The 288,358-nt window shown below is 30.8% G+C and overlaps 3 protein-coding genes and 1 long non-coding RNA gene across 7 annotated transcripts; 3 read left to right on the plus strand and 1 right to left on the minus strand.

The window, feature by feature from the left end:
• Positions 1–30,472: 30,472 nt before the first annotated feature.
• LOC127288412 (uncharacterized) lies at positions 30,473–217,267 on the plus strand. The gene is made up of 6 exons (XM_051315829.1): positions 30,473–30,602; positions 43,372–43,428; positions 100,567–100,605; positions 155,443–155,504; positions 205,215–205,296; positions 217,054–217,267. The coding sequence occupies exons 1-5, from the start codon at positions 30,473–30,475 to the stop codon at positions 205,230–205,232; spliced, it is 306 nt and encodes a 101-aa protein (XP_051171786.1). The 3' UTR covers positions 205,233–205,296; positions 217,054–217,267.
• LOC127288468 (protein hairy-like) lies at positions 150,461–153,040 on the minus strand. The gene is made up of 3 exons (XM_051315945.1): positions 152,565–153,040; positions 152,154–152,249; positions 150,461–152,020 (listed from the first exon to the last, which is right to left on the minus strand). The coding sequence occupies exons 1-3, from the start codon at positions 152,733–152,735 to the stop codon at positions 151,169–151,171; spliced, it is 1,119 nt and encodes a 372-aa protein (XP_051171902.1). The 5' UTR covers positions 152,736–153,040; the 3' UTR covers positions 150,461–151,168.
• Positions 217,268–241,919: 24,652 nt separating the features above from the next.
• Positions 241,920–245,394, plus strand: LOC127288473 (uncharacterized). 4 transcript variants are annotated; one of them, XR_007844046.1, is made up of 5 exons: positions 241,920–242,010; positions 242,470–242,519; positions 242,673–242,825; positions 244,815–244,917; positions 245,224–245,394. It is a non-coding gene; the product is annotated as an uncharacterized LOC127288473 (long non-coding RNA). The 4 variants fall into 4 exon arrangements; XR_007844048.1 differs by lacking the exons at positions 242,470–242,519; positions 244,815–244,917; positions 245,224–245,394 and adding exons at positions 242,317–242,366; positions 244,968–245,151; XR_007844045.1 differs by lacking the exons at positions 244,815–244,917; positions 245,224–245,394 and adding an exon at positions 244,968–245,150.
• Positions 245,395–274,636: 29,242 nt separating this feature from the next.
• Positions 274,637–281,926, plus strand: LOC127288467 (protein lev-9-like). Its single transcript, XM_051315944.1, has 5 exons — positions 274,637–275,790; positions 277,662–277,792; positions 278,026–278,266; positions 279,613–280,201; positions 280,289–281,926. Exons 1-5 carry the CDS (start codon positions 274,992–274,994, stop codon positions 281,751–281,753), a joined length of 3,225 nt encoding a protein of 1,074 aa, XP_051171901.1. The 5' UTR covers positions 274,637–274,991; the 3' UTR covers positions 281,754–281,926.
• The last annotated feature ends 6,432 nt before the right edge of the window (positions 281,927–288,358 follow it).

Here is a 288,358-nt window from a genome sequence, read left to right on the forward strand (position 1 = left end):
GATCATCATTCTATATAAGTAAAGAATCTCAGCTGGAATCTGGGAATAATCCAAGTTGTTTCTTCACATCATATATGAACGAATCAAGATTCAAGAGATTGGTATTCAGAGGTCAAGGTGACTTAAAGTACCTTCGATTGCTGAAGGTGATATTGCTTTCGAAGTGCAGACCGATATTTTTTAACAACTGATATGTGTTGGTTCAAGGTGGATCACTCGACATTTAACGATTCTCTGCTGATGCATTTTTGAACGTCGACTTATGTCGATTCGCGTGTCAGAATCGTTTACGTGCGTGCGCACTTATACAACAAAGTTTAAAACTATTTTCTATATAAAAGTCAAAGTAAATTTCCAATTGAAATTCTTGAAAATATTTAGTCAAGATTATTTTTTTTGTTCAATTTTTACAAGTTGAAGGAGATTTTTTGGCTTTAATGATGAAGTTTATTTGCATCATGAAGATAATATCAATCTTGTCAAAAAAAAAGGAGCAAAAGAAAAGAAAGGATTTACCGAGACTTGAGACCTTGAACTGTCGAAGAGTCGTGATTTTCGATCTGAATGTTACAGGTGATCCGGTTTTAATCCCATCAACAAAAGGTTACAATTACGATCACAATGGCGGACACCCTCGGGCTCGTTTTGCGACCTAAGTACAGGCTGCGATTTCTTCTTCGTTCGCAGATCGTTGCATTCTCCTCGATCCCATCGTTCATGATTACCAACTACTCAAGTTGTGCCCCAGGAATTGAGTTCACGTGTTCGCGTTCTTATATATATATATAGTATATACTTGCGATGGTAAAAAGACTTGCACGAAAAGTGAAGAAAATCACTTTTGATCGTAGGAAAATTTTCTGACGCTCTAATGAATATGGAACAACTATGGCTTTTGAGTCTTTTTCTTCTTTTAATGAAAGTCGTATTTTTAAAAATTGGAATCTTTTTGAGTCTTGTTGCAGTGTCATCGTCAAAATTATAGTGATTCTGATTTTGAACGATTTTCCATATTCTCTTATCTTGATTGAACGTCACTATTGTCGTTGGATAAAATTTAAATCTATTTCAAACAATGTTTTATCGAAGCGCGTTAGTTTTACTGTTAGCTTTGGTGGAACTTATTTCTAAGAACGCCCTTTGCAACCTTTTCTTTCATACTTCTGGTTTCTTTTCTTTGTTTTCATTTCCGTGGGAGACTCACAGTCTAGGAAAAAGGAGTTTCGATGTTCTAAAGTCACGCTCAGGAGTAAAATTTTACTTATTACTTTCAAAATGATTATTGGGTTCTGTAATTATAAAATTAACTTATGAGTATAATACTTGTAGAAAGTTTATTTTTTCTCGAAAAAAAGAATTTCAACTATAAATTCTCTCCGTCTAATTGTTAATTACTTTAATTATCAATGTTCATCACTATTGACGCTTTTAACTGTGACATTTTATGACTGTCGTAAATTTACCTGAAAATTAAATAATTATTTATACCCACACATCCGGTTTGAAAACTGCATCTACAAAAAAGGGATATTAATTTTTTTTTCTTTGGAATATAATCCTAAAATTATAATTATTTTATTAGCATGTGAAAGTATATATTTGAATGTAAAATTAAGTTGAAAATATGATGGTATCTATTTCCCCATGCCTTTACTAGGAGAAAAAGATTGATGGCAATGTCGTTTTCTAGTCGTATATAGATGGTTAGAAGTCTCGGAGAGTCATCTTGTGGCTGCTGTTGCAGCAGCATCTGCATGCCCGGTTTCGAGCTTCTGCGCGAACGATCGTCGATAAGCTCCTTTAATTTATCGCCCTTTTCCTCGGGTCGTTGCACCAGCAATAACGAGTGCTCGAGTTTGCTCGTTAAAGTCAACATTCGATTTGTGCTACCGACCTTAACAATTGCACTTACACGCCTCTGGACTCTGGTGCCAAAACGACCACGAGTTCATTAACGAGAGCCCTGGTCTCGATCAAAAGAAATCAAAAAACTGTCTCCAATTCACACCATCATTTTATGTTCATTCAATTTATCTCTCTCTTCAAGATTAAAATCTTTACAATCTTCTTTCTCCAGGAATTTAGAGATTAATTATTAAATACTAAATTTTACTCCTTTATAATTGATCCCTGTTTTTTTAATATTTTTTTTTGAAATGGTATCTCTAACCTTTATATGGATTTATCACGATTGTACACGCAATTTATATTTGGATGTTGCGCGAGGGAAATTGATTCTTCTTTTTCTGTTTGGTATATAATACAGCAAAGAGGAATGGAATAAAGTACATTAATGAGTGATTTATAAGATGGAGATATTAATACGAAACTGGCCTCGAGAAAGATGTAGTCGGCAAAAGGTGTCTAGGATCTTAGTGACCTCCCGCAAGCGAGATAATATTAATCTCTCTCTCTCTCTCTCTCTCTCTTTTTCTCTCTCCCGAGTCTCGCCACATGTCGTATACTATGTTTTGTGCTTGGACGCAAGAAGAGGATAGGAGGAGAAACTCAGAAGCGGAAAAGAGTTCTCGCTTTAAGGTCGTGAGGGTCACGTGTGCGGCTTGAAGTATCGCGTGGCTCCATGGGATCGTGCGAAACTCCACCAAGTTTTATTTTTTCGTTTTATGCACGCATATACACACACATATATATATATTCATTCTGTAATTTACCGAGAAAAGTTCTTGCTCTATCGGCTACAATCATCTGATCCTTGAAAATAAATTAATCAATCGCGCTATACAACGTATACAAGTCAAAGCATTCACCAAATTACCCAACTCAATGTTTCATCGTAAAATTGTATATGAAATCGTCATTATTCATTAAATCAAGTAATGATTTTTCCCAAAGTGATTGAATCAATTTTCCATTGTGCCAAGAATGTATTTAATTTTTTCTTTTTGAAATAATATTTACGCCCTGGAGAAATATTGATAATTGGATTTTTTGTGAGTAAAATCACGTTGAGGCGACGCAGGATCGATAAAAGGTGATCGAGAGCAATTTACTGCACCTTTAGGATGAGAATAGAGTGGACAGTGGCATCAGTCTTTTCCTTGGAGATATCTTATCTCTCTGTCTCTCTCTCACTCTCTCTCTCTGTGGCTTTGGGGGCTCGATGCGTATGTTACTTGGCCGCGGGCATGATACCACAATATGATAATATCAGGCATAGTATATATCTGATGAACGTGCAAAGACAAAAGCGTTTTTCTCTCCCACGTAACGAGAGAGTCAATCTAGTTGTTGGAACGATTTATCGCTACCGCCAAGAGCCTAGTTTTACTGATTCGGAAATATTCTCACGCCTCAGGGTTTATATTTAAAAAAAAAAAAACAACTTTAAACTTCCATTTATATACAATGTTTATGTTAAAAGTTTATAGAGCAAAACAAAGATAAACTTTATTTGAAATTATTTTCAGAATTTTTAATTTCAAAAAGGAATTCTAGTTTTCAAAATTTTTATCGTTTTCATCTACAGTTCATTTTTCAATAATGTTATTTGAATGAAACATTTAACTCTATGAATAGATACATAAATGATATTTAAATTATATTGTCTGGAAAAATAAAGATTTATCTTGCCTGATATTATCATTTCCTACAAGAACAATTCCTTTTTTTTCAAAACAAAATTCTACATAATCAAATAACAATTGCATTTTGGAATAAATAATCTAAACCACCATGTCAAAATGATAAACGCATATATACTATTGTCGCCTAGCGGGTGGCAGATTTATGGACTTCCTACTGAATCACCGAGAGAGAAATAAATAATTTTCAACTTTTACCTATTCCTGAACTAATTTGATCTAAAAGTTTTGCTTAAACATTGTTTCAATTCGTTATTGGTATCTTGTATCAGTATATATTCAAATTCAAAGAACGTAGGAAGCATTAGGTCCTTCGACGAATTGGACCCACAATGACGAAAAAAAGAAAGAGAAATCTTCGACGCTCGCATTTTGAGTGTTAAATCAATAAAGGGAAGACCCGCGAGAAACTAATTAGCGAGCGTAGACGTTACACGCCTCAAGGTACCTCCCACCATCATTGCGTTACGAATTGCACCTATCTTCAATGCGTGGGGGGCGCGCACACCATGCGAAACCTCTATATATGAAGACGATAAAACACACTGAGCGAATATGCAGCTGCCTTAAGAAATATGTATTAAGAAGAGGAAGGAAGAGTAAAAAGAGAGAGAGAGAGGGAGAGAGAAACTCCTTAATATATACAAACGAAGTCACAAGTTGCGTGTGTGTATATAGCGGATGGTAGAGGAATGAAGCAAGCAACAATATAGGAGGTCGTGTGTTGCTGATAGTGTTCGTGGACGTGAGAAGGTTTGAGTTCCCACAAACGTCGAAGTAAACCCTACAGGATGAGTGACCTTGACGCTCAAAAAAGCTCCAGAACTCCCTGGAGAACGGTCAAACATGATGCTCTACCAAGATTTGTACCTGGAATTGGTATCGTTGATTCGTTTCTCAACCCCGTTAAAAAGGTTTGACAAAAGGATAAATATAACCCCGCGACTAATGATGGAGAATTCATGGCATGAGCGCAGTTTTAAACGATCAAAACATTCTCATTAGAGCAAACATACATTGACCATATTAATCCGACCCCGCACGAGCACTGGTGGTCCCTCAGCAGATCTGATTTTTAATCCTCTCATGTTTTTTGATTTAAAATTTTTTGCCGAAAAAATTTTAGAATTATGACAAAATTTTGGCCTACTTCATAATCTGCTTTTCCGTAGCATTTTGAATCCGAATCTTATAGTTGCAATAAAATTGTCAAATTTTTCTATTAGAGATTTAAAGATTCTGATGGAATTCTAAAATTGCAATGATTCTCCTGTAGAAATTAAACGATGAAACAGGGATTAGGCAACTAGGTGCTTTTCGGATCCTAGTTTTACGAAATAGAGTTTCCGTATAGCCCTAATCGGATTTGGAATACTTCTTCTATAACACTTTCAGAAAATAGATTTTCTGATTCTAAATTGTCATTTAATATCCTCTTAATCGTTAGGTATGCAAAAATTATCATTGGTCTGCTATATGCTGCAAAAAGAAAATATATTCTTCTTTATTAAGAGCATAAAATGAGATGATGTTAAAAAGTAAATAATTTTTAAAGAGAAGCCCCTGGGCGAAAGAGAAGTTTTTTTTTTTTTTTTTTTTTGAAAGGACCTTCTGCGGAATAAAGGTATAGTAAAAAAAAATATCGATATCTTACCAAAGTCAGAGTCCTTACATGGTTTAACTTTGGCACAAGGAGAGGATATTCTTTCGCTAGACGCTATCAGCGATGCGATCGGTTTGGCACTGTATGGCGATAGCATCATTAACCCTCTGTGCACCGAACACTGCATGAGATCTTGTTACGCGATATCTATAACCCAGGAGGCTCAAGATGTTCAGAACTTGTGCTGGCGCACAATACTCGCTAATTAAACGAGTGGAGAACGCCACCGCTAGATACCAGGGCGCGATTACTTTGTTTTCGAAGGACCCACGTTCTGGTCAAATTAATTGGAGTTTGGTGGACAAAATGAAAAGAAAAAAGATAAATAAATAAACATTGCCGAGAGTTACTGATTGGGATTTTTGGGCATGATTCACCGATTTTTGACCATTTTTTTTTTGGTCTCCTTAATGAAGTTCTTATGGCAAATTCTTATCCGTAGAAATCAGTGTTTTTGTTTTGTATATGTGCAAAACAGGATTTACTGTAAATCTTTTCATATATTATATGTAAGCATTCGAAATTTCACATGCCTTTTGCTGTAATTAACTTCCAGTTTTGATAATGATGGAAACGAAGATATAGAAGAGAAAGGGTATATATAGGAGAAAGGAGAAAAAAAAATGAATGTGAAAAGTTGAAGTGTAGTGTCACGCTGGTATTTCACATCTACCTTCGTGACGTGCGGAATTTTCAAGTCGTCAAGTTATATAGCTTCGACAGACATCCCGTTTGATCGACGGACAGTGTCTGGTTTTTGTATCTGATGATGAAGTTTCTGGTGTGACTATATCCTTAAAAGTAAAAAGGTTTTTAAACCAGAAATTTTTAGGATATATTCAAAAATCGTCAAGTACACAGGATAATAAAAAAACAGGAAAATAATAAGTGCGGTACTAAACTACTATTTAAACTGCAAATTAGTTCCATTTTTGATGTATATGAATATCAGGAGGAGAGGAAATATAAAAGAAAGAGAAAGGAAACGTGAGAAGGCGACTAGAATTATTATTATTATTATTATTATGATTATTGTGCCACCTCGACATATCTGGATATGGGTTTTCGAGGAAGAGTAGTAAAGTCTGCAAAATCACCACCACAGACCGCAGATTTATGTGAGGTAACGGCTTGAACGCCTTCAGTTGTGGCCTTATATACATTTGCCAAGGCAAGGAAGCATAAGAAAAAACATTAGCGTATATGGACCCGTGCCGGTACTTATAGATATAGTTTCTGGCGGCATCATAAATTTCTCTCCAAAAGTTTTAGTACCACTCGCCTCGACATACACGTCACCAATATTGACGCTTAATTCCTCATTGCCAAGTAGGATAGTAATTGCAAATTATTAGCTTCCGTTTAAAAAAAAAGGAATTTTATATCCGCATTTTTCGGTTATATATTTTTATAAAAAAGGGTGGCAAGAATAAAAATGAAATTGACCAGTCATAATGTCGATTGTAGGTTCACGTGCAGATTTTGGAGGGTCTCCGCCATAAGAAATATGTCGTGTATATCTTAAAAAGGCATTATGCCATATACGATGTTATAGCTACTGCTGAATTTCATTATCATACGTTGCTCGCATATGCATATCTGTGGCTTACATGCGTATCTGAAAGAGTGAGTGCATATACATAAAACAATAATATGTATATAGCTATATATATATATACAAAAGTTCTCAGTTTGATAAAAAAAAAAAAAAAAAAAAAAAACCTTCTGTGTTTATATTTTTCATGACCGTCTTTTGTATATAGCAGACGCGTTCAACATAAAGCACGTTTTTCACATTTGTTTCAGTTTATACGCGCAGGCATTCATTTATATTTTATTATCACCAAGTAACGTTCGACGATAATAATGAACATTTCTAATTTCAAACGCAAATTCAACTGATACTTTTTTTCTAAAATAATTTTAATATTTATTTTAATTTCAAACGACAATGTAGTTTTGTATTTAATAAATTAGTTTAAAATTTTTTTTTTTGGAAAAATATAATAAAAATAAATGACATTTTTATATCGAAGAAGGGAAACTTGGTGAATATGCAGAGAGAGAGAGAGAGAGTATAAACAGAATCGTGACAACGGCGGCAGCTGATATGGCCTAATGCGTTCGACGATATGCGAAAATCGCGGAATGGTAGCGTCGTTTTGTTACAAGTGCGAAAGACCTTTACAGAAATACGATACCATTCTGTTCTCCATTTTGTTGGAAAAAAAAGGTTATATACACGAATGCGAATCGGTGATTATCGTCGTTTCTCCATACACGACCAGGAGCACGAGGTCCTTGTAAATTTGAACTCCCGGGCAGTAAAAAAATAGACATGAGACCATGTTTGCCGCAAGAGCATCCTGTAATGTAAAAACGATTTTTATCACGGTTTATTATAAAATTTCTTTTATTTATACCTATACAGATAAAAATATTGTAATATCTTTGCCATATATGCGCGAAAGTGGTGTATATATTTATTAATTTAGTTTTTTACTTTCTGTAACCAATGAAATAAAGCGGTCAATTTAGAGAAAAATTTTCAAAGGGGCAAAATTTTCTCCATAAAAGAAATATCTTATACCTTTAAAGTGTGAAATTATTATTTCTTGTTTCGTTCTTTTCATTTTACGGATCGAGCATACTTTAATAACCGTTTCTTCTCATCATATTTTTAACCAAATTAAACAAAAACGTTGAACTTTTTAAAAATATTCGAAAGAGAGAGAGAGTCCAGGGCATTTTTTTTTTGTTAGAATGTGTTAATTTTTCTTTAGATCAGATTCTCGTTCCTTGTCACTGCTTATATAGTTCTGTGTGTAATATATATATAAGTAAAGTCGAACTGAATAAATAATTAGATATTCGAGGAACGACTTCTCCATATATACATACTATATATATATATATATATTTAAATAGGGCAAGAAACCTCGTACCTGTTTCGTTTCAGAAATAATTTGCATTTCTTATTTTGCTTGTGGGTCTAATTCACGGAGTAAACTCATTCTCTCGTCGTGTCTCAATATAATACTGTCCATGCATGCGTAAACGAAGAAAACTTTGTGTATATATGGCAGAGAATAAAAAAGTACAATGTGTAGGTGCTAGAAAGGGTATATAAGAAGAATGACGGCATATATATGTGTATATATATATATATATATATATATATATATATATATGAAAGGGTAAAAAAGAGGGGCGACACAGAAGAGAACTATTCCGCACAGCATTCGTGCATGATGGCATGTGCATGTGCTGCAACATGTCGAAGCAGTTGAACGCGTGACCAGACTGAACAAATTTGCCTTTGGAAAACTTTTCGGTATAACCTTAACGATCTTTTGCCTTGTCAGTGAAAATTAGTTACGCAGTGGATTAGAATCTAAAAAGATTGTATTCGTTCGTTATTTTCTTTTGATTAATTTCTTGTCTAGTTTAGGATAATAATTTTTTAATATGGATTAGTCACTTTTGACTGTATATATAATTCAACTGCGCCGATTCGTTCATTAAATGATTTTTTAAACCGTTTGACTAATTTTAGTCGGAATTGACTAATTGTTAGTAGAAAACAAGAATTTATTTAGCAAAGCTATTATTTCAATTAGTACCTAAACTTTAATAAATTAATTGGTAGTACACTCGATATGGTTACCATAGCTACCGTTTCCATAGCAACCGTTTCCATGACAACCGTCTACATAGCAACTGGTACTATAGCAACTGGTACCATAGTAACTGGTACCAAAGTAACTAGTACCAAAGTTACTGGTACCATAGTAATTAAATGGTACCAAAGCAACTGGTACCAACATAACTAGTACCAAAGTTACTGGTACAATAGTAACTAAATGGTACCAAACAACTGGTACCATACCAACTGGTACAATAGTAACTGGTACCGACATAACTAGTACCAAAGTTACTGGTACCATAGTAACTAAATGGTACCAAAGTAATTGGTACCAAAGTAACTGGTACCATAGTAACTGATACCAACATAACTAGGTCCAAAGTTACTAATACAATAGTAACTAAATGGTACCAAAGCAATTGGTACCATTCCAACTGGTACTAACATAACTAGTACCAAAGTTACTGGTACCATAGTAACTACTGATACCAACATAACTAGAACCAAAGTTACTAATACAATAGTAACTAAATGGTACCAAAGCAACTGGTACCATACCAACTGGTACCATAGTAACTGGTACCAACATAACTAGTACCAAAGTTACTGGTATCATAGTAACTAAATGGTACCATAGTAACTGGTACCAACATAACTAGTACCAACATAACTAGTACCAAAGTTACTGGTACCATAGTAACTACTGATACCAACATAACTAGAACCAAAGTTACTAATACAATAGTAACTAAATGGTACCAAAGCAACTGGTACCATACCAACTGGTACCATAGTAACTGGTACCAACATAACTAGTACCAAAGTTACTGGTACCATAGTAACTACTGATACCAACATAACTAGAACCAAAGTTACTAATACAATAGTAACTAAATGGTACCAAAGCAACTGGTACCATACCAACTGGTACCATAGTAACTGGTACCAACATAACTAGTACCAAAGTTACTGGTATCATAGTAACTAAATGGTACCATAGTAACTGGTACCAACATAACTAGTACCAACATAACTAGTACCAAAGTTACTGGTACCATAGTAACTACTGATACCAACATAACTAGAACCAAAGTTACTAATACAATAGTAACTAAATGGTACCAAAGCAACTGGTACCATACAAACTGGTACCATAGTAACTGGTACCAACATAACTAGTACCAAAGTTACTGGTATCATAGTAACTAAATGGTACCATAGTAACTGGTACCAACATAACTAGTACCAAAGTTACTGGTACCATAGTAACTAAATGGTACCATACCAACTGGTACTAACATAACTAGTACCAAAGTTACTGGTACCATAGTAACTAAATGGTACCAAAGTAATTGGTACCAAAGCAACTGGTACCATACAAACTGGTACCATAGTAACTGGTACCAACATAACTAGTACCAAAGTTACTTATACAATAGTAACTAAATGGTACCAAAGCAACTCGTACCATAGTAACTGGTACTAACATAACTAGTACCAAAGTTACTAATACAATATTAACTAAATGGTACCAAAGCAACTGGTACCATAGTAACTGGTACCAACATAACTAGTACCAAAGTTACTGGTACAATAGTAATTAAATGGTACTAAATCAACTGGTACCATACCAACTGGTACCATAGTAACTGGTACCAACATAACTAGTACCAAAGTTACTGGTACAATAGTAATTAAATGGTACTAAATCAACTGGTACCATACCAACTGGTACCATAGAAACTGGTACCATAGCAACCTTTTCAATTAAATATGCGATTAGCTTCAATTACAGAAATTATTGGTTTAAATACATTTCAACTATACTTATGTTAAGTATATCAAATACAGTTTATTTAATTCAAATAAATGTGGTTCAAGTAATTATTTATTGAGAATATATTATTATTTAAATAATATTCTCAATAAAAAATTGTTGATCTGTGTGAAGAATTTGGAAATTTTTTTTTTCAACTAAATGACGATTTAAAAAAAGAAGGCAAAATTAAAAGTTTAAAAAGCGTAATTAAGGAAGCTAAATTCAGACACACGTCCAATTTGCTTTTGAAGTTTTTTTTGATTCACGACATCGACAAGTGATTTAGAAGAATATCGATATCGCGATAGGCTGTCGATAAGAGCGGGCATGTTACGCGTGTTTACGATCGAGTATCGATGAGAAGCCATGGAACAAAACGAGAATTTTCTTATCGATTGAAAGAGTTGGTAACAGCGGGTTTATTAGCACTACGATAACATTGAAGGCGTGTCCTTTTAAAGACACCTCACCCATACGAAAGATGGATCGTTTCATTTCGATGAAAATTGTTCCAAAGATCATTTAATATATCTTAACAGGTCTTAATATCAAATTAAAATCGTTTATTATATAGTTTAATCGGCTCAATTTAATTAGCTTCTTCAGTTACTTGATCTACCTGATTCATGCGTGCGCTCATAAAAACCGTTCTATATATGTATATATATACTACGATGATACAAACTTCAATGTCATTAACAAGATTTACTTATTTTATTTCAATTATCAATTTAGTTAAAAGACTTTATTAAACTGTGGACAAACAGGTAATGTGGGTATATTCCGAGGGGATTTATGTATATGGGAAAAAAGGAGGGGGGGGGATATCAGAAACAAGATAATAATGATTAAAATAAATATACAAAATATTTATTATCAATTCGATAAATTTTTCTTTTGTAAAATTTACTTTTAAGTTATAATTTTATAAAAAAAGGAGACTTTTAACTTTGTATTTTGATTATATGCATATTTTTATATATTGTTGAATGACCGGAATGATAAGAAAATGAGATGAAAGTTATACATGCGCTGATGTTTATAGTTTATTATTAGCGTGTCTCGTGTTTCACGACGATTCACATTCGACCTCTTGCATCAGACATCACTAGGGGGTAAAGTAATTAAATTGATAGGAGATTATTATTTCTTGTGATGAAGTGTTCACGACTTATCGATGTTTTCTTGATTACTTTGCTCCTCTCTTGAAATGGCACGTGACACCCCTCGGACTTTGGATTGATCGTTAATATTGTTGACGAGTTAACTCTCTGTTAATTTCCATTCCAATTTTTTTTTTTTTTTTTTTTTTTTTTTACATTAATTGCGGGAAAACCAGTTTGACTTCGCTGTAGTTGAGGAAAGTTTTCCACATGTCGCTATTACTTTTCTGTAAATAGAATTCTTTTCAAATATATAATCAATATAATTATTTTTATTTACAAAGAAAGTAGAAAAATAGGAATTATTTTTTTTGCATAATTTTACGATGTTAATAATATAGAATAAAAATATAGTGAACTTTATTAAAAATTGATTGAAAAAATATTGTTTTTAAATATATATGTAAAATGAAGGACATATTAGATGATAAAGGAAGTCAATAACCGTAAGTTATCGATTTCTTTGCGCTAGAACAACGTTTATACTGCGGCTATCGTCTTTAGAAACATTTTATCATTTTTTTCCTTTGACATTTTTTTTCCACTCTATTTTTTTTATCAACAGGAAACGTTTCGAGTTATATATGCGTTTGGGACTGATAACTGTTACGATTTTTTAATTTTGATGGCAAAAAAAAAATCATTTTTCGAATTTGTCAACGGATGTTTTTTTTTTGAAAGAAAATTCAGTCACGAGGCGAGATCGTGACTTTGAGGATATTGTTTCCTGTTTCATAAATCGGTGCTCGATCATTAATGTGCGCGCGCACAATTTAGAGTTGAAATTCTATAACTTTTCTCATCTTGGCAAACACACGTGACTGTGTAATTCTCCAGTTTATTGCGATTCTCAAATATGTCTGCGTCGGCTATATTCAGGGTCGCAAAAAAATACACTCTTTCTCTTTCAGAAAACAATGTGCAGTTTGATGTTTTTTTTCCCTCTCTCTTTTATCATGGGACATTGTATATATATATATATATATGTGTGTCTCTCGAAGACGTCTCACGATTGTATCGAAAATACATTAAATGTCAAGTAAGAAGGATTGACCAGAATTGTACAACAATTGAATCAGGCATGTCAGACGAAAACTCCACATCGTTCTTCAATCACCGATGAAATTCTATTGCTGTTTAAGGCAAATTACTTGATTGGCTTTAGTGCTACTTAATTTATTGTCATAATTTTGCGGTCCATTAATTTTCTTATTGGCGGCATTGAGAGAAAAAAAAGAAAATATGGAATTAAATTAGAAATAGTAAACAAAAAGTAATGTAAGGGATGAGAAGATTTTTTTGAATGAGTATAATGAAATGAATATAAAAGAGAGGTGTTTTATAAAATAAAATGACTCCTTTTTTTTTGCGTTAGATTTGTGTAACTATCCGGCGGAAGTATCGTAACGATACGTCTCCCATTCGCTACACGTCTAGTATTTCATGAGAACTGTGACGGCGTGGAAAAGGGTGAACATGTCACGGGCAGCCACCGTATATGTACTCCCATTACAAACCCAAGCTCGTGGGACGTTGACCGGGGCATTATTATTCATATTTCTCATTCGTTCGCCTCCTATGGAGTCAACTTTTAACGACACCATATACAATTTATATACATATATAGACCCTTGACTTACAATCCTGAAAATCTCGCGTGTAATACAAGAAGTTTGCGTTCTTCCTGTTTTTTTATCATTCTCATTTTTTTTACATCAGAGAATAACAATAAGGAAAAATACTAAATTCTGAAAATTATTTCTTATCTCAGTTTATTTTATTTTTTCAATATATCGCAATATGATTGAAGCTGTGAAGATTCATCACCGGAAGTTATACATATATAAAAAAAATGTGGCGATACGTTGAATTAAGCTTTTATTTTGATTTGTGAGAAGTAATTTGATTCAAGTTTGCGGTAAAGTAAAAAAAAAGAAACGGAGAACATGACACACGACAATTCCCACTCCAATATTCCACTGACCAAGGTTGTTTATAATCCATCGTTCACATTTTAAGAAAAACATTTTTTTCTAAACCACGAATTTTATTTATAAAAAAATGGGTTTTTTTTTGGAGAGAGAAAAATTGCTATAATTTGTCGACTTTATGAAATGACTCGAAGGAGTCACGTGTGAAAGATTAGAAGAGGAAAAAGAAGTGGCGAGTGAACAAATATAAGAGGGGTTGATGGTAATAAGGGCAGTCTGAGAGTGAGAGCGCTTTGTTATCGTTGCTCGCAAGAGTGTAATCTAGAAATCAGATTAAATATCGGATATCCTGCACGAGGGTCCGATCGTCGTCCCCGAGCAATGCGGTTTGTTCATAAATGCAGGAAGCCACCAGACCCCAGACCCTTTAACAATCCTCCACAATGCACTCCTATATATATATAGACGTTCATTTACAACGATTTATTGTTTATTCGCCCATATTTATCCTCTTTTTTTCTTCTATATATTCCCCACGAGATTCTTCTAAAAGTCACCGTATCGAAAATGGACAAAATTATATTTATTGTATTTTGGATCATTGGCGACAGAAAAAAAAAATAGTCACGGTCAAAAGATTTTCGTCTATGTAATTTAATTCAAGAAACGAGAAATATAGGAGAATATCGAATGTTTTTATTTCCGTTGAACGGAAGGATATTTGCTGATTTATTTATAAGAATTTTCTCTATAGAAAAGAATCTCCCAAAAATAAAATTTCTAATATTTTAAAGGAATAATATGGAAATATTTAAATTTGAAATAATTTTTTAATTAATATTTTTTTGAATTTTTCTAAAAATTACTACTTATAGAAAACTTGTTTACAAAAATTTGGAATTAACGTACTTTTAATAATATTATAAAAAATGCCATAGAGAAATAATTACATCTTGATATTTTCATCCCTTTATATATAGACACCTGTGTTTCTTTTCCGGCCTGTTTAACCCTTAGAACGATAAATGTATATATATAAAAAGTAAAGCAACGTTTGTGTCGGTAATTATCGTATTTAACATATAAAGGGGGATGCTACCTTCCTTTTTTTGTAACTTTTGTAACGAATTTGATGAGTCCAAGGTTCCCGGATGTAAATTAAAACGAGTTCAAGGATTTAAATTTAAAACGTGCATACAAAATACAGAATCACAAACACAGATGGTAAATAATATGCACCTGATAATATATATGCTGCACGTGTTGAATTCACGAAAAGACTTTTATATATGTGAATATATTTTAAAACCCTATCCCTCCTTCTTTTTTTCAGATTTTAAATTGTCTTAAAAGTTCGTTTTATTATTTTCTTATTTACACAACGATTTTTTAAATACATTGTTTATCCGATTATCATTTATATGTGAATTATTATTTATTTAAGAAATTCACTAACAAAAATTCAATGAATTTATTTTGTTGCAGAAACAGATCTTACTCTCTTCAGTTGCGGCAGTTGGTAGAAAAAAAAAAAGTTGACCCCAACGGAGAAAATTACCAATTCGCATCTCTGTTAAAAAAAGGGTAAGTGTTTTAATTTTTAATTTAAACAATTAATAATTTTTTTACAAATTCGAATTTTTTTTGAAACTAAGACAATTGAAAAAATTTATTGATCCTCTTTTTTAAACACGGATCCAACTTCTTGGGTCTAATGTGCGCACGCGTGGTATATATATATCAAAAGAAGATTGGTAAATTTACTCAATTATGTCAAGCATCTGCGCGCACACACACACGCGTATATTGGACCAATTAGCCCCATGCATTTCACCGCTCCAATTTACACGTCCCATTAGAATATTTCGAATGTAATAAAATGTCAAGTCAACATTAAATTATCAACCGTAATCGCGGGCGCCTCAATTACCTTGCTTCTTGGGCCAGTAAAAATGAATTTCGTGCATAAATTGGACCGCCGACGAGATTGAGCTTCCTCTCGTTTGATATTTCAAGTGTGATATGTGAAAGGGCTCACAAATTTTCGGAATAATGCCCCCCCCCCCACACCGTGTTTTATCGAACGTGCTTCCTGCTAAAATTTTATATTACAATTTTGTTGGGGAATAAATTTTTATTAATTACCCGTTGGTTATAAATTGGCCCCCTTAATTTATTTAGAAAAAAACTAATAGCCATTTCGTCAATTTTTTATTATATCACTGTCCGACACAATTTTTGACTCACAAAAAAATTTAACATTTTCGGAAACTAGGACCCAAAAAAAAATACCCGTATCTGACCGTTTTGCTATGATCAAGTCGTTTGTGGTTTTTAGGGGTGAAAACAATCCCTAAATGAAAAGTGACAAGATATCTTTTAAAAATTATTATTATAAAACTTGGTATCTGGGGGTTTTCGGGGTCACTGATTATTAATCTGATGTCAGATTTTCAAAATTCAAAATGGCGGATCCAATATGTCGATCAAATTTTTAAAAAGTTATTAACTTTTTACTTTATATTCGCCATTTTGAATTTTGACAATTTAACATCAAATTCGCCATCAGCGACCCAAAAAACCCCTAGATATCAAGGTTTAAGAAAAATTTAATAACATTTTAAAATTTTGATCGCCATATTGAATCCGCCATTTTGAATTTTGAAAATCTGACATCAGATTAATAATCAGCGACCCCGAAAACCCCCAGACACCAAGTTTTATAAAATATTAATAATTTTTAAAAGATATCTTGTCACTTTTTATTTAGGGGCTTTTTTCACCCCTAAAAACCACAAACGACTTGATCTAGAAAAACGGCCAGACACGGGTATTTTTTTTGGGTCCTAATTTCCAAAAATGTTGGATTTTTTTGTGGGTAAAAAAAAAAGTTGAATTTTGTCGGACTGTGTATTTCATATATTTTGTTTTATAGAACAAAATTTGTAAAAAAAAAACTATTTGACTATTTATAGAATTGGAAAATTTAATAGAAATAGATTTGTGTTTGTTCATCTTGAATTTTGCCGCACGCGTCCTCATTAACAATTTTCAAAGTTGATGACTTTTACCAGAAGCGCGCTTTCTCGTTTTTCTTTTACATTTCTTTTTCCCCTGAACGTCGAACGATCAATCAAATTTTGTGGTTTCCTTAAATTCGGTGATGCTTCTTCCTTTTGCCTCTCCTTCTCCATTTGTCAAACGAACTGTTTATAACGGTAAACCCCCTAAAATGCTCTTGTGCCCTGTGTGTGGTTTACCATACTTTGGTAATTTTTCAGGATCAACTCTCCATTTCCGCTTTTGGTTTTAGTTGAGCAATTTCTTTTAAATATATGAATATTTTTAGAAGGGTGTAATTAGTTTAACAACTCGACACCCATATATTTTACATCATTTGTCATTTTGAGATTTTCTGTATATAGTCAACGAAATTTTTAAGTTTTTTTCAAAGAATTTTATCTCGAAATTAAAAATAGAAAAATATTGTAAATTTGTCAAAATTTCTCAAACGGATCACCTAAAATTAACCAAAAAAATTTTCAATGTTCTTTTTACTACTTCTGTAGTAATTAATTTTCTGATAATTGAACAAAAAAAAAAAATTTTCTCCGAAAATATTGTGTTTTTGCGATTTTTTCCTTTAATTATTTTGGTGAAATAAACATAAGGAAGGAAATTAGGAACCAGGTACTCTCGAAGGTAGTTTTCAGTGCGGAAGTTGAGAGCAATAACGTATAGAAATTTTATAAGACCCTTTTGGACGAAAGATAATTTGCTGTCATTGAGAAGCATAATGGGGCCCACCCGGTACGTTTCGAGATGTGGTTTTGAACACTCATCATCAAAATCTCATGAGCTTGCTGAAATTAAGAAATTTTTCTTATGACCGTACAAAATTAGGAGACATCGTGTTCATCCGTTTGCAAAAATTAAATCACAACAGCTGCAAAAAGATTTCCCATTCTCTTTTTGAAAATAATTTTAAGGAAAAAAATTTCTTTTTTGAAATATATATTTCTTTAAAAAAAAAAAAAAAAAAAAAAAAATTAATAATACCTTGGAAATTATATTTTAAAAGAGATGAATATGTAAATTTTCAGTTTTACGATTAGGTTATCTCTCGGCAATAGTATATAGTGAAGTAAAAAAAAAAAAGGCGAGGTAAAAAATTGTTATCTAAGTCCGATGTGTGCACAAGCATAAGTTTTAAAGGCGTCATAGAGAGTTTCAGCATTTTTCTTTTTCTATACACTTAATTTTCTTTAGACAAAAAACTTGTAGCACGCGTATAGATATACTTGTCCAGACCTCGTGCAATCGACAATATGGATTGCAAACAATTACGTTTTTACATCTTATATTGCTTTCTTGGAAATTCCTCTTTTAAACGCTATTGAGAAAAAAAAAAAAACTAAAGTTTTCTCCCATTTCAAGAAAAATCTTTAATTCCCTATAAATTCTGACAACATTGTTTCGATTCTTTCATCTTCATTCAAAAAGAAGAAAATTCTTCTTCCAAAAGAGAAAAGTCTATTTTTTTTGCTAAAATTGCTATAAATATCAATAATTACTTTATTGGCGCAAAAAAAAATAAGGGTCATTTTGAAATTGTAAAAGGTCATTGGCACAGGGTGAGAAGAATACTGAACTTAGATCAGCAATCAGATCGGTATGCTGGTATCTCACGTTTCGATTTCATGGAGATAGGGAAGAATCCAGGGAGAATATAAAGTTTACGGCTCTCCAGTTACAAGGAATCTTGCCGATTGCGGAGATCGGCGCTTCCTTTCAAGAACGTTATATAGCTTAAACAATGAGCCTCTCGTGAGTGGCTGTATGTACTTCCAAAATGGCTCCTGAAATCTCAAGCATTCGAAAGGGGATTCTCCACTTTCTGCTATCGACAAACGACGTTCGGCACTTTGTGTCCAAAATGTATATTTCTCTCCTCTTCTCCACTTGGACTTAAAAGAAATCACACACAACCATGTTTTGCATGCAAAAGTCACATTGCACGTCCAAAATATATCTACAGTCATTCTTTCGATTCGAATCGGTTGTTGTATAAATTTTTCTCAAAATTACTTTAACTTAATGCAAAAAAACACTTTTCTCTCTCTTTGTACCATTTTGTTTTTATTTAAAAATTTTTTAAAGAATTGAAATAAAATATACTAATTTTTCAAATAATAATCTTAGGAAAAAAATTGTTGAAAAAAAAAATGCTAAAAAAATAATTTAAATCGAGATAACTAAAGAAAATCAACATAATATGACCAAATATGTAAATAACGAAAAACACACACACGAAGGTTTGTTAAATATTCCAAAGATTCATATATATATATATAAAATTCGTGAAAAATTAGGCAATCGTGCTTAAAGTGACGATGTTTATTCATCGAGAGAATGAGTGTTGGTTGTACGTGCCACCGCATAAGTTTATTCATAAAAGATACTGTTTTCTCAGAGATAATATTTCCTACGTCTTTCTGCCATTTCCAGGTATTAAACTATAGGGAATATTTTCTCGACTAGAATTTTTATTTTCATATATATATTTGCATTTTTCTCAAATTTGTACAAATATCATCGTCTTTTGAGTTAATATCAAATTTTTTTTCTATTTTTCAAAAAAGAAAAGCAGACAAAATAATTTACGTATATATGTTTTATGGATGATTTTTTAATGACGAATCCACAAATTGTAAGAGCGCGTGTACTGTTGGTGAATTTTTTTTTCCCCCTCCATAAAGAATATTCCGAAAATCTTGTAAGTGATTTCGCCCTTAAAAACCCATACAACTTTTTCGTGGAATAATTTTCCATTTCAAGTTGAGTTCACATTGAATTTTTGTTTGTTTTGTTTTGTTTTGTTGTTTTTTTTTTTTGTATTGGTTCGATGCACGTTTTTGACTTTCAGCCTCGACACCGAAGCATAAATTTTACCCAACTTTGAGTACCTAATAAGGTGCGGTACCACTCGCTTAGTCTGGTTAACAGGTGCGAGAGTCTCTGGTTTGTTTGATCAGTCCTTTGGTTCTTTTTCCTTATAGTATTTGTTTTACGTGACGTTGCGGAGTATAGATTTTGTCGTGCGCGTCCAGTTTATCCACTTCACTCCCACTTGAAACTGGTATATATAAACCCCCGAAAAGTGACTTTACCAAAACTGGAAAGACGATGAAAAAAAAAAAAATGTCCAATCTCCTTCCGGACGATTTCAATTTATTTAGATGTGTGCAGGTGCAATCTTTTATTTCTGGTGATTGCAATTAAAATTCGAATCAGGAATACTATTCTTTTTTGTATTTTATTTTTGATTTGGAATAAATTTTTAGATCATTTTTAAAAAAAAATTCTACGGAGGAAAAATCTACAAAACGGAAAAAAAATTATTGGAGCAACTATATTAATTCCAATTCCAGATAAAATTTTAAAATCTGGGCTGTAAACAAAGAAAATAGGGTTTCCAACAGGCAGGTTTGGGCGAAGCACAAAAAAATTTGTTTTCTTCACAAAAAATTTGTTTTCTTCACAAGTCCGATTTGTGTATTTTCCAAAATCAAGTGTTTTGTGGAGACTACAACTTTAATTTTATTTCACGGAAAAAATGGGATTGTTGTGCAAACAATTTTTTGTTTGAATTATAATGATAATTTTCCTTCCCAATTATATATTAGAATGTGAAAATTTTGATCCACGGAAGGTATTTTAAATATCACAAGTTTTATGTCATTTTTTAATTTATTGCTAAGCAACGTTTCGATGACATGGTTTTGTCATCCTCTTCAGGCAAGTATAAAATTAAAATTACATTTTTCGAAAATTCGCTTGCCATGATAAGACACAAAATTTCATATTCAGTTGACTAATTACAAAAAATGTAATTTTAATTTTATACTTGCCTGAAGAGGATGACAAAACCATGTCATCGAAACATTGCTTAGCAATAAATTAAAAAATGACATAAAACTTGTGTTATTTAAAATACCTTCCGTGGATCAAAATTTTCACATTCTAATTTTTTGTTTGGATTGTTGTTAGTAGATTTGTTGATATTACAATTCGAAATGTTAATATTACAATTTGGATTGTTGTCCATACAAATGTATGTTGTTTTAACAATACAAATTTTTTGTTGTCAGTTTTGTTCAGTTTGCAATTCCGTACAGTTGCAGATGCGAACTCTCTGTTGATTGCTGATGGAACATGTGCTACTTTTGCTTTTATTATTTTTTTTTTAAATGACAGAGTGCTGTTAAATAATGAATCTGGTTAAAGTGAGAAATCTATTGAAGAGAATTTGATTCAGAAGCTGCATGTTCCACAGATTTTAACGCAAATGAATCTGGTGATATGACCTACGGAAATCTGCTATCAATTATTTTAGAAGGCGAAGAAATTGAACAAATTGTATTAGACGGATCAAAGCTTTGTTAATGCAACAAATTGTATTTCTGATTTAACAATTTAGTTTTGTTATTTCAACCGTTCTATATAACAATTTTCTTTATTCATCAAACAATTCTGTTTGTTTACCGAAAAATCCGAATAGTTTTAATAACAATACCAATTTTTTTTTTAAAAACGAATAGAACTGCTGATTCTATATTGACAATCCGGAATTGTTGTGTGGACTTAATTTTTAGTAACCACAACAATTCTTTTTCCTCCATCTTGGATTGGATTTTTTCTAATTATCATTTAAATTAAGGAACTGCATTATTTTCTGTGTGCGGGTAAAATTCTCTACACGCTGAGATAAAATTTTTTTTCTGTATAAAGAAAAAATTCCCGTGGATGCGGTTATATACTGAGTGGGATGAAATCAGTATCATTTGGCGGTATCTAAAACGCGGAGGACATGATTCTTCTTTGTCCCTCTATAATGTAAGAGATGCACCTGCTTCTTCAGTAACCATGCACATAGGTACATTGAATTTGCACTGGACTCGATCCCTTATAACGAAGGTTTGCGATCGGCAAAACCCCATGAGAGACCAGCAGATTACGAGATGACGCGTCGAAGCTTCTTTTCAATGAGAGGTACTGTTCAAGATTATAGATTACATCCGGTCAATAGCGGCATCTGTTGGAAGATATATATATATATATATATACAAGAATCAAGCCTTGCCACACCAACTCGGGAATTTCTTTTAAGTTTCATACATCTCAGAGACAAATAAGGTAAATAAGAAGACTCGAAGAAATCATCGTATACATAAGATAGGACATTCTTCAGTTCAAAAATGGTGTGCCAACTCTTCAACACTTTAAATGGCAATCGAAGATCCAGTTGTCGTGGTTTCACTTAAAATATAAGAAACTGGTGTGAAATCTTTAACATTAATTCTCGAAATTCTCTAAAATTAAGAGGAAAAATCGAGTTTTGTAATACTCGTTTTAACGGTTTTTTTTTTAAATACAAAAAATGAAGGGAAAAAAAGGTTTAACTTTCTGTAAATATAAATTATTTAATAGAGAAAGCAAATATTCGAGTATATATATAATATTTGACGTACAAGATAAAATGACATTCCATTCTTTTGTTTTCTCATCGCGTGCGGCATCAAACGAAATTTCTGCGCAGGAAACTAATTAGTGAACACTTGTGGAAACTGAAATATCATTTTTTTTTTTTTATTTTTGTTAGATGTGCTTACTGTGGAGGCCAAATGGAGTGTCTTATCTATAGGGTTGAAAAAAAAATCACTTTAGCTCTCGCTTTAACTTCATATCTAACCCACCTAAGAAAACATTTCTTTTTTTTTTTCACAACCTTAGAACGTTGCAGGTAGATATACATATATGATCCTCTCTCGTGTCTGGGAAAGTCAAATATTCAAACAAGTCTCAGCATCAAATGTTTACTCCCAGCATACATTTTGTACGGATATTTTATCCTCGCCATGACAAACAACCTGTCGTGATAGTGATGATACAACGATTATTGTGTCGACAAGAGGACTGAAATATTATTATCGTTTTACTCCAAGAATTCATGTCGTGTATCAGTTGCTATAACGTGAAGATAAATTCAAGTTTTTAACTAATTTTAGTTTTCTTAATGCCATTTTCTAAAATAAAAATCATTTATTTGAAAAGGAGTTCGAGTTTAATGAAAATGTTTCTTATTTGACAAAAGAACAAATGGAAACAAGGAATTCGAAATGACGCGGTTGTGAAGATATATATAAAAAAAAAAGAAAGATATAGAAGGAAGATCTCTGAGAGCGTGGGTGCACACGCGAGCTACCAGAAAGAAGGAAGAAAAGGGGCAAAAGGAAGTCGAGGAGCAATGGGAAACGAGAGAAGAGCCCTGAAGAAGAATCCCAACCATTCATTCCTGCATTCTCACAATTACGTAACTCGCCCACTTATTTTCCTCGTTCGAAATTCACCCTTAATGAAAGATAATAACGTTTAATTGTTTGCTCCAGGCATACGGAAATATTTGTCCTTCAGGCTCTCTTATAGTTTTAGAATTCCCTTTCACCAATCGTATTATTTATTCTAAAATTCATTATCATCCTATATATATATATATATAATGACAAAATTATAACTTGGAATTTTATATATATATATATACATTTTGCTCTTGCAAGGAAACATCAGTTGATAAAAATATTTTCTTTTTCTCTACAAATTCTCTAAAGATAAATTCACATATTATACAGATAATTCCACATATTAGAAGGATAAAATTATATATTTTATCTGTTAGAAGAACATTAAGATTATTTATTATAAAAGAGAATCCGATTTTTTTTTCTTGTAAAAAAAAAAAAGAAACTTGGAGGATTCATATGTCAGTTATCAGGATAGTTTGTGTAATGTGACATTTGAATTTTGTTCCATGAACGAGATACTTTGTGCAATAACGAAATATAACGTTTGCAATAATTTTACTCTTAAGTAGTCGAGCGGCGCCTCTCAGATGCCAACAAGTCTCTAAATGCTTTCAACTTTTTTAAATATTCTTCGCACATCAGAAAAAAAAACCATTGAATCACATATATATTTCTCTTTAACTTCCCTTCTTTGTGAATAATTTTTTTCAAAATTACGCATAAATTCTCTATCTCTATTTTTTAATATTTATCTCATTGCGTTCTTCACGCACTTTTTGTATATATAATTTAAAAGATCAAATTTGTATGAGTTTAATTAAGAAATTTATTTCTCCCTGATGTTTCACAGTGATAATATAATTTCAATTTGTTGACAATTTTTAATGAGAAACTTTGTATAATTTTGCATGAAAAAAAGGGGATTTTATATATTTGAAAAGATGATATCGCAATGAATTTTATGGTCACTGTCGACGTTTTAAACTCGTGTGACTTATTACTCACGAGGCTAGAATCATTATTTTTTTGAAATTAAAAAAAAAAATCGCACTGAGAGAAAAGATTAGTTGGGGTTACCATTTTTGAGGTGACCATTTTTAGTTAGTCAACTATAATGCTGATAATTTATTAGTTGGGATTACTATTTTTATAAGTTGGCATAACTATTTTATTAGTTGGTTTAACTAATTAGTTTGTTGTAATAACTATTTAATTAGTTACCTTACTACTCTCTAAATCTGAATTAGTAAAAATATTTACTAATTTAAATTAGTGACTTACTTTTTGCTTTAGAATTAGTTAAATTTTACTAATTGTTAGTAAAAGTTACTAATAATTAGTAAAAGTTACTAATAATTAGTAAAAGTTACTAATAATTAGTAAAATTTTACTAATTGAGAAGCAAAAAGTGAGTCACTAATTCAAATTAGTAAACATTTTTACTAATTCATATTTAGAGAGTAAAATTCGATTGAATGAGAATTCTAGCTATTAAATAAAAATTCTCATAAATTCGAAATTCTGCCAAACAAAAAGTTACTAGCTAAAATTATTAATTAATTAAATTATTTATAAATAATTATTTTATTAATAATTATTTATATATAATTATTTTTTGACGAATTAATTTTATTAATAATTATTTATAAATAATTATTTTTTGACGAATTTTCATTTTTCGAATTAGCATTTGGAAGAATTTTTATTTTATACGAATTTTTTCATAAAAAAATTTTTAGCTATTAACTTTTTGTTTGGCAGAATTTCGAATTTATGAGAATTTTTATTTAATAGCTAGAATTCTCATTCAATCGAATTTTACTCTCTAAATATGAATTAGTAAAAATGTTTACTAATTTGAATTAGTGACTCACTTTTTGCTTTAGAATTAGTTAAATTTTACGAATTGTTAGTAAAAGTTACTAATAATTAGTAAAATTTTACTAATTCAGAAGCAAAAAGTGAGTCACTAATTCAAATTAGTAAACTTTTTTACTAATTCAGATTTAGAGAGTAACGAAATGGTTAGGCTGACTAACTAAATGGTAACAGTAACTAATATAAATTATCAACAATACTCTTACTAACTAAATGGTAATCGTAACCAATTGCAATAATGTGGGACAATTTTTTTTACATCAATACACTGAAAAAAAATTTATTTGATTTAAATACTCGATTACTTTATATCAAATAAATATTTATTTGTATCAAATAATTATAGTATTTGAGATGGTATTTGTATCAAATACAGAAATTATTGATTCAAATACAATTTATTTAATCAAATAAAAATCATTTAGTTCATGTAAATATATTTATTTGATAGTAATCTAATTGAGTATTTGAATCAAATAAATTTTTTTTTCAGTGTATAATTCCTATACTGGTTTTTTCTGTGAAATTTGGTTTGCAATTTTTTATAAGAAGTTATTCAAAAGAAAAATTAGTTTTATTGAAACTTTAACTATATATATATATATATATATATATATATCGTAAATTGAAAGAATATATCAGCCCAATGAAAATGCGAATTAATTGAAAAATGAACATAAGGAACTTTGCAAAAGTAAAGTTCACGTGAAGAATTTTTAAGTAGCAAAACGTGAATGTTGAATCAATTCAGCGCCATCCTTACGGTTTTCTGCAGTCTACATGAATGGCTGTCGCGTGCGTAGCTTTCAACGGAATGAAAAGAAGCGACTGGAGTGGAAAAAGAGGTCTTTCCAAGGCTTCGTTTGTTTGAGTCTTGCGCGAGGATGACTCCTTAATTATAATTCTCGTCTCGTTGCAGGATTTCAAGAGAGGGTTGGGAGGGGGGGGGGGGTGAAGAGAGTCTTCAGCGAATGTATACCTTGGCCCCTTTTTTTTTGTCATTTTGATCGGGATCTGACTCTGTAAGTTCTGTCGTCATAATGGCGACAAATATTAATTAGTTATATATAAAGTTCAACTCTTGTGGATTCATACATGATCTTTCTCTTCTTTTCTTCTATCTCTCTCTCTCTTACTCTCAAGTATTTATACTGATTCCGCGATAAATTGTCTCGTGGATAATTAAATCGCAGGGCTGTTAAACTTGACACGTGGCTAGAAAAGACTGGTTTTGTTGACCAAAGAAAGATATGTCAGTGACTTTAAAAAGACAACGAAATCAAGTTATATATATATATATATATACACATGATGGGCTAGTGTGGTATAAGGACTTAATTTTCTCCCCATGAGCACTTTACGAAACGAACATTTATCTTCGTATTTCTTTCCTTCAATTAAGATAAGATAATAAAAAATCGCATCTTGAATAAATTGTTGCGCCTCATTATTATTTAGAAAAAAGGAATTGATTATTTTTTATTTGAAAATGTTTAGGTTCTTTAATTATAGCATTTTTAATGTAAAAACGATTTTTTTTCCTATATAAACTGAAAAAATTTATTTTATTCAAATAATCAAATAAATATTTAGTTGAACCTTATAAGTTTTATTTGAACTAATAATTACTGTATTTGAAAAAAATACCGTCACAAATAATAATTATTTGATAATATTAACCGATTATTAAAATCAAATAAATTTTTTTTCAGTGTATTTAAAGAGAGTAGAAAAATACTTTATGCATACTTTATTTGCGGTTATTTAAAGTTCTGTGGTGATTTAATCGAAAATTATATAAAAATTTAAATCCCGGATACTGCATTATTTTTAGAATAACGAACCACCTGTGTATATACATATATAATCTTTCATGATCGCAACAATGAGGAACATCGCAATGATGTCTAACCCCTAAAACTCATCAGGTTGGGATTTCCTGTAGGAAACATTAAAAAGTTAAAAGGGGCGGCCCCGGTAGAGCGTGACTGCATTTGGTGTGCCACTATATATGTTGGTTTTACTGATATATATATATATATATATACGTTTCACAAACGCTATATATTTGCTAAATGGTACGAAAAAGTTCTATTTTTTCTTTCCCTCGCTTTTTTTTCTGCACAAAGGCACGCTCGATTAAACGCGATATATTTGATTTAACGAGATTTATCAAGAAAAACCTTTTTTTTTAAATAGGTGTACACATGAACGGGTTCTGACAAAATTTCCCTGTATATTTATTAGAGAGAAGAAAAAAGTACGTGTTTTCAAAAAATTTTATTTTAAATGAAAAAAAAAATGCTAATTGATATATTAATATAATTGAAAGAATATGTATATTATTAAAAAATTAAATAATTAATAAAAATAAATTATTTTAGAAAATTTAAAATAGTAAAGAAAAAAATCAGGAAGAAATCATATAAAGAAACGATTATTTATAGTTGTTGAAACGTAAATTATTGTTTAAATAGTTGTATAGAATAGAGAAAACGAGGAAATAGAATCGGGTATTTCCAGCGAATCTCCGTCATGGAACGATGCTTGTCAGGACATGACAGACATCCGCTTTTGATTTCTATATCGACGAACAGGTGGCCTCGACCTCCCCACTCGTCGACACTGACTATTTCCGGTCACTAAGTTCCCTCAAAGATTTGCATTTGCATGGACTTGCACTTGTCACAAAATTACATGACGTAAGGTGCTTTAAGTGTATAAAAAAAAGGCGACTATTTTTTTTTAACAACGGACTTTTTTTTATTAAAATATAATTTTTTTCTCTCTTCAATTTAAGAATTTTTTTTTTTTATTCGGGTTCCGTGGACCAGACCCGAAAGACTGGTTTCGCTTTTGTGTCCGTCTGTCCGTCCGTCGTACACTCGTATGGTGACAGTTACTATATAGCAACCGTCCCATGGCAACCGATTCCATGACAAACTTTTCCATAGCAACAGATATCATAGAAACAGTTATCAAAGCAACCGTTCCATGGCAACTGTTTCCATAGCAACCGTTCCATGGCAACCGTTTCCATAGCAACAGTTATCATAGCAACCGTTTCCATAGCAAAAGTTATCATAGCAACCGTTTCCATAGCAACAGTTATCATAGCAACCGTTTCCATAGCAACAGTTACCATAATAACCGTTTCCATAGCAAAAGTTATCATAACAACACTTATCAAAGCAACAGTTACCATAACAACTGTTTCCATAGCCACAGTTATCATAGCAACTGTTTCCATAGCAACCGTTCCATGGCAACCGTTTCCAAAGCAACAGTTATCGAAGCGACAGTTACCATAGCAACTGTTTCCATAGCAACAGTTATCAAAGCAACAGTTAGTATAGCAAACTTTTTCATAGCAACAGTTACCATAGTAACCGTTCCATGGCAACAGTTATTAAAGCAACAGTTACCATAACAAATGTTTCCATAGCCACAGTTATCATAGCAACTGTTTCCATAGCAACAGTTATCATAGCAACTGTTTCCATAGCAACAGTTATCAAAGCAACTGTTTCCATAGCAACCGTTCCATGGCAACCGTTTCCAAAGCAACAGTTATCGAAGCGACAGTTACCATAGCAACTGTTTCCATAGCAACAGTTATCAAAGCAACAGTTAGTATAGCAAACTTTTTCATAGCAACAGTTACCATAGTAACCGTTCCATGGCAACAGTTATTAAAGCAACAGTTACCATAACAACCGTTTCCATAGCAAAAGTTATCATAGCAACAGTTATCAAAGCAACAGTTACCATAACAACTGTTTCTATAGCAACAGTTATCACAGCAACTGTTTCCATAGAAACCGTTCCATAGCAAAAGTTATCGAAGCAACAGTCACCATAGCAACTGTTTCCATAGCAACAGTTATCAAAGCAACAGTTAGTATAGCAAACGCTTTCATAGCAACAGTTATCATAGCAACAGTTACCATAGCAACCGTTCCATGGCAACCGTTTCCATGGTAACAGTTATCATAGCAACCGTTTCCATAACAACAGTTATCATAGCAACTGCTCCATGGCAACCGTTTCCATGACCTTTTTTCCTTAGCAACGGAAATAATATTTGGTACGAAACCCTACGATGTGGGCGCCATGCTGCTCTCATATTTATTAATTGTAAATACAAATTAAGATTTTCCATCTTAAAATGAAAATATTGCTTCTAATTAATCTCTGATTTACCTTATGAACATTAATATATTAAACTACCGCTTGAATGAACAATTTTAGATAAAACTGATTGTGAAATAAAAAGTATCATATATATATTTAATAACCTAATAATTCAACTGTCAAAATTCTTATTTATATTTTATATAGCGTATAACTTAATTATATCAGGACAATTTAAAAAAAATTACATTTATATATATATAGATAGGAAACTGATATCCAAGGTCATTATCGAAATGCAAAATAATCTCGATCTGCAAAAAAAAAGATATACATACACCGCAAAGAGAACTTCATTGTATAGAAATTGAAAAATGTTTCCAATCAAGAATTTCGCGCGTGGCTGTCAACTCTCGTTTGATGGATCGATTCAAAGTTCGAAGTACATATTGTCGATTGGTTGGAAATTGTGTGTGTGTGTGAGAGAGAGAGAGAGAAAGAAGGAGAGCAGGTCCTCTATGCGAATATTAATGACTCAGTATAACGTTGGAAAGTAATTATATCCGATGGTAGAAGACGCTAATATGTGAATTAAAAGCTGGTCGTCGTAAGGTTGAGGGTGAATAACGATTCGCCAATTAAGCTCTTGGACCGATCCAGAATTGAGCAATTAAAGAACAAATTCTTTCCCCTTGCATGAATATAATCAACGCGCGATTCGATTCAAGATCCCATAAATCATCTGCGTAAACGCCGCGTCGAGGGGACAAAAGTCTATATACTGTACAAAATTAAGAGCGATGCTTTACATTCAAAAAATAAACGAATCTTGATTGTAAAATTACTTTTTATAATTTTTAATACAAAGTCTTTTTTGGGAAATTCAATTTTTATTTCTTATTAAATTCTTATTATATTAAATTTTTTATTAATCTGTATTGTGAAGAGGAATTTAATTTTAGAAGAAAAACTCCCTTTTTTTTGTCAGAATTAAGAAATTAAAAGTAATGTTGAAATTAAGCATGGAAAAAATATTTATACCTAAAACATGTAAAATTTTTGCAACTACAGTAAAACATTTGGCTGTTCCAAGTAATTCTTTCTTTTCCTGAGGGAAATGTTTTCATTGATTAGAGGAAAATTGTCCAATAGTCAATTTCTGGGGGTATTTCTTTATACGTATTTTCTTCTATTGTTATATTTTCTCATTCATCGTTTTTTCGATTAGTTGAACTAGCCAGTAGAGCATAGTTCCGGAAGAGGCAAAGTTCGCTATGTATATAATATACGCCGTCACAGTGGCGCACGCACCCACGATCTTTCGAACTCGTAATACAAAGAGGACGACTCGAGAAATAGCTTTGCCGCACGACGAACAATTAACCCCACTTGAGGGTGCTCAACGTATGTTAAAAGCGCGGTCAAACTCGTGAGCCCAGAGCAATATGGGGTCAAAATCTTTAAGAACCTGTAAAAAATAAGACAAAAAAAAACCAAAAAAAATTCCCCCTTGAGAAAATTAAGTCAAGTATTCGCAATTATTTTAACTCGTGATGTCATTCGCGAGAAATTTCTACATGTCGAGAATTACTTTCTTCAATATTTTTCTAATTATTTTATTATAATTTGTTTTCTGATGTTATTTTACAAAGAAAAAAAAAATTTTTCAAAAAGAAGTAAAAGTTAAGAAAATATTGTGGAAAGTTTTCTTGCAAAATTAATATCAGGAGAGTAAAAATTGTGGAAGTCTATTTACTTTACTTGAGATAATTTTTTCTTTTTATGTGTGCGTGTGTTGTTTTTTTTCAATCTTTCTTTCTTTCTTTCTTTCAAATTTATCATCCGCATGTTCCCCCTTCTTTTGAAAAGTTATTTGTTGAACTCGATCGAGTGACGGTATAAAAAGACATGCACGAGACTTATCAATGCGGCTGATAATTTCAGACGCACACGTGCTCCTTTTGACGCAGGCCTCGTGCAAACGATCGCAAAATTATCAAAACCCCACACGTAGTGTTGTACTCGATTTATCTTACGATGCGTAAACACTTGCTTTTAAGTGTACATACCCATTAAACAATAACCTACAGTTGGCCTGGAAACCAGAAAAGCCAGGCTATCATCCCCGGTTTTAAATATACAATATATATATATAGAGAGAACATCAGTTCCCCGCATGTTCGTCGTGCTGCCGTTTCTCAACACTCTCGCGATTATATTCAACTTCTCGAGATCAAATCATTTCGCGATCGTTACATTATGTCTGATCTACACCAACGATCAAGCATTATGTTTGAAATCTTTGAAAATTCCCAAGAATCCAGGAAATGATAATAAATTTTGCTACCTTTCAGTGTGCGATATGATCAGAAAATAGGTCAGGATTTATATTATATGAACATTACGTAAAACATTCACGTGATATATATTCGCAATGAAAATTTATTTCAGGCTGCGATGTAAAGTCGGATATAAAAATTCGAGGGGAAATAAAATTATTATATTAAAAATAATTTTCAATTTAAACATTTTTGAAGTTTGGTATAATTCTTTGACAGCATGGAAAAAATACTCGAATTCTATGCAAAAAGGAAATTTTGTATATAAAAAGAGTAAAAAATTATATATGGAAATTAAAAATAACTATGCTTACATAGTAGAAACTCTAACTTTGAAAATTTACTTGACGTTGATATTAAAATTTGCGTTACACTTGGAGAAATTTAAAATACATGATGTGATTTTGTGCTTTTTAAATTTAACAATTTTAATTATACATACTTTCGTATAAAATGCGGTTTACAAACAATAAAATAAATTGGATAAATTTTTCCAGGGACCAGATCGGGGCCGGATCAGGCTGCCCTATTAGGGAATAAAACCCCGCGCCTGATGTGGCCCGGATTAGGAAATCCACATTTTCTGGTTGCCCTGATTTGGCCCTGACCAAATGTGGCGTTTCATTCCCAACTAGGGCCCTGATAGGGCAATTTCTACACGGGTCCTTGATGAGAAAAATCTTATCTTTTTTTGATGAAAAAATACACGGAAAAAAATTTCTTATGTTATGTTTAGAATCTCATGGACAAACTGCAGTTGTAGTCTCTACAAAACAGATGATTTCGGGAAATACACAAATCAAACTTGTGAGCAGAACAAAATTTTTTGTGTACGCGAAAATTTTTTGTGAAAAAAAACCGATTATTGTTTTGTAATTTGCCTTGTTGGAAACACTATTTTCTTTGTTTACAGCAGTTTTTTTTTACAATTTGTGACGCGTCGCGAAGAAAGCGACCTTAGAAGCAAACGAATTATATAGGTTATGTTTATGACAGTTTTACCATAATTAAAAGTTTCTTTTCGTTGCTGTATGATTAAAATCTGCCCGTGTAGAAATTGCCACTTTTCATCCCGATTACCGACCTGGCCCTGATCCGTTTTCCTGTTCTGGCCCCGGGTTAGTAAATTACTATGGGCCTGACCAGGGCCAGGCCTGGTTGCCATTTGTAAAATTTGTAAAAAACTAGTGAAAATGCATTTATAGCATTTTATGACATTTTTTACTCTCTAAATCTGAATTAGTAAAAATGTTTACTAATTTGAATTAGTGACTTACTTTTTGCTTATGAACACAGAAAATTAAAAGGCATTAAAATAAGCTGCAACGCTTCTTATTTTAATCCAATTTTGCTTATTTTAATACCAAAATGGATTAAAATAAGCAAAATTGGATTAAAATAAGAAGCGTTGCAGCTTATTTTAATGCCTTTTAAATTTCTGTGAATTAGTAAAATTTTACTAATTATTAGTAACTTTTACTAACGATTAGTAAAATCTAACTAATTCTAAAGCAAAGGTGAGTCTCTCTTAAATTTTACTAACACTGTAAAAAGAAAGTACTAAAACAGTACCGGTTTTTTGGTATCAAAATAGAACCAAATGACAATTTCGTACCTGAAGTCGGTATTAAATTAATACCTTTCTTTCTTACAGTGAATTGTTAGTAATAGTTACTAATAATTAGTAAAATTTTACTAATTCATAAGCAAAAAGTGAGTCACTAATTTAAATTACTAAACATTTTTACTAATTCAGATTTAGAGAGTAAACGAAACAATTATTCAAATAATTTTTTTCAACTTTTATTTCATTTTCATTTTATAAGGTGTTTTTTTTAAATGCAGGTTCATAAAATAAAATAATATTGATTAATTTTATTGTTTTCTTTATCAATTAGAGATAAATAATTATAATTTATTGAAAATTACAATTACTATAAGATCGGGCAAATTACCATGGCCCTGGTCGGGTCCCGACCAGGATTCCAGATCAGGAAAATTGGCATGGGTTCCCTGTTTCATTTCGATCGGGCCCAGATCAGTTTGCCAGATCTGGCCCCGGTCGTGCCTGGTCTGGGCCTGACCAGGGCCCGGTCAAATTTTCTTCACGAGTGATGATGCTTAAAAATCATTGGTTTGCATTAAGATTTAATTTTCTTTGTGTATTTACACTTGAAAATTTTTTCCTTCTAAGGTCCCTTTTTTCACGACGCATCACATTTGTCTATATTCTAAAATTGAAGTTGTGGTTACGACAATAAATTTTTTTCCGTGTATTGTATAATTTAAAAGAGAGTGCGTAACTAATCAGGTTTATTATTAATAAAAAGAAATTCTAAATTTCAATAAGTTTATTGTTTCCTGAAGATAGTATATGGCCAATGCCGGTACTGTATATATATATATATATATGATGTATATACACCTGCCGTTCTGCAATGCACATGTTATCCTTGACATTATTCGGCAACCGTATATATACATTATTAGAATGCGCAACCATTAATAATTTACCGCTCGTCTTGGGGTATGAACATTACTGACTATTTCTACCCAACGGAACACTACCCATCCTTACCCATCAAGAGTATATATATATAAAAATCATGTACATTGGAACTAAAAGAAAGCCAATTTTTTACACTTTAAAAATAAAAAAATATTCCAACTTTCTTTAAAGGAATTTGACGATTTTTAAATTTGCAGCGTGAGATGAGTTTGACAATGTTACTTTTGTCCGGAGCTTTCCCGAGGCGAAATTTGAATCCTCTTTAGCTTCCCTTAGAACCTAAATAGGCCCTCTTTACGATCTTGTAGACTCCCGTAGGCCCTCCTTTGAATCCAAACGTGGAAGAAAGGTAAATTTGCGACTGGTTCAGGAAGCTAAAGAGGGTCTAGTTCGATTAAAAAAGTACAAAAAAATGCAAAAAAAAAAAAACTCTTAATTATTTTGATTAAAGCAAAATGAATTTTTTCTTCACACAATATTTCTTTAATTACCCTTTAAAAACTGGAATTAACATATTTTGAAGCGTTTTCAAAAAATTAATAGAATTAGAGCAATTTCAAAATTTTCAATATTTTAATCAATTTTTAGACCCTACTTTAAATCCAAACGTGGAAGAAAGGGAAATTTGCGACTAGTTGAGGAAGCTAAAGAGGGTCTGTTTAACTCTACTTTACTCCTTGTAAATTAGGGCTTAAATTTCGCCTCGGGAGTAGTGCCACAATAAATTTTTTTTCCGTGTAAGAGTTAAATTTGCAAAAAAAAAAAATTCTTTCAATTATCTGAATATTATTTTTACATCCTCGAATCTGTGCGTTATGGTGAATGATTGAAAGGTGGGAGATGAGATTAAAGCGATCATAGATTCATGGATTCATGAACGGTTCCGGCTAGTGGTGCGCAGTTCCCCTTTTTAGTTCAGTACTTTGTAGACCCCTCATTTTCTCTCCCTTTCTTTCTTTCTTCTTCTTTTTTTTTTTATCGTTTTTCACTTTATCCCTCTCTATCGGCTCATATCCGTGATCGTGTGCGTATACATGTACTCGGTGTACAAAGCGTGCCACGTTCCGACGGACGCGCTTCCTCCGGGTGTCCGCTCCACTGGGCCAAACCAACCGGCCAACCCCAACAAACTCAAACCAGTTGGTCCGACGATCATTGAGATTACACTGACCGACTCGCTTCGTCACTCACTGACGCTCCTCTTTTGATACTCCCCCATTTCTTTTTTTTTTTTCGTTGTTTTTTATTTTAATTGTCACGCCATGTCTGCCTCATTTTGCCTTTTATATCGATCGTCGCGTCTCCAACGCATTTTCATTAGATATTCGTCGATGGGGAGGGGACTATTGAAATAAATCTCTTGATTTAATTCCTTTTCTGGATGTTCTGATAAGAGAAAAAAAGTGGGGAATTCAATTGTTTTTTTTAACAATAAAAACCATAATTGGTTTTTCAAAAAATGTATGTAAAAAAATTCGATGGATATGAAAAAAAAATGACAAATATGTAATTTGGCTTTAGTTTTATACTTAATTTCGTTTTTTAGGGTTTTTTGTTCACAGAAAAAAAAACTGAACTCAGAATGAGCCGTGTAGGCGGCTCATTTTGATGTGCAACAAAAATGGACCAGGTTGGTGGCGCCACTGTCTATGTCGTTTAGCATTGGCTCATTTTGATTTGCAACAAAAATGAGACTAGGTTTTTGTCTGTGTGGCTCAGAGCCGAAATCTTTATAGTTTCGCTTTAGCGTCCGTCCGTCGTACACTCGTGTGGTTTCCATGGTAACAGTTACCATAGCAACCGATTTCATAACAACCGTTTCCATGACAACCGTTACCATGCCCGTTTTTCCTTAGCATCGATTGCTAAGGGCTTTTTTTCTATTAATAATTAGTTAATTTTGACTAAGAATTAGCTAAAACGGTTAATAATTCAAATTTAGAAAGTGCCTAATTCTAGAATTATTCTCTAAATCTGAATTAGTAAAAATTTTAACTAGAATTAGTGAATCGCTTTTTGTTTTTGAATTAGTAAAATTTAACTATAATTAATAGTAAAAAAAAATTTTACGAATTAGAAAAATTTAACTATACCCAGGTAGAAAAATTAACATTACTAACGTTACTAATATTACTAACGTTACTAATGTTACTAACGTTAGTACCTATAACAAAATTAAGACACTGTTTCTAAATTGTAGTTTTGCAGAAACTTGTCGAAAATCGACCACCAGGAAGTATTTAATGTTCTTACCCGCACTTTTTATAATTTTCATTTCTATTATCATTTCCACTTTTTTATTTTCATTACCGTTTCCACTTTCACTTTTTCTAATTCTCATTCCCATTTTCACTTTCACTTCCTCTTTTTCTAATTTTCATTCCCATTTTCACTTTTTTATTTTCATTACCACTTCCACTTCCACTTTTTCTAATTTTCATTCCCACTTCTATTCCCATTTTTTCCACTTCTAATTTTCATTAGCTGTTGCCATTTCGACTAAATTCTTTCTAATTTCCATTTACACAACCATTTCCACTTTTTTTAATTACAATTAGAAAAAGTTAAAGTGTCAATGAATATAAAAAAGTGGAAGTGAAAATGGGAATGAAAATTGGAACAAGTGGAAGTGGAAGTGAAAGTGGGAATAAGAATTAGAAAAAGTGGTAGTGGCAATGAATATAAAAAACTGGAAGTGGAAATAGGAATGGGAATGAAAATTAGAAAAAGTGGAAGTGAAGTGGGAATAAGAATTGGAAAGAGTAGAAATGAGAATGGAAGTGCGAATGAGAATTAGAAAAAGTATAAGTGGAAATGGGAATGAAAATTATAAAAAGTTTAAGTGGAAGTGAAAGTGGTAATGGGAAAGTAGTGACAAAGTTTCTGTGAAAATATATTTTAGAAACTCTTAATTTTTTGATAAGTACTAACTTTTGTAACATTAGTAATGTTAGTAACATTAGTAACGTCAGTAACGTTAATTTTTTCACCTGGGTAATTAATAGTAAAAAAAAATTTACGAATTAGAAAAATTTAATTAATTCTAAAGCACACGGAGAAAAATAGTTAGCTATATTAGTTAAAATTTAGTTACCTTAGCTAACCACAATTGTATTATATGGATAGCAATTATTGTTAGCTAATACAGCTAATAATTATCTTCCAAAGCTAACATGTTTTGCTGTGGCAGCTAAATATTAGTTACTAAAGCTAAAAATTCGCTATCCATATAATAGCAAACTCATTTTTCTCCGTGCAAAAAGTGAGTCACTAATTCAAATTAGTTAAAAATTTTACTAATTCAAATTTAGAGAGTACATATAATAATACTAATGTGATTTATAAGAATTAGTTATATTTTTTGTTGCTTCTTAGTATGTAAATGTCTCGTATTCAAAATAAAATTTGGTTTAATAATCAAATATTGACGTTAATTTAAGATTTGGAGAAAATTAATGCGCCTCTCCATTATCTACACTAGATATATATATGCTTCTTAGTTACCGTATCTACAATATTTTTCGTGAAATTCTAACTGAGATAAGCGTATCTACAGTAACTTTAATCATGCCAACAAAAATAGAAAATAAAGGAGAACATCTTTCACAGTTTTAGTCGATTTTGATAAATAAATAAATGATTCAATATTTGTTTGATCGAACAAATTTAAATTTTCGGTGTAAATTACCGTATCTACATTATTGATAATTAAAATTGACTAAAATTATTAATTTCCATATATTTTTTTACTAAAAAATTCTTTTTTTTTCTTTTTAGTAAAAGTATGAAATTTCAAAGAACTATATATAACAAATGACTTTGTCTATTGACTGTACAGCCTTCGATGGTTGGGAAATTGCGAGAGTTCGTCTTGGGTCGAATGGTATAACCCCGTCGGTCGGATAGCCTCGATGCCCCCTGCACACAGCCCGATAACGTTAGGCCGTTAGAGAGCATGTTTTTCGAACACTCAGAAGAAATATAAGAAGCGCCATGGGTCAAAGATTAAAGATAGTGGCACACGCAGACACTTTTACGACAATCTTTATGGAAGGTTAAGAAGGGGGGGTGGGGGAAAAATTGAAGAACATCCGGGGGAGAAAGAAAAAAGGAGGAGGATTAAATAAAAGAAGATGGAATAAAAAAAAAAAAAAAATTGTATCAGAAGGATGAGGTCGGTAAATTTCATCAGCAAAAGGGAATTGAGTTTATCACGTCCTTCCTTTACTGACCCTTGGAGCGTCTATATAGTCACGTAATCACGTGTGCAAGATAAAAAAAGATTAACTCCGATGAATTACGGAAAGATGTGTGGAAACTCCTGCTGATATCTTGTATATTTATCATTTCTGATACTTCTTTGATAATATATGTCACTTGAGTTTAATTCAGTGGCAATGGAGCCGGTGCGGGCTCATATGAGGGTCAATGATCTCTTTTAATTATATATATATATATAATATAAGACAAATTTTTTATATCTTTCAGGATACGAGTAAAGGCGTTTTAAAATACTACGCAGAAAAAAAAATTTTTTTCCCAAAGGTTATTTTTATTTAAATTAAATCAAAATAGTTTGAAATTATTTTTTTAACTGCAAACTTTTTCGTTGTCATAGCAAAAAAATTTAGTTGTGGCTACTAATTTTGATAGATCCGATAGCAAACATTTAGTTAGCATCTGTAAGCAATTCCTTTTTTGTCCGTCTGGAAAACTAAAAATTATTTGCTTCAATTAAATATTTATTTCACAGAAAATTAAAAGGCATTAAAATAAGCTGCAACGCTTATTATTTTAATCTAATTTTGCTTATTTTTATCCATTTTGTTATAAAAATAAGCAAAATTGGATTAAAATAATAAGCGTTGCAGCTTATTTTAATACCTTATAATTTTCTGTGTTAATATAAGTTTTTATTTTGTGTACATTTTTTCAATTCAAATTTTATCCCCCGAAAAATTTATTGTAAATTTAAATTATTGTTACCTTTTGTGTGGCATTAAAAAAGAAGACACATTTCACGAGTCAGAATTAATTAAAATATTTTTCGTAATTTGAGCTGAGAAAAAATGTATTAATTGTTAATTTCTCGAGGGGGGTATAAAAAAATGAATGTCGAGTGTAGTTTCGTATCGTGTAAAATACGTATTTTAATGGGCAGTAAAGTTGGTTGAAATTTGTTTAAGAGACGGTGGTTGTCCTTCCATTCTTGTATATATATATATATATTTTCAAGAGAATCTGAAAAAAGCAATGCGGTATTTCTTGTTATTGGGAAGCTTTACAATTAGCTAATTATACCGGAGATGGTTCCTGGCAACAGTAAATGTCGAGATCTCTAACATCTTCGATAAAAAGTGCTTTCAGACGATAAGGGACTTGTACTATTTTTGTGAGAATATATATATATATATATATATATATATATATATACATATATACAGATAAGAAAAGAAGTAATTAGGCGTTTATGTGGTGGTACGTAGTATCCGAGTACACTTTCCACTTCGTTTCAACAGCTGGCCTTCTCCTGGCAATTAAACCAGGCTTTTATCTCGTCTGCGTAAAATTTTGCAGGTACCTGGAAATTTAAAAGTTTTCTTCTCCCTGAATCATTAAGTATTAGCATGCGGTTAAAATTCTCTTAAAATGCAGTATAATCCAATGAAATGATAATCCCATATGTGCAATCTTTCTTTATTAGAATTATTTACATGTTATTAATTGCCACACACTGATAATAGTAAATAATTTTGTTTCAAATTATTATACATACTTTAAACATTTTAATATCAAATAGATTTGGGAGCAAAAAAAAAAAATTTAAAGAAATTTTTTAAATTAAATATTTTTTCAAATAAAAAGAATGTTTTGTAAAAATTTTGAAATTAACATGAGATAAATATTTTTAGGAAACTATTACAGTTTTAGAGTACGGTACTATTATCATTTATTAAATTCCTACACGCATATTTTTGATAGAGTTAAGAGCAAAGTGTGGATTTATAAAACTATTTGAAAAGTAGAAGTGATGAAATTTTTAAAAATCTCATCTATACTTGAAGAAGCTGAAACCGGCATGCATATTCGAGATAACCTTCTGTCGTCTATGAAATTTTATATTGCCGTCAATGAAAGGCAATATGAGTCCTTTTGCTAATTTATTACCTAAAACGATAACAGTTCGTATATTAATGAGCTCAGTATTTTTTTTTTTAATATCGAAAATGGATTCTTAAAGCCGAAAACTTGATAAAAAGCCCCCTTATCTTTTCTATAAATATAATTATATACAGTTTATTAATATTCAACAGTCGAACAAAAAAAGAAAAACAACTTTCTAACACTAGAAAAAATTGTTTACGTTAAATTAAAATATTGGAAACAAAAAAAAAAATATACAAATAAAATCGAGAAAAAAAATATTTGTGAAAAAAAATGAAGAATTTAGAAATGTGAGATTTCACTTTTCTCTCATCTCTTTTTAATACAAGAAATTCGTAATCATTTCTGGAGGGATATGAACCTGTTTTGTGTACAATGCACCCAACTGACTTCTTTGTTGAAAAAGTGGAAAGAGAATATATGAAGGTGAAGATGAGAAAAGGAGAGAGAGAGAGAGAATAGCTTCTATACTTTGATTTTAAGCTAAAGTCAAGGTGCATCCGAGCGCCTCGCACCGGAAGTTAATGAGCGCGTTGAATGCTTTTGAGGGCGTTTGGAGGGCACATCCGAAGCGTCACTTACCAACCATCAACCGGAACACGATTTACCGACAGTATTTACCCAGTGTTCATCGACATGAATATAACAATGCCAGCGACAGTGAATATAACAATTATAATAACAATAACAATCAAAAATAATAATTACAATAAAAATAATAATAATAAAATTATAAGCTGCCATAAAAGGGCGCAGCTTATTGTAGTTTTTTTTTTTTAAATCTCAAAATGGTATTAAAGAAAAAAATGCATGAAAATATTTCAAGGTCGTTGGAAAAATAATAATCCATCCCAGGTGAAAAAATTAACGTTACTAACGTTACTAATGTTACTAACGTTAGTACCTATAAAAAAATTAAGAGTTTCTAAAATATATTTTCACAGAAACTTTGCCACTACTTTCCCATTACCACTTTCACTTCCACTAAAACTTTTTATAATTTTCATTACCATTTCTACTTCTACTTTTTCTAATTCTCATTCGCACTTCCATTCTCACTTCTACTCTTTCTAATTCTCATTCCCACTTCACTGCCACTTTTTCTAATTTTCATTTCCACTTTCACTTTTTTATATTCATTGCCACTTTCACTTTTTCTAATTTTTATTCCTATTCTTATTTCCACTTCCAGTTTTTTATATTCATTGCAACTATCACTTTTTCTAATTTTCCTTCCCACTTCCACTTGTTCCAATTTTCATTCCAATTTCATCTTCCACTTTTTTATTTTCATTACAACTTTTTTATATTTTCACTCCCACTTTCATTCCTAATTTTTAAATTTCCATTACCACTTTCACTTTTTTTAATTTCCATCCATTGTAATTAAAAAAAGTGGAAATGGTTGTGTAAATGGAAACTAGAAAGAGTTTTAGTCGAAATGGCAACAGCTAATGAAAATTAGAAGTGGGAATGAAAATTAGAAAAAGGGAAGTGGGAATAAAAATTAGAAAAAGTGGAAGTGGAAGTGGTAATGAAAATAAAAAAGTGAAAACGGGAATGAAAATTAGAAAAAGTGAAAGTGTAAATGAGAATTAGAAAGAGTGGAAGTGGGAATGGAAGTGCGAATGAGAATTAGAAAAAGTGGAAGTGGAAGTGAAAATGGGCATGAAAATTATAAAAAGTGGAAGTGAAAATGGGAATGAGAATTAGAAAAAGTGAAAGTGGAAACGGTAATGAAAATAAAAAAGTGGAAGTGATAATAGGAATGAAAATTATAAAAAGTGCGGGTAAGAACATTAAATACTTCCTGGTGGTCGATTTTCGACAAGTTTCTGCAAAAATACAAATTAGAACCAGTTTCTTAATTTTTTTTATAGGTATTAACGTTAGTAACATTAGTAACGTTAGTAATATTAGTAACGTTAGTAATGTTAATTTTTCCACCTGGGATTTTTTTAATAGGAAATTTTTTAAAAAAATTAAATTTTGAAATTGGTAAAAAATTAAATCTTAGAAAAATTCTAAAGAAAGTTTAGAAATGATTTGGTATTAAGGATTTTAATTCAGAGGATCAAATGCGCGATTGGTGTTTTAATTTTTTTTTTTTTAAATAAAAGACATTGTATTGTTAAAATACGCCACCGTCTAGACCTACTACTGTTATAATCTCGACATTGGAATTTTTATAGTATGGAGTGCAAGAGTCTGATAAGATTGTCAATAAGGAAGCTATATTGATTTTAGATAAGTGAGCGAAGGTGCTCCTTGAAATATTGGGATTGCGTAATCCAATCAACAAAATCTTTCTTTAAATATTTCTTTCTTTTTTTTCGATTGAAAGTTCAAATCGATTTTTTTACAATTTATTTTCTTAACTATTAACTATTTTATTGTATTTTATTTTTTTTTATATCTTAGGTATATAATTTTTTATATACTCTCTAAATCTGAATTAGTAAAAATGTTTACTAATTTGAATTAGTGACTCACTTATTGCTTCAGAATTAGTAAAATTTTACTAATTGTTAGTAAAAGTTACGAATAATTAGTAAAATTTTAGTAATTGTTAGTAAAAGTTACGAATAATTAGTAAAATTTTACTAATTGTTAGTAAAAGTTACGAATAATTAGTAAAATTTTACTAATTCAGAAGCAAAAAGTGAGTCACTAATTCAAATTAGTAAACATTTTTACTAATTCAGATATAGAGAGTATCTTTGATTTTTATATTTTTCAACAGTTATTTTAACATTAATTATTAAAAGCGTGTGAAAAAAGTTTCAAAGAAATCGAATTTAAAAAGAAAAATATATTGAGTCGTATATATATTAAGAAGTTCCAATCAAATTATTATGAACGTGATCCATTATTGGCTTAACACCTCAATAAATATGAGGTTGGTTATTCGGTTTTAATATCAACGAATTGAAAGATGAAATGCTCCTCTGTTGGTCACGTACGCTTGATCAATTTGTATCAGAAATTATACTATATCCTTATGGTAAATTTCGATATAATGATTTGTAAATTTCTTCCTATATGATAAATATATGAGTCTCTTAGTCTTTTTTTTTAATTTCTCAAAATATTTCTAAAAGATTTAATTTTTTTTTTAAAAACACTATAATTTTTCTAAATATATATTTTATTGTTTCAGATAAATTCGCGAAAGCAGCTCCAGGATGTAGATCGGGTGCAGGACAACAACTTCAAGGTAGGAAATATTACAATATTCAAATTTTTTATTAAAAATATTAACGCAATTTTTTTTAAAAGTTTCTTTTTGTGTTTTAAATACAAAAATTTATATATTTTATCGGAAAAATTAATTAAATTTTTAAAATTATTATTGAAGTTACATCAAAACGAAATGCAATAATTTGCCTTGAACAAAAGTATTATGTAAATTCGATGGGAATGTTTGATAGACAAGACTCGAAAAATTATTATCAAACATATTTGATTCGATGAAAGATAAAATTTTTGTAGAAAAAAAAAATTCATTCGCAGAGAATTATTGTTTTAATTCGAGAAATAGAAATTGCGTGTAGAAAATATCTATGTATATGAAAGTGTTGGGCGTTCTTTTATAAGGAAGTAATTAGCAGTGGATATTAGAAATCGTTTAAGCAGAAAAGATGATTTTTTAACAGATTTTTTTTTCTTCCTTGAAAGGCGTGATTCTTGAATTTAATAGCTGGGTTGCGAGTGACGCTAAAGGCTTCACGCGGTCAAAACGATAAGTCATTAAATGAGAATTTCGCGTATGAGTTATGTATATTCGCAAAAATATTCCTCAGAGAGCGTCAATTAGGCTGCATATTATTCCGCTGAAAAAAAATTAATCCTCATTTAGATTTTGCAGATTATAGCAAAAAATGATGCTCATTATATTCCAGTTTCTAATTTTTTTAGTTTTCTTAAAAATTTAGTTCCGTTTTCATAAAGTATGGAAAAAAAAGAATTGTAAACTCCAAGAAAAAATAATAACTTTTTTTCTATTTTCGTTGTAATTACTCTAGAAAAAAAAAAAACAATATGTGCGTCTAATTATATATATAGAATACATATCCTATAACAAGCAATAGTTAAACATGTCACGTGTGATCAGAGGAATTTCCGAATTAATTATTAGCGTTGCAGATGTGTCTGGGCGATTATGTGCGAAGCGTTCGTTATACTTTTTGATATTATGATAGAGCCGAGGAGTCATTAAAATCACGTCTTGAATGCTGATTCGTTTTTTGCTTGCGCGTGGAGAATTTGGCTCGGTGATTAAGGCCACAAGTTGGTAGTTATGATGCAATTTCGACCGATCGCTTTGCCCATCTAGTATATATATATATATAGTAGACGAGAGAAATTGGGGTAGCTTCCCAATATATACAGTAGCGCCAAAATTTTTGCCACACTTGCTTCTTATTATGTATCTATATAGCCATACATTATCTCTCCGGATTAAAAAAAAAAAATCGACTCCTATTTTTCAATAATACAAATTTTATACACACATGATGTGTGTTTATTTCTTTTGATCCAAGTTTTGATTACCTGCAATTCAATAAAATTGAGTAGCAATTGTTGTAAATAGATGGTAAATCATGGAAATTTTTGCATCTTGTTACCAAGAAGTATTAATTTTATTTCAAAAAAAAATTTTTTCTCAACTTTTATTGAGAAAAATACTTTTGTCGACATTTTTTTTTTGTAAATGTCCCCCTTTTTGTAATTTCTAAAACGAGCTAAATTTAATATGATTGTAGAATTCTTAATAGTTTGGGGTTAAGCGGTCAGTTGGAACGTGACCACAAGCTCCGGTTCCCACCGAGACTAACGTATTAATTACAAAATGCTTAATGTTAAATTTTCTGGAAAAACCACATTGCGGAAATATTTCTTTGCATCTGCTGCAGAAATTCTGCGGATTATCGGAGCGCTTTCTTAACCGCAAAACTATTGTTAGCAGAAAATGATGGAATTATCTCCCATTTATCTTTACTAGTATATAGTTGATTTTTGCAATTTCCTTTGTGCATGAATAAGCATTGTATATTTCTATTTAACTTATATTCACCAACAAAAATACTTAATGATTAATTTTAATTTTCTTTTCTATTACTTTTTAAAACAATAGAATGATTGATATATATAGTTCTAAAAAAGATTATGAAACAATATAGAAATAAAAAGAGGCAGTAAATCAATTTTGATTACAATCGAATTGATGATGGTTTTGTTTCGCATTGTTCTCGTTTCGATGATTTTTTATGGACCTTGTAAGATCAATTTTTCGGCCCAGCCCATGGAAAACTCCATGGCATAATTGAAATTTTATAGTTTGAGAGCGTGGAGACAGAAAAATGATGCACTTGAGATTCGTGATGACGTTGCAAGATTTATATGAAAGAGAAAAGAGATTTTAATTTTTATTTTCAAAATAGTTTGGGACGGGGGGAAAAAAAATGCTTGAAAAGAAATTCTAAAGATTAAAAAAAAATTGTTTGTAAAAGCATATTTATTTTTATCAATAGAATTCAATTTGATTTCCTTAACTCTTTGTCATGTTGAATTTTTTCGTGTATTAATTTATTTTTTCGTTTTTAATTTTTTTACACTCTTTTCAAATACTAGTGAAACGATATTTTATTTTTAATTTACAAAATACTTTTTCATTTTTTATACACAAAATGAGCGTGACTAATTTTTTCTCAATGGGTTAATGGAATAATTCCTCTGGACTAAACAGACTGTTTCTTTCTTTGGTTTTTTTTTGTCTTGTTTCCGAGCGGAAAGAGGAAACGACAATCTAAAACCTTGACAGGGTGCCGAGATAGAAGCAATCTGCAAACACGAATTGGCCATTTGGTTGAATGAGGCGCCACGAACGTATATGCAATTCGTTTTGGACCCGTGATTTTTCCTTTGGTGTGAATGCTTCTCACATATGTATTCAAAAATTATCGACATCCGCTCCTTATTTTTTGAAGGTCCATATATAAAAAGTCTATACTTTTGTTTTTACTTTTGGATATTTCAAATGAAAGTTTTTAGATGAAAGTCTTTAGCGAATAGAAGAAAAGTTTTAAGTTATTAAAAAATTATAGAGTAGTAAAAATTTGAAGCATGGAACTGGAATTAATGAATAACGATTTGCAAAAAGCAATTAAGTATAGATATCTCGCGCAGACTTTTGCCAATAAAGGCGCGAGGTATCATCTACCGTGAAAGATGCATTTAATTGCAAGCCAAGATTTTACGATATGGTCATTAGTTTGTGATTCTGGTATTAGTATATACATATCTCTTTTTTTTTCTCTCACTTTGGAATTCGCTTCGGACAACATGGAATTCCGTTATTTCTTCGATTTCATTCATTCGATTCGCTCTAAAATTCAAGCTACGGCTTGCCAAAAGTATTCCAAAAGGCGCACTCGTTGAATATGCCTTCGAATCTCTCTTCACAGAGAAATGAAAATTAGAAATTTTTGTATAGTTATTTGGTTTCAATTTATGGGCATTAGGCGGAAAATTTGCATGCGGAGAAATATGTAAAAAAAGGTGCGTTTGAAAAGCAAGGGGAGGCTTTAACTTTTGAGAATGGCAATTATACTGGTATTTACTGCCATGGTTTTGCGTCAGAAAGCCATTGTGTTTCTCGAGCTAAATTTGCATCCCCTATATATATATATAAAGAAGCGCTCGCGCTTTGGCGACCGATGATTGTTTTAATGGCATACTATTGCCATAAACTTCATTGTTTAGGCACGCCTTTTTAGTAGTCTGGGCGACAAAAATAGTCCAAATAAAAAGAATTTAAGGACCTCAATTCTTTCGTTCCCTCTTTTAAATTGTTTCCTTTGGTTTCTATTTTTTTTTTTTGTTTTGAAGTTGCTTCTCTTCTAAAAGAAGAAATTCGAAATATTTTTTCCAAAAGCGAATGCAAATTGGGTGTTTAAATTTATTACATATTGAAGTTAATTCTTCACTAAGAATTTTTGAAAATTAATTATTTTCCATATAATTATGTTCACGTCATTATTGAACGAGGTTTTAGCATAATCGAAGTGATTTAGCATCGTGAAAACACTCTGGGGTGCCTGCACCACCCGTTGACGTGTGCACGGTCCTAATATTATATATATATATATGCCTGGAGCTGTTTTGAAATTTTGAAAACGATTTATATGTACGATCATCCTATATGTGAGGACATATTATCACTGACGTGAATCACCTGCTCGATGATCCGAATATAGAAAAAAAAAAAAACAAGTTTCTATGAGAAACTGACCTTGACAAGTTTGATATCTTGTTCTCATTATTCTAATTCTCTAGTAAGAACAATTTTCTCTCAATTTTAATTGAAGTCTCATTTATACTTTTTACCATTACTGAATGATTTTATTCCTCGAGTGAAATAAGGGTTGGGCGCTCAGCATCCAGAGTGCGTATTTATCTGGACCCAAATCCTCATTATTGCACTCAACCTCTTAAAATGCACGGTGTCAGTCTCTCAAAGCGAGTGATGCATTGTCCTCGGAATTAGTTCTTAGGCTTGCGCCTCGTGAACTGCATAAACAACCCCACACATTTCTCTCTCTCTCTCTCTCTCTTTCTCTCTCTCTCTCACAGCTGTCCCTCCAGACGAGTTTGTCAGTCCATCACTTTAATCGATTTCGTCCGGACAAGAGAAAAAGAATGCACGAGCCTAGATAGGCCTGATTAATGGGTCAAATTATCAAAACGAATGAGACTGATGAATATCATTGAGAGGAATGAGAGAGTCTGTATACAGTTAGAACCCGCAGAATCACCATACAATCCTATCGCAGATAATTGGAAGTCAAGTGCAATCCCTTAATTTTTTTTTCCCTATAAAAAATTTTATTTTTTTCAAAATCAATAAAATTAGAAATAATACTATACATATTATGGAAAAGGGTAAAGAATAAATAAAATCAAAATTTGAAACTGCTGTAAAATTGATTGGATCGCAAAAATGGAATGATGCGCTGATATATTACTGAAATCTAGTTTAAAGGAAGAGCCGTTGCACAGAAAATTAAAAGGCATTAAAATAAGCTGCAACGCTTATTATTTTAATCCAATTTTGCTTATTTTAATCCATTTTGATATTAAAATAAGCAAAATTGAATTAAAATAATAATAAGCGTTGCAGCTTATTTTAATGCCTTTTAATTTTCTGTGTGGAGAAGAAAAAGGAAGACAAAAGAAAATTTCTTTCTAAGACAATGCGCAGGTGTAAAGAAGATAAATAACTTTTTGGATTCTATGTGTAAAATTTCACTTAAAAGCGGAACCCAAAAAAATTCTTAATTTACCTTTCAATATTCTAAATCACAGGATACTTAAAAAAATTCAATTTACAAAAATGAAATGAAAAAAAAAATATTTTGATTTCTACAAGTTCCAATCAATCGAACATTCTCTAATTAATAAAGTCTTTTAATAATTATGAATTTTGGGTCTGGAGATAAAATTTCTTTTTATTACTAAAAAAAAGGCACTCCTCCGCCCTTTTAAGTAAAACGTTTGACGGAGCCAAGAATATATTAACAAATTTACATATATTCCATTTGAGATTGAAAATAAATGAGAATATTTATATATTTCCAAATCATTCTGTAAACCATACGTTTATTGGGAGAAATTCGGCAGACGAGGAAAGATGAAAAAAAAGAGGCGCTTACGAGTTCTTTCCATTTTCGGAATACGATATCATCACTTAACAGATAAATGTGCAACATGGTGGATCAATCGGAACCCTTTTGCAATGACAACTTTATTACGTTTAAGGAAGAAACAAATGTGTTGAGGTACGATAAGAAGTTCTTTTTTTTTTTTTTTTTTTTTTTTGATGTCTCGAAGAGAAGTGCTACCGACTAAAATGCTCGTTATCTTCTTTTACTTTCTATTTCCCGAACAATTTTTTGTTTTTCATTTTATTTTATAAAAAGATATCAGAATGAGTTAAAATATATTTCAACTCGTATTTTGATATCAAAGCAAGAGAGGAATAAGACCAACTTACTATATATACGAAAAATGAGCTCATTTCAAATATTATAGGAGTTTGCGATAAGAAATGATCATAAAGCAAATGTTCCTTCTCTCTCTATATATATGTGTATAATAAGAATGCAACCTTTTTGGGTTAATCAGTTTCGCAAAAAACTATATATGGTCCTTTTTCACATTAAAAGTTGCAAACGATCATCATCCCCCTCATCGAGTCTAAATGGGAATATACGAAGATGTTAATGGGGTCTTTAATTGGGTTCTTAATTTTCGGGAGATGAATTCATAGGCTAAAAATGCAAAAGCCTAATAAAGCCACGAGAGAGGGTGGAGCGTTGTGAATTAAACGAAAGCCTTTTGGGACCCTGAAATATACTCTCTCTTTCTTTCTATCCTTTTCTATATTGCCAAACTAAAGCCCAGAATGTTTCGAATCCAATCTTGCAAGAAAAAGGGAACAATTCAAAGAAAAATTATTTTGTTCCCTCCACTTTCAAAAGACTTGGAAACCATTCTTATATTGCCATTTTAATTGATACACGAATTTAATTATAGGTCTTTTTATTCGTAGAACTATCAAATATTCCTCTTCTTTTGCCTCAAGAAAAAGTTCAAAATGAAAAATTTAGAATCGGAAGATTTTTTTTTGCATAGTAATAAAAAAAAGTACATTTACAACTTCATTAACAAACCGTAAACTTCTCAATATAGAAGTTTCGAGTTTCCGAACGGTTAATAAATTTTGTGAAAGAGAAAAAGAGAGAAAAAAAAATAATAACCCAAGTCGAATGAGGCCGATTTAGCTAAATCATTATAGAGGGGAAAAAAAAATATTCTTTATTTTTGACACGAACCCCGAACTCGATTCGTAAAAATGCGAAGGCGTTTAAAACACGTAGTTCATGTTCGTCCGGCTTGTTTGGGCTACGAGAGAGATTAATGAATTCCTTGGATGGTGTATATTCGAACCTAAGCCCCCAAAAAACTGTTCGTGAAATATTTCTAAACATACATATAAGCGCGTTGCCGCCTCTCGTGCATATAATAATACTAATAAAGTGGACGCGCGTAAGGCCCCAATGGCAAAGCAGGTGGACGGAGAGAGAGAGGTCCCTTTAAGATCGCACGGGCAACGCATGTATATACTCCCCTTACAATTGCCAAAAAGGAGCTTGAGGCCTAAAAAGGCTCACGTGTAAGAAACCCTTCAATGTTCATATATATATATATATAGAGAGCGACAAAAAATAACACACTTTTAAGATCATAGGCCTTCTTTTATGAAAACCACCTCCTTTTTTCATGGCTCATCACCCAACTTTGAAATCATCGTCTCTGTAATGGACCAAAGCTTACAGATAATTTGCCTTCGTAAAAAGAATAACTTTGTAAACTAATAACGAAAGTTTACCTCTCTTTACCTCCTCATCAAAAGTGATAAATACGATAAAGAAATTCGTGCAAAAATAGCGAAAATTTTTGAATTGAAAAGTTGTCAACGCTTACGACTTGTAATTTGAAAACAAGGATTCGAACCCTTGTGGAAACTATAAAAGATTTTCAAATGGTAATGGTTGCTATAATAAAAATTGTCATGAAATCGGTTGCTATGGACCTATGGAAACGACCTGGAGAAACGACTTCATGGAAACAGTTGCTATGGCAACGGTTGTCATGGAATCGGTTGCTATAGTAACAGTTGCTATAGTAACTGTTGCTACAGAAACTGTTGCTACAGTAACTGTTGCGCTATAGTAACTGTTGCTACAGTAATTGTTGCTATAGTAACTATTGCTATAGTCACTGTTACGTTGCAGTAACTCTTGCTATAGTAACTGTTGCTATAGTAACTGTTGCTATATTAACTGTTGCTAAAGTAACTGTTGCTAAAGTAACTGTTGTGCTGTAGTAACTGTTGCTCTAGTAACCGTTGCTATAGTAACTGTTGCGCTATAGTAACTGTTGCTACAGTAATTGTTGCTGTAGTAACTGTTACGTTGCAGTAACTCTTGCTATAGTAACTGTTGCTATAGTAACTGTTGCTGTATTAACTGTTGCTAAAGTAACTGTTGCTATTTTAATTGTTGCTAAAGTAACTGTTGTGCTGTAGTAACTGTTGCTCTAGTAACCGTTGCTATAGTAACTGTTGCTATAGTAACTGTTGCTATATTAACTGTTGCTTAAGTAACTGTTGCGCTATAGTAACTGTTACGTTGCAGTAACTCTTGCTATAGTAACTGTTGCTATAGTAACTGTTGCTATAGTAACTGTTGCTACAGAAACCGTTGCTATAGTAACTGTTGCTATATTAACTGTTGCTAAAGTAACTGTTGTGCTGTAGTAACTGTTGCTCTAGTAACCGTTGCTATAGTAACTGTTGCGCTATAGTAACTGTTGCTACAGTAATTGTTGCTGTAGTAACTGTTACGTTGCAGTAACTCTTGCTATAGTAACTGTTGCTATAGTAACTGTTGCTGTATTAACTGTTGCTAAAGTAGCTGTTGCTATTTTAATTGTTGCTAAAGTAACTGTTGTGCTGTAGTAACTGTTGCTCTAGTAACCGTTGCTATAGTAACTGTTGCTATAGTAACTGTTGCTATATTAACTGTTGCTTAAGTAACTGTTGCGCTATAGTAACTGTTACGTTGCAGTAACTGTTGCTATAGTAACTGTTGCTATAGTAACTGTTGCTATAGTAACTGTTGCTACAGAAACCGTTGCTATAGTAACTGTTGCTATATTAACTGTTGCTAAAGTAACTGTTGTGCTGTAGTAACTGTTGCTCTAGTAACCGTTGCTATAGTAACTGTTGCGCTATAGTAACTGTTGCTACAGTAATTGTTGCTGTAGTAACTGTTACGTTGCAGTAACTCTTGCTATAGTAACTGTTGCTATAGTAACTGTTGCTGTATTAACTGTTGCTAAAGTAGCTGTTGCTATTTTAATTGTTGCTAAAGTAACTGTTGTGCTGTAGTAACTGTTGCTCTAGTAACCGTTGCTATAGTAACTGTTGCTATATTAACTGTTGCTAAAGTAACTGTTGCGCTATAGTAACTGTTACGTTGCAGTAACTCTTGCTATAGTAACTGTTGCTATATTAACTGTTGCTATAGTAACCGTTGCTAAAGTTACTGTTGTGCTATAGTAACTGTTGTGCTACAGGAACTCTTGCTATAGTAACTGTGGCGCTGCAGTAACTCTTGCTATAGTAACTCTAGCTATAGTAAAAAATATTGCTATTGAAACGGATGCTATGATAACTGTTGCAATGGCAACCGTAGGACGGACAGACCGACGTTACAGCGAAACTATAAGGATAAAAACAAAACCCTAAAAAAAGATATTTTTTTTAACAAAAAAAAAAAAATGTTTGGAAAAATATATTGTCAAAAATAGAGAAATGAATTATATTTGTACATTCTTTCTGTTTGGAAGCATATATATATACATACGTTGTATATAATGAAAGGGCAAGTGTATATATATATATATATAAACGATGTGTGTTATGTGCGTGAATATATTTATATATGGAATTGACGAGAATAGTTTTAAACGTACAATCATATATACCTGACAATTTGAAATAAAGGGGTATTGCATATCGAGGCCTATAAATTGTAGATAATGATATCCTTTTTGAAAGGTGTAAGGAAAGTTGTTATACGATTGAATATATTTCCTGCCGCATATACAATATAATAATGCAAGAGACGTCCAATTTCTTCGGTGAGCAAACCACAAAATCGCTATACACACTATATATATATATATATATATGAAATCGCCAAGGGTAATCGAAGAATATGGGGGATGATTCATTTTTTCTTCACCCACGCTTCTAGACGTATAATAAAATTTATATATATATATATATATATATATATATATATATGGAAAACGATTCTATATCAAGGAATTTTTACTCGATGACAGCTTTTATATATAAAAATTGTTTTAATTAAGAAATTATTTTCTTCTTTCTCAAAAAATATATTCCTAAATTGTTTCCCTAAAATTTGATAGGAGTACTGTCAATTTTTTGATGTTTTTTTTTTTATATATGAAAATTATGATAGGATAAAAATTCAGAAATTATTAATTTTTGGAGCTTTCGTAAATATCTATAATGTAGAGTATAAATAAGAGTATCGCTAATAAACCTCATGTATTTTGTGTGGGCGTGGCGGGATTTGCAAAAGCCTGAAGGGTTCCCCAATTTGATCGATATCTCTTCAAACTTGAATTGGTTACAATGCCATTCTCAAATATAAGATTCAATGTACATTTGTTTGTGTTTTTCGTCAATATAATTTGTGAATGCGAAAATAATGGTTTTTATCAAATGCATTCTTTTGCCCTTGTTTTCTTTCTTTTTTTTTTCGTTTCTTATATATATATATATATACACGCAGCCTTGAAGAGCATTCAAAACAAATTACCGCACACTTACAATTTATATTTGCCACACCTTGAAAACAAAGTACAGTAATTTCTTTAAGTGCAAAAAAGTACTTTTAAACATAAATAATAGGGAGAAATTGGTATATTTTTGAGTTAAATTATAATCAGTAATATATTTTAGATCATCATTCATTTTTGTATTTTGTTTTTTTTTTTTGAGATTTAAAAAAAATTTTACAATCAATAAATGTTTAGTTGTTTCTTGGAAAGTACATATCATTTAAATAATTGAATAATTTGTATGTTGGTATTATGAAATGTGCGTTAACATTTCTGCTTTTTCGAAACTAATCATTCATAATCCGTTTCATGTATGCGATAAAGATATATATATATACATATAGCTTGATATCCAAAGAGAAAGAACCCATATTATGCACTTAGCAGCTCTCGATTCCGCTTGACGTTGATTATTAACGGTTATTACATTTCTGCCATTTGCTGATTAAAAAAAAAAATCCTTTGGCTTTTAACGTTGACGACGCGACACATCGGTAAAGTTCGCTTTCAGCTATTGAGGCGCTCTTTACAAAAAAAAAAAAAAAAGAGAGGAGCTAATGAGGAAGTTTTAAATTTCAATAAGATAAGTGATATTCCATTTCTGCGAATTATTTCTCGAGAGAAAGTATAAGTATCCTTTTTATATAAATGTAGAGAAAAAATATATTTACAATAATCCGATTTGAATTAAAATTTGAAAAAAATTGTCTTTTTGAAAAGTATTTTTTTTTTGCAAATAAAAATTTAAAGTTTCGAGAAGAAGAGAGTGGAAAAAAGATGGATAAAATATATAGAGTAGTGAAACTAAGTGTAAAAAGGAAGTAAACGAAGTAGTTCAATTGCTTCGTGTGAAGACAATGAAAAAGAAAAGCAAAAGAAGATAAAGAAAAAAAAAGTTGCGGACACGGGTGCACTAGGCGTGACAGAGAGAAAGAAAATAATAAAGAAAAAAAAAGTGAATGGAGAAGGGGGCAAACATATACGTGAGGGTTGTGATTTATGGAAACTAGGTTTGGGTGGAGCAAGAATATACCTCCCTCAATGACCATCAAAAGAGGTGGTGTGCTATGAAAAAGAAGAAATTATGGAGCTTGCCAACTGAGTTCAAAAAAGAAAAGAAAAAGAAAATAAAAAGCTAAGAAACTTTATCCGAATAAAACGGAAAGTTGTTGAGAACAGAAACCTGGAACAATGAAGTGTCTTTTTAAAGTTTGCAGTAAATGTGATTCTTCTTCCTTTCTAAATTTAAAAAAAAAACATTTTTTTTCCTTTATAGCAAAAATTAAAATTGCGGTTTTTGATCCTGTTTGTAAATCTAGAGGAAAAATTCCATTTTTGCATACACTCAATTAAAATTTGTTGCAGTTATTTTTTATACAGATTTTGAGGTAAAAATTCTACTTTTTTCCTTTTTTTTGAATCAGTAGTTTGAGGCATTTTTAGTCAGACAATTTTTTTTCCCAATTGTAAATGTTGTTTCAGTAGTCATGGACATAAAAATGTATAATTTTATTATTAGTAGAAAAGGAAAATTTTTGTCAGACATTTTTTCAAATTCTTCTGAATATTTTTTTCAGTAGTAGTGGACAGCTTGAGTTTGACGGTTTTTTTTAATAATTTTGTTTTCGTAATCGTATTAATAGACAATTGTAGTCAGACATTAAATTTTTCTAATTGTACTAAGTACTCACATCTTTTTCTAAGGTGCGTCTCATAAATTTTTCTATTAGTGATAAAAGTCAGTTTTAATCAGACATTCTAAATTTCTTGTATAAACAGAATCAGTAGTAAAATTCAGTTTAAATCGAATTTAATTTTCCATATACAATATAAAATAATTTTGTCTATATCGATGTTTATTCCATGAATGAAATGCAAGACAGTCATTGGATATTGAGACGCTTCTAGTAAGTGTAGAAGTATCCGATACCACATGAGTATATATGTATAGTTTGCAGAGTTGAAGTCTTGAGAACACTTTACAGGTAGATATACATAAACCCTCGTCGAGTAGTCGTAACATGGAATTTCGCTCATTCCCAGCGAAATCCGAGACATGCATCCGTATGTGCATATATATACACGACCATTTGCATGAGTGCATATATATGCACTTCTCCATGGAAACTTATGCGTTATATTCCACGTGAAACATATATTTATATATACACATATTCAAAGTAATCGGAGATTCAAAACAGGTTTTTTGGAACCTAATAAACTTTCGCAAAATCTGGTTCACACTCATGACACATTAATAACCACTTGCGATTTTATAGGCATCAATTTTGTGACCCCCTTTTTTTTCCCTTATCATCCAGGGACTCTCACTTTATATATCAAGTTTTTCACTCATTGACTTTTGATTGCCATAATTATTTTCCATATTTTATTGATTATTGACTCTATTAACTTTGTTTTATATATTACATGATATATATTCCCTTTTTATTATAATTAATTTTTCAATTAATTGTTAAGATTTTGAAAAATCATTATCGTTTTTGAGGCAATAAAAAAAAGAAAAAAGAAAAAGATTTTACGAGTCATTGCCGTGCATATAACTTCGGTACCATTATCTTTTACACTCACTCGATTATACGTTGAAACAATCATTTAATAATGATCGAGCAAAATTTTCAAGGAACTCGTTTAGTCCATTAGTGAGATAAGCACTTGTAAACCGCACAGGAAACAAGGGGTGATTTTTCAAAAAGGGTTGAATTACTCGCTCTCTCTCTTTCTCTCGATGAACCTACTAATTTTAAATTTCCGAAAGAATAAAGAAACCATTGTACTCTTATTGTTGGATGCTAATTAAAAAAATGTTCTTCGGATTATTTTTACCTGTATGGTTATTTTTCATTTCTTTAATGTTATTTTTAAAAATATTTTATCTTAATGATAATTATTAATTAATAATAGTCGCACATTTGATGGGATTTTTTTTTCTTTAATGCAAAAAAAAAAAAAATAAGAAAAATATGCCGAATATAACTATGCGTGATAAAAAAAAATTTTTTCTTTAAAAATAAATAATTCCTCTATACTCAATTATTCACTTTTATAATATGGCAAAACATTTAAATTGCTAGACTTTCACACACTTTGACTCGCAGGTAATTTTAAATCTCCGACTCAATAATTTCGTGATTTACAATCCAGGTGTTGTAAATTCACATTTTCTATATACATTAAATTCTCGACGGCTTTCTAACAGAGCTTTTTATAATATATACAAAACCTAGAAAAAAATCCCTATTTCCAAAAAAAGAATTCGTGACTAGGAATTAATTTTAAGTTAATTAAATTTTTTTTTCAATTTACATATAAAAATAAGTTTGGTCATTTCTAAAATTGTCCCTTTAATTTTTATTTTTGGCTGGAAAAATTCAAAAAGCCAAAAAATATATTGTTATCCTCTGCTATCATCGCTGATGGTGCTTTTGTGAAATTATACACGAGAACGTACATTACAATTTATAGCACGGATATATTCCAAATTTACCGCATCTTGTGCATATTTGCGTTCAATAACCCCGCAGGTGAGTTTACTTTACGCGCTCGAGTACTTCCTCATATATATGCTTATACGATCGGTTTTCAACGGTCAAAGGTTAATGAAACTTTGCGAAAAATATGCAAATAAGTGTCGAGAATTCCTGTATATATATATATATATATATATATATATATATATATACAAGAGAAGCCAAATTAAACAGACCGTGCCATTTATTTGGTCCTTTCTACTTTCGAAGAAATATATATTCCTGCCATCAAACGTGTCCTCAGACCTATATAATGTTCCTCTCTCCGCATATTTGAGAAATTCCTTTTTTTTCTCATTCAAAAATTGGGGGGTTTTTTTTCTAAATATAATAATAGACAGAAAAAAATCCAAATTTTTTATTATATTACACAAGTAGAAAAAAATTTTGAAAATAAAATTTTTTTATTTGAATTCAACTTCTTTTTATTTAATGATATATATGCGATAGTGACTAAAAAAACAGGTACGTAATTCAGTAGTAAGGTGGTTCTTTCGTTCCTCTGCAAGTGCCACATGTGGCAGGTTATCGTTTCCTCTACAGGAAGTGGGTTGTAAAGCGACGCTAATGGGGAGAGACCCAAAGCCTAACTCCAATGACGAAGGAATATAATTTTCTGAATGAATTTGTCAGGAAGCGCCTGATGTCAACGATACAAATCTTGAGGGAAAAAAAAAAATTACACACACAACTCTTTTATAAACAAAGGAGAAAATTTTTTTTTTTTTTTTTTATTAAACAAGGCAAAGATTGATTGTTCTTTATATTATCTTTAAAACCTGTGGGTGTTACCTTCAAATTTAAACATTCATTCGGTGACTTAAGTTTCATTTTTTTTTCTCCTCGTGATTTATATTAATAGTTTTAGAAAACTTTATAAAAAAAAATTCCATTTTCAATCATCTTAGACATCTAGATTTGGAGATTGTTTTTCTTTCATGATTTTCGAAAATTCGAACACGTTTTTAGGACCTCTGGTAAAATGGGTTTTTTTCTTATAAGTGTCTCTTTTTAGCCGTCCTTTGTTGAAATTTTTTATTTAAATTTTTATTAAAATCATTTTTTTAATTCACTATTACCATTATATTACAACCTGCACTGAGAAAAAAAATTTAGTGTTTGCAACAAAATTGTTTGATTAGGCAATTTTGGTTCTTGTAGCCAAATTTTGGTTGGCTGAAACAAAGTTGTAGAGTTATTTCAACCAAACATTTGCTTAGACCAACAAAATTATTTGGTTGAACTTTTTTAAATTCCAACCAAAATTTGGTTATGACAACAAAATAATTTGGTTCAACAAAATACTTTGGTCTAAAAAACCAAATGATGGTTTGTTGTCCTATAACCAAAATTTGGTTGCGACAACCAAATAATTTGATTCGCTCTCAGCTCATAGCGGAGATGAGATTTTTCAAAGTCCACAAATATTTCAATTGGATAAATATAAATTCAATGTTAAATTGATAATAAATAAATAATGAAATAAATAAAAGAGATAAGGTAGAATAAAATTTTTAATTTTACAAAAAAAAATACTGTTTGTTTGATCAACTAAACATTTTTGTTGACCTAACAAAAAAAATTTGGTTGAGCTAACCAAACATTTTTGTTATGCCAACAAAAAACACTCAACCAAATTTTTTGGTTGACTCAAACAAATAGTTTGGTTGCTTATAAATACCAACAAAATTTTTTTCTTGGCCCAACCAAATTTTGGTTGCTCTGACTAAACATTTTTCTCAGTGTGGGCCGAAATTCGCCAACCTGGCCCTGACCTGGTTGAAACAGGGAACCGGGGCCAAAGCAGGCCCTGGTCGGGCCCTACCAGGGCCCTTTCAAAATTTCTGCGCGGGAAATTATTATTAATACAAATAATATTAATAATAATAATTTAAATATTAAATAATAATAACTATTATTAATAATAAAATAATAATTAAATATTAAATAATAATTATTATTACCAATATCATTATTATTGGAAATTGTCAAAATCAGGATACTGGAAGCATTTTTCAAAAAATCATTTACACAGTAGCTGGACAAATTGTCGGAGATTGGATCGTTAAAATAATGCGAAAAACGCTTAATCGATGGTGGGATTTTTGAAAAAATTAAAAAAAAAAAATTGGTGACGGCATTCTGAAGAAGTCACGAGTGATTTACGTGACTAATAAAGTACTTGAAAATTTACATAATGCCCGACCGATGGTTAAACTCACTTTGGCTTTCCCGCAGTTAAGTTTACAATAATGTAACGTGATTTACAACCACTTGAGACATCTAATGGTCCGTTGCATCTTTCTTGGTTTTGAATATATACATATATATATATGTGTGTATATGCACTTTCACATATATACAAGTGGTAAATACACTGATCGACCTTCTTGTGGCTTTTACCGCAACGCATGTTAATTACTTTACATTGTTTTAATTTCCTTGTGGTACACTTTATTATCGGCTTCCGCGTGATTTATGAGCCGCCTCCTTACTTTGAAGACCGTATGTGAGCTCGAAAGAATAGCGAGTCTTTTATATATATATATTTTGCTGTATCTTCTTTCCCCAGTGAATGGAGGGACTTGAGAGAAAAGAGCTTGACCTCTTTGTTCTTTGCGACCTTTATAAAAGCATCTGTGAGAGGAAGATGATAAGATTATCTCCGCGTAGTGTGAAATTTGTTAAAGCGCCTGATTCTTGATAAATATCTGAATTTTGCAAACTGAAAAAAAATTTATTTGATTTAAATACTCAAATGTTTTTAAAATAAAAATCCTATTTACAGTGAAAGTATTTGAAAATTTAGATACAAAAAAAAAAAAAAATTTTACCACAAATGAAATATTCTAAATGACAGTGAAAAATTTGAACTTTATATCACCTTCCCTTTTTTTACTACTCTCCATAATTACAAAGTGTTGAATATTTGTCATAAAATAAAAATGAAAGTGTATCTTAATTCTTTTTTTTTTTTGACGAATCGTTCTCAAATTAAAAATTCCGAATGACAAATTAAATGGAAATTATTCATCTCTAAAAGCATTTACTCGACATTAATTAATTTTAGGAATATGAATAGGTTGATTACTTTTTGATTTGTTACTGGCGCTCACTAAAGACTTTTTAGTTATGGTCTCTCTTTAGAAATATATTAGGTTAGAAAAGCCATTAGTTTGAAATTCTGCTTTCAAAAATTAAAGTAAAATTGTTTTTATTATAAGGAAGCAAAACTGTGAAAAAAATTTTCGAACATTTTTTTTTTGCTATTTTGGTCCATTGTAGGTCGGATGCTGTTGGTTCTATCAAAAAGTGCACTTTTTGTGGAGCACTAATTTGAGGTTAATTTTACTCCAATGACAGAGAGTTTATCATGAAAATTCAAAATTTTGAAAATTTTTCTCCATTTTGGTCCATAGTAGCTCGGATGCTGTTGATTCTATCAAAAAGTGACACATACATTTTTTGTATAGCACTAATTTGGAGATAATTTTACTGCAATGCCAAAAAGTTTACCATGAAAATTCCAAATTTCGAAAAATTTTCTCCAATTTGGTCCATTGAAACTCGGATGCTGTTGGTCCTATCAATTTTTTTGTATAGCACTATCTTGGGAAAAATTCTTCACCTATTGCCAGAAAGTTCATGTTGAAAATTCAAAATTTCGAAAAATTTTCTCCTCTTTGGTCCATTGTAGCCCGGATGCTGTTGGTCCTACAAAAAAAAAATCCCTTACTAATAGGACAAGTTTCAGGATTAAATATAATATTATAATAAATTTTTCTCCCCCTCTATCTATATTCCACCAATTAGTCGTCTATACGAGGTTATATTTTCCCTTTATTAACAAGTTCGACATTAATTATACCACATTTTTTTTTTCTTAAAAAAAGATTGTGAAAAAAATATATTTTTTTCTTTCCTCTAATTTCTAGTTTTTTAAATTTTGTTAGAATGGGATTTTTTCTGATGTCATATATATGATATAATGTATGGTGACCGAAAAAAAAAATCAGAAACAAAATACGACAAAGTTTCTTATCGAGTTTTAGATTGTGAGAGGAAATCTGTGGGAGCGAACGTTAAAAGCAAAAAAAAAGAAAAAAAAAATTTGATGTGAACCTAAAAGATTTGGAGAGTTCTGGTTTTAAGAAATGTTGAAGTTTAATGGCATGTTCTTCGTGCGCGCGGTTTGGAGCCAAAAAGTCCATTCCCACGGCGCGCGCGGTTCAGTCCCGACCGCCATTTCAGGGCCCCCAATTAATTACCCCGCACCTAATTGCCGCAATAATTATCGTCGCAAAATTCGAGCATTAAAATATATAATATTATAATGAAATATTTTTTTATTTATTTTATTCTTTTTTTAATGTCCATAAGTAAATTCAGAATATAAATAATAAAAAAAATCGGTTTTCTTTTTACAGTTAAAAGTAAAAAATATATAATAATATTATAATAATATAATAATAATAATAAAAGTAAAATATTCTTAAATAGGTGCCAATATTCTTAAAATTAAAATATAATTTTTTCAGTTATATTAAAAAATTATTTTGAAAAGTATTTTTTTTTTTTTTTTGCAATTTTTTAAATCGTTATTTATTTTGTGCAGTTAATTTTTGCTCATGATAAAGTTGATTAAAACTTGAGGTCAAGAACAATTGGTTCATAACTTCAAATTCTGTCGATCCATAAATGGATGTGGAGCAATATTTAAAGGGTATAGACAACCTATTATCGGCGCTAAGGCTTATAACCTTTTGAATTATAACCTATGCTTAAGAGTGAAAACGAAAGCCCTGCGCTCTCCTCTCGTATATTTATATATATATATATACGCAGGTACCTCTAATCGGTCTCAGTAAATTCAAATCGTTGTACGAGAGTAAAAATCGTAAAAAATCGCTACCACCTGGGCTGTTGTATATAAAGAAGAAGGCACCTCTCTCTCTCTCTCCCCCTCTCTCTTTGTGTTAAAAATACTATGTTAAAAAAAACTCCAAAGTCAGCAGTAATATGCCATTTTGAGCGAGCATAATTTTCTCCTCCATATAGGGGTTTTTTTCGTTCGATGGGCGAACCACCATAAATAAATGTTGTTTTTACGGCTGCCAAATTGGGCATTTAAAGTACATTCGGGTTTTACTAACCGATGTCTACGACCAACAAACTGGCTGCTGCCTCGATTTTTAAGCAACAACTTGGGACATTCAAGTTGGGCGAGCATCACATCCAAAATAATTCAATTTCATTATATGGAACAAAAAAAAATTAGACTTTTAATTAAAGTTAAAAATTAATAAATTTTTCGATATATCAGAACAAAATTTTTTTATAAGAACATATATAGAATATATATAATCTTTGAAGAAATATATATACGAAATTGCCATTTGGAGAACGTCTTTCTCTCTCTCTTTTTCTCTCAGTGCTGGAGGTACCAATTTTTTTTTTTCTCCTTTCCTCCTGAAAGATAATTCCCGCACCGTAACGCATCAGGCACGTCAAAATACTACGTTTCCTATACCCCGCAACCATAACACGATTCCAAAAACTCTTGCTTCGTGGAAATAGAGTGGAGCGAACCCTTAAAATTTAATAGGTGGCATTCAAAAATTTATCGCCTTAAAAAAAATCCCTTCGAAAAACTTTTAGTGGCTTATAATACGAAAATTAATATCATTTAAATTACATGTTTTTGGCCATTTTATAATATTCATTAGGAAATGTATATGGTTAATTTTTTTTTTTTTAAGTTATAAAAAGAAAATGTAAAACTAATTTTTTTTTTTAAATTCCTGTGTAGAAATTGCCCTTTTAGGGCCCTAGTAGGGAATGAAACGCTGATCAGGGCGACCAGGAAATGTGGATTTTCTAATCAGGGCCACATTAGGCGCGCCTATTCCCTAATATATAGGGCAGCCTAATTCGGCCCCGATCTGGGCCCTGGAAAAATTTAAACCCGTGATGAAGTTATAGTTGAACCCACTTGGAAAGATTCCCCGGAAAGTGGCCCCTGGAGATTCTATCAGAATTCCGCCGGAACTTCCAACGCAATTCCGTCGGAATTCCATCGGAGTTCCAAAGAATTTCCGATGGGATTCCGACAAAATTAGGACTCTAAAAATTTTGAAAAAAAAAATCGGAATTCCGTCGGAACATCGTCGGAATCCCATCGGAAATTCTTTAAAACTCCGATGGAATTCCGACGGAATTAGGACTCTAAAAATTTTGAAAAAAAAATAATCGGAAATCCGTCGGAATCCCATCGGAAATTGTTTGGAACTCCGATGGAATTCCGACGGAATTACGTTGAAAGTTCCGGCGGAATTCTGATAGAACCTCCAGGGGGCACTTTCCGAGGAATCTTTCCAAGTGGAGAAGACTCAATATGATGAAAAAAAAAAATAGTTTTTATAAATTATCCCTTAACTTATTCGAACATAAAATCGACACCAAACTGAAGGACATTGATAATTTTATAGGCTGTCGACTTCGACCAGACAGATATTTACTTGCGTTGGGGGGGAAAAAAAATAAAAAAAAAAATTAATGGTTCGATGAGGACGCATCACGTTTTAAAGTAATAAATGACCACTTGTTATTCGAAGCTGATTATAAAAATCCCGCGGAGATCGCGCGAGAAATTTTAATGGACGAGAAGCAATAAAACATTGGGCATAGGTTTTCGTTCGTTCCAACCGCGACATGTCTCGTTAAAGTGTGAAATCAAATATTTTCACGTTAATCATGAAAAAAAAAAAAAATCGAAATGGAGAAATATGATACGTGTGCATTGATTATTTATCATTTTTTTTTTATTTTTTATTTTTTGCTGTCAGGAAGATGACATGGAAAAAAATGATGCTTTTTTTTCTACCTCTCAAAACAAGGTCAAGATGTTGGCATGACTTTCGCTATTGGAAGATTGGGAATCTAATTGGATTATAATTCACTGAATCAATAGTTTGTTTAAGCCACGAAGAAGGCTTATAAAGTTAGAGAGAAAAAAAACTTGTGAAAACAGACAATGAATTTCGAAGTTATTTTTTAACTTTGTTTTTTTAAATATGATTTTTGTTTGTCATTTCGAATTTATGGACCGCAATTATCACGAAAAAAAGAATCTTCAAAAAAAAAAGTAATTCTTACTGAAACTTTCCAATCAAAAATTTACTAATGGCGCAGTACTGGCGCAGTACTGGCAAGTGTTGGCGCAGTACTGGCAGCCAGTATTGGCGCCAGAGTTGGCGTAACTTTGGGATGATAACATTTTACCAGTATTGGCTGCCAGAGTTGGCACCAGTATTGGTAACCACTACTGGTTCAGTACTGGCTGAGTACTGGTAGTTTTATAATTTATTGTATACGAAAAGAAAGCTTTAACTGTAACAGAGATATAAGTTTCACTGCAATAGTGAAATCTCTGCTCCAGGTAATACTTTTTTTTTTAAGGAAAAAGTGTGTGAAATTTTTAGTAACCCAACACAAATTAAATATTAATTAAATTATTATTATTAATTATTAATTAATTATTATTATTATTATAAATTATTATTTATTAAATTAAATTATTAATTACATATCGACACATAAACATCATACCACATAATTTGAATTATGTTTGGTTTCACGGAAGCATTCCCTTTTTGGAAAAATTATTTTTCTAATACAATTTTTTATTATTTTTTTGTTTAAAATTATTAAATGAGAGTGGAAATACATATTGTATTTAAATCTGATGAGTCCCGACGTTGACGGGCGAAAGCTCATTTAATTAAGAATTTTAAAAATAAAATGTGGATTTTTACCAAAAACAACTAACATCTTGACTAAATTATGTAAATCCAAAAAAAATTATCATCTATACTAACTAATTAATATTTTATAAAACCAAAGTTTTTATAATATATAAAAACAGTTCAGTAAAAATAAAAATGTTTATTTAATAATTATAAATGTATATAATTATACAATTAGCTATTTAATTATTTTATTATTCACTTTAATTATTTGCATCAAAATAAATTTTTGAAAAACTTTTTTAAGAAAATAAAAGTTGTTTTTTAATATTTAATAAGTGTTGTCAAAAAATTTTTTTAAAAATTTGTTTTTAAAAATTATTAATTTTTTTATAAAAAATTTTATTTATTTTTAGTTTGATCGTTTAAATTTTTTTTTGGTTTATTGCATATCTGAAAACAATAAAAAAAAAACTTGCAAAATGTTTTGGAATTAGTCTCAGGAAACTTTTTGTTTAAATAATTTTACCCACAAAAAATCAAAATAAAATACCTTTTAATTTTTTGAAAAATAAAATTCCAAGTGATAAAAATTTTTATAAACAAAATATTTAAACAAAAAGATTCATCGGGTTCACTCTAGAACTTTTTGTAAACTAGTATTAATCAAAAAGAAAATCTATTTGAGCCAATATTGGCTCAATATCGGCTCAGTACTGGGAGGGTGGTACTGCACCAGTACTGATACAATAAAAATAACAGTACTGGTTCAGTACAGACTGCCCAGCCTCGGTAGCCAATACTGAACCAGTACTGCGCCAGTAGTTAACTCTGATATAATACTGAAATTTTTGGTTCGGTTTAGTAAAAATAATATTGTAATATTTTACTAAAAGTGAGTTTCTAATTTGAATTACTAAACAAATTCTCATTAATTTTTGTTTCCATTGGAAAAATGACTAAAAAAAAAAAAAAAATTCCTACGTTTTGCAAAACAAAAGGGGGAAAAAAAAAATAAATTTATAATGACATGGTAAAATGGATGCGGGATGAGGGAGGATTAAGAGAGCATTAAGCGAGAATTCCTATGTTGCAAGTAGCCTGTGGGAACGTTGAATAAAAAGTTGAGCAGAAACAAGGTATTCGTGGCTTCACCTGGGGCATTAGAAGGGCTACACTTCTTTCAAAGAGAGGCACACGCCCCGCCACGCTTCGTTCCCCACTCTTTTACTCGCACTATAGTTACAACTTACAACCTGTCGACCAATTTCTGAATCCGCTAAATCTATATATATTCTGTTATTTTTTTCAAATCTTATTTCTTTTGTGAAAACAAAATAGAATTATTTTTTTTTATTGTTTTGCAATAAGAATAAAGAAAACTTTTTTTTTTTTTTTGCGATTAAAATCAAAATGTGAGTAGAATTCTTATTTCTATAAGGCTGTGTCAGCCCTTGAGGCGACGATTACGATTCTTCTCATGCTTGTTTCTTGATTTTAATGTCCCTCTTGTCGGAGCTTTTACGATTCTTCATTTTCATCAGGCTTTTATGCTTCGTGGTTTATATATATATATATATATTTTTTTTTTTTTCTGGTTTCTTACGTTGGTTCGTTAGTGACAATTTCTACCTGCGGTTTCTTCTTAAAGAACTGTATATATATAACACATCTGTTTTTGCCATTTTCGTTAAACTAATTTCTTTGATTCCTAACGAACTTGATGAACTTTAATGCGTGCAATTATTTACTGTCTTGATATAACGGGAAAAAAAAATATAGAATACAAATTGTCCAATTTACATGGGACGTATAATAAGTTTCCCTTTATGTTTATAAAAACAGAAAAATAATTTATCTCCTTTAAATATTTTTTTACTTAAATTTGGAATTAGTGAAAAATAATTTTACAATCTATAAAAATTGATATTTTATGGTTTTTAAACCAATGAATTAGAAATTGTGAGGTGATTTTTATTTATTTACTATATAAAAGATCACATCAGCCGCAGTAAATGAATCATAAAAGCTTAAAAGGCGCGAAAGACTGAACCTAACCAATATATACAATAAGGTTCTATTAATTTATTGCTGTTAATAATGGGTCCCTGCACAAATATAAAATTAAATTAGCCTCGCTCTCCTATAATTTATCTTATACGGGAATTATGAAATATTCCAGTCAATAACGAATATTCAATTAAAAAACGAATTATAGTCAATTAATGGAATAATTAAAATCAATGTATGAAATTACAGTTTTTGCAACACTTATTAGGCACTAGTCCACTGAGAAAAATATGCTATTGTATCAATAGCATTTCTGCCAAAGATATAAAAATTATTGATTCAAAAGCATATGCTATAGAATTTATAAAATATTTTACAAATTTTGTAGCATATATGCTTTTGAATCAATAATTTTTATATCTTTGGCAACAATGCTATTGATTTAATAGCATATTTTTCTCAGTGTACTGAAAAATTACTATTGAGCCAGAATTGTTGCCATTTTATTGCTATATTTTTCTGTACCTTTGATTTCTGATGAAAAAAAAATTGTTTAAATTAAAAAAATTAAAAATATTTAAAAATTAAAAAATATTTAAAAACCCAATTTTATAATAATTTTTTGAAGAAATATTTTGAAGAATGATTTAAGATAATTTGATTCAAATGCGCGTGTAATTGCTGATTATAAATGAGAGGGTCTTAACTTATAGAGGAATAGGCGATTTGTATAACAAATGCTATAAATCACAACACAATAGTTTGATGTGTTTGTATGAACCCACATGATTGACAAACATCAATGTCATGAAAAGATTTATCGATTTTCTAGTCAAATAGCCAAACCACCTTTGCTTTAATAAATTCTTTTCACGTAAGAGAAAAAAAAAATAGATTCGTCTGAAAAGTTACACTGAGAATAAAAATTTATTTCAATCAAATAGATTACTTTTTGACAATATTATCAAATAAATATTTCTGAAATAATTTTTATTTTATTAAATTTATTAATTTTTAATTAGTACTCTTTAGAAATAAATTTTGACTGATTTCTCGTTACTGATTTCTCGGTATAAAATTTATGATATATTCGTGAAATATTTTTGCATTTTGGAAAAAAGGTACTTTGTGCGGTATGCGCGCTCTCTCTCTCTACAACACGTGAAACGTGATGATGAACTTATATGTGTCTATTCGTTTGCGAATTGGTAGCGTGTATATATGTATATGAACATTATGAGAATGTTTGAGAAGGACCTGCGGCTAGAAGGTGCGTGACGAGTCGACCTGATCGTTATGACTTTGCAAGGCACAAACCGTGTGCCGCCACGAGGCGTATTCGTGCGAACAAAACTCGTGGGATCTCGTGGCTTATTCAAAGAGTATACATGTACTGCCAAGAAGGAGAAAACGAAATAAAATTTTCAAATTCAACTTTCAATATACCGAAAAATAATTTGTAAAATAAAATTTATTTACAAAATATCCCAATCAAAAATGTACTAATGGCTCAGTACTGGCGCAGTACTGACAAATACTGGCGCAATACTGGCACCCAGTATTGGCGCCAGAGTTGGCGTAACTTTGGGATGATAACATTTTACCAGTATTGGCTACCAGAGTAGCAGTATTGGTAACCACTACTGGTTCAGTACTGGCCGAGTACTGGCAGTTTTGTAATTTATTGTATACGAAAAGAAACCTTTAACTGTAACATAAATAAGTTTCGACTCCAGGTAATACTTTTTTTGGTATACTTAGGAAAAAGTGTTTGAAATTTTTAGTAACCCAACACAAATTAAATATTAATTAAATTAGTCAACTAATTAATATTTTATTATATAAAATCGAAAATACCAAGAATTTTTATTCTTTATTATAATATATATAAATTATTATTTTAAAAAATCAAAAAATAAATATAAAAATATGTTTATTGTAAAACCAAAGTTTTTATAATATATAAAAACAGTTCAGTAAAAATAAAAATGTTTATAAAATAATTATAATGTATATAATTATGCAATTAACTATTCAATTATTTTATTATTCACTTTAATTTATTAATTATTATATCAAATATAAATAAATTAACATTCAATTCAATTTACATAAAACAAAATTAGTTTACAAATTAACTCATCACAAATATAATAATTTAATAAATAATGAATACTGAATTCCTAAAATTAGGTAATTATTAAAAAAATTATCTAAATTATTTTTAAATTGACATTAAATTTTTGTTTATAATTCACTTTTGGAAAAAAAACTGAAGAATAACATCCAGAAACAAATTACAATAATTTTATTGATCATTGAAATATATAAGTTTGTAGGGTTAACTATTTTTTATAATTTCTATATTAAGAAAGGTTAATTATATATTTTATGTTATTGATAATATAACATTTGTGCAATTTTACTTGCGATTGTATTTAATTTTTTAAATTAAATGTATATTATAAATTTTATTTTCAAAAAATATTAATTTTTTATAAACAAATTTATTTATTTTTAGTTTGATTGTTTAAAATTTTTTTTGGTTTATTGCTTATGTGAAAACAAAAAGAAAATCTTGCAAAATGATTTAGACTCGGTCTCAGGAAACTTTTTTGTTTAAATAATTTTACCCACAGAAAAGCAAAATAAAGTAAATTTTAATTTTGAAAAATAAAATCAAGTTGAAAAAATTTTGATGAACAAAATATTTAAACAAAAAGATTCATCGGGTTCACTCTAGAACTTTTTGTAAACTATAGTATTAATCAAAAAGAAAATCTATTTGAGCCAATACTGGCTCAATATCGGCTCAGTACTGGGAGGGTGGTACTGCACCAGTACGGATACAATAAAAAATACCAGTACTGGTTCAGTACAGACTGCCCAGTCTCGGCAGCCAATACTGAACCAGTACTGCGCCAGTAGTCAACTCTGGTATAATACTGAAATTTTTTGGTTGGGTAGTAATTTATTTTGTGAAAAATAGATTTCAAAATTGATACAAATTTTTATTTTATTGTCCCTAATGATGTCATTTTTCGAAAGAGAGGAAAAAAAAGAAAGACCTTTTGTCTGAAAATTCCACTTATTTACCTATAATAGATTTTTATATAGTTTTTGGGTGAAAAATTCAAAAGAAAGAATTTTTCTCTCAACGGGAGATTTGATGCGCTAAAAATAAAGTGTCTGAGAAAACCTGTCATTTTGGATGAGAGGTGCTGCTCATCTCCTCCCACGCTTTATGGGGTCCAATAACAATTGTCCTTTTTTGCCCGAAAAAAAAAAAAATTGCTGAGCACCATCCTCGAGGAGTTAACCGCAACTTGATACTGGGCCACGTGCCTCATGCTGCGCGACATATTTCACAACTTTTAACCAAATATATATTCTTTTCAAATTTCCCTCAAGAGAAATATAGGAGAAAACCTTTTTTGATTTTTCAAAACTTCGAATTTCAAAGTCGAATAAATAATTTCATGATTAATTAATAATCACAACTAACAATTAATACGAAATAATATGTTATAATATATTATAATAATTACTAATAATTATAATAATTATTAGTAATTATTAATAATTATTATATAATAATTATCATAATAGTATATATTCGTAACATTAAATAATAATCATCAGAATTGTATGACAAATATTTTGGAAAAGTATAGAAAATATTCGAATAAGATTCAAAATTTTCGAAGAAAACAATTATAAAGAGATTATTGCAAAAAACAATTGAAGAATTCGTATTGGAAAATATTTATTGTCACAAGTGGTCATTTTTGGTATATAAGATGGATAATTATATTTTCTGAAGGAAGAAATTTTTTTTTTATCGCTAAATGTCGACGCCCTTGACCATGATCCTTGGGTTCTATAAAAAAAAAGGAATGAATCTGAAAGCTAGTCTCTCTCTCTCCTTCAACTAATCGCAATTATCCAAGGACGAAAGGAAGGCGGCAGGTGATCCTGTGAAACGTATTAGCACAGATATATCCTGATTTCTTTTCTCGGCTTGCCTTGGCAAAAAGTGTAGACTTAGATGCCTAGAATCCACCTCTCATATTCGAAAAAAAAGGACCTCTCTGCTATTTTCGACAGGTGAAACCAAAAACTATCGCAAAACTCACTAATAGAAAAAGAAAGAGCAAAATTTAACGATCTTTTGACGCCCGCAGTGAGCTTAAGACACCTCGGACAATAATGAGAACTCATTACCACCATTAGTGGGGAAAAATTATAGTTCTTAGAAAGTCACGGAGTTAAAAGAGAATTCCAATTTTTCACGGCAAAAAAAAAAAAAGAAAAAAGAAAAAGAAAAAGTGTTTGAGAAACAATTTTATTTTGATTTATCTATAACATATGTTACTTCGTTAAACTTTTTGGTGGTTTTTTGAAAAGTGAATAGTAAAAAATAAATATTTTCTGAATCCTTTTTAAGAAATGGAGAATCCTTTCAAAATTCAATCACGTGGCGTGACTGAATTACAATTCCAGTGATTCGAGTTTTTTTTTGGCGAAAAAAAATAGACATCCTAGACACGAGATTCGTTTCTACGATTTCAGGGAGAGAGAGAGTTGATACATTTGGATTAGCGCGCAGCTGCTCTCGCAAAAGTTTGGATTTTTAGTTGCGTGCCATTCGTCTGGGACGATATTCTGTAGAATTGAAAATTGCCGAGTCGCCAGACGTGGAATTAGATAATTATAGTAGTCAAAGGCTTTTTAATAATATCGAAAGAGAGGGATCAAAGGGCGCAAAAAAAAAATGAAAGAATAAATTCTTAAAAGTCGCGTAGAAAAATTTACCGAATTAAATTAAATGAGAAATGATGAATTTACAAGAAATAAATTGCTATTATTAATTCTCGAATTAATTTATGTTAATTAGAAATAATTTATCGACGTGATTATATATAAAAAAAAGGTATCTAAAAAAAAATTCAGAAAAAAAGTAGTAGAAAAAGAGAAATTATTAGATCTTGTCGATTTATTAAAAAGTTTTGTAGCACCCTGCGGCTTTGAGAATTATTATTTTTTTTTGCACACACATGTATAATACGTTTCGCAAGTTGTGTCACCTTTTTTTTTTCTTTCTCGAATAGATTTCCAAGCAATTTTTTCGCAATCCTTGCATTTCGATGTTTTTGCAACCGTTTACGATCCTCATTTATACGCAAGAATTCTCGGCATTTACTGCTTAAGTCATAATCGACTCCTTATTTTAAGAGCGGGAATTACTTCAAGGGATTTTCTTCTTCGTGAAGATAATCTTTTTTCAGTACTATAAAATCCCATGGGACTTGAGATGTATGATTTCATTTTAATACGCTTATAAAAATTTTTATATATTATTTTTTTGTGTGACTAATTTTCCATTTTTTTAAATCGATTTTGAGAATTATTTACATTTTTATAAAGTTCTCTAGAGTGTCGCAATTTTGTTTTTCTATTAAAAAAAAAAATATGTTTGATACTTAAGATGGAATGCCTGCTGAGAAAAGAAGACCTGGACCGGCTCCCGCGGAGTAGGGATGCTTGAAAACAATATATACTCGACATGCGGAAATAGTTTTCTGGGCACACCAGGAGAACGCACGGCACGTGCCCTCCCCACCCGACGACACCCACGTGTGTCGTTTTATATATTCCCCAATCGTTTTTCGGTATATTTTTAAAAATATCACCCGCAGTGAAAAATTCGACACGCGCCAAATGCTCATCCTCTCAATTATTTAATAAACAATTTTTTTTTTTTGGAAAATATAGTTTTAAAAAATTCTTCTATTTCAAAATCTATTCCAATAGATTCCCAAGCCAAAAATTTCAGTATTATACCAGAGTTGACTACTGGCGCAGTACTGGTTCAGTATTGGCTGTCGAGGCTGGTCAGTCTGTATTGAACCAGTACTGGTATTTTCATTGTATCCGTACTGGTACGGATACTGTAACCAGTACTGAGCCGATATTGAGCCAGTATTGGCTCAAATAGATTTTCTTTTTGATTAATACTAGTTTACAAAAAGTTCTAGAGTGAATCCGATGAATCTTTTTGTTTAAATATTTTGTTTATAAAAATTTTTATCACTTTGATTTTATTTTTGAAAATTAAAAGGTATTTTATTTTGATTTTTTGTATGGGTAAAATTATTTAAACCAAAAGTTTCCTGAGACTAATTCCAAAACATTTTGCAAGTTTTTTTTTATTGTTTTCAGATATAAAATAAACCAAAAAAATTTTTAAACGATCAAACTAAAAATAAATAAAATTTTTTATAAAAAAATTAATAATTTTTAAAATAAAAGTTTAAAAAAATTTTCTTGACAACACTTATTAAAAATTAAAAAACAACTTTTATTTTATTAAAAAAATTTTTCAAAAATTTATTTACTGAGCCGATATTGAGCCAATATTGGCTCAAATAGATTTTATTTTTGATTAATACTAGTTTACAAAAAGTTTTAGAGTCAAACCGATGAATCTTTTTGTTTAAATATTTTGTTCATCAAAATTTTTTCAACTTTATTTTATTTTTCAAAATTAAAATTTTCTTTAGTTTGCTTTTCTGTGGGTAAAATTATTTAAACAAAAAGTTTCCTGAGACCAAGTCTAAATCATTTTGCAAGATTTTCTTTTTGTTTTCAGATAAGCAATAAACCAAAAAAAAATTTTAAACGATCAAACTAACAATAAATAAATTTGTTTATAAAAAATTAATATTTTTTAAAAATAACATTTATAATATACATTTAATTTAAAAAATTAAATACAATCGCAAGTAAAATTGCACAAATGTTATACCTATTATCAATAATATAAAATATATAATTAACCATTTTTAATAGAAATTATAAAAAATAGTTAAACTTACAAACTTATGTATTTCAACTTAATTTATTTATATTTGATATAATAATTAATAAATTAAAGTGAATAATAAAATAATTAAATAGTTAATTGCATAATTATATACATTATAATTATTTTATAAACATTTTTATTTTTACTGAACTGTTTTTACTTTTTGTATATTATAAAAACTTTGGTTTTACAATAAACATATTTTTATATTTATTTTTTGATTTTTTAAAATAATAATTTGCAATATATATTATAAGAAGGAATGAAAATTCTCTGTGTTTTCGATTTTATATAATAAAATATTAATTAGTTGACTAATTTAATTAATATTTAATTTGTGTTGGGTTACTAAAAATTTCAAACACTTTTTCCCAAGTATACCGAAAAAAAATATTACCTGGAGTCGAAACTTATCTCTGCACGGAGAAAAAGGAATGGTTTGGCCAACCATAGGTATTGATAAATACGTCCCAACAATATTATATGGTTACCACAACCATATTTTTAGTTGATACAACCATAGTATGGTTGGCGCAACCAAAGGTCAGGTTGACACATCAAATTTGCAATTTTTCGTCATTTTGATGTGACAACCTAACCTTTGGTTAGGCTAACCATACTATGGTTGTATCAACTAAAGATATGGTTGTGGTAACCATATAATATTGATGGGACGTATTTATCAATACCTTTGGTTGGCCCAACCATTCCTTTTCTTTCCTTGTGTTACAGTTAAAGTTTTCTTTTCGTATACAATAAATTACAAAACTGCCAGTACTCGGCCAGTACTGAACCAGCAGTGGTTACCAATACTGGTACTCTGGTAGCCAATACTGGTAAAATGTTATCATCCCAAAGTTACGCCAACTCTGGACGCCAATACTGGGTGCCAGTACAGCGCCAGTATTTTCCAGTACTGCGCCAGTACTGCGCCATTAGTAAATTTTCGATTGGGATTAGAATTTTCGATAAATTTTATTGGAAAAATATAGAAATTTTGAATTTTTTTCTTCTTGAATTTTAAATGAAGAATCGGTAAACTTTAACGAGAAATGAAAGACGTTTAATTTTGCGATCGCGAGGGAAGTGATCGTTAATTTTGCACGATTCGTTATGCGACGCGATTCCGCAGGCATCGAAGCGATAAGCGGAATTCAAATAAAGATTTTTCGGCGCGGTTGTAACGAAGATGATTACCGTTCGTGATAAATTGCTTTTTGAAAGAATTTCAGGTTTGGTAATATCTTTCTTTTCTTTCTATATATAAAAGAACATTTTTGATCGTGCCTCGATCATTTATTTCTTGACTTTCTTTACATATATATCTCTCTCTCTCTATATATAATGAAGACATTTACTTTTGGTGTTGCCTTGTAATATTTTTTAAACACAAAAAAAAAATCAAGAATAATGACCGATTGCGAATGAATAGAATATTTTATATTTTTCATATAATTTCATTTTGATTAATATATATCCCATTTTGATAAATATTGTCATTAAAAATTAGCTTCTTTTTGTATACCAAAATGACACTTGAAAAGAAATTATCATATCAGAAAAAAATCAAATTTGAAATTTTAATTCATAATAAATTTTTTTTTTTTTTTTAATAACGCGAACGGAAGTTTGGAATTATAAAAGATATATAACAAAACTTGTTTTTTCTTGGGGACAAAAATTTTCGTTTCATAAACAACAATTAATTGGCAATGAATTTCATCGTAACAACTTCCAAAATTGGAATGAGAGAGGGGTGGGAGGGATTCTGAGGATTGCATTCCTTTGGACCAAAGGTATACTGCAGACTTCCGGTAGCTGAAATAAAAACAATTTGTATCCACTATATGCGGACAGCAGGTGCCACTCCAATTCCAGGAAAAGATTTTTAATGATCATTTTTGACAAGTTTTCTTCGTAGAAGGATAGAAGGGTGGGGGGGGGGGATATATATGCTAATTTCGATTCAAGAAAATTATTCACAAGGTATAAAAAAAATCATCATTCTTAATGTCTTAATGTGACATAATCTTTGGTATTTAATCTTCGATTTTTTTTTATTTTTTCAAAACAAGATGTCTTGATGGAACACCGGTTCCTTGGACACTTTTCATGTGGGTGTTTGATTGTATCGAAATTATGGGCTATTTATGAGCATCATGTTTGCCCATCACGAAAATTGACTCATCTTTTCTTTCAATTTAACGAAAATTATTTTAATAATTTGAATCTGATTTCGCTTGGAATTTTCGAATTTTATTGTATTGCAATTTTTTTTGGAAATAAAAAACTTGAATACAATGAAACTCTTTTGTTTCTAAATTCTTTCTGAGAATATAAACGCGAAACGTTTTACCTTTTGAATTTTGATTTTGACAGTTCTTGTCACGTTTTCTCGCATATGATTCATAGCCATCCAGCTATCATCGGACCACCCAGAGATCCTTGACTGCTCTGGAATATATGTCGAGAAATCTCAGATCTGAATGGACAGTGGGTTGCGCCCACGCTTTCGACTTCAACTCTCTGATTCCATGATGCACTATATATATATGTATATATATATATATGTATATATAAGAAAGTTTTGCCTGGTGAGGAACCAAGAAAGGCCACCTGGAAGCAATCAATAGAAAGATATTGGGATAACCTCGTGGCGTTGTCGGTCGAATTAGGGGCCTTGCGAGTCTTTAATTGAACCTCTGAATAATGATCACAGATTTGGCGATAGATCCTCTCTCTCTCTCTCTCCTCCGGCACATTCACTCCGGATGTCAATGTCGATCGTCCGATTAACCAGAATAGGACCACCAAGAACTCGCGATAATAGGATTAATGATCCATTTCAGTTCGATTCATTGATTTATGAGTTGCTCTTAATTTTTTTTTCAAAACGTTCAAAAATTTATTAATTTCAATTTATTATTTTGGAATAATTATTATACAAGGAAAAAAATATGCCTATAGGTGATTTAGCTATAGGCTTCTAGTCACGAGAGGAACCCACTAAAAATCAGATGTTATTATGGCAAGGAATTTGTTGGGATAAATCCTAGTTAACTCTGATTTTTAGTGGCTTCCTCTCGTGACTAAGAACCTAGCTAAATTGACTAGGGATTTTTTTTCAGTTTTACTATAATATTTGGAGACCTATTTTGACCTATTAAATAATTATTTAACTATTTAAAATTAATTTCTATTAGAGAGATTGAAAAAAATATGAACCAAAAAAAAAATGGTGAAATTTTCGACTCGGCTTTTTGGAAAGAAATATCACAATAATTGAGAATTCGAAAGGAATTACAGTGATCCCTTGGGGAGGTAAAGCGTTTTAGAAAAAAGTTTTGAAAAATACAGAAGCGCTAGCAAATGTTAATGACCGGATACTAATTTCGTGGATGCCCCGGGGGAATTAATTGAGAGAATGCGTCTCTCCGACGAACTCGAGGACCAATTTGTCCGAATTTTTTTGCCCCGCGCTTACACACACATACACTACTTGTTTCAGTGTTTGTGTGTGTGTGCGCGTGTTTCTCGTTGAGAGTACAATTTTCATTTGGTAGAAACTGTTACATCGCATGCACAAACGTGTTGAACACCCTCAAGGCAAAATCTTCACTATATACGACACATATATAGTAAAGAAAAAGAATCTAAAACATGTAAAGTGCACAAACCTTATGAATATTTACAAGCACCTGTAATTGAAATCTTGCCCATCGCAATAAAAATAAAATAATAATCCTTACAAACTATTATCATGTTTTTAAAAGGACACAGAAAATTAGATTAAAAGAGAAAAAAATAATACGCTTGTAAAATAAAATTTTTGAAAGAAAAAAGAAATTATCAATTTCTTAAATTTTTTTTGTTGGACCTTGAGAAATTCACACTATTGAAAAGGTGCGAGAGTAATTTTATTCATGAAAAATAATTTGAAACTTGAAAAACAAGTCGACCCTTATTGTGCGGCAGGAGTTTCTCACAAACGAAATCTGATGAGAGAGAGATAGAAGGGTGTATATATATATATATAGCAAAAAAGAGTAGTCTTCATTATCTGGTGAAGTTTTTCTCAGCTTTTGTGACACCGACGACAACAGAGAGGATTTTTTTTTTAATTCTTGCTCTCTCACGTATATTTTAAAAGAATATATATATATGTGCCGATATTTGTGCCAAGAATAAAAATCCAAAGCCTTATTAGGAAACTTTTTACATCTGCTTTTAACGAGGTTTATTGCGAGTATATATATATATGCAATTCCTTGTCGCGAATTCACGACTGTTGTATAAAGACTCGCGGGGATCGCATGAGTAATTACAAAATCGAGCTTCAAAGTAATTAACGTTTAGCCTCCAACTTGGTCGATAAACAAGAAACTCCTTGGAAAATAAACACCCACCTTTACTATATATATATATATATAGCAAGTGCCACGGGGCTTTGGATTCTTTAATTTTCAAGAGTTCGAGAACATATAATGCTTTTCAAATAGAAAAAATTCAATTATTTATTAGTTGTACTATTTTTTTTTGTAAATTTTTTTGGCTAAGGGCCGAAATCTGTTTGTGAGTCCTTCGTGTATAATTTATAAAATAAATTATACTCGTATGGTTGCCATGGCAATATAGTTACCATTACAACCATTTCCAAAGGACCATAGTAACCGTTTCCATGACAACTGTTAACATAGTAACCATTTCCATGACAACTGTTAACATAGTAACCATTTCCATAGGACCATAGCAGCTGTTTCCTTGACAATCGTTTCCATAGAACCATAGCAACGGTTTCCTTGACAACCGTTTCCATAGCAAGTGGTACCATAATAGCAACTAGTACTATAGAAACTGGTACCATAGCAACCGGTACAAAAGGAACTAGTACCATAGTATTTAAATGGTACCAAAGTAATTTCTACCAAAGTAACTGGTACCAAAGTAACTGGTACCAAAGTAACTGGTACCAAAGTAACTAGTACCAAAGTAAGTGGTACCATAGTAATTAAATGGTACAGAAGTAACTGGTACCATAGCAACCGGTACCAAAGTAATGTCTACCAAAGTAACTGGTACCAAAGTAATTTCTACCAAAGTAAGTGCGGTACTATAGTAATTAAATAGTACCAAAGTAACCAGTACCATAGTAACTTCTACCAAAGTAACTATGGTACCAAAATAACTGGTACCCTAGTAATTAAATAGTACCAAAGTAACCGGTACCATAGTAACTTCTACTAAAAAAACTATGGTACCAAAATAACTGGTACCATAGTAATTAAATAGTACCAAAGTAACTAATACCAAAGTAACTGGTACCATAGCAATTAAATAGTGCCATAGTAACCGGTACCATAGTAACTGGTACCATTGCAACCGGTACAAAAGGAACTAGTACCATAGTATTTAAATGGTACCAAAGTAATTTCTACCAAAGTAACTGGTACCAAAGTAACTAGTACCAAAGTAAGTGGTACCGTAGTAATTAAATGGTACAGAAGTAACTGGTACCATAGCAACCGGTACCAAAGTAACATGTACCATTGCAACCGGTACCATAGTAACTTCTACCAAAGTAACTATGGTACCAAAATAACTGGTACCCTAGTAATTAAATAGTACCAAAGTAACCGGTACCATAGTAACTTCTACTAAAAAAACTATGGTACCAAAATAACTGGTACCATAGTAATTAAATAGTACCAAAGTAACTAATACCAAAGTAACTGGTACCATAGCAATTAAATAGTGCCATAGTAACCGGTACCATAGTAACTGGTACCATTGCAACCGGTACAAAAGGAACTAGTACCATAGTATTTAAATGGTACCAAAGTAATTTCTACCAAAGTAACTGGTACCAAAGTAACTAGTACCAAAGTAAGTGGTACCGTAGTAATTAAATGGTACAGAAGTAACTGGTACCATAGCAACCGGTACCAAAGTAACATGTACCATTGCAACCGGTACAAAAGGAACTGGTACCATAGTAATTAAATAGTACCAAAGTAACTTCTACCAAAGTAACTGGTACCATAGCAATTAAATAGTGCCATAGTAACCGGTACCATAGTAACTGGTACCATTGTAACTGGTACCATAGTAATTAAATGGTTCCAAATTAACTTATACCAAAGTAACTGGTACCAAAGTAATTGCGGTACCATAGTAATTAAATAGTACCAAAGTAACTGGTACCATAGTAATTAAATGGTACCAAAGTAACTGCTACCAAAGTAACTTCTACCAAAGTAACTGGTACCATAGCAATTAAATAGTGCCATAGTAACCGGTACCATAGTAACTGGTACCATTGCAACCGGTACAAAAGGAACTAGTACCATAGTATTTAAATGGTACCAAAGTAATTTCTACCAAAGTACCTGGTACCAAAGTAACTAGTACCAAAGTAAGTGGTACCGTAGTAATTAAATGGTACAGAAGTAACTGGTACCATAGCAACCGGTACCAAAGTAACATGTACCATTGCAACCGGTACAAAAGGAACTGGTACCATAGTAATTAAATAGTACCAAAGTAACTTCTACCAAAGTAACTGGTACCATAGCAATTAAATAGTGCCATAGTAACCGGTACCATAGTAACTGGTACCATTGTAACTGGTACCATAGTAATTAAATGGTACCAAAGTAACTTATACCAAAGTAACTGGTACCAAAGTAATTGCGGTACCATAGTAATTAAATAGTACCAAAGTAACTGGTACCATAGTAATTAAATGGTACCAAAGTAACTGCTACCAAAGTAACTGGTGCCACAGTAATTAAATAGTACGAATGTAACCGGTTCCATAGTAACCGTTTTCGTAGGACACAGTATTACAATGATGATTTAATGAACCGATGAGAGTGTAAATTCAGTTAAAAAAAAAAAAGAAATCCTTTTTTAAGAAGTGAAAAAAAATTTATTTTAACGTGTGCTGAGTCTCGCGCATATATAACGGATTATAATCACACGGTGAACGAAACTTTTATTGCGATTAAATGTCGATATCGAAGGACAAGGGAGACTTTTCTCTCTCTCTTTCTTTCTTATGTAATTAACGAAAGAGATATGCCACGATGGTCCATGGTAGCCCTTCTTCTTCGCCCCTCACTCCCACTATCAGGAATAAGGCACACTTCATGGCTGCGCAAATTGGATGCTTTGCAATGGAAATTTGCTCCCTCGTTTCTGTTCCCGGAAGCCAAGTTCGAGAGGTTGCCATCCTTGAATGTTAGTTCTCTCATCAGCGAAAAAGATTTCGGTCGCACCCAAAGGCAAAAATTAACATATACGACTCCCCGCTCAATTATTAGCGTGTGTACTAATAAGAGAAAGTTTTTTCTTTTTTTTCAAAAAAGGTTTATATATAAAGCTTCAATAATTAAAGATATATTTCTAATTGAAGTTCAAAATTCAATTGTTAATTAAAAATAAGTTTCTAGTTAATTTGAAGTAAATAATAATTAAAGATTTAATTACAATTGTTATTGATTTTAATTATGAAAGCTAAGAGAAAATATATCGTTGTCTTGTTATAATTAAAGCTAATTGAAGACATATCTTTTAATCAACCCGTTCAATTAACTTCAATATTTTTTCATCTCGGAAATATGTAAATTTGGGTATGAAATGATTTTTCCTTTTATATGATTATTCCTCATATTCTATATATATGAGTAAAAAGTGAAGTTGTCTTTCGCTAAAGAATCCAGAAGCTAATTACCTTCAAACGGATGAAGTATAAATCTAATTTATGACATCATAGAGTTTGAAAATCATGGATGTTGTATAAAACGAGAAAGAAAGAGACAGAGAGAGAGAGAAAGATTGCATTTGCTGAGGCGCAGCTGGCGAAAAGGCATTTTATTGCCCCTTGCACCATTTTACGGGTTCTTAATTCCTTTGCTTGGGATTCCGAAGGATCTTCGCAAGGATATATACACCGCCGAATCGGATCAAGTCTTTGGAAAATTCACACTACACTAAACGCCCTCTCACAATACTCGAGATTTATATGTATTACACTTTCCAGAAAAAAAAAACAAATTGTATAGATAACTCTTTGGTTGTAAAAAAAAATTCTTTTGCCCCGAATCTCACGATCCGGAAGAAATACCGCAATTCTTTTTTTTCTTCTTAATTCTTCACATCCTGCTCAGCGGCAATCCTTTGAGAATTCATTTTTTTATTATTATAAAAAAAAAGAATATTTATCGAAGGAGGAAAAAAAAAAGAATGTTCCAATTACTTAAAAAGCCGAAATTGTATGTGTGTTTTTTTTTCAAAGAAAACAAATGGCTTCATTTCGAATTTATTCGATGTTCCCTCTGTGCGCGCGGCTTTAAAGGAGAAATAACAAAAAAATAAAAAAGAAGTATCTTCTGGCGGAGAATTATCGGAATTGGGCAAAAGAGGTGAAAAATAAAAGAAACCATTCGAATTCTCCTCGAGCCAATCAAAGCTTTCCATCGTGCAAAAATTGAACGTATTTTTACGTGTCATTTCACTTTTACGGGCAAAATGTTTCGTGCGCATATAAGGTGAGCACACACGTATTTCTTTTCTTTTTTTTTTTTTTTTGCACACTCGCCTATATACGATAAAAGTAAGGTTGATTACCGGTGCCTCGAGTCACCGCGCACAATGCGATTTCAATTTTATTATGCCAGCTGCAAGAGATAACTGCGGCAACCACACTCGTAACTCAAGTCGGTGTCTTTTAAACTGTCTTCGCAAGAGAAACTGTGTCAAATCGAACGCATTGCTTTCATTGTAATTCAAAATCGAATTCACACTTTTATATTATAAAGAAAAAAAAAAGAATTTATTGCTCATATCATTTTTTTTTAAATACTTAAATTTTTTTCTATTTACACGGCAAAAAAGGAATTTACAAATGCTAACTGATGTTTGGTATCAGATCTATCAAAATTAGTATAACCGCAGTTAAATTTTTTGCTATATGACAATGAAAAAGTTTGCTATATGATAATAAATTTTTAAAAATTTACTGTCACAGCAAACTTTTTTTGACCCCACAGCAAATTTGTTAGCTGTTCCTTTATATTAGCTAACATAATTTGATGTGACAGCAAATTTTTTCTATGCGTATACATTTCTAATTTAAAAAAAAAAGAAATTTTTTGCTATGACAATAAAAAAGTTTGCTATGATAAACAATATCAGTCTTAATTTTTAAAAACTTACTGTCACAGCAAACTTTTTTTGACCCCACAGCAAATTTGTTAGCTGTCCCTATATTAGCTAACATAATTTGATGTGACAGCAAATTTTTTCTATGCGTATACATTTCTAATTTAAAAAAAAAGAAATTTTTTGCTATGACAATGAAAAAGTTTGCTATGATAAACAATATCAGTCTTAATTTTTAAAAATTTACTGTCACAGCAAACTTTTTTTGACCCCACAGCAAATTTATATTATATATATATATATTAGCTAACATAATTTGATGCGACAGCAAATTTTTTCTATGCGTATACATTTCTAATTTAAAAAAAAAGAAATTTTTTGCTATGACAATGAAAAAGTTTGCTATGATAAACAATATCAGTCTTAATTTTTAAAAATTTACTGTCACAGCAAACTTTTTTGACCCCACAGCAAATTTGTTAGCTGTTCCTTTATATTAGCTAACATAATTTGATGTGACAGCAAATTTTTTCTATGCGTATACATTTCTAATTTTAAAAAAAAGAAATTTTTTGCTATGACAATAAAAAAGTTTGCTATGATAAACAATATCAGTCTTAATTTTTAAAAACTTACTGTCACAGCAAACTTTTTTTGACCCCACAGCAAATTTGTTAGCTGTCCCTATATTAGCTAACATAATTTGATGTGACAGCAAATTTTTTCTATGCGTATACATTTCTAATTTAAAAAAAAAGAAATTTTTTGCTATGACAATGAAAAAGTTTGCTATGATAAACAATATCAGTCTTAATTTTTAAAAATTTACTGTCACAGCAAACTTTTTTTGACCCCACAGCAAATTTATATATATATATATATATATATATATATATTAGCTAACATAATTTGATGCGACAGCAAATTTTTTCTATGCGTATACATTTCTAATTTAAAAAAAAAGAAATTTTTTGCTATGACAATGAAAAAGTTTGCTATGATAAACAATATCAGTCTTAATTTTTAAAAATTTACTGTCACAGTAAACTTTTTTTGACCCCACAGCAAATTTGTTAGCTGTCCTTATATATTAGCTAACATAATTTGATGTGACAGCAAATTTTTTCTATGCGTATACATTTCTAATTTAAAAAAAAAGAAATTTTTTGCTATGACAATGAAAAAGTTTGCTATGATAAAGAATATCAGTCTTAATTTTTAAAAATTTACTAGTCACAGCAAACTTTTTTTGACCCCACAGCAAATTTGTTAGCTGTTCCTTTATATTAGCTAACATAATTTGATGTGACAGCAAATTTTTTCTATGCGTATACATTTCTAATTTAAAAAAAAAGAAATTTTTTGCTATGACAATGAAAAAGTTTGCTATGATAAACAATATCAGTCTTAATTTTTTTAAATTTACTGTCACAGCAAACTTTTTTGACCCCACAGCAAATTTGTTAGCTGTCCCTATATATATAAGCTAACATAATTTGATGTGATAGCAAATTTTTTCTATGCGGATAGATTTCTAATTTTAAAAAAAGAAAATTCGCTGTTTTATTTTTTTAATTGATTATAATATGCTTTATATATCACAGATGTTGTTCCTAAATTTTTCCGTGAAAAGAAAACAAAATTAAAATAAATGATGCAGTCGATATTATTAAATGTCATGTCGTATTTGATTGGAAATGTGTAATACATAACGAGATTTTTTTTTTTAATGAATAAATTCGAATCTCGTATCAGAGAAAGAGAGAGATGGAGAGAGAAAGACGATTAATAAACTTGGACCACCATCGTTTTTTTGAGTAATAGACGGTAATTTCGGCATAATAATAAGTAATTAAATTCGAATCACTCGCGGATTTAAATTAACATTCTGCAATATGTTCAGCAAAAGTATTTTGCATTATATGATTACTTTCATTATTATTAAAACAGAGGGGGAGTGACTTCGACAATACATTTATACTTTCGGGTATATATTTTTAATAAGGACCACCTTGTTGCTTTACTAATTGTGAGTAATTTCATTTACACTCAAAATAATTCGAATTGTACATCACTTAAAGAATTTTTTTTTTTTTTTGAAACAACCAAATTTTTGTTGAATCGATAAAAAATTTATAAAATTCTTTCTTCATTTGCACAAAATTTATTAAAATTAACCAAATGTTTATTTAGATCAAAAAAATATTTATTTAGACCAAATATTTATTTGTATCCAAAAAAAATTTTATTTGAAATAACCAAAACAATTGTGGTAATAAAAAACTATTTATTTGGTTGAAACAATTTGAACAATAAAAATTAAAGAAATTAATAAAAAAGAAAATAATTGTACTATTCGAAGAATTGATATACCATCATGTCAATTATTGCGTTACGGATGAGGAAAGGTTCAATTTGTCCTCTCGTCTGACACGATGTCATATTTTCTATACTGTCTGCCAGTCTCGTTTATTGTTTGTCCTTATATATACCGCGAAATCGCTCCCTCGTGTTTTACAACGGAAGAGGCCTAATTACATTAAAAGTTGTCAACTCTACGCAGACTATATATATATATACATTCTCAGATTTACGACAAATAAAATCATGCTATCTCTTGGGCGTCGCTGATTCCATCAAAGTTTACTGAAGCAATTAACGCAAAATCAATATAAAAAAAGTTTCTATGTTCCGATTTCAATATGAGACTACTGCGCGTATTAAAAAATTATTTTACTCGACTTTAATTCTACTTGATTGCTCTCCAGTTGATTTCACAGCTGTTGATTCTTAATGATAATTTAGGGAAAAAAAAATGACATTGAAAAATTATGTTTTTTGTCTTCTGGAACAAAAAAATTATAGTCTTTTCTTCGCGCGCGCGCAAAAAAAAGTAAGAAAATAAAACTTTTGAAATGGAAATTTATTACTTTATTTTATTGCAATGTTGTTGTGTTGAATATAGGATAATTTCGCGAGGGGAAAAAGTATGTCAAAACAAAAAAATTAAATCACGCATACTTGTTTTTTTAAATTTTTGAATAGTGAGCTACTAATTCAGATTAGTGGAAATTTTTACTAATTTTTAGAAAAAAATATTACTATTTGATTTAGGAGTTTTTATTTGAAAAAAATAGTTACTTTTTACTAAATAATTAGTTATTTTTTTTACTAATAATTAGTTATTCTTTACTAATAATTAGTTATTCTTTACTAATAATTAGTTATTCTTTACTAATTGCTAAAGCAAAAGTTAGCCAAGATTTTACTTCTCTCTAAATTTGAATTATTAAAAGTTCGTTCACTAATTCAAATTAGTAGAAATTTACACTAATTTTTAGTAAAATATCAACTAATTGATTTAATAATGTTTTTTTTACTAAAGTTTTAGTAGAAAATAGTTTTACAAAAATTTAGTAGAAAATTTTACTAATTTATAGTAAACTATTAACTATTTGGTTTGGTAATATTTTTTTAACTGAAGTTTTCTCTCTAAATCTATGAATTAGTGCGAAAATTGAGTTACTAATTTAAATTAGTAAGAATTTCCACTATTTTTTAGTCCCTTTTTAGTAAAACTAGTAAAAAAAATTTAAAACTACTAAATCAAATAGTAATATTTTACTAAATTTAGTAAAAATTCTTACTAATGTGAATTAGTATAGGTCACTTTTCACTAATTTTTAGTAAAATATGATTTAGTAATATTGGTTTTACTCAAGTTTTATTGGAAAATAATTTTACTAAAAAGTAGTAGAAATTTTCACTTATTTGTAGTAAAATATATATATATATTAGTAATATATTACTAATATATATATATATATATATATATATATATATATATTAGTAATATATTACTAATATAGTAATGTTTTTTTACTAAAGTTTTAGTGAAAAATTACTAAAAATTAGGAAAAATTTTCAATAATTTAAATTAATAAACGAATTCTTACAAATTCAAATTTAGAGAGTAATTAATTATTTTCTAAATCTGAATTGGTAAAAATTTTAAATAATTTAAACTAGTGACTCACTTTATGCTTTTAAATTAGTAAAATTTAACTAATAGTAAAAAAATTTTGGTTTACTAGCGAATTAGTAAAATTAAACTAATAGTAAATAAAATTTGGTTCACTAGCGAATTAGTAAAATTTAACTAATAGTAAATAAAATTTGGTTCACTAGCGGATTAGTAAAATTTAACTAATAGTAAAAAAAAATTTGGTTTACTAGCGAATTAGTAAAATTTAACTTATAGTAAATAAAATTTGATTCACTAGCGAATTAGTAAAATTTAACTAATAGTTAAAAAAATTTTTGGTTTACTAGCGAATTAGTAAAATTTAACTAATAGTAAAAAAAATTTGGTTTACTAGCGATTTAGTAAAATTTAACTAATAGTAAATAAAATTTGGTTCCCTAGCGAATTAGTAAAATTTAGCTAATAGTAAAAAAAATTTGGTTTACTAGCGATTTAGTAAAATTTAACTAATAGTAAATAAAATTTGGTTCACTAGCAAATTAGTAAAATTTAACTAATAGTAAATAAAATTTGGTTCACTGGCAAATTAGTAAAATTTAATTAATTTAAAAGCAAAAATTTTAATTTTTAATACAAAATAGTTAAATAGAAGTTAGTTAAAAAATGTTCTATTTCGAATATTTTTAACTATAATTCAAATTTAAAGAGTAATATAAATATTAAAATAGAATATTGAAAAAAAACTATATAAAATTCATTATTAAAAAGTTATCTTTTTATTTTTATTTTGATAAACAATAGATCGAAAGGGAGTTTTATTCTCATTTGCTTATTCTTAAAGTGATCTTGTGAAAGGGCTTTCGAAATAAGCCGAGCATGTTCGAAATATTCAAATTCGACAACGTACACGCGAAATGGATTAAGCGCGGGATTCGAAAGGATATATATATATAATATAAAAGAAAGGGCGCAGGTGATGAAAGGATAGTGTTTTGATTTCTTTTTCACCCACGCGTATATGCAACAAAACAAAAAAAAAATAAAGCGTGTTCAAAAAAAAAAAAAAAAAAAGGCGAAAGAAAAAAAAATATATATAGGAAAAAAGTTCCAAAGAAGATTTATTAATACGGCAAGTTATTAATAGAGAATATATAAGCGCGGAAATAAAAGGATTGCAAATCGCGAAAGGAACGCGTGGGTGTTTGGGGGCCGCCCATGTCGATTGGCGTGCGGTCTGCCCCCAGTAACAATTTAATTACAGCATCGTCTTGATATGTATAGCAGCCACCCACGATAAATTGAATTTGCTACGGTATTAAGACCCGGACGGAACTCAATTTATATACCCACAGCTTGGTTGGTTACACCCGGCAGCGTTAAACAGTAGTCGTGAAAATAGAGTGAGGAGACATTATAATTAAGAGGTTCATCATCTTGAAAATTTGCTCATATAACTTTTAACCCTCTGGGGTTTATTTCTGATCAACGAAATTATTTTAAAATTTTTTTTTTAAATTAAACCCCTTGGGCTAGATTTCACAATTATATGTATATAGAAAGGGCAATTTTTGCAAAAGAAAACAACAAATGCGATCGTTTGCGGAAGTTTCATAAATGTAATTAACAATACATCTTTCTCTCTCTCTACACACATACAAATTCACATATGCTATCGTAAATAATAAATTTATCGTAAATAAAGCTATAAATTTTCGTTTAATATTTTATGTCTGAAAGCAATATTTTGAAACGATAATAAAATCAATGAATTTATTTTAATACTGATCGCATTTTGCCGTTTAGGTTTGTATATTTAATATTGGTTTGGAAAATTGCCTAATGTTTGCCACCCATAAAGTATTTTTTTTTTTTTGGAAACACACGAATGAAAATATATACAATGGTAGAGAGTTTGAGTTTCAAAGATACAATGTAAACATTTTTTGAAAAACCGCCAAGAGTTTATTATATACTTTTCTGGTGATGTCTCTTTTTTTCCAGGGAAATGATTCCTTTTTGAAGGTTTGCAAACTGTAAAGCGAGCGTGCCACTGCATCTTATTAACTATATATGTATATGTGGATATATATTATATTGTTCCGGGCTTCTTTGAAAGTATATCTTTTTCTTATATACTTTTTCCATTTTCCAAGAAGAAAATTGAATGATTCTCATTGTCAATGAAAAACCAAAACTTATTTTCTATTTTTTCCTATTTTTTTAGATCAAGAATTGACAAAATGATCTTCTATAAAAGATCATTTTGTCAATTAATTAATTATTAATTCATTAATTATTTTATACTATCTAAATCTGAATTAGTAAAAATGTTTACTAATTTAAATTAGTAAAGTAGTATTCCACCGATATTACTCTCTAAATCTGAATTAGTAAAAATGTTAACTAATTTGAATTAGTGACTCACTTTCTGCTTTAGAATAAGTTAAAATTTACTAATAATTAGTAAAAATTTTACTAAATCAGAAGCAAAAAGTGAGTCACTAATTCAAATTAGTTAACATTTTTACTAATTCAGATTTAGAGTGTAATATCGGTGGAATAATCCAAAGAAATGTTTTGAATATTCCAATGAAATACATATTCCCGTAACTTGAATGAACCCTCGAAATCTGAATTAGTAAAATTAATTTAAATTAGTGACTCAATTTTTGCTTTTAAATTAGTAAAATATAACTAATTTTACTCTCTAAATCTGAATTAGTAAAAATGTTTACTAATTTAAATTAGTGACTCACTTTTTGCTTTAGAATTAGTAAAATTTTACTAATTATTAGTAACTTTTACTAACAATTGGTATTAGCAATTTACTAATAATTAGTAAAAATTTTACTAAATCAGAAGCAAAAAGTGAGTCACTAATTCAAATTAGTTAACATTTTTACTAATTCAGATTTAGAGAGTAATATCGGTGGAATTTACTAATAATTAGTAAAATTTTACTAATTAAGAAGCAAAAACTGAGTTACTAATTCAAATCAGTAAACTTTTTTACTAATTCACATTTAGATAGTATCTGAGTGTTATTAAATAAATATTTATTTTTATAAAATAATTATTAATAAATGCAGGTTTTAGGCCAATTTTTTTACTAACAATTTCTCGATTGTTAAAAAATAAATTGGCAAATTGTTCAAAAGAAATTGGCTTAATTCATTTATTAATATAATTGCAACCACATAAATAATTATTGATTCAATTGAATTGTATTTGTTTCAAATACAGTAATTATTGGTTGGAATACAGTTTACTAAATTCAATTATTTTGTTTCATTAATTATTTGCTTTCTCAAACGTGGTTTCAAAGAATTTCCAATGGGATTCCGACGGAATTCCGATTAATTTTTTTTCAAAATTTTTAGAGTCTTAATTCCGTCGGAATTCCGTCAGAATTCCGTCGAAACTCCGTCGGAATCCCATCGGAAATTCTTTGGAACTCCGATGGAATTCCGACGGAATTACTTTCCGGGCACTTTCCGGGGAATCTTTCCAAGTGGGCACTCAAGTAACAAATTATTTTATATAAATTAATTTTTTTTCAGTACATTTATTATTAAAATTTTACATAAAGTAAAAAAATTAAAAATTAGCTATTTTTTACAAGAGGAAAAAAAAATTTTTTTTTCCCCCCCCTCGATGCGATTTATATAGAGCGCATATTTTCCTTTGGTGTGGGTATAATGAAATAAATTCCACGCGTAAATAATGTGGCACGTGGAGTTCGTTTCCAATTTAAGAATGGAGAGCGAGCAAGAGTGTCCTTGGTTTTTCGATGACGACCTCGTATTATTATGAATGAACAGATGTCGTTAGGCTTGCTGAATAACACAACACAATCTAAGAAGAAAAAAAAAAAAAAAAAAAAATAAGGGACATTGAGGGTGTACCATTTCAATCAACCCTCAACGACCTTGTGAACACTTTTAACACCCCCACACAACAAAATTTTTGCCCCTTTTTATTATAAACGAAGGGATAAGTGTGCGCAATATATATGTAAGTTACAAAATAGAGAGACCAATGGGTTTAAAATCCTTTTTTTGAAGGATCGGTGCCGCGCGCACTCACGCGATTAATCTTTATAAGAGAACCCTAATCCGTAAAAATTTGATATAGTATTAGGTGAAACCCGTTCGAATTTCCTGATAGTTCGCCCCCTTTTTTTTTTTTTTTTGGAGTGGGGAAAAATCTCTTACGTCTTTTCCTTTATTCAACGGATGTTCTCGGTATTATCTCACAGCATCCTTCTTCTTTTTTTCCCACTGAGAAAGAAAATTTTCAAGAAATACAAATATTTTTTTTTATTCTTTTTTTTAATATTCCTTTTATAAAGGATTTTTTCGGATTTTTTCCAAAAAAAAAAAATAATTGGATAAAATTTAAATATTTTTTTTCGATTAAGAGAAATTTTTTTTTTTATTTTTATGTCTATTATTATGAGGACGAAATATACCTGGAAACTTGAAGACTATTTTCAACTCTTATACTACTGTTAAATGCAACTGTCCTAGTTAAAGATAAATAAAAAAAAAAAAAAAAAAAAAAAAGAAAGACTTAAAGTATTTTCAGATTATAGTTATTATTTGAGCCTTGGGTATATTGTAGGCATGTGCAATTGTACACCTCTATTACAAGTCTCTCTCTCTCTCTCTCTCTCTCTCTCTCTCTCTCTCTCTCTCTCGGCTTTAGGTGATAATCTTTATGGTAAACTGCGAAGAAGGTCATTCCTACCATTGTCTTCCTTGTCTACGCTCTCAAACATTATTATTCTGTAAACTTTAAATCTTTATGTAATCCAGATTATATACGATTGGAAAATGAAAATACATATTAAAGGCATCAAAAGGAAAATTATAGTTTATCACGTAAAATGTTTCTGAAAAATAATAATTATTTGCATATAAATAATAATAATAATAATAATAATAGTAATTAAAATGAAAGTAAAATAAAATATATTTGGAAATAGTAAATATTTTTTCAAAATTTTTCAAATCCAGTGAAGGGTGAAAATAGAAAATATTTTTCTATGCCAAGTTATCTTTGGAGCGAAAAATTGTAGCCACTTTTTTCAAGTCTTTAAACCACAAACAGAGAATTTTAAAGGAGATCCCCCGGGACGAGACTGACGCCAGAAAAGATTTTTCAAGAGCCGTTTTTCTGTATAATTAGGGCAGGTCTACCTCTGCCTTTTTAATAAGTACCTAGACGAGAGATTTAGATCCCTTAGCGCTTGGGACAAAAACAAAAATTAAGTAATTATCAGTCATTATCAAATTTTTCATATATATTGAATAAATAATACAAGTATTTGTATAGGTAGAAAAACAATTTTTTTTTATTATAAAAATAAACTTTTTTTTTCACAAAAAAATAAATATTTACAAAACAAAAAAGTGGAAATTTACAATATTACAAAAATTAAAATAAATTTTATTAAAAAAATATAATTTCTTGAATGTCTTTTGAATTAGTTTCTTTAGTAAGAGATTTTTTTGTATAAAAAATTTAATTGAAAAAAATTTTTTCCCACTAAAAGTAATATAAAAATTCCACCTGCTTTCTCTCATATACAATTTTTTCAGAAACCTGACTTACTTTTTAGGGCTAATTACTCGGTGCGTGTTTTTGGGACTTTTTTTTTTTTACTTCCAAAAAGTCATTAACGTCTAGATTAAAGTATTATGCAAATTTCTTACTGGACAAACATTAAATTTAGTTCTGCAACAAAGTTGAAATATTTTTTTTTCCACTATATAATCATTAATAAAATTTTGTAATATATTTGAAAATAAAATCTTTAGGTGATCATAAAAAATGAGAACTTTTATCACGTGGCACGTGGGCATTTAAAAATCGATGTTTATTGACTTTCTTCGTTAATTAAAGTGACTTTGGTTCGATTTTTTTTTTTTGGGGTAATAAAAATATACTTGTAATTTTTAGTTTCTACCCTCAAAACAAAAGGATATCCTCAGGATATCCTCAGGATATCCTAAACTAATGTAGGATATCCTGAAAACGTCCATAGGATATCCTAGGATATCCTGAGGATATCCTCAGAACATCCAAATCGCCGTTACGTAGGATATTTTTGGGATATCCTGGGGATATACTGAGGATATCCTGGAGATATTCTAGGGATATCCCTGGGATATTCCAGGGATATCCTAGTGATATCGTGGGGATATTCTTGGGATAAACTTGGTATATCTTTCAAATATTTTAGAAATATCGCTAAGATCTATCTAGGATATCATTATGATTCAAATTTTGACTATTTGAGATAGCGATTTTTTGATACAAATAGTTAGCGCTTATGTTGGTTTCAAGAGATTTTTTAAAGAAAAAGTAGAAAAAAGAATTCTTGTAGACAAGGTAAATCATTTTAGATATCTTGGAAATACATTATAAATACATCCAAAAAATATGTTTTCCATTTTTATTTAATTAATTTGTATGTTAGGGTCGTTTTATGAATTATTATTATGAATTTTTATGACCTTAGGGACATTTTTAGAACAACTCAAGGATATTCTAACCCTTAAGATAATATAGACATACTGTGGATATCCTTAGGACGTCCTAAGGACATCCCTAATTATTCCAGGGATATCCTTGGGATATCCTTAGGACGTCCTGAGGATATCCAAATAATATCCGGGGAAATGATTAGGATATCCCTGGGACGTCCTAGGGACATCCTTAGATATCTCTGGGATATCCCTAGGATATCCTAACCGCCGTTACTTTGGATATCCTTAAAGTATCCTTAGGATATCCCTGGGGTATCCCTAGGATATCCAAGGGATGTTTTTGGAATATCCTAGGATATCTGGTGCTGTATGGAAAATCGGTGACGAAAAAAAAATTTTTTTTTGTGATAAATGAAAAAAAATTTGTTGATTGAATTTTGCTTAATTAATTCTATATCGAGTCGGAGGAATCGATCTCAGTGCGATATTAAAATAATGTAAAAAAAAAATGGAAGGTTATAAATTTTACATAAGACCTCCCGGCAAGTATTATTATATTGAAACTCGGATCATATTATAATATTTTTATGTATACGTCTCTCGACGAAGTCAAGTGGCAATTGCGAGGAGTATCGAAATGTTGATTGCATTTTCATATATGAATATATATATATATATATATATATATATATATATATATATATATATATATATGACGACTCTCTCGTGAATATGAGCGCGCTACATAACGAGGGATGAAAGATTCGAAGAGTAGGTCGGCAATATAATCAGTAAATGTACAATTTAAAAAATCAATTTCAGTTTTATGAAACAAGAATTAGTTGTTATTTTTTTTTATATATTCACATAAAACGTGAAAGGGCACTTTTTCAATACTTTCAGAATGATTCAAAAAAAAAAATGTATTTTCATTATAATATGCTGACATTAAAAAAAAAATGTAAAGTATTTTTAAATAGAAAGAGAAAAAAAAATTTGATTTCGAATAATTGAAAATTTGCTTGCTTCGTTTCAATATAAGAAGCTTTTATATAAATATTTACATTCCTTTGAGTGATGTCAAAAACGCCGCTTTCTGCTTCTTGAAAACCAAATAAAAAAAAAGATTCTTTTTTTACATAAAATTTTATTAGGTTTTAAAAAAAAATTGTTCTTTTTTACAACAGAGAAAAATCAATTCTTTGATGTGAAAAAATTTAATTATTTTTTTGCCTCTCCAATTGAAAGGTTATAGAAAATAATCTGAAAAATTGCCATCTCTTCAAAACTAAACTCTCAATAGAAGAGGGAAATTTTTTTTTTTTTCAAAGGTATAAAATCTACATTAAGAAGAAGAATTAATCTTTTGAAGAGGAAGGGGGGATAAGGACTATTTATAAGTAGAAGAATCCTCTCAAATATGAGATTAAATTTTCTTTTGAATGTCTTTTTTGTGAAAAATAAAAGAATGCAAATTTTTTCCCCAAAAATGTTACACGTGGCGCAAAATAAGGCGCCATGTGACGTAAGTATGTGTGAACGTGCAACATGACTCATCGTAGAACCAAACGATTAAGCACGTTTCTTCTTTCGCATTCCTTTTTAAGTTCTCAAAGAGAGATCTTTACGCCGGAAGGAAATGCCGCAGTTGGCGAACAACACAAAAGCGTATATAAAAGGCGCCTCGAGGATTTTTGTATATAACTTTCAGACATGATTGAATATTCCTTTAAGTAATTTGCCAATATCTCAATTTTGTTTGAGAAAAAAATATATACATCCTCAGAAAAAAAAAAAATAGAAAAGTAGAAAAAGACTTGAAAATCTTGATTATTTATTTTCCCCCTTGAAAAAGAGAAAATAGTTTTTTCAAACATGGGTTCAAAGTTAGATAAATAAATTTTGTATTCTTGACACAAACTTCATTTCCCTGAGAACAACTTTAAAAACAAGATCATTCGAGGTTACTGGTCGGCCTATAAAAGAGACTTCCTGCTTGTTTTATTTCTATTTTATAACTAACACACACACATACAGCATCATCAAAGAATTGTGTGTGCTTTCACACGATGAGAGAATTTATTCTCGTTAAACATTGTATTGCAATTATGCTGATAAAAGTTTAAAAAAAAAAAAAAACGCGCAAAGTCTGATTTAATTGTATGAGACCACCAAGTCGACACGAAAACAATGAATTGAATGAATGAATGTAATGAATGGCATTCGTTACGCATTCTGTGACCACACATCGTCCACTTTGAAAACAGGTGCTATGCATTAGTGATATCGACCCTCGCTCCTGTTATAAGAATATTGCCCACAGGAAATAATTTCGCCTTTTAAAGAGATTTTACACCTTTTTTTTTTTTTTTTTTCTTCGGGGGATTTCTAAATTAATTACATTTAGTTCGAAGCAATTAAGCAATAAATAAATTATTCGGGATCGATAAATTTTTTCAACATATTTTCTATTTCAATTAAATATTAATGAAAAAAAAATTTATTTGTTACAAATAATCGATTACTATTATCAAATAAATATTTATTTGAACCAATAATTTACTTGACTATTATCAAATAAATGTTTACTTGAACCAATAATTTACTTGACTATTATCAAATAAATATTTATCTAGAACCAATAATTTTTGTATTTCCCACTTGGAAAGATTCCCCAGAAAGTGCCCCCTGGAGGTTCTATCAGAATTCCGCCGGAACTTCCAACGTAATTCCGTCGGAATTCCATCGGAGTTCCAAAGAATTTCCGATGGGATTCCGACGGAATCCCGATTAATTGTTTTTTCAAAATTTTTAGAGTCCTAATTCCGTCGGATCTCCGTCGGAATCCCATCGGAAATTCTTTGGATTTCCGCCGGAACTTCCAACGTAATTCCGTCGGAATTCCATCCGAGTTCCAAAGAATTTCCGATGGGATTCCGACGGAATCCCGATTAATTGTTTTTTCAAAATTTTTAGAGTCCTAATTCCGTCGGAATCCCATCGGAAATTCTTTGGAACTCCAATGGAATTCCGACGGAATTACGTTGGAAGTTCCGGCGGAAATCCAAAGAATTTCCGATGGGATTCCGACGGAGATCCGACGGAATTAGGACTCTAAAAATTTTGAAAAAACAATTAATCGGGATTCCGTCGGAATCCCATCGGAAATTCTTTGGAACTCCGATGGAATTCCGACGGAATTACGTTGGAAGTTCCGGCGGAATTCTGTTAGAACCTCCAGGGAGCACTTTCCGGGGAATCTTTCCAAGTGGGAAATACAAAAATTATTGGTTCTAGATAAATATTTATTTGATAATAAAGTAACCAATTATTTGAATCAAATAAATTTTTTTCCAGTTTCAATATTCTTGAGACAAAAAATACAATTTTTTTTACATATCAACCAAACGGAAAATTAATGAATGAAAAAATTCATTATTTTTTACAAAAAAAAAAGTCTAAAATTTTTTTCTCATTAATTCGATTGAAATTAAAAATCTACAAAATGGAAAAAATTTACATACACAATATTACATCATGATAGTATATAGATTTTAGTATAAAATATATATATATATAAATATATAAATAAACACGAGATTGTATATAATTATGAAAAGTGAATAACAGAAAATCATGTTACATCAATTGAACCAATTTTATAATTCCACTTTGCAGTCAATTTTATGTTTCATATTGCAATATTCATAATAGAATTAAATTACATGTGGAATATAAAGTTCCAACTGTAATGGACGTGAAACGAATTCCTTGGAGGAAATGGGACTACAAATGGTTTTGAGTCCGAGAGTGGTTTATCTTGAATACACACTGAACAGGTTCGCTTATAGTCAGAAAGTTTGTTTGTGAAGGCTTAAGTAACTCGCATATATATATATATATATATATATATATATATATATATATATATATATGTATACAAAAGGGGAAGAAGGAGGTTGTTTGAATTCCGCGAGGAAGGCAACTTTACGGAATTACTATTACAGATGCCCTAGAAAACAAGAATGTAATTTGTAATACAAAGTTTTCTCCCCCGTATTTGTTCTATATATATGTGAAGAAAATTGAAGTGCAATTTGTGGAACTGAAATTTTTTTTACTAATTTTTTTTTTCTATTTCATATAGGGGTCAAAGGGTTGAAAAATTATACAGGAAATTATTTTCGATAAATTTTGTATTTTAATCAACTCTCTAAATTTGAATTAGTAAAAATGTTTACTAATTTGAATTAGAGACTCACTTTTTTGCTTCTGAATTAGTTAAATTTTACTAATTGTTAGTAAAAGTTACTAGTAATTAGTAAAAATTTTACTAATTCAGAAGCAAAAAGTAAGTCACTAATTCAAATTAGTAAACATTTTTACTAATTCAGATTTAGAGAGAAGAAAAAAAAAATGTTTTCAATACAAAAAAATAATTTTTTTTTATATAGAATAAATAAAAAAATAAAAATTATTTTCCCATATAAAGAAATTTAATAAGATTGTTTATCGAATAGAAAAAAAAAATTGTTTTCAATTGACGACATAAAAATTCACGTTTCATTTGATGGGAAATGGACTTTTATTGAAATTATTATATCGTTTTCAAAGCAGTTGTATTGGAATTAGATTAGGTTGTAAAGTTATATGTAATTGTTATTATCGGGTTTCCGCTCTTCGAAGGGCAATAAGGAAATTGATTACTTTCTGAGATAACAACATATAACGACTATGGCAAGAAGAACAATTTGAAGGGATGTATGGATTTTCAACGTTTTTTTTCTTTTTTTTTCTTTTTCTTTTTTAAAGCAAGTTTAACACATTGAAAAAAAGTCAAACTAATTTCAGATAAAGCTCTCTCGTTTCCTTCTTTGAAAATTTCAAAAGTGATTGTATACTTTTTTTCCACGTTTCAAGTTAACTCAAAGTTTAGAACAAAAAAAAAAAAAAAAAACATATTTTAATTTGAAAAAATCGAACATTAAAACAATTAAATTTTTTTTTAAATTAAAAAAATTAATTAAAAAAATTAATCGGAAAAAGTTGAATTGAGAGGTTTTATTTTTAAATGTTTACCACAATTTTTATTCGTATAATCTACGATACTTACTATTTTCTTTACTTGGATATAAAATTGCTTTATCATTCGAGAAAGAAGATAGGGTAACAAAGCATATATAAACACAGGGTCACTGATTACATATATACACATACGTATAATGTTCGTTTCTATGGGAGAAAAATGGCATACGTGGAAATAGTAAACGCAACTCATAAACCGGTTTATGAATAATGTAGTGCACATTAATAAAATACGATTTTCAACGACACATATAACTATATATAATTTTATTGCAAATATTCGCTTTTCGATTTTGTCATTCAAAATCGACATCCATTTATGGGAAAAGAATTGAAAGAAAGTCGCATATCATTCGCAGAGGAAAAAAAAAATTATTTTTCACAATAAATATTTATTTCAAATAATTTTTTTTTTAAATTTAATAATAAAAATAATAATTCGATGGATGAATAAAAATTGGAGAAATTATTGAGCGAACTTTTTTTTTTGAAAAACGATAATTGCGGAGAATTTTAATTTCACGAAGGACCTAAGGGCGAAATAATTAATTTTCTAACTCTTTGATGTTATTTTAACGAAAAAGAGGTTGACGAGACGGTAGCTGGGAGTTATTAACGAACCTGGCGAACCTTTGGTCGAGCTATGTGTAAACGTTTGTAAGAGCCTGATTGGAGGATCTTATCGGTCTCATCTACGAACTATATATAGGCTCAACTAAAAAGAGCTCAAAGGGCTTAGCAGCAAAACCATAGATCATTATATGGTTATTGGATTTTCGTTGCACAAATCCAAGTACCTAAAACAAAGTAATTATCCATTTGAGTATCCTGAAGTGCTTTTTCAATTATCACACACGTAGCAAAAAACTGGTTCGAAAGTCAATTTTTTTTTTTTGATAATAGTTTAACATACAAATAGCCTTACCGATAGTATCTTGCATTCGATACTAAAGGCCAAATACAAACTAAAAATATTTATATGCAAATTCACGATATAGATTATGAAATTAGAATTTCCAAGATATATTTAATAGAATTTCAATAAAAAGCAATTTGGAGGAAAAAAATTCAATTTTATAAAAAAAGAAAAAATTATATTAGATCAAAAGAACTCTTGGAAGTATTATATATATATAGCGGACCGGAAGTGTAAATACTTCGACCACCAAGCAAGGCAAAACAGTTTCGTTTCTTGCTGCAACAAGCTACTGGAGTTTACAACATAATTACAAACTTGGGAGTTAAAATACGATAGGCAAATTGTATCCAAAGCTTGTCATGACAATTAAGACCGCGCCATACTAAGAAAACGAAATGATCTCTAAGGGTCGATTATAAAAGCCTTAAAGTATCCAACCAACATGGTATTATAAGAGAGGTGCTTCATTTTTAGCTGCCAAAGAAATACTTCAGGGGCCTCCCTTAATTAACTTTTTCTCAATTATTTGTTACATTTAAAGGAATAAAGAGCAAAACTTAAATCTTGTCTATACTTTGTCGGCGGGGTGTATACCTGTAATCAAAGTAACGTAAACTCACGGAAAGCAAGCAAAAACATTTAGGAAAAAAAGAAAAAAACTCACTTTTGCAACTTGTTCGCTACGAGAGAAAGAGATAGAGGAAGAAAGTAATCATACGATTGTCTGGCGCTTGTAACATCCATCAGCTACTACAATATTGTTCCCTTTTTTGTTTCAAAAAATAAAAAAAATTAAAAAAAAATTTACATATTCATCGAAATTAGCTTCTAAAGAAACCACACCTTTGATTTTTTTCGTATATGTAAACTGGTTTTAATTATTAACGAAAAAAATTAATCTCTAGGAATTTTTTCCATATTTGTGAAAGAGTAATTTTGTTTTTTACCAATTTTTTATATTTTAAAAGAGATTTTAAAATAAATTAATATTCTTAATTAATGTTATAAATTATTTCTTTTTTTGTTTTAGGTTTATTGGAGACAGGAGCAGCAGTGATTATTCTCAAAGGTAAGAGTTTGATACATTTTAAAACGCGACTTTTCAATTTATTGAGCAAAGATTTTGAACTTGTGTTGGACAAACATTTTTACAATCTTTGATTAAATTTTTTTCTATGTGTTATGTTTACGAATACATAATAATTGAAATTTTTATCTAATGTGTAAAAAAAAATCGAAATTTAAGGAAGGAAATGAAAATTTCAATAATGATAAACAGTATGAGAGGCAAACGTAAAGTGTCTTCATCTATATAAGGTTTCGTGTCTTTTAAAATTCAGGTCTTCTTCCTTGCCATGGTAACGGTTGCTATGGTAAAGGTTGTCATGGAAACGGTTGTCAAGGAAATGGTTGCTATGGAAATGGTTGTCAGGGAAACGGTTGTTATAGTAAAAGTTGGCAAGTAAACGGTTACTATGGTCCTATAGAAACGGTTGCTATGGAAACGGTTAAGGAAACGGTTGTCAAGGAAACGGATGCTATGGAAACGGTTGTTAAGGAAATGGTTGCTATGGAAACAGTTGCTAAGAAATCGGTTATAATGGAAACGGTTAATACGGACATGGTTACTATGGAAACGGTTGCTATAGAAACCGTTGCTATGGAAGCAGTTGCTATGGAAACGGTTTGATATGGTAACGGTTGTCAAGGAAACGGTTGTTATGGTCCTATAGAAACGGTTGCTATGGAAATGGTTAAGGAAACGGTTGTCATGGAAACGGTTGCTATGGTCCTAGAGAAACGGTTGTTATGGAAACGGTTGTTAAGGAAAAGGTTGTTATGGAAACAGTTGCTAAGAAATCGGTTATTATGGAAACGGTTAATATGGACATGGTTACTATGGAAACGGTTGCTATGGAATCGGTTGCTATGAAATCGGTTGCTATGGAAGCAGTTGCTATGGAAACGGTTTGTTATGGTAACAGTTGTCAAGGAAACGGTTGCTATGGTCCTATAGAAACGGTTGCTATGGAAATTTTTAAGGAAACGGTTGTCATGGAAACGGTTGCTATGGTCCTAGAGAAACGGTTGTTATGAAAACGATTGTTATGAAAACGGTTGTTAAGGAAAAGGTTGTTATGGAAACAGTTGCTAAGAAATCGGTTATTATGGAAACGGTTAAAACGGACATGGTTACTATGGAAACGGTTGCTATGGAATCGGTTGCTATAGAAACGGTTGCTATGGAAGCAGTTGCTATGGAAACGGTTTGTTATGGTAACGGTTGTCAAGGAAACGGTTGCTATGGTCCTATAGGAACGGTTGCTGTGGAAATGGTTAAGGAAACGGTTGTCATGGAAACGGTTGCTATGGTCCTATAGAAACGGTTGTTATGGAAACGGTTGTTAAGGAAAAGGTTGTTATGGAAACAGTTGCTAGGAAATCGGTTATTATGGAAACGGTTAATACGGACATGGTTACTATGGAAACGGTTAAGGAAACGGTTGTCATGGAAACGGTTGCTATGGTCCTATAGAAACGGTTGTTATGGAAACAGTTGCTAGGAAATCGGTTAGTATGGAAACGGTTAATACGGACATGGTTACTATGGAAACGGTTAATACGGACATGGTTACTATGGAAACGGTTAAGGAAACGGTTGTCATGGAAACGGTTGCTATGGTCCTATAGAAACGGTTGCTATGGAAACGGTTGTTAAGAAAAAGATTGCTATGAAAACAGTTGCTAAGAAATCGGTTATTATGGAAACGGTTAATACGGACATGGTTGCTATGGAATCGTTGCTATAGAAACGGTTGCTATGGATACGGTTGCTATGGAAGCAGTTGCTATGGAAACGGTTGTTATGGTAACGGTTGTCAAGAAAACGGTTGCTATGGTCCTATAGAAACGGTTGCTATGGAAATGGTTGTCAGGGAAACGGTTGTCAGGGAAACGCTTGTTAAGGAAATGGTTACTATGGAAACAGTTGTCAAGGAATCGGTTTTAATGGTAAATGTTACCATTACGAGTGTACGACGGACAGACGAACGCTAAAGCGATACTATATAAGGGGTTTTGGTCCCGAGCCACGAAACCTCTAAAAATAAGATAAAAATTGTGTGAGAAAAAAGAAAAGAAACTTGTTTTTAGAGAGAAACCTAAAAAAAAGTAACGATTTCGTTAATAATTAGCGTAATAAAATTTTTTATATTATATAGCTTTTTATCGAAATACTTTGTAATTTTTTTCAACATTGAAAGAATATGTATTAAAGAAATATATTCTTTTTTAAGAGCTGTAGGCTAGGGGAGGTGTCGAATAAATTGAGGTCGTGTGGGGCGGACATCTGCACGAGTGGTGGACCACACTGAAGCCTATATGTTACCCTATATGTTTTCCTGCGGGCTTCTGGCTTTTTCGGACATGGGGTGGATAGAAGAGTTGATGCGCGGATCCTTTGAAGAAGCTATATACATATATATATATTTTGACCGTTTAAAATTTTTCCACTGTCGGCTTCTTCTTCTTCTTCTTTTTCTTTTTCTCAATTGCCATACACTGTTCCGCCTTGTCTCTTCATGTGCTTTTCCCAATTTTTATGAGCTTCATTTAAGATCAACTAGATAACATAGTTTATGATGTCTGGCTACTGTTTTTTTTTCAAAAAAAAACTCCCTGTCTCCAAAATTGGTTCCATTTTATTTTTTTTCTAATTTATATTTATTTATTTATATAAAAAAAAATAACGGGACAAGTAAGAATTATTTGTTTGAATTTTCTTCTTTTTTTTTATCAAAATTGAGATATATCCTTCTAATTAAAAATGTCACTTTCAATTATTATTAACGACTATATTGAATTTTTGAGAGAATCATTCTCTCTCATCTTGGAATTCGGATTATCTTTCGAGACGATATTTTAACGAGGCTAAAGACCAAGAAAGAGGGGGACTTGTCCCCCAATGGCGATTAAAAGTGGTAGCCAAACGTGGCTTTATCTTGGCCAAGAGAATCCAAAGAATCTGGTCCGATTTAAATTTTTTTTTTTTTTTTCTATTCGCGGAAATTGACGTGGGCGCGCGCGATGACTAAAAAAAAGACGATCTGAGAAACTATTTTGAAGGTAGAAAATAAAGGATCCGTTTTTGGGTTAAAGAAATAATCCCATGGAAATAAGGTTTTTTTCTTTTTAACAAGAAACTTAGTTAACCATATATAAAATATCTTTTGCAAAAGTCAGAAACATGTGTCCAAGAGGAACCCGCACGTGCTGGTGGTCCATCATCCGGCGTCTCTACTCGCATCCACTGACCCAAGACCGACAAAGGCCCTCCAAGGGTGGCTCTTCTATTGTTGAACTTAAGTCTGTGAAAACTCAATGTATTGTCCTTCGAAAGATACACGCACGTTTCGATCTTTCGAAATTTTGGAGAATGGCAAAAAGCCCTCCCAAAAAAAAAAAAGAGAAAGAAACGAAGACCTTTTTTTTAGCTCCAACTTCCTTTCAAACAATTGGCCCCAATAGGAAGTTCGTTAAATTATTGTTCGGCCTTTAATCTTCCTCTCGTTATTATTATATTATACACATATAAAGCCACGTAGAGCCAATTACTTTAAGTCGAATTATTCTTTTCCGCCTCGATGTATGGTTTAATATAATTTGAAAATTTTATAAGTTGTCTAAGATAATCGAAGTTTAATTTCAAATTAAAAGCGAATATCGAGAGAGAGAAAGAAAAAGAGATCTTCCTGGGTGGGGAGGATAAAAAAAAAAAACATGAATGAGGTAAACGAAGTAACGCAGAGGTTTCATTACTATGATTACAGTAAACCCATTGTGAGGTCCGCAATCATCGTAATTTTTATTATTACACTGAAATTGTATCAAACCGGTAATAGATCGGCTCTTAACTGAACTTTTCAATTTTATCTCTTCTTTGTGAAAATTCATATCTTGATGATTGTTTTAAAAATTCGATTTAATTACACACAAAGCTGATATTTTCAAATATACATTTAATTTGAAGGTATATATCAAATTCAAAGCCAATACGAATATTTGGAAAATATAATTTGATACAATTTGGTATTAATTTGATAAGAAAACTTTATTTTATTAAACTTAAAATACAAATATATTTTTTCGAATTATTTTCTATTAAATTGGTACGCAACAATAAGTTCTAAAAATCAATTGTTAGAATTTTCATTAAACCGATTTTCTATATTAGAGAATTTTTATATAACCAAAAATCCACTTTACAGATTTTTTTTTTCGAAAATAGAATTTCCAAATAACCGATTTTTCATACCACAGAATTTATATTTAATCGAAAAATCTTTTAACAGAATTTTTAATTTCATAGAATATTTATTTGTCCGAAATTGCAAAATTGCCGAACAAACAGTCGACAGAAAGATTTCGGTGCAATTTTTAAAAGTAACCAATCGTAATATTTTATGAATAATTTTTTATTAGTTGATTTTAAAAATAGGGCTGAAATCTTTCTGTTGACTGTTTGTTCGAACATATATGGAATTTCGAATAAATAAAAATTTTATCAATAAGAAATTCTGTTAAATGATTTTTCGGTTAAGTAAAAATTGCTGTAGTATGAAAAATAATATGGAAATTCTATCAAATTCGAGTAAATAAAAATTCGGCTCAATGAAAATTTTATCTAATGAAATTCTATATTTATAATGAAAATTCTGACAATTGGTTTTTTAGAACTTATTCATGCGTCCCATTAAATTAATTTGATGACTGGAGGAAAAAATGAATTTTTTTAAAATGACTCAATCATTTTTCGAAGAGAGGGAAATAAGATGCACATCAGCTTATATATATGAAAGATAAAGCAGTTAGGTGGACATATTGATGGACAATTTTTGAAGGGGGTGAGGAGAGAGACTTTGGGCAAAAGGCAAGTTTGTAAGCGTGCCATCTTGGGAGGTCGAGATGATGTCGGTCCTAAATATGTTATTAGTTTGGTCGTATAACTGCTTCATTTTGTGGCGGATGGCCGAGGGCGATCATCTGCCTCTTGCGGAACAACGGCTGGCGCTTCATCGCGAATAGAATACACGAAAAGCTCTCCTCATCTCAGAGGAGCAACAGCAGCAGCAGCAGCTACCACCAATGGCCCTCCCAGAAGTATATTCTACCAGGGAGGCCCTAGATTGTTTAATCGCACACCCCTAATCAATGCTTCACCAGCGTGCAATTTCGTCAAATTGTGGTAGAGGACTCTATATATATATATATATAGACACAAACATCCGAACATTAAAATCATAACAAAAAGGGTTCAAAATCATAGGTCTTAATCTAAAACGAATACTCCCCTCAATAGAGAAATAATTCAGCTTCTCGTTTTTGGACCAATGGTCGATTTAAACCGAAAAAAATTGCGAACATGAAGAAGAAGAAGAAGAAGAAGCCCTAGGAAAATTTATCTAAAAATATATTTTTGGTATTTGTATTTGAGGAGGAATGAAAATTTATGGATTAAAAATATTCTCCCAGAGAGCTACTGTCATCAATAAAAAAAAATTCTAGTAAACAGGAAGAGAATCCTTTTTTTTATATATAAAACTTTCCGTTTTTCATTTAATAGAAAATTCTCTACCTGAAAGAAATTTGACCTTCCGTTCTTTTTAAAAGGACCCGCTTGTGAACCGGAACTTGTTTCGATAATAAATACGTAATACGCCGCATGTTACTGAGGAAGTTTAGGGATGTTCATTCATAAAAATTATCTGTGCTGATAAATAAGGAATTTTTTTGAAAAATACGCCCTTCTGAAAAAACGAGCATAAAAAAAACTAAACACCAATTTTTGTACTCTTTTATTTTTTTCCATTTCTTCGCCTTGATGAACTCTTCAAACTTGATTACTTTATTCTCTCCTCTTTTTTTTCTCTCTCGTTACTCAATTAATGTTCAACTCCCCGTAAAATCACTCAAAATCATCTCACTAATTAAGCTTTCAACAATCTTTCGTAAAGATAATTTCAAATAACGATGATACCAAGAGGGATGCGGGATTTACTTTTTTTGCATGCAAAATGTTGGAATATATACCGTCACATCGCGTGCAGACAACGCAATTATTACAACTGCGAATGTAAATATAGAAAGAGATGCCTTAATCTTATAGAGTTGCATTTGGAAGAAAAAAGCGGGCGCAGTTTCAAAAAAATAATAACATATTTTAGGGTCTATTAGTCATGAGATGGACCACACAGAAGGAGGGAGAAATATATATATATATGAACCACAATGAACTTGCAATATAATATTTGCCACACACTGATTGACATGTCTGGTTAATAATACCATTTTTGTTCTGTCCAGTGTGCCCATCCTTTTATTTTTTCCCTCATCTCTTTTTGGTCGCTTTTGCCACCGCGCCCACTGAAGATTCATATCTTATATAGAGGACTTTGTCTGACTTTTTTCTTCATCTAATAACTCGTTCACGGTTGCCAAATTTCGTTTCGGTTATCTCTGTTTCTCTTTCCCTTGAAACCTATAGTGCCCTTTTCCCATGTAATAATAATAATAATAATATATATTTCATGGTGGACTTTTGAAAAAGTGATCGTAAATTTATTTTTTCGGTAATTAAAATTGTGTTCCTTAAAACAAAATTCTCCTTGTGAGACTGTCATTAATTACGATAAATATCGGGACGCAGTTTCTATTGACTTATCTATCATCGGTTTTTTTTAACAGGTGAAACTTTCATTTGTCATTCACTGATTATTTCAGAACACAGCTTTGTCGACCATTTAATGAAAATTAATTTTTTTCTCCTTGATTTTATCAAATGTCAATGTTATATAGCAAGGTTCCCAATTAAAATATGATAGAGAAGCAGGCACATTGTGCCTTCATTGCAGAGTTTCGTGGCCAATATTAATATTACCGTTGCTAAGAAAAAAAAGTCCTTAGCAACGGTTGCTAAGGGAAAAACGGTTGTCATGGAAACGGTTGCTATGGATACAGTTGCTATGGAACCAATTGCTATGGAAACGGTTACTATGAATACGGTTGATATGGAATCGGTTTTTACAGAAACGGATGCTATGGAACCAATTGCTATGGAAAAGGTTACTATGGATACGTTTGCTATGGAACCAATTGCTATGGAAAAGGTTACTATGGATACGTTTGCTATGGAAACAGTTGTTAAGGAATTGGTTACTATGGAAACGGTTACTACGGACATGGTTACTATGGAATCGGTTACTATGGAAACGATTATTATAAAATGGTTACAATGGAATCGGTTGCTATGGAAACGGCTGTTATGGTAATCGTTGCTATAGAAACGCTTGCTATGGAGACGGTTGCTATGGATACAGTTGCTATGGAAACGGTTACTATGAAAACGGTTACTATGGAATCGGTTATTATAGAAACGGTTGCTATGGATACGGTTGCTATGGAAGCAGTTGCTATGGAAACGATTGCTATGGAACCAATTGCTATGGAAACGGTTTCTATGGAACCAATTGCTATGGAAACGGTTACTATGGATACGTTTGCTATGGAAACAGTTGTTAAGGAATTGTTTACTATGGAAACGGTTACTACGGACATGGTTACTATGGAATCGGTTACTATGGAAACGATTACTATAAAATGGTTACTACGGAATCGGTTGCTATGGAAACGGCTGTTATGGTAATCGTTGCTATAGAAACGCTTGCTATGGAGGCGGTTGCTATGGAAACGGTTGTCATGGAAATGGTTGCTATGGAAGCAGTTGCTATGGAATCGGTTGTTATGGAAACGGTTAAGGAAACGGTTGTCATGGAAACGGTTGCTATGGTCATATAGAAACGGTTGCTTCGGAAACGGTTGGTTAGGAAATGGTTGTTATGAAAACAGTTGCTAAGAAATCGGTTATTATGGAAACGGTTAATACGGACATGGTTGCTATGGAATCGTTGCTATAGAAACGGTTGCTATGGATACGTTTGCTATGGAAGCAGTTGCTATGGAAACGGTTGTTATGGAACCAATTGCTATGGAAACGGTTACTATGGATACGTTAGCTATGGAAACAGTTGTTAAGGAATCGGTTACAATGGAAACGGTTACTACGGACATATGGTTACTATGGAATCGGTTACTATGGAAACGATTGCTTTAAAATGGTTACTATGGAATCGGTTGCTATGGAAACGGCAGTTATGGTAATCGTTGCTATAGAAACGCTTGCAATGGAAGCAGTTGCTATATGGAAACGGTTGTCATGGAAATGGTTGCTATGGAAGCAGTTGCTATGGAATCGGTTGCTATATGGAAACGATTGTCATGGTAACGGTTGCTATGGAAACGTTTAACGAAATAATTATTACTTCAGCTTTTCATAAAATATGAAGCTACTAAAAATCTAAAGTTTCTATATTGTACTTTAATAAATCCAACAGGTCTAAAAGACCGTTATAATCGTTTCGAGATTAATCAATTTTTTAATTAACAGAATTTTTATTAAACCATTTGATTTCTGTTTTATTTAACTCGAATTTCTATTCGAGTTTATATTATAGTTAAAAAAAAAACTAAAAGAAGTGACTCTGCTTTTTCAATTGAAATTCTTTTTTTCCTACCTCTTGATATTAATGATTTTCGATAACAATCCACAAATCATTTTTTTTTCTCTCCGTTTAGACTAGTCACAGCATACTCACTGTGTCTATATATATATTTATACGAGAGGACTTGTTCGCATCCAAAAGAAGTAACATCTATAAAAAAAAGGCCTCTAATGATTTTCTTTTGAAAAATAAGAAAAATATATATATATATATATATACGTATATATACTTTGATATCTGTCGTGAGTCATGAAAATCTCGCGCCCTCTCTTTGTGGCTTGAAATCGGAGATTATTAAATGACAATCTACAACACACAACCTGGGTGGGCTTTCTTTGGAATCAAGTTGGACAACCGCGGCACCCTTTGGATCAAGAGATACACCTGTTCCAACGATAAACCTCTAATGCGCCCTGAAGTTTCTGCGCCTACTCTTTATCTTTGTCTCTCTCTTTCTCTCCTTTTTGAATCCTTTAAGAATCTCAAGAATTTCTACACTTTGAAATTATCTGTCCTCTAAATGTATATATGAACATCCACTGTTTTTTTCAAACAGCGAATTTTTTTTACCCTTATATATATATGAGTGCTAATCGTTGTATAAGGAATCATCACCCTCTCTTGTATAAGCCGCTCTCAGGTAAAAAAGAAAAATCTTTTATTTACATAAAGATTTAATAGCTAGGGCGAGAATTGCATCCGTTTTTGTCAATAACATGCATTGGGAATGAAATAATTTTTTTCTCAACGGAAATTGGTTTTATAATCTAGGCCACGTAGTTACCTAAGACGAATTCTATTCTCTTTTCATTTATACCCTTACCTTTACAAATCACTTTCCCTGATTGACACTCAATGCTCGCCTTTAAAATGCATTTCGATTCGATTGAAGGTGTATTATTATAATAAGTATACGACGCGACCCCTTAGACGTGTATATATATATATATATATATAAAACGTCTATTTTATCGAATCCTCAATCAGAACAGGATCTTTTCACCTCTTTTCTTCTCATCTCGCGGCGAGGAAGATTTTGTGACGCAGAGAAAAGTGAAGAGGTAGAAAAGGATTCTGGATGCTCATCTGACAGGTGGATGAAGACAGAATACACTTCTGATAGAACATTCTTTTCTCATAGGGGTTTTATTGCCTCCCCTATAGAAAATAATTCTCTCTCTCTCTCTCTTTTTTTTTTTTTTTTGAAAAAATGCATGCGAATAATATATCAGAAATGATAGTGAGACTGCAATATAATGATGCTTCAACTTTGTGCATTATTACATTTTGTGTTTTTCGATTTTCAAACTAACTATATTTAAACGCGGAGTCTGTAGATGTCAGTCAGACGAGACAGATACAAATATAGGTCCAAGCAAAGTAAAGCACTGCGAGAGTTGAGAGATCATATCGTTTCAGCATTCATGCTCTGAATTTCTGTATACCATAGATCCTATATATATATGAATATGTGTTCTCTCTGACTATTGACGATGCGCATAATTTCTCGAATGCCTTATGCAACAAAATTGTTTGAATACACGTTATTCAAATCTTCTACATTTTTTTTTTTTTTTATATTTTTTACTGGCATGTAGGAAAAAAAATTTCCAATAATGATTTTTTCTCGAGCTTATGATAAACAAAATAAAATATATTTTTTTTTATATTTTGTACTCTCCGAGGTACTCTCTAGATTTAAATCTACTTTTTGCTGATTTAAATGCACCGATTCGTTTATTAAACGAATTTGTAACCGTTTTTACTAATTTTTATAGTCAAAAATGATTAATTTTTAGTGGAAAACAACGAATTTATTTGATGAGGTTAAAATTAAAATAGTTATTTTTGATTAAAAATTTGTCAAAAGTGACTGGAGAACTATGAATTTATTTAGTAAGATTACTATTTTAATTAGTAAACTTTAATAAGTGAAATAGTAGTTTTTTATTATCAACGTGACTAACTTTTAGTCAAAAATGACTAACAAAACTTGGAATTTATTTAGTAAAAATACTATTTTAATTAGTAAACTGTAATAAATAAATTAGTAGTCCCCTACTAACAATCAGTAATTTTTAACTAAGAATTAATGAAAACGATTACTAATTTATTTAATTAACAAATCGGCGCAGTTAAATTAATCAAAACTAATTCAGAATTAGAAAATATTTTTAAAACTGTAAATATAAATAAATATTTAAATTTTATTAATATATTTATAACTCTCTAAATTTGAATTAGTAAAAATGTTTACTAATTTAAATTAGTGACTCACTTTTTGCTTCTGAATTAGTAAAATTTTACTAATTCAGAAGCAAAAAGTGAGTTACTAATTCAAATTAGTATTTGTAACCGTTTCTACTAATTTTTATAGTCAAAAATGATTAATTTTTAGTGGAAAACAACGAATTTATTTGATGAGGTTAAAATTAAAATAGTCATTTTTGACTAAATATTTGTCAAAAGTGACTGGAAAACTATGAATTTATTTAGTAAGATTACTATTTCAATTAGTAAACTTTAATAAATAAATTAGTAGTTTTTTTTACTATAAATTTGTAGTTTCATACTATAAGTTAGACATTTTTGACTAAAAATTAGTCCAAAATAACGAGTAAATTACTAATTTGTTTAGTAAGTTTACTATTTTCATTAGTAAACTATATTAAATGAAGTAGTAGTTTTTTATTATCAATTTGACTAATTTTTCGTTAAAATTAGAAAACTACGAATTTATTTATTTATTTCAAACATAAACGAGTTTATAATAAACCCTTTCGTACAAAGTACTTAATAATAGTAATAATAATATTAATATTAATACTTAATAATTTAGTAAACTTACTATTTTAATTAGTAAACTGTAATAAATAAATTACTAGTACCCTACTAACAATGAGTAATTTTTAACTAAGAATTAATGAAAACGATTACTAATTTATTTAATTAACAAATCGGCGCAGTTAAATTAGTCAAAACTAATTCAGAATTAGAAAATATTTTTAAAACTGTAAATATAAATAAATATTTAAATTTTATTAAAATATTTATAACTCTCTAAATTTGAATTAGTAAAAATGTTTACTAATTTAAATTAGTGACTCACTTTTTGCTTCTGAATTAGTAAAATTTTACTAATTGTTAGTAAAAGTTACTAATAATTAGTAAAATTTTACTAATTCAGAAGCAAAGAGTGAGTCACTAATTTAAATTAGTAAACATTTTTACTAATTCAAATTTAGAGAGAATAATTATAAATTAAAATAAATACAATAATTAAAATAAATATATACTAAATGCATACCAGTTATTACATAAAATTAATAAAACAAATAAATAAATAAAAATGACGTAAAAAATAAAAAAAATAAATAAATAAAAATTCAATTAATAAATAAATTTTTCACGGGACAAAGGAACCCTTTGTAAAGAATTGGAATTACAAAAATAAGTGAATAGTAGCTTTTTTTAAAAAAAAATGTTTTATTTTGTATATAAAAACTTTAAATACAAAACTTTAACTTACAGATATGTAAAATAATATTTATAAATTTAATAATAATTTTAAAATAATATTCCAAATGTAACGGAAGTGATTTTTGAATTACCTTTATACCTGCACACACCGAGCTATATGTTTACAAAGGATTTCCTAAGTTGAAGGTCAAAACAATATGATTGCGGAAAATCCCAATGATAATTAAATTAGTTGCAATTCGTGTCTTGACCTGTTTAGACATGGTTAACGGGTGTGTTAAATTTTCCAAATTTTGAAAGCAAAATGTTTTTTTTTCTTTTCTTATTTTAGTAAATTTTCTTGTCGGGAGTGTACGAAATTCTTAAAACCGCGATCGTTTATTTTTTATGATAAAAAGTTGATTTTTAAAAAATTTTTTAAAAACGTCGTTTCGGGAGTGTTCGAAATTTTTTAAACCGCGTGTGTTTGTGCCAGATCTGCTCCTCTCGATGATGCAGTGGTTGCAGTCCCAAGGTTAGAGATTTATTTTTTTATAAATAAATATTAATTATAATTCTTTAAAAAAATTCGGTTAAATAGAAATTTTATAAAATGAAAATTATAAAAATTGAAAAATAATTTTAAAAAAACAGTTTAAAATTTGAAAGAAAAAGAAGTTTTTCTTTTTGTTTTAAATTTAGTGAGAAAAAGAGGAAAATTTTTGTCGTGAATAAAAATAATGTATTTGAGGGCAGTAGGTAATTCTTGTTGGCGAAGGCGACAGTTTCTCGATGAAGAGAATGACGCGGGAAGGACGCGACGTCCCGCCGACGCGCGTCTGACACGAGCCGTCGCGTGGGACTATATAAGCTTCAAAACCAGTACAGAGAGAGAGAGAATGCTCTCTCCAAGCCTCTTGTCTCGCCGACTGTCTGGCCATATAGTACCCTCTCACTCTCTTCAAAATCCAACAACTTTTCAAGTCTCACCTACACCACACAAAACTATATACTTTGAAACTCGAGATTTTAAGTCCTCTCTCTCACACACATACATACTGAGAGATTGATTTAGAGCGTGACAAATTCACAAAACTTTTTGACAGGACAACGTGAAAGTGAGAAAATTAAATAACAATTTGACATTGAGGACTTAAAATACATTTTAGTTCAAGTTTAATTATTTTCTACTTGCAAATTAATTTAATGAAATTAAATTTTTTTTATTTTCTTCTTAAAAAAATACAATTTTTTTTTAATTTTCTTCTCAAAAAAAAATACAAAATTTTTTTTATTTTCTTAAAAAAAATATATAATTTTTTTTTTAATGTTAATGAACGCACCCACGTTAAGTGTATTTCACTTTTGACTTTCGGGGTATCTATATATATATATGTTGTATACGTGGGTACTTTATATCCGTATATACTTTTTTTGGGCGTTCGCCAAATAAAAAATCGTAAATACGCATGTTGTTCACGTAGGAGGCTAGTAAATAAATGAACATTCGTTACGTGGAAAAACGAATTGAATTTTTACGTTCTTGGCGCGGCAGTTTACTCTTTAGTCGCCTCTCTTTCTCTCTCTCTCTCTCTCTCTCTCAATACAAAAATTCACGTAGGTTGCTCCTACAACTTGGCAACGACAATTGGCGGTGCTGTCACCTTATTCCCATCAAACGATTTCCGCTCATTATTTTTCTTCTTCAAAAAACACATTCAACTTTAAATTATTCTTGTATTTTATTTTCTGGAAGAATTTTATTTGAAAATCCAATTATACAAATCCAATTTTTTTTTCTGTTTCATCTTGGTAGAAAAAATAAATTACAAAATAGTAAATCAATTAATTTAAAATATATATAATTAAAAAAATAGCTTCCTCCACGAGGAAGCAAAATTATAATTTAAAAAAAAAAATTTATAAAAATGATTGTAAATTTCGAGCATTTATTGTAAGGAGTAAATATACATATATATATATATATATATATATATATATATATATTTTAATGACTTAATATTGGCTTGAGGTCTTTTGAAATATTTAGAATTATATGATTTTAGATTTCATCTTTCTCTCATGGAAGATGATATGATCCTTGCGTGATCCTTCAATGACGTTCCCGAGTCAAAAATCCGTCCACATTGTAATTATTGTTGGAAGCTGCACATATGTAGCATATCTCTTGGGTAGAATCTGAGTAAGCAGTTGAAGTCTGAGGGTGGTGCATATAATAACTTATTCGAGGCCTTATTATTACTAACGACTGTGGTGGGCCCAGGGCCCTTTCCAACTCACCGGGTCCCAGAATATAAACGTACATATATATATATATATATATATATATATACTGTTGTATGCAGTTATTACCTATAGAACATTCCCCTGTCACTGTCATTTTTCGACCACAGGCGAATGACTCAGCGTGTGTCTCTCTATCTCTATCCCTCGTGATTGGAGTGTATTTCTCTGATTTTCCGGAAGTCACGAGATTTACCACTCGACCCTCAATTACGAAACCCTCCCGCCCATTCACTCTTTGGTGGGCTTTTTTTTTCTGTTTTCTAGACTATAGATAATGAACCTGATCTCTGCGACTCCTGTCTGAAACACTCGAAGTCCATTGTGGGAGGGCCAGACAGAACTTTTCTCACTTATTATAAATATATATATGTTAAATTTATCATGATAAATTATTTCTAAATAATTTTTTTTCTCCTGAATAATAGTTTAGAAAAATATATATAGAAAATTGAGAAAAAAAGTTATTGAGCCAAATATTTGTAAAACATTTAAAAATAATTAAGCAGTTTAGTATATTTTTTTCACTTATTTTTCCTGAGTTCGGAAAAAAATATTTTATCAGAAAAAAAATTGAAAAAAAAATTATTAAGCAAAATATTGGTAAATTATTCAGAAATAAACTTTCCAGATAGCATGTAGCAGCAACCTTGCGGCAAACTTGCCGCGCAATATTCCTAACCTTGCATGACAAACTTGTCGCAAGCTTACTGCAAGCTGCAAATGTCCCACCTGACCCCAGCTTGCATGGTAAGCTTACCGAAAGATTGCAGTGTAATGTTACTGCAAGATTGCACAATAAGATTATCGCAAGATTACTCAGGAAGCTTGCACGGTAAGCTTATAGCAAGGTTAGTGCAAGGTTGCTAAATAACTTTGCTTTAAACCTAAACAATTTTTTTTGAATGTTTCGTCTAATTTATACAATAAAATTATATAAATTAGATGAAACCTTAAAAAAATATTTTAGGTTCAAAGCAATTTTATTTGGCAAGCTTGCACCAATCTTGCACCAACCTTGCTACAAGCTTACCGTGCTAGCTTCCTGAGCAATCTTGCGATAATCTTATTGTGCAATCTTGCAGTAACATTACACTGCAATCTTTCGGTAAGCTTACCATGCAAACTTGGATCAGGTGGGACATTTGAAGCTTGCAGTAAGCTTGCGACAAGTTTGCCTTGCAAGGTTAGCAATATTGCGCGGCAAGTTTGCTGCAAGCTTACATGCTATCTGGGTTAGGTCTTTAAAAACTGTTTGGTATATTTTTTTCTTAGTTTTATTTCTCCCGAGTTTAGAAAAAAATTATATCGCGTCAAAAAATTGTCAAAAAAAAGTCAAATATTTGTAAATCATTAAATTTTTTTTATAAATTTGTTGTTACAAATATAATTTTAGCTTTATTTATATTTTGTTTATATGAAGTGGCTTTTTTCCTTCATTCATTAAAATCACGATTACGCTCAGTGCTTCATTATCCGCCTTTTTGCTCATTAACGCTTTTTCTCCTTTTTTTTCCCCCTTTTGATTTGTGTATACTGCATTTTCATGACAAAATGACTATATGGAAAAAAAAGAATTCCCGTAATTCCAGGTTGAATTTTATTTTTAAGGGAAAAGAAAAAAAAATTGTTTTCCGTTTTTTTTTTTTTCACCTGATGCGCCCACCCTGACATTCGACAGCTATATAATTGAGGCTTGATGAAAATTAGTCGAGAGATCGTGGCGAAACAATAATCGAAAAGGGAGAGAGAGAGAGTTGTATATAATCATGAGTGGTGTAAAAATAAAGAAAGTTAGATCCAAAAACATTAAATTGGTCCTAGATTATTTTCGATACAAAAATTTCTCTCTCACGCGCGTGCGAAAAAAAAAATATATATGTATATAGTCGCCCCCTTCTCATTTTTAAGGTTTGTGTTGAGAGAAAGAGAGAGAGAAAATATGGCCCACCATAAGAGAACTACGCGGCGGTGGGTTTTAAAACCTGTGATTATCTTAAAAAGGGACGGGCCACCGAAAAATTGCCATCGCGAATACCGCGAGACATTTTTATAGTCGCTGATTGGCGCGCCGCGCCAGTAGCAAATGTAATTGCCACGAAATATTTAGAATGTCTCCAATGGACGGCAAAGAACAAAAATACTCTCTTTTCAAGCGTCTCTTCGTCCCTCCAAAACGAAAAGATTCACAATTCGAAACGATAATGATGTTCGCTGCTGAAAATTAGACATAGTTTTGCCTGTTTATTTTTTTTTAATTTTTTTTTTCTTTTTTGTAATTAAGGGCCCTGTTATGTTTTATTGAGATATATATAAATCTTGTAATTATTTCTCCCGCACAAATAATTGATTATCATTTTCGTACACGGAGAAAAATTTATTTTATTATCTATACATGAAGAGGAAAGATTTCTTTGATTTAAAGAAGCCAATTTTTTTTGACTTGTTTTCTTTCATTCAAAACAAAATTTTCTTTGAAGCAAATAAGCTTCTTAGTTTAAAATTTATTTAATTGTCCCCAAAAAAATCTTTACTTGCACTCAGAAAAAAATTCGTTTGAAGCAACCAAATTTTGGTTAAATCAACCAAATAAATGCATTGATATACAGTTAACCAAACATTTGGTTGCATAAACCAAATGTTTATTTAGCTCAATCAAATTTTTTCTTTGTTCAAAAAATTTATTAAAATAAACCAAACAGTTATTTAGATCAAATAAATATTTATTTGAATTAAACAAATTTTGTTCGAACTAACCAAAAAATTGGGTAAATATAAAAAAATGGTACATTTGGATCAAACATATATTGTTTCTGAGTGTGGAACAGCGTTAAATTTCTTTGGAACAGCTATATATTTTTCTGGAACAGCGGTATATTTCTCTGGAACAGCGATATATTTCTCTGGAACAGCGAAAACTTTCGCTGTTGTAGGTGAAGATTTTTTTGCATTTGAATGAAATTTTCTTTGAATGAAAGAAATTCGTATACATTAAATCAAAAAAATTCTAACATTGATACAGAGGGTCAATGAAACATTTATTTCAATTAAATAAAAAATTTCTTTGAGACGTAGATAATTTTTTTTGAATCAAAGATAATTTGTTTGACACAAATAAATTTTCTTTATAGCGAAGATAAATTTGTCCATTTTTTTGAATCAAAAAAATCTTTTCTGGGTGTTTTAAATTAAATATATTATTTTCGTTGAACCAACCAAAAAAAAATATTTTGAAACAAAAAATGATTGTATAAAAATTAGAAAAAAATCTCTAAAAATTATTTTCGTTAATTTTTTTAGTATATATAAAAATTTCATAAATTTCTATAAAATTTCTATTCCAAATATTTTTAGAACAATTTAGTTTGCTATTCAAATATATACAGACTACTTTTTGCAAAGAATCTATATTGAAAAATAACATTAGAATTCAGGGGAAAAGAAGAAAGAGGGTTTCAGTATAGGGAACAAGTTTTTATATAGTTAAGATATATACAGGATTCCATAAAATTCTTTTATTTCATTTCGAAACTCCACAATATAAAATTGTTGAAATTATTTTTTGATGTGCGTAATTTTTCAACAAAAAAAAAAAAAAAAAAAAAAAAAGAAAAAAGCTCACACGGATGCTAATGAAATGAAGGTAATAAGTACATCTTGATGATTCAAAAAGAGGAGTGCATACCAAACGAGAATTCGTAATTTATCATAACTGACGAAAACAAGAAAAAAAATATTATCCACGCTTCAATGAACGTGAAATCAAATAATTGAATAATCAAGGCTTCAATTTTTTTTTCGTTGTTTAATTAATTTAGGGAAATTCAATTTTTAAAATCAATTATACAACGGTAAAAAGTGAATAATTTAATTAATAGAGGTCTATATATATTTATCCCACACACATAGAATAGGACTGGGATATATATAGTATATACAAATAAAAAAAAATAAATAAAAAAAAAAAATATTTTCATATATGAAAATATATTAAATTCGAAGGTGTTGGTAGATTCGTGTGTATATAAGGGAAAAAATGTTGCGCGGACGCCCTCGCAGAAAAAAATTAATTAGAACGCAATTACCTCGCGCCGTTTCATTGGCTAGCCTCATTAATTGGCAGAGCGTGTCTAATCCATTGATTGGGCGGTCTATGCGTGAGGCATACTAATATGCGAGAGAGATCATCTAAAATGAAATCTGGGTGTACAGATGAGCTTCATTTGGGTCTTTGCATATATATATATTGTAATTTGTATAATGAAAGCGAAACTAAAAAAAAAATTCTCATTGTACATTTTTTTTTCTAAATTCCAAAGAATATATTTTCAGTGAATATATATATTTATGCAAGGGCTCCGTTATTTCACTAACAGTTCTCATTGGCCGTAATCCAAATCTCGTACGATGTCGGAATAATATGTTTCTCTAGCATAGAATATATTTCATTCCGTTATTACATTGTAAAAAATTTTCAAGGTGGGAAAAAAATTCCTTACGTAAGAATTCGTAAAAGTAGTCAAAAATAAAATCGAAATTAATAAATTACAAAAACTAAAATGTTTTGCTGTTATCCTTTATTTACAGGACTAAAATATATTTAATTCCCTAGGGTTAAAAGTGATCGTTTTAGCTCCTATAGGCGAAAAAAGTTGACGTTTCAATCGAATGTCCGCCATGTTGGATCCGCCATTTTAGATTCCGAAAATCATTTGTAATTTTCGATTAATCTTCATAATAAAATTTGATTTGAAAGTCAAAAGCGTTTCGACTTACAAAGAAGACTTGTAATGCAACAAATATTTTTTTTTCTGTATAGACAGCTGCCTTACAGGATCATATATCGGATGCAAGCAATAAGACAATTCTATGATTTATATTTATGAGTGCTCGCAATTTAATAGCTCCCGCGTAACATTGCACTTCTGAGTCACTGGTTCCGAGATACGAAAGAGAAAAAGACAGAAAAAAAAGAAAGAGAGAGAAAGAGAATCGACTGGACGCTGTTAAAAGTTGATCATAAACTCGATATACCATGTGATGAACGATCCTGATCGATGTTTTACGGGTGCGCGCGCCGGTTGCTTGTTTTCAACCCCTTGGGGCAAACTTTCAAATGGGGTGGATACTAAATCATAAAAAAAAATATTAAGTCAAAAAAAAAAACATTTCTGATTGGTGTATATGCTCCAAGTGTTATTTACTTGGTGTGCGGATCAAAGACTAATTACAGGAGCCAACCAGGAAGTCAAATGCACAAGGAATGTGGAGATTTAACGAATTGTTTGAGCGAAACTGTTATCTTCAGTCACTAATATAGACTATAGTTATTTACTGTTCTTCCTGTGTGCGTGACTTTACAAACTAGTATTTAGAGAAAAAAAGAGAGAGAGAGAGACATACACACAATGGAAAAACTCATTTCACACTACTCGTATAAGAAATATAAAGACGCGAAAGAATCTCCTCATTATTTCATTGTTTATTGTCGCGAGGTGTCATTCTTTTTTATTTCACGCTTTTTATTTAATTAAAAAATAATTAAAAAATAATTAAAACTGTTCATAAATATCGAAGAATAAATATTACCGGCTGTAAAAATGGTTCTTTTTCATCTAGGGAGTAAAATTAAGGGCAAAAAGGAGTATTTTACTTCCTAGGGCTAAAAAAGAATATTTTACCCCCTAGAGGCGAAAGTAGTATTTTCATAAAATTATCCTACGTACATAAATATCGAAGAATAAATATTACCGGCTGTAAAAATGGTTCTTTTTCATCTAGGGAGTAAAATTAAGGGAAAAAAGGAGTATTTTACTTCCTAGGGTTAAAAAAGAATATTTTACCTCCTAGAGGCGAAAGTATGTATTTTCATAAAATTATCCTACGTACATAAATATCGAAGAATAAATATTACCGGCTGTAAAAATGGTTCTTTTTCATCTAGGGAGTAAAATTAAGGGCAAAAAGGAGTATTTTACTTCCTAGGGCTAAAAAATAATATTTTACCCCCTAGAGGCGAAAGTAGTATTTTCATAAAATTATCCTACGTACATAAATATCGAAGAATAAATATTACCGGCTGTAAAAATGGTTCTTTTTCATCTAGGGAGTAAAATTAAGGTCAAAAAGGAGTATTTTACTCCCTAGAGGCGAAAGTAGTATTTTCATAAAATTATCCTACGTACATAAATATCGAAGAATAAATATTACCGGCTGTCAAAATGGTTCTTTTTCATCTAGGGAGTAAAAACTAAGGGCAAAAAGGAGTATTTTACTTCCTAGGGCTAAAAAAGAATATTTTACCCCCTAGAGGCGAAAGTAGTATTTTCATAAAATTATCCTATACATTTTATTTTCTATTACATAATAAATTAATATTTTATTAATTACTTTTTATTATTGAATAGAAAATATAATGTATAGGGTATGTAAAATAATTTTATGAATAATACTACTTTCGCCTCTGGGGGGTTAAATATTCCTTTTTAGCCCTAGGAAGTAAAATAAAAAAAGGAAATAGAAAAAAAATTAGAAAAATGTAAATGATTTTATTGTTTTTTTTTTTTTTTAAATAAAACAAATATTTTTAAAGATGAGAAGTAGCTTCTTGAGTTTCGGACAAGATGTGAAGCTAATCAAGCGCACAAATATTATCCTCTTCTGTATTCTTTATAACGTGGACCCAGTGAAAACTGCTCTCACTGGTTACAATGGCTAAACTAATATTGAAATATTGCCGAGCGATTGGGCGTCCAGTAAATTTTTCAATGTCCAATACGAGGCGTGCCTGCTAACAAATGCGCTTTGATTTATCGTTTGGCTCCCATTCAATGCGCAGATTGTTAATGCGAAATCATTTATATTTACCAAGGTGCACACACGCGGCTACACGCTAACCGTCACGTATCCTTATCAAAAAAAAAAAGAAAAAAAAAGCGAGACTTTTTTTTTCTCCTCCAATATCTTTTATCTCTCGAAAAGCTTGATTGCTTTAGTTTCTTCACAAAATAATCACTCAAATACTTCGATTATAGATAAGACCAGACTCCCTTGTTATTTGCTAGAAATGACAATCAATAAAACGACAAATATTGATTTATATACTGAAATATTTGTGAACGTAAATTTTATAGATAATTTATCATTTTTTTTAAATATTTTCAAAATAAATTTATAAATTAATAATTATTATATTTATTTCTTATGAAATTCATTATTTTATATTATGAAATAGAATTTTTTTTTTTTTAATATTACTACATTGGAAAAAAATTTATTTGATTCGTATAAATTACGCAGGACTTTAAATAAATATTTACTTGAACCAAATAATTTTTTTTGTGAATTAAATAAATATTTGGGTCAATAGTTTCTGTATTTTGTCCAATAATTTCTGTATTTTGTCCAATAATTTCTGTATATTGTCCAATAATTTCTGTATTTTGTCCAATAATTTCTGTATTTTGTCCAATAATTTTTTGTATTTGGTTCAATAATTTTTTGTATTTGGTCCAATAATTTTTGGATTTGATTCAATAATTTTTGTATTTGGACAAAATAATTTCTATATTTGAAACAAAATTTAATTGACTCAAAAAATTATTTAGTTCAAGGAAATATTTATTTGATATCCGATTAATTTGGATTATTTAACCGATTATTTGGATGAAAAAATAAAATTTTTCATTTATAATTCTTAAAAGTGAAAATACCGAAGAATCAGATCAAGATTGTTAACTATAACAAAAGTGAAACTAAAATAACTTCCATTTCAATCTTTGATATATAGACCGCTCCTCATGAGTAATCCTGTCAATCCCCCATAGGAAAAATTCTAGAATTTCTCGGTCATTGTGAGATAAAAAAGGGATTTATATATATTTTTCTCTCAATCGCATGACGCGCCAAAAACTTGACTCTATCTGGGATAACGAAGGGAGGCCGGTTTCTGACTTATATATATATATATAAATAAATTCTTCGATTAAATGTGAATGAAAACACACTATTTTGTAGGAAAAAAATAAAAAAAAATTAAAACTATCTCTTGTATCAACATTATGCAGTTTGTTGCAACGTGACACTAATAAGGGGTGGGGGGGGGAGGAGACGTATTCAAGATTGACGGAAAAAAACTATTGTCGAGTTGTTTAATATGTCAATTAACGAGATAATGATCGTTTAATTGGGTGTTTAATTGGGTTATAAAGTAATGGAAATCAGAAATAATGAATGGATGCGAAGACTCGTCTTTGAAAATGAATATGTGAGTTGAATATGAAAATAGATTTTATAATATACTCTAGCAAGTTCTTTGAATTTTATCTTCTTTGAATTTAACCATCAATCTTGACATATATAATTCATTGTTTGTTATCTAGTCACAAAAATTGATTATTCAAATAATTTATTTTCAAAGTATTCGAATTAAAAGTAATTTAAATACTCTTAACTATTTTTTTTCTCTCATTTTTATTCTAAATTAAAAATAATTTTGTATAATCAATAATATTGATTGGGATTTAGAAATTAAATTTCAGCGGGTCAATTACGTAACTTTTTCCGGATTCCACATTTCACATTCCGTATTCTGGATTCCACATTTCACATTCCGTATTCTGGATTCCACTTTTTACACTCCGGATTCCAAATTCTGTTTCCACTTTTCACATTCCGTATTCCAGATTCCATATTTAGGATACCATATTTCGGTTTCCACATTCCGAAAATGGGATCCGGAATGTGGAATCTGAAATACGGAATTTTGAATGTGGAATACGGAATGTGGGATCCGGAATTTTGAAAGTGGAATCCGGAGTGTGGAAAGCGGAATATGAAATCCAAAATGTGGAATACGGAATGTGGGATCCGGAATATGAAATCCAAAATGTGGAATACGGAATGTGGGATCCGGAATTTTGAAAGTGGAATCCGGAGTGTGGAAAGCGGAATATGAAATCAAAAATGTGGAATACGGAATGTGGGATCCGGAATATGAAATCCAAAATGTGGAATACGGAATGTGGGATCCGGAATTTTGAAAGTGGAATCCGGAGTGTGGAAAGCGGAATATGAAATCAAAAATGTGGGATCCGGATTATGAAATCCAAAATGTGGAATACGGAATGTGGGATCCGGAATTTTGAAAGTGGAATCCGGAGTGTGGAAAGCGGAATATGAAATCAAAAATGTGGAATACGGAATGTGGGATCCGGAATATGAAATCCAAAATGTGGAATACGGAATGTGGGATCCGGAATTTTGAAAGTGGAATCCGGAGTGTGGAAAGCGGAATATGAAATCCAAAATGTGGAATACGGAATGTGGGATCCGGAGTTTTGAAAGTGGAATCCGGAGTGTGAAAAGCGGAATATGAAATCCAAAATGTGGAATACGGAATGTGGGATCCGGAAAAATTTACGTATTTGACCCCCAGGATCAAAAATAATAAAAATTCAACATTGGAACGTTCCGAAAAGAATTTTTTATTCAATCACATTTGGTTAAAAACTGATTGGAAACAAATGGAATTTAAAATTTTTGTCAAAATTGAATAAAAATATAAAAGTTTCTTTCACGGAAGATTGCGCTCTTCTATATATACCTTATAAAAGTGCATTTTGGTCAAAAGAGAAACAATTTTCGCCGCGCGTTTAAAGAGAAAAAAAAAAGTCCCCCTCACGACATATCAGAGACAGTGGAGATTGGCAAGAAATCGCTCGCGCGGCATCGCGAGACTTTATATTCTTTATGTCCCGAGTCTCTTTCTCTCTCTCTCTCTCTCTCTTTCTCACGGGCATAATTTTTTTGCGCGCAAAATCATTCGAGTGGCCAGCGTGGTGTATATACATCCGCGACGCCATTTCTGGAAAAGCCGTGCAATTATCTGTGGGGGCAAATCTGAGCGGCAGCTGTGTTCTCCAAGTTTGGCCTTCATTGGTCACTTGCGTGCGGTTTCTCGCCGCGAACACCCAAAAGAGATAGAGAGAGCGAGAGAGAGAGAGAGAGAAGGCGTTGAGCCGCGGCCGCTTTTACGGAATTTGACGTCTTAATTGGAAGTCTCTTTAAGGTTATATGCACGCTTAAAACGAAACCAAGATGCATCACTCTTTCCTCTTTCTTTTTTTTTTTAAACTCATAATTACCATATTTGTACAAATGATAATTTTTTTTAAAAGAATTTTTTTTATAGTCATCCGCAGAAAAAGTTGTTTTCATTATAAACAAATTTCTGTAATTTTAATGCAATTTTTTCCAATGATATTACACGAAAAAGAATAAATTAGCTATACAAATACTAGCAGAAATTTGCTTCAACCAACTAAATTTCTGAAAAGTTATCTGTGACGTGAAAAGTAGCAAAAAATTCGAGCATCTTTGAGAATTTTTTCAAAAAAATAGGGAAAAAAAATAATACACATATAAAATAAATCATATATACAAAATGTAATGCTTCGTGATAAAGTATATATAAGACACCCACTTATTCCTACGCACGTCATCTGCATATCACTGTATATTATTTTTTGAGGCTTCTTAAAATGTTGAGAGGATATATAAAATAACGACGTAAGCTCTCTTGGTTACAATTTTTGGATTGACGTCTAATCCGGCTGATTTTCTTCGACACCCACTGATGTCATTGAGAATGATAATGTTCCGAAAAGAAAATTATTTAACACACGCGCAGCTATTCACGTTGATTTCAATCGCATATAGCTTTTATAATTTTTATGAAAGGGATTAGATGATTTAAATTTTGTTTGTCATAAGTTGAAATTGGTGTATCAGGGGTATAATTTGTTACACTTGAAAAAGATTTTTGAATACTTCTTTTGACGCACCTAAACTATATGGTAACAAAAATAAAATTTTATAGAAAATTGCTACCACTTTGTATACAAAAAGATGGGATTGCACTTGGAACCAGATAATTAAGTATTTTTAATAGGAGTATTGAAATCTGGTACCAGAACAAAAAAAAGTTATTGAACAGATGATTAGATATTTTTAGAAAGAATTAAAGTGTGGTATCCGTTGGTATCAAGAGAAAGAAAAATTTATAACGTATGGAATTGGTACCAGAAGCATTTAGTGATGATTAACTATTTTCAGAAAGAATCAACGTCTGGTATCAGTTGATAACACTTGATATTGGTACCAGAAGCTAGAATAGCACTTAAAATCAGATTCTTAATTATTCTTAGACACTTGGACTCTGGCACAAGTTGGTACCAGAAGGTATAAAAGCTGCAGCACTTGGTACCAGATGATTAACTAGTTTTAGAAGTAACAAAAGTCTGGTACCAGTTGGTATACCAATAGAAGCAAAAGTTCATAACATATGGAATTGGTACCAAAAGCACTTGGTACCAAGTGATTAATTATTCTTTAGAAAAAATCAGTCTGATACCAAGAGAAATAAATCTATTACATATGAAATTGGTACCAGAAGCTATAATATCACTGAAAACCAGATTCTTTACTATTCTTAGACACTTGGACACTTAGTACCGGATGGTACCAGAAGATAAAAACTATAGGGCAGCACTTGGGGATGATTAACTATTTTTTACAACGTATCAAAGTCTGGTACCAGTTGGTACCAGAAGATAAAAACTATAGGGCAGCACTTGGTGATGATTAACTATTTTTTTACAACGAATTAAAGTATGGTACCAGTCGGTACCAAGGGAAGAGAAGGTTTATAACACTTGAAATTGGTACCAAAAGCACTTGGTACCAAATGATTAACTTTTTTTAGAAAGAATCAAAGTCTGGTACCAGTTGGTACCAAAAGATAAAAACTATAGGGCAGCACTTGGTGATGATTAACTATTTTTTACAACGAATAAAAGTCTGGTACCGGTTGGTACCAAGGGAAGAGAAGGTTTATAACACTTGAAATTGGTACCAAAATCACTTGGTACCAAATGATTAATTATTTTTTGGAAAAAATCAGTCTGGTACCAGTTGGTACCAAAAGGGAAGAGAAAGTTTATATCACTTGAAATTGATACCAAAATCACTTGGTACCAAAATCACTTGGTACCAAAATCATTTCGTACCAACATCACTTGGTACCAAATGATTAACTTTTTTTTAGATAGAATCAAAGTCTGGTACCAGTTGGTACCAAAAAAACAAAATAATTTATGGCACATAAAAGTGTTGTTACACTTTGTGCCCAAAAGATTTTGGACCAAATGTTCTACCATAAACTATTGGTTCCTACCATTTAACAAAACCAGAAGACAAAATATTTGTAGCATTTGAATATGTAGCACAAGTTGAAATTGTTATTAATAAACAAAATATAATTTAGGATTAACAATAAAATCTTTTTTTACTTGCAAAAGAAGAATTTTGTTAAAATTTACAAAAGAATATTTGTTTATTTCGATACTTGTGGAATTAAATAATGAGAATCATGTAAAAGTGTAATTAGAAGAAGAATCGTGGGATGTTGACTTGAAGCGCCTACTGCTTCTGGATTTTCTTTGAGTATGTGGGTGATTCCCATTAATCGTCTTAAGCGCCTTTAGGCCTTAGTTTCTCTCTCTCTCTCTCTCTCTTTTTTTTTCTCTCTTTCTCTCTCTCTCTATCTTGCTCTCCCTTGAAAGAGATGTGAATAGGAAGCAAATTGGAAATACTTGCAACGAATATTGAAAGCCGATGTTTGACGAGATCTCGAGTGGGCTGAATAAGAAGAGACCCATAAGTATATTGATAAATTGGGTCGTACGTGGGAGAATTCGATTTTTCTATGATTTCTTTATTTTTTATTTAAATTTCACTTAAAATATTCTATTTTTTTTTTCTAACGAAAACTTATAAATTTAATTCAAAAAAAAAAAATACAATGTAGAAGAAACAGTAATAATTGAAATTTATATGAACATAAATTTTCAATCTATATTCACGAGGGAGGCAAGATGTTTTTTTTTTTTTTTTTTTTTTTTGGAAAGCGGTCAAATAATTCATTACAATGAAATTTTTAAATTGAAAATACGTTTATTTGTAAATATCGAAATTATCGTGCGGTCTAATAATAATACTTTCTATCATTTAATGGCATTGACTATTTTCTAATAATTGAAACGTTGCAGGTAAACATTTCAATTTCGCGACTGTACCTTATTATAATTATCATTAATTTCAACAATTCTTTTCGGACCCGTTTTTGAAATATATATATAAATTATTTTTCTCCTTTACTTGAAATGTGCTAATGTGTGGGTGATAATTAATGATAATATACCTGAAGCAAGTGTGGGTTATACATACGTATATTAAATTTATATATGTCAGTCTGAACAAGTGTGGCAGACTTCCAAAAACCGCTTTATTCCAGTATACATATGGATTTAATCAAAATGATTTTTGATATGGCAGATCGTTGTGAAACTTTTAATTCCAAATTTACATCCACATTAAAATATATAGATTAGAAAATATTTTAATATAATTAAAAGTTTATTGACACTAATTCAAATCACGTCAAGTTCAATTGATTTTGAAAGAAAAATATATATACACCAAAAATTGACAAGGAACTACCCCACCAGTACTGCGCCGGTATTCAATTTTAGTTTTAAAAAAATGTATTCAAAAACAAATTTTATTTAACGCAAATTAAATATTTCATTCAAAATTAATTTTAAACAAATTAATGTTTATTTATCTCTGATACTGCAATCAATCGCGCACGCTTTATATATATTGAAAGGTAATAAATCAATTTTACGCCAAATAACTCGTTTCGAGTATATTATTCACATATGACAATGTAGAATTTTATTGCAAGTCGATTATTACAATCATCGAGTTATAAAGGTACATAATTTTCAACGTAACGTAAATTATGATAATGATTCGCTTGTCACAAACATATCATATTGAAAATATTTTTTTAAAAAAATTTTAGTGTGGGTTATTGATAGTAAATTTATCCCTCTAATGACATATGTGTCTCTCTCTTTTTCTTTTCTATACTTTTTTTTCTATTCCAAATCAACGACGATATATCTATAATAGATAAGTGACATTTGTATTTAATAATGAGCTGCTTTTTCAACCGGTAGTGGCTTATAAACTTTTCTTGGGCTAATAATTTTAAATTATATATCTTATGCGACAATCAATTTTCACCGCTCCATATTATGACTGTATATACACACGACACTTGAATATGTACCCACACACAGTTGCTTCATGTATCTCCAAATATGACGCACGATACGAACGAAGGCGAACCCACACTCTCCTTGTGTTTGTTGTGGGTTGTTGTAATGCGTCGATGAAGAATTATTAGCATGAAGAAGAGGCCTAATGACATATATATATATATTTGAGAAAGGGTGAGGTGGATATAATAAGTTTATTGATTTTAAGATCAGATTCATACAACCAATAATTTCAATTAGAAATTACAAGTTAATGATTTATGGTATTAATTCTTTGGACAAAATATAAATTTGTTTTATCCACTTTGGTAAAATTAACATTTAATTCATACTGATAACAATAGGCTGGAAACAAAAATATTACATAAAATTGGTACTTGTTTATGGCATTTCAACTTCAGTGAAGGAACCAGAATTCTTGAATTTTTCAATAAAGATCCATATCTGGTACCATCAGTTGGTTTTACAGTACCATAAGAAAAAATAGTTATCGGTATCACTTGGTACCGGTAGTTTTACAACTATTAATTGCACAATTTTGGTATCAATTGGTACCAATTGAGTATTTTAAATATCACTTTGATTCTGGTACCAAAATTAGTATATTCTGGTACCATTTAGTAACAGTAGTTTTACACCTATTAATGCCACTTGCACTTTGTACCAGTTGATGACTATATAAATGTAAAAAAGTTGGTACCATAATTCCTACCAATTGGTACCAGTTGGTACCATAATTAGTATCTATTGGTACCAGTTGATGATTCTAAATATTATTTTTACACTGGTACCAGTTGTTACCAGAATTAGTATCATTTGGTACCAGTTGGCGATTGTAAATATCACTATTATACTGGTACCAGTTGGTACCATAATTACTACCAATTGGTACCAGTCGGTACCATAATTAGTATCTATTGGTACCAGTTGGTACCATAATTAGTATCTATTGGTACCAGTTGGTACCATAATTAGTATCTGTTGGTACCAGTTGGTGATTCTAAATATTATTTTTACACTGGTACCAGTTGTTACCGGAATTAGTATCATTTGGTACCAGTTGGCGATTGTAAATATCACTATTATACTGGTACCAGTTGGTACCATAATTAGAATCTATTGGTACCAGTTGGTGATTCTAAATATTATTTTTACCCTGGTACCAGTTGTTACCAGAATTAGTAACATTTGGTACCAGTTGGCGATTGTAAATATCACTATTATACTGGTACCAGTTGGTACCATATATACTACCAATTGGTACCAGTCGGTACCATAATTAGTATCTATTGGTACCAGTTGGTACCATAATTAGTATCTGTTGGTACCAGTTGGTGATTCTAAATATTATTTTTACACTGGTACCAGTTGTTACCAGAATTAGTAACATTTGGTACCAGTTGGCGATTGTAAATATCACTATTATACTGGTACCAGTTGGTACCATAATTACTATCAACTGGTACAAATTGATGATTGTAAACATAACTTTAATTCTGGTACCCTTCGGTACCAGTAGTTTTAGAACTATACTAATGCCATTTGCAGTTTGGTACCAGTTGATGATTGTAAATAATAATTTGATTCGGGTACCAAAATTATTATCGTTTGGTACCAGAATTAGTTTCATTTGCTACCACTTGGTATTATAATTTGTATCCATTGGTACCAATAGATGATCGTAAATATCACTTTAATTCTGACACTATTTGGTACCAGAATTGATTGGTACCAGTTGGTACCAGTTGGTGATTGTAAATATCACTTAAAACTAGTACCGGACTAGGAATTATTAATTATTAAAATCTAAAAACGGAAATTTCAAAAAAGTTTAATGTTTAAAAATAATAATTATTAATAATTAATTAATTAATTAATAACAATTATGATTTTTAACAAAATAACTTCTCTGGGATTTCCGATTTTTTTTTAGGTTTTGAGAACAAAGTAAGAGTGTTATATATATATTTTTTTTGCGTCTGATGAACACATCAGTCACCTCGATGTCACGTTTTTCCCTCTATTTAAGGCAAAGCCGCATCACATGCAAATATTTAGAGTAGGCCGGTCATCTTTACGGAGGTGTTAATGATCGCCAATTCGACCAGCGTGACCATTTTTGTCACGCGCCCCCGATTTGTTTAAAGAATTATATATATATATATATATATTCCACAATGTATTTACGCAACGACAATTTACCGTCGCTCCTTTTCTTTTTACGTATATATATACACACGTATTCAAGAAAAATTGTTTTCTTAACAAACATCATCGCTCTGTTCTCGTGAAATTCACACAAAAGAAAATAATTCAAAGTTTACCTTGAATTTAAAATTTTATTAATTTAAAAAAAGAAAAAAAAATAATGGTAACTGATATTATTTTCATAATTATTTTTCTAAAATTATATAATAGTGAAGATTTTCACCATATGGGACAATAAATAAAATTATAAATTGTTAAACTGAATGATAGAAAAATATTTGGTTTTTACCCTATTACGAAAAATTTCACTACTGGCGGTACCAGTACTGCGCCAGTTGTCAATTTTGGGAATTGTAGTAATTTTCAATGAAAACGAAAATTGCTGAATGGAAATGTTTTATGGTTTTTTAAGGTCCTTAATGTAATTTTTGGATCGCAAAATAGAGTCCAACATTACAATGAACTGAAAATCTTTGGAAAGAAAGTAACTGATAATATAGATAATTAAAAAAAATTTTTTTTTCTTTCAAGGTTTTTGTAGAAAAAAAAAATTCTGATTGAAACACACACGTGCTGCGAATAGTTTATTCAAATGATTATCTCAACGAGCACTTGAAACTTGAACCTTGAAAAATAAAATTGCATACTCAAAGAACATAAACTTTATCAAAAGGATAAATAATTTTTCCCATCGCGCTCACGGTATCTCTCGTTGCTAGTAAATTTTCCCAAGCACCAATATTATTAGCCCACGCGGAAAGTGTGTCTGTATATGTATGATATCAATTCTTTCAATCTTTTATAATATATATATATATATATATATATATATATATATATATATATATATATATGTATTCCTTTTGGTTTTGTTCTCATGTGACGAATGACGGCAATAGTTAACAACAATAATGAACGATAACGAAGCGTAGAAAGAACGACGACAACGACGACGAAGAATCAGATGCATAAAACATAAATCTGAGGTGTAGGCAGCTCAGAAGTGAGTTTTGATCAACAAGCGTGGCTCGCAAAAGTGAACGCGCGCACGCGGGGGTCATTGAGAGCGAACGTGGGACGACGAAGAACGCGTATTCGACCGCGTGGGATCTTCACAATATGTGTGATGTGTATATATATATATATATATGTATACACGCGACACGATGGAATCGTTACCCAGATATCAGGGCGTCGTGTGCGATCGCCAGTCACACACACTTACACATATAAAGGACTTCCCGTCAAAAGTTGTGGGAGATGAAAGGTCCTTTGCCATATATTGATGCACTGACCCAGCAAAAAAAAAATCTTTATTTTACGAGAATATTCAAGAGCATTCACAACTCACTAGTGTATATATCGTTAAAGGGAAATATGTTGTTGATTTTGTTAAAACGTTTCCTGACTTTAGTCTTTTTCGTGTGGGCGCGATATTCACCAATGCCAAACGCAGAGACAGTGAGGGCCATTTATTTAAAACGAATATCTTTCTATTTGAAATAAAATAATTAAAACAAATTTTCGTATAAAAAAATTTGTTAGATTCAATATTAGAATAAAAATTAGAAAACTTGAATACCAGAAAGTAGAATAGAACTTAAAACAAGATTTTTAACTATTAGCAGTTGGTACCAGAAAATAAAAGCTAAGCAGCACTTGGTAACAGATGATGAACTATTTTTAGAAGGAACAGAAGTTTGGTACTAATTAGTACTAAGAGAATAAAAAAATTAAAAACACTTGAAATTGGTACCAGAAGCTAGCATCGCACTGAAAACCAGATTTTTAACTATTATTAAACACCTGGGCTTTGGTAGCAGTTGGTACCAGAAGATAAAAGCTGCAGCAGTTGGTACTAGACGATTAATTATTTTTTTTAGAAAGAATCAAAGTTTGGTACCAACTGGTACTAAAAGAGAAGAGATAGTTGATAGCACTTGAAATTGGTACCAGAAGCACTTGGTACCAGATGATGAACTATTTTTAGAAGGAACAGAAGTCTGGTACCAATTAGTACGAAGAGAATAAAAAATTAATAACACTTGAAATTGGTACCAGAAGCTAGAATAGCACTTAAAATCAGATTCTTAATTATTCTTAGACACTTGGACTCTGGCACAAGTTGGTACCAGAAGGTATAAAAGCTGCAGCACTTGGTACCAGATGATTAACTAGTTTTAGAAGTAACAAAAGTCTGGTACCAGTTGGTATACCAACAGAAGTAAAAGTTCATAACATATGGAATTGGTATCAAAAGCACTTGGTACCAAGTGATTAATTATTTTTTAGAAAAAATCAGTCTGGTACCAAGAGAAATAAATCTATAACATATGAAATTGGTATCAGAAGCTATAATATCACTTAAAACCAGTTTCTTTACTATTCTTAGACACTTGGACTCTGCGGTACCGGTTGGTACCAGAAGATAAAAACTATAGGGCAGCACTTGGGGATGATTAACTATTTTTTACAACGTATCAAAGTCTGGTACCGGTCGGTACCAGAAGATAAAAACTATAGGGCAGCACTTGGTGATGATTAACTATTTTTTACAACGAATCAAAGTCTGGTACCAGTTGGTACCAAGGGAAGAGAAGGTTTATAACACTTGAAATTGGTACCAAAATCACTTGGTACCAAATGATTAACTTTTTTTAGAAAGAATCAAAGTCTGGTACCAGTTGGTACCAAAAGACAAGACATAGTTTATAGCACTTGAAATTGGTACCGGAAGCACTTGGTACCAGATAATTAACTATTTTTAGAAAGAATCAAAGTACCTATTGGTACCAGATGATTAACTATTTTCAAAAAGTACAAAGGTCTGGTACCAGATGGTACCAAGAGAAGAAAAAGTTAATAACACCTGAAATTGGTACCAGAAGCTAGAATATCACTTCAAACCAGATTTTAATTATTCTTAGACACTTGGTTTCTGGTACCAGTTGGTACCAGAAAATAACTGTAAGATAGTTCTTCGTACCATGTGATTAAATATTAATATTAATATTAATAATCCTTAGCCACACCAAATAAAAATGTCAATTGGTAACAAGTAATTCATTAAGTGGTAACAAAAGTTTATCTGGTACCAAGAGGTACCATTTCAAAGTGCCATACAAACCGTCTGTATATCCCAGTATCAATACAAAATTTTTATCAGCAGCTAAACTACAATAACAAACCAAATATTAAAACCACTATTTAATGTAGCAGAAAATGACTCGGAATTTTCACAGAAATCATAATCGTATTTTATTACAATCGCATCTTTATAAACGATTAAGTGATTGTTGTAATGGTACAACTTTTTTTTTTCTTCATTTCTTTTTAAGATGAAATTCTTTTCCAAAACGGAAACTTGTCATATATATCATTTTGTAGTGATTCTTTTAAAGGACAATTATATCCTTCTTTTTTTTTTGCAACAAAAGCAATTGAAAATTCCTGAATAGTAAAGTGAATGTGATCCATGGGAAAATTACAGTGTTGACTATATAGTGTTTGCGCGCACGACAAGGAATTGTTACAAAGAAATGGCAGCTGTTATAAACGCGCGTGCAAAGCCAATATTTGATACAACGCACATGGCATGTGTCCCCCTCCCCCCCCTTCTCTCCCACCCCCTTTTTCTGATGCCTATAAGATCATGCCTAAAAAGGGGTGATGTCCCACCCCTGCGATCTTAAGGTCGGGAGCGATCTCGTCTCACTGGACACATTCCTTCCGCTTTTTATCAACTCGCGCTTCGCAAAGTCCCTCTCCGGACACATTGCACATCGTTCCCTCCGTAGAAATCGCCCGAGTGAATTGGCAAAAATCGCCAAAAACTCTGGTAACCGAAACACTTTCAAGGTTCGTTATTTTTGCGGCTTCTCAGAACTTTAGAGAAAATTTGATACACCTGAAAATTGCTTTGGACATATTATAATTATATATAAGTTGCTGTGATATTTCAAAAAAAAAAAATAATGGAAGTTTTAGAAATTTATAAATGAAATTAAAAATGAATTTATTAATGAAATTTGATAAAGTTTTTTAAAGTATTTAAAGAAAAAAATGTTTTTCAAAATTTAGTATAAATGAAAATAAAAATATCATTTGAAAACAAATGAAATAGATGAAACTGGTATCACTTGGTTTTAAAAATGAAAATGAAATTCTTCACTATATATAGTGAAGAATTTAAAATTCAGATAATTGACAATTGTTTATGGCAATTTAACTTCAGTGAAGGAACCAGAATTTTTGAATTTTTAAGTTAAGATCCATATCTGGTACCGTTAATTGTTACCAGTTGGTACCATAGTTAGTATCTACTGGTACCAGTTGGTGATTCTAAATAATATTTATATTGGTACCAGTTAGTATCATAATTATTATCATTTGGTATCAGAATTAGTATCAAATGGTACCAATTTATGATTACAAATATCATTTAATACTGGTGCCAGTTGGTACCATAATTAGTATTAATTGGTACCAGTTGGTCTCATAATTAGTATTAATTGGTACCAGTTGGTCTCATAATTATTATTAATTAGTACCAGTTGGTACCATAATTAGTATCAATGGTACCAGTCGATGATGCTAAATATCATTTTTATACTGGTACCGGTTATTATCATGATTATCATCATTTGGTACCATAGTTAGTATTAATTGGTACCAGTTGGTCTCATAATTAGTATTAATTAGTACCAGTGGGTACCATAATTAGTATTAATTACTACCAGTTTGTACCATACTTACTACCAATTGGTACCAGTTGGTACCATAATTAGAATGAATGGTACAAGTTGGTGATGCTGAATATCATTTTTATACTGGTACCGGTTGTTATCCCTATTATTTTCATTTGGTACCAGAATTAGTATTAATTCGAACCAGTATTAGTATTAATTCGTACCAGTATTAGTATTAATTCGTACCAGTATTAGTATTAATTCGTACCAGTTGGTGATTCTAAATATCATTTTTACACTGGTACCAGTTGTTACCAGACTTTGGTACCAGTTGAGTATTTGTAAATATCACTTTGATTCTGGTACCAAAATTAGTATCTTTTGGTACCATTGAACTTAATCATTGTAATTCTAGTACCATTTCGTACCAGTAGTTTTACAACTATTAATGTCACTTGCAGTTTAGTATCAATTGGTACCAGTTGCGTATTATAAATATCACTTTGAATCTGGTACCAAAATTAGTATCTTTTGGTACCATTCAACTTAATTACTTTAATTCTGGTACCATTTGGTTCTATTAGTTTTACAACTATTTATGCCACTTGCACTTTGGTACAAGTTGATGATTGTAAATATGTATATTATACTGGTACCAGTTTGTACCATAATTACCATCAATTGGTACTTATTCATGATTGTAAATATCACTTTAATTCTTGTACTATTTGTTATCAGTAGTTTTAGAACTATTAATGTCACTTGCAGTTTGGTACCAATTGATGATTGTAAATAATAATTTGATTCTGGTACCAAAATTATTATCGTTTGGTACCAATTGATTATTCTGGTACTAGTTGGTACCAGAATTAGTCTTAATACCAGTTGATGATTGTAAATATCACTTAAAACTAGTACCTGTACCACAATTATCTCTAACGAATAGAAATTGGTCCTACTTGAGAAGAATTTCTATAAATTGAAACTTTATCTGATATTAAGAATATTTATTTTCAGTTTGTATACCGAATAACAGGCACAGAAAATAGAATTTTTATTATTCTTACCTCTAAAAAAAAAATTTCAGATTTATATCTCAATTATTCGTAATCGCCTCTAAACAGAAAATGAAAGTGAATTTCAATAAGAAATAATTTACTATATATATATTTCGAAATAAAATGTATATCTATATAGTTGTGAAGGATGCAGTAAACGCAAGAAAATGGAAGGGCAGTTTGTATGTTAATTTTTTTCTTTTTTTTATATATATATATTTATTTTATTTTGGCGTATAGAAGTTTGTACATCTTGAGAGATGCAATAAAACTGAACTCCTTGGAAACAAAACTAAATTACCTGAATACAATTTGAGAAACCTTTTTGTCGATGGATCGTAAGGACCGAATTGCATCCTTCGATGAGTATTATATGGAGAAAAAAGAAGATACTGCGCGCGGACTTGGATCAGACCTTATAGGAATGTATCGACTGTTTGGGCCACGCGCAACCAAGTGCTTACGGTTTGGTTTTGAAGAAATGTATTTGATGATTCGTTTCTCTTTGATAGTGTCTGTGTGTGTATGTATGTGCTATTATATTTTGTTTTTGTGGTGCACAAGAAAACGAGAAGATAAAAAGATGTATATAGAATGAGGAAAGGGAAAAGGAAGATTCAAAGTTATTTTAACTAATTTATTAACCTGTGATGTTTTTTTTAAAACCACAATTACCTTAACAGCAAATCAAAAGAAAATATTTTCAATTGAGTTTATTTTCAATACAAAAAAAGAGGATTCTTTTTTCTCAATTGTGCCTCAAAAAAAAAAATTGATCAATTTTTAAACATTGAGAAAATTTATATTATTATAATTGAAAATCGATTCGTACAGAGAATATATATAACGATGATAAAAATGTAAATGTCTGAAGAAAATATAAGGTTTGAACATAAGCTTCTTTAAGTGTCTACCTTGACGCAATATATGATGATTACCATCATGATAGCCGTATACTTAAATCATGGCATGTCACCTTTCGTAATTTGATGTCGCAAAAGCCTTTTGGCTCACGACTCTACCTTTTAATGACGTGGCGACTTGAAGCTTCAAAAAGTTGATTCTTTTTTTTCTCACTATATACAAAATATAGAGTGTGTATATATGCTGAAAGAAAGCCAACGGGAATTAAAAATCCTGAAAAGGAATATGCCAATATATTGATGAATTGATTCTGCGATCGATAATCACAGATTTTATCTTATGAGATAATTGTTTTGAAAATTTGGCAAAACACTTTTTTTTTTTGGATGCACCTCATCATCTGCTCGCTAATAATCAACGTACTTTTCATTTTTATGATGCGATGTCGAAAACTAAATCCCCCGTGAACTAAAATACATCATTAGCGTATGTAAATATGTTGCTCCAAACAGAAATCAATTACCACAACGATATGGGAGAGTTCTTTCATGCATAGCAATGAGTATATACGGAAAAAGAAAATATACATTCTCTTTGGTTGGGTTTGTAATATGATCGAAGAGTTGTAGCCGGTATTTAGCTTATAATTACTTGCATATAAGACATAATTCCTGATAATTAGTTGCACGCTGAGAGGGATCAAGATCTCAAAATTGATCAGTGTCGACATATGATATTTTTTTTTTTATATATATATACAAAAACTATTTTTTATAATTTACTACAGTTATCATATTTTGTAAATTCTTTTTAAAAATTTCTACAATTTCTGCCATAGTAAAATATTAATTAAAAAATTTACAATTATTTTTCTCTTAAACAAATTATTTTTTTTTCGAGAGGAAAATATCAAGAGATTATATTAAAAAAAAAATTACAAATTGTGAAAATTATAAGCATCATTAAAATAAGATGGAAATGGAAATAATACTTTATTACGAGGACTTAATTAACTCTCGAGAAGTTTTTTATGAGGGCGAAACCGATGATCGACTTCGACGTTGAGCGAGAGTAATGCTGATTGGGCCCGGTGCGAATTACAGTTTTGCGATTGGTTCGCGCACAAAAATTATATGCAGCTTCGCCTTTTACGATCCGTTAAGTAGTTTAGTCTTATTTATCATCCACAGATGGTTCCCCTTGGTGAACATGAGAGAACAGCCCTCAATATAATCATTGATTGACTTCTTTGCTGTCGGTTCTAAAACATTGCTCGCGCGCACACACAAACCTCTTCATCAAGAAACAATGAGCAATCATTTTTTTTAGAAGCCATAATACATGCGCTCATAATACATGGAAAAAAAATTTTGGTATTGGTTAATGATTTTAAATATCAATTTAATTGTGGTACCATAATTAGTTTCGATTGGTACCAGTTGGTACCAGAATTAGTTTCGTTTGGTACCAGTTGGTACCAGAATTAGTTTCGTTTGGTACCAGTTGGTACCAGAATTAGTTTCAATTGTTACCAGTTGATACCAAAATTAGTTTCAATTGTTACCAGTTGGTTCTAAAATTAGTTTTAATTGTTACCAGTTAGTACCAAAATTAGTTTCAATTGTTACTAGTTGGTACCAGAATTAGTTTCAATTGTTACCAGTTGGTACCTTAAATAGTATCTATTGGCATCAGTTGGTGATTCTAAATGTAACTTTTATACTGGTACCAGAATTGTTGTTACCAAAATTATTATTAGTTGGTGCCAAATTTGGCGATTGTAAATATCACTATTATACTGGTACCACTTGGTACCAGAATTAGTATCAATTGGTACCAATTTATGATTGCAAATATCACTTTAATACTAGTACCAGTTGGTATCATAATTATCATTTGGTACCAGAATTAGTATCATAATTATCATTTAGTACCAGAATTAGTATCAGTTGGTACCAATTTATGATTGCAAATATCACTTTAATACTAGTAACTGTTGCCTCCAGAATTAGTATAATTTGGTACCATAATTAGTATTAATAGGAACCAGTTGTAGATTGTAAATATCACTTTAATACTGGTACCAGTGGGTATCATAATTATCATTCGGTACGAGAATTAGTATCAGTTGGTACCAATTAATGATTGCAAATATCAGTTTAATACCAGTACCAGTTGGTATCATAATTATCATTTGGTACCAGAATTAGTATCATTTTGTACCAGAATTAGTATCATAATTATCATTTAGTACCAGAATTAGTATCAGTTGGTACCAATTTATTATTGCAAAAATCACTTTAATACTAGTAACTGTTGCCTCCAGAATTAGTATGATTTGGTACCATAATTAGTATTAATTGGAACCAGTTGTAGATTGTAAATATCACTTTAATACTGGTACCAGTTGGTATCATAATTATCATTCGGTACGAGAATTAGTATCAGTTGGTACCAATTTATGATTGCAAATATCACTTTAATACTAGTACCAGTTGGTATCATAATTATCATTTGGTACCAGAATTAGTATCATAATTATCACTTAGTACCAGAATTAGTATCAGTTGGTACCAATTTATGATTGCAAATATCACTTTAATACTAGTAACAGGTGTCTCCAGAATTAGTATGATTTGGTATTAATTGGTACCAATTGGTTCCAGTTGTGTATAGTTTTTCATTGACTTTGTTAAAAAAAATTTTGATTTAACGAAAAGAATAGTGTTAAAAAAAAGATTCTATTTTTACACTGTTCTTCTTTTTTTTTGTATTCGTCGAGCCTGCATATAATGATTGGCGAAGGAAAAAACACGTGGTAATTACCATTTCAAATGGAATATATAAGCAAAAATTGAAAGACTGTGTGTGTGCCAATTTTGAGACACGCGCGTGCACGACACAAGTCGTATGTGTCAGACGTCTTGACATGATGCAAAGAGCTTTTGAAGCAAACAACGAAAACAAGACCATCTGATATATAGGGATGTAGCAATAGAATGAGAGTGGAAGGGAGGGAGAAAGAAGAAAGATCGCATGTGAAGTGGATGCACGTGCAAAATATATATATAAACGTTGTTTCTTGACTTCACAAACTTTAAAAGTATAAAATACAGATGAAGAGTGAATAATGTAATAATGATGTTTAATATATATGCTCGCCACCCTCATTGCCCCTTGAGTTATTAACCCAAATTCCCAATTATATATATAAGTATAGCGTGAATAGATACTTTTTTTTCTATTTTGTGTTTTATTTATTAGGAAGTACACAAAATACAAAAAATATAATTAACAAAAATATAGAAAATAATAAAATTAAAGCAAAATTTTGTTAAATTTTTAAATATAAATTAATAAATGTATAAATTTTGTCAAAAAATTGAAAAATTCATACGTGAAACTTTGTATATAATAGACGCAATAATATGTTACGAAATATTTGACGCGTGTCTGGTATTCCAAGTACTTTATCTTGAGGTTGTAATTTGTAATAAAGCGCGACTAAAAGCCCAAGTGCACACATTGCTCAACACTTATATATTGCATTAATAAATTGTGGGATGCGATAAAGTAGTAAAGACAATTTTTTTTTTCCAAAAAATTTTATACGCATACATTTTTTTTATGGCCGATTTACCGAGTTTCACAATGTGAAAAACACTTGAGGTTTCGTAAACATATATTTTGTCACCTCTTTTTTGGAATATATATATATTGATGACGCTGTTATGGCGCGTAATCTATTGTATATACGACAATATGTTATTTCTTATCAAAATATATGGATAAAATGAGGTGTTTTATATTTGCGATATTCCACAAATCGCGAAATCGTTTACGAAATGGAAGTGAAAAAAATTATATTAGAACAAAAATAAAATATATGGAAAGAGGAAAAAAAATTTGCACGAAATGGAACTGAAAATAAATGACAGTGAAAATATCATTATACGTGATTAATAACAATTAATAGTTAAAATATTATCAAGGTTTTTTTTTAATTTTGAAATATTCAATATTGATATGAAAATAGAAGTAAAAATGATAATTATGTGATAATTATTATAGTACTCATTTATATGTATAATTGTAACTTGTTTAAATATTGATTTTATTCTAGATTGAATAACATTTGGAATTAAATAACAGTAACGCTATACTGAATTGTAATTAACAATTTCATTCAAAAATTGATGAAATTCTATATAAATATTCACTAGCTACGTATATTAGTTATATATATATATATTGGATATAAAAAAAGAAAATTATAATATTTTAAATATTAGTGGAAAATTTCTTCCCCAAAAAAATTATCAACAGCCATTATTAGATTAAAAATTTTTATTTTTATTTAAATAAATATGAATTGATTTGAAATTTTCTTTTTGGAAATAATTATTTAATAATTATTTTCTGACACCTCAAAATTGCAGATCCATTTAATATTTTAATAACAAAATTCCCAATGAAATTATATAACCAATTGAAATGGAATTTCAAACATCACGGTGATTAAATTAAAAAAATATAATGAAGTGATTAAGGCGAGAGAAAATTTTGCAAGGAATGGAACGTGTATCTTCTATTTCTTATTCTATATTAATTTGGTAATAATAGTCTAGTGCAGGTGTTGCTCTGAAATTTTCGTACCTTTAGTTAGTGGTTACTTGATGCAGAGAAAGGTCATTAGTACTAAATGAGAGGGATGGTTTAAGAGTGTTGGGAAGGGGAAGGAGATTTGAGAAACTTCACGAGATTCTACCACGCAATGCATCATTAGGCATAGAATTACTCTCTCTCTCATTCTCTCTTTTTCTCTCTTGTATGAGCTGACTGAGGCAAATATGATGCACCTGCCTTTTTGAACGGCATGAATATACCTTTATTTTCCAACGAGGCTTTATTTTCAAAGGATGACAATGTATTATCTCGCGAAGATTGAAGTTCGTTAGCCTCTTCACGGCATGCGTCTGACATTTTGCACTTGGGTTGGGCCAGTCATTATTCTTCAAGCAAAACCTCCCTTCCAAAAAGAGCGCGAGGTTAAGACATTTCAAAGATTTTGTATATTTTTATTTATGAAATTCATCAATAGATATTTAGAATATAACAATTATTTGTATTAACTACCATAATAATTTATTAATGATAATTATGATTATTATTACAATTATAATTATCATTAATTAATTAATTAATTTTTGCTGATGGTAGTTAATACTACTAATAAAAATTAGTATATTTATACAATATTACTGCTATGACAACGGTTGTCATGGAAACGGTTTCTATAATACCGGTTACTATATGGTAATGGTTACTATGGAACCGGATATTATATGGTACCGGTTACTATGGTACCAGTAATTTTGGTACTAGTTATGTTGGTACGGATACTATATGGTACAAGTTACTATGGAACCGGATATTATATGGTACCGCGGTTACTATATGGTACCAGTTACTATGGAACCGGATATTATATGGTACCGGTTACTATATGGTACCAGGAATGTTGGTACTAGTTATGTTGGTACCGGTTACTGTGGAACCGGATACTATGGAACCGGATACTATATGGTACCGGATATTATATGGTACCAGTTACTATAGAACCGGATATTATATGGTACCGGTTACTATATGGTACCAGTTACTATGGAACCGGATATTATATGGTACCGGTTACTATGGTACCAGTAATTTTGGTACTAGTTATGTTGTTACGGATACTATATGGTACAAGTTACTATGGAACCGGATATTATATGGTACCACGGTTACTATATGGTACCAGTTACTATGGAACCGGATATTATATGGTACCGGTTACTATATGGTACCAGGAATGTTGGTACTAGTTATGTTGGTACCAGTTACTATGGAACCGAATACTATGGAACCGGATACTATATGGTACCGGATATTATATGGTACCAGTTACTATAGAACCGGATATTATATGGTACCGGTTACTATATGGTACCAGTTACTATGGAACCGGATATTATATGGTACCGGTTACTATGGTACCAGTAATTTTGGTACTAGTTATGTTGGTACCAGTTACTATGGAACCGGATATTATATGGTACCAGTTACTATGGAACCGGATATTATATGGTACCGGTTACTATATGGTACCAGTTACTATGGAACCGGATATTATATGGTACCGGTTACTATATGATACCAGTTACTATGGAACCGGATATTATATGGTACCGGATATTATATGGTACCGGTTACTATATGGTACCAGTTACTATGGAACCGGATATTATATGGTACCGGTTACTATGGTACCAGTAATTTTGGTACTAGTTATGTTGGTACGGATACTATATGGTACCAGTTACTATGGAACCGGATATTATATGGTACCAGTTACTATGGAACCGGTTACTATATGGTACCAGTTACTATGGAACCGGATATTATATGGTACCGGTTACTATATGATACCAGTTACTATGGAACCGGATATTATATGGTACCGGATATTATATGGTACCGGTTACTATATGGTACCAGTTACTATGGAACCGGATATTATATGGTACCGGTTACTATGGTACCAGTAATTTTGGTACTAGTTATGTTGGTACGGATACTATATGGTACCAGTTACTATGGAACCGGATATTATATGGTACCAGTTACTATGGAACCGGATATTATATGGTACCGGTTACTATATGGTAGCAGTTACTATGGAACCGGATATTATATGGTACCGGTTACTATATGATACCAGTTACTATGGAACCGGATATTATATGGTACCGGATATTATATGGTACCGGTTACTATATGGTACCAGTTACTATGGAACCGGATATTATATGGTACCGGTTACTATGGTACCAGTAATTTTGGTACTAGTTATGTTGGTACGGATACTATATGGTACCAGTTACTATGGAACCGGATATTATATGGTACCAGTTACTGTGGAACCGGATATTATATGGTACCGGTTACTATATGGTACCAGTTACTATGGAACCAGATATTATATGGTACTGGTTACTATATGGTACCGGTTACTATGGAAACTTGTCATGGAAAGGTTGCCATGGTAATGGTTGCTATGGCAACAGTTGTCATAAAACCGGTTGTTATGGTTTACTATAAATTCTAAAAATCAGAACAAAAATGTCTTAAAATAAGACATCCTTTTATTTTGAAGTGTACTTACTCATTTTTAAAATATACTGTATAACAATACTAAAAATTGAATATTTTAAAGAAAACATTAACAATTTTCTGAATTTGTCTTCAAGTATATTAAAAGAACGATAACGATATTTCCTTCAAACGCGTTCTATTATCACATGGCAAATGTTAAATCAAAAAAGAATCACTTTATCAGAACATTTTTATTACTATTTTGATACGTGGAAACAATAGTATTATATATATATATATATATATATATATATACGAGTTTTTCTCGTTCGCGTGAAGTTTCAAGGTCTTCTTTCATTTTTTATGCAAAATTTATCTCTCGTGATCAGTTTCACAAGTGGATTTGATGTTTACAAATGTAGATTGAAAATTTGTATAAGAACATATGTGTGTTGAATTTTTTTTTTTTCTTTTGCTTGTTTTTACCTTTTTAAAAAACAGAAAATTTCCCATTCTTATTATTTATATTGTTCCTAATATTTGCATAAATATATATTTATAAAAATTGAAATTTTATTTTATCTATGTTTTTAAATATTAATTTTTTGTTTTATAAATTTTGAATTCAATTTTTCCATTCTTTTTTTAATTTGGATTATTCAGATTACTCCTCTCAAATATATATATATATATATATATATATATATATATATATATATATATATATGAAAGGTGCTGATTTATAATGAGAATGACTGGCTCAAATTCTTGTATAAATTCAATTTCGCAGACAATGCATATCAAATGTTGATTATTCTGCGTCTGGTGACTTCATTTTAAAACCTGCTTTATATATATATATATGTGTGTATATAGTAGAAAGAAAAAAAAGTTAATAACAATAAAGAATGATAATAATAAAAATATAATTAAAAAAAATTATTATTTTTATTACAGTTATAAACAATAGCAGAAAAAATAATTCCTCTTTTTCTATCTGCATTTTTTTTTTGTACTTTTTCAAATATTCTCTAGATTTGAGAGGATTAATATCCTCAAAATAGGATACCTTTTTTTGAGTTTAGAATAAAATCTACTAGTTAAGAAAAATAATTTAAAACATGAGAAATTAGTTATGTTAACATTATTTCAAAAAAATAAATTAAAAAAAAAATTTGTAGAAGCAGAATTCGAAATGTAACGATCTTGAACGATTCGTGTATTGCGATTGATCCGGAACTTTTTGTTGTGCGTTTCGGGTTCCGACACGTCTTGTGTCCTAAACGTGGCCCCAAACTCGTCCAATGAAAGCAATATAATATATATAGTATATACTCGTACAAGACTCTCGGTTTCTTTCTGCCAAAGGTTTTTGATTATATCGAGGAGAGTCTCGAATGGCAATGCCGCCATAAACGCCTTTGCTATCTAAGGGATGCTGCCACTCATAAGAAATCACGGAACGTGAGATGCGATCCAATGGACCAATCTTGTAACATTTCCGATGGTATATTACGCAACGCTATGTGCGGTGTAAATGGCAGTTTATGTGTGTAATTACATTGATACCTGCACTACCGGGGTCCAGTAACTCGTTATGCAAGTCATTTTTGAAACCGAGAAAGGATGCTGATTCGAAGAATAAAAATCTCCTTGAGCCATATTTTTATCCGATGTCAATAATAACATTTAAAAATTGATGTATGTATTTCGTTTTTATATATCCCGTCCGAGAATTGTATAATTCCGGTAATATTCCTGTGCGAAAAAAAAGAACTTTCTTTACTATTATCAAATAAACATTTACTTGAATCAAATAATTTTGCAATTTAATTGAAAATTATTTCATACAAATAATAATTTTTTGTATCAAATAAATTATTTTCCTGAAGAACAAACAAAAGAACGCAATAAACTCTTTTCCTTACTTGGAACATTTTATATCAAGATTTTAAAAATTGATACAAAAAGCCTATTTATTATTATTAAAAGCAAGATTGGCGAAAAAAGTAATTTAAAAGATGTATGATATCACAAAAAAAAACGATTTTCGCAAATTTTTTTTTTTTTGCACTGATGACAATCAGTTTGACATCATATCGATAATCGTCGAAAAAAAAAAAATTTCCATTCCAATATGAAACATTTATATTCCGCGCGAATTCAATAAAATTGATAACAATTCACAAGACTCTTAGAAATGACAAATGTGTTATGTATATATATCTTGCTCGGAAATGAATGTACTATTGTTATTATCGAAAGAAAAAAATTGATAAAATCGTCAGTCAGTGATTGTGTATTATAAAAAAAAAACTCATTTATCTTTTTGTTTTATCAATCTTATAGACGCCAGTATAGCGTTAAAAAAAATACTAAACAATGCAACAGAGAATTGGACTATTACAATTAAAAAAAAAAAAAAAAACCCCCTCTGATATTATAGCCTCATGCAAAGATAATCCTTGATAAAAAAAAAATGTAATATATTATCAAGGTCTTGTATAGGTTGTCGCAATTATAAAGAATGCGAGGTGAACGTCCAATTACAATCACTCACTTGACGGCTTAATAATGCTCTCTATATATCGATAAATTTACAAATATGCGCCGAAGGTATTTATCATTTTACTCTCACAATCGTTTTATTGACCTTCGATGCAAATCTAATTCTATGCGACAAATTCGGTCAAAAAAAAAAAAAAAAATATTCTGTTTTTGGAAATTTTTTCTAAATCGGAATTAATCGATATTGATAGTAATTTTAATTAATTAAAATTTGACAATTTTTTAATTAATTTTCAGAAAATTTTAAATATTTTTAATATTAATTATTTGTATAAACAAAATGATACACAAGGTACAATGATTTAGCAATGACAATAAATTATTTATTGACCTCGTGCTTTATGAAAAGATTATGAATTCATAAATGCATACAAAAAACCAAAAAAAAAATATATATATATATAGACAAAAAGAGTGACTTTTATGGCCTGTTTGTATAGTAAATAATAATTTCAATTACTCGCACATATGCAAGTGATCTAAATTACTCGTTTTCATTAAAAATTGACCCGAATGTCATCGATTGTAATAAAATACTTTTTCTTTGAATGAATCTGATGGCAACGCTATTTTATTACTTTCCTGAAGAAGAAAAAAAAATGAAATATAAATTGTATTTTATATTTTCTTTGAAAATATTTTTTGAAACTTTTCAAAAATTGACAATTATTAATAATTTTTTTTTTCTACTATATTCAATTTTTTTTTAACTCAATTCTAAAAAATTACAAAAATATTCTGTTTTAATTAATAGAAATTAATTAAAGAATTATTGGAAATTTTTTGTTTTTTCTATTTTCGATAACACTTTTTATTTGATGTAAGAATTTCAAGATGATATATATGTATATATGATTGTGCATCTCAGACGTGACATGACAAAAGAATCAAATGCGACCCCCCACTGGCAAATCGCGAATCGTGGCAAGGCGCGTGTCAACCTTGCCTTGACCTTGAAACCACGCGACAGTGACTTCACGCTAAGTATACTTTACTAATGACTAAGAACCTTTCAAGAAAGCAGCTGATTATGTTAAAAGGATGATTTCCTGTTCTATATTAAAAAATTAAAATATAAAATTTTTTTTCGCCATTTTTCTACTTTGAAAAATTCTATACTTGATTTTTGCTTAAAAATTTTTCCTTTCGAATAAATAGTTTTGTATTTTAATTCGTGTCATTGTCATTCAGATGTTTTATGAATGAGACGATAATTAATAGAATATTCCACAATATTAAAGAAGTGAAAAAAGAAGTTGTGAAAGGGAACAGTTTTTAAAAAATTTCCTATTATATTATTCAGTAAAATATGTTTGCTTGTTATTAACTATATTATATATTATAATATATTGTAATAAGCATTAATGATAAAATGTTATCAATATTATTTCTATAGATCCCATCTTTTTTTTAATAATACCACACACATGGTAAAATACACAGATCTTCTTATAAATTATTATACTTTCGCTTTTGAAATTCCCAGTTGTAGAATTTTACATCCCTCGCTTTATGAAATAATCTCACATTAAAGTCTAATTTATGCTTCTAGAACGAAATTCTCATTATAAATATAATAGTTCTGTTTATATGCTGAAAAAAAGGGAAAAAATTGAAAGAAGAAAATATATTAAAAAAAAAAATTTGTTTGCAATTTTTCCTTGAAACAATGCTCATCACTTCCTCTAACACTTCATTATAATGAATGATCTGCTTCTCAGATGTTACGCTTCTCTTATATACCCGCAAATTATCCATACATATTGTATAAAGACACACGGTATCTAAAAAAGAAGACAAAAATATAATATGTATAGTGGAAGTGATTCACTCTGTACAATTATTGTCCGTTAGTTTATAAATGTATAATTACCTCGTCCAGACGATTGGTTTACATCAAGATTTGAATAATAATAATAATAAAAAAAAAAATTACATTTACAGACGTTTCAATCGAAAACTGGTTGAATTATCGCTTCTTTATCCAATCAAAATTTGGTTGAAAAAAATTTTTTTTTCTTAATACGCAAAATTATAAAAAAAGACCGTTACAATTGGTATTAAATTTTTTCATTTTGTATCTAAAAAAAAAAATTTTTGAATTTACAAAATTTTGAATTGCATCGGAAGGGCCATAGTCCCATTTGAAAGTTGGGACTTATTCCGTAGGATGGCAGCACGTTACTGAAAGTCGCGAAAGGCCCTAAAAAAGAAAGGGCTATGTTGTCCTCCCTCAATTCGTTTGAGGGTAAAAAACCGGTTTTTAAGACGACGACGACGGTTTAGTTCTCGATATCTGCCTCGAGATGACACCACTTTGTTGAATCTTTGCAAAAATCGTCAAGACAGATTCAGACAGGATAGACAAACCACAAAATCGGCCATCCGTGAATTCTTATATTACTTTGAATCATTTGCAAAAAAAAAAAAAAATAAACGAATCAAAATCCCACGATTCAGTTCTCACCATTACAATAACAAAAAAAAGGGATTTTGTCAAGTCCACTTAATTTTTTTTATACTTTTTATAATATAAAACGAAAATTTCTTTGCAAAAAAAGTATTTTTAAGAATTTATTCCTATTTTATTAAAAACCGTATTTTTTGATCCAAAAAACTTCTTTTTATTATTTTCAGAGAAAATTGCCCTTATCTTTATTTTAAGAATATATTTTGTCTGTATTAGGTAAATAAATTTTTTTTTTTTTTGAATTTTGAAGCGATTGTTATTTAAATTGTTATGTGAAAAAAAAATATATAAATTGATATTTTAAAATTCTATTCAAAGAACCTTATAACGAAAGGAAGGAAAAAATAAAATAGATCATTGTGTAATTTTAATAAAGAGATCAATATTTATTTGATTCTCCTATCTCATAATAAGCGTGGTTTTTTTCTATTTTTGACAATAGATGAATAAATTTTATTCGTTGCACTCACATAAATATAAATAGAACATACCATTTCTTCAGACATCACATTTATACTTTTTATCAATATACTTAAAACTCTATAATAAATTTTGACTTTAAATTAATCTTCAAAGTCATCTGTACAAAAACGTATATATAATATATATTTATAATCTCGTCAAATTACAAACGTATTTTTGACGTTTTGGATTTAACGAAAAATATTCTTTTTTTTCTCTCTAAAAACAGAATGGAAGACATCGGTGATTATTGTTGCATAAGGCACTTAAAAACAATAAGAATTATTTACATGACACCAACAGAATTCATCTCTCTCTCTCAATATATGAAAAAGCTATTTTAAAAAAGCATAATCACAAAAAAAAATGCTTTTGAAGAGAAGATCTGATGATTTATTTTTTTTTTTATATAAATTAAGTAGACAAAAAAATATCACTGAGAAACAAAATATACAATATCTTCATTTGTATGAAGATTAACGCAATAATTAAAAAAAAATTATTTACAAGGCACTGATTCCGAAACGCAACTGGCCGAAAATAATATATGATGAAGAAACAATAATTTGTTGACTTGGTAACAGTTTTTATGGAATGAAAACACTTTTTATCTACCACGGTCTCCAGGGTTTATCTTCAATTTCGGGCATTACACTTTTTCTCATCACAAGAGCCAAGGGTTTTTGAAGTGGTGGACTGTAGACACGAGGATCAAATTCGGGATCACTTGTGTAACCATTGGCTGGTGAGGTGGCAACGTCTCGATGACTAATTGTGTATTGTGGTGACCTTGCCATAAAATTGGAAGGTGGTGCTTCAAATGCAACTGGACTTGCCGCTGACGTTGAGGTGGAACTTGTTGATGACGTTGACGATGACGCCGATGCAGTACTCGCTGTTCTTTGGGGAATGGGAATTAATGTTGGCATTATTGGTGAACTTGGTGGTGGTGAGGTGGCGGGCGATGTAACGGGTGTTGCTTTTGCCCCGGCTGGTAGAACAAGGGCAATATCACCATTTGGTAATCGTGTTGGTACAACTTGAAGACCATTGGTATTGGCGAAAACAATTCCATTTGACTGTTGGACCTGAATTCGTGGCGGTGCATCAACTTGAGGGAGAATATGAAGTTGAAGTTGTGCCGTTGGTGGCGCCGGTTGAACAACTTGTTGTTGAGATGTTGTTGTTGTTGTGGTGGTTGTTTGAACGACTGTTCCATTATTATCGGACACTGGTCCCAGGCATGATGCCAAATGGGCCATCAAACGTCTCTTCACTGATGCTTCAAGTCCAGGAAATCTGCCAACTTCACCAGCGCATTCCGTGAAACCAGCGCGAAATTTATTCAAAACGTTGGGATCCGTCGCTGCCGCCAATGCAACCTGTTGCCTCTGGAGTGTCTCCAAATGTTTAACTGTCATTTCCAGAATGTCAGCTTTTTCCAATTTTGAATGTCTGGCTGGCTGTAATCAAAAATTAAATTGTTCGTTAGTTTTTTTTTTTTAAAGAAATTAAAAGAAAAAAAATGTTACCAGAAGGATATATAAATTGAATTCGTGAAAGGAAATCAGATGAAATAGAATAAAAGGTACTTACGTCTTTCTTCATTGCATCGAGGATGAGAGTTTTCAAGTCATTCAGACAATTGTTGATGCGGGCACGACGTCTCTTTTCCATTATCGGCTTGTTACTCTGTAATCAGAAAAAAATGATCCAATTAAGCTTTTGTCCCATCGTTTTAATTTTTTCGAACATTAAAAAATTATTTTTTTTTTTGTTTTAATAGAAAAATTTATTCTCTTCGCTTAGTAACTTTATTCAACAGAATCCTAAGTGTATCTGTTATAAAAAGTAACTATTTGTCTGTTCTAAATCATCGTCTACAGATCAACAAAATTTTAGAGAAAAATGTGAAATTTAACTTTGTAGAAAAATTGCTAATTTGCCCTAAGCAAAAAAAAAGGCAACTTTTTTTCTTGGCGAAATAATCGAAGTAATGAAACTAACCCGTCGATTTTCGCCCGATCTTCTTGGAGTGGTTGTTGTGGTGGGCGAAGAGGAATTAGTGGTGGTTTGTGCAGGTGGTTGTCCCGCTTCTTGGGGCACGTGTTGCGTCGGTGGGGTTGCACCAACAGTTACACCCCCGGTTGGCATATTTGCACCAACTCCAGTCACCATTTCAATAAGAAAAAAAAAAAAATTTTCCAATCACAAAAAAAAAATGGAAAAATTCACAACACCCAAAAAGAAGAAGAACGTAATCCAATAAAAGTCAAGTTGCACTGTTTTTTTTTAAAAAAACACTTTTATATTCTTCCAAAGAAGAAAAATCCACAAGGTTTTTGACTTAGAAAATAATTCACTAAGCACGACGTTTATTTTGATCGACCTCTCACAAGGCGCGTCAGAGCTCGACTGATTCGAATCGAGCGCTGAACGTTTTCTGTCGCCTCTCCTGCTAGAACGTGGCAAGCGATGGAATGCTCGAATCCATCCCATGAGAGAATAAGTGGGGATGAAAGAATTCTCATGGTAGGGGAAGCGCGTGACGGTTTATCCTGGACTTACCCCCACCAAGTTAGGGAAATTCCAATACTCCGGACAAAACTCGGTTGCCTTTAAGGCCCTTTGCGTGTGCCCCACCATTCTCGTTCCCCCCCACCTTAGTGTCTTGGCAATGCGTCGGCTTGCAGCCTTACGGACCCACACGAGGCCCCCACCAGATTTTTAAAGGGTAGTGGGAGGAAAGAGGGGGGGGGGCGCTATTAACTGTGCTCGCTGGGGTCAGGAAGCCTTCACCACCATACCTGTGTGTGTGTGTGTATCGTTCTTTGAAATGTATCGCCAAATGTGGATGGCTCATTGACGCACGCTTCTTCAATTAGAATTTTACTATTCAATTTTATTTTTAATTTATTTTTCGGATATAAATAAAAAAAATTGGATTTATAAAAAGCCAATTAATAACAAAATAATAATAATAATAGTAATAACAATAATAATAATAATAAGTACAGATAATAAAAGTTAGATGTCTTTATCAAACGGATGGAATAAAAGTGCTTATCGGCTTTTAAAAAGGCGGAGGTATGATGAGTATTTTTTTTTTTTTTTCATCACTGTATAGCGTGACGACGATTAATAACTAAAGCCTTTTTTTTTTATCTGTAGAAAACAGGCGCCATTAAATTGATATAGAATGTCTGACACTTGGCATCACGCAGACGTCACAAGACTGTGTTGCATGTATGTAGTAACATTTGTGAAAAATAACCAAGTGTCGCACCGACTGACGCACGCATGCTCGCTATTCTGGCACGTGCCTGATTTCCACCCCCACCTTATATTGAAATCCTTCTCTCCGCTATATGTAGGCATTCGTTTCGCACTACGTGTGTGTGTGTATCTTGGTTTGCTCCGCTTGGCACTGAACAAAGGTCAAATATACTATTCTCAATGTATTATTATCTAAAAGAAAAAAAATGATAAAATACAGAAATTAAGGAGTGAATAGAAAAAAAAATTGGAATTACAAATATAGAAAAGAACAAGTATTAGGTAAAAAGGGTGAACAAGTGGAAAAGGACTGTGGGTGAAAGATACACACATACATAAAAGTGGGAGAATTGGTGGGGGTATGGATTATGAAGGTATCCAATGAAAGTTTGTCGATTCGTTGCGGCGCACGACTGACGAAATCCAATTGGTTGAAGAAGTGAATCTCTCCCTTCTCTTTTCTTATATCTTGCAATGTTTGAGCGTGCCGCACGACGGCCTTACGGATACATGGATGTTCCATGGCGGGGGAAAGGACACTCACTTGGCTGTGAGCATCCGTGGTGGCCGGTTATGGAGGTTGCACTGCTTTTATGGTTTGTGTGTGAGGCGCGTGGTGAACCGGACATCGATCGTCACAGCCGATTGCTTGTGGGGATGCAGAGAGCTAACTACCTGCTGCGGCCTCGCACACGAATTTATTTAGAGCGTCGCTTGCCGCAGACGCGTGAATCACACGCGTGCCAGCGGATATATCTCTCTCTCTCTCTCGCATCCAATTTTATTTTATTTTTTACTTTGTTTTCAAATTAATGTTGAAACATTAATTAATAATTACTTGATTTCTTGTAGTAGACAATCTTTTTTAGTTTCTTTTTTTCTGGGAAATTTTGGCAATTTTTAGGAGCTATTCTCTGCCATGCATTTCATCTATATAATTACAGAGTAAAAAGAAAATTTTGTTTTCACTGAAAATTAAAAGGCATTAAAATAAGCTGCAACGCTTATTATTTTAATCCAATTTTTTGCTTATTTTAATCCATTTTGGTATTAAAATAAGCAAAATTGGATTAAAATAATAAGCGTTGCAGCTTATTTTAATGACTTTTAATTTTCTGTGTTAAGATGAGTCTTAAAATCAGCACTATTTGTTATAATGAAAATTGCATTGCGTAAATTCAGCCTTAAAAATTGGTCCAAATTTACTAAGAGCAATTTTTTTATGGTAACTTACAAAATTTAATAATATCCCTATCAAAAAATTTAATGGCGCAGTACTGGTACCAGTAGTGAAAATTTTGGTAGTATTTTAAGTTGATAATTAATTTAATATTAATGATTTATTAAAATTATCCGTTGTTGGTACATCGGATTTACTTCCAATGATACTTAAAATTTGTATTTAAATTGTCAGAATTTGATTGTAGGTACTTGTTAATACAAAACTGAGGATTGTTGATGCAATAAATTTTTTTGTTCGTGCAACAATTCGAATTTCTAATCACGGTAAAACTGTATAGAAAACAAAAAATGTTAGAAACAAACATTTGCTAATACATGTATTAGTTGATAATTAGTTACGATATTAATTGAAATAATTTTTTTTCAGAATCTATTGTACATCTTCTCTTGTGCCTCCAACTGGATTTTACTAATTGTAAGGAAAACAAGGTAAGTGAATTACTAAAATGCATATAAAAATCTATGTAAGTTTACACGGAGAAAAATTAATTATTGTACTTACTAAAGCTGGAACCAACAGATTTTTGTTTTCTCGCTACAACAAATCTGTTTTGTTGCACTAACAATATACTTGTTACTACAAAAAATTTTTAATTGTTACAACAATACAAATTTGTTATAAGGAACAATAAAATGTTGTAACAATTAAAAATTTGTTGCAGTAACAAGTATATTGTTAGTGCAACAGTACAGATTTGTTGTAGCGACAAAACAAAATCTGTTGGTTCCAGCTTTAATAAGTACAACAATTCATTTTGTTGCTATGGTAACGGTTGCTATGGAAACTGTTGTCATGAAAAAAATTGAATTAAATCCTATTTGCTAGTTGAAAAAATGCACCTTTTTGCATTCCTTTGAATTCTTTGAATCTCCAGAAGGATTCGTTTATAATTTGCTATTTTAATGACCTGTCGCAACTTTATATATACATATATATTAAAAATCTATCGACATGCTTTTATCGTAAATGTAGGTCTTGCTCCATTTTTAGCACACACATGTGTATTGGTTGGCATTCGCACCTGTTGCAAAGACCTATGAACCCATGACTCATTAGCTTTATGGGGTGCCGGGGCATTGCGTATACATGTCGTGGCCGGGTGGCCGGGATAAAAGCAGTCGGGGCCGCAAGTCGATAAACAGCAGGATTCTTGTAGCAGCCAAGACGGCATTAATATTCGCTCGCCTTGTGTTGAGATATCAGATTAGACCTGTGTACTGGCCCCTTACTCTCTACACCTTATTACACGTTGCGCGAAAAATAAAGAACTCGTCGCACCAAAGTGTGTTGTTGCATATATATATATAGTATATGTATGTGCCCGTTACTTGAGCGCACGTACGCCCCTGTTTTATTGTACACACATATATATATATATATATGTGTTTATATTTATACCCGCGGCTTGCATATTGTACGTTGAGAATAATCTGATTTCGTTGAAGAATCGCAAAATGCTTACCGCACCTCCCGCTATATACTCGCCAGAGATATGAGATGGTTATTGGGCCGTGATATATGATGCGTAACGAGTGGCTCTGCAATAAGAGTTTATATATACAGATGAGAAGAGGCTTCCTGAAACAGGCGAATGGCAGCGATAATCATGTTTCTTGAGAATAATCACAGGATTCTTATCGAAATCTCATCGCGCTTGAAATGGAGGGAAAAAAAATAAAGAGTTGTAATTCCCTTTTAAAGCCCTTTTCAAATTCGATTTTTTCTTTTTTTGTATATAGAACGGATTTTTAAGCTTATGCTGATTGCGAATCTCATGTGAAAATTTCGGCGGATGTTGGCTAAAAAAAATGTCGAAACAACGCTGCGCCTACACAGAAAATTAAAAGGCATTAAAATAAGCTGCAACGCTTATTATTTTAATCCAATTTTGTTTATTTTAATCCATTTTGGTATTAAAATAAGCAAAATTGGATTAAAATAATAAGTGTTGCAGCTTATTTTAATGCCTTTTAATTTTCTGTGTAATGAATTTACGTACATATCTAAGTGGGCAAATCACTTGTTCAAAAGTGAATATTATTAAAAACTATTATTTAAAAAATTAATTCAGTGACTTCTGGACCCTTTTTTTTAATCAGAACACTTTCAACTAAAAATTCTCGAAATATAGCCAAATTTAACCGTAAGCCATTTTCTGTGTATTTAGTGCGGGGTCCTTTTAATGAAACTTGGTAGTTACGGTGTTTTGAAGCCACTAATTACGAATCAAGGACTCTTAAAAACTACTAAGTATATAACAAGCATCAAGGTCACCCGCCATATTGGGTCCGCCATTTTGAATTTTGGAAAACGGTTCCGCGTACGGAAAATATTTTTTCCTCCGTAAAAAAGAAGGCAGATATTTAATAAAATTACGTCATTATATATTTGGATTATGAAATTTATACGAATTTGATGATTCTTAAGTTATATAAAAACAATATTTGTTTTTAAATTGTTTACAAAGAATACAGAAAACAAAAAGCAAAAAAACATTGCATACCAGAAATACTGGAAAATGACCGAGGCATTGAATGGTGTGCAATTCTGAGTCACCGCTTTCGGCATTATTTGCTTAACCAATAATAATACGAAATTGGTAGGTTGTCAGTCAATGGTTATACATGTATTTGTTGTGTATATATGTGCGCGCAAGTTTGCACGTGGCCTGCAGCAATAAACCGATCCAATGCAAAAGACATTGATAGGATGCCAATATATATAGAACTGATCAAGTTTCGACATCGAAATCGAGTTGTAACGCCAATTTTCTTTTACTTCAACAATATTTATCTTCTAATTGTTTTCCTTCAGGCTGATTATTCAAATAATTGTAGTAGTACATTGTGTATATATGTATACAGTATAAATAAGAAGCAATTTAGAATTTCTTTTTTTCTTATACTGTTTCAAAAGAGAAAAATAAATTTTTTTGTGTCGAAAAAAATTATACTTTTTTTGTTCCTTACTTTTTTCTTTAATCGACATTTCGTCAGATATAAGAAACACATAAATTAGCTGCGGGTAGATTGAAAAATTACCCTCATAAACTTGTGCTGTATGTACTTAGAAGGGTGGAAAAAAAACAGAATGTAAAAAAAAAGATAAAAAAAAGTCTTTGTGTCAGGAAGCAAAAAAAATATGACGGCTTTTTTTTTGGATAGGGTTTCTTGACCGATTGATATGCAGCAAAGGGAGAGAGAGAGAGAGAGAGAGAGATGATTTTTTGGGTGGAAATGCGGTTCTAAAGCTTCATGGGGTTCCCCAACCCTTTACCTGCTACAAAACCCGGAAAGGGCTTTTGTGTATGATTATTCATTATGATAAACTCCAAAAGCATAGTGGAGTCTAGAGGTGTTTTGTGGCCATCAAATTCGGTGTGGAATCTATTGAATAAAATCCCTACAACCTCTAATAGCAATATAGAAGAGGATTAATGTTTTGCCTGTATACCAAAACGATTATTATTTCAAGTGTTTTTGTATACATATATATATATACAAAGGGGTCTCTTAGGTTTCTATATATGGATTTAAAAACATGATTTTTTCGAAACAGGTGTAACGAGAAAATGATTTTCCACTAATTACATTTTGTATTATTTTCTCAGTTTTACAACTTTTGTATTTTATCCTCGATTTTATCTTTAATATTATGAATCTCTACCAGATTTGTTAAATACAATCATTAGAAATTCATTAGCATATACTCATTAGCGTTTTAATCCCTTAAAAGTCATTAGATACAATAATTTTTAAATTTTTATTAAAATTTACACACCAGATATAATTTATTTCGCATTAAATAAAATTTCCATTTGTATGTATTTTGTAACAAATTTTTAAATTTTCACTGCTTCTGAATGTAATAAAAAAAAAAAATTATTTCTTGTGAATTTGTATGGGCGAAAGATTTGTCACTTTAAGATATAAACTATACCTGAAAAGAGTTATAATCCTTACCTAAGGAGTTGTAATTACATCAGGTATGAAAAGTTCGAGTAGTGGAAGAAAGACGAAATAGATACCTTTAACATTCTCTCAAAGGGTTGAGAAGGCACGTGGTGGTTAAATTCTTACAGAAACGATAATGTGCAATAATCATGTAACCCTAAACTAACAATTCTTTCATTTTATGTAATTTCATTCTTTTACCTTTATTGGTTCGAACAATTTTTTTTTTTTGGTATAGAGTTATTGATTAAACAATATTTTTGAAAATCTTCAATGGAAATCACATATTAAAATCACGAAATGTTGAGGAATATTTTTTTTCTGAAAATTTAGAAAAGTAAAAACAAATGATACCCAAAAAATTAAATAGGAAAAACAGAAATTAATAAAAATAGAAATAACCAAGAATCTTGTAGGACGATCCTAAATTATAGAAAGTCCATGAAAATTTTTGTCCCCCCGGGGAATATGGTTGCGTATATATAATATATTATATCTAAAGACGAAATATACACTTTCTAAATATTGTCTAAATGACATATATTAAGTAAGAGAAGACAGGCTGAAAATGAAATTTGCAAACTGTTGCATAAAAGTGGACATAAAAGTACGTAACAGTGACGAGAATATAAGGACTATTCTCAAATAGAGAGGAGGGTCTCTCTATTTTGAGGAAAAAGTATACTGTTTGTATATATACCTCTTTAATTAGGGTTAAATTGTAAAACCAGGCATACGACCTTGGTCCTTGACTGATTATCTCGACATTTCTATTGACTAAATAAGCCTTTGCGAAAGGAGAGAATTTGCAAACAGTCATAAAATTGATGGATTGAGGGGATGGATGGTCCTTGTAACACACCCTTTTATGGAACCTTGACCATAACCGAGAGAAAAATATGAATAGAGCTATATTTGAAATAGGCAAAAGTACCGCCGGGCGCGCTTTACCCACTTGTATATTTTTCCCTTCCGAATAAAATTTTTATTTCCTCTCATCAAATAATATAATAAATATTTTTCTTGATATTATTTTCAAAAACTCATTTTGTAAATAAAAAAGAAAATTTAAAAACAGTTTCCCATAAATTACTTTTAAATAATATTTGAATGCAAAAAAATTATTAAAAATTTTTTGAAAAATTAAAAACAGTTTTCAGTTTTTGATATAGAAAGGAAAAGCGATGTTGTGCCACATGAATCAGTATCGGTATTGACCACAAAATTTTTTTTCTAAATCTCTTTTTTACAAGTGGCAATATTTTTTTTTGCTAAGCGCACGTGAGTCCCAAAAAACATCGATTTGACCTTAAACGATGTCTTAAGGGTTGTTATGTGTCACGCTGTAAAACCCCTCCTCTAAAGCAATAAACTCATAAAAAAAAATATGACTTCGAAAAAAGAGTCCTTTTTTTCGCAAGGATTGTAAAAAGGGTATACGAAAATTCGAAGGTTTTTTTTTAGAGAAAAAAATATCATAAACCCTTCTCTCTGTACTGAGTGGTGAAAAGCGGCAAGAACCTTTTTTTTAAAGCCTCTCTCTCTCTCTTTCTTCTTTTCATCCACCACTTTCCTATTTTTTGAGGAAAGGGCAGTTAAAGAACTCGTAAAAAAAACCGATTTCCAGGGACAGGAAAAAAAATTTTTTTTTTTCTCCTGAGGCAATATAAGTAAAATTTCGTTTCTTTATGGAAGAATTCTTTGGAAGTGGTAAGGTTTTCATACAAGGGGTTGTGAGCGGTTACCCTTTGCACCAATGTCCAACACGAACACACACAGAGAATGGGTGGGTTAAAAAGGATTAGAGGTTTGCAACTGAGACCTATGGAAGGATGGTATAAATCCTTTTATTGGTGATCAACGATCCTTTCTCGCTAACCCGCTCGAGGTTATATACCCTTTTACAATTTCAGTCGTATTTTTTTAAAAAGGGTTTGCAATAATCGGCACGCGCGAGTCGTGCGACCTAGTCGACCCTTTTTTTTCTCCCCAGGTTATTGCCGTTTTTACCAAAAAGTAAAAAAAGGATGAAAAGGATAAAAAAGATATTGTATAGGCTAATTGAGAATTTTCAACTTCCGTGTGTACATAATATTTACTGCTCCATTCGAAAATTAACTACTTTTTTAAAAATTTTTGAAATAATTAATTTTTTTTCGACCATTTTTTATTTCTTTATTTATGGGGTTGACTGAACAATATTGGAATTGATAATTATCTCCAGACGTGTTATATTCAAGCAGAGTCTGTTGAAATTTCGGTCCGCAGGATGTTTCCGAGTTCTTATGATGCCGCAGCAGTATCGCGTTTCGTCTCACGTCCGAACACGTTAGTCACTCATTCATCGAGTGTGCTCATCTGAACTGAATTTTTTTTTTTTTTTTTTTTTCCTTATTTACTTTCGCGGTGTTTCTTGCTCAATTTGCACTTCATTTCTTCCGTATCGAGTTGCATTCTTTGTGGCACGCGATGAGCAAAAGATCAGCTCTCCCACAAGCATAAAAAAAGAGGCGGAAACTTTTTTTTTTCAATATACATAGTTTTTGAAAAATCACTAATGAGTTCAATGTACCCGAAGAGTAAAAAAAATATTTATAACACTTATTAGAAGGGGGGGATGAATATAATTTGCCAATAATATAGAGTACATAAGATAGGGAAAATGTGTTTTTTCTGAATAGACTGTATCATTCTCAAAATCTTGAATTAAGAAGGGTAAATGAAGCCACGTCTCTTGAGGGAAACTTTACGAGCATGAACATTCTATGAGATTTTTCCCTTGAAACTTGAAAAAATTTGCAAAGAAATGAAGTTTTAGACGCGCAACGCACGTTCACAGTGGCCATTGGTTTTTTTTTTATTATTCTAGATACGAGAGGAATACGTGTTTCTTGGGGACCGTTGAGATAACGTCAGAAATGAGTGTATTATATATATAGATGTACAGCAATACCGATAGCGTAATATTGCAGGAGAGTATATATATATGTATAATAAAAAAAAGTCTGCACTGTAACGGGTGGATGGTGTGCGTTCGACGGTAATTCACGCCTACGCCTCGTAATCGCCGCGGGTTTTTACACCTTAGCGTAAAACGTGTGGGTTCTCTTTCTACGAGGCACGATTTGCCCCCCGCTATGAAGAATTTTCATGTCCAATTATGACGAGAACGCACTCATGGGAACGATCATCGCAACTTCCTTCTTCATATATATATATATATATATATACTCACGAAAGTGGTATCCACGCAATTGCTGATCATTTCAATTTTATTTTTAATATTTTCTCTTTAATTTTAGCCGCTGTTGTCACAGCATCTGGAAAAAACGTGTTTATGACTGGAAAAATCAATTTTCACTTTTTTTTTCGATAGAAAAAAGAATGATTATGAATTTAGAGAAAGATTCACAAAATTCAATATGGCGAATCCAATATGGCGGAAAATTATTAAAAAATTGATTAGATTCACTTGAAACTCGTTACTAGACACGCTGATTACGAATTTATTATCAAATTCGTAACACAAGACCCTACAAACTCCGTAGTTACGAATTTCTTTGGAATTTGATCAATTCTCAAAAATTCTTTCGCCATATTGGAACCGCCATTTTGAATTTTGTATTATGATAAAGCATAACGCTTTTTCGTGAATCCTATTGTAAAGAGGTAATACGCGTAACTATTTTTCGTGAATCCTATTATAAAAATTTGTTTTTTGTTTAATTGACTTATTATAAAAAGTTTATACGCGTAACGCTTTTTTGTGAAAAAAGATAAATTTTAATCCTATTATAAAAAGGTTATACGCGTAATGCTTTGTCCCTAATATATCCTATTATAAAATGGTCATACGCGTAACGTGTAACTCTTTCGTAAATCCTAGATTATAAAAATGTTATACGCTTAATGCTTTTACTATTATAAAAAGGTTATACGCGTAACGCTTTTACTATTATACAAAGGTTATACGCGTAACGCTTTTTCAATTATAAAAAGGTTATACTCGTAACGCTTTTCCTATTATAAAATGGTTATACGCGTAACGCGTAACTCTTTTTCGTAAATCCTATTATAAAAAGGTTATACGCGTAACACTTTTCCTATTTATAAAAAGGTTATACGCGTAACGCTTTTCCAATTATAAAAAGGTTATACGCGTAACGCTTTTCCTATTATAAAAAGGTTATACGCGTAACGTGTAACTCTTTTTCGTGAATCCTATTATAAAAAGGTTATACGCGTAACGCTTTTACATAAGTTAATAAACAAAAATTGTTGAAATTTTCACGCGAATTAGTTTTAGTAAGTTGAATTTCATACCAGTTTTTAAATAATTTTAATATTAAATTCTATGCGAAAAAAAATTTCTTGTGTTATCTATAAAGTGCAGTTGTAGTCTCCACAAAATAGCCAAATTTTTTTGGCACACGCGAAATTTTTTTGTGAAAAAACAGATTGTTTTGTGATTTTCCCAAAACCTGTTAAAAACACTATTTTCTTTGTTTACAATTTTACAATTTGTCTATTCTATCCACGCAATTGCTGATCATTTCAATTTTATTTTTAATATTTTCTCTTTAATTTTAGCCGCTGTTGTCACAGCATCTGGAAAAAACGTGTTTATGACGGGAAAAATCAAGTTTCACTTTTTTTTTTCGATAGAAAAAAGAATGATTATGAATTCAAAGAAAGATTCACAAAATTCAATATGGCAAATCCAATATGGCAGAAATTTATTAAGAAATTGATTAGATTCACTTGAAACTCGTTACTAGACACGCTGATTACGAATTTATTATCAAATTCGTAATACAAGACCCCACAAACTCCGTAGTTACGAATTTCTTTCGAATTTGATCAATTCTGAAAAATTCTTTCGCCATATTGGAACCGCCATTTTGAATTTTCTATTATAATATCAAATTCGTAATCAAAAACCCCAAAAACCTCCCGAGTAACAATTTTTAGCCGAATACGAACAATTTGGAAAAATTCTTTTGCCATTTTGAATCCGACATTTTTTTTTTTGCAATTGAATTAAAATTTACATTTGAGAATGATTTCAATTTAACAAAATTTTTATGTAATATAATTATTATTGCAATTATTATTTTTTCTCTTTTTTGAGAGATGAAAGTGTAATTTTCATTTTTATGAGAGAAAAAAAAAAGAGGATAATTATTTTCTTGACTTATTTCACTATACACGCGTGTATATGTGCAATATCGCAAGGTTGAATATTATAGTAAAGTTTCAATTGAGCCAGCAAGACGGTTATGGCATACTCGTATGAGACAAGGGGGTGCGAGATTTACTTTCGTTGTCAGACGAACGTCAGAATCTCGTAATGGGGCAGTTGTCTCGTGCGCGGACAAGTCGAGTAGGCGAGAGAGGAGAATTAATTATGTTGAGAGAGAGATAGAGAGAGAGAAAATATTTGCCGTGAAGAGATTCCATTATTTACTATACAAGAAACGGGCGCGGGTTTATTACATAATCCAAACGTTGTTATAGAGTCAGAAAATATGCAATTCGCAATGGCAAAACAGTGGGAGTGAGAGGTATAAATTATATGCAAACACCATAAGAACATAATTGAAAATCATTCTCTTTTATCTTCATTTATTTCATCTATATATATATTTTTGTGTCCCAATTTTTAATTTATAATTCTTTTGCTATTTTGGATTCGCCATTTTCAATTTATAATATACAAAAAAAAAATTATTTTTTAAATAAATTTTCCAATTTGGCATTTTTTTTAAACTTACTTTGAATATATATATATATATATATATTTGCCTAAAAGATTTGTCTAAAAGAAATAAGAAACAGAAAATGGTCACGTGCCAAGATTTTTGGAGGCCCCTGCAGTAAAAGTGATTTCGCACGACCTGCTATAAAACTGAAGTAAAAGTGAACAATAAAGTGTTTACGGAATTAATTTTACTACCTCAGAAAAGTGTATACTTCATAGTCATTTTTGGGTTTCGAAACTTGTGAAAAGAACTCAACCAGGTATATATGTATATATAATAAAGAATGGAAAGTTTTGTACATTCAATAACATTTAGAAATATATTTTTGGGAAAAATCTACGGCAATATAAATAATTTTTGAATAACCATGTAGATAAGTTGGAAAAATTTTACTATTCGAAATAGATAAATTTATTTATTTTTTATAGCAATATTAATTTTATTATAAAAAGGTCATATGCGTAACACTTTTCCTATTATAATCTATAATAAAAAGGTCATACGCGTAATGCTTTTTCGTGAAAAAAAAGATAAATTTCAATTAATCAAATATAATCCTATTATATCATATCCTATTTCTATTATAAAAAGGTAATACGCGTAACGTTTATTCGTGAATCTTATTATAAAAAAGTCATACGCGTAACGCTGTTCCGTGATAAACGATAAATTTCAATTTTTATTTAAAAAGGGCATACGCGTAAGCTTCTTCCTATTATATCCTATTATAAAAAGGTCATACATGTAACGCGTAACTGTTTTTCGTGAATCCTATTATAAAAAGTTCATACGCGTAACGCGTAACGCTATTTCCTATTATAAAAAGTTCCTACGCGTAACGCGATTTCCTATTATAAAAAGTACATACGCGTAACGTGTAACTCTTTTTCGTGAATCCTATTATAAAAAGTTCATACGCTTAACGCGTAACGCTATTTCCTATTATAAAAAGTTCCTACGCGTAACGCGATTTCCTATTATAAAAAGTTCCTACGCGTAACGCGATTTCCTATTATACAAAGTTCATACGCGTAACGCTATTTCCTATTATAAAAAGTTCCTACGCGTAACGCGATTTCCTATTATACAAAGTTCATACGCGTAACTGTTTTTCGTGAATCCTATTATAAAAAGTTCATACGCGTAACGCGTAACGCTATTTCCTATTATACAAAGTTCATACGCGTAACGCGTAACGCGATTTCCTATTATAAAAAGTACATACGCGTAACGCGTAACTCTTTTTCGTGAATCCTATTATAAAAAGTTCATACGCTTAACGCGTAACGCTATTTCTTATTATAAAAAGTTCCTACGCGTAACGCGATTTCCTATTATAAAAAGTTCCTACGCGTAACGCGATTTCCTATTATACAAAGTTTATACGCGTAACGCTATTTCCTATTATAAAAAGTTCCTACGCGTAACGCGATTTCCTATTATACAAAGTTCATACGCGTAACGTGTAACGCTATTTCCTATTATAAAAAGTTCATACGCGTAACGCGTAACTCTTTTTCGTGAATCCTATTATAAAAAGTTCATACGCGTAACGCGTAACGCTATTTCCTATTATACAAAGTTCATACGCGTAACGCGTAACGCGATTTCCTATTATAAAAAGTACATACGCGTAACGCGTAACTCTTTTTCGTGAATCCTATTATAAAAAGTTCATACGCTTAACGCGTAACGCTATTTCTTATTATAAAAAGTTCCTACGCGTAACGCGATTTCCTATTATAAAAAGTTCCTACGCGTAACGCGATTTCCTATTATACAAAGTTTATACGCGTAACGCTATTTCCTATTATAAAAAGTTCCTACGCGTAACGCGATTTCCTATTATACAAAGTTCATACGCGTAACGTGTAACGCTATTTCCTATTATAAAAAGTTCCTACGCGTAACGCGATTTCCTATTATAAAAAGTTCCTACGCGTAACGCGATTTCCTATTATACAAAGTTTATACGCGTAACGCTATTTCCTATTATAAAAAGTTCCTACGCGTAACGCGATTTCCTATTATACAAAGTTCATACGCGTAACGTGTAACGCTATTTCCTATTATAAAAAGTTCATACGCGTAACGCGTAACTCTTTTTCGTGAATCCTATTATAAAAAGTTCATACGCGTAACGCGTAACGCTATTTCCTATTATAAAAAGTTCATACGCGTAACGCGTAACGCTATTTCCTATTATAAAAAGGTCATACCAAAGCGTTATGCGTGCGAAGGTCTCGTAAAGTTGAATTATAAGTAGAGAATGGAAAATAAAAATGATATTTTCATATTATAAAATAAAGCGAAGTAGCAGTGTACAATTTTTCAATTCGGAGGACCCACTTTATTCATCGGGACACAAGTCCTTGTTCATAAAAAATGTATGTGCAAAAGGGCTACGTCTCTCTTTTCACTTTCTTAATCGTTTTTTCGATCACGAGCGCCTCTAATGAAACTTACATTCCAAAACGGGTCCCCATGGAGGGCCATATACGAACCACGATGAAATGAGATTCCCGTCTTCAAGGGATTAATACGCGCAGCCGTTTAATCCGACAATATTAATGACCAACGATTTTGCTCGTGGGTTTTTCTCTGACTTTATTCTTTCTTTCTTTCTCGAAGGATTCAGGACGACGCGAATATCGCAATATCGCGCGCTTCTTTAAGCCTATTCAAGTATGGATTACGGGCGCTGACTACCGGAATTGTATATAGTCTCGAAAATTAATCGACGACTTAACATAATAATTTTATATGCGCGGTTTCTTTTATATATCGAAAAAAGAAAGAAACGTATTCAAATTCTTTGATATATATTTAGAATCGTTGATGAGAAATTGAAATGTTGGTTATTCTGATGACAGTATAATAAACATATCTGAATAAATTATATAAACGAATTTTGAATAAAATTTATTTTTTCGAAAATGCGCAGTCATGAGAAAATAAATATTACAAAAAGAAAATGAAATTTTCTTATTAATTATATTATATTTTTTTTTGGGGGATGCCGAAAAAGCGAGCAACGTAAATTCAATTACTTTGTTGAAAAAAGCGAAGCTTGAGAGCGTCAATTACATCCGTCACGTGACGACATCGGTCCTTTTTTCCCTTCTTTACCAGAACCCTTGCATAATTCCAATTATCTTCGCTGGGTCGTCTCCGGACGTTTCGCATTAATTAGCAAAAGTCAAGAGAGATGGAGAAAGAAAGATGAGAATATAATATATATAAGTCTCGGAGGAAAAAGAGGAAAAAAAAAAAAAAAAATAGTTGGCACAAGAACTTCTCCGTCACTTTGTTAGACCGCGAGAGAACATATACGAATCAGTTATTTTTTTTCCCCCCCCGAGTCAAAAAAAGGAGGGGGAACTGGTTTTTGGAGAAAAAAAAACTATAGAAACAAGGGGGGTTGGTTTGCGGGTTACGGGTCGTGGTTCGTTAGTTTCGTGGTACGACCGCGTTAATTGTGGGTAGCGAACTGTCTAATAGAAATAATATGATAATTTTTCAGAAACCCTTTTTTTCTCCTCCACTGACTCTTCTTCGTCAACTACTTGTTTGTTCTAACATAGAGAGAGAGTAAATATTGGTACAGAAGATGAAAAAAATCGTTTCACATGCTAATTACTATTAACAAGATGATAGTTCAAAAATCCGTTAGTAGAAATCGATTCCCTCTAACGGTATGCGTGTATGAAAGAAAATTTTTAATCCTCTTTGTCAATAAAAAAAAAAAAAAAAAACAATACATAGAAAGTGAAATTAAATGATCAGATTCTTTTCCCACGAAATACTTTAGAAAATTATTCAAATTTTAATAAGTAAATAAAATAATTGTATAATTCTCAAAAACAAAATTTGAAAAAAAATTAATGGCATTCATAAAATGGCTGTAAAAAGTTAAAAAAAAAAAAAACCTCAATAAAATTGCTACTGGGAGAAAACTAATCGATTTCCGGGAGGGATTAACTGTATGATGTGAATATTTATATACATATACGAACCGTTATTAAACTAATAAAAGAAGAAGCCGCTGGCAAAATAGGATTATCTTTTCTGATGTAAATCTGTATTTGCACACGATCAATTCTTTGGGAATGGAATATCGACGATGATTGCCCAATATTCTTCCACTTTGAATTGCTCCTCGTATATATATACATATATATACATATGTATACTGATGACCAATAACCAAACTCGATATAAAATAATAATTTGCTACCGTGCTGAAATCCATCGGTTTATATTGGACCTTCGACCCATTCGGTAGCCTTAATTACCAGCAACAGAAAAATATTGTTGCGGCAAACATCAAACAGCGAAATTATTATCTACTTTGCCTAATTGGATATTAGACCTTGTATATTGCCATTAGTGTATCGTTTATCATTTTCTCAAGTTTTCTCTTTTTACAATTTTTATAGACACAAGTAAATAAAAAAAAAAAAAAAATTATTAAAATTTTCATGCGAATTAGTTTTAGAAAGTTGAATTTCATATACCAGTTTTTAAATAATTTTAAATATCAAATTCTATACGAAAAAAAAATCTACAATATAAATAATTTTTGAATAACCATGTAGATAAATTGGAAAAATTTTACTATTCGAAATAGATAAATTTATTTATTTTTTATAGCAATATTAATTGTATTATAAAAAGGTCATATGCGTAACACTTTTCCTATTATAATCTATAATAAAAAGGTCATACGCGTAATGCTTTTTCGTGAAAAAAGATACATTTCAATTAGTCATATATAATCCTATTATATGCTATTCTATTATAAAAAGGCAATACGCGTAACACTTTTTCGTGAATCCTATTGTAAAGAGGTAATACGCGTAACTATTTTTGGTGAATCCTATTATAAAAATTTGTTTTTTGTGTAATTGACCTATTATAAAAAGTTTATACGCGTAACGCTTTTTTGTGAAAAAAGATAAATTTTAATCCTATTATAAAAAGGTCATACGCGTATATGCTTTGTGCCAATTATATCCTATTATAAAATGGTTATACGCGTAACGCGTAACTCTTTTTCGTAAATCCTATTATAAAAAGGTTATACGCGTAACGCCTTTTCCTATTATAAAAAGGTTATACGCGTAACGCTTTTCCTATTATAAAAAGGTTATACGCGTAACGTGTAACTCTTTTTCGTGAATCCTATTATAAAAAGGTTATACACGTAACGCTTTTACACAAGTTAATAAACAAAAATTGTTGAAATTTTCACGCGAATTAGTTTTGGAAAGTTGAATTTCATACCAGTTTTTAAATAATTTTAAATATCAAATTCTATACGAAAAAAAAAATCTACAATATAAATAATTTTTGAATAACCATGTAGATAAATTGGAAAAATTTTACTATTCGAAATAGATAAATTTATTTATTTTTTATAGCAATATTAATTGTATTATAAAAAGGTCATATGCGTAACACTTTTTCTATTATAATCTATAATAAAAAGGTCATACGCGTAATGCTTTTTCGTGAAAAAAGATACATTTCAATTAGTCAAATATAATCTTATTATATGCTATTCTATTATAAAAATGTAATACGCGTAACGCTTTTTCGTGAATCCTATTGTAAAGAGGTAATACGCGTAACTATTTTTCGTGAATCCTATTATAAAAATTTGTTTTTTGTGTAATTGACCTATTATAAAAAGTTTATACGCGTAACGCTTTTTTGTGAAAAAAGATAAATTTTATCCTATTATAAAAAGGTCATACGCGTAATGCTTTGTCCCTATTATATTCTATTATAAAATGGTCATACGCGTAACGCGTAACTCTTTTTCGTAAATCCTATCATAAAAAGGTTATACGCGTAACGGCTTTTCCTATTATAAAAAGGTTATACGCGTAACGCTTTTCCTATTATACAAAGGTTATACGCGTAACGCTTTTCCTATTATAAAAAGGTTATACGCGTAACGCTTTTCCTATTATAAAAAGGTTATACGCGTAACGTGTAACTCGTGAATCCTATTTAAAAAAATTATACGCGTAACACTTTTCCTATTATAAAAAGGTTCTACGCGTAACGTGTAACTGTTTTTCGTGAATCCTATTATAAAAAGGTTATACGCGTAACGCTTTCACATAAGTTAATAAACAAAAATTGTTGAATTTTTCACGCGAATTAGTTTTAGTAAGTTAAATTTCATTCCAGTTTTTGAATAATTTTAAATATCAAATTCTATACGAAAAAAAAATTTCTTGTGTTATCTACAAAGTGCAGTTGTAGTTTCCACAAAACAGCAAATTTTTTTTGGCGCACGCGAAATTTTTTTATGAAAAAAACAGATTGTTTTGTGATTTTCCCAAACCTGTTAAAAACACTATTTTCTTTGTTTACAATTTTACAATTTGTCTATTCTAATATTGGAGTTGTGTTTGCGACAATAAATAATTTTTGTAATAATTTCTCGCATTATTCTTAAAATCTGAAAATTGAAATGCAGAGGGAAAATATTTAAACATTTTTAAATTGCGGATTTAAATTTTCAATTTTTTGAAATGCACCTGCTTCTTCCTTGTTTTCTACTTTATTTTGTTTTTTTTTTTTTTTCTCAAACCGTTCAGCATTCATTGAATCGATGTCTCTTGCACAACACGATGTACACATGTTCGCATGTTTGGTAGGCTAAAAAAAGAAGAGAAAGACAAAAAAAAAAAAAAAAGATTCGCTGATACGAATGGACAGACGAAAAGAAAATCGGTTAATTGCCATTCTACTGTAGTTTTCGTATGTCGCAAGCGGTTTTAGACGATTGAATGCCCCCGTTGTTTCCTGTTTCGATCGGTAGAGAGATATAAGCGCAGCAATTCTCATTGAAGAGATTGGTGGTCTCGAAAATCGTTGAACATCAGGAACAGAATCGGCGGCAGTCAAAAAAAAAAAGAAAAAACTCTTTAACTTGGACGATTACACGAATTAGTAATGTAAATTGCAATGTCACTCCTCGACGAAAAGATGAATGACTCCTCGTCATTGATTCTCTCAAACTTTGTTATTTGCATATGTATCTTCGATCAATCTTGATTATCGCACTTAAAAAAGTGACAAAAAGATTCTTTTTCCAAAATTTTGTTTTAAAAAAATAGGTGACTATTAAAAAAAAAAAATTTTTTAACCGCAAATTAAATAGGAAAAGAATATTAAAAAGGGGACGAAAAAAAGAAGAACATCCCTTTTATGCTGGGTGGTCAACATAAATTTTTTCCCATAGCCAAGAATTATGCTAATTTTAGGGAAATTACGAAGTGTATAATTGATATTTATAACCATTCAGTAACGCCGTTGGTCAGTTCGTGATTGGCGTCGTTTTGGGACCATCCTCTTTTTCGAACTATTTCTCATTCGTGAATTTTTTGAATCGAGAAATGTCTGCCGCATGCCATGTGAAGCGGCGCGCATAATAACTGGCATCCCGTCACCGTGTCGAAATTTTAAGTGATCCTTTGATTTTTCGACCCGGAAGGTTTTTCAACAATTTTTAAAATCCGAAACTTATCTCATTCCCTAGTAGAAATTTGTCGTGGATGCACTAGATTGACTCAAGTTACTTGACAGTTTTTCTCGCGGACGCTGATTCTAGCTGAACTGATAAATAACTGTGAAGTTACTGATCAGTGCTTTTTGAAAGAAATTCAAGTTGAACTTGATAATTCCACGACTCAAAGCTATCCAGTTTTTTTAATGGCACTGTCCAGTGCTGCTCGAAATTAAATTCATATCCTTGTCATGGCGGTGGCGCTTCAATAAGTCTAGTAACTGGACAGCTATGCTAGGATTTTGTGTATTGACATTTCGCTTGCTTGATTTAAAAAAATTACAACTTGTTTATAAAAATTAATAATAATAATATTAATATTCCTTTCTCAAAAAAAGACAGTGCATACAAAACACATGAAAATGTATCGAAATATCTCGGTGGTCGAAAAAATTGAATTTAAGAAAAAATGAACTTTGCTTTCCAGAGCATCTAAATCAATATTCATTTTATGAAAATCACTGTAAATTATTGTTCCACATATATATTTTTTGCATAACTTATCTTATTGCAATAAATATACACTTGCAAAATATTATTTGTTGTAAATGTTTGCCAGCTGTCATGAACCAGAAACGAACATAACCTATATTTAGTTGAAATCACTTGATTGGCCCAAGACAAAATAGCGCGCGCTTTTTTAAAATAATAAAATTTATTAAATTATAATAAAATAATTGCAATAAATTAAATTATTATGAAAATAATATTACCTTGAATAAAAAGTGTTTTTAGTTTTTAAAAAAAAATGATTAAACAATTATTATTATTTTCAGACAAATTTTACAAATATAGTAGAATATTATTTTTCTGTTTGAGTATATTATAATAATATAATAATAATAATAATAATAATAATAATAATAATAATAATAATAATAATATTATATTATATCAATAATTATTAATTTATTAAAATAATTTTATTTATAAAATTTTACATATAATTTTTGAGGATAATAAATAAAAAAAATTAGTAATTAGTTTTTTATAATTGTCTAATGTTTAAATTAAATTATAAGTAAATCATTTAAAATCAAATAAACATCTAAAATGTTTATTTGCCTAGAAAATAATAAAAATAATATGCACAAATTCATAATATTATTAGGTACAGTGAAATACGTCAAGCATTTATTCTAATATCACTGATCAGAACGGCCGAGTTGCGTAAAGCGTGCGTTTCTTTCGTTCCCGCCCGCAGCGGACCCGTGTTCGCTCCCCGGTAGCCCCAAGATTTTTTCGTTGAAACTGCGAGAAGTGTTTTAAGGTTTATGTTATGACATTCATATTAATATAAAAATTATAATTGTTTCAGTGTTGTTAACAGTTCAGGTCAAGATGTTGCTTCAATCGTTTTACTTATGTAAATTTTTTTTTTAAATCCAGTTTAATTGTGAATGAAAAATTACATTTTTATAACGAATTACTATATTTAGTGCAATATATTTTCTTATAATAATTTTTGTTGATAATTGGAATATTTTTTTTAATTACATAAAATAAACGTGTTTACTACATTAAATCTTATTATTAAATGAATTTCGAAATATTTAAAAGAATTAATTTGACTAGTTTTTCAAAAGTCCTATTGATAAATAATTATCAAGTTGGGCTGGATAATAACTTGATGAAAAAAGCGTGACATGACATTCGAGTTTTTAGCTAGCTGGTCAGTCAAGTAACTAGACAGACTCCAGCGCGACTAGGCAGTTCCTTTAAAATAGCTAGGACAAATTTCTACTAGGGTTAAGACGCGCGCACATTTTGCTTTTAATTTTTGACAATTTTTCAAAACACTTTCTCACGAAAAATTTGTCAACTGTATCTGTATTAAGTTTCTCATTTTATGCCAAAAATTTGGTGAGGAAAATTACTTTTCAAGTCGGGTATAATTGCCATGAAATTTTTTTAATTTTTTAATTAGGGCAAAAAAAAAAAGTTTATCTTTTTTCCTAATTCTCAAAATAAGTTTAAAATAAATATGTTAAATTTTTTCTCACATTTTTAATTACATGGTAATAAACGACAGAAAATGTATATAAACCACTTCCCGTGTTTTAGTTTTTTTTTTTCTTTCCTCCCAAGACTATCAAATTTTGAATTTAAGGTCGCTTATATATTATGTTAGTGGAGCAGAACTTATTTTCATCCCAAAAAAAGTACTGCTCGTAAAACTGTTGTACTTCCCTTGAAATTTTTCTAAGAAAATTTCAAATATACTATAAACACGAAAATAAGGGGTTATATATACATATATATATATACATAAAGGTCAGCGAGTGTGGGAACTTGGGTGAAATGACGTCACTTAAAGGCGCGCAGATTAAAAGAGTCTGTGAGTCATTTCACTGTTCCGGACATGCGGTGATGAGTCGTTCCGTTCTCTCATCTCTCTCTCGGTATTCACTCTTTTTTTCTTTAATTGGTCTGAAAATAAACTTCTCGAAGCACATTTCGCATTTAATTGCTAACCTAGACGGTCTTCATTCATATATGCGGGATATAAACGGTCTAAAGTTCTTTAGGGTCAAAAAAGGTTGAATGACTGTTTGCTCAACTTTCGTCAAATTGATACGACCGATTCTCGCACTCAATTCAGTATAATAAATGAAAATAGCGTCATTAAAAATTTTTCTGATACTCAATTTTTTAATTAATCATTAGTTCACGGAGTGAAATTAGTAATTGTTTTGACTAATTTTTAGGCAAACATTTTTTTTTTACTGATAATTAGTTAAATTTTACTAATTAAAAAAATGTTTACTACCATAGTAACGGTTACTATGGATACGGTTACTATGGTACCGGATACTATATTGTATCGGTTACTATGGTACTGGTTACTATGGTACCGGTTTTGCTATGGAACCGGATACTGTATGGAACCGGATATTATATGGTACCGGATACTACATGGTACCGGTTTTACTATGGAACCGGATACTATATGGTACCGGTTACTATGGTACCGGTTTTGCTATGGAACCGGATATTATATGGTACCGGTTTTGCTATGGAACCGAATACTATATGGAACCGGATATTATATGGTACCGGATTCTATATAGTACCGGTTTTGCTATGGAACCGGATACTATATGGTACCGGTTTTGCTATGGAACCGGATACTATATGGAACCAGATATTATATAGAACCGGATATTATATGGTACCGGTTGCTATGGAACCGGATACTATATGGTACCGGTTACTATATGGTACCGGTTACTATGGTACCGGTTTTGCTATGGAACCGGATATTATATAGTACCGGTTGCTTTGGAACCGGATACTATATGGTACCGGTTTTTCTTTGGAACCAGATACTATATGGAACCGGATATATGGTACCGGTTTTGCTATGGAACCGGATATTATATGGTACCGGTTACTATAGTAACTGTTTGATATGGTACCGGTTACTATATGGTACCGGTTATCATGGAAATGGTTGCTATGAAAATGAAAATTAAAGTGAAAAATCAAAGTTAAAATGAAAGTGAAAATAATTATGAAAGTCAATGTCGATATGTAAGTAAAAATAAATTACAAATTTTAGAAAGCATGTAACTGCAATTGGAGTTAGTTAGGGTAGCTAGATGTTAGGTAACTTTTTTTACTCCTTGTCTGCTTTTTTCTCTATGTTTTATACGTTTTTTTTACATTTCGAATTCCACATGATATCAGAGAAATTTATAATTTTTTGCCACATTCCTTTTTGGCTACTGAAAAAAAAACTTTGACAAAATGGATAATTGGCGAAGCGCCAAAAAAATTTGTTTGAAAGTTTCATATATATATATATATATTATATTAAGCGGGGCATAAAATAATTAAATTTGATGGCGCAGGGAAATTTAATCCAATAAGCTGAATCGTAATACCTGGTGTAAAAGTGTAATTTTGTTAAAAACTTTTGATCCTATCTACATATTTTGGTCGTTGGTAAATTAAATTTTTTAATATAAATCTGTCACCGCCATCTTGAAGATGAAATTTCATTTTGGAAAAATGATTTTTCTGAAATTGAATTTCTCTATAGAGAAATGCATTTTTTTGCTTCTATATTTGATTTTAAAAAACAATTCTTCCTTGAAGCGAAAAATATGTTTGGTCTTTATTAGTTTTTCAATTTCGCTTATTACTGTCATTCTTTCTTCTATTATGTTTTCAATTTGTCCTCCACTCGCTTTTGTTCAATTTTTTTTTGTATCTGTTCTTTAATTTCTTTGTTTTTTGCTGAAAAAAAGAAATTTTTTTTTTTTTAAACGTAATTTAGAATTTTTTGAAAAAAAGGAAATTGTTTTTGATTAATCAATGAAAATCGCGAAGTGATTTTTATTTTTTGATAAAAAAAAAATGTAAATTCGGCAAATTGTTTCGATAAATTTTTCTCTTATCCTTTGGTATACGAAAAGCAACATTCTTTCTTTGGAGCCTTCTTTTTTGGAGCGAGATGCATATTTTTGATACTGACACAGTGTGATGCTGTGAACGAATCTTTTTTTTTTTTTTTCTTCTTTTTTCTTGCCACAATATAGTATGGGGAGATTCATCGAATATCTTGTGGGACACACCGTGACTCGCGTGTGTCGCGACCCTGTATTAACTTTAACGAGAGACAGCCCACGCGACGCTCCAATGGGTCGGAGGTTAAACAGACGTGAGAAACCCGCGGCACGGGACCAAGAAATCTGATGGTCCAGCTTCTTCTTCTTCTTCTTTTTTCTCTTCTTATTCTTGTTTCAGTTGAGAAATCGAAAGATGACTCACATCTTCATTTGAAAAATTATTTTTCAAAACCACCTCTTGAATTAATGTCAAATCAAACATTTCAATTGTCTGATGAATTAATTTCTTCTTTTTATTTATTTTTTCCCAACACTTGTATATGTTTCTGTATTCTTTCACTTTGTTCTTTTTATGTTTCTTTATTTTAATTTTATTTCTTTTATTTATTTCTTATTATTTGTTTATCGTAGTTTTATTTATTTCTTCTTTTTGTTTTTTATTCCTTTGTTTCCTCTAATTCGTCATGTTTCTTTTTTTTCTCTATTTTCTGTTTCTTTATTGATATTTCTTTTCTCACTTTCTCAACTTATACAAATTTTCCCACTGAGAAAAAAATTAACATTTTTTTTTTTCTATTTCTTTTTCCGGGACATTTGCTCTACCCTTTTTATAACGGTTCCAATGGGGTTGGAAAAAAAATAATCCAGTTACTATTGAGGGACGAAAAAACGGTACAAAAATTGAAAAATATATATAAAAAAAATCTGGAGTTTTAGGTTAAAATACGGTAATTTTGTTTAAAAAAAAAAAAAAAAAAAATATGAAGGAAAAAAAAAACGAGAAATATTTTCAACGAAAAACGGTTGAGATGAAGAAAATAAAGATTTATTACAGTCGGTCATTCATCTCTTGTAGAATTTTTATTTACGGTTTATGTGCTTTACTCTTTGCGCGTTTATCCTTTTTTTTCTGTCTCTCGCAACTCTCTGTTGGAAAAAAGGGGTACTGGGCGCACACAGTAAAAATATAAACTCTTTATGACTAGGACTCCAGATTTTTTAGTTTAACCCTTCGCCTGGGTCCCCTGGGAAAAAAGAAGGGTTGTCAAGAAATGTTGGACGAGAAGTCAAAATATTGCTTTATTGCGGGTCGGTATCGTAATTTTCATGTTTCCGACGGCAAAGGTAAAATGGAAAGGGTTCCTGTTCAACGGGTTGACTTTCGAGCAAAGAAGAAGAAGAAGAAGAAAAAAAAATTTATTAAAGGAGAAAACTTTCTTCTGAGTTAAGCTCCTAAATATTGTACAATGAATTTACTGTTTTACAACTGAATTTTATTAAGGATGAGGCATAACGGCGAAAAAGGGGTGTCCGAAACGGACACGGATAACAGTTAAGCCTTTTTTTTTCCTTTTTTTTTTTTTTTTTTGCTGCAGAGTTTTGAATTTTCCATTTATGTTTCGAAATGCCTTGACTTGAGCATTTTAACCGTATTGTAAAATTTACAGATGTGATACTTTCTTTAAAATTAATGTTTAAGAGGCTGACAATTTTTTTTTTTACCCCCCTTTTTTTTCCTTAAGCCACGGGTCTTACCGCTAGTCAAAATCTTACGGTTCGTTCTGGTCTACCGAGACTAGACTTGCAAAAAAAAAAAAAAAAAAAAAAAAAATTGAAAAAAAATTGACCTTTAACTGTAAAAGTTAAACGGTAACTAATCCTGACACATTTTTTCCAGATGGTACAAGATTTTGTTTCAATGGAAAAAATTTACCCTTTTGTCTCGCGTACACTTTCACAAAATAAATATGTTCATCAAATGTTGAGGAAAAAAAAATTTACTATTTAAAAAAAGGTGTATTTCTGAAAGAAAATTTGTTTCTAAAATCGTGACATAAAACAATTCAATTTTTAGAAAAAAGAGTAAATTGAAAAAAAATGGAACCTTGAAAAGTATGAGGGAAAAAAAGATTTAATTTTTTTTTGAAAAACAGATGCAAATCTACAATTTGTCGTGGCTGATGAAATTTTACGATTTCTTAAGCCTCTTCGACTTTAGTTAATCGAAAGCAGCTTATACGGAAAACGATTCGCTTGAATCGGCAACTTCTTGACGATCATAAAATAAAGATCATCAACCTGAAAGTCCTCGTAATTTCATGTCCATTTATGTATTGGAAGAAAAAAAAATGTATTGCATATAACAGCCGTAAGTATGTGTAACATACGCCACAAGTAGAAGACAATAAAAGAAAATTAAACAAAAAAAAAAAAGGAATAAAAAAAAAATAAGAAAAAATGCAAAAAGAGATATGAAATTTAAAAAGAGAAAAAAAAGAGTTTCACTATACGTGAGCATTTAACTTTCAGTTAGCAGTGAACATAAAAGAATCGTAATTTTAATCGTAAAACGGGCGCTTTGTACAGCCTCCTGCGCTTTAATGTTGACGCGGATGAATTTGTACCAAAAGACCACCCAAAGATGCTTCCCCTTTCCCCTTTCATATTCAAGTACCGCCGTATGTGTAGCGTTGAAAAGTGCACTATCCTTGAGCACATGAGCACTCAAGAGCATTCTGAAGATATTAACGTCAAATTAAGCCATTATAAAATGAATGAAGCGGTATATATCTTATATAAAAAAAATAAAAACAGAAAAAAAAGTGAAGGTCTTTTTATACATTGAAAAATATTGATATGAAAGTAAAGCAATAATTTCCTTTTCCCATTTAGGTCACATATATTGTATTTTTGTTTCGCGACACACTAAACAAGATACATACTTAATTCACTGAAAAAAAGAAGCAGCTGCATTTTGCAATATTTACAAAACAATCTTAAATCATTTCTTCTTTATTAACGATGAAAAAATTGTAACTACTTTTTTTGTTATTACAATTGAATAAATTTTTATAATTGTAAAAATATTCAATGATTTACAAGGACCTTCAGGAAAAACGAAAGTAAAATACAATCTATTTTAGGTAGAGCAAATTTTTTCCATAACCTGATTTTTACGTAAAAACGTGCCTCCCCCGAAAAAAAAAAATAAATAAAGAAGTGATATTTTTGGTTCACTTGTACAATGACGCCTCGTCTAAACTGTAACAAAAATTGTGTTGAGATCCTTGGGTCAAAAAAAAATCGTAAATTATGAAAATACAGCATCTCACAATGTAGAAACGATTTAAACTGTAACAGTTTCTGAAACGGATCTCTCTCTCTCTCTCTCTTTCTCTCACGATACTTGTTACGGTTCATTGCTGTAAATTATATTTTTCAACGAAAAATGCCCCGAGAGGAAGAGCGATAAACAAACTTTTTGATGGGTGAAGGAAACACACAATATATGCAAGAAAGAAGTCGTAAACGATTTGGGAAGAGGGAGGCGAGACCGTTTCTATAAATGCCTAAAGCCAAAACGGGTTAAAGGACCAATTTTTCAAGGGAAAATTTATAACTATATATATAGAGCGACCTAAATTCAACAAAAGATCTACGACTGTTTACGTAAGCGCGGTAAAAATTTCTTGTAGTTTTTCTTTTTTTTTTGATGTCAAAAGAAAAACACCGTAAACGCAGACAAAAAGAAATTGACCTTCGTTATATGCCACACAAAAAGAGAGCAAAAAAGAACAACAAACAAAAAAAACAAGGTTGACAATTTGTCGAAATATGCAAAACAGACCCCTTAAAAATATTTGACAATTTTTACTGCTCTACTGCCTAAAATCAGAATCTATTTTTCTTAGGTAAGATTTTTTTCTTGAAAACCAAAAAAAAAAACAGAGACAGATGAATAAGACACTAAAAAATATTCAATGCTAATAAAAATTATTTGATAGAAATAAATATTCATTGGATAATATATATTATAGTTTTCTTGATCCCTTGAAAATCATATCTGAATATTAAGCGTGCTTAAAGGGATATTTACAAAAAAAAATATGCAATAAATTATCCGCCAACAAAAAGGAGTAAAAACATGTTATAAATATCAATGAAAGAAATGTCTAAATATGACAAATACATATTACCATCAAGATATTGTGCAAAAAGGGGGATATATGACGAAAATTTCTAAGTAAAATTAGATTTTGAAATGGGGCAAAATTTTACATAATACTATATAACGTAAAGTCAGGTCAGTGAGAGGGAGAAAAACCCTTAGCTAATTTTAACAGCAATAACACTACTTCTGTTAAAAGTGTCATCCAACCCTGTCGAATCCCGTTTTTGTGTATCAGTAGCAAAATTTTGCCCCGTTAGAGAGCAATTTTAGAGCACATTGACTTCTAACTGGAGCAGGTATAAACTTATAATGAAAATTGAGAATCAACTCATAGACCGCCCGTCGTTCTTTCAAAAGCCATCCAATAGGCAAATGAGTTTCTTCTTCCTTCCTTTTTCCAAAAAGGGGTTTTTAACCTTCAAAATTACTCTAGAAGATTTTTATTATTTTATGCAACTGGAGCACGCCTTGACATTGTCATAACTTTACGACGTAATAGTGGGTTAGGGTTAAAAATTGCGTACCCTTTTGCAAACCATGAAATATGGAGGAGAACTTTTGGTTTATGACCAAAAATATATATGTATATATTTACGGACGCAATTTTCACGGCACGTTGCTCCAGTTGTAAATAAGAATTCTCTCTCTCTCTCTTTCTCTCTCCAATAGTCAAGGGTTGGGATATTTTTCTCTATTCTTTGTGTATTTCAAGAAGGGGGTGAAAGTTGTTTTTGGTCGACCGCTCGCGTTATGCGCAATTTTCTCCTTCACTATAATATACACTCGAGTTTGTGACCGATCTACGCAAACGACCTTATTTGAATACGCAGTAAATTAGAGTTGAGCCTCGTCTTGACGACGAGCGACACTAATTTACGAGAGTGCTTGGTACATTTTAATTTCCTCGTGAATCGGGTTATTTGACAAATAACCTTTTACTTGCACGGAACAATTAAGAATAATTTACAGACGGACGCATTTTCTTCATAGTAATATTCTAATTTGCCATATAATAAGCAACAAAATCATTTGTTTTTTTTTTAAACTCTTCCTTGACTAATTTATATTCTCTTATCGTTTTTCAGATTTAGAACTCTAAATCAGAAGTTAATACGGATAAGTATCTTGCCCTACAATGAAAAAAAAAAATAATGAATAAAATTTATAATAAATACTTGTTAATTACGTATGTTTTTTCGTTGCAGGACAGTATTGAAAATGTGCTGCCCTACAGCGGAAAAATGTACTTAAAACTTGTCACTTACATATGTTTTTCTATTGTAGAACAGTGCTAAATACATACTGTCCTACAGTGGAAAAACATATGTAAGTAACTGGTAAGTCTTGTCACATACGTATGTTTTTCCGTAGTAGGGCAGTATTAAAAGTATACTGTCCTACAGCGGAAAAACATATGTAAGTGACATTTAACTACTTGTCACTTACGTATGTTCTTCCATTGTAGGACAGTATAAAAAAAATGCTGCCCTACAATGGAAAAACATATGTAAGTGTAATGCAATTTATTGTCACTTACGTATGTTTTGCCGTTGTAGGGCAGCATATTTTTTATACCGTCCTACAATGGAAGAACATACGTAAGTGACAAGTAGTTAAAAGGCAATTACATATGTTTTTTCGCTGTAGGGCAGCATATTTTTTATACTGTCCTGCAATGGAAAAACATACGTAAGTGACGAGTAGTTAAAAGGTAATTACATATGTTTTTCCGCTGTAGGGCAGTATTAAAAGTATACTGTCCTACAAGCGGAAAAACATATGTAAGTGCCAGGTAAATATTTCTCACTTACGTATATTTTTCCGTCGTAGGACAGTATTAAAAATATGCTGCCCTACAGCGGAAAAACATATGTAAGTGACAAATATTTATCTATCACTTACGTATGTTTTTCCGCTGTATGACAGTATACTTTGAATACTGCCCTAAAATTGAAAAACATACGTATGTGACAATACTTACCAGTCACTTACGTATGTTTTTCAATTGTATACCACTAATGTCAATTACTGTACATACGCTATAAATTATTGAAATTTTACTAATCATTAAAAAAAAAATTGTTTTCAAAATACAGTGCCTCGCATAAAAAGTACTTTACAAAAAAATATATTACCAAAAAAAAAAGCGGCCTCTTTGTGAATATTTCTCATCTTCTTTAGGAAGCTCTAATACAAATTTTACGAATAGTGACGTATAACGTTCATGACCATCGACAAGTTTACATTTTCAGGTCGTCGGCCTTCGAAGCATTAATATGCTCGGAGAGCCAACCATAAAGCAATAACGAGGCTAGACCCTGATACAAATACAGGCAAATGTAATTCAGTCCAATTACTATGGTTGTACCCTCGCCCCAAATTTTTCCACTAAAAATGGTTCATTTTTGAAATAGATTTTTATGATTTTTTTGATTTTTTTTTTTTTTTTTTTTTTTTTTGCTTGACGACAACCATTTTTATGATGAGGGAAATGGGAACCATAAATATCGCATTTTGTACAAAAGTAGTTCATTTTGTGAATTTTTAGGAGCGCGACTACATTTCACGTGGAATATATTTTAAGGGATCTTTATTTTATTTTTATTTTTTTTTTCGCTACAATTTTTCGTGTACCGCGTCTTATTACGGTCACCCAGAATATAAAAAGGTCACTTTTTCGAACTATATTTTGTCTAAAACGAAAGTCGAGCTTGTAAAATGTTATATTGTGGTGATGACACTTCTCCCTCTCTTCTCCCGGATTCGAAAGCAAAAACAGGAACACTTAAAGTATAGAAAAAAAAAAAAATATGTATATATGTATTATTTACAAGAGGAAAAAGACATTTCAAATGCGCGTTACGAATGAAGGAAAAATAGGTTGGAAAAATTTCCACTCATAATGGCGTACCGCACTTTTGTCGTAAAAATGATGAGAAAATGTTTTCTTCAGGGAAAAATACAAAACACCGCTGACGTTTTTTTTTTCTATTTTTTTTTTTCGCTGGCTAGAAATCCACCTTAACGAGAAGTTTTTAAAAAGTGGGATAGCCTCATTTCGAGAGAGAAGTACTCCAGTTTTTACTATTATTAGACCAATTTTTTTTCCACGAGCCATTCTTGACCGACGAGGCGTGCTTTCTTCCATTCTCGTGCCACGTGTCTTGGTTTCGTCTTTTTCTTCTTTTTATGGGGAGTGTCCGTCACGACTCGTGAATTGAGCTTCATTTGTTTCACAAAGAAAAAGAAAAGAATAAGTTAAACCACAAAATTAAAAAAAAATTTCTTTTAATCGAGAAAATTTAAATGAAAGGATTAATAAAAATAATTGATAAGCTACTTTTCACCTATTTTTGTAAATTTAATTTACAATCAAATTTTCAAATTAAAAACAAAATTATTAAAATATCCTTATTATAAAAAAAAAATTCTTTAACTCTATTAAAGAAAGAAAATCTCAACATATAATTCACAAATAGTTAACGCAGTTTTGTTGAAGATTTTAACGATGGGTCGTTAAGTTCTAGAAATTGTTGGTATATAATGGGAATTATTAACGTCTCTTGAGTTAGTTAACTCTAGTGTGAGCGTGTGTAGTATTTATCGCGCGAAATAGTTGCCACGCGGAACTATACAATTAACAGACATCATCATATTGATTGGGTAAAGATTTTTATTTTTGATAACATCAGGTCAAAGGGGGGATTTGTAGGTTGGAGGGAATTTTTAATACTCAACAAAATGACTGGGTTGTCGACTCTATCATCATTGACCCGCAAACGCGATTTGCCATTTACAATCATCTTGGCGAGTCGCTGGTTTCACGAGACGTGCCAGGTCCATTTTCACTCGACCTCTATACACTCACCATTCTTATATATATATATATATATATATATTATCCTTCATGTCCAGATTCCTCGTTCCCTCCCACATTCACCCTTGTCCCTCACAATCTATCGACTATTCGACAAGCTCGATTATTTTCCAATTGCAAATCGTAATCTGCGCGAAACAAAAGACGAAAGTTCGTTCGATCCGGATTCAAATCGTGGTGCAAACTTCAAAATGAACAAATTTTTATTTGTTTTCAAATTTTTGCAACTGACTTTAATAATTACAATTACCAATTGTGAATACCGTCGATTGTTACTTCTACCAACAAAAATTGCCGTAGATTGTTACTTTTATCAATTGTAACTATACCGTTGCTTGTTACTTCTATACTAATAGTAACTATCGCCGTTTGTTACTTTACCAATCATTAATACCGTCAAGGTTACTTGTACCAATTGTGACTGTCCTCGATTGTTTCTTCCACCAATTGTTAATACCGTCAAATGTTACTTCCACCAACTGCAAATATCGTTGACTGTTACTTACACCAATTGTAACTACCGTCGATTGTTACTTAAACCAATTGTAACTACCGTCGATTGTTACTTTAACTAATTGTTAATACCATCAAATATTACTTTCACCAACTGAAACTACTGTTGATTGTTAGTTATAATAGTTGTAACTACCGTCAATTGTTATTTCCATACTAATTGTAACTACCGTCAATTGTTATTTCCATACTAATTTTAACTACCGTCAATTGTTATTTCCATACTAATAGTAACTACCGTCAATTGTTATTTCTATTCTAATTGTAACTACCGTCAATTGTTATTTCCATACTAATTGTAACTGTCGCCATTGCGGTTATTTTACCAATTGTTAATACCATCTATTATTACATCAACCAATTGTAATTACCGTCAATTGTTCGACTAATTGGGAATACCGTCGATTGTTACTTCCAGTAATTAATACTACCGTCAATTGTAACTTCCACCAACTGCAACCATCGTCGATTGTTTCTTCCATTATCTGATAACTATCGTCATTTGTTACTTTACCAATTATTAATATTTAATACTGTCAATATTCTACCAATTGTGATTATCGTCGTTTATTGCTTTCACAAATTGTTAATACCATCAAATGTTACTTCCACCAACTGTAACAGTCGTTGATTGTTACTTTAACAATTGGTAATACCGTCATTGTTACTATTGTGACTACCGTTAATTGATACTTTTATCAATTGCATCTCCCGCCGATTGTTACAGTCACACCTAGTAGGAATAATTATCGGAAGTAGTTTTAATTAGTGAAAGTAACAATCAACGGTATTTCCAATTGGTGTAAGCAATAATTGACGGTAGTTATAATTGGTAGACCTAATAATAGACGGCATTAACAATTAGTAAAGTAACAAATGACGATAGTTACAGTTGGTAGAAGTAACAAATGACGGTAGTTACAATTGATAAAAGTAAAAATTAACGGTAGACACAATTGGTATAAGTAATAATTGATGGTAATTCCAATTAGTAAATGTAACAAATAACGGCAGTTAAAAATAGGAGATATAAAAATCGACGGTAGTTACATTTGGCAGAAGCAACAATCGACGGTAATTACAATTGGAGTAACTAATAAATCAACGCTAGTTATAATTGGTGGAAGTAACAATCAACGGTATTCCTAATTGGTGGATGTAATAATTGACGGTAGTTATAATTGGTAGCGGTAATAATAGACGGCATTAACAATTAGTAAAGTAACAACTGACGATAGTTACAGTTGGTAGTAGTAACAATTAACGGTAGGCACAATAGGTGGAAGTAATAATTAATGGTGATTTCAATTCGTAAAAGTAACAATCAGCGGTAGTTAAAAATAGGAGAACTAACAATCGACGGTAGTTACAGTTGGTAAAAGTAACAATCGTCGGTAATTACAATTAGTAGAATTGCCAATCGACGATAATTACAATTGGTGTAAGTAACAATCAACGGTAGTTACAGTTGGTGGAAGTAATATTTGACGGTATTAACAATTGGTGAAAGTAACAATATACGTTGAAAATTGGTAGAAGTAACATTGACGGTATTAATAATTCGCAAAATAACAATCGACGATGGTTATAGTTGGTTGAAGTAACAATTGACGGTAGTTACAATTGGTGAAAATAACAACTAACGGTAGTTACAGTTGGTGGAAGTAATATTTGACGGTATTAACAATTGGTGAAAGTAACAATATACGTTGAAAATTGGTATAAGTAACATTGACGGTATTAATAATTCGCAAAATAACAATCGACGATGGTTATAGTTGGTTGAAGTAACAATTGACGGTAGTTACAATTGGTGAAAATAACAACTAACGGTAGTTACAGTTGGTAGAAGTAATATTTGATGGTATTAACAATTGGTGAAAATAACAATCGACGGTAATCACAATTAGTAGAATTGCCAATCGACGGTAGTTACAGTTGGTAAAAGTAACAATCGTCGGTAATTACAATTAGTAGAATTGCCAATCGACGATAATTACAATTGGTGCAAGTAACAATCAACGGTAGTTACAGTTGGTGGAAGTAATATTTGACGGTATCAACAATTGGTGAAAGTAACAATATACGTTGAAAATTGGTAGAAGTAACATTGACGGTATTAATAATTCGCAAAGTAACAATCGTCGATGGTTATAGTTGGTTGAAGTAACAATCGACGGTAGTTACAATTGGTGAAAATAACAACTAACGGTAGTTACAGTTGGTGGAAGTAATATTTGATGGTATTAACAATTGGTGTAAGTAACAATCAACGGTAGTTTCAGTTAGTGGAAGTAACAATTGACGATATACACAATTGGTGGAAGTAACAATAGAAAATAGTCACATTTAATGGAAGTAACAATTGACCAAAATTTGTAATTGATTATTAATAATAAAATTTTTACGGCTAATATAAAAAAAAAACATTTACCGTCGTGATTTGATTTTGCATTTGTTACTAAATCGTTCTCTATAAATCCCAGCAATGATGAAAAATCAAAGAAGAAGAATAAGAAGAGGAATGTGTGGGATGACGCAAGTGAAAGGAAATATTTTGCGATGAATCATATAATAATGTAATTTGAAATAAAAGCAACGTTAAAGTTTATGACTATTTTCTGTGATGATGATGATGATGATATATATATATATATATATATAAAAAAAAGAGTTAAAGTTGAACAGCTTCCGTTTGCGTTTGACAAAAAGTTCATTTAGTCTCTACGTCATAAAATTAAACTGCATTCCTGCAGTACTAAAGTATGCCATTTATGTGCACCAGATGTATTCAATGGAGCATAGTCGCGCAATGCAAGAAGCGTTCTACTATATATCGAACCGCCTACTCTCTTTATATGTTGCTCGTGTCAGCAGATGGTTAGGTTTGCCAATGACCATAACTTTAAAGAAGTTCCTTTCGCTTTTCTTCGACTCTACTCGTCGTTTCATTTTATTTATCGATATATACCATATAACTATCGTTTTACTTCGCGAGAAACTCTGCCAATTATATATATATATATATAGTATCGCTAGAGGAGAATGTTTTGAAATTTAAAAATATTAGTGTTATTCCATTTCCAGGTGGCGTCAACATTTTCGAACAAGTTTTTCACTTCCTATATCCACAATTTAAATTAATTTACGAGTCTCATTTTCTTGTAAACAAAAAAAAATGAATTTGAAAAAGATGGGGTTTAATGGATATATCCCAACGAGATGCAGTTTAAAAACAAACAAATATTTAATTTTTGACAAATTGAGTTATTTATTTTTTTTTTTTTACTTGAAAATTATAGTAATTAGATAGATCATGTGTGTAAGCATACCGCTCCCTATGTTGAAAAATCTATATATTGTCGGATGGTAGCGAGTAAAAGGCGGTAAAGTTGAAAGAGATTTTTCCATGAAAGGAGTGGTCTAAAGCAGATATATATATATAAACCTTGGCTGTGAACTTTTGTCGGCTATATAACCAATGTTAAAAAAGCCTCGAAAAAAATATATATATATATAAAAATCTTAAAATTTGATTTCGTAAAATACATTTTTATTTCATCTAATCTAGCGTAGAATTTAATTTTTTGAAGGTGTTTTATTATTTCCATATTTTTTTTTTTACTACCTCTTTCATTTTCACTGCAGGTTATGATTCAATCCTTAATAAGCGATGAACAGAATTAAATTTTAAATCCTTTTGAAATCGTAAAGAGTAATCCCGTAAATTTATTACATTAAGAAAAATTTTTATACGTGTGTATAAAATTAAAGACATTATAAATTTCCCAACCTGTTTCTTTTCCGGTTTTTTTTTTTTTTAGGGATTTAATAGCTCATCTTTCACGCTTATAAATTTTGAATAATTTTTATTGGTCCTTCCACCTATCCCACTCGAAAAATTTGTCGCGCATATAATAATTTTCCACGCTCTCTTGCTTGATCGGTCGAAAAATTGAGAGGGGATTTTCTTTTTTGGAAAAATTATCGATGGTTAGTTGACGGGTGTCCCTGAATTGGGTAAATAAGTTTTGAATGTACTATTTAAAAAATCGGTAATTTGAAAGGAATCTTTAAAAAAAAAAAAAATTCGTTTATGAAATTTCAATTTCTTTGATCCATTTTTAGTGGATAAAGATTGTGATAAAAAAAAATGCATCTTAGAAAGTCAACGTTGCAACGTGGGTATTATTTGCATCGTTATGACAGTGTAAAAGCAGATTTTACGAGTCTGGTCATTATCACGCCTCTAGTATAGTAGTACCATTGAAACGACCAAGTTATTCGAGAATTTCCACCTCCGACGATGAGACATATCTTTTAGTCTTCTCTCTCTCTCTCTCTATATATATATATAGTCCTTTATCTCTCTCAGTCTCTTTCTCACTTACTCTTCCTCACTGAAATTCAGATCCTCATCATCACCTAAAAACCATTTTCGAAATGCAAACTCGCAATCAAGCCTTTATTATTTACGTGAGGATTATGCAGCCACTGTCGTTGACATTTTATGTCTATTTGCAATGTATGCGCCTCTCAAAAACAGCAGAGAATAACAGTTAAACGTTTTTAAAGAGTCAGATACTTAAATTTTAATATCAATTTATGCTCCCGGTTTTTTTCCTTTATAAAAAAATATTTTGCATAATTTTCTAATAAATTATCAATTTCGCAATATGGGACAAGTTATTTTAAACATTTTTGTTAAATTATTTTCACATTATTTCTCCAACTAAACTAGTTAAAATTTAAAACATTTTTGTCTTTGTTAAATACAATCTTATTGATTCAAAGTGAGAAAGTAAAAAAAATTATTTTTTCTATATGTTGTGAAGAAAAAGTGCAGGTGTCTAAAAAATTCATTTCCTTTTTTTTTCAGAAAAGTTACAACTTCCGACATGGGTTTTTTTTTGACTCTCTTTTAACAATGACGTTATAATCGACTCCTTAGTTCCGAAATAGACGCGACAATATAATAATAGAAAAGGATTCAAGCTATATATATATGTATACATTTCTTCAATAGAGATTTTGCCTAGTTTTCCGAGTACTTTTCACATTTCCACGCCTGCGATTCATTTCACTCCCACGACTTGAAAGATTTTTCTTCTCTCTCTCTCTTTTTCTCTTTCGCCCTTTTCTTATTAACAGAAGGAATTATTTGAGAATGTCCGATGGGTGGAGTTGCTTCTTTTTTTGGCTTGAGACTCCTCTCGTTAAAAAAACCTTGGGCAAAAGTATATATATATATACGGAAAAGTTAATTGAAATTCGCTTTTCCATGGAATCGACATGACAATGCTCAATTGTTGCCAGAGGGCGGCATTCGCGAAGTATAGGGGAGTTTTATTGTCGGAACTTTCAAGGGGCAGGAGGTGCAATGTGTTCATCCATATTCTCACAATATATAATATACATGGCGAGAGATTATTAAGTGAACCCGGAAGTTAAAATGCATCAAATTCTAATAAAAATAAAAATATTTTTCTAAAATTTTAATTTCCTTGATTTGATTAATAAATATAAAATTTAAATATTTCTACAAGGAAACTATAAAGTCGAAAAGTAAAAAATTAATACAATTCTTGTGTGTGTTTTTTTTGTCCCATGGAACAATATTCCTTTCAACAATGTTAGCCAAGATAAAATGCTCATAAATTATCCATTATAATTTTATCCTCAATGTTTACATTAAAATACAAGTGCTTCTTGTATGCCTTATTCAATAAGCTACTACTGCGGTTTAATAAATAATAAAGTCACAAAAACAAAACTCCAAGATGGAATATCAGATATTGAATTGCATTGCGACGAGTAACTTTTTGAATTCCATTTACCTCATCGATTTTTATTCTTTTTATATATATATATATACTATATATATACCTGCAAAGAACTTCCTCCTTTCGCGGAAAGTTTCTCGACTGACCGAATGAAACGAATCTTCTTTTCTCGTCGCTGAGAAGAGCATATATAAAATACATTCGTATCCAACAGAAAAATATTCGTTCCGATCACGTACGCGTGCAAGCCTCACGTATATGCACTTGGCTTAAGAAATAGCTACCGTGTATTATATACATATATATACACCAATGTAAAACAATGCGACAATAATGCCTGCTGTGGTTACAAAGTGCATTTCTCTCTCTCTCTCTCTCTCTCTTTTTTTTCCATTCCTTCTTTCTCTGGGGTCGAGCGAATCAAATTGTCGACGACAATTATCCGGTAAAAGTTTCAAACAAAATTCACTCGAGATGATGTTCATTCAATAGGGTCAGAACTTTTACCGTCTACTTAAGGCGTATACTCTCATGTCGGGATAGTCGCGCGCGACCAGAGACCTTAACATAGAACATCGTTGCCGCGTCGAATTGACGATTTCATGGAGACCGTTGCGGCCTTTTGCAGTCTTCTCCGCCCACGAATAATATAAGCAAGTAACGCGCGATGTCCTGCATTTTTACTATATATCGTTAACTTGCCAAAAGCCAGCTGCTGTTGGTTTACCAAAAATCTTCACTCGAGCCGCATCGTTAAAAATCACACGAATATCCCAAAATTTATGCCAAAAAAAAAAAAAAAGAAAAAAAAATTCTTGCAGATTCACATTCATTTTTTGAAAAGAAAAGAAACTTGCTTCCAAAAATGATACGCTGATTTTAGAAAAGAAAAATGTTTTTTAAATGAGTGGATATAGTTCAAATGTGCAACTAAATGCCGCTGATTGTTACTTCCAACCAATTGAAACTATTGTTTTGTTACTTTTACCAGTTGAAACAACGGTTAATTTTTACTTTTACCAATTGTAACTACCGGCGATTGTTACTTTCACTAAATGTACCTACCTTCAATTGTCACTTCAACCAACTGTAACTATCGTCAATTGTTACTTTCATCAATTGTAACTATCGCCGTTTGTTACTTTCACCAACTGTTAATACTGTCAAATATTACTTCCACCAACTGAAACTACTGTCAATTTTTATTTTTACCAATTATTAATTAACTAATTAAAATTACCGTCGATTTTTACTTTTACCAATTGTAACTACCGGCGATTGTTACTTTCACTAATTGCACCTACCGTCAATTGTTACTTCAACTAATTGTAACAATCGTCGATTGTTACTTTCATCAATTGTAACTACCGTCTATTGTTAGTTTCACCAATTATTAATATCGTCAAATATTACTTCCACTAACTGGAACTACCGTCAATTGTTATTTACACCAATTATTAATTAACTAATTAAAATTACCGTCGATTTTTACTTTTACGAATTGTAACTACCGGCGATTGTTACTTCCACTAATTGCAGCTACCGTCAATTGTTACTTCAACCAATTGTAATAATCGTCGATTGTTACTTTCATCAATTGTAACTATCGCTGTTTGTTACTTTACCAATTATTATTACCGTCGGTGTTACTTCTACCAAATGTGATTATCGTCGATTGTTACTTTCATTAACTGTTGATACCGTCAAATATTACATCCACCAACTGATACTACCGTTGATTGTTACTTATATCAATTGTAACTACCGATGATTACTATTTCCACTAATTGTAAATATCGTCATTTGTTACTTTATCAATTGTTAATACCGTCAAGTGTTACTTTCACCATTTTTATCTCCTGTCGATTGTTACTTCTACCAACTTTAACTACTGTAGATTTATACTTGCTACACAATACTAGAAGTTAAGATTGTAAAAAATAACAAATAACGGTAGTTACAAGCGAGTAACTAGGGACGGTATTAAGTATTAGTTAAAGCAATAATCTAAAGTAGTTTTAATTAGTGAAAGTAAAAATTAACGATAGTTTTAATTGGTAAAAGTAACATTTAACGGTAGTCACAACTAATAATAATGGTAAATCGTTTTTATTGGTAGGAGTAAAAATCGTCTGTAGTCACAATCGGTAAAAAATAACAATCGACAGTAGTTAATGTAGTTGGTAAAATTATCAATTAACGTTAGTCCCAGCTGGTAGAAATGATTGTCGGAAGTAGTTTTAATTCAAGAAAGTAACAATCGACGATAGTTCAATTGGAAGAAGTAACAATGGACGGTAGGACTAATTAGTGGAAGTAACAATCAACGGTATTGCCAATTGGTGGATGTAACAATTGACGGTATTAACAATTGGTAGACGTAATAATAGACGGTATTAACTTTGGTAAAGTAACAAATGACGGTAATTACAACTGATGAAAGTAACAATTAACGGTAGACACAATTGGTAGAAGTAATAATTAATGGTAATTCCAATTAGTAAATGTAACAAATAACGGTAGTTAAAAATAGAAGAAATAACAATCGACGGTAGTTACAGTTGGCAGAAGTAACAATCGACGGTAGTTATAATTGGAGTAACTAACAATCAATGCTAGTTATAATTAGAGGAAGTAACAATCAACGATATTCTTAATTGGTGGATGTAAAAATTGACGGTATTAACAATTGGTAGATGTAATAATTGACGGTATTAACAATTGGTAAAGTAACAAATGACGATAGTTACAGTTGGTAGAAGTAATAAATGACGGTAGTTACAGTTGGTAGAAGTAATAAATGACGGTAGTTACAATTGATGAAAGTAACAATTAACGGTAGACACAATTGGTAGAAGTAATAATTAATGGTAATTCCAATTAGTAAATGTAACAAATAACGGTAGTTAAAAATAGAAGAAATAACAATCGACGGTAGTTACAGTTGGCACAAGTAACAATCGACGGTAGTTACAATTTGAGTAACTAACAATCAATGCTAGTTATTATTAGTGGAAGTAACAATCAACGGTATTCCCAATTGGTGGGTACAATTACCGGTAGTTACAATTGGTAAAGTATCAAATGTCGATAGTTACAATTAGTATAGAAATAACAATCGACGGTAATTATAATTTATGTGAATATAATCAACGGTAGTTACAATTAGTGAAAGTTATAACTGACGGTATTAACAAGTGGTGAAAGTAACAAAACAATAGTTTCAATTGGTTGAAAGTAACAATCAACGGTAATTACTTTTGCTAATTGTTACTTTAACAATGTTTATTACCGTACAATGTTACTTCTATACCAATTGAGACTACCGTCGATTGTTACTTTCGACAATTAAATTTCTGTTTATCGTTATTATTTAGAATATTGATTGTAGTAACAACTGACGGTAGATGCAATTATTGATAAATTAAAATATAAATTTAAACATTGTTACCACCATCAATATTTAGTTTTTTACCGTTTAACTTGAGATTTATTTTATCGTCCTTGTTTGAAGTGTTGTACTTAAATATTTTTTTTTCATCAAAAATTTTATTGTTAATAAATACGGTTCTTTTTCTATACTTTAAATTGTATAGCATGAAAAATTAATTTTCATTGTCCAGTACGTATGCGAGAAAAAAAAATCAAGAATCTAATAGAAAATTTTCTTGCACTTGTTCAACTTTTTATCTACGCTTAATAAAATATCAAAAATACTTGACATTCTTGTCAGTATTTTACAATTTTAAATAAGTTGAAAAGAATGTCAAGTCCTCTTTGAAAAAAATTAAAGAAAAAAAAAATTGTAAAAGTTTAACCGGTCGATAAAAAATGAAAAATATATACCCTATAACTTGAAGTATTTTATCTATATGAGTACGTAGAAGCAGTTTTCTTTTGTATGAATTGAATGATCTTTTTCGAATTGTATATATATATATATAAACGCTGGCACTTTGGTTAAAAATTTTTCATGATTCTTATTGAAGGTAAAAATCTCGCGCGCACACTTTAAGAAAAAGGCAGATGACGGTTGAACTCTGATTTGATTCGGTGGCTTTTCAATAGAATCACAAACGATGCCCGGGACCGTCACGGATTTCGAATTGGTATTCATTCGATTTCCGCGCACCTTGGCAACGGTGATTTTTCGATGGTAAACATTCTCTCTCAAAAACCATACGAGAATGGTTTACCACCATTTTTATCCATGTCACATGTGAATTCATTTTTTCCGTCTTGCAAGTGTTGTATATATATGTATATATTCTTCCTTTAGCGCAGATGCGATCCGCTTGTGATCCGTCCGGATTTTCAAATTTTCACGGTTCCTATTTCTAAAGATGTTATTCTTTTTTTTTTTTTTTTTTTTTTCAAGAATATTGCGCGTCTAAGTGGTAGCGCGCGATATACGTCAATAGCCTTGTCTTGTTTGCTTTTCTCGAAGAAAAAAAAAATGTTTGAAGAATCATAAAAGACTAAATTTAGTATTTATTATATATTTAATAAAAAAAAAATTTAATTTAAAAAAATTTCACTAAAATATTTATAAGGTATATGAATTGCCTTTATAAATACAGTGTATATATATTTATTCTCCTAAATGAGAAAATTTATTGGAAAACATCAAAAATGTTTACTATCATGTAGCAAAATTGTGAGGTATATATTAAAAATTAAACTTAATGGCTCTATTATAAAGAGAAAAGAAAAAATGTCTTTTCATAAACCATTATCAAGAAACTGAATTATAAGTAAGCGACTAAATTAATTCTGAGAAATAAAAATTTGTACGTTTTATGTTTGTCGTATATTTTCAATTCTTTGTGAATTTCCAAGATCGTTTTTTTTTCTTCATCGTGAAAAGAAAGGATCAAGCCTCTCTCTCTCGAGAGAGAGAAAGAGAGACAGAGAAAGAGTAAAAGCCTCTCGTAAAAATATGATTTTTTTCTTTGATTCATTTAGACTCACGGGTGGTAATAAAAAAAATTGCATAAGAGAAGAGAATGATATATTGTCCTGAACGTGTTTCGATTGTTAATCTCCACGCCCTGGGGACAATTATTCATATAATAATGTGGTTGTATTTATAAAAAAAAAAAAAAATTACATCGTATAGTTTGGGTTCAACCTGACACGTATAGAGAAAACAAGGTTCTAAAAATTTTACTGTCGCAACTGTAAAGTAATTTTTAAAAGTCATAAAATGTTCGCTCCAAAAATTTATACCACTGGATCATTAGAAGCAAAAAAAAAGAGAGGACCTTAAAGCATAAATTGCATAAGTTCATAATCTGTTTTCAAGGACCAGAATTTTCAAGAAAGAAAAAAAAATTTGTAAGAAAAGAAAATATAACAAAAATAAATGTTTCTGTTACGCAACAATCTATTATATTTGCTTTTATATTGGGATCGCCAAATATGTTGGAAAGGAATTTTTTCATGAATTTCTTAAAACTCCTTTTTCGATGTTATATATATACAATCCTTGCCCAAGGATTTCTCCCGAATGAAATCTCTCTAGGATGAGGAAGGTCATCAAACGGTGAATTTCTTTTTATTCAAGAGACGATAGTTATATTCTAGAAATATTTAATGACAGTGGCAGTCAGTTAAGATACTTTGGTATTTTAATAGCCCATGAAGAATATATATATTTAATCAATTTTAAAACGGTATATATAAGGATAATTAAATATTTATTATTCATATAGTCAGACCCTAAAGACAATGAAAAATTAAAAAGTTAGATCATTTTCTAAAGAGATTTTCTTTTTTTTTGGGTTTCTAAAAAAATGAGTCAGAAGTAGACTTAGAGATTTAATTTTAAATAAATAAATCAGAAGAAAATTCCACAATCTTCACCTCTCGCCACAGGAGTTTAGACAGAAGCAAAAAAAAAAAAGAAAAAGAAAAGAAAAAAGACTATGGGTATGTTTGGGAAGTTTGCTAACGTCTTTTGGCCATAATTCTGGCCATAAATATAGCAAGTCGTGGCCAAAATATGACAAGTTTTCCAAAACCAAAAATGAACACTTCCTGGTGAGTTTTCAGTAGTTCTAGTTGAATCGTCTAAACTTGTCCTTCGATATATATATATATATTGTAGTTCACAGTTCCTTGGAACCAGAAGGTCGTCACGCCGATTCCACAAGGAAGTGACATTTCCACGCATCTTTGTCTCCAGGGACCCCAAAATCACTGCTTGTGGCATTTCTTCCTCTTCCTGGTTAGAATTCGTGAGACACGGGGGAAAAAAAATGATAAACTATTTACTTGAAACGTTGCATGCTTCAGTCCACCGTGACATAAGAGAATTGATTTTTAGACGAACATTGTCATCTTTATATATGACAATGACTTGTTTTTAGTCAGGTGAGTAAAATATATAGACAACACTCGCTTCTGTTTGTGTATATATAAACGTGAATTATTGATTTTCACTGGTCTGGAAATAAGATGTCAAAATATCGGCAAAACATCTTTTTTTTACGGGGCTTAAAAATTATTTCATTAGGTTTTTTTTTTTTTTTTTTCAATGAATGTTCTTTTGAAAAGCATAACGCGATTGAAGCAGAAAGAGTGAAATTTGTTGTAGATAATTTTATTACAGTGTAACATTTTTTTATTAAGCTTCAAAAATATTTTACACATGAATTGTGAAGAAGTAAAAAAATTTAGAGAATTTTTACTACTAACAACTGTAACTACCATCGATTGGCATTTTTACTAATTGTGATTACCGTCGATTGTTACTTTTACTAATTAAAGTCAATAATTGTTACTTCTACCAATTGCGAGACCAATTGTGACTACTGTTAATTGTTACTTTCACCAATTGTAATGATCGTTGATTGTTACTTTAACAATTGTTAATAGGGTCAATGTTACATCTACCAATTGTGACTACCGTCGATTGTTACTTTTTACTAATTATGATTATACCGTTAATGTTACTTCAACGTATTAAAACTACTGTGGATTGTTATTAGTTACAATCGGTTGTAGTAACAAGTTACGTTACTTACAATTAACGATAGTAATAGCAAAATGCAACTACCGTCGACTGTTACTTCCAACAACTGTAACTATCGTTGATTGTTATTTCCACTGAATGTGACTATCGCCAATTGTTACTTTTACCAATTGTGACTATCATCGATTGTTCCTTGCATCAACTGTGACTACCGTTGATTGTTACTTACACCAATTGTAACTACAGTCGACTGTAACTTTCACCAATTGTAACTACCGTCGATTGTTATTTCTATCCACTGTGACAATCGTTGATTGTTACTTTTACTAATTATTACATTTACTAATTAAAATTACCGTCGCTTTTTAATTTCTACCAACTGTAACAATTGTTGATTGTTATTTTTACCAATTGTTGCATTTACTAATTGAAAGTACCGTCGATTGTTATTTTCACCAATTGTAACTACCGTCTATTGTTACTTTCACCAATTATTAATATCGTTAAAGTTACTTCTACCAATTGTGATTATCGTCGATTGTTATTTTCTCTAATTGTGACTACCTTTGGTTGTTACTTTTACTAATTGAAACTACCGTCGACTGTTACTTCCAACAACTGTAACTATCGTTGATTGTTATTTCCACTGAATGTGACTATCGCCAATTGTTACTTTTACCAATTGTGACTATCATCGATTGTTCCTTGCATCAACTGTGACTACCGTTGATTGTTACTTACACCAATTGTAACTACAGTCGACTGTAACTTTCACCAATTGTAACTACCGTCGATTGTTATTTCTATCCACTGTGACAATCGTTGATTGTTACTTTTACTAATTATTACATTTACTAATTAAAATTACCGTCGCTTTTTAATTTCTACCAACTGTAACAATTGTTGATTGTTATTTTTACCAATTGTTGCATTTACTAATTGAAAGTACCGTCGATTGTTATTTTCACCAATTGTAACTACCGTCTATTGTTACTTTCACCAATTATTAATATCGTTAAAGTTACTTCTACCAATTGTGATTATCGTCGATTGTTATTTTCTCTAATTGTGACTACCTTTGGTTGTTACTTTTACTAATTGAAACTACCGTCGACTGTTACTTCCAACAACTGTAACTATCGTTTATTGTTATTTCCCCAAAATGTGACTATCGCTAATTGTTACTTTTATTAATTGTGACTATCATCGATTATTACTTGTATCAACTGTAACTACAGTCGACTGTAACTTCCACCAATTTTAACTACCGTCGATTGTTATTTCTACCAACTGTGACAATCGTTGATTGTTACTTTTACCAATTGTTGCATTTACTAATTGAAAGTACCGTCGATTGTTACTTTCATCAATTTTAACTACCGTCGATTCTTACTTTCACCAATTGTAACTACCGTCTATTGTTACTTTCTCCAATTATTAATATCGTCAATGTTACTTCTACCAATTGTGATTATCGTCGATTGTTATTTTCACCAATTGTGACTACCATTGGTTGTTACTTTTACTAATTGAAACTACCGTCGATTGTTACTTTCAACAACTGTAACTATCGTTGATTGTTATTACCACTAAATGTGACTATCGCTAATTGTTACTTTTACCAATTGTGACTATCATCGATTGTTACTTGCCTCAACTGTGACTACCGTTGATTGTTACTTACACCAATTGTAACTTCAGTCGATTGTTTTTTCTATCAACTGTGACAATCGTTGATTGTTACTTTTACCAATTGTTACATTTACTAATTAAAATTACTGTCGATTTTTATTTTTACCAACTGTAACAACTGTTGATTGTTACTTTTACCAATTGTTGCATTTACTAATTGAAAGTACCGTCGATTGTTACTTTCACCAATTGTAACTACCGTCTATTTTTACTTTCATCAATTATTAATATCGTCAAAGTTACTTCTACCAATTGTGATTATCGTCGATTGTTATTTTCACCAATTGTGACTACCGTTGGTTGTTACTTTTACTAATTGAAACTACCGTCGATTGTTACTTTCACCAATTTTGTAACATTATAGTGTTGAAATTAAAATTATCACTATATGATTATTATTAAAAGACCAATTGAAACTATCGTTCGAACGTTACTGTACCATCGATTTTGTAACATTGGAAGATAAGTTAAAGAAACCCATCCTTCGAAATGCTCTGTAAATATGAATTTCCTTTCACTTTTTTCAATTTTTCTCTATGTACAAAGTATTATGTACTTTATATCAACGATTTCTCGGAGAAAATTTTAACTCAGGGATTAGAAATGAAGAGATTGAGTGAAGGGCAAAGGATTAATAATATTTTTTTTTTCTGAATGGGAATATACGTCTTTTGCAGACGTATATCTGAACTCCTCATTCTCCAGACGAGAAGTGGAAAACGTATTTATCCACTTTGGTGACGTGGTTACGCGTACGGCTTTGAGACCCCGCGGTCATTGAATATTAAACAGACGCGCAAAGTCTTTTCATGTTGAATAATTTACGTAAAGACAGAAGGAGAAAGAGGAAGAGAGAGAGAGTGAGAAAATAACATAAATTTGGAATTCAGCCAATTGTAATAAAAATCAATTTTATCACAAATTGTGCATGAAATGTTTTCTTTTAATGCGATATTAAACACACATTTGGGGGATCCGATTTAATTTCATAGTAAAATCGATGGAATACAGTCAAACCTGAATATTTTTCTCTTATACAGGTTCCACTGTATTGTTAATATTTTTTTTAGAGATTTATTACATCATTTATATTATACTATTTATTGTTATTATTATATTTTTTTTTGTTTTTTTTTAAATAACTTGTAAGCAGTTTTCGTCATCTCTCCTTGAAAGTGTATAAGAGGAAAAAAATTCGATTTTTTCTCCAAAAGAAAAAAAAAATTGCATTCCTACACCCCATGTCGTGGTGTTTGCTCTTGGTGAAAAATTTACGACTCTATTTCCAAGAGAGGGAGAATTGGCCAAGATGAGAGGAAAAAAAAAAAAAAAAAAAAAGGGGGAAAGAAAATTCCTGTTGCGATGGGTGAAATTTAGAAAGTCAACTAATCATTGTCTTGAGGTCTTAGCGTGTTAAGTTTCCAGAAGTTAACGTCTCCCGGAGGGGTTAATCCGTTGACCACGAGACTCACCGCAAACATCATAAATCATAGACCTTGGTTTCTATCAAGAAACCAGCGTCCAAACTGACTTTCTCAGATGTCACTTCGTGTGTACCATCATTTAATCCAATTACAAGAACCACATTTATTTATCAATATTAGGAAAACATTAAATCTTAATAAAATAATAAATAAAAAAAAAATAGTTAAGAAAATAATTGTGTTTTCAAAAAATAATTAAAAAATTTTTTTTCTTAATATTTAGAAAGGGATAAAAAAATAAAAGAAAAATAATTTCAAAATTTTCGTTTAATACAGTTTTTGACGAATTAAAATGTAAGTAAAAAGGCATTTTGTGATAATTGTCATTTTTCATGAATATCATTTATTTTAAAGAACAGTGTTACTTTGCCAGTAGGTCGGTAGTGTGTTTGTGCGCTCTTTAACTCATGATGCGCATGGTTGCAGAGTAAATCCGCCACGTTTATTAAGACAAGAATAAATCTTCTGAAAGAGTTAGCAAGTTAAGAACCCCAAGACCGACTGCTATACCAGTTAAAATTTAAAGTATAATATTGGTTACCGTTATAAATATTGTAGGATTAGTGAGACTTAACTTTTGACATCTATTTCATTATGAGACGAATTCTATTATTATTACTATACTTCTATATATATATATAGATAGAGAGAGAGTGCCGGTAGCAGTAGCAAAAATCGGTTAAATCCAATTGTTACTAACAATCGAATGAATTGACCAGTGTATCTATAGTGAACGGACACTTGGTCCCAGTGGGAATACGGAAAGGGTTAAAAGATTTTCTCTAAAAGAGGAATTCGGAGACATTATTATAATATGGGCGGAGAAAGAGGCATGGAAAAATGGTTTTACATTATAATGGACTTGAACTTTTCTCACTTTTACGAATAATTAACTGAATTTAGATTTGAAGAATTGGCTACTTGTTTGAAATATATGATTTCTTCAATATAAGGCCATTAAGAAAATTTATTAACTCGCGCGTCTTCTATAAATCTTTTTTTATGACACAAATTATATGAAGGCAATCCCAATGTTATAGTGAAAATTAACTTCACAATAAAATGTAATTTTTCTACGTGAATAATAAAGCCCAAAAGCGTTAGTTTCGCTTTGGCGTCCGTCCGTCCGTCCGTCCGTCGTAGTCTCGTATATGGTTGCCATGGTAACAGTTACTGTAGCAACCGTTTCCATGGTAACAGTTACTATAGCAACCGTTTCCATGGTAACAGTTACTACAGCAATCGTTACCATGTCAACCGTTACCATAGGAACCGTTACCATAGCAGACCACAAAACCCTGCAATCGAGGCGCTATGCGCCAGCTTCTATCATTTTTTTTTTTTTTTTTTTGAGAATCTAAATCGATTTTCACACAACCGTATAAAAACTGTCTTGAAACTAACCCCCGCGATGAAATTCAGACGGCCGGAAAATAAAACGAGCTTTAAGCTCATCCTCGAAATGGAAATTGCAATCCAAGGAAGTCGTGCGCGAAAGCACTGAAGGTTTTTCTCATATATTGAAAAGTCGACAGAGAATGCGCGCTTTCCACTTCCTCGATTCTTATCGGTTGAGGATTTGACAAAAGCTCACTCTCGCGGCTTTTTTTTATATATATTCATAAATTTGTAAAATGAAAATTTTCAGACTCGGAAACATTTTTCAATATCCATAAAACACATTGTAACATATTTTATATAACATTTTATGTAATACAAATTTATATATAGTAATAATAATAATGTAGTATTTATTTATTTTACAATAAACTTTTTTTTTTATAAAAGTAAATAACTTTTTCTTTCAAATAAAAAATAATAATTTATTATGAAATATTTTCTCATTGTTATCCTCGTTAAATTGGAAAAAAAAATTGAATGGCGTCAAAAACCTTCTTTTTTTTTTTATAAATATGTGTATATATATTTTTTCATTCACGAATCGACAATGAGATTTTTGGGTCCATAATGGTTAGTTTTTAATGAAGAGAATTTTATTGAAAACTTATGCACCCGTAAATTGTATATATATATATATGTGTGGGTTTGCATTTTGTTTTTGCAAACGCCTCAGTTCTCGCGTTATCGCGAATAACCAAGAGACATATATTAGTTTTAACGAAGGTAATATACGGCATTTCGTCGATTTATTCATACTGCCCGCGTTTACTTCCACCCAGATTAAGCGGCGACGGAACAATGGTTTTCTTCGCCCCTATATATATATTTATTTTTTCAGTTCAAGAGAAACCGACATCGTGACTCCTCTCTTACTCTCTTTCTCTCTCTCTCTCTCTCTCTCTCTCTCTTGACGAAATTCTGGTTCATGTCGCAATTTTAATTTAAAATTACCCGATTTGCAAAATGATATTTACAAAAAAAAAAATTTCTTTTTTTTCCTTAAAAGAAAAGTGGAATATAACTAAAAATTTAGTAATATTAATATTTATATTTGCTGTCGAATTAGTTTTATCAAATTAATTTTTAATTTAAATTTTGTTTTTGATAAATTTCGATTATATTGAACGTTAAGGTTATTGTTTAAGGTCACTTAAAATTGCAATATATAAATTATTAGGGAAAAAAATAGTGAAAATTTTTTAGTTTTCTGATTGGAACGCGCGTGCCTCTGTGAGAGTATCTCAATTACACGCTAAATTAGTACTAATTGACACGCTAATTATTGATTCGACGGGGTTTCCTTAATAATTCACCGCTCCCACCCAGTTGCCAATCAATTTCCCGATTCGCTTGCGAGAGATATATTGGAAATGAGGTTTTTGTCGCTTATATGAGGTCGTTTGCACACACACACACATATATATATATATATATGTATATGAAGTTTACGTCTCTATTAAAAGTATATTCATGGTTAAAAATTAACAAAATAGTAAAAAAAAATTTGAAAAATAAAAATATGAAAAGTTACCGACATAGAAATCTACCTTACCGACTGATGATAAACAAATTCTTTTGGAAAATTAAAATATAAAAAGTTACCGACATAGAAATCTACCTTACCGACCGATGGTAAAACAGATTTTTCTTGGGAATGGAAGTATAAAAAATACAATCCGTCGGTAAGGTAGATATAAAAAAGTTACCGACATAGTAATCTACCTTACCGACTGATGGTAAAACAGATTTTTCTCGGGAATGGAAGTATAAAAATTACCATCCGTCGGTAAGGTAGATTACTATGTCGGCAATTTTTATATTATTATACTTTTCAAAAACCTGTTTTACCATCAGTTGGCATGGTAGATTTCTATGTCGGTAATTTTTTTATATTTTCGCTTACATCGGATTTTTTCCGGTCCCTTGAAATCCGATATACGTGGGTTTCATTGTATTTATATATACAGGTGAATAACGGATGCAGTCACACGAGTAACTTGGTTGGCAAACTCGGCTAACCGACCTAATGGGTTTCGTGCAGGACCTTATTAACGTTGCACGCGACCGCACTTGAATTTTTGATTTCCGATGAGTCGCTCCTGTCGAAAAAAGTTATTGTGTCGTGAGAGGCGCACACTTTGAAAACGAGCTGTAACTTTTCTCCATTAAGAGCTGATATGTGTTGTAAATGTAGTAGTCGTTCGAGAGTTAATTAGTTCGTTACGGACTAACGATAATGTAATTTAATAACTTTTTTACTCCAAATTGTATATATGACATTCCGAGCGCTTATATATATATATATATATGTTGTATTTTTATAAAAACTCTGAACATCCTTTTGGTACAAAAGAATTGTTAATGTAGAACTAACAAATCTGATTTGTGGCTTCAACAAATTTTTTGTTTGTAGTTTCTCTATTAATACGGAATATTAGATTTAACATAATTTTTAGGTAAAATAAACTGTAGTAGTGAATATTTTTTTTTCGACTAGGTGCACTTAGCAGATTATGGTTTTATTTATGAAAAAAAAAATTCTCATTTGACCCAATTAGCTAATGAGGTATCAATATCATCTTTCAGAGAGACGATTCGAAGTAACCTTGGAAAACTGCGCACACGCTTGATTGAATATTTAATAAACATGAAGATTATCCCCAACAAGGTGAGTAAATGACACTTTATATATGACTACATATTCGAAAGTTTTTCATTCATTAAGTAATGATGAAAGGGTTAAAAAAAATTGTTGTGATATCAAAACCTGTCCACTTTGATGTTGTAGCTTGTCATTTAATTAGAATAACTTGAACACTAACAAAATATATATATATATAAAATGTGACATTTTCATTTTATAGCGAGAAATATAGTTTTGAAATAATATAATATTAATTTATTCTATTTTATTTCGGATTCTTTCATCAATACTTTAATCTTCATGTATATATATATATATAATATAAAATTAGGTAGTTTGCAATTCTAATTGACCGCGCGGGCTCTTTCCATAATGTAAATTAAGTTATTTAAAAACACGGCAAAATTTTCATAAACGAGAATTTCGAATTATTTTTCACGCGATTATTTATTAAAATGTGTTACAAATCGAATTTCATTTTAATATTATTTACTTGAATTATTTTTCACGCAATTATACATATTAAAATGTGTTACAAAATAAATTTAATTTTTACTTATTTATTTATTATACTTAATATTACACTGAAAAAAAATTAATTTAATTTAAATAATCGACAATTATCAAATAAATATTTCCTTGAACCAAATAATTTTTCTTTTTCTTTTGAAAAGTACATAGAAAAAAAAAAATTGTGTAACAATTTTAAGTCATTAGAAAATAAATGTCAGACTATCAATAAACCATCATATATTTATATATATTATATATACATAAGGTCCCGCATACAATTTTTTTTCTCACATCAGCGCAATTATTAAGTGATCAGGTCACATTTGTGGCAAACACGTGGACCAGTCCCAAGTTTTTATTTGATCTTAAAAATGAATGAACCCGCATGTTGAGGGTCTTTTATATATATAAAAAAAAAAAATAAATAAAGGGGTGTGCACAACACCCACACACGATGGTGTGCAGAAAGGTTGCACCTGGCCCAAGAAAGATTGGAGTGTCATACAAATATATATAAGTATATACCTCTTTAGATATCATACATTTAAAATACAATTTTTAAGCGTTGTAAACGGTATATATACAACAAAATGCAATGAAAAGAAAATTTTATTTTAATTTGAAAGATTTTCATTTTTAATATAAATATCCTACAAAAATTGGTATTGGTAGAAAATACATTTGTTTAGTAAAAAAAAAAAAAAAATATTGTTAAAAGTACTATATTTATAATGATTTTTACTAAACTTACATCAATTCTATATTTCCATTTTCACCCTTCCTACTACCTAATTCCGATATTACTATTACCTTTTAAATATTTTTACTATGCAAATGGTAACTATGAAAATGGTTGTTATGAAAACGGTAGCTATGGAAACGGTTGCTACGGTAATGGTTGCTATGGAAACGGTTACTATAGAGACGCTTGCTATTTAAACTAGAAAAGGTTGCTATAGTATCGGTTGTCATGGAAACGATTGCTATGGAAACGGTTACTATGGAGACGGTTGCTATGGAAACTAGAAACGGTTGCTATAGTATCGGTTGTCATGGAAACGGTTGCTATGGAAACGGTTACTATGGAAACGGTTACTATGAAGACGGTTGCTATGGAAACGGTAGCTATGGAAACGGTAGCTATAGAAGTGGTTACTATGGAGACGGTTGCTATGGAAACGGTAGCTATGGAAACGGTAGCTATAGAAGTGGTTACTATGGAGACGGTTGCTATGGAAACGGTAGCTATGGAAACGGTAGCTATAGAAGTGGTTACTATGGAGACGGTTGCTATGGAAACTAGAAGCGGTTGCTATAGTATCGGTTGTTATGGAAACGGTTGCTATGGAAACGGTTGCTATGGAAACGGTTACTATGAAGACGGTTGCTATGGAAACGGTAGCTATGGAAACGGTAGCTATAGAAGTGGTTACTATGGAGACGGTTGCTATGGAAACTAGAAGCGGTTGCTATAGTATCGGTTGTTATGGAAACGGTTGCTATGGAAACGGTTACTATGAAGACGGTTGCTATGGAAACGGTAGCTATGGAAGCGGTTACTATGGAAACTAGAAACGGTTGCTACAGTATCGGTTGTCATGGAAACAGTTTCTATGGAAACGGTAACTATATGGAAACGGTTATTATGAAGACGGTTGCTATGGAAACGGTTACTATGGAGACGGTTGCTATGAAGACGGTTTCTATGGAAACGGTTGCTATGGAAACTAGAAACGGTTGCTACAGTATCGGTTGTCATGGAAACGGTTGCTATAGAAACGGTAACTATGGAAACGATTATTATGAAGACGGTTGCTATGGAAACGGTAGCTATGGAAACGGTAGCTATAGAAGTGGTTACTATGGAGACGGTTGCTATGGAAACTAGAAGCGGTTGCTATAGTATCGGTTGTTATGGAAACGGTTGCTATGGAAACGGTTACTATGAAGACGGTTGCTATGGAAACGGTAGCTATGGAAGCGGTTACTATGGAAACTAGAAACGGTTGCTACAGTATCGGTTGTCATGGAAACAGTTTCTATGGAAACGGTAACTATATGGAAACGGTTATTATGAAGACGGTTGCTATGGAAACGGTTACTATGGAGACGGTTGCTATGAAGACGGTTTCTATGGAAACGGTTGCTATGGAAACTAGAAACGGTTGCTACAGTATCGGTTGTCATGGAAACGGTTGCTATAGAAACGGTAACTATGGAAACGATTATTATGAAGACGGTTGCTATGGAAACGGTTACTATGGAGACGGTTGCTATGAAGACGGTTGCTTTGGAAGCGGTAGCTATGAAAACGGTGCTTTAGAAACGGTTGCTTTGGTAACGGTAGTCATGGAAACTGTTGCTATGGTAACTGTTACGAAAGCCTAATAACTGCCCCTCCTGGAACTAGGAGAAATAGTTGAAAAAAAAATAGTCAAATTTACTTGAGTGTGGAACAAAAAAAATATATTGTATTTTTTTTGTCCTTACTTAAATTACATAAATAATATATTTGACGTAAGAAAAAAAAAATAATAATAATAATAAAAGATAAAACAATGAAGAAGTTGAAGTGGAGATAAATCGTGCGATTTCTGCGCGGGTGGTACGTCCGATCGGAGAATATTTTGAACGCATGATACAATGTGCATTACAGTGGCTATGTCGTGACCTGTCCCGGATGAAAGTATATGGCCAAGAGGAACTCTACGTGTCCATCTCTCATTCTCTTCCCCAGAGCGCGAATTCGCGGAATTGAGATCTTGGCGGGGTCTTGCTTTCTCGATGTTGGCTCTCTTATCGATTGGCGGTCCCTTGACAGTGAAAAATGAAAGCTACGAAGTTGGCGATCGTGTACATATACATATATATATATATATAAACCGAGGCCAAAAAGTGGAACGAAGAACGGTCTCTTGCGGCGATCCTCCCTCTTTCCAAGACATACGTTATATGCACCGAGAGATGGCAGAAAATAAGATACACGAGCCCGATCCGATTTGCAATTGTTCTCCGAAAAGAATGTTGAGTCGATTTCTCTTTCAGAAATTTAACTTGAGAAAAAAAAAAAATCTCGATTTCTTTGAAACGTCAACTTTTTTTTGAAAATTGCATTTTTTTTGTAATTAACTCCACACAAATTAATTTCTCCATCTTTAAATCTTTAGAGAAAAATTTTAATTTAATTATATCCTTAATTAAATAAGATTAAGCATAAATTTATCAGTTTTTTATTTTTATTCGCTCGCTCTTATAACTTTGAAAAATGTGAATGCGATAAGGCACGAATTACGTCATTTTTCGCGGGCAAGCAGCAAATGTAATTTCTATGCTCTCGGCACGAGTTGAAATAAGATTCCTCTTCTTTTTCTTAGCGAGAGTGAGAAAGAGAGAGAGAGAGAGAAATGGCGGTGTCCTTTCGACTGGATAGATGCTTCGAATAATTAACACACGGGAGAAAAATCATTGAGCACCATATGCCGCGCGTTGAAGGAATATGTTCATGTAGGAGAAAGAGAGAGAGAGAGAGAGGGAAAGAGATTATGCGCGCATCTCCGGCTTCGTGGTACATTAAACCCTCCCTTGGCGCTATCGCAAAAGCAACAGCTGCTATGCGCGTCTTATGCTATCAATGTATCTTGCGCCTTCGCACGAGCCTCTCTTCTTCTCTTACCGAGAGAAGAAGAGAACCACGATCGCGGCAAATATAGCTTTTGCAAAAAAAAAAAAAAAAAATCAAACCCGAGATCCATATGAAAAAAAAAAAATTATATAATTGTGCCCCCAAGGAATTGTAATTATTCTGAATTACATGAATTTGACTTTCTGCTAGGCGTGAATTTATTGCTATTCTATGAAATTATTTATTGGCTTCTGTGAAATTGTCTCTCTTCTTTTATTTCTCTGTCTACTATTTTAAGTCTCTACGTTTCAATCAGAATTTTCGCCATTTTTCGCATACGGAGAAAAATGAATAAAGTAACTTTTACCACTTTAAAAGTAAAACCGGAACAGTTTCTAATTTTACTCCAGAAATAGTAAAAATTGTTCCGGGCATAGTAAATTTCGATTTCTAGGGTAAAAATTACCAGAAACTGTGACAAGTTCCGGTTTCACTAACGTAGTAAAATTTATGCAGTGAAAGGGATTTTAGAAGCAAATAATTAATTTCCCTACAAGGGCCCTAGTAGGGAATGAAACGCCACACCTGATCAGGGCCAAATGTGGATTTCCTAATCAGGGCCACATCAGGCGCGGCGTTTCATTTCCTAATAGGGCAGCCAGATCCGGCCCCGATCTGGGCCCTGGCAAAATTTATACACGCACGGAGAAAAAGGAATGGTTGCGGGCCAACCATAGGTATTGATAAATACGTCCCATCAATATTATATGGTTACCACAACCATATCTTTAGTTGATACAACCATAGTATGGTTGGCGCAACCAAAGGTCAGGTTGACACATCAAATTTGCAATTTTTCGTAATTTTGATGTGACAACCTAACTTTTGGTTAGGCCAACCATACTATGGTTGTATCAACTAAAGATATGGTTGTGGTAACCATATAATATTGATGGGACGTATTTATCAATACCTATGGTTGGCCCAACCATTCCTTTTCTTTCCGTGCGGATATAATTATAATCAATAACAATTGATTTTGATATCAAAGAAACAAAAAATACTATTTAATCAAAAAAAAAAACTGTCATAAACATAACCTATAATTTTTTCTTTCTAAGGTCCCTCTTGTACCATATCAGATATATAAAAAAAAAAGTCGCGTTAATTTTGGTGCTAGGGGAAACGATTTGACGTTTAATATAGGGGACCCTCGCGGAATAAGGGTGTAAAAAGGCAATAAAGCAAAATGAGTGCCTCCTCCCTCCGATCATCGTATTCTACATATATATATATATATCTATATATGTATATAGAAAATGAAGGGTCATTCGTGGCACAAGCACCTAAATCACACCCAATGTCTGTGACACAACAATGGCAGTCACGCACATCCATCTTATTAACGGATGTTAATCGTGTCTTCAGCAGCGCGTCATCCATGCATTTACCATCACGACCACCATGGTGAGCATTGTTCCCCTCAAGCCCTAACTGAACTCCACTACACAAGAATCCACCCCTGCTTCTCATGTAATAAGATACTCGCCATCTTCGTATGTAAATGTTGAGCCATTCATTACGTGTTCCTTGGACCCTGAATGATTGGGCCTTTTGCAAGAGAATTCTTTCCACGACGAAAGTTGCGGGGTCCTCACCGCCAACGATATATATATATATACACACCAGAAAAAAAAGGGTTGAAAAGAATATTTTAAAAAACGCTCTCATCTTTTTTAAGTAAATTTTTTCAAATTGAAAAGATGACAGTCTTATACTTTTTTAACTCTCGGGAATATAAAGAAACGAAAGAAGAATTCAATTTATCATATATATATATATATGAATAATAAAAATTAACACATGGCAAACTATGAATAGAAAAGTATTTTGTTTTTTAATTTTTTAATGTCTTGGAAAATAGTATTTTGTATTATCAGAAAAGTGGGGGGGTTTTTTTTTTTAAATTTTAATTTTTTTCAACTATCAAACAATAGAGAGTAAATTTGGTTTAAGAGAGGAAAAAAAAAAGAACCAGTTAGCATAAAGTTTAACCTTCGCAAACAAATTTTTAACATTAAACACGCATATTCATCGTATATTTCACATTAGGAATTCATAGATAAAGCATCACATTTGAATATGAAAGAGAGCCACGCGGACTTTGTATATATATCTTGTGTGTGTGCAAAGAACCAACATTCACGTATTACTTTTCGTCGTGCGTAATTTCTTCTTTTTTTTTCAAAAATCAATGCGCATAAGCATTATTTATGCGTTTTACTAAGTGCAGGAAATTTTTCTTTTTGACCATTTACAAATTTTTTTTTTCCTACATTAAATAAAGAATTTAAATATAACTGTATATAATAATAATAATAATAATAATAATAATAATAATAATAATAAAAATAATATGTGGCGCGCTCTGAAGAAAGGGACCTTAAAAGCAAAAAATTATAGGTTATATTTCAAAATTTCAAAGTGAAAATATACACAAAGAATCAATTTTCAATACAAATTATATTGATATTCAAGTTTTTATTACATCCAAAATATTCAACAAAAATTGATTTAAATAATCAAATAAATGATTTGATATAAATAAAAAGAAACTTGTAATTACCCGTGCAGAAATTTTGCCAGGGGCCGGATTAGACTGCCCTATTAGGGAAAGAAACGTCGCACCTGATGTGGCCCTGATTAGGAAATTCACATTTTCTAGTCGCCCTTATCTGGCCCTGATCAGGCGTGGCGTTTCATTCCCTACTATGGCCCTTATAGAGCAATTTCTACACGGGCAAGGTTAAATTATCGTAAACATAACCTATAATTCCTTTGGTTCTAAAGTCCCTTTCTTCAGAGCGCATCGCACATATATAATTTATTTATAAATAATTTTTCCCTTTTTTATTACTATATTAAATTAATATTAATTTATCAAACATATATTTACTCCTCGCGATCAAATATATACATATAAATGAATCGTTAATAAAATAAATGTTTGCCTCTCATTAATAATATTGAACATCAATATATATCAAAAAACTGTCAAAAAATTTGAATTTTTAAATTATTGATTTAAAAAAATTTCCTATAGATTTCAATAAATTAATATAACATTGATATGTAATATTGATTGATTAAATAAATTTATCATTGTTTTCAGTTCAATGACATTTAATTATTCGGGGTCAAAAAATTTTACGTATATCAATATATTATATTACTTAAATGGAAATATTTTATAATCAATATTTAGTTAAAATAAATAATTTTTATTTAAATTTCAAATAATCAATATTCGGATCAATAATTTCTAAATATTTCCATTATATAAAATTACTATTTAATTGCGATAATATTTGATAGAAATAAATATTTATTTTTGTTAATTTTAATCAAATAAATTTTTTTAAATATTTAATGACGATTCTAGACGAGTGGTTTGCAAAAAAATATATATATAGTATCGTGAGAGAATGAGGGAATTTCTGAAATGATGGTAAAAAAAGGCCTAGACTTCTAGATGCAGGTGAACGTGACCTTGGACTTAGGGAATGAACTGTGACCTCGTAATGGGAAAAGAATTCAAGACCCTTGGGCTATATATATATATATATATATATATCTATTGGGGAAAGAGAGAGGATAAATGTGTTTGTGTGTCTGTTTTTGTATCCTCAATATACTAAAGTTAGATATATGCACCTCACTGCAGGTGAGCGAACAGGTTTGATGGGAAGTATTAATATCAAGGAATCGATTAGACACGCCTCGTAAAAACAAATGTCGATTTCTCCGCTATTTTAGTTACACAAATGTAATAAATTCCTATACAAATTTTCTCAAAATCTATTTGCAATAAATAAATTTTTTTTTTTTTTTGCATCATTAGATTTTATTTCATATCCCGTGTAGAAATTGACCTATCAGGGCCCTAGTAGGGAATGAAACTTCACATTTGATCAGGGCCAAATGTGGATTTCCTAATCAGGGCCACATCAGGCGCGTCTATTCCCTAATAGGGCAGCCTGATCCGCCCCCGATCTGAGCCCTGGAAAAATTTTTACACGAGAGATTCATATGCGATTCCTTTTATTTCTTTTATCAAAATAAAATAATTGTTTTCATAAATAAAATTTATAAAAATCATTAACATTTTTTAAATTCAATAATTATATAATAATAATAATAATAATAATAATAATAATAATAATAATAATAATAATATTAATAATATATTATATTATTAATTATAAATATTATATTATAAATATTATTATAAATATTATTATAATTATAAATACATAATATATATTATTAATAATAATTTAAATATATTATAAATATATTATTATGTATATTATGCATATATAATTTAATAATATCTTTTTTATCAATAAAATAATTATGTAACTTTATAATCTATAAGTGTGTAATTTTTTTTGTGTAAAAAAACAAAACCGCGAAATAAAATACAAACGCACTTTGAAAGATGAAAGACATTTATATAGGAATTTTAATTGAATTGAGATTTTTGAGGGATTGACATTTCAATTAAATATACGCTTTTTTCCAATTCAAAGACGTGTGGTGTTTTACCATTAAGATAAAATTTGAAAGTGTCCGTATGTCTTGCGCACCTACGTATTTTCTTCCGAAGAAGCACAAATGTTTTCGAACGTTTTGTTTTATATGGTGAGTTGCGTGCAGCTGCCCTTTACACCCCCGCAAATGTAATATTCAAATAAGCATCGGAAATTGTTTTCACTTGTAATATATGTAAAAAGAAGAAAAAAAAAAGAAATTATTCCCTCACAGGATATTCGTATATAATTTATTTATTAATTGATCAAAATTAATTAAATTGTTAAAAAAAATAAATAAATAAAAGAAAAACAATTAGAATAGCCAAAAGAGTGATGATAAAAATACACCTGCTTGAAGAAATTTGGGAGGGGGAAGGGCTTTTTGTTTGTAGGGCGGCGTTTAGTGTAAATTGTTTGGGGATCGTTAAAGTAGGACGCGAAGGACGTTTACGACGCAATGTCAGAGAGGATAAAAGTAGGGTGTTAGTTTCACCTGGGTGGTCTCGCGAATCCTGCGAGGATTAATCGACCGCGTCCTCATGACGTGATATAAATTGGGGCCCTTGTTCTAAAAAAAAAAAAAAAAAATTCCCTTCTTTACGGTAACACTCACCCCTTTTTCGGTCCCCATCATTGTTGTTGATCTTTCCGAGGCATTTCACAAAATTTTTCTTGAAAAATCTGTAAAGACAAAAAAAAAGAAGGGACGCATGAATAAGCTCTAAAACAAATTTGTTATAGAAGTTACATGTCATAGAATTTTAGTCAGCTGAATATTAATTTGCCAGAAAGTCAATTTAATCGAATTTTAATTTGGCAGAAAATCAATTTGATCGAATTTTAATTTGGCAGAAAATCAATTTGATCGAATTTTAATTTGACATTAATTCAATTTGATCGAATTTTAATTTGCCAGAAATTAAATTTGACCGAATTTAAATTTTCCCGAAACGTTGTTTTATAGAATATTAATAGTGCAGGAAAACAATTTGACAGAAATCTACTTTACCAGAATGTATATATTTGTTCGAATATTAATTTCCCAAAAAGTTAATCTGACCGAAAATTAATTTGGCAGAATTCCAATTTGATTGAATTTTAATTTGTTAGAAAGTCAATTTGATCGAATTTTAATTTGGCAGAAAATCAATTTGATTGAATTTTAATTTGTCAGAAAGTCAATTTAATCGAATTTTCATTTGGCAGAAAATCAATTTGATCGAATTTTAATTTGATATTAATTCAATTTTATCCAATTTTAATTTGCCAGAAATTAAATTTGACCGAATTTAAATTTTCTCGAAACGTTGTTTTATGGAATATTAATATTGCAGAAAAACAATTTGACAGAAATCTACTTTACCAGAATGTATATTTGTTCGAATATTAATTTCCCAGAAAGTTAATTTGACCGAAAATTAATTTGTCAGAATTCCACTTTGATTGAATTTTAATTTGTCAGAAAGTCAATTTCATCGAATTTTAATTTGGCACAAAAATCAATTTGATCGAAATTTTATTTGTGCGAAACGTTTTCTCATAGAATTTTAATTTAGCAGAAAAGGTAATTTAATAGAATCCTAATATAACAGAATCAAAATTTGATAGAAATTTAGTTTACAGGAAAGTATACATTTTTTCGAATATTAATTTGACAGAAACTCAATTTCACCGAAGATCAATTTGACCGAAATATTTCGGCGCGAATTTTAAAATTCACCAATAGAAAATTATCAAGAAAATTGTGATTGGTTAATTTTAAAATTTGCGCCGAAATATTTCGGTTTAATTGATTTTCGGTGAAATTGAGTTTCTGGCAAATTAATATTCGATCAAATTGGAATTCTGCCAAATTAATTTTCGGTCAAATTAACATTCTGGGAAATTAATATTCGAACCAATACATACATTCTGGTAAAGTAGATTTCTGTCAAATTGTTTTTCTGGACTATTAATATTCTATAAAACAACGTTTTAGGAAAATTTAAATTCGGTCAAATTTAATTTCTGGCAAATTTAATTTCTGTAAAATTTAATTTCTGTTAAATTTAATTTCTGGCAAATTAAAATTCGATCAAATTGATTTTCTGCCAAATTAAAATTCGATTAAATTAACTTTCTGGCAAATTAATATTCTGCTGATTAAAATTCTATGAAATGTAACTTCTAAGAAATTAAAATACGAAAATTAAAAATCGATAAAAAGTTTTGAGGTTATGTTTAGGGCCTCGATGCTCGTTAATTCTCAATATACCATATCGAACATGATTTTAAGATATATCGGTTTTTTAATACAGAAAATTTTTATTATTTCTGTCAATTTGAAATAACCAGAAATGAAGATATACATTTTCTGAAAATATTGAATTGCGATCAAAATGGTACCAGCAATCGACTGGCATGAAATTGTGGCTTCATATATATATGTATATAGCGGAACCATAAAAGCAATACACGACACGCCGCAGGACAGTGCCAAGAAGTGTACAATACTGGTGTACCAGGTTCGTGCAACACGACATGCCCGTGCAATGTCCAACAAATGACGGGACCATCGTGTGTGGTCTCACCTGCGTGGGTGTCTCCAGACAAGTCAGAATCGCGCTATCATCCACTACGAGGTGTTATTTAATCGCTCTTTTAATCGGTCCTGATGCTTTCAAGCAGTGCGCGAATATATATACCTTCACACATATTCTGAGATGCTGCGCGTTTAATTATCCTCCATAAGTTGCAATTATACTCGCGAGTAAAGTTTCCTTTACGTCTCTCTCTCTCTCTCTCACTCACTCTAAGAATTATTTTATTTCACAAATATTTTAATTGACCCGATTAATTTATTTCTCTAAAAAAAAATATTTTCAAGAAGAAGAGAAATAAATCTTGTTGAAAAGAGAAAAAAAAAGAAATGATATGAAAATAAAGAAGCAATACACAGCTTCTTAGGACTTCTGAATAAAAGTTGCAGATTATCATTCTGCAAAAAAAAAAAAAAAACAAGTTGGGAATCCAGGTGATTTTTTAAAATTAAATTCTGTTATCGTTTCTCAGGTTGACCGAAACGTGAGCAAAACTGGCAGCAAAGTGATATCGGTGCATTCTCATCAATTCGAAGCAAGCACGCGAGCCCATAATTTCACGAAAGGAAGCCCTCGGTTACATTTTTATTGGAAACGATCGAAAGTTTCCTTTTTTTTTTTATTCTTCTTTTTTGCTTCTTTGACAGATGATGAATCGCTTTAGGGCAATGTTAATTTCAAAATCGGATAAACTATATCAAAATAGAATATTTTGTCTTTTGACTTCTGTAAATAAATTTACAAACTTCGTGACTCTGAAATAAAATGAATCGAGGCATGTATATATATTTGGTCGAAAGATGAGTTCAAAAGATATATATGTGAACCCTAGGGAGATAATTCTTCCCAAGAGGAAAAAGTGTTGGTTCAGGCAAGGGTTTTTCGAAAACGCAGATAAATACTAAAATTGAAAGACAGGAAGTTCCCCCACGTAGGCGGAAAATACTAATTCCCTATCTCTATACAGAATTATGTATATATATTACTGTTTTAAAAGATTTTTCCATACCGAGAAAATAAAATAACTCGTAAAATATTTGTTAAATCCAGATGAGTTATATTTATTTACCAACTTCCTATGTTTTTTAACCAGCTTTCCATGATACAGGTTCAAAGTATATATATATACTGAAAACATGTGGGCTATTAATATAAGATTACGTCGTATTATGTATGTTATTTAATGTATGGGAGAAAGTAGCGTCAACAATTGACAAGTGTAAATAGTAATTAAAAAATTATTCTCAAAGGAAAACAACAATAATTTCAGCAATTAATTTAATTTATAAAAAAAATGTACCGTCGATCCTATACACAAAATATACAGGAAATTTTTTTTACAACTTCCGAACAAAAACTAAATGTCAAAATTAAAAAAAAAATAAAATAAAATAAAAAAAGTTTTAATTATTAATGTAATTTAAAATTATAAGGGATTTTTTCATTTCCCAGGAAAACAACCTTTTCAAAAAAATTGAAAAAAATTGATTATTTTTATTCTATTGCAATTTAGGTTCAATTAGTAGGTTTTTTTGAAGGTTATATGTGTTGTTTTACCATAAAAAATAATAGGGACATACTGTTTAATTGTATTTAAGTTATTAAGGGATTTTTTCATTTTCCAGGAAAACAACCTTTTCAAAAAAAATGAAAAAAATTGATTTTTCTTTTTCTTTTCTGCATAAAGATCAAATGTAATATTTCTTTGAAGGTAAGATGTATTGTTTTACCACAAAAAAATAATAGGGACATACTGTTTAATTGCATTTAAGTTATTAAGGGATTTTTTCATTTCCCGGGAAAACAACCTTTCAAAAAAATTTAAAAAAATTGATTATTCTTATCCTTTTTACATAAAGATCAATTGTTAAAATTTTTTGAAGGTACTATGTATTGCTTTACCATAAAAAAACTTCATTTGAATTTATAAGGAATTTTTTCATTTTCTAGGAAAACATTTTTTTTAACCCCTTGACTGTCGACGAGATTTCCACTATTTGGGCCAAAAGTGTGTTGAACAAAATTTTAATGAATTTTTCTGAAACTTGGTATCTTAAGGTTTTCAGGGTCGCTGATTACGAACCTAAGGTCGGTTTTTCAAAATTCAAAATGGCGGATCCAATATGGCGGACGACAATTTGAAAATATAATGCAATTCACTTGAAAATGGGTACTCGGGGGCTTTTGGGGTCGCTGATTACGAATCCCATATTAGTTTTTTAAAATTCAAAATGGCGGATCCAATATGGCGGACGACAATTTGAAAATATAATGCAATTCGCTTGAAAATGGGTATTCGGGGATTTTCGGGGTCGCTGATTACTAATTCGATGTTATTTTTTAAAATTTAAAATGGCGGTTCAATATGGCGGACGACAATTTGAAAGTGTAATGCAATTTGCTTGAAAATGGTTACTCGGGGGTTTACGGGCTCGCTGTTTACAAATCTGAAATCAAAATTTTGAAATTTCCAAAATTCAAAATGGTGGATCCAATATGGAGGAAAATTTTTCAAAATTAATCAGATTAATTAATATTGGATCCGACATTTTGAATTTTGAAAATCTGATGCCATATTCGGAATCAGCGACCCCGAAAACCCCTGAGTAACGAGCTTCAGTCGAATCCGATCAATTTTGAAAAATTTTCCGCCATAATGGATCCGCCATCTTGAATTTTAAAAAACTGATATCAGATTCGTAATCAGCGACTCCGAAAACCCCTGAGTAACCATTTTCAAGCGAATTGTATCATATTTTCAAATTGTCGTCCGACATATTGGATCCGCCATTTTGAATTTTGAAAAACCGACCTCAGATTCGGAATCAGCGATTCCAAAAACCCCCGAGTAACCAGTTTCAGAAATATTTGAGATGTTTTTCATCACTTTTTTTAAGTTGCGCATATATGCGTAAAGAGCACTTTTGGCTAGTTTTAGTTTTACGCATATATGCGTCAGCGACAGGCAACGGGTTAATAAAAATTATTTTTCAACTTATTTTTCATTAAGTATGATTGTATATAAATAACTTTTTGCTTAAAAAATAGTAATTAATGAAATAAATGAGAAATAAATATTATTAAGGAAAAATAAATCTTAGCAACCTAAAAAAAAAATCTATCCTAAAATGCAAATCAAAAATTAAAATTAAATTCAAAAACATAAAGAAATTTCATAGAAAGCAAGGACTTTTTTTTTTTTTATTTACATTTTTTGCCCAAAAAATGACCATTTTATCGAATCCTTTTGTGCAGAGTCCGGAATTGCAAATAATTCAGGATATTATTATATAAATAAAAGAAGTGAAAATTATATTTATGATTTTCTCATCCCATTGAAAAATAAATAAGTTAACGGGGTTTTCAACTTAAAAGATAGTTATTAATTTGCTGTTAACATTGGTTTTTTTTTTTTTTTGCTTTTGCTTTTCTGTAAATGAAAAACGAGAAAGAATAATGATCTCTTTGAACAATGATTTCATGGTTGCGTGGAGTCATTTTCGTCACGCTTCTTTGGCCTGCGTTGCAGTTACAGATAAAATGAAACGGAAGTCGGTCCTTTAAAATCAGAGGGTAGAGAGAGAGAGGACTTGCGAAATCTCTTGAGTGTGCAAACGCAATCTAAAGACACTTCTCAAAGGACCAAAAAGTCATTAACAGTTGGCAATCACAGATTTCCGGGATACAAATAACAAAATGAACTTGACGCCTTTTTTTCTACCAATTTTTTTTTATTTTACCTTCTTTTCTGTGAAGAATTTTTTTTTAGTAAATAAATATAATCAATTTTAATTATTATTTTCTCTTAATTTTATAATTTAATTATTGTTAGTACTATTTAATTAGAAAATAATTATTTATATTATATTATGGTGAATTTAAAAAATTTAATTATTTTAAGTGCAGTGGAATATGGCGAAAAGTAAAAAAAAAACGTATATATAGGTATATTTTTCTTTTGGCTATATATCTCAGTTATCTACGAGGTAAAGACTTTTTCCTGTACTTTTCTTGGGGGCGACTCAGCGGGACGTAAAAATGCTCGACGCTACTTATACTATATAGGTGTCAAGTGTCTGGCCAGAAAATAACGTTGCAAGATCACAGGAGCGTTTTTCAAAGTTGAACCGGAAGTAAAAGAGACATTCTCTAATTGGTACTTCGTAAAAGCTTTTCGAGATATATACAGGCACATTGTGTATACGTTCTCTCAAAAAAACCATTATAATCATTTTTCTTTTTTACCTTTTTTCACAAGTCCTCTAAATCTATTTTTTTGTCTATTTTTCTTTATTATTAAAAGAAAAATCAAATTTTATTCAAAAAAAGTTATATTCAATTTCTAGTTTTTAATATTTGCAAAAAAAGGTATTATATTCAATTATATAAGATTTAGATCACAATATATCGTTATCGCAGTGGGGAAATGAATATAAAATTTCGAAAAATATAGAATTTAAAAACAGGAAGTTCATGTATAGCATTGATATCGTGCAGTTAAAATCTCATACGCCTATTTGCAATACACGCTCCGAATATCGTATATATTGAAAAATTGAAAAAAAAAATATTCCCTGTTGTTTGCAAAAATAATATTTTTTTTTACACACGTTCGTTTATGAGACGTTCAATCTGATAAGCTATTGTTATCACGCCAAATCAAAATGCTATAAAATTTTATTTTCCATTCTGTTTATATTTCCATTACATTTCCGTGAATCTTTTTTTCTCTTTTCAAATTTGTTTAAAATTATTTTTATTTATCCTTCGGTGAATTAAACTTCCAATAAACAAAAAATAAATTAAAATACAAATCTATTAAATTAATATAATTAATTAATACTTTTTATTATATTAGGAGGAAAAAAAATAGGAAATCAATGGCAAAATTGTTTAAAGTGTTTTTGTTGTGTAGTTTATACTTATTGTTAAGGGAGAAGTTTTATAAAGATTTTGATCGTTAAAATACACGGGCGCAGCGTCATTAATGTTACCACGCCTTAACGTCACCTTGTCTGCCGTAAAATCCTCAACACCATCCTATCACGTCTAGGACGTGCTATTGAAAAGTCGTGACAATAAAATATTTAAATGAGCGGCACATAAACGTATTCACTGATGCCCACAATGTACTTTGCTTGTAGCGGGCGGTTAAATTCTTGTAGTGACGTCGTGTTTTTACTCTTTCACTCTATCTCTCTCTCTCACTCTCTCGCTCACTCTCTTTAAAGCCCTTTAGCGCCCCTGACGAATCGACTATTTATGAATTTAATCGATCGTAAACTCAGTCCTACTCACTACTAGACAAGTGGTAATACATGTAACATGACTATCGTGCCGCTGATCTTGAGGAGAAAATCCTTGAAGTATCTGTATATATATATACGAAAAGATACTTCATCCACCTCGAGGATATTTAGTTGCAATTCGAATTGGTATATCCTCTAAAGTGTGGAGACTCTAGTACCAAACCGGATATCGAGTTACAATGAAGTAGACAGTAACATAAATAACATCCTTCTTTACAATATATATATATATATATAATATGTAGGCGTATATATGTACATCGTGACACCTGTCGTAACATTATAGAAAAAAAGGTTGTATTAGCATTAGAAGAAGATTCCATCCATTTGTGACATGTTGATACAAGGCACAATTACAAGAAATTCATTCGTCGTTTTTCATCGATCAAAAACTATTTAAGAATTAGTTTCATTAAAGCGATAGATCTGAGACGAAGCCTTGACGCGCGCGGCTTTCGCTTTGTGTAATTTTCTTCTATAACATAAATATATATGCCATTCTCATTTGCGAATAACAGTTTCGACATCTATTTTACATTTTTTAGATTCTATATACATCAGGCTGATAAATTATTGTTCAGAGTTAAAAAAAAACAGGTAAAAGTACGCCTAAGGCAGTGACATTCAATCCTCATCTCGATTAGAATCAAATGACAAGTAACAATAAATGCCTCCTTTTCGAGAAATTTATAATCGAATTTTATTGGAATTTTTATTTTAAGGGTAGGCCAGAGTCGATGCAATTTTCCCATTGAAGCTCTACGTAAAAATTGCATCGACTTTGACCTACCCTTAAAGCGAAGTATTAATTAAAAATTATGGCATAATCAATTAATAATATTATACCCTAATTAATCAATAATTGATTAGGCCAAAAAGGAATTAATTAGTTACATATACAAAAGTTACCGACATAGGAATCTACCTTATCGACTGATAGTAATTTTTTGAAAAATGGAAATATAAAAATTACCGACATAGAAATCTACCTTACCGACTGATGGTTATTACATTTGGATTTTTTTTCCGTCCCCTTGAAATCCAATATAAGTGGGTTTCACTGTATTTGTGACATTTATAATTATGGTTACATTAGCATGTATTTGAAGAATTACGGTTGCAAATTACTATTACCTTCGTGACAAATTATGGCATAATCAATTAATAATATTATACCCTACTTAATCAATAATTAATTAGGCCAAAAATGAATCACAGAAAAAACGCTGGGTAAATTTTGTTGCGTGTAATTTTAACCAATGCTAATTCACATAGACGGTGGCGCCCTCAACTAGGATAAAATTTGTTGCAGGTAATTTTTATACCGATTTTCGGGTAAAAATTCTACTTTTTTTCGTGTGATTAATTAGTTACATATACAAAAGTTACCGACATAGAAATCTACCTTACCAACTGACGGTAATTACATTCGGATTTTTTTCCGTTCCCTTGAAATCCGATATAAGTGGCTTTCACTGTATTTATGACATTTATAATTATGGTTTACATTAGCATGTATATGAAGAATTATGGTTGCAAATTACTATTACCTTCGTGACAAATTATGCCATAATCAATTAATAATATTATACCCTAATTAATCAATAACTAATAAGGCCAAAAAGGAATTAATTAGTTACATATAAAAAAGTTACCGACATAGGAATCTACCTTACCGACTGATAGTAATTTTTTTGAAAAATGGAAATATAAAAATTACCGACATAGAAATCTACCTTACCGACTGATGGTACATTCGGATTTTTTCCCGTTCCTTTGAAATCCAATATAAGTGGGTTTCACTGTATTTATGACATTTATAATTATAGTTACATTAGCATGTATATGAAGAATTATGGTTTGCAAATTACTATTACCTTCGTGACAAATTATACCATAATTAATTATGATGTAAAATTATTAATTGATTATGTTATAATAAATCAATAATTAATTATATCCAAAAACGAAATAATTATTATGCCATAATTAATTATATTTAATAATAATAAATTAATATAAATTATTTAATCAAATTTTAGAATGAAAATTTGCTCATCATTTCATAGTCTATACATTTTTTGAAATAGTATAAGTTTTTGGAAAAAAAAAGAAATTTCAGATAAAAATTTAAAAGGATTCTAGGATTCTGGAGATTATTGACTAGTTCCATCAACTTTTTTTTTTTATGAGGACAGCTTAACGGGAGTCTTTAAAGGACGACATCGTGTTGGGTTGCAGACATTACTATATGGCTTCATAGATAGATAAAATGCCATTTCAAAGTCTCTCATCCTGATAAAGTAGGTCTTTACGGTTTTCCAAGTCCTATAAGCTGAGGGATTTTCGAGTTCACCTGCCCACTTTAAGATCAGAATCATTGTTCTAAGTGGCATGATTAGAAAAAGCTTTTCAACTTCTTGGTATATCAGTTTCTTCGATATATATATATACGTATTTGAAACTCTCTCAGATTTCTTTTGGTAAATGTCTCTTGAATGAAAAAAAATTCAATCTTAAAAATCATATTTATCTTATCGAAAAAAATCTGATCTCGAGGTTTTTGTTGCTACTGTTCTATCCTTTTTAATATATTTGATAATTTTATTATTATTATTATTATTGTTTTAATTATTTTTATTTATTTTTCCTCATTTAACACTTTTTCGTTGTTTAAAGGTGAGGAATTTTTTTTTATACATCTCAAAAAAAAAATTTAATAAAATCTTAGTGAGGAAATTTTTAAAATGGATATAATGTGATTCGAACAGGAAGGAAATGGATTTGAGAATAAAGTGCGGAGAGGAATATTTTCATGAGAGAGATTTTTACCGCGTGATCTAGATAAACTTTGACAAAAAGCGTGGATTTAGTATATATATATATATATATATATATATATATATATATATATATATATATATATATATACAAATCTGATTCTCTGATCCTTTCTACAAGAAGATTGCCGCAGTCGGAATAAAAAGATTTTTCGTTCTTATATATATTTTCTCTTTTTGAAATATCAACGTACTTTTATAATATATTATACAATATATTATATATTATATAAAATATTTTATAATATATAAAATATTTTATAATATATTTATATATAATATAATTTTTAATAATTATTTACACCTAACTCGTTTGTATTATTTATTATCTTTTTAAAACAACCGAAAAACTCGTTTAACATTCACATGTAAAAAAAGACAATTAAAATTCACTTCCTGATTGATTTTTTGTTGGTGATGTTTTTTTTTTTGGGTTTCTTTAAAGACAAATGAAAAAGCGCAGTAGAGTGAAACGTGTGAGGGAATTATGTTCGCGAACAATTTCAAATGGCCATTTATCAAGTAGGTTATGCGATACCTGAGTCAGCGTCTCTTAGAGAATTATTGGGGGGTCTAAAAGGAGGAGAAGACATGAATTTGTAATTCCTAACTTATCATCCAGTCGGACATTTTTAAGACAACCATTAATCAGTCTTCTGCATGTACATTTATGTATATATGTATATATATAAAGTTGTGGCAAGAGAATATATAGAATGTTTTCCAAAATGACGAATGAACAACACTTTTCTATAATAGAACACAGATTCTTGTAGATTTTCTATATATATATATAGATATATACGATCTCAGATAACATTTCAGATAAAATTCAAAACACATAAAAATGAAAATGAATTTGCATGTCCGCAATTATTCAACGTCAAAATATTTCCAACTATCTGTCGGTTAACGAATTTTATTTTTAATTGTAAAATTTGTAATTTACAATTTTCTAAATACAAAAAGTAAATGAAATTTACAATTCATAAAATAGAAAAAAAAATGTTTACAAAATAGAAAAATACTTATCAATAATTAAATTAAAATCATCATCAATAATGGTTTAATTATAAAAATCTATCTGACACTTATATAAATATATATGAATGATGAAAAATTTCTAAAGACTTTTCTATTTGAATAATTGAGTTTTCTTTCTTGATTCCAATTGAATTGAAGATGATTAATAATGGCGTCGTTTCTTTTTGAGTAAACAGTGATTCACCTGTCAGTGAAAAATATGTCTGACAACGTCTGAGGTCCTTACCTCGGAGGCAGGACTCCGTTTCATTTGCATGAGAGCGTTTCGTTTATGATACAAACTTACCACGAGAATCCCATAATAAGGCTCGGCGTCCAGTTGCCTTTTTCGAGCTGTCAGCGCGAAGGCTATTGTCAACGACAGATGGACGTCGAATGAGCAACACGTGTTGCATATATACAACAGTTCATGAAACGATGCATATATGTATATATCCCCACCCAGCAAACATTCAAACCAAAAACAAAATGTTTTTCTACTGTTTTTATTCATTTATTGACAGGTATCACGGACAATGGATAACCGGTAAAAGTTAGCAGTTCGCGTATTATAATACGCACGTATATTCAACTGCACCTGCACTGATTTTCAAAATTTGACAACTAATGTTATTTTTTCGAAACTTTTCAATGACTTTATTTTTAAATACTTCTAATGATAAATAATGTATTATTTATTTTTTGTTATTATCCAGGAAGTATTATTTGATAAAGCTAAAATAGTTAAAAATGTGTAAAACTATAGGTCACAGGATTCGCGAAATGATATCACGGATTCCGCGAACTAGTTTCGCGAAGATTCACAAAATTAGGTCATGATAATCGCAAAACTCGGTCGCCGAATTAGCGAAATCAGATCACAATATTCGCGAAACTACGTCGCGGAATACGCGTAATTAGATCGCGATATTCACGAAAGAAAGAGCGCGGAATTCGCAATTTTAGATCACGATATTTTCGAAACGAGATCACGGATTTCACGTAATTAGTTTACTATATACTCGAAACTAGGTCGCGGAATTCCTGAAATTAGGCCACGAAATTAAATGACAATATTCGCGAAAGTAGGTCGCGGAATTCGCGGAATTAGTTAACGATATTCACGAAACTAAATCGCGGAATTAGCGAAATTAGAATGTGTAATTAAATGGCGATATTCACGAAACTAAATCGCGGAATTAGCGAAATTAGGATGCGTAATTAGATGGCGATATTCACGAAACTAGATCGCGGATTCCGCGAAATTAGGTCACGGGATTCGCAAAAATTAGTCGCGGAATTAGATCACGATATTTTGGAAATTATCTCGGGGAATTAGCGAAATTAGATCATATAATTAGATCACGTTATTCGGGAAAAAGTCGCGGAATTCGCGTATTTAGGTCACAATATCCGCGTAACTAGGATCGATTCACAAAATTAGGTCATGATAATCGCAAAAGTCGGTCGCCGAATTAGCGAAATCAGATCACAATATTCGCAAAACTACGTCGCGGAAACTGAATCGCGGAATACGCGTAATTAGATCGCGCGATATTCACGAAAGAAGGGCGCAGAATTCGCGATTTTAGATCACGATATTTTCGAAACGAGATCGCGGATTTTACGTAATTAGTTTACTATATGTGACGCTCCACGAGAGAAGGGACCTAACGTGCTTTTGACTTAAGGTTCATTCACTGTGTCATTGCACGGTAAAAGCGAACCTTAAGTCAGAAGCACGTTAGGTCCCTTCTCTCGTGGAGCGTCACATATTCTCGAAACTAGGTCACGGAATTCCTGAAATTAGGCCACGAAATTAAATGACAATATTCGCGAAAGTAGGTCGCGAAATTCGCGGAATTAGTTAACGATATTCACAAAACTAAATCGCGGAATTAGCGAAATTAGAATGTGTAATTAGATGGCGATATTCACGAAACAAAATCGCGGAATTAGCGAAGTTAGGTCGCGTAATTAAATCACTATATTCGTGAAACTAAATCGCGGAATTAGCGAAATCAGGTCGCGTAATTAAATCGCGATATTCACAAAATAAGATCGCGGAATTCACGAAACTAGGTCGCGGATTCCGCGAAATTAGGTCACGGTATTCGCAAAAATTGGTCGCGGAATTAGATCACGATATTTTGGAAATTATCTCGCGGAATTAGCGAAATTAGGTCATATAATTAGATCACTTTATTCGCGAAGAGGGTTGCGGAATTCGCGTATTTAGGTCACGATATCCGCGTAACTAGATCGCGGATTTCTCGGCCAAAAAAAATTAATTATCGCGGAATTCACGAAATAAAATCACGGATTCCGCGAACCAGTTTCGCAAAGATTCACAAAATTAGGTCATGATAATAGCAAAACTCGGTCGCCGAATTAGCGAAATCAGATCACAATATTTGCGAAACTACGTCGAGGAAACTAGATCACGGAATACGCGTAATTAGATCGCGCGATATTCACGAAAGAAGGGCGCGGAATTCGTAATTTTAGATCACGATATTTTTGCGAAACGAGATCGCGGATTTCACGTAATTAGTTTACTATATTCGCGAAACTAGGTCGCGGAATTCGCGGAATTAGTTAACGATATTCACGAAACTAAATCGCGGAATTAGCGAATTTATGATGCGTAATTAGATGGCGATATTCACGAAACTAAATCGCGGAATTAGCGAAATTAGGATGCGTAATTAGATGGCGATATTCGCGAAACTAAATCGCGGAATTAGCGAAGTTTGGTCGCGTAATTAGATCACGATATTCGTGAAACTAAATCACAGAATTAGCGAAATCAGGTCGCGTAATTAGATAGCGATATTCGTAAAATAAGATCGCGGAATTCACGAAACTAGGTCGCGGATTCCGCGAAATTAGCTCACGGTATTCACAAAAATTGGTCGCGGAATTAGATCACGATATTTTGGAAATTATCTCGCGGAATTAGCGAAATTAGGTCATACAATTAGATCACATTATTCGCGAAAAAGGTCGCGGAATTCGCGTAGTTAGGTCACGATATCCGCGTAACTAGATCGCGGATTTCTCGGCCAAAAAAAATTAATTATCATAGGCAATGTCAGTAATTGAAATCACAATTATTACCACGATCTTCAAAAATACTTTGTAGTATACTTTTAAAATTTTTACCATTTTTTTTGTATTAAATTTAAATACAAACTAACCACAGTTTATATTCAACCAACCACTGAAAACAAAAATAATTTGCAAAATAATACATTGCAAAATAAGCAGAGCCAATTTATGTGAAAAATTACCTGTGATTTCGCTCCCTCTCTCTCTCTCTCATTCATTCTTTTCCCCATGACATTGTACATAGGTCATCTACATTGTGTGAAAATAAAAAATAAAAAAAAAAAATCACAAAGAGAAATTGCTTTGAAGCAAATCATTTTTCAAAATGTGAAGTCGACTGCTCCTCTTGCTTTGCAAGTGCGAAAGTTAGCCATCTGCACCCGCAATTTGATTGCATTGGTTTTATTCAGAAAAAAATGTTTATATATATATATATATATATATGTATGAGTATATGCGCGCATGTGATTGTAGATGCAAATTGCGGGCGGCCCAAGACAAAAGTGTTTGCTCGCACAATTTGCGGTTGGCGGCCATCCCGAGGCAGTGGATTTCAATTATGAGTCTTCAGGGGCTCCCTGACAGACACACAGGTCCGAGGTAGGCAGTAGCTCATTCGAAATTCGGTAGCTACCCAAGAGCGCCTCTCAGTAATGAAACATTCACAGTGCACCGCAAATTGCCCTTCGCTCGCTGTCTGGTAGCGCTCACACTCTGCGCTCATATTTGTTTCATATACATATATAAACCAAACGCCTACTTATTCATATTTCCCTTTTTTTTAGTTACAAAAGAAAATAATAATTTTTTGGCCTCTTCAATGTATATGTATATAATCTTTTGAGGAAGAATATTATTTGTTTTTGGTTCACATCCAACAAGTTTTCTCGTGATGTGCGCGCTTCTTGAATAATTTTTCAAGAGATGCATTTTACTTTTCGTCTTGTGTTGAAATTTTAATGAGAAAGGCGGACTTTCTACTTAGCTTTTTCTCAGGCTTATGTATATATATTATATATACGTATTCGTGTGTTTTTTTTTTTTTAATATAAAAAATGATGTATCTTAGTCGTTCGTTGAAAAATATAAAAAATTCTATTTATACTCACGACAAATATTCCGAAAATAGAATTTAAAAATAATTTTTTTTTTTCAAGAAAGAAAAAAAAATTCTGGCCTGATTTTTGTATAATGCTTTTAAAGGATCAAATGGACTCAGTTCCTGGGAATTTAAAAGATAAGCCCTGTACTTTAATTTAATGTCATTTTAAAAGAGAGGATCTTCTTCTTCTTCTTCTTATCAGGGTACCAAAATACATTCCAAAAGTGATATTATTGTCTCTGTTGGATGGCATTTTCGACCACATTGAAATATATACATATATACATATACTACCAAATGAACAAACCATCAACTAAAAATTTTTATCAGAACCTCACGCGACAGTCACACAAAACGTCTCGGATGCAATGGATCAAAAAGTGACAGGAAAAGAAAAAATTGTCAACTTTATATGCGGATCATGATCAAGTTTCTTGATGTTTCGAATCGGGTCAAGAAAGGAAGTTGAATGAATTACATGAATCAAAAATAAAACAAAAAAAAAAAAACTACAACATATACATTTTGATTGATGAATTTTTGGATAATAATCTTGGAATATTTATTTATGCATTGATTTACAGAATTTCATGGATTATATTCAGAGAAATTTTCGTTTAAGAAACAATGGTTTCCATAGGAACGGTTCTTATAGCAACGGTTAACATGGCAACGGTTCCTATAGCAACGATTTCTATAGCAACAATTCTCATAGCAACGGTTACCATGGCAACGGTTCCAATAGCAATGTTTCCATAGCAAAAATTTCTATAGCAACGGATTCTATAGCAACGTTTCCACAGCAACAATTCCTATAACAATGGTTCCTATAGCAACGTTTCCATAGCAACAATTCCTATAGCAACGGTTCCTTTAGCAACGGTTCCTATAGCAACGGTTCCTATAGCAACGGTTACCATGGCAACGGTTCCTACAGCAACGGTTTCTATAGCAACGTTTCCACAGCAACAATTCCTATAACAACGGTTCCTATAGCAACGGTTCCTACAGCAAAGTTTTCTATAGCAACGTTTCCACAGCAACAATTCCAATAACAACGGTTCCTATAGCAACGTTTCCATAGCAACGGTTCCTTTAGCAACGCTTCCTATAGCAACGGTTACCATGGCAACGGTTCCTACAGCAAAGTTTTCTATAGCAACGTTTCCACAGCAACAATTCCAATAACAACGGTTCCTATAGCAACGTTTCCATAGCAACGGTTCCTTTAGCAACGGTTACCATGGCAACGGTTCCTACAACAACGGTTTATATAGCAACGTTTCCACAGCAACAATTCCTATAACAAAGGTTCCTATAGCAACGTATCCAGAGCAGCGGTTCCTATAGCAACGGTTTCTATAGCAACGTTTCCACAGCAACAATTCCAATAACAACGGTTCCTATAGCAACGTTTCCATAGCAACAATTACTATAGCAACGGTTCCTTTAGCAACGCTTCCTATAGCAACGGTTACCATGGCAACGGTTCCTACAGCAACGGTTTCTATAGCAACGTTTCCACAGCAACAATTCCTATAACAAAGATTCCTATAGCAACGTTTCCATAGTAACAATTCCTATAGCAACGGTTCATTTAGCAACGGTTCCTACAGCAACGCTTTCTATAGCAACGTTTACACAGCAACAATTCCTATAACAACGGTTCCTATAGCCACGTTTCTATAGTAACAATTCCTACAGCAACGGTACCTACAGCAACGGTTTCTATAGCAACGTTTCCACAGCAACAATTCCTATAACAACGGTTCCTATAGCAACGTTTCCATAGTAACAATTCCTACAGCAACGGTTCCTATAGCAACGGTTCCTACAGCAACGTTTCCACAGCAACAATTCCTGTATCAACGGTTCCTATAGCAACGTTTCCATAGTAACAATTCCTACAGCAACGGTTCCTATAGCAACGGTTCCTACAGCAACGGTTTCTATAGCAACGGTTCCTATAGCAACGTATCCATAGCAACAATTCCTATATCAACGGTTCCTATAGCAACGTTTCCATAGTAACAATTCCTACAGCAACGGTTCCCATAGCAACGGTTCCTACAGCAACGGTTTCTATAGCAACGGTTCCTATAGCAACGTATCCATAGCAACAATTCCTATATCAACGGTTCCTATAGCAACGTTTCCATAGTAACAATTCCTACAGCAACGGTTCCCATAGAAACGGTTCCTATAGCAACGGTTTCTATAGCAACGGTTCCTATAGCAACGTATCCATAGCAACAATTCCTATAGCTACGGTTTCTATAGCAAAAATTCCTGTAGCAACGGTTACCATGGCAACGGTTCCTATATCTTCTGTTTTTATAGCAACGGTTTCTGTAGCAACAATTCCTATAGCAATGGTTACCATCGCATCGGTTCCTATATCTTCTGTTTCCATAGAACGATTTCCATAACCACAGATTCCATAGCAACGGTTACTGTAGCAACGTTTCCATAGCAACGTTTTTCATAAGCACAGTTTCCACAGCAACGGTTACCATAGCAACGTTACCACAGCAACGGGTCCATAGCAACAGTTCCTATAGCAACGGTTACTATAGTATCGGTTCCTATAATATCTGTTTCCATAGCAACGGTGACTATGGAAAGTGTTGCTATAGAAATGTTACCATTTTAATGGTTTGTAATTAAGATTAATATAATAGCCACGAAAATCTTTAATGATGGCGCAATTTTTCAAAATAAATTTTAAAAACATCACTTTGAAATTAATAAAGTAAATGTTGAATTAAAATTATATATTATATTATATAAATTTATAGTTAGAAGTTACAGTTGTCAGGGGAATGTTATTGGAACGTATGAAATTTTGGTATCATGTACCAAATATGATCTACAATGAATGTGTTGACATTTGATACCACCCACGTATTTACATACGTGAAACTTGCAGAACTCGAAGTGTATTTTGCGATGGGTAGAAATTGTGAGACCAGGTGGTGTAAGTAACATGGAAGCGGCATTCCTGAGGCGAAGTGATGCGCGGCGCCAAAGTCGATCTCTCCTTAAGACTTGAATGTTTCACTATATATAATATGTATATATAACACTACATCTTCGAACCCAAAACTCCATGAGAAAATCGTTTGTCAAGTGATAAAGTAAAAAACAAAAAAAAAAAAGTTTAATACTGTAACATGAGCAGAGAAGTTCATAAGTACAGGAAGATCTTTTTTATGAGTTCAATATTTCGAGAATGCGCCCTACCGAGGTTCATGGTGGAAATAAATTTTATTCAATCCCTCTTTTTCTTTCTCTCTCTTGTTTTTTTCGTAATATTGCCTCTTACATCCTATATAAACAAGTCATTATTTTCAAAAAAAAAAAATTTGTCAATTTTTCTAGATTTTAATTACTTTTTTTATAATATAGATAACGCGTGGAATTTAGAAATGTATTAAATTAAAATACTTTGTAGTACTCTACCTTCCGCTGGACTGCATCTGTTTTTTTTCTCTCTCTTAAAATTGATGATGTTTTAGCGAAAGACATTACGGTTTTTAAAGTTCTTACAACGCTTGTGTTATGTCAAGCGGTTAAAATCGAACCAAGTTAAATTTTTTTTTAATATTATCAAGATTAAAAGGAAATGACGTGTGCATGCACGTCTCTATTCATGATTACAATATATTTTTCGATGCTTGTAAAAAAAAAAAATAAAAGGACACTTCTTTTTTTTTGGTAAGATAATTTTTTTTAATAAGATAATTCTCATTCAACAAATAAATAATTTTTACAAAATATTTGCATCTTAATTAGATATAATAAATTAAATTCCAAAAAAATGGTTTATATCGAAACTTTTGTATATATAAATAACTTTCTATACCATAAATGAAAGAAAACTAATTGTCCTGGCTATTAATTTAATTGGAAGCAATAAGCTGTCAAAAGAAGGTTATTTGTGCGCTAAGGAACACCCACACAACTATACGCAGACACGTCTATATATAAAATTCAAGACAGAAGCACACACTGTGGTTGCAACTTCGACACTTATAATTCAGACACATGATACTACGTAATAGACCTTAAAATCGTTGATTGTAATCGATATTTAATCGATTCTGTTAAACATGCGCTTAGATCGGTTACCATCATATATAGTTAAACGATGTATTTTTGGTACGTAAAACCCTGGGTATATATATGTATACTCACTTTTAATTATGACTCGTTCTAATTTATTGCGAAATCTGCACCGGTGGCTATTCGATCTGATAAAATCCACCAACATAAACCACAAGAGTCATATAAAACTTTGCTCTTTTATATTCCAAGGTGGTTTCTCTCGCATCCTTTCCCATAGGAAAAAAAATTCTCCGTCCTTGTTCTTCTTTATAGGTTCGCATCTCTTTCTCTTCATGTTTCTCGTGCTTCTATTTTATATGCATTTCTTTCTCTCTCTCCCTCTTTCTATCTCCTTTTTTTCTTCCTCGCTCACTCTCTTGCACTTCAATCTTGTTTGCATGAGAAGAGTTTGCCCCTTCTCTTTTTGAAGACCACTTTCGATCTTCCTTCTCTCCTTCTCGTCAATGCTTTCTTACTCCCTCTCTAAAACATCCGGAATGCACGCTTCTCTCCCCGCGAGACGTGCGTCCTGCCCGCGGCCGCCCACGCGCCGACCCGCGTCTTCCCCCACTTTCCATATGAATTCTACTCCCACCGTATAGAATCTTTCTCTCTCTCTCTCCCTCTTTTTTATTCTCTCCCCCTCACCATATAAGAAACAGACGCGCGATTACCAGGTCGTGGAATTTTGCGGGGAGTCAGTTGCGAGAAAGACAAACCAATATCATTTTTTTTTTTTTTTTTGCAACTGTAATTATATATTTAAATTTTAGTAATTAATATTAAACATATTGAATTATTATTTTCGAAAAACGATACTATAATTATTAGTGAAAAACTACTAATTAATAGTAGAAACTACACTAATTGTTAGTAAAAAATTATGCTATTATTAACTACTAATTGTCAGTACTCTCTAAATTTGAATCAGCGATAAGTATACCACTGGTACCAATCAGCGGATATACGCTGAAAAATCAGTGAAATTCCACTAATTCATCAGTGCATATAAGCTGATTGGAATCAGTGGTATACTTATAGCTGAGAATCAGCGAGATTCCGCTGATTCAAATTTAGAGAGTAGAAAACCACTAATTACTAACAGAATATTACTAATTGTTAGTATAAACTACTAACTGTTATAGAAAAACTACTAATTTTTAGTAAAAAAAACTATTAAATGTGATTAGAAAACTACTAATTAATAATAAAAAAAACTATACTAATAATAGTAAAAACTATATTAATTGTTAGTAGAAAATAATGCTACTATTAACTATTAATTGTTAGTAGAAAACTACTAATTTTCAATTAAAAGTTATTACTTGCAAGTTGAAAACTACCTATTACTAACAGAAATCTACTAATTGTTAGTAAAAAAAACTATTAATTGGTAGTAGAAAACTACTCATTATTAGTAGAATAAAAATACTTTATTAATACAAAACTACTAATTTTCAGGAAAAGAACTATTAAGTTTTAGTAGAAAACTAGTAATTGTTAATAGAAAACCATTAATTTTTAGTAGAAATTACTAATTACTAACAGAAACACTATACTATATTAATAAAAAAAATAATTGTCACTAAGAAACTACTGTTTGTTAGTAGAGAACTACTAAGTATTAAGTGTTAGTAGAAAACTACTAATTGTGAGTAAAAAATTGTTTAATTTTAGTAGAAAACTACTAATTTTTAGTTAAAAACTACTCATTACTAATAGAAAAACTATATACTATATTAATAAAAAAATAATTGACACTAAAAAGCTACTGATTGTTAGTAGAAAACTATTAATTGTTAGTAAAAAAACTATTAAGTGTTAGTAGAAAACTACTAATTGTTAGTAAAAAATTGTTAAATTTTAGTAGAAAACTACTAATTGTTAATAGAAAACTACTAATTTTTAGTTAAAAACTACTCATTACTAATAGAAAAACTATACTATATTAATAAAAAATAATTGACACTAAAAAGCTACTGATTGTTAGTAGAAAACAACTTATTGTTTAGTAATAAACTATTAATTTCTAGTAGAAAACTACTAATTGTTAGTAAAAAATTGTTAAATTTTACTAGAAAACTACTAATTGTTAACCCCTTCACTGTTATTGATCTCTATAGAGGCAAAAAAATGTCGTGCCACCAGTGTGCATGACCCCTATAGAGGCATCTCAAAAAAAATAAGTAGACACAAAATATGATAAATTATCGATAGTTAACTTCATTATTTTAATAATCGTTTACTTCATTATTTTAACAAGACAATAAACTTGTCAATGGGTATTCTTAGATTTTCGGGTTTTTTTTAATATCAATTTAAAAAAAAAATTTCTTTTTCCACATACGGGGCACTGAAGCTTTATTTTTGCTACACTGCGAAGGGGTTAATAGAAAACTACTAATTTTTAGTTAAAAACTACTCATTACTAATAGAAAAACTATACTATACTAATAAAAAAATAATTGTCACTAAAAAACTACTGATTGTTAGTAGAAAACTACTAATTGTTAGTAAAAAAAACTATTAAATGTGATTAGAAAACTACTAATTATTAATAGGAAAACTATTTTAATAAAAAACTACTAATTGTTAGTAAAAAAAACTATTAAGTGTTAGTAGAAAACTACTAATTGTTAATAGAAAACTACTAATTACTAATAGAAAAACTATATTATCCTATTCAAAAAATAATTGTCACTAAAAAACTACTATTTGTTAGTAGAAAACTACTAATTATTAATAGTAAAACTATTCTAATAAATAACTACTAATTGTTAGTAAAAAATTATTAAGTTTTAGTAGAAAACTACTAATTGTTAATAGAAAACTACTAATTTTTAGTTAAAAAACTACTAATCGTTAGTAGAATACTATACAAATAAAAAATATTAATTGTAAATAAAAAAACTATTAAGTTTTAGTTGAAAACTACTAATTGTTAAAAGAAAACTACTGATATTTAGTTAAAAAACTACTACTTGTTAATAGAAAAACTATACTATACTATACTAACAAAAAACTACTAATTGTTTGTGGAAAACTACTAATTGTTTGTAGGAAACTACTAATTTTTAGTAGAAAACTACTAATTACTAATAGAATAACTATACTATACTAATAAAAAAGAAAAAATTGTTAATAAAAAAAACTACTAATTGTTAATAGAAAAATACTAATTATTAATAGAAATCTACTAATTTATTTAGCAAACTTTAAAAAATGAATTTTTGAGGTCGAATTAATAAAAAAAAAATGAAGAAAGAAGGAGAGCAAGGTTAAATGTCATACAGGTGCAATGTCCCGTTTTGAACTTTTCTTTCCAATAACGCTGATGGTATCTCGCATCAACTCTTGAGGGCTGATCGATTTTTTTTAAACTTTCCAAAGTAAATGTACACTTTACTGTGAAGATAATAGACCTGTGATTCCTGTGAAAAATTCTGGGTTCCTTTTGGGTGAGTTACTGATGCTCTCTCGTATTTATCTATATATATATCGAAGTGGATCATGTGCACTCGGGCGACTAATTCCTCTCATTGGCCAATTGAAATTATACACCTGAAGATATAAAATTTTTGCAAAGGATAATCCCACAGGAGTTATCGATGAAATGCGCACGTTTTCATTTTTTTTTTTTTCAACTTCAAAAAGTATGGACCAATTTTCTGTTTTATTGCAAAGATAAAATTAGTTGAAAATAAAAAAACTAATAATAAACTAATAATAAAAATTAATATTAAAGGTGAAATTATTTGAAGCTAAAATTATAAATTATTAATTTATCAATTTACTGAAACAATTTTTATATTTATTTTTAAAAAAATATATATAACGATCCGAAACGACGTTATTTAATCACTAAAAAGCATGATCTCTTCATTTTCCCCTTCGAGTGATTAATCTTTAGAATATATTTTCTATGGATTGATGGTTCTTTCAGTTTTTTTTTAAACCTCCCCCGCTTTAAGCACTTTCAAGTTACACAACTCATCCTCGTTCTTGTCGAGTCTGAGGGACACATCTAGGGTCTCAGGTCCCAGGTCTTATCTTTTCGCTGAACGAGCAGCGTGACCAACGAAACAAATCTCTTGAATACTTCTACTTAGTTGTATATATATATGCTTGCTTATCTAAAGAAAGATACAGGGCTGTATATATATATATATATATATATATATAAAAAAAAGACTTTAAAAAAATAAATAAATAAAAGTATTGGATTTGCTTCCATGACTATGGGAAATTTTTTTCCGTCTCTCATCTCTCTTAAAAAAATTCTTGAGTTGAGATTTCCTGTATGAAAAATGTTAATTTTTAAATGCTGAAGATAAAGAAAGACGTATTTTTAAAAATTTTAATAACTTCTTTTTTTAATTTTTATAGAAGGTTTAAAGCAAAATAGAATTAATAAACTAATTACATTCAAATAAAAATTATTTGGTTCAAGTAGATATTTAATTGGTTAATGGAAATATTTACTTGGTTTAACTAAATATATATTTGGTTCAAGTAGATATTTAATTGGTTAATGTAAATATTTACTTGGTTTAACAAAATATATATTTGGTTCAAGTAGATATTTAATTGGTTAATGGAAATATTTACTTGGTTCAACTAAATATTTATTTGGTTCAAGTAGATATATCTAATTGGTTAACGGAAATATTTACTTGGTTCAACTAAATATTTTTTTGGTTCAAGTAGATATTTAATTGGTTAACGGAAATTATTTATTTTGGCTAAAGGAAATATTTGCTTGGTTCAACTAAATATTTATTTGGTCCCATTAAATATTTATTTGATAAGTAAGGGATTATTTAAATGAAATAAATTTTTTTTCCGTGTACTATATCGGATTGCCTGCATGATTTAGGATAAATTCAGTCCAGTAATTAAAGGTGGGAAATAAAATGTAAAAAGTAAATAAGAGATGATTAAATTAAATTGTAATATATATATATATGGTTAAACGTATTTTGGTAGGATTTTGAGATTTATTTGGCTAAATTACGGCACCTCCCAACTCCTCTGACCTCTCGTTGGATAAAGTTACATTTTATCTCGACTCTACAGCACACTTTGTGATCCAGATTACGTTTCACGAGAGACGAGAGAGGACCCCCTGAGAGGATTCTGCTCATCTCTCTCTCTCTCTCCCTCAGTCTTTTTGCTAACATTGCTATCAAGCTTGACTATGGCTCTCGTCGAAAAAGGGGATCTGAGTGCCAGATAACCTCTTATAAACTGGAGCATTAGTAAGGCGCGGAGCATCAGCTACACACTGTATAAGAAAAAAAAAAAAAAAAATATATATATATATATACATATATATCTTTTACTGATCTCTAACCACGTTACATGGGTTACATGGGGGCGCAATAGGCGTTTCACAATGAGGTCCGGTACATAAACCATATCTGCATCGTGCGCGCTTTCTCCCTCTCTCTGTCTCTCCTCTCTCTTTTTCTCTCACGGGAATATGTATTGCTTTACATGTAGATGAGAGAGTTCCGATGAAGTAAATGTTCGTATATATCTGAAGCTGAGCATCTCTCTTTGCACTTATATGCAGTTCCGAAATATTTTTTTTTTTTTTTTTAACCAACTTTAAACGCCTTTGCCCTGGTTTTTAACCTGAGGGACGTATATAAAGAAAGTTACCGAAAAATATAACTCCCTGATTTATCTCTCGAACGAATAATAATAATAATTCATAACTTATAAAATCTCAAAAGTTTCTGACATGATTTCTGATATAGGTAATTAAATTCATATGCTAATTAGATTGGGGTTCTGAATTTTTTAAAATTTCAGCAACAATTTTAATTAGAGAAAAAAACTTTGTCCTGTACTTGAAATTTATTGCAATTTTACAGTAATTTTTTCATTAGTAGTATAAGAGAATTTTAGTCAGACTTGAAATTTTCTGTAAATTAAATATTTTAATTTTTGTAACTTCAGTGTCAGTAGTAAATGTCAATTTCTGCCGGACAAGTAATTTTAGTGTTAGTAGTAACAGTTAGTTGTAGTCAGACTAAAGTTCAGTAATTTTATTACCAGTAGTAACGGTCACTTTCTGTCAGACAAAAATATTGTACATTTTACTTATAGTCTCAGACCACTATCTATCATAAAAACATTGTATATTTTATTTTTAGTGTCAGTAGTAAAGCACATTTTCTTAAAGACCAAAGATTTTGAATTGTACTTTAGTATCAATAGTAAAAGTCATTTTCTGTCAGACATAACAATGATCTGTTATTTTAGAATCAGTAGTAACAGTAAGTTAAAATAAGACAAAAAATTCAAATGCTATCAATTACTTTAATCAATTTTTAACTAATATAGTTATATTTCGACATGAGGAAAAAATGTCCGGATGTATGAGAGTGTGGATGTGTGTGTGTGTATGGCACCGCTTCTTATGTACAAATTAACTCAAACAAATGTTGACTAACCGTCCAAAAAATTTGAATGCTAATTCTACTTACTAATACCAAACTTGAAATTTTTTGGGAACTTTTTTATGATTTTGGATGGCTTTTTGGTGGAAATAGGTGTCTTCCTCTACTTGGATTTGGCTGTCAATTTTTTTCTACACTTTTAGGTGTATTTTGTGCATGAAATTGCATTAAAATCGTCTGCCTAAGAAAAATTAAATTTTTTTGGGGACTTTTTTATGATTTTGGATGGCTTTTTGGTGGAAATAGGTGTCTTCCTCTACTTGGATTTCGCTGTCAATTTTTTTCTACACTTTTAGGTGTATTTTGTACATGAAATTGCATTGAAATCGTCTGCCTAAGAAAAATTGAATTTTTTTGAGGACTTTTTTATGATTTTGGATGGCTTTTTGGTGGAAATAGGTGTCTTCCTCTACTTGGATTTGGCTGTCAATTTTTTTCTACACTTTTAGGTGTATTTTGTGCATGAAATTGCATTAAAATCGTCTGCCTAAGAAAAATTAAATTTTTTTGGGGACTTTTTTATGATTTTGGATGGCTTTTTGGTGGAAATAGGTGTCTTCCTCTACTTGGATTTCGCTGTCAATTTTTTTCTACACTTTTAGGTGTATTTTGTACATGAAATTGCATTGAAATCGTCTGCCTAAGAAAAATTGAATTTTTTTGAGGACTTTTTTATGATTTTGGATGGCTTTTTGGTGGAAATAGGTGTCTTCCTCTACTTGGATTTGGCTGTCAATTTTTTTCTACACTTTTAGGTGTATTTTGTGCATGAAATTGCATTAAAATCGTCTGCCTAAGAAAAATTAAATTTTTTTGGGGACTTTTTTATGATTTTGGATGGCTTTTTGGTGGAAATAGGTGTCTTCCTCTACTTGGATTTGGCTGTCAATTTTTTTCTACTCTTTTAGGTGTATTTTGTACATGAAATTGCATTAAAATCGTCTGCCTAAGAAAAATTAAATTTTTTTGGGGACTTTTTTATGATTTTGGATGGCTTTTTGGTGGAAATAGGTGTCTTCCTCTACTTGGATTTGGCTGTCAATTTTTTTCTACTCTTTTAGGTGTATTTTGTACATGAAATTGCATTAAAATCGTCTGCCTAAGAAAAATTGAATTTTTTTGGGGACTTTTTTATGATTTTGGATGGCTTTTTGGTGGAAATAGTTGTCTTCCTCTACTTGGATTTGGCTGTCAATTTTTTTCTACACTTTTAGGTGTATTTTGTGCATGAAATTGCATTAAAATCGTCTGCCTAAGAAAAATTAAATTTTTTTGGGGACTTTTTTATGATTTTGGATGGCTTTTTGGTGGAAATAGTTGTCTTCCTCTACTTGGATTTGGCTGTCAATTTTTTTCTACACTTTTAGGTGTATTTTGTACATGAAATTGCATTAAAATCGTCTGCCTAAGAAAAATTGAATTTTTTTGGGGACTTTTTTATGATTTTGGATGGCTTTTTGGTGGAAATAGGTGTCTTCCTCTACTTGGATTTCGCTGTCAATTTTTTTCTACACTTTTAGGTGTATTTTGTACATGAAATTGCATTGAAATCGTCTGCCTAAGAAAGATTGAATTTTTTTGGGGACTTTTTTATGATTTTGGATGGCTTTTTGGTGGAAATAGGTGTCTTCCTCTACTTGGATTTGGCTGTCAATTTTTTTCTACACTTTTAGGTGTATTTTGTACATGAAATTGCATTAAAATCGTTTGCCTAAGAAAAATTGAATTTTTTTGGGGACTTTTTTATGATTTTGGATGGCTTTTTGGTGGAAATAGTTGTCTTCCTCTACTTGGATTTGGCTGTCAATTTTTTTCTACACTTTTAGGTGTATTTTGTGCATGAAATTGCATTAAAATCGTCTGCCTAAAAAAAATTAAATTTTTTTGGGGACTTTTTTATGATTTTGGATGGCTTTTTGGTGGAAATAGTTGTCTTCCTCTACTTGGATTTGGCTGTCAATTTTTTTCTACACTTTTAGGTGTATTTTGTGCATGAAATTGCATTAAAATCGTCTGCCTAAGAAAAATTAAATTTTTTTGGGGACTTTTTTATGATTTTGGATGGCTTTTTGGTGGAAATAGTTGTCTTCCTCTACTTGGATTTGGCTCTCAATTTTTTTCTACGCTTTTAGGTGTATTTTGTACATGAAATTGCATTAAAATCGTCTGCCTAAGAAAAATTGAATTTTTTTGGGGACTTTTTTATGATTTTGGATGGCTTTTTGGTGGAAATAGGTGTCTTCCTCTACTTGGATTTGGCTGTCAATTTTTTTCTACACTTTTAGGTGTATTTTGTACATGAAATTGCATTGAAATCGTCTGCCTAAGAAAAATTGAATTTTTTTGGGGACTTTTTTATGATTTTGGATGGCTTTTTGGTGGAAATAGGTGTCTTCCTCTACTTGGATTTGGCTGTCAATTTTTTTCTACACTTTTAGGTGTATTTTGTGCATGAAATTGCATTAAAATCGTCTGCCTAAGAAAAATTAAATTTTTTTGGGGACTTTTTTATGCTTTTGGATGGCTTTTTGGTGGAAATAGGTGTCTTCCTCTACTTGGATTTCGCTGTCAATTTTTTTCTACACTTTTAGGTGTATTTTGTACATGAAATTGCAGTGAAATCGTCTGCCTAAGAAAAATTGAATTTTTTTGGGGACTTTTTTATGATTTTGGATGGCTTTTTGGTGGAAATAGGTGTCTTCCTCTACTTGGATTTGGCTGTCAATTTTTTTCTACACTTTTAGGTGTATTTTGTGCATGAAATTGCATTAAAATCGTCTGCCTAAGAAAAATTAAATTTTTTTGGGGACTTTTTTATGATTTTGGATGGCTTTTTGGTGGAAATAGTTGTCTTCCTCTACTTGGATTTGGCTCTCAATTTTTTTCTACACTTTTAGGTGTATTTTGTACATGAAATTGCATTAAAATCGTCTGCCTAAGAAAAATTGAATTTTTTTGGGGACTTTTTTATGATTTTGGATGGCTTTTTGGTGGAAATAGGTGTCTTCCTCTACTTGGATTTCGCTGTCAATTTTTTTCTACACTTTTAGGTGTATTTTGTACATGAAATTGCATTGAAATCGTCTGCCTAAGAAAAATTGAATTTTTTTGGGGACTTTTTTATGATTTTGGATGGCTTTTTGGTGGAAATAGGTGTCTTCCTCTACTTGGATTTGGCTCTCAATTTTTTTCTACACTTTTAGGTGTATTTTGTGCATGAAATTGCATTAAAATCGTCTGCCTAAGAAAAATTAAATTTTTTTGGGGACTTTTTTATGATTTTGGATGGCTTTTTGGTGGAAATAGTTGTCTTCCTCTACTTGGATTTGGCTCTCAATTTTTTTCTACACTTTTAGGTGTATTTTGTACATGAAATTGCATTAAAATCGTCTGCCTAAGAAAAATTAAATTTTTTTGGGGACTTTTTTATGATTTTGGATGGCTTTTTGGTGGAAATAGGTGTCTTCCTCTACTTGGATTTCGCTGTCAATTTTTTTCTACACTTTTAGGTGTATTTTGTACATGAAATTGCATTGAAATCGTCTGCCTAAGAAAGATTGAATTTTTTTGGGGACTTTTTTATGATTTTGGATGGCTTTTTGGTGGAAATAGGTGTCTTCCTCTACTTGGATTTGGCTGTCAATTTTTTTCTACACTTTTAGGTGTATTTTGTACATGAAATTGCATTAAAATCGTCTGCCTAAGAAAAATTAAATTTTTTTGGGGACTTTTTTATGATTTTGGATGGCTTTTTGGTGGAAATAGGTGTCTTCCTCTACTTGGATTTGGCTCTCAATTTTTTTCTACACTTTTAGGTGTATTTTGTGCATGAAATTGCATTAAAATCGTCTGCCTAAGAAAAATTAAATTTTTTTGGGGACTTTTTTATGATTTTGGATGGCTTTTTGGTGGAAATAGTTGTCTTCCTCTACTTGGATTTGGCTCTCAATTTTTTTCTACACTTTTAGGTGTATTTTGTACATGAAATTGCATTAAAATCGTCTGCCTAAGAAAAATTGAATTTTTTTGGGGACTTTTTTATGATTTTGGATGGCTTTTTGGTGGAAATAGGTGTCTTCCTCTACTTGGATTTCGCTGTCAATTTTTTTCTACACTTTTAGGTGTATTTTGTGCATGAAATTGCATTGAAATCGTCTGCCTAAGAAAAATTGAATTTTTTTGGGGACTTTTTTATGATTTTGGATGGCTTTTTGGTGGAAATAGGTGTCTTCCTCTACTTGGATTTGGATGTCAATTTTTTTCTACTTTTTTAGGTGTATTTTGTGCATGAAATTGCATTAAAATCGTCTGCCTAAGAAAAATTGAATTTTTTTGGGGACTTTTTTATGATTTTGGATGGCTTTTTGGTGGAAATAGGTGTCTTCCTCTACTTGGATTTGGCTCTCAATTTTTTTTTACACTTTTAGGTGTATTTTGTGCATGAAATTGCATTAAAATCGTCTGCCTAAGAAAAATTGAATTTTTTTGGGGACTTTTTTATGATTTTGGATGGCTTTTTGGTGGAAATAGGTGTCTTCCTCTACTTGGATTTGGCTGTCAATTTTTTTCTACACTTTTAGGTGTATTTTGTACATGAAATTGCATTAAAATCGTCTGCCTAAGAAAAATTAAATTTTTTTGGGGACTTTTTTATGATTTTGGATGGCTTTTTGGTGGAAATAGGTGTCTTCCTCTACTTGGATTTGGCTGTCAATTTTTTTCTACACTTTTAGGTGTATTTTGTGCATGAAATTGCATTAAAATCGTCTGCCTAAGAAAAATTAAATTTTTTTGGGGACTTTTTTATGATTTTGGATGGCTTTTTGGTGGAAATAGGTGTCTTCCTCTACTTGGATTTGGCTGTCAATTTTTTTCTACCCTTTTAAGAGTATTTTGTGCATGAAATTGCATTAAAATCGTCTGCCTAAGAAAAATTAAATTTTTTTGGGGATTTTTTTATGATTTTGGATGGCTTTTTGGTGGAAATAGGTGTCTTCCTCTACTTGGATTTGGCTGTCAATTTTTTTCTACACTTTTAGGTGTATTTTGTGCAAATTTTCGAAAAACTTAATTCGCGAGATAATCGTTCCGGAATACCACCAATAAAATAGGGAAAAAGTTTCGAACAAAAAATGTATGGCGCACTTTTTGATTGGTCCAGCGGATGCTGAGCTACACTAAAAAATATTTTGGAAAAAAATTCGAAAAAATAAATTTGCGAGATAATCGATTCAGAATAACACCAAAGCAGTTAGAAGAAAGTTCTGAACAAAAAATGTATGGCGCACTTTTTGATTGGTCCAGCGGATGCTGAGCTAAACTAGAAAACAAATTCGGGAAAAATTTCGAAAAATTAAATTCGTGAGATAATCGTTTGGGAATACCACCAAAAAAATAGTCAAAAAGTTCCGAACAAAAAATGTATGGCGCACTTTTTAAATTGTCCAGGGGATGCTGAGCTAAACTAGAAAACAAATTCGTAAAAATTTTCGAAAAACTTAATTCGCGAGATAATCGTTCGGGAATACCACCAATAAAATAGGGAAAAAGTTTCGAACAAAAAATGTATGGCGCACTTTTTGATTATTCCAGTGGATTCTGAGCTAAACTAGAAAACAAATTCGGAAAAATTTTCGAAAAACTTAATTCGCGAGATAATCGTTCGGGAATACCACCAATAAAATAGGGAAAAAGTTTCGAACAAAAAATGTATGGCGCACTTTTTGACTGGTCCAGCGGATGCTGAGCTAAACTCAAAAATATTTTGGAAATAATTTTCGAAAAATTAAATTCGCGAGATAATCGATTCGGAATACCACCACAGTAATTAGAAGAAAGTTCTGGACAAAAAATGTATGGCGCACTTTTTGATTGGTCCAGCGGATGCTGAGCTAAACTAGAAAACAAATTCGGGATAAATTTCGAAAAAATAAATTCGTGAGATAATCGATTCGGAATAACACCAAAAAAATAGTCAAAAAGTTCCGAACAAAAAATGTATGGCGCACTTTTTAAATTGTCCAGGGGATGCTGAGCTAAACTAGAAAACAAATTCGTAAAAATTTTCGAAAAACTTAATTCGCGAGATAATCGTTCCGGAATACCACCAATAAAATAGGGAAAAAGTTTCGAACAAAAAATGTATGGCGCACTTTTTGATTGGTCCAGCGGATGCTGACCTACAGACAAAAATATTTTGGAAAAATTTTCGAAAAATTTAATTCGCGAGATAATCGTTCGGGAATACCGCCAAATTCTTTAGCAAAAAGTAGCGAACAAAAAATATATGGCGCACTTTTTGATTGGTCCAGTGGATGCTGAGCTAAACTAGAAAACAAATTCGGGAAAAATTTCGAAAAATTAAATTCGTGAGATAGAGTGTAACAAGAATTTTAATAGTAATTCCATACTAAACATTTTAGAATGTAATTTTAGTATTAGTAGTAAAAGTCAATTATAGTCAGAATGAACAAATAAAATTTCAATAATTTTTGTATGAGTAGCAAAAATATGTTTCAATCAGACAAAAAAGTTTTGTAGTAATTTTTCTATTAGTAGTAAAATCAAGTTTAAGTCAGACAGAAATTTGTAAATTCTTTTCATTGTTAACATTACTATACTAATAGTGAAATTCATTTCTAAAATAAAAATCACAATTTTAAATCGAATTTATTCGTTCTCTAAACCTAATAAAACATTTCCAACCTCATTTAAGAAGCATCGACTATGTTAATCAGCTTCACCGCATGTCCATTATATATTTTATTTATGATTATTAAATTACAAACAAGATCGCGATATAAATGATATTTATTTCAGACCACGAGCTCCGAGCGAGTAATCCCCTGACGGTTATAATGAAAGGGTTAGTAGGGAATAAGGCGTGAACTGATTTTAAAAATCGTTTACGAAGGCATAAACTGTGCTCGAAACACTGCACGCTTCATCGAAGAATATCATCGATATAAGCCTGATTCAAATTCGAGCAAACTCTCCCTCACTTGAAATCAGCAGTTTCGATATGTATATATATATATATATATATAGGTTATATAGAATTCGATCGGCCAAGGGGCTCTTATATTCTTAATCGACCGTAAATAATTGCGTTTATCACACCTATCATTTGAGCGTGGACCGCCGTGCAGATGCTAAACATAAATATATTCCAATATCGCAAAATCGCGTACTCTACTTTCACTTCTTGAAGAAAATTAACGTTTATATCAATCACAGTTATCGACATGATTCTCACAATATATTTTTTACCGTTATAAGTATTAATAAATATTTATCTTTAATTTATTTAAGAAAAAAAATTATTAACATTTATAGTGTGCGCAATATTCTTCGTTTTCCAATTACATAATGCTGATGAATCACTGTTATGGAGTAATGATTCCATAATTTACATCTGCACTGAAATTACGCTCTTTGGAAATTATTTCCACTAATTTATATCGCCATTAATTATTCCAATTGGTTACGTAGATAATATTCCATACTTTATCAAAAAATTATATGACAAATGTTGATTTTGGCAAATGGAATTTCTTACTTTATTTTCTTTATGTATAAAGAAAATTTACAAGGTTTTTTTTACATCTCTTTTTTTTTGGTGGATTTTCTATTCATCCGTTGCCCTTAAATCTCGATACCTTTTTGGAAGGTATATATATATATATATTGGAAGGGGTGTAGAATGTTATATGGTTCGGCGCCGTCTCGTCGTAAACAACGAGAGAAGAAGAACGCGTATAGAAATAAGAATCCGAATCGTCCGTTTGGCTGGTGATTGTCTGGCGGTTCGCATAAAGTATAAACCACCCACGACATAAAACCGTAGGAGTTATTGTAGTGCGTCACCTCGGCACCTGGAGTCCCCTTTCGCGCGCCAAGACGCGATCCAAGAATTTGCCAGCAACAACGACCAAAGATTGGAACCCCATACCTACGTAGATTATGGGAAACACCATGAACCGGACATTTATGACCGTGAAACGCGCGACGCACGAGAGAGGCACTCCATCGCGGATTTGATACAACTTAATCGCCGGAAGACACTCCAAGCACAATCCTTTTATATATATATATATACATATATATATACACCATCAGCCTGAGCTTTCAGACATCACCGCGATACCTATCCAATAAACAGTGTGAAGCACGGCCCCCGCAGTTTTTGGTTCTTTTAATGTCACGAGGAATCTCACTTTTTTCACTCTGTTTTTATTTTTATTCGACATATTCATATACCTGTATACCTTGGTTGAGAACAAAAAAAACAACAACTTTTAAACGGACTGTTAATGGTGCTTTTTGCTTATCTCAGAATATTTGATATTGATATTAAACAGTTTTTGTTGTTTTAAGTAATTGAAAATTTAATTATTTTTAAATTAAATAATTTTAGATATAATTATCAGGAAGTGAAAACAATTGAAGTTACAGTTATAAGTAGGAATTATCAACAAAAGAAGTTCTAATTATCGGGAAGTATAATTACTTGAAATTATTATCAGGAAGTATTAGGAATTGAAGAAACAACTGTCAGGGACTATCAATATAAGAAGTTCTAACTATCAGGAAGTATAAGTAATTAAAGTTGTAATTATCAGGAAGTCTATTTAATTCTAGTTATATTTATCAGGAAGTATAAATAATTGAAGTTATTATCAGGAAGTATTAGGAATTGAAGATACAACCGTCAGAGACTATCAATATAAGAAGTTCTAACTATCAGGAAGTATAAGTAATTGAAGTTGTAATTATCAGGAAGTCTATTTAATTCTAGTCATATTTATCAGGAAGTATATTTGATTGAAGTTATCATCATCAGGAAGTATATTTAATTGAAGTTATATTTATCGGGAAGTGTAGCTATTGAAGTTACATAAATTATCAGGAAGTATATTTGATTGAAGTTATATTTATCAGGAAGTATATTTAATAAAAGTTATAATTATTAGGAAGTGTAACTATTAAAGTTACAATAATTACCAGAAATAATTAGTAAACTAAGTTATAATTATCAGGAAGTCTATTTAATTCTAGTCGTATTTATCAGGAAGTATATTTGATTGAAGTTATTATTATCAGGAAGTATATTTTATTGAAGTTATATTTATCAAGAAGTGTAACTATTGAAGTTACAATAATTATCAGAAAGTATATTTAATAAAAGTTATAATTATTAGGAAGTGTAACTATTGAAGTTAAAATAATTACCAGAAATAATTAGTAAACTAAGTTATAATTATCAGGAAGTCTATTTAATTCTAGTCATATTTATCAGGAAGTATATTTAATTGAAGTTATATTTATCAGGAAGTGTAAGTATTGAAATTACAATAATTATCAGGAAGTATATTTGATTGAAGTTATATTTATCAGGAAGTATATTTAATAGAAGTTATAATTATTAGGAAGTGTAACTATTGAAGTTACAATAATTACCAGAAATAATTAGTAAACTAAGTTATAATTATCAGGAAGTATGTTTAATTCTAATTATATTTATCAGGAAGTATATTTAATTGAAGTTATATTTATCATGAAGTATAAATAATTGAAGTAAGAAGACGTTTAAATTATCAGAAAGTATATGATCCTCATTAGGCAGTAGAAATTACTGAAGCTATTATTGTCAGGAAGGCTACTAATTGTACCTTCAATAATTAGGAATTATTAGTAAGGAAAGCTTTAATTATCAGGAAGTTTAACTATGATTTTTATGGACTTTTGATTAAAATATTCACGTAGTTTTCTGAATTTAATAAATATTAACATTGTAGTTAATTGAAGAATGAAAAATTCGAAATTCAAGGATATTTTCTTTTATATATAATCGACAGCTTTTTGTTTATTGAGAATCAAAATGAGGTTACTTTTTCAGACATTTTTTCATGGACCAATGGTCATGTGCGCTCAAGTGTGGCATTTCATGCACCCTCGTCCACAGCATCAAGCCTCGTGATTACGAATTCGCTACGATCTGCATTATTTTCATCGCTCCACCAACTCAAAGCGGTGTCCTTTCATGTTTTCTGCTATGATCACTTTATATCTTTTTTTTTTTTTATTTTTCTTTCATCTATAAAAATTTATATATTGTACTATTTTCTATATACATTGTCTCCCTTTTTTATATTCTGAAATTATAACCATATTCTTCTTGAAAATTGGAATTAGACAAGGCTAATTCAAAAAGTATAAATCTTTTTTTTTTTTAGTTGAATCATTTTTCATCTTTAATCTCTAATTCTCTATAAAGGGTTGTGAGAATCTCGATTAATTTTCATAGGAAAAAAAAGGAACGATAAATTCCTTTCACTCCTAATTTGGAAATTATTGTATACTAATTTGGTTGGAAATCAAACTGAATGAAATAGAGAAAGAATCAATTAAAAAAAAAAGAAATATTCTTGAAATACATATATATATATACGATAAGATATGCCAATCAGACGTCAAAATTTCTTTGATAGTTTAAAAGACGTAAAAGGTTTTGATCCAAAACTTGCATCACACAGTGGGCTCTTTAATGAAATCCAATATGCCGATCGACGAGTCGCTAAAAGCTTCCACTTAAATGGATACAGGTGCTTGGTTCCAAATGCAATCTACTCGATTGCATGACGTGAAACTGTTAGCCACCTCTGTATTCATAAATATTTGATGATCTCTCGACCATTTCTCCGATTGCTGCTGCCGCGCGCGTTTCAAGAGAGAGAAAGAGAACCACAAATTCTTCTCTCTCAACAAACCAACGATTTTATCAAATATTCTGAACCAGTCTAATCATACACATATTAAAAACCAATCTTTCAAATCCTAGCCTACAATTCTTGTCCAAAAATTTTAAACATCAAAAATTTCACAAATAAACAATTCACGTTAATCAAGAAAGTCTCGATCGTTCAAGGTGAGACTATAAAAATAGACTAGTTACTCTTTGCTTTCTTTTTCCAATATCTGTAAAACTTGTTTTATTTCGATTACTGATCGAACTTCGATGTTTCAATTATCTTATCGTAATTATATGATACACTTTTAGCAAATGAGGTTATTTAAATTTATATCGTGACATAAATAACATATTCCAATTGGTACAAATTAATCCATATGAGGATTAATCAGATCAAAAGCTAGTTATTAAAAAAATTTTTTTATATTTTTAAACTCGTTTAATTCAACAGGTTTTAAAAATTTAATGCATATTATAAAGTTATATTGAAGGCGTCTAATATAAGTTATACTGAAGACGCAAAACTTATCAGTAAAAAAATTATATTTCTGAAGCAATTTTCAAGATATATATATATATATATATTTTTTTTTTTTTGAAAAAATGAAATTATAATTATTAGAAAGTATATGTAATTTTATAATTATCAGGAAGTACAACTAATTAAAGCTATAGTTATTAGATATTATCAGTGACAGAAGTTTTAATTATCAGGAAGTATAGGTAATTCAAGATAAAGCTGTTAGGATTTATCAGTAAAAGAAGTTTTAATTATCAGGAAGTATAATTAATTGAAATTATTATCAGGAAGTATTAGTAACTGAAGATAGAACTGCTAGGAATTATCAGTAAAAAAAGTTTAAATAATCAGGAAGTATGATTAATTGAAGTTATTATCAGGAAGTATTAGTAACTGAAGATAGAAATGCTAGGGATTATCAGTAAAAGAAGTTCCAATTATCAGGAAGTGTAAGTAATTGAAGTTATTGTCAGGAAGTATTAGGAATTGAAGATACAACTGTCAGGAATTAAAAATAAAAGAAGTTTCAATTATCAGGTAGTATGATTAATTGAAGTTATTATCAGGAAGTATTAGTAACTGAAGATAGAACTGCTAGGGATTATCAGTAAAAGAAGTTCCAATTATCAGGAAGTGTAAGTAATTGAAGTTATTGTCAGGAAGTATTAGGAATTGAAGATACAACTGTCAGGAATTAATAATAAAAGAAGTTTCAATTATCAGGACTTACAATTAATTGAAGTTATTATCAGGAAGTATTGTAAATTGAAGATACAACTGTCAATAAAGTAAGTACTGTCAGTTTTATAAGTAAAAGAATTTTTAATTATCAGGAAGTTAAAGTATAATTGAAGATATAATTAAAGCTATAAATTTTAAATAACTTAAAAGTTAAAGGTATTGACGAAGAATATTTAATATTTTTAAAATAAATTGTATTTAAATGTGTATTTAATTTTCTAAGACTATTTTTCCAAATCTTAACGCATTGAATATGCGGATGTATACATAGACGCAGGAGAATGAGTAAAAGATTTATACTTCAAAGACTTGTTAAGCAGCCTTGTACTTAGCGATAATGAATATTCTTCTGGTTCGCGTAACTGACGCCCACAGTCCCATAATTCAATCTTCGATGCAATTCGTATAAATATTTATCACACATATGAACAACTGAAACGCGTTGTTATATACTATATCAATATTAATTCATATTTTCAATTGTGTGACACACACGATATTATAACAACTTACATTGATATCTCGTCATTTTTCCCTTGACTTTCAACACGTCAACTGAATTTTACTTCATATGTGAATATATACTTATACGAGTTGATCCGTTAATTAATCTTGTCCAATAAAAGCAACTTAAAACGAGCAATTATACTTTTTTCTTTTTGCTTTGAAATATATTTCTTCTCTTTTTATATTCTTGCACCAAGACGTGTGCCTTTTTCCAAGATAATTTATTTTATAACGCTTGTCATTCTAGCTTTGCCAATTACTTTCTTCTTACTGTGTTAATTATGCTATGTTAATTATCCCCGCGCAGTCATCCTCTCTCACATTATACATTTCTACAGTGAATATAAATTGACATATTATCCAGAAAGTTAAGTTGATTAATAATTCTAATTTTTTTTTTTATCATCAATCGTAAATTTTCGTTGTATATATGTAAAGTTTTATATTTTTCCAATGGTAATATCTCATTTCCACCTACAGGGAAAAAATAAGGTTAAATAAACTTTTAAACTGTAATTACTTTAAACCTATACTGGCAATATTTTGGCTTCATTTAATTACTTGTTTTAATTAAAAAGTTGAATCAGTAATAATTCCATAAATAATCGTATGGGTTTAATTCTTTAATTACAAAAAGTAATTTTTACAAAAATAATTCAATTAAGGGCACTTTTTTAACTTCAATCTTGTTTGATCATTAACATATACTTCCTGATAATTAAAACTTATTTTACTGATGATTTCTAATACATTTAGCTTCAATTAGTTATAGTTCCTGATAATTAAAACGTCTAACACTGATAATTCCTAATAAATGCATCTTCAATAAGTTATACTTCCTGATAATTAAAACTTCTTTTACTGATGATTTCTAATACATTTAGCTTCAATTAGTTATAGTTCCTGATAATTAAAACGTCTAATACTGATAATTCCTAATAAATGCATCTTCAATAAGTTATACTTCCTGATAATTATAACTTCAAGGAAATATACTTCCTGATAATTATAACTTCAATTCGTTATACTTCCTAATAATAATAACTTCAATTAAATATACTTCCTAATAATTATAACTTCCATTACTTATACTTCCTGATAATTAAAACTTCAATTAAATATACTTCCTGATAATTATAACTTCAATTAAATATACTTTCTGATAATTATAACTACAATTAAATATACTTGCTGATAATGATAACTTCAATTAAATATACTTCCTGATAATTGTAACTTCCATTACTTATACTTCCTGATAAATATAACTTTAATTAAATATACTTCCTGAAAATTAAAACTTCAATGAAATATACTTCCTGATAATTATAACTTCAATGAAATATCCTTCCTGATAATTATAACTACAATTAAATATACTTGCTGATAATGATAACTTCAATTAAATATACTTCCTGATAATTAAAACTTCAATGAAATATACTTCCTAATAATTAAAACTTCAGTTACTTATACTTTATATCATACTTGAAATTTTAATTATTAATACTGTTTGATAACTTTATCGTTAATCAATGATAACTTCTAACAGTTATGTAGCTTCAATTACTGATACATTCTGATAATTATAACTTCAATTGCGGTTATATTTCTTTTGCGTTGTGTGTCTCACTTGCAGTAATGACTTTATTAGTTATCTTAGAAATCTTTTTGTACATTTCGAGTCATGTTGCGTTTACTGCGTACGAAACATTATAAAGAAAATAAGAAATCTGACAACATCAAACAGCACGCGGCAACGATGCCGAAAGAGTTCGATCCCGCGGCCCTTCGGAGAATATCAAGGCATGCAAGGAACGAACGAAATAAAATGAAATTAATCCGTGGACCCGGCGGGGGTCGTCGGCTCCTCTCTGTCCTAGCTCATAATAAATAAATCCAACCAACAGCCCCCGTGGTGTCCCAATTAATTCCGCTTTATTGCAGGACGCTCCTAACGATATTCATCCCGATATCAAGTTCATTACAGGGCTCGTCCTTCTATATACACACATACACACACACACATACATATGTCATCAATGTCTTCGATGACTAATTATTATTATTTTATTTTCTTTCACATATTTCTCATCTCAAAAAAAAATCTAATCAAAATTTATTAGAACAAAAAATATCTTAATTAAAAATTAAAAAATTAGAATTATTATAGTAATAATATAAAATTAAATGGAAAATTATTATTTGATGGGGTTTTTTATAATTTGACGATTAATTTAATTGGATTAAATTTGAAGAAAAATGTAGTGAAGAAGAATGAATGAGAGATTTGCGTTGAAATCGTTTATAAGAAAAGGAGAGAGAGAGAGGGTTTAGGTATATCTATCTGCGGTTTTATATATATAGGGCTTCGTAACGCCGTAGCATGTTAGCCTAGTCGATCTCTATCCTATTATTATACGCAGGTCTGCCAACACTCCCACACGTCAAGGGTAACCTGATCAGGGTTAATCTAACCCTGACCTGCGTTGCACTATAGCAGCACCTGCGACCCGAAACTCAATTTTTACTCGACATATTCCCACAATAATTTTTTTTCTCCCACCATCTAATGTACCAATAAATGATAAGATTAGGCTCTTTATGGATTTAGCAAAAAAAAAAGGACTGTTCTAAATATATAGCACGAAAAATGTTTGTACCTTCCCATGAACTAAAAGAGATGAAAGAACAAAAAGACTATTGAAAAGATTGAAACTGAAAATTGAAAATACTGAAATTTTTATAATATTGCAGTTTTATTCCTAATGGTGATAGCTTCAATTAATTATACTTCCTAACAATTTTAACTTCAATTATTAATACTCCCTAATAATTTTCACTGCAATCATTTACTGATAGCTTTAACTTCAATTACTCCCTGATACTTAGAACTTCAATTATGATTCCTGATAATTAGTACTAATTTACTGATAGTTCCTGTGAATTAAAACTTCAATAATTCTAGTAATTGTAGCTTCAATTATAGTAATGGCTTCTAATAATTGTTACTTAAATTGACGATAATCCCTGGTAAATAATTATTTCTTCAATTATACTTTATAGCTTTCTGATAATTAAAACTTCTTTTACTGATAATCCTTAATACTTCTTTCTTTAATTGCTAATACTTTCTGATAGTTGAAACTTCTTTTACTCATAATTCCTAACAGTTGTATTTTTAATTTCCAATACTTCCTGATAATAATAACTTCAATTAATTATACTTCTTGATAATTGGAACTTCTTTTACTGATAATCCCTAGCAGTTCTATCTTCAGTTACTAATAATTCCTAATAATAACTTCAATTAATCATACTTCCTGATTATTTAAACTTTTTTTTACTGATAATTCCTAGCAGTTCTATCTTCAGTTACTAATACTTCCTGATAATAATTTCAATTAATTGTACTTCCTAATAATTAAAACTTCATTTACTGATAATTCCTAACAGTTTTATCTTCAATTACCTTTACTTCCTGATAATTAAAACGTTTATCACTGATAATTCCTAATAAATGAGGCTTCAATTAGTTATACTTCCTAATAATTAAAACGTTTACCACTGATTATTCCTAATAAATGCATCTTCAATTACTTTTACTTCCTGATAGTTATAATTTCAATTCTTATGCCTCCTGATAAATTTAACTTTACATATTTATAATTTCTAACAATTTTTGCTTTAGTTACTAACAATTTTTTAATTTTAACTTCAATTGATAAAACTTTCTGATAACAATAACTTCAATTACTGATAATTTCTGATATTTCCTAGTAATTATAATTTCAATTACTGATAATTTCTAATAATTATATCATCAATTAGAAACCTGATATAAAATTTAATTTCATAAAAAGGAAGTTTAAAAAAAAATGTTTCTAATTTGTCTATTTAAAATACAGGATTCCTGGGAGTATAAAAAAATGACTGATCGTTGGTGTTTACCTTTTTCTAACCCTTCCCCAAGAGGTTTCTTGAAACAAGAGCCCAATCGTGATGCAACTTTACACCTGTTGCCTAGATTCGTGATTTATTTTAAAGACTTCTTTTCTTCTGGGGGATACATCAACCCCAAAAACACGTTCTCGACCCTACGCATCGCATCCATGCCCTGGGGACGACTAACTTGTGTATTTATATCTATATATAATACTAAAAACATGATACACTGATATACATTCAAGAAAACAGGTCGACAGGTTACATTTTAAGTAGATTCTTATCCCAATAGTGCATTCATACCATTTCAAACAATGAAACAAGAGGTTTTTCTTTTCACAGCACAATACAGAACATGTGTACGTACAGATGTTTGTTTGCGAACTCAATTGAAATTAGATTCGGAGAATGAATTTTGGAAATAAAAACTAAAAAATCATCCAATTATAAGAAATTAAGAAAAAAATTTATTTAATTATTTATTTTTGGTCTATTAAATTAAATATTTTCTCCAGAATTAAATTTTCAGTAAAAATTGTAACAAATATCAAAGAAAACATAATTCTCTTTAATACAAAACTTAATAAATCATATAAATATTTTGTATTCAAAAAAAAATTATTTTATTTCAATGATATTTTGTTGTAAATATATGTGAAAATTTTTTCTACTCATCTCAAGGACGTATGAATGATATACAAGAGAATTAACAAGCACATGAACAAGGAAAATTATTTAACATCATCGCGACGTGTGACATGTGTATAAAGCGAGTCGAATCCTCGACACGGTCCAACATGTTCAGTTTCTCCCCAATCCGAGAATTTATTTTGTTCCGTTGTCGGATTCACGATAGGTGTAGTAATTCACGTTCATATATATATATTTATTTATTTTTTTTTTAAACAACATTCAAACCAAGCTGAAGGCTTAAGTAAGATGTATGTGCAAATAATGTTGATCTCAATGATAATTTACTCATTCGCCCCTCACACACATACATACACACACACAACCCTCTCGAATCAACACGATAAATATTCATTACTTTTCATCTCGTTTTATGGTTTCCTTTTCATATTTTCGTTTTTATTCTATTTTTGTTTTTTACTGTATAATTTTTTATTCAATCTTTTCTCTGTTATTCTATCTCGTCATTTTTATTTTTGACTTTTTAATTTTATTTTTTGGTACAAGGAAAAAAAATCTTCACTTGGAACAGCGATATGTTTCACTAAAACAACAAAGGTTTTTGCTTATCTAGCGAAACATATATAGCTGTTCTTGATAAAGATTTTTTTCGTGTATAACAAGAAATTAGTTTTCTAAAAAATTGAAATTATTTGTAATTTACTAATTAAAGTTGGAAAATTTATTTGGAAATTTAATTAACCCTTTAAAACTTGAATTTTCAAAATCCAAAATGGCGGCTCTAATATGTCGGATTAATTTTTTAAAATCCGTCCGATTTGCTTGAAAATTGTTACTTGGGGGTTTTCGGGGTGGCTGATTACGAATTTGAAGTCAGCTTTTCGAAATTCAAAATGGCGGATCCAATATGGCGGATGGATTTTTTCAAATTCACCGAATTGTTACTCGAGGGTTTTTGAGGTCGCTGATTACGAATCTGGCATTAGTTTCTCAAAATTCAAAATGGCGGATCCAATATGGCGGATGAATTTTTTCAAATTCATCGAATATGCTTTAAAATTGTTACTCGGGGGTTTTCGAGGTCGCTGATTACGAATCTGGCATTAGTTTTTTAAAATTCAAAATGGCGGATCCAATATGGCGGATGAATTTTTTCAAATTCATCGAATATGCTTTAAAATTGTTACTCGGGGGTTTTCGAGGTCGCTGATTACGAATCTGGCATTAGTTTCTCAAAATTCAAAATGGCTGATCCAATATGGCGGATAAATTTTTTTCAAATTCATCGAATATGCTTTAAAATTGTTACTCGGGGGTTTTCGAGGTCGCTGATTACGAATCTGGCATTAGTTTTTCAAAATTCAAAATGGCGGGTCCAATATGGCGGACAATTTTTTCAAATTCATCGAATATGCTTTAAAATTGTTACTCGGGGGTTTTCGAGGTCGCTGATTACGAATCTAGCTTTAGTTTTTTAAAATTAAAAATAGCGGATCCAATATGTCGGACAATTTTTTTATTTTTAATAAATTTATGGTTCAGGATGAACTTTTAAATGATTAATTGTTACTGATATTAGCGATTTAAAAAGTTTTTTCCTAAAAAGTGAAAACTACTTATAAAAAAAAAAGAAAAAGGGAAGGCTTAATGGTAAAGATTGACTCGTAAAATGTACTCTCAATTGTTCTCATGTGTGAAAACGTAACACCACAATGACTGTGGCGCCCATAATGTACCGTTACATTGCTAAAATGGGTATTAAAGCGCGCGCGACTCTTCAGACAGTTGTTCTTTCATCATGCTCACGAAAGATTTGCCGAGTAGAAAAAGAAGCAGGCCAAAGAAAAAGAGAGAGAGAGAGAGAAAGAGGGCGTTTCAATGAAAAAAAGTGTTCCACATTCTATCCTGATTGCTTTTTTGCCAAAAGGGAGACGATGCGTTTTAAACGCAAGTATTTCACATACATGCACACTTCATCGTCGAGATTATTTATATAATATAAATTATATTATATTATTTATATATATTTTTTTTTATTTTTTTTATATTCATATTTTTTCTCTTTACATTCTTGTGAATTAAAAGAAAAATTCTCTTTTCTAATATCAAAAATATTTCAAAAGTCATTAAAAAAAAAAAAATGTAGAAAAAATCGAAAGAATAATTCTATTGCAATTTATCATTTTTATGATATAAATGTTTTCACTATATTTGAAAAAAAAATCGATAGGAAGATAGTTATATAATTTTACGCACATGAAGAACAAAATTAGATATCATTTGAGTTGAGAGCGTTACATGAATATTGCCAATAAATTTTAACATAAACAGGTGTTAGGCATGATCGAGCTTCACACGTGTTTGCCGGAAGCGGAAATACCTTGTGGGAACGTGAAAAGCCACAAGTGGCCAAAGAGACTAACGTTTAATGATGCGCATATATAAATGCACTGAATATATGTGTATGAGAAAAAAAAAAAAAAAAAAAAGAACGAAGATGACACTTGTAGATAAAAACTCAAGCGTGACGTACATTAGATGACTACAGATGCTTCTTTGAAAATTCAAGTATATTCAAGAAACGTCAAAGAGTCTAATTAGCTTCCCCTACTTTAGAATATAAGAAATAATGCCTTTTTTTCTTTTATTAATTTTTTTTTTTTTTTTTTAGTATTTTATCATTTTCAAGAAGACATTGGAAACCACTTTTCTTTATATGCAAAAGATTGAAATCGTGGAAGGGTGTATAATATTTTTCAAGAAACATCAGTGAAAAGGAAAAATGCGCTTTCTTTAAGATTTCCTATCGATTCATTTAATGCGGCTTTAAAAGGGCACATGAATAATGATCTGCCAGTTATACAAATCGCAGCAATTCACCGGCAGTCGATCGGCGAATTTGATTGTACGGTTCCAATTAAAAGAACACAGTTTCAGGTCAGCGGGTGGACGAATATAAGCTATATACTCTCCCCAAAAAATTCTCAAGATTTATCCCACGTTAAAATCGCGATACTCAATTATTATTATTAGTCATTGGTAATCGAATCAATTTCTTTAACAATGAAAGAAGGTAAAAAACATTTTTTTTACATATAAGAAAATATTCTTTTTTTTTTTTGTATAAAAATTTTTCTTTTTTGCAAACAGAAATTATCTAAAGAGAGCTTTTGAATCTGAAAGTAATGTGCGGATAAAATTTATTTGAAGAGTCATGAAAATTAAGGAAACAAGATAGAAGATATTCGTAAGTAGATATATAGCATGTTCTCTCATTGAGGTTATGAATTGAAAGGTGCCCTCTATTTTCGAGATCGTCTTTTGATACACAGGTATATAAATACATTTCCTTTGGAAACTGCGACTTCTGATTTTATTCTTAACGAGCGGGGACTTCGTCGATGGTCCCTCTCTCTCTCTCTCCCTCTCTCTCTCTCTCTCTCTCTCTCTCTCTCTCTCTCTGCATTCCATTTGCTCTCATTTACATTGAAGGCGCGCTGAAACTTCTATATATGAAACAGATATCGTCTCTACGAGATAGATATATCTTGCAAGACTTGAAAATTTCAAATAATTACTTAGTATACAAAAAAGTTATAAAATTATTTCAAGTAGAAACGAAATAGAAATCCTTTATAGAACTTCAAAATCTTTTCCATTCAATTTACTTTTCGGTATAATATTAATTTCATTCTATTTACCTAAACAACTTTCGTTCTATTCACCCCTCTCCCCCATACAAAAAAGTTGAAAAAAAAACTAAAAATATAAATTACGAATATGAAAGGGTTATGTAGTAAATTAAAAACAAAGTGGGATCATAAATTATCTATAGAGAAGAATAAATCACCACTAAATGGATTTATTAATCATTATAAGAAAGTTGAGATTTATTTTATTTTCTATAGATCAGGAAAATATTCTATATATATAAAAGAAAAAAAAACAAAAGGTATTAATATATAAATATAAATTTTTTTTTCTATAATGCACGTGTGCACCGGATATACGTTCAAATTACAGGGTGAGGGGTCTCAACAGAGGGCGATAATTTCAACCTCGATAATCAATTGAACCTTTAATAGCGCCAGGAAACTTTCTCTTCCGTTTTAACTTTTTAATCGTGTAATTTTAGCTGCATCGTTCGAATTAAATGATCGTTTAATAAGACATAGCCTTTAAAAAAAGAATTGTTCTTTACAGACTTTTTTTTTTCTTTATTACAAAATATACACAACAAAATTTAATCAGATTTAATTGTTTAAAAATTTCTAAATTTATTTACATTGGAGAAAAAAAAGTTTTACAATTACAATTACAATTATTAGGAGATATCAGTAATTGAAGATACAATTATTAGGAAGTATCAGCAATTAAAGCTCCAATTATTAGGAAGTATAAGTAATTAAAACTACAATTATCAGGAGGTATTAGTAATTAACAATATAATTATTAGGAAGTATTATTAATTGAAGCTACAATTACTAATAGTTTCTAAAAAATTGTACCTTCAATTAATTATACTTCCTAATAATTGTAATTTTAATTACTAATAGTTTCTAATAATTGTAACTTCAGTTCATGATAGTTTTTAATAAATGTAACTACAATTATTAGAAACTATCAGTAACTGAAATTACATTTATTAAAAACTATCATGGACTGAGGTTACAATTATTAGAAACTATCAGTAATTTAAACTACAATTATTAGGAAGTACAACTAATTAAAGCTACTAATACTAGAAACTATCAGTAATTAAAGCTACTAATACTAGAAACTATCAGTAATTAAAACTACATTATTAGGAAGTATAATTAATTGGAACTTTAATTACTAATTATTCCTAATAATTGTAGTTTCAATTACTGATAATTTCTAATAATTGTAGCTTCAATAACTGATAATTTCTAATAATTATATCTTCCATTAATTATACTTCCTAATAATTGTAGTTTTAATTACTAATACCTCATGATAATGGTAGCTTTTATTACTTATACCTCCTAATAATTGTAGCTTCAATTACTGATATCTCCTAATAATTGTAGCTTCAATTACTGATAACTCCTAATAATTGTAGCTTCAATTACTGATGCCTCCTAATAATTGTAGCTTTATTTACTGATACTTCCTAATAATTGTATCTTCAATACTAATATTTTCAATAACAATTTTAACATACGAATTCTTCCTGATAGTTATAACTTCAATTATTTCCACTTCCTGATAAATACAATGTTACTTATCATTTCTAACAATTTTTAATTCAATTGCTGATACTTCCTGATAATTATAACTTTAATTACTTATACTTCCTGATAATTGAAACTTTTTTTACTTACAATTCCTGACATTTGTATCTTCAATTCCTAATACTTCCTGATAATAATAACTTTATTTACTGATTATTCCATTTTTAAACATGGACCAAATTTTCTATATCGTAATTTAGGACTAACTAATTATTATTAATAATGAAAGAATTGATTATATTTACAGCAATTTTACTGGCTAAACTTTATAGAAGACTTGTTTTTTGTGTTTTTTTAAAAAGTATTTCCCTTTTTTATTTTTCATGGATATTCCCAAGACATGGTCATGGTTTAGTGCGATCGCCTTTGGGAGAGAAGATTGTGATGGATACGCGGCATGTTTTGAACACGGCAAGGCTTTTAAAATCGCAATACGAGCGCGCAAGCATTGCGGTGAGATCGTTAGGTCCTTCAACCACACGCGAATTCTACCAGGGCAAAGATAATCAGCCGCACCTCATAATGCGGCGTTTGGGGGCGTGCGAGAATAAAGCATTGCTTGAGATATTTAACGAGAAGGTAATTTGGCCGGGGTTAAAATTTCACAGGTGTGTGAGTTTATACACACACACACAAATATACATATATGGGAGACGAAATGTTGATCCGATGAGAATATTCCCTTCGGGGACTTCTAACGACCTTCTGGATAAAAGAAATCAAAAGAGGAAGTAATTTTTTTTTACAAGAAAATTTCCCTAATATCTTTACTAACATTAAATATAGTTTGGAAGAAATGAAAAAAATTACTAATTAATAAAAAACAGTTATTTCTTACCTTATTTTTAAATAATGCGCACCTTACCTGGAATCAAAAAAGAAAAATGATAAAACAAATTGAAGGTAACAAATATTTTAATATATGAAATAAAAATTTAATTTCCCTAATTGCTTTTCTGTGTTTTATTTTAATTTATTTAAATTTCAATATTTTTTCTGCTTTTTTCATTGAAAATTTTCTCGTATATACATCGTCTCAAGTATATAATCCTCTTTCGCAAGTGCCCACCACCTGCGGGAGGTATTTATCATGCCGCCCATCTTCTGCAAACGCCTCCGTATGGCAATAAGCAGTTTATCAGTCATCGGCAGTCGACCACGTGCCTTTTGCGACGTCACATCCGCGCACGCGTCATTTATAGGAAGTAATTCTTGAATAGCTAATTAATGAGACAATGATGCGGAACTTTATAAACCGGAAGAGTTCTTTATGAAGTAACAACTGCCTCTTCTTATTGCCATGCAACCCAGCGCATGTATCTGACGCGCCACTAATTAACCAACCCTTTCTCCTTTCATCATATACATATATCCCGCATCTCAAAGCACGTTTAAATAAATATTAATAAATTCTTGAAAATTAAGTTAATCCAATTTGAATTTCATGTGGAAAAAATATTTTTTAAAAAATATATAAAAATTTTCGAAACTGAAACTTATATTCAATTTGTTTTCACATACTGAGTATCATAGTTGGAAGTTAGAAATTTACTGCGCAGCCATAGGTGCCATAGAAATGAACTGCGCAAGGTTTTAATAAATCGGCCGCGCAAGTTTTGCGAAACTTAAAACGATGCGCAGTTTATTTCTACGGCACTTACGGCTGCGCAGTATATTTTTAAGTAAAATGGTAAGCCTACACGGCAAAAATGACATAGATGGGGCATTTAAATCTAGTAGAATTCTTGATAAACAAAATTTTAGAGTTTTTAAATTACAATTCTTATAGGATTAAAGAAAAATGGTTCACCTGAGAAAATAATAGGTCCTATTAATATGGTAAATAAAATATTTGCTTGAAATTTTAAAGAATTTTATATTTCCATTGTCAACTCGTATGGTTCTTTGTCGATATTTAATATAAAGCAAACGAAAATGCTGATAGGAGAAAATTGAAATTGCACAAGAATGAAGAAGCGTGAAAGCGGCAGGTCGACAACTTAATTGCACCTGTAACGACGCCTCATGTGTCACACACACACGCACGTGAATTCGCTTTTCATGCTTGTCATTTAATTACTATAATCCCCTTTCGAGTGATCCAATTTCAGGAGACAGATTTGTGTCGCCTTGTCTGCTATGGAAAACCCACAATCTTCTTATCAAAATTCAACCACAAGTGATGGAACTTTCACCAAATATTTTATAAGATAAAAAAATATATTCAAAACTGGTCTCTGTTTACTCATGTCTTTAACGTAATCCGTTAATGGCAAACACTTGTAATTCGATCTAATTGTTACCTGCGTACATATTTATGATATTCAAGAATCCTTCAAGAATTATTTTCACCTCTCATAATATGTATAATATATATAATGTATATTCAATATTTCTTTGGAGGAAAAAAATATTTTATAACAATACTGAATATATCTCTGAAAAATATTTTTTCTTTTCTTAAAGTGATATTGTATAAGAAATAAAATACATTTTGAAAAAAGAAGCATTAAAATGGATTGTATATAAACAATGTAGGGAATAAAATTCAAATCCCAGCGAATTCTTATGCGATTTAAAAGTTCTTTCGGCAAAAAGACTTCCCAAGGAGATAGAAATTCGAGGACATTTATCTGATGTATTTTTTGTTCGGGGGCAATTATTTTTTTTTTTTTTTTTACTGCGCGCCGTCTCTCCCACACGTGTGTGCATTTGCACAGGTATCCCATCCCTCAATGAAAAGATGCAGATGCAGCACGCCCCGACTGTACAATTCGTAATCCTTTCCGGACGCTCGTAATGGATGGAACTGTGAATTCAATTGGCTCTGAATTGGATGCAGGCGGCGCGCCTTAAAAGAGAGTCCGATTCGTGAAAGGAGACGCTGCACTAGTAAGTGCATCTGTGTAATAAAACGTGTTAGGAGACTGAACAAAAGAGTCGCGCGAGACGCCCGGTTCCAACAATGAGAATATATCTCGAGTGTAGGTGACGATGTGGGTGCCAGTTTTGTATATATATATATTTTTATTCTTGACCTATACATGTTCAAAGGATTTTAAGGAACCATTCATCAACAGTAAGATTAAATGAAAGATGTTTTGACTTGTAATTACATATAAGAAATTATATTTAATTTTATATCGAGTCTACTTCTTGAAAAAAAGAAATTCTATTGTAATAAAAATTTTAATTGCTGATAGTTCCTGATAATTATAGCTTCAATAACTGATATCTCCTAATAATTGTTATAATTATAATTAAATATCAATTAGTTATACTTCCTGATAATGAGAATTTAATTTCTTATACTTTTTGTTAATTAAAAATTATTTTACATACAATTTTAGCTTAGATTACTGATACTTCCTGATAATTACAGTTTCAATAACTGATATCTCTTAATAATCGTAGCTTCAATTAGTTCTACTTCCTGATAACTATAGCTTCAATTAATTATACTTCCTGATAACTATAGCTTCAATTAATTATACTTCCTGATAATTATAGCTTCAATTACTGATATTTCCTAATAATTGTAGCTTCAATTACTTATACTTCCTGATAATTATAACTTAATTACTAATAGTTCCTAATAATTAAAACATTTATCATTGATAATTTCTGATAATAATAATTTAAATTAATTATAATTCCCGTTTATTAAAACTTCTGTCACTGATAATTCCTACTAATCGTAGCTTCAATTAGTTCTACTTCCTGATAACTATAGCTTCAATTACTGATATTTCCTAATAATTGTAGCTTCAATTAATTATACTTCCTGATAATTATAGCTTTAATAACTAATATCTCCTAATAATTGTTATAATTATAATTAAATATCAATTAGTTATACTTCCTGATAATGTGAATTTAATTTCTTATATTTTCTGTTAATTAAAAAATATTTTATATACAATTGTAGCTTAGATTATTTACTAATACTTCCTGATAATTACAGTTTCAATAACTGATATCTCTTAATAATCGTAGCTTCAATTAGTTCTACTTCCTGATAATTATAGCTTCAATTAGTGATATTTTTCTAATAATTGTAGCTTCAATTAATTATAATTCCTGATAATTATAACTTAATTACTAATAGTTCCTAATAATTAAAACATTTATCACTGATAATTTCTGATAATAATAATTTGAATTAATTACAATTCCCGTTTATTAAAACTTCTATCACTGATAATTCCTACTAATTGTAGCTTCAATTAGTAATACTTCCTGATAATTATGATTTCAACTACTACTGCATATTAAAACTTCTTTTACTTCTAAAAGTTCTTACTTGAATTATCTATACATCCTGTCAATTAAAACTTTTATCCCTGATAATTCCTAATAATTGTAGCTTCAATTAGTTACACTTCCTGATAATGATAATTTTAATTATCTATAGTATTTGCTTATTAAAAATTCTTTTACATATAATTGTAGCTTAGATAACTGATTCTTCCTGATTATTGTAGCTTCAATTAGTAATACTTCCTGATAATTATGACTTCAATTACAGCTACTGCCTATTAAAACTTCTTTTACTGATAATTCCTAATAGTTCTTACTTAAATTAATTTTACTTCCTACCAATTGAAACTTCTATCACTGATAATTGCTATTAATTGTAGCTTCAGTTATGATAGTTATACTTTCTGATAATTATAGCTAGAATAACTTATATCTCCTAATAATTGTAGCTTAAATTACTGACACTTTCTAATAATTGTAGCTTCAATTAGATACCTCCTAATAATTGTAGCTTTAATTGCTGATACTTCCTAATAATTGTATCTTCAATTACTGATATCTCCTAATAATTGGATTTTTAATTACTGATGCCTCCTAATAATTTTTACCACTTTTTGATAAATACAATTTTTTTCAGCCAACATTCGTTAGCATCTGTAGTTAATTTATTTATTAATTAATAATTTCCTGATTAATTTATTTTTAAGTTTTTTTTATTAATTTCTACTTTTTTATTACTGTGAACCTGATAGAAATTATTTTGTAACTTTGTATGTAACTTTTATTTATGATTTGTACTTTTTCTTGGTTACTTAATTGTGTGATAGAATAAATTATACAAAACATGATTGATCCGATAAAGAATTTTGTAAATTGAATTTATGAAATTCAATAGAAGAATTAGATGAATTGTGAAAAACTTTACAATTTCACATTTTATTTAAAGTGAATTTATAATCGACTTCATCACGAAGGCAGTTCGTGAAATAACCAGTCATCTCATCAAGTCTTTTATAACTTTATATGACAACAATTAAAATTGCAATGTCAGGAAATTTTCGCAAGATCTTAAATATTGATCGTATTTTCCGCATATTGAAGAAAAAAAATGTCCTTTTTCGCACAGTAAAATTTTTTTTATATTCTATTAATCATAAAAGTTGTTCATGAGTTTGTGAAATTGTGAAATATTGTCTTGATTAAATTTCCTACAATCTCTCTGACAAGAGAAGTCTAATCTTGACATGCTAGCGGGGATGAATTAATATTCCTGATTGAGGAATTGTCTGGAATTTCTCTCGACAATCCATTTTTGAAACCCCGCAGGAAGATAATTTTCGCCAAGTCACGAAGATTCTACCAAAGAAATATAATCTTTCATTTTGCAAAAGCAAAAAGAGGAAAGTAATAATGGATTCACGCCTTAGGTTCAATAATAGACCTGACTAACGAGCCATGAACGAGTCGATTAAAATTTTTCATCTCAAGACATTCCATATCCGACATTCAAAGTTTTAATCAGTATTGATCACTTTCAATTATTGATTTTATATTATATTTTTTATTTTCAGAATTTTTTTTTTTTTTTTTTATTTTGTTCAAAAAATTGGATATTCTTTTAAGAGTTTGAAATAAAATTGTTTCTCGTATATGTATGATATGTCACCTTTGATATGAGGAAAGTTTCGAGGGAAGTAACACATTGAAATGACGTTGTGTGGCTCTGCTCATCGGTGCGGCTTTGCAAAGTCTTTGATGCAAATTGACACAAGCACTTTGGCTTTGGAAAGGTCTTGAAAGGAAGGAAACCAAGACAAAAGGGAAACCGTTCTTGTTCATCAGAAGACAAGTTCAGACGTTTTCCGCAATTTATTCATTGCAAAACTCACAAGATTCTCTAATTACTTGACTTCGCCTTCTCATCCTCACGTTAATGAGGAGATGTTTCGATTTTTCTTTAATACAAAATGTCGACTAATTCTTTTCAAAACTTTTGCTCATTTCCCTATTTGTTACAAATTTTTCATTATATAATTTCACTTAATCAAAACTTTTTTTTCATTTCTTATACTCTACCAATTATTTTCACAATTATTTTTAAATATTAATCATAATTTTATAATCATCAAATAATAATTAATTTTATTTGAGTCAAATAACATTTGTATCAAAAGTAAAAAAAATCAACATAAATGAATTTAATAATTGAATGAAGCAGCTACAAATTGATTATAGTCATTATGTAAACAACATATTGGGACTGAGGGATTATCCTATATATATATACGACAAGATACCAACTTAGGAATATCGTGAATCAGTAATAGTTGCTAACAAAGCTCGTGCAAAGATCTCAACGACTTTATTCGAATGAAAATTGATCCACCGATTTTATTCCGCCCACTTGCGAGAGAGAGAGAGAGAGAGAGAGAGAGAGAGAGAGAGAGCCCCCGCAAATTTTTCAGTGGTGCCATCGCAAAATCCCCCGCTTTTATTATGCAAATTTTCATCTCCCCATTGCATGCCTGCCACAAATTGAAAACGCTTGCGATACGTCCAAATGAAACTGATGGTCCCTTTCGATTTGTCGGCAAATGTCGTTTGCATATATTTTGTGCGCGCCTAAAGTGGTAAAATTGTTAAATCCCATTTTCAAAAAACGTACGCTTGACACATTTTATTTTATGATTTTAACAATAACATTCTTTTTTGTCATTGAAATTTTTTTTTTATTTCACTACTTACAGTAAATATATAATTTTATAATTAAGAATTATTATTGAAAAATATGAAAATGATTTTAAAAAAATAATAGAAGAATTTTATTGTTAAATACAGTTGTCTGATCAAAAACGATTTTTACATACTGACACAAAAATTAATGTATTCTGTCTGACTATAAGGTTTTTCGACTAATTTTAAAATTTACAATCTAACGTTGTTTTGTCTGACAGAAAGTAGCTTTATCTACTGATACTAAAAATAAATTATAAAATGTTTTTTTTACAACTGGAACTAAAATTACAAAGTAACCTTGTTTTGTCTGACGGAAATTTATTTTTACTACTGATACAAAAGTTACTATTTTTAATTTGTTGTCTGGCAGAAAATGGTTTTTACTACTGACACAAAATTATTGTATTTGTGTCTGACTGTAATTGACTTTTACTACTAATACTAAAATTAAAGTCTAACATTGTTTTGTCTGGCAGAAAATGATTTTTACTACTTATACAAAAATAGGGAAATTCTGTTTGACTATAACTTTTTTTACTACTAGTACAAAAATCACAATCTACCCTCGTTTTGTCTGACAGAAATTTACTTTACTACTGATACAAAAGCTGCAATTTAAAATTTGTTGTCTGTCAGAAAATGGGTTTTTACTACTGATATAAAAGTACTGAATGGTTGTGTGACTATAAATTAATTTTACTACTTTTACCAAAAGTACAGTATGACATTTTTTGTCTGGCAAAAATTGACTTTTACTACTTATACAAAAATTACAAAACTTCTGTCTGACTATAACTTTCTTTTACTACTAGTAAAAAATCTTGCATTGTTTTGTCTGACAAAAATTGACTTTTACTACTAATACAAAAGCTGCAATTTAAAATTTGTTGTCTGGCAGAAAATAGGTTTTTACTACTAATACAAAATTATTGAATTTCTGTCTCACTGTAACTAACTTTTACTACTAATAAAAAAAATTACTAATATTGTTTTGCCTAACAGCAATTGACTTTTACTACTGTTACTAATGTTAAAATTTCAAATTTTTTGTCAGTCAGAAAATGGTTTTTACCCCAGTTTCTAAAGTAATGAAAATTTTAAATATTTCCTCCGGGTAAAACTAATACAAAATTTCTAAAAATTATGAAAAAAATATATTTTAAATTGAATAAGTGTCAATTATTAATTAAATCCTCCATTTTGAAAGTAGTAATTTTTTGTGGAAATAATTTTAATTGAAAAATAAATAAAACAAATATTAATCTTTTAGATAAACGTTTTTTCGATTTAAACAGTGATTTTTGTATTTTATTTTTAAATTGTACGAATATTTCTCTCGACTACAATTTTGAAAGTAAGAAATTAAACGGTGTAATCGGTAATCATCCAAAAGTGCAAGATTTAAGATGCTTGAATTTGTGGTTGAACCGTCGAATATATGGTGCAACGAAATTGGATCGAAATTGCTTGATAGCACGATATTGTGGTGTATTCGATACAACTCAAGAGTGTAACGAAGTGGTCGGACGTGATAAAATGACCATCTTATGTTATATATATATATATATATATATATAAATTTCATAATGGAAATTACAATCGAATTTCTACCCGGAAATCCAGACATTTTTTTAATTACACAATAACACAATTATAATTATACAAAAAAAAATTTCGTTAATTAAAAAACGAATTTTTTAATTAATAATAAAATAACCGAATTTCAATTAAAAAGGAAACAATTTTCAATATTCGGACACATAATTGAAAATGTGATATTTAAAAATTGTTTCGTTAAAAAAAAAAATAAATATTCATAAAATGTATGGGAGAGAAATAAAAATAATTTTTTTTATGATGTGTGTAAAAGTGGTTAGTTGAAAGTACACACACACATACACACACACACACACTTGCACCAGTAGAAATACAAGTGAAGAAAAATAAAGACTGGTAGACACAGTAACGAAAGAAAACAAATTGTCGTCGTAAATGACGTGCGCGACATTGGGGTTTTGTTTTATTGCACTTCCTGAAATTCGAGATGTTTGTGCGCACCTGCAATTTGTACACGGTCATTGCACCAATCGTTGTTTTACGAATAATTGATAATTGGATGTCAATTAAAGCAATTTTCTCTCTTGAAATATATAAAATTTCAAATTGCAAAAAAAAAACACTGCTTTAATTAAAGAAATTTTCTTTAAATATCTAAAAAATATTTCAAAATAAATACACATAAAAATCACTAAAAACTGTTGAATTTTTATATTTACGATTCATTAAAATATTCCAAATTCATTTAAAAAAACAACACTTCATTAAAATAGTTACAATTCGTTAAAATATTTACAATTCATTAAAATTATTTGTCCCTGAAAGTTTCAAATTGCTTTGAATTTAAAAAGTCTGGATAAGAAATGTGAAAAAAAGTCTTTTTCAAACTTAACAAGGAATTACATTGAAAAGAGTTTTTTTTTTAAAAAAAATCAAAGTCATACTATATCTTCGTTAGTTTAAAAGCTTCATTAAGATAATTCACAATTGTTGAAAAATTGTAGTTCCGACTCTTTTTTTTCATAATTTAATTATCTTAACTTTGCTACTGAGTAGGTTTCTTCATCCGCAAGAGGAGTATATATACATATATATATATAGTTATACTTCGCTTCTTATATCGTTTAATCAAAAACTTTTCCTAACATCATGGTAAATATTGCGCGCTTGAAAGTATAGGAGTGTGTGCGCGCGCGAGTTATCAGAAGTTAGCAGAGAGGGTAAAAAAAAAGAAATGTCTTCCACATCGTGCGGTTCAGTTTATCAACTATTTTTCTTTAGGAGAGATGGAAAAAAGAAGCAAACGCGCATAAGAAGAAGAAATGGGTGAAAAGAAAAAGCTCAAGTTGACTTAAAATGAGAGAAAAATAAAAAACTTCAGAATTGTCGTATATTCATTAAATACGTAAATTTTGTGTTCATTTTGTGTCTGATTGAGAAAAATTACTTTTACTACTAAAACAAAAATTTTATTTAGATATTTCTGTCTGACTAAAGCCTACTTTTACTACTAAATTCAAAACGATTCTGTACTATAGCAACCGTTTCCATAGTAACCGCATCCATAGCAACTGTTGTCATAGCAACTGATACATTAACCAGTATCATATACTAACCGGTAACATATTAACCGATACCGTATAGTAACCGGTACCATAGTAACCGCTACCATATAGTAACCGGTACCATAGAAATTAGTACCATACAGTAACCAGTACCATACAGTACCCAGTATCATACACCAACCGGTACCATAAAAACCGGTACCATAAAAACCGGTACCATATAGTAACCAGTACCATAGTAACCGGAACCATATAGTAACCGGTAACATAGTTAACGATACCAGAGTACCCGGTATCATAGTAACCCGTACCATATAGTAACCGGTACCATAGAAACCAGTACCATATAGTAACCAGTATCATATACTAACCGGTAACATAGTAACCAGTATCATATACTAACCGGTAACATAGTAACCGATACCATATAGTAACCGGTACCATAGAAACCAGTACCATACAGTAACCAGTATCATACACTAACCAGTACCATAAAAACCGGTAACATAAAAACCGGTACCATATAGTAATCAGTACCATAGTAACCGGAACCATATAGTAACCGGTAACATAGTTAACGATACCAGAGTACCCGGTACCATAGTAACCAGTACCATATAGTAACCGGTACCATAGAAACCAGTACCATACAGTAACCAGTACCATACAGTGACCAGTATCATACACTAACCGGTACCATAGAAACCAGTACCATACAGTAACCAGTATCATATACTAACCGGTACCATAGTAACCGGTAGCATATAGTAACCAGTACCTTATACTAACCGGTACCACAGTAGCCGATACCATATAGTAACCGGTACCACATAGTAACCGGCACCATAGTAACCGTTTCCATGACAACCGTTACCATGGCAACCGTTTCCATGTCAACAGTTTCTGTAGCCACCGTTTCCATGACAATCGTTACCATAGAAACCATTACCATGGTAATAAACGTTACCGTAGCAAAACAACGAAGTCCTGTCTGCTTCTCTCATATTTTTAGTTCTATTAGAAACTAAATTTTATTGTGAGGTTATGTTAATGGGTCGAACTCCTTAATAGATTAAATTTATAATGTTTTTAATTTGTGTTTTTATGAATCGCTGAACTTTAGTAGATTTTTCAGTTACATAAAATCAACAATTCAAAAAAAGCTAACCCCCTAGAATTTTTCCATTTAAGATAATTGTAACTTTCTTCTTTCTTTTTTTATTAAATCTGAAAATAAATTGCCAACTCAATTCAACCACAATAAAAATGTAATTTGAGTTGATAAAGTAAAATTGAGAGCGAGGATCATATCCTGGAGAATTTCTCAAATCATTCTCTCTCTCTCTCTCTGTCTCTTTTTCTCTCTCATATTTCTTGACTATTTGGAAAGTATCTCCCAGCACTGTGTGCAATTCATAATATCCACCCCAGGTTGCATTACACGAACGTAATACACGTTCAAGCGCGAGGGGAGGAAAAAGCGACAACATCTCTTTATTTTTATTGTGTAACACGCGCGTATCTTCGCCATCTACTGGATGCTGCGCAAGTTTGAAGGGGGACGTGTATTGAACAGCCCGAATGCGCGAGGCGGCGTGCGCCAGGATTTCACAATTCCCAGCAGCTTCGGGTCGCAGTACGCGCAAAAACCCTAATCCGAACGGGAAGGAGTTTTGCAATTCACCATCGATCATCAACGAAAAGCGTCCGCCGCTCACTAAAAACAAGGCACTGGGTTAAGCCGTCTTTTATTTTAAAAATGAAGCAAGACAAATTCTAAATCATCATCATCAAAAAAAAAAAAAAAAAGAAAGGCTTCTATATAAGAAAAAAAAAATCATGGATCATCCTGGACCATTACAAATCATATAAGGACATCATAAAGTTTTGTTCACATCAAAATCATCCTAAACACGCACATACTCACGCACAAATAACATCACAAACAAGATAGACAATCCGAAATGAGACCAAGAATCATTCTATTATTAAGTTTTCTCGTGTTATGTTCGTTGATAAATCGCTCGGAATCGAAACTTCAACAACAATCAATTGTCGATGAGGATGAGGATGAAGATGAAGACGATTGGGATGAGGATGAGGACGATGATGATGATGATGAAATATATAGATCTAAATCAGAGGTCGATGATGATGGGAGAATTTATAAGAATCCAAGAAATTCACCATCAGCCGAATGTCCCCGCGATGAAGAACAAGCCGAAATGCAAGGACAAAAATGTTTAAGAAAATGTTCAACCGATGAGGATTGTAAAAGTAAAAAGAAAAAATGTCGTTGCGATGGAATTTGTGGTATGTCTTGCATTAAACCTGATCGTGAATGTCCATTATTGGATGATGATATTAAACATGGTGCAATGAGAGTTACGGGAAGATTATTTCGTGATAAGGCATCGTATACATGTGACGCTGATTATTATTCAGTGGGTTTATTGGAAAGGACTTGTAGAGCTGATGGTCGTTGGAGTGGTAGTAAACCATCATGTAAAAATGATTCAAAAACATTTTGTCTTGAACCACCGAAAATTAAAAATACAAGACACAATGCATTAGTTGAACAAACATCATTTGATCTAAACAGTGTGGTTGAATATTTTTGCGATCATGGTTATCAAACTTCTGGTTTTCCTAAAGCCAAGTGCCTCATGATGGAAGGAGCTGCAAGTTGGTTTGGACCCGATATTGCATGTGAGCCAAAAACTTGTGAACCACTTGCAATTATTCCCAATGGATGGCACGCTGGTAAGAATCTACACGAGAAATTATATGCAAATATTTTGTTTCAATAAAAAGAAAAAAATTTATTTATTTACAAAAGATTTTTCTGTTATTTTTCTTTACCTTATCCCTTATTTATGTTTGTAAAATATTATTTTGTTATTCATACGTTTTTAAAAACAGTTTTGTAATTATTGTAATTTCGTTTGTAGTTCTAATTTTGATTTGTATTCGGATTTTTATCTGTAATCTGATTTTGATTGTAATACTATTTTATAAGTTGTCTTGCGATTGTAAATTTCTATTCTATTTTGCTATTTCTACAATTTATGTTATAATTAATTAATGTTAATGATTGTCTTATTTTGTAAGTTTCTTTAAAAAATTATCATTTAGTGTATATTCGATGTATTGTTATTAATTATTAATTATTTATTATTATTAATTACTAATTATTGACATTAATTATTGTTCGTTATTATTCTTTTTGTAGATCTATTCTAATATTTATAAGTTAATTAGAATAATAAATTTAATTATGTTAATTAATTCGAAATTAATATTAAAGAAAAAATTTATTATTCAATTATTTTTCAATATTATCTACATTTATGCTTATTAAAAAGTACTTTCACCAAAACGGAAAAAAGCAATTTTATATATCCATATATCTCCTTTGAACGAAAGATTTAGAATTTCCGTTAAAAAAAAAAAAAAGATTACATTACTTTATGTGAAACCTCTATTGATAAACTTTATTCCAGAGGTATAGGATATTTATAGTCGAATAACCGATATCTATATTGATTTTTATAAAAACAATACTTTTTGAAATTCTTAACAAAGTTAATTCATTAAAATTTTTTTCATTTTGATTTTTTTTTTTAAATCTGAAAAACCTCTTTTTTCTAATCGAGAAAGAATTTAAATTTCGGAAAAATTCAGAAAAAAAAGATAGAAAAACTAAAAAATGAAATTAAAAATAATTAAGTATTCGATTGAAGGACAAACAATAAAATTTTTTTTTGTTGTATATAAAAGAGAAAATAGAGACGAAAGCCAGAAAACTTGTTATAAAAAATAGACACAGCTTATCCTATCAATATATATATATATATATACCTAAATGAAAGAACGGTAAATTTTTACAATGTAAATTGAAATGATTTGCCTAATGACGATTACCATAAAACTTTCTATGAACTTTAAATCCCTATGGCTTATAAATTTTATGCATTTATAAAAGTTTTCTTTCATGAATATTAGTTTGCAAGTTTTATGAATTTATTGGCTTTAGTATTAGCTTATATATATATATTCTCAACACATAAAATTAATATCCGTAAAAAATGAATTTACAATTAGTTTTAAAAGTGAATTATATTACACATCTCTTTATTAAAAAGAGATTAATTTCACAAATATATTCTATATTATTGGAAATTGACATTTTTTTTTAATTAATAGAAGTTGTAAAATTATTTTATAATCATTTATGGAAATATTCAATTATTCGAGATTGTCATTATTTTTTTTTATCGTTATTATTCATTATATTGTTATAACATTATTGTTCATTAAAATTATTGTTTACCAACATTATTGTTCATTAACATTTATTATTTATTAACACATTCATTAATATTTATTATTTATTAACATTTATTTTTTAATAATTATTAGTTAATATTTATTATTTATTGATTCATTACTATCGTTGTATTATTAAATTTCCATTACAAAATTAGCAAACATTACATTATTAATATTTTTAGAAAAAGTGAATAATGATAATAATAATAATAATTAATTTGAAGTATAAAATATTACGTGAATAAAAAATTAATTATTTGCAAAAAAGTTAAAAGGATTAAAAATTTAATTTTAATTTTGAGGTGAATGCTTCACGTACGACTGTCGAATTTCCTATCACTGTGCCGACACATATCAATTGGTTGGTCGAGCCGAGAAAATCTGTTTGGCTGACGGTAGTTGGACACCTAAAGAATTACCCCAATGTGTTCAGGTCAGTTTAGAATTTTTTTACTGTTTCTTTAAAAACTTTTCTTCTTGTTTCTTTTCTCTATTTTCTTTAATTTTTGCAAATAGTTTAAACCCTTTTTTAGCATAATGAAAATTTGAATTAGGAATTTTTAGAAAATATTAAAAATTGATCAAATCGCATCAATAAGTCGATTTTTTTTTCATTGTGAAACAAAAATATAGGAGATTTTTTTTTTTTTTTTTGTTTAAATACAGGTAACACAAGTACAATGTCCACCACCAGAGAATCCACGTCATGGAAAGGCTATATTCACGTCAGTTGGTTACAATTCCGTAGTGTCTTATGAGTGTAAGCATGGCTATACCATAGTTGGAGCTGAGACAAGGCAATGTGGCGCCGACAGAAGATGGACAAAACAAACGCCAACATGCAAGGAGATCAACTGCGGATCACCGGGAACTCTTTACAGTGGTTGGATCGACAATGTCGAAGGAGGTATTTTCAAAAAGACACAAAAATTTATTCATCCGATTGTTTTTTTCTTTTCAAATCATCCTACCGGAAATTGACAACTGGCACAGTACTGGGGCTCAATTACGTAATTTTTTCCGGATTCCACTTTTCACATTCCGTATTCCGGATTTCACTTTTAAAATTCCGAAATCCGGATCCTATATTCCACATTCCGGATTCCACTTTCCATATTCCGGATTCTACTTTTAAAATTACGAAATCCGGATCCTATATTCCACATTCCGGATTCCACTTTCCATATTCCGGATTCTACTTTTACAATTCCGAAATCCGGATCCTATATTCCACATTCCGGATTCCACTTTCCATATTCCGGATTCTACTTTTAAAATTCCGAAATCCGGATCCTATATTCCACTTTCCATATTCCGGATTCTATTTTTAAAATTCCGAAATCCGGATCCTATATACCACTTTCCATATTCCAGATTCCACTTTTAAAATTCCGAAATCCGGATCCTATATTCCACATTCCGGATTCCACTTTCCATATTCCGGATTCTACTTTTAAAATTACGAAATCCGGATCCTATATTCCACATTCCGGATTTCACTTTCCATATTCCGGATTCTACTTTTACAATTCCGAAATCCGGATCCTATATTCCACACTCCGGATTCCACTTTCCATATTCCGGATTCTACTTTTAAAATTCCGAAATCCGGATCCTATATTCCACTTTCCATATTCCGGATTCTACTTTTAAAATTCCGAAATCCGGATCCTATATACCACTTTCCATATTCCAGATTCCACTTTTAAAATTCCGAAATCCGGATCCTATATTCCACATACCGGATTACACTTTCCATATGCCGGATTCTACTTTTAAAATTACGAAATCCGGATCCTATATTCCACACTCCGGATTCCACTTTCCATATTCCGGATTCTACTTTTAAAATTCCGAAATCCGGATCCTATATTCCACGTTCCATATTCCGGATTCCACTTTCAAAATGTGGGATATGGAATACGGAATGTGAAAAGTGGAATCCGGAATACAGAATGTGAAAAGTGGAGTGCAGAATGTGGAATCTGGAATGTGGGATCCGGAAAAAGTTACGCAATTGACACCCTGGTTTCAAAAAACGTAAATCTGTGAAATAAATAAAATTAACTTTGACAGGGATCGAACCTACAGCCTATGGAGTTAAAGCCTAACGCACTAACCACTAAGCTAAGACTAACCTTGTTTTCTTCAAGACTTTTATGAATCAAAATCGGTTACAACTTTGCCAGTTGTCAACTTCGGGAATCAATACTTTTTTTACAATAATTTTTTTTTTTTTTGCCCCTCTCCCAGGAACTGGATTGGGTGCAAGAGTGATATTTCGTTGTAACGAACACATGAGACTTGAGGGCAATGCATCGTCTGTTTGTCAACATGATGGAAAATGGCGAAATCCACTTCCGCAATGTTTGGTGCCGTGTGTTGTGCCACAAATTAGCAATGGCCATGTTATAGTGGCGAGTAAACATGATGATCACATTAATAATGTGACACTTGTCGAGCACGGTGAACGATTATTGGTCGTTTGTATTCAAGATTATGAATTTGCCGCCAATAGTACGCCAGTTGTTTGTAATAATGGAACATGGTCAATAGTGCCATCGTGTTCGCCAGCGCGTTGTAAACAAATGCCAAAAGCACCAAAAAATGGAATGGTCATTGCACCAAAGACTGATCATGGAATGAAAGCTGTTTTCAAATGTAAAGATGGATTTGAACTCGTTGGAGGTGGACCATTTAATCTTTCATTTTCAGTTGAATGTAGCTTTGGCAATTGGACTGGTGATATTCCATTTTGCGTTGAGGTCTACTGTCCATTTCCCGGATTTGTTAAAAATGGAAAAGTCCTTTTAGTTGGCAACATGGGAGTCTATGATTATAGGTAATTTCAATTTTTTTTCTGTTTTTTGGTTTTTTTTCTTCTTTCTTGAATAGAAAAAGCATTTTCTTTTTTGCAAACTGTTCACAGACCCTATGTGAAGAAAGTCATCAACAATAAGCAGATCATGTACGATTGTGACAAGGGTTATTATTTGAGTGAAGGTCCACCAGGAGCGACTTGCATAAGCGGAAATTGGAGTCCACGTGAACTTCCCATTTGCTCGTTGGGTCAACATCCAAGAATTCGATGGAATCGAAGACGAAGATCAGTTCACGATGAGGGTGGACGTAATCAAACTGTGGCGACTGCTTATAGAAAGTTTATTGATTTCTTTCGTAAAGTGGGTAAAAAACTTTTGCATCTTGAAATGAAGAAAAATACAACATCATTGAAAAATATTACAACAACAGAATTTACAAATACAACAACACTACCAACAATAATGAAAAATCGTACAAATCACAGTGGACGTTCACGTACAAGAGATGAGAAAATGATTGAATTTTTAAAGGCAATTTATCGTAAATTACAGAGAATTGATACAAAACATCCAGATCAAAATCATACAAATAATGTAACAATGCACGATTTATTGAATGTGATAAGTAAAAATTTTTTTCACGTTGATTTATCGCAATCGAAAAAAAATTCAACGGGCAAAAATCGCGATAGTTTTGAGGTTAGAAATCAACGAGAATTTACCAAGTTAAAGAGGGAATTTGAAAGAATTGTGAGATTTTATAATAAGACATTACGATGGTATGAGAAGCAATCGAGAAAGGAATCGAGAAAGAGGAATCAAACGCGAATTGAAAAAAGTAAAAAGAAAGATAAGAAGAAGCATAAAGTGACGAGCACGTATAAAGGCTTTTACGAGTTCATTAATGATTATGTGAACGAGAAATTGTCGATGTTGGAAACACAAAATGCAACTGAGGAGCTTATCAAAAAAATGAAAATCGATAAAATGACTGTTAGAAATGGTACTTCATTTACTGTCAGCGAAATTTATACTTTCTTCAAACATATCATAGAAAATAAACTTAATTCATCATCAGCATCATCATCATCATCATCAACAAAAATTAATGACGATATAACGACTGAAGCTACTATTCCATCAACATTATCAACGGAAAGAAGTACAATAATTTTATCAAATACCAGTGATTCATCATACAGTAATGAAATACCAACTGTCGAGACTAAAAGTGATTTTCCCAAACATCGTAGTCGACGTATTCGAAATATTTCCGATTGGACAATGTCATTAATGGCACCTGCAATAAGATCAGATGGACCACGAGGACTTTGGTGGCAAAGAATGCCAAGACGAAAGGATAATGATAATAATAATAATAATAATAATAATAATAATAATCGTGAAAAGAGATTTATTCCATTGTTCATTGAGCAACTTGATAATCAAAGAAAAACAATCAGAAAATTTGAGGCAGTTCGAAATATTGTAAAGCGTTCCAATTTACCGTCAAACAATTTAATCAAGATACACGTCATCGACAAATCTAAAACGGGGACGAAAAATAAATGATGTTATTGTGATATTATGGAATTTATTATTATTAATAATCGATACCAGCCAATTTTAGGTAATTATACACATTAATACGATAGTTCATCAGTTTTCCTCTCGTCCATTAAAAAAAAAAAATAACCTTAATATGTACGACACTTTTTGACGAAAATAAAATCTTTTCCATGCAATTCATTTTTTTTTTCTATATCTTCCTTCTTTGAATAAATTTTTTTTTTCAAAAATATATTTTTAAAAATTCATCGAATTTCTATGAAAATTATTTTTTTTTTTCCCTCTGAGATAGTATTTTCCGAATTGCAAATATTATGATTATTTTGATTTTATTGATAAGATCAACATTTGTAATTAAAAGAATTTAGTTTTTTGGTTTAATAAAATTTTTTATAAATTCAAATCCTATATTAGAGATTTTAGTATTTGTGTATAATTAGAAGAAAGAGAGAGAGAGAGAGAAATAGAGGGAAGATTTAAGAGAAAGCGGTTCTTGTAATCTTGTAAATTTATTAAAGCAAACGTCATTAGTGGTAAAGCGTCGTAACATAATCAAAGAGTATCTGTGAAGCTCTTAGCACTTGTAAAGGAGGCAAAGGAAAATCAGAGTGTACACGCACTACTAATTCGTTTGCTGGAGCAAATTACTCAAGCACATTATTCAGTTGCTCTCTCTCTCTCTCTCTCTCTCTCTCACACGTCTCAGTCATGATTACACGAACTTGCGCGCTAATCACTCTAAACATTGAACCCAGTAAGTGATAATTTGGTTACTCCTGTCCAGATCTGGTTTCAAATATTTAGCATCTCACGTCTAACGCATTTTGTCTTCTCCCGTAAATAGATCTCATTTTTTTTTTTTTTTTTTTTTTTCCAACAAAAATAAACTAGCGGAACTTGTAATTTAGACTCGATTTTATATTCATTATTTTAAACTGCAAAAAAATTACTTCTACTTTACGAATATGTATTTTTAAATACTTCTAGATCCTTTTTTTTTATTTAATTTTTCATTCCTGTATTAATATTTAATTTCTGTAGTAATATTCAATTTTTTTCCATTTGGGATTGCTGATTACGAATCCGGTGTTAGTTTTCAAAAATTCAAAATGGCGGATCCAAAATGGCGGTCGACTTTTTTTAAAAATTAATTAAATTTGCTCAAAACTTATTACTTAGGGATTTTTGGGGTCGCTGATTATGAATCCGGTGTTAGTTTTCAAAAATTCAAAATGGCGGATACAATATGGCGGTCGACTTTTTTAAAAATTGACTTAATTTATTCAAAATTAATCACTCGAGGGTTTTTGGGGTCGCTGATTACAAATTTGGTGTTAGTTTTCAAAAATTCAAAATGGCGGATCCAATATGGCAGTCGACTTTTTTTAAAATTAATTAAATTTGCTCATAACTCACTACTTAGGGATTTTTGGGGTCGCTGATTACGAATTCGGTTAGTTTTCAAAAATTCAAAATGGCGGATGCAATATGGCGGTCGACTTTTTTAAAAATTGACTTAATTTACTCAAAATTAATCACTCGAGGGTTTTTGGGGTCGCTGATTACAAATTTGACGTTAGTTTTCAAAAATTCAAAATGGCAGATCCAAAATGGCGGTTGCCTTTTTTAAAAATTGAATAAATTTGTTCAAAACTTATCACTTGGAGGTTTTTGGGGTCGCTGATTACGAATCTGGTGTTAGTGTTCAAAAATATATATATATTTTTTTTTTGAACTAATAGAATAGTATTTTATTTTTTTAACAATTGTTATAAACAATTGAAGTAAAGAAATGCAAAAAAATTCGTATAAGAACTTAAAATATTTATTTTTCCTTAAATTATTTAATTTTATTATGATGTATTAATTATTTCGAAGTGATATTTTAAAACAAATAATTTTATTTTATTTGTAAACGTTTAATCTGTCCGCCATATTGGATCTGCCATTTTGAATTTTTGAAAACAGTAATTACTGGTTTAAATACAGTTTATTTAGTTCAATTATTTGGTTTCAAAAATTACTTGTTTCAAATAAATATTTATTTGACAATAATTAACCGATTATTTGAATTAAATAAATTTTTTGGCACTGTATATAAAATAAATTCTATAATATTTTTATGAAAAAAGAATAAAGTCGAAAAATTCAAGTGCCAGGTGGTTAGTCTAGAATAATCCGACACTGTCAATGACTCTTTTTCTCTCATTGACAAAATAATATTCTGTCGAGTTCATTGAATCATGAATATATATATATATATATATATATATATATATATATATATATATATACATAGTGACGAGGGAGAGTCTGGTCACAGACGATGATAATCTTATTGAGGCAGTACCGAGAGAAGTTAAGCGGTGCGGGCTTCCTGCCAATTCAGGAGGCAAAGTGTCGGTCAATGGCGAGCTCAAAATTGACTAAAATCCGTTTCTCAATGAGTCTCTAGATTTTATTTCTCTTTTTTTGTCCTAGAGAGAAAGAAAGAGGTAAAGAGAGAGAGTAGTAGTAGTAGTCTCTAGAGTGCAAAAATCCTGGGCGTGCCAAAGATGTTCGTGGCGTGCGCCATTGTCACCAGAAATTTTCTTGAATGAATAATCTTTACAACTCCTTTTCGGAAGCTCTCTGTGTGTGAATCACAATACCCTTTTGCCATAAAATGTACTCAAAAAATTCCAAGAAATTGAAAAAAGGTACTTGTCGTGTTTAAATCGATAGAGTTTATGGATTAACCAAGTTCAAATTGAAAAAATTGGACACATTGCGGTTTTCAGAAATGAAATACTGGTTTTTTTGCACACCATTTTTTTTTTTTATTTTCTCAAAGATAGCTTGAGGCAACAATGTACAATTTACTAAAACATTTTATTGCAATTTTCTTCAGCAATTTTGAAATACACTTTTCGTAATCTATTTCAGAGAATAGGTTTCAAAAAAAGAAAACGTTGACCACAAATACGGCAACACTGATGATTCCTAATACCAATGAATGAATCAACGAACACCACAAAGTTCTGGGTATTAATAACAATTTCTCAGATTTCGATACTTTTGCAGCTTATTCTCTCTCTTTTTGTATTTTTGCAAGTTTCCTGGTAAAACTTGTCGGCAGTGTCAATAATGAGCACAAATGTAACAAAATTAAAAACTAAACCACAGACTGTGACACCTTTGGATTACAAAAATTACTAGAAGAAGAGGAAGAAAAAAAAATTGAACACCAAGCATTGATAGGACCAGATGGTCAATATTCTCATTTTACGCGGAAGGATTAAGCAAGGACCCTCTAGGTGGTCCACTGTGGACCCTTAAGGCTACTCTCTTGCATTGCAAGCATCCGTTTTCCACCGCTCTGTAATCAGTGAAGCTTTGTACCCATTAACACAACCGAGCGCCAAGCTAACTTTTCTCTCTCTCTTTCTCTCTTTCTCTCTTTCTTAAACGTCACGAATTTCAATAACTTTAAGCGTCTCCCTTCTCCAAGCCGCAAAAATTCACCAACATCCTCCTAATGGTCCTACCGCATTGCTAAATGTGCTTCATGGTTTTGTATATACGTAATGCTCCAAGCTCGCACCGCTTCTAAGGGGTTATAAAAATCTTTTAACAACTCGACCATTTTTCTGCTCACTGCTGTGAATTCGGAGGCCTGAACTTTCACCGAAAAAGTGGTTCCATTTGTTACAAAGAATCCAATCTTTTTCTCCTTTTTCTCCAAGAACTCAAATTTCACGCTTCTTCACTGAATTCACATAAAAACAACATAATAAAACTAAACATTAGTAGGGGGGGAATTTTAATTTTTTTTCTCCAATTTATGTCATTTATTTTGTCGTATATTTGAATTTTTTTTTTTAAATAAATAATAACAATTTATTAAATATTAAATGTAAATAATGTAATTATTTTGTTATCAAAGAAGATAATTCAGTGTTTGTATTCATGATGAAGTATTAGATTAAAAATCACTCAGTCAACGTGGTTGTGTGGTTAGGGTTCACGGCTCGCGTCCCAAGGGTCCTGGTTTCGATTCCCCATGCCTGAGAGATTTTTCAAAATTATTCTTCCGTTTTATAGTGTAGAAATTGCTCTAGTAGGGAAGGAAACGCCACATCTGATCAGGGCCAAATCAGGGCGACCAGAAATTGCCCTACCAGGGCCCTAGTAGGGAATGAAACGCCATACCTGATCAGGGCCAAATCAGGGCGACCAAAAATTGCCTTAACAGGGCCCTAGTAGGGAATGAAACGCCACATCTGATCAGGGCCAAATCAGGGCGACCAGAAATGGCCCTAGTAGGGATTGAAACGCCACACCTGATCAGGGCCAAATCAGGGCGACCAGAAATTGCCCTACCAGGGCCCTAGTAGGGAATGTAACGCCACACCTGATCAGGGCCAAATGTAGATTTCCTAATCAGGGCCACATCAGGCGCGCCTATTCCCTAATAGGACAGCCTTATCCGGCCCCAATCTTGGCCCTGGCAAAATTTCAACATGGGTCATTAATCTAATATAAAATAGGGAAATTTAAAGGAAAACTGACGCCGCGTTCCATTCCTTAATAGGGTAGACTGATTTGGCCCCGATCTTGGCCCTGGCAAAATTTCTAATGTAATAATCTAAAATAGGAAAATTCAAAGAAAAACTGACAAGGCTCTGATAAGTTAGTACCCCAATTAGGTAAAAATTTCAATTTCTCCACAGGGAAAAATTTCTAAAATATCAGTAAATAAAGTAGCACAACAAGAAAGCTGATCATCGTTGTGATTGTAAAATAAAAATAAAATTCTTCCCCCCCTCCTCCTAGCCCCTTCCGAAAAAATTGACATTCTCGTCAAATATGTTGGAAAAAAAGATCGTAAATTAAATCGGATTTCGTGCGTGACGGAGATTTATCGAAGACACACCAAATAAGGAGATTGCACCTTGCAAAGTTATGCGTTCGTGTCCTACAAAACGGGTAAATTTCGCGCCTCCTCGGGCCGTTTAAGGCGCGACACTGAGAGAGAAAGAGAGAGCCTTAACGATTATACGCTGGTTAATTTCAATAACGAATGGAATCCACAAGTACAGCAACTTTTAATGAATTTTCGAATGGCACGAGTTGTGTACATAAGCTTCCTCTGTCATGACGCCGCATATATATATATATATATACATCAATTTCGTTCGATTCTCTTCGCGCCAGCGCATCCTTTGCCAGCATTTACAATCGGCCATTGTCATCTCCATGCACCAAGGGAATTTCCCTAACAAAAGATATAATTTGCAAAATATTTCTGAACAAATAAAATCCAAGCCACTATGGCGTGTTCAATTGGTACTTGATTGGTTTCACAATGGGGGAACTTTAATCTCAAAAGTCGTTGGGTGTGAAAGTATTATAAAAGACGGTTGTTCAATTACTCTCGCAAACAACTTTTTAACAGCGTCAATTATTTATTCGTCGACATGCAGAGAAAATTGCTCTTTCACTATATATATATATATATATATATATATATATACAAACACTCTGTCAGACAAAATTGATTTTGATTGAAAAAAAAAAATTCTACATACATATAATTTCTAACGCATTGTTTAAAATAATTGCATTGGAAAGAACTATCATGTTCGAAGTATTGAAAATCAATGAATGAAAAGTGAAAAAAAAAATTAATTAAAACTTCGATTCACACTTTATAATTGAATAATGTAATTACTGAGTGTAATTATTATTTTCCAATGGAAAATTTTGTTGAAAAAAAAAAAAAACTGAAAAAAATAAATGAGAAAAATTTTCAGTTGTCCTTTTTGGGGTTAATTATATCTAACATTTGTAACTTCTGTTTTGTACAGTCAGAGACATTTACTTTGGGATGTAATTTAGTGTGAATTACGGCCGACATCGTACTGCAATTTCTTATACTGTTGGTGAAAAATATATATAGTCATATAATTAAAACCAATTGTCCTCGGAGCAAAACCGTAATCAGCAAACTCAAGTTGAAAATTATTCTTTCTGTTTTTTGAAAAAAAAAATTCCTACCAAAAAAATTATTATTTTTAATTAATAATTGATTAAAATATTTATGATATATATTTGTCTCAGTGACAAATATTTAATTTAAATAAATTTTTTTTTGATTTAAATAAAAAATTTCTTTACGCGAAATAAATGGTCTGAGACAAATATATAGAGGTTTATTTAACTCAAATATATATTATATTTGGTTCAAAAGAACAGTAATATCTTTTCATTTACCGACAATATTTAGGATCATTCAAAAACGTAACAATGAATTCGAGATTTCCTAAAGCAATGGAGAAAGCATTTAATATTAAAACGTCACGTGCAGGCAAAGACTCGTCAGTTTACATTGTTCCTGATAAAATTAATTCATGATAATTATTCATGTTTAGCAAACAAAGTCTGAAATTGTAGAGAGATGCTCGCCGAGGTAGAAAAGGGACTTTTGTGAGTATTATCCCTCTCTCTCTCACTCTTTCGAATCAGAATCCTTCCCATGAATCATGGGATTTAGAAATGAATTAAATCCTGTCGCTTGGGCCCGTTCAATTCGAAACGCGTTTACTCGTCCAGAAAAGACGGTGCGC

The sequence above is a fragment of the Leptopilina boulardi genome, unplaced genomic scaffold, assembly GCF_019393585.1.
Source record: "Leptopilina boulardi isolate dan_hultmark-lab unplaced genomic scaffold, ZJU_Lbou_2.1 LbouV2_386, whole genome shotgun sequence".
Lineage (NCBI taxonomy): Eukaryota > Metazoa > Arthropoda > Insecta > Hymenoptera > Figitidae > Leptopilina > Leptopilina boulardi.

Bases quoted from the DNA above. Each gene is read 5' to 3' on its own strand.
- LOC127288412 (XM_051315829.1), top strand. From the start codon at position 30,473: ATGTATATAATATACGCCGTCACAGTGGCGCACGCACCCACGATCTTT. The intron at 30,603-43,371 runs GTATGTTAAAAG...TTATTGTTTCAG, and splicing joins CCCACTTGAGGGTGCTCAAC to ATAAATTCGCGAAAGCAGCT. The intron at 100,606-155,442 runs GTAAGAGTTTGA...ATTTTTTTTCAG, and splicing joins AGCAGTGATTATTCTCAAAG to AATCTATTGTACATCTTCTC.
- LOC127288468 (XM_051315945.1), bottom strand. From the start codon at position 152,735: ATGGTGACTGGAGTTGGTGCAAATATGCCAACCGGGGGTGTAACTGTT. The intron at 152,250-152,564 runs GTTAGTTTCATT...TTCTGATTACAG, and splicing joins GATCGGGCGAAAATCGACGG to AGTAACAAGCCGATAATGGA. The intron at 152,021-152,153 runs GTAAGTACCTTT...TTTTGATTACAG, and splicing joins TCGATGCAATGAAGAAAGAC to CCAGCCAGACATTCAAAATT.
- LOC127288467 (XM_051315944.1), top strand. From the start codon at position 274,992: ATGAGACCAAGAATCATTCTATTATTAAGTTTTCTCGTGTTATGTTCG. The intron at 278,267-279,612 runs GTATTTTCAAAA...CCCCTCTCCCAG, and splicing joins GATCGACAATGTCGAAGGAG to GAACTGGATTGGGTGCAAGA. The intron at 280,202-280,288 runs GTAATTTCAATT...AACTGTTCACAG, and splicing joins ATGGGAGTCTATGATTATAG to ACCCTATGTGAAGAAAGTCA.